The following is a 288,358-nucleotide window of genomic DNA, read 5'->3' as shown; positions in this document are numbered from 1 at the left end:
AACATAAAACACAAACACTTATGCAGACATAAAACTAAATTTGGAAAAAATCTCAGTAGGTGACAACATCCTGATTTGGTTGCTATATTAGCTCTATTTTGTTGGGAGTGAGTTAATGCATCCTATATTTGCTGTAGGAGGATTTATGAGGGAGTTAGATCTTCTTAGCTATAAAACAAGTGTCCAGACGGATTGGGTGTGAGTGTGAGAGTTTGTGAGGAATTGATTTATGTAATCTCCCGATTGATAATAAAATTTCGCCGATGCCTATGTTTGGTGGACGTAGCGCAGAATGGTTGGGTGAACCACGTTAAAAGGCTGTGTCTCCTGTGCATGTTTTTTTATGTTTGTTGTGCATCTGATCTCCAACAAGTGGTATCAGAGCAGTTGGAGGCGTGGCGCAGCTGGAGTGCGTGCTGGAGGTGCAGCGCAAAGGCATGGAGGTATTACATTTGAGTGGTGCAAGTAAAGGCGGGCAGCTGTATTGCTGAGTAAAGCCTGCGTGTGGAAGATTGAAGGGAAGTCGCTGCTGGGTTATGTGGCGCGACTTGTCACCAAAACAAAACTAAAACGACTGCTGCGCGTGAAGGTTGCTGGTGCGTATGACCAGTGTTGGAGATTGCTGCGTGTGTTGAGGTGAATCGCCAGCGTGCGTGGAGGTTGCAGGTGCGTGGTTGCTGTTCAATTGCGTGGAGGTGCGAGTTGTGAACCTGCGTGTCAATGTTGCGTGGAGCCTGCACTTAATAGAGCTGATAAACCTGCGTGAAGGACGTAAGTGACAGCGTTGAAGTCGCTGATGCATACTTCTTTTCAGCGTGGAGGTATTATATATCACGCGCTGACCAGAGAAGCTGCGTGGAGAGGATCACTGCTGGTGGATCGTGTGTTTGAACTGGTAGTACCTGCGTGGAGATGCGTGAAGGTGCGGGTTTATTTATAGCGTGAAGTTTGTGCTGGTGCATGAAGGTGCGTATGACTGCGCCGGTCGAATATTGATGTTTTGTTCTGAGTTAATTTGCATTGGCGCGGAATTAGTTAACACAGTCGCGCCAGAATACTGAAATTGCGCAGATCCGTGTCAATTAAGCGCGCTAGAGCGCCAATTTTCGGATTAGCGCATATTTTAGAGGTATAAACGCGCCATTTTGTCGACACTTACAGCGTTTTTTAAGTGGCGCGGATCTTGTGTTCATCAGCAAGCGCCAATTTTATTTACACTGTTTTTATTGAGATTAAATGTAAACCGAGGCATAGGCATTTATTGAGATTATTTTTTTTTTTAAATTGGAATTGGAGATTCTTTGTTTTAGACGAGATAGCGAAAACTCAGAGTGCCCGATTTGAAATTGAGAAATTTAATGGAAAGAATAATTTCGAGATCTGGAAGGTAAAGATGCACGATCTGCTGGTTCAACAAGGTGTGGCGAAAGCACTGTTGGGGAAAAACAAAAGGCCTCCTTCCATGACGGAGGATGAATGGAATGAGATGGACGATAGAGCTCTGAGCGCAATTCGGTTATGTCTGGCGGACGATGTTCTGTTCAACATTGTGTCAGAGAAAATCGCCGCAAGGCTGTGGTCGAAGCTTGAGAAGCTCTATATGACGAAATCTTTGACAAATCGGATTCTCTTGAAACGACAGCTTTACGGTTTGTGGATGAAAGAAGGTACCTCGATTACTGATCACCTGAATGTTTTTAATACCTTACTGGTGCAATTAGACAGTCTAGATGTGAAATTTGATTCAGAGGATAAGGCAATAACTCTATTGTGTTCATTGCCCGAATCCTGGGATCACTTTGTTACTTCCATAAGCTTTAGTACAGCAGACATCCTTGAGTTTGACGATGTTGTTGGAGCCTTGTTGTTTGAGGAGACGAGGAAGAGGTCGAATGCAGACACTTCTACATCAGAGGTAATGATGGCCAGAGGTCGCTCAAGAGAGAGACACTCCGGGGGAAAGCATAGCGACTCTCGTTCAAAGTCCAAAGGAAAGAAGACAAAGGTGAAGTGCTGGCATTGTGGCAAGGCTGGACATCTAAAAAAGGACTGTTGGAAGCGAAAGTAGGCTGCTAAAGCAGATTCTTCGACAGAAAAGAAGGAAGCCAACACCACAGATACAAGTTCAGTATCTGGTTCAGGTATGAGTGATGAGGTATTGTCTGTTAATGTGTCAAAACATAATCAACATTGGTTGTTAGATTCCGGGGCATCTAACCACGTGTATTCATAAAGATTGGTTTAAGACATATAGATCAGTTGATGATGGAGTCGTATACATGGGTAATGATGTCACTTGCAGTATTGTTGGAATAGGAAGTATACAACTGCAAATGTTTGATGGCACAACCAAATTGTTAACTGATGTGAGACATGTACCAGATCTAAGAAAAAATCTAATTTCATTAGGAGCACTGGATACGAATGGATATAAAACTGTAATTCAAGGTGGAGTTATGAAAATCTATAAAGGTATCTGTTGGGTCCCTATAATACTAGTGATTACCCCATTACTATTGTAGTTATACCCCTTATTTATATTGTTGTGCCCCTATTACCCCCATATTGTTATTTCTGTGCCCCATAGAATTCCTCTATTGTTATTTTTGTGGCTTTATATTATTATTGTTAGGTCGACTGGATTATATTGTGACTCCTTAGACTCCTATATATAGAAAGGAGGTTTTGTCATTTGTATCATCCAAGAATTGTTCATTTATGTAATGTAAAGGAGGTTGTCCCCTCGAAGAGGCTGAATTCTAAGGCGTGGATCTCTCTTTTCTATCTTTTTGTGAGCTGGTTTCATAACATTTGGTATCAGAGCTTTGGATTCTAGGGTTTCGCTGCTCCAAACAGGTCATCATGGCATTTTCGCTATAACTTTTTCTCTGTGACGTTTCAGAAGTCGCAAAAAAAACCCATTTGAGAAGAAATCGCGCTGAACCTTGGGTCCGAATTTTAGAGCTTTTCGCGCGATATTTTCGGATATATGATCTGAGGAAGTTGGTCTTTTTGCCGACTCCTGAATTACACTCAAAACAGGTGACCTAGGGAAAATCGTCATAACTTTCTTTCTGAGCATCGGATTGAAATTTTGTAAGAAGGTACAAAAAGAGGACGGACTGTAGTTTTCTTTTATATATTTTTCAGAGTCAAAGGTTGAAGCAGTGACACGTGGCACTTCAGACAAGTTTGCTCTACTGAAATAGTCTATAATCAGGTCACTGCGGGAGATTGTGCATAACTCTTTCTTGGAGAATCCAATTTGGATCAGACTAGTGGCATTGGAAAGAGGACATAGAAGGCTACTACAGGTCACAATTTCAGAACTGGATGATTCGAAATTACAGAGATACATCGGATTCAATATCAGGCTTCTACAAAGTAAAAAAAGGTGTGTAGTTTTTTATTTTTATTTTTATTTTTGCATAAGCTTGGTTTGAAGGAATTCAAAGGGCATAGTAAAGCATTATTATCGGTAACTGATGCCCCGAGGAAAGAAAATGCAAACACCTAGTAAGGAACCTGAAAGCTCTAGCATGACTCATGAAGAAGAGGAAGAAATGCTACATGATATATCAAAATTACAAGAACAAGTGCAACAAATGTCACGCTCACAAAAGCTAACAGATGCTAAAGATAAATGGCGTGGAATCTTAAGATAAATGGCGTGGAATCTTAGATAAAGGGCATGGAAGCTAAGATGGATGATCTAAAGACAGATTTGAGGACAGATTTGAAGACAGACATGGCAGATTTGAAGACAGATTTGACAAATTTTCTACAAGAAATACTTACTAATGGTGAAAATGTTGTAAAGGAAACTCATGATGTGAATAAAAGAAATGTTAATCATGATTCCATAGACTCTAATGTTGGATCGAAGACCCACCATATTCCAAAAATTGATATGAGGAAGTTTGATGGCAAGGATCCCGCCACATGGATATTACAGATGGAGCAATTCTTCGATCTCAATAATGTGCAAAACACACAAAAGGTACGTATGGCAACTTTATATTTGGAACCAAATCAGTTTGTATGGTATCAATGGCTTTGTTTTCGTAAACAATTTATCACTTGGGCAATTTTTACGGAAGAATTGATAGCACATTATGAGGATACAAAAAGCAACACTTTTTTTAGTCAATTGATAAGTCTCAAACAAAAGGGTTCAATAATGGAGCACATTGAGGAGTTCCAAAAATTGAACATAAGGGTAAAAGATATTCCAGAGGAGCATAGGATTGATGTGTTCATAGGGTCTTTAAAGGATAATAGCCAACATGATGTGCGCCTTTGGGAACCTGATTCATTAGAGAAGGCATTCAGGTTAGCAAGAAAAATGGAAAGCAAAATTATGGCAATTAGGAAGCATACCATTCACAACTATAAAGACGGAAGTGTTGTTGCCCATAGTCTTCCACAACCTACAAGGTTGACACCACAACAATTGGAAGAAAAAAGAGCAAAAGGGCTTTGTTACAATTGTGATAGCCAATACACAAAAGGTCATAAGTGTGCTGAGAAGAAATTATTCTACATAGATTGTGAAGAGAAAGAAGAAAAGGAGCAAGAAAGGTCAAAAGAAGAGGATATATTCCAGGAACAAAGCCTAGAAGAAGAAAAAATAAATCCGACCATATCTTGTAATGCATTGGCGGGAATTACCACTCCTCAAACCATCAAGATAGAAGGACAAATCAAGAAGAAAAAGGTAATAGTGTTGATTGATTCAGGAAGCACCCACAATTTTATTCATTGTAGGGTAGCAAAAGAATTGAATTGCTTCCTATATCCAGCACCAGAGTGTCAAGTGATGATTGCAAATGGAGGAACAATAAATTGTTCTGGAAAGTGCCATAATATCAAGCTATCCATGGGAGAATATGTATTGACTAGCCCAATGCTTTCCATTCCAATGGGAGGTGCTGATGTTGTACTAGGAGTCCAATGGCTACAATCCTTGGGTACAATAACTTTTAATTTTCAAGAACTTTTCATGAAGTTTTCTGTGGAAGGAAAGGAAATTGAATTAAGGGGTATTGCAGGGAAACTAGGAAAGATAATCAGCTCTAATCGCATGACAAAGCTTCTAAAAAAGGAGCAAAGAGGTGTAATTGCACAATTATGTTCGCTAGATGTTTCCACATTGGAATCATCTATTTCTCCAGATCTCCAAAAAGTTCTGGACAATCATTCCAAGGTATTTGAGACTCCCAAAGGTCTCCCACCTATGCGTGATCATGATCATGCTATTCATCTGATTCCAGGAAGTGTTCCTCCAAACATCAGGCCGTACAAATATCCATATGTCCAAAAAAGTGAAATTGAACGTATGGTTGCAGAAATGCTAGAGGCTGGTATAATTCAACCGAGTCAAAGTTCTTTCTCAGCTCCAGTAGTATTGGTGCACAAGAAGGATGGATCATGGCACATGTGTCCAGATTATAGGGAGCTCAACAAGCTCACTATTAAAGATAAGTTCCCCATTCCTGTCATTGATGAATTACTGGATGAATTGCATGGATCAATTTACTTCACCAAGTTGGATCTTCGTTCGGGATATCATCAAATCAGAATGAAGATTGAAGACATTCCGAAAACGGCATTTAGAACTCATGAGGGTCATTATGAATTTTTGGTTATCCCTTTTGGCCTTACCAATGCACCTTCAACATTTCAAGGTTTGATGAATTCAATTTTCAAATCATTCCTTAGAAAATTTGTGTTAGTATTTTTTGATGATATACTAATCTACAGCAAGTCTTGGAAGGATCATGTTGAACATGTTGACAAGGTGCTACAACTATTGGAGGAGAAACAATTATATGCAAAAAGATCCAAATGTTTCTTTGGAGTCCAGGAGGTGGAATATTTGGGTCATATTGTATCTCATGAAGGAGTTAAGGTAGACCCTAGCAAAATTAAAGCCATTAAGGAATGGAAAATCCCCACATCCATAAAGCATCTGCGAGGATTTCTTGGGTTGACAGGGTATTATCACAAGTTCGTTAAGAATTATGGGAGAATAACAACACCTCTAACAACATTATTGAAGAAAGATTCATTTTCATGGACTCCGGAAGCAACAAAGGCCTTTAAACATCTTAAAGAGGCAATGTGCCAAGCACTGGTCTTAGCTACACCGGACTTCACAAAAACCTTTATTGTGGAATGTGATGCTTCAGGAAATGGAATTGGTGCTGTTTTAATGCAAGATGAAAGACCCATTGCTTTTGAAAGTCGTCCAATCAAGGGAAAGTTTTTAAGCAAAGCTATTTATGAGAAGGAAATGTTGGCAATACTCCATGCACTTAAGAAATGGCGACCCTATCTAATGGGAAGACACTTCAAGGTAAAAACGGATCATGATAGCCTTAAATACTTTTTAGAACAAAGATTATCCTCTGAAGAGCAACAAAAGTGGGTCACAAAGATGTTGGGTTATGACTTTGAAATCATCTACAAAAAAGGGAAGCAAAATGTGGTGGCAGATGCACTCTCAAGAAAGGATGAGGATATGGAAGCATTGTTGTGTGCCATTTCTATTATCCAACCAGATTGGATAAACGAAGCAAAGGAGGAATGGAAGAATGACGAAGAAGTGTGGGCACTTATTCGAAAGCTACAACAAGATTCCAGTACTTCTGATACATTTAGCTGGAAAAATGATTCGTTATGGTACAAAGATCGCTTATACCTCTGTAAGAATTCCCAGCTAAAACAAAATATTCTTATGGAATTGCACACTTCTCCCTTAGGAGGGCACTCAGGATTTTTAAAAACTTACCACAGGGTTAAGAAGGAATTTTTTTGGGATGGCCTTAAATCAGATATTCAAAAGTTTGTGGCGGAATGTTTGGTTTGCCAACAAAATAAAGTTGAAACAATTAAGACACCGGGTCTATTACAACCTTTATCCATTCCAAGCCAACGTTGGGAGGAGGTTTCAATGGATTTTATCACAGGTTTATCCAAGTCTGAGGGAAAGAGTGTCATCATGGTGGTAGTTGACAGATTTACCAAGTATGCACACTTTTGTGCATTATCACATCCATTTAAAGCCAGTACAGTTTCTACTGCATTTATGGAAACAGTTCAAAAGCTACATGGAAATCCAAAGATTATTGTAAGTGACAGAGATCCCATTTTCACTGGAAATTTTTGGACAGAATTATTTTCTTGTCTTGGTACTCAGTTAGCTCATAGCTCATCTTATCATCCTCAATCTGATGGGCAAACTGAGATAGTAAACAAATGTTTGGAAGGATATCTTCGTTGCTTTGTATTTGATAAACAGACACAATGGGTCAAATGGTTGCCTCTGGCTGAATGGTGGTATAACACTTCCTTCCATACAGCAACAAAAATGACCCCATTTATGGCACTTTATGGGTACCAACCACCATCAATCACATCATATTTAAGAGAAAATTCTAAGGTTCAGGCAGTGGAACATCACATCGAACATCACAAACAAGTCCTCCAACTCTTAAAGGATAACCTCGTGTTGGCACAAAATAGAATGAAACAACAGGCAGATCAACATCGCAGTGAAAGAAGTTTTGATGTAGGTGATTGGGTATTCCTACGACTACAACCATATAAGCAAATTTCCTTAAAGCAAGCTAAGAGGGATAATAAATTATCACCAAAGTATTATGGTCCGTACAAGGTGTTGGAAAAGATTGGTACTATGGCATACAAATTGGAGCTTTCTGCAGCTTCTCGATTGCACCCAGTTTTCCATGTTTCATGTTTAAAGAAGGTTATAGGCGACAAGCTCCCAGTTCAAACAATATTGCCAGAACTTGACGAGGAAGGAAAAATTATATTGGAACCGGAAGCAGTCACAGAAACAAGAACTCGACAGCTACAAAATCGATCAATTTCAGAGTATCTTATCAAGTGGAAGAACTTATCCGCTGAAGATTCCACATGGGAGGATGAGAATTTTATGCAGAAGTATCCAGAACTGCTCAAGCGTTGAGGACAACACTTTTTTGAAGGAGAGGGGCATGTTGGGTCCCTATAATACTAGTGATTACCCCATTACTATTGTAGTTATACCCCTTATTTATATTGTTGTGCCCCTATTACCCCCATATTGTTATTTCTGTGCCCCATAGAATCCCTCTATTGTTATTTTTGTGGCTTTATATTATTATTGTTAGGTCGGCTGGATTATATTGTGACTCCTTAGACTCCTATATATAGAAATGAGGTTTTGTCATTTGTATCATCCAAGAATTGTTCATTTATGTAATGTAAAGGAGGTTGCCCCCTCGAAGAGGCTGAATTCTAAGGCGTGGATCTCTCTTTTCTATCTTTTTGTGAGCTGGTTTCATAACAATATCTTACTAGTGATGAAGGCTAAGAAGGTAGGAAATCTTTTTCAATTAGAAGGTAGAACTGGGTCATATCATGTGTCTACGGTGTCTGAACAGGACAGTAGTTCCATTCGCCTATGGCATCAAAGGTTGGGCCATATGAGTGAATGAGGGTTGAAAATTTTGGCTGACCGCAAGTTACTTCCTAATCTAAGCTCTGGAAAGTTAGATTTCTGTAAACATTGCTTGTTTGGAAAACAAAGTAAACAAAAATTTAAAACAGGCAAACATACTAGTAAAGGAATACTTGATTATATCCATTCAGATGTTTGGGGTCCAGCCCCTACAGCGTCATATGGTGGCTCGTCATATTTTGTATCGTTTATTGATGACTTTTTTAGGAAAGTGTGGGTCTACATGTTGAAAAGGAAGTCTGATGTTTTTACAGTTCTCAAGCAGTTTAGAGCATTGGTAGAAAACAACACTGGTAGAACTATAAAATGTTTAAGAACTGACAATGGTGGTGAGTTTACTTCCAAGGAGTTTGACAACTATTGCAAGGATGCAGGGATCGAGAGACATAAGACTACTGTTTATATTCCTCAGCAGAATGGAGTTGCTGAACGCATGAACAGGACTCTTCTAGAGAGAGCAAGGAGTATGCTGAGTAACGCCGGGTTGCAAAAGGAGTTGTGGACGGAAGCAGTGGCAACAACTTGTTATGTGATAAACCGATCTCCATCAACGGCGATAGGCTGCAAGATTCCGCAAGAGGTATGGAAAGGACACCCTTGTGACTATTCTAAACTCAGAGTGTTTGGTTGTGATGCATATGCTCTAGTGCCTAAACATCAGCGAACTAAATTAGATCCAAAGTCGAAAAGGTATATCTTTGTTGGGTATGGTGTTGGAACAAAGGGATATAGATTGTGGGATCCTACTACCTGCAAAATCATCATCAACAGAGATGTAAAGTTTAATGAATCCTCTCTTGTACAGTTAGATGTAGATAGTAGATTGAAATAGGATGATGTATCTGACTTTCAACACATTCAGTTTGACAGCACTTCTAATGATAGTCATGATGACCATAGTTCAGATTCTAGTCATGAACAGGTTTCAGAATCAGATTATGAACAGGGTTCAGATGGAGGACATGAACAGGTCTCAGATGGCAATCATGAAGAAGTTCCTACAGATGGTAGACAACCAATTGTGGAAGCACCAGAAACATCCTTAAGGAGGTCTACAAGGATCAAACGCCCTCTGAGAAGGTATGATGATTATGTTACTTCAGTTGCTTTGACCGCTAATGATGATGAACCTTTGTGTTATCAGGAAGCTGTAGAAGGTTCAAAGAGTGACAAATGGAAAGCAGCCATGAAGGAAGAAATGATGGCCTTAGGTAAGAATGGCACATGGGATCTGGTTGAACTTCCCAAAGGCAGGAAAACTGTGGGATGTAAATGGGTTTTCAAGGTAAAACGGGGTGTGAATGATTCAGAGGACAGATACAAAGCAAGGCTGGTTGCAAAAGGGTTTTCTCAGAAAGCAGGCATTGACTTTCATGAGATATTTTCACCAATTGTTAAAATAGTTTCAATTAGAATTGTGTTAGCATTAGTTGCCTTGCTTGATTTAGAATTACAGCAACTAGATGTTAAGACTGCGTTTTTACATGGTGATTTAGATGAGGAAATCTATATGGAACAACCGAAAGGGTTTGTTCAGCATCACAATAAGAAATTTGTCTGCAGGCTCAAGAAGTCATTGTATGGTCTGAAGCAGTCGCCTCGACAATGGTACAAGAAATTTGATTCTTTCATGTTGAGTCAAAAATATATAAGAAGTGAATATGATCATTGTGTTTACTTTAAGCAGTTAAGTAATGGCATGTTCATTATCTTAGTGTTGTATGTTGACGATATGCTTTTAGCAAGCAAAAGCATTGAAGAAATCAACAGGTTGAAGACTCAGATGGCAAGGACGTTTGATATGAAAGATCTAGGAGAAGCAAGACAGATTTTGGGCATGGAGATTTTCAGAGACAGGAGCAATGGTAAGCTGTGGCTATCACAACAAAAGTATATTGAGAAAATACTTCAGAGGTTTGGTATGAACAATGTGAAGCCTGTGTCAGTCCCTTTAGCTTCCCATTTTAAGCTTTCTTCCAGTTTATGTCCTAATACAGATGAAGAAAAGGATTATATGTCTCGAATTCTATATGCCAATGTAGTAGGATGTTTGATGTATGCGATGGTGTGTACGCGACCAGATATTTCACATGCAGTTGGGGTTGTCAGCAGGTATATGGAAAATCCGGGCAAAGAACACTGGTCAGCAGTGAAATGGGTGCTTCGGTATTTGAGAGGCACAAGTAGCTATTGTATTACTTACAATAAGAGTAGTGAATCTGTTTGCGGGGATGTTGATTCTGATTTTGCAGGTGATTTGGATAAGAGAAGGTCAACTTCAGGGTATGTCTTTACTCTTGCAGGTGGAGCTATTAGCTGGATGTCAAAGCTACAAAACATTGTTGCTTTATCCACTACTGAAGCAGAATACATTGCTGCTTCGCATGCTTGCAAAGAGGCGGTTTGGTTGAAAGGTTTGCTTGGTGAGTTTGGCAGGTTACAGGACAACATCAGATTACTTTGTGATAGTCAAAGTGCAATACATTTGGCTAGGGATCCCGCCTATCATAGTAAATCAAAGCATATTCCAATTAAGTACCATTTTGTAAGACAGGTTATCACTGAAAGGGGAGTCTCTCTTGAAAAGGTGCATACAAAGGAAAACTGTGCAGACATGTTCACGAAACCAGTTTTGTTGGAGAAGCTGCGTTGGTGTTTGGCTTCTCTTGGCTTGCAGAAAAAATAAATAAACAATAAAGAAACAGGGCATCAGGCTAATTGTTGTCAAGGTGGAGATTGTTGAGATTTTCGGTTTTAGTCAAATAGGCAAAAATCTCAGTAGGTGACAACAATCTGATTTGGTTGCTATATTAGCTCTATTTTGTTGAGAGTGAGTTAATGCATCCTATATTTGCTGTAGGAGGATTTATGAGGGAGTTAGATCCTCTTAGCTATAAAACAGGTGTCCAGACGGATTGGGTGTGAGTGTGAGAGTTTGAGGAATTGATTTATGTAATCTCCTGATTGATAATAAAATTTTGCCGATGCCCATGTTTGGTGGACGTAGCCCAGAATGGTTGGGTGAACCACGTTAAAACGCTGTGTCTCCTGTGCATGTTTTTTTATGTTTGCTGTGCATCTGATCTCCAACATGTCGACGCGTCCTTAGGAATGTCGATGGGGTGCCCATATGGGTCTCTTAGAGGAGGCCTCCTGTTCTCTCCTATTTTCTTGCCATCTATTTGCAGAGGGCCAACAAAAGGCATCCTTGCTTTTCTACTTCATTTAGGAAGAAATGCAGGTTTCTCTTGTTTGTCTCTCGTCCAACGAGGCCATGAGCTATCAACATATTGGTATGTTGGTAGAATTACAGCGTTTTAAAGTACTTTCGTATCTTGAGTTTTGCTTGTACCCATATCCAGTAGAATGGCCACTTCCTCCTCTAGAAATTTCTCATCCTCCACAACTTCTCTTTACTTCTTACTACTACCTACCAATACCTAATTTCCTTCCTTGAAACAGGGGAGGGAGAGCTAAAGAAAGCTTGCATCGTCTCTCTTGCAACATCCTCTGCATGAGTTTTGCAAATTGGATAGCGTCCTCTACAACTAGGTTGGGGAGCCACTGAAATTGGGAAATTTTCTTTGCAATTCAATTGGAATCTCAAGAGAGGGGATAATGTATTGCCGCTTCGAGATGGGAGCCACAAATCATAGCCTACATGGGCTGAGCCAACGACAATAATCATTCTCCATAGCTAGAACCAATCAACCAACCACATTGTTCTATCATTACTGTGCGTCATTGTTTTGAAAGCCATGTTAACCAACATACAAACTAGGTGTTGTTGCAATGGAGGAGCCATAATACAGAACCCCCATGTTTCCATTAATACCACATACTCCATGTCTTGGGTGAGGCAAGTGATGGTGTGTGGCCTAGCTTTGCAGGCTACCATCATCTCGCCTCGCCCCCTATCCTTCGCCCACTGCATACACCCCATGCAGGTATATTTCAACAATATATTCAGCCTAAATTAGTACAACAATTATACATTCAAAGGATATCACATATATAGAACTCAAATGATATATCCAATTTTTTTCTCAAAAATCCTATTATGGGGAGAATAATGAGTTAAACAATGCAATAAACTAGAAAAAATTGTCATTTCTAATTTGTCATTTAATCCCAATTCTTTAGAATAGCAATATGGTTGCTTTCTTGCTACAATTTTTAAAATGTAGAAAAATTATGTTATAAGCAATGAAATATAAATACTCAACGAGTTTTAATCTTGAGAGTTTTTTTTTACTAGAAAACTTGATTGGTAAAATCACTATACGCAATTTAGACTTTGTTAAATTTTTTTATACACATGTAACATTGATTAAGCAATGTTACATTTAGGGCATTGAAAAATCGATGTGTATCAGAGAGAAAATAAAAAATTAAATAAATTTCACAAAATTTAATTGATTTTTGACATTAAAATTGAATTTTTTTCTTTAAACGTAATCCAAATGTTCAAATTCAACCCAAAATGTTGTAGGGACATTTTGATTTGGGGGTTGATTTGAAGGTGTTTCTTAGCAACATTATGGATTTTTAAGGCCAAGGTTGCAAGTATTGTAATTTTCACTCGTACAAAAAAATGATACTATCAACAACACCACTTTTCAATTCAGGGGTCGATCTCAAGTTTCTTGAGGTACACATATATTTTTTGGCTAGATTTTTTGTTTTGAGATCATAGTTCTTATTGAATTGATAGCCATGTTTTTGAGAATCGATATCGAAGGCAATAATCTTTTATTAAACATGAGAAGATGCCAAGCATTTTAAATATTTATTTCAACAATGTTAGGAAGAAATACCTTATTAACCTTTTCCACTCCGGTTGTGAGTTATGTCATCAACTAGAAATATTATATTTAAGTTGCAATATATTTTAAAAAAAATCTTGTTTTCCTCTTCCATTAGATTATGAATTTTGATTTTCTTCTCCTTTTGGTAGACCTTTCTAGTTCCAACTCACATTTCACTATCCTCTACCTCTTCATCTTCCTTTATTGGAATACCAATTTTGATTTCATTGAGTGACATTTCTGTTATTAGTTAAAACACCTTTTCTTTTTTATACTTCATTTCTTGTGCTTGCAGGGAAACTAAGACATCCTCCTTCAATGTTTCTTCTTTCCAAATGTTTTCTCATGAATTGCTAATAATCTACCTAATTCGTCAAATATTGTGTTTTTCAATTTATTTGTGATTTGTAATGTCTCTAAAAAATTGCTTGTATAAATCTAGCAACCCTAAGAGCAGTGTTATAATGATCAAACTATTTTCAATTTTAACAAATCCTACTTTAGCAATTTCTTGCTTGATAATTTTTAGTTTTGAATATTCTCTATTATGTCTCCTCTATCATTTGGTTTATGTTGCAATAATTTCAATTAAAGATCAACTCTTTTTGCTTATTTACACACCACCATGCAAAGTCAAACCTTTAGCTAACCATTCTAGGATTACATGATATATCCCATAATACTTATGTTAATTACACTTAAAAAGTTTTGATAGTTGTGTTACACATGTAAATCTAGAAATTTAGCTACTCCATAGCTTATAAATTCCCTGTTGATTTTTCGTAGTATCGGATGTGCTCTATCCTTGAAATTTGGAGGAAAGGCTAAGACACTTGAGATCTCCAAGGCCCAGAAATTGTTTTAAGAAATTCCACCCAGATGCGGAGTTATTAAAATAATTAATATTTTTAATGGGGAAAATAAAAATATTAATGGGTATTAATAAAGATAAGGGTGAGAAGCTTCTAAGAGACGAGGATCAAATTTGTTTTAATCTTAGCCGTTGATTAGAAACTTAATTTCGGTCGTTGATACATCAATAAGAAAAGTATAAGAGAAGACTTGAGGATCATTTGGAAAAACACTGGCAGATACTCAATATCTCAAGGAAAATCAATTCTCAAGAGAAGGAGATCGATTTCAAAGGGAAAGTTGCAGGGTGCAGGAAGAGGAAGGCATCAATAGCAGCCAGTGACTGAGGAAGAGGTGACGCAGGGACAGTGGGAGACAACATACAGAGAGACACAGTCTAGAGGAGAGACGTAGCCCTCACACAAGTTGACGCAGAGGGACGCAAAGCCACTCAGAGCCACGTAGAGTGACGCAGAGGTGACGCAGGAGTGGGAGCAGGGTCTCCAAAGTGTCAGAAAGTCTAAAGGGAAAGTCTCAGGTGTTTTCTTTCAGTTTCTATGTAAAATCATTTCTTGTAAAAGCAATTATTGTTGAAGATTAATAAATCCCTCATCTGTTGCACCGATTTTCCTGCATTGGGTTTTTTCGGGGACAATTGTCCAAAAACAACTGTGTTGATGTGATTGTTTCTTATGCATGTATTTTTCTCTGGGTAATTGTGTGATAATTGCAATGGAATTTATTTTAATATTCGCTGAAGGGATTTCGTAAATAAATTATTGTAAATAATAAGTAGGTGAAATAAATCAGTTGCTGAAGTAGATTTCAGCTTAGAAATTTTCACATTCCCAAGGGCACCATGAAACAACAAAGTAATCAGAAAGAAGAATACCCAATTGCTTATATGAGTAAATCCCTCCAAAATAATGAGTTGAATTATTCTTTGCTGGAGAAACAAGCTTTTTCCCTCCTAAAGGTGATTGGTTATTTTAGGAGTTATATATTAACCTCCCACACCATTGCATATGTACCTTACCCACCTATTAAAATAAGTCAACAATTTAGAGAGGGCAGATGGGCAAATTGGCTTGCAAAATTGCAAGAATTTGACGTAGAAATAAAGCCTTTAAAAGTTGTCAAGTGACAAGGATTATGCAACTTAATTGGAGGAGTTGAAGTAGTAAATATTGAGGCTCACAATGAAGTCGGCGATAATCAACTTTTAGTTACATCGAAATCGTATAAAGACATAAGTTTTTACTTCAAATATGGACAATTTCTTGTTGGCATGATAGGAAAAGAGAGGAGCATTAAAAATGAAATGTAATTCATTATACTAATTTCTAGAGTCTTGTTCTGAACAAGTAAAGAAGGGGTCTTATTGACATGCATCCATGAATTTAAAACTACTCATATTGTTGGAATTATGGCTAATGTGTTGTCCTTGATGGCAACCTACTTGACAAAGATGTCCTTGATGTCAACATAGTGATAATATGATGATTGTGGAACTTGTTGTCACTCACTTCCAAAAGAATTTTCAATTATCCAAAGTGAAGAATAAAAGTGAAGTTTGAAGCCATATTTCAAGCCACAAAATCTCTCAAAGCTAAATCAATCCCTCTCCATTGAATAGTGCTCGGAATAAGCTTTTCAACGGTATATGGAAGTCCAAAAATGGAATTCTAGATCAGAAGATATGGCCTAATGTACTTTTGGATCAGAAGATATGGCATGTTGAAGTTCAGGGGTTTGTTGCCTTTGAAAGGAAGGAAAGAAGAGCATATCGAAGGTCCTGGAGAAAATTGATGATCAACACTTCAGACAACGGAGGTTCGATATCGCAAATCGGTGATCGGCGGGTCCAGACAATGACAAGGCAATCAGAGGTTTGGGATAAAACCAATGATCACCGATATCGCAAATCGGTTATTGGCGGGTCCAGGCATATCGGCGATCGGCATGTCCAACAGACCACTCTTAAGAAATTGCGCGGGAATACGCTAATGGTGTTAAAGCGTCAGGGAGGGTTGATTGCGATTAACAAAGGAAATCAGTTGCAAAACCAGAGAAGGACGAGCCTTTTCTCTCTCCTCCAATAGGCCACGTGGCGGAATACAATTTGTCTTGATAAATCCACGTGGTGGTTGATGTCATCATGACGTGGCAGTATGGAGAACACGTGGCATGCTGATCTGGCATGTTCAGGGTCCTATGGGGGCATATCTAGGTGACATGTGGCAAAGGATGATGCCATCTCGTAGATCGACGATCAGAGGATGAAGAAAATCATAATATCAAGTTTAAACCTCTGATTTAAAAACTCCGATTGAAGAGCTTTGATAAGGGGGTTAGCCGCGGTCACATAAGGAGTCGAAGATCCAAGGGCTTAGCGCAGAGGGTGATCGGCAATTGGCGATTGCAAGAATCAAAGGGTGCAACCAAATGCAGCATCATGAAACTGCTAAACGCCGATAAAACTAAAATGGCCGATTGTGATTTAGCTAAGGTTTGCAGCGAAAAACCAACGACAGGGGGACCCTTTCTCTCTCCTTCGGAGGGCCACATGGTGGAATACTATTGGTCTTGATAAACCCATGTGGCGGCTGACATCATCATGACGTGGCAGTATGGAGGACACGTGGCATGCAGATTTGTCATTTTTAGGGGTCATAAGGGGCCAAAACAGGGTGACACATGTCACCACTCACAAGGTGACACGCGGAAAAATATGACGTCATCTCGCAAATCAGCAATCGGAGGTCCCGACTCATCGCATATCGCAATCGCAAGAGTTAGGAGGGTGCAACCAGAGGCATGGATTAGAAAAGTCCCGATCACCGATCTCCGATATAAGGCTAAGCACCAAGTCACTGCCCCCGGTCATATGAGAAGGAATGCAAAAAGGGACTAAATCATAAGGGGCCTAAAGATCCCAGAACTCGCTTATTTTGTAAATATTTTTTAGTGTAAAGGGCTAATAACGAGAACCCCTGATTTAGCGTTAAGGCAGTATCACTGTGCATATCATGGCTTCAATAGCATGATACAGGAAGTTAAAAGGACGGATGAATTGACAACTGTGTTCTGAAGATGTTATGGTTGTTATGAATGATCACTCCAGCTTCCTGTAAAATAAGAAGTGAAACTGTTAAGACCGAAAGCGACAGGGAACTGGCCAAGAGAGCATGAGGCATGATGTAGCAGAAACTCGGTTGGACCAGAGACAAGAAAAGAGAGTGGCATGGAGATATTTTCTACAAGACCATCATTTCAGTTTACTTGTTAATTCTGTTTCATTGTTTTCTATTGATATTGCTATTTTGTTTTATTTTCAATAAAAGTATCTTTCTGTTGTAATAATTGGAGGTGTCAGAGCGAGCACACTGAGACAGCTAGTCATGTAGGCCACTAGAAGCTCTAGCCTAATATATTTTGTAATGTTCATGTTCTCCCTCTCCTTATAAAAGAGAGGAAGAAACACTTAGAAAAGGTTCTGAATTCTAAAGAAAAACTAGATGTTATTTCTTATACTGTATGACTTCCAGATTTGCATCTTTCAAGATATAAATGAAAAGTGGCGATTCCAACCTTTGAGTACTATAGTATGTTACCTCTCCGTTAAATTCCATTATGTTCACATTTCCTCTCTGATTTCATGTAATTGTAGCTGCTAGAAATATTTTATATGTTCTTACAGATTCATTTGTATTGATTTGTTAATGCACATGCCTATATGTAACTTTAAGATTATATCTTTAAAAGTGCACTCCATGAATCACAACATGCAATCCTCTTTCATCCATTATCTCTATCTTTAACTCATACAAGTGTAGAATTATTGAGTTTTCAATCTCTATGTGATGACTTAGTCTATCTCCTTCTCTTCTTTCATTACTCTGGAAAACCAGATTAAACTGTAGGTCCTTGAATTACTCGGCCTCCACTAGTTTATACCTATATTCTTGTGAGTTGTACATGTGAAAGAATACCAAAAATACATGGCTTATGTCCTTGGATGAAGGAACCAACTCATGTTTTTTATTGTATATTTGTATTTACATATGTGTGTATAAAATGTATATGATGTCTCCGGTTTCCTGAAGATCTCATAAGACACATAAAATCTAGATGTTACCAGGCACTGGTCTTGTAAGAAATTCGACGCTGTCTCTGGAAGCGAAAACATCTTTTGGCGCCATTGCTAGGGAACATATTGAAGGATTTTTCCCCTGGGATACGACAAGTTAAACACTCTTTGTGTAGGTGAGCTAAGACGTTCTGATTGCATCCTAATCACCTTGGCGACTCCACAAATCTCATTATCATTTATAATCCCAAATTTTAGAAAGCCTCACGCTTGCTTAGATACCTCTTAGTAGAAAACCCCTTCTGTATCTGACTAGAGAAATTAATTTTCAAGAGAGTGTGGAAGAAGAAAACTCCTACTACCTGTGCTATTGTCTCATCATTCTTTGAAGCTTCCTCCTCCAACTCCCAACACGCTACCATTCACTGCTCATATTTTACTCCTAAGGTCCTTACATACCCTGCAGAAGATGAGCTAGAGCATCGTGCCCCCAAATCAGAGATCGAAGAGAGAAATTTCAGTTACAACTCCTTTCGTTTCATTTCCTCCTCCTCTTGAGATTGAAAAAGGTAAATCTATCCTCAATAATAGCAATATCCATTATACACTCAATCACACTACTCTCAGCCTAGTTACTCCAACCACTGTGGTTTTGGCCCAAGTTCCTCCTGTAAATATTAATCCTCCCCCATTAATCCAGATGGTTGTTCTAGGCTTCTTACTGAATAAATATGCCCCTCTTGATTTACCTCAACCCCTAAGTGTTATGCCTCAGGACTACCTAAAGCTTTTGCCTAGGTTCAATGGGGAAGACGAAAACACTGCACAAAGACACATTGAAACCTTTTGTGCTTTTGCTGAGAATCTAAATGTAGAACAACTGGATGTGGTCCTGAGACTCTTTGTGCAATCCCTTGATGGAGAAGCCAGAAAGTGGTTTAAAGCCCTACCCAATGCATCCATCACCACCTGGGAAGAACTCAAAAACTCTTTCACACAAAAGTGGGGTGAAAAGAGAGATCATGAGTATGTCCTCACAAAGTTCAATGCTATAAGGAAGAAACCAGAAGATGATATTTCAGAATTCATAAAAAGGTTCAATAAACAATATAATAACCTGCCTGTTTAGATAAAGTCTCCTCAAGCTGCTGCTCAAGAGTTCGAATTTGGCTTTACCCTAAGGGAGAGGAAGTCTCGTACTTTGGATCAACTCCAAGTTGATGCTCTTGAGGTGGAAGCAAATTTCACCTCGGCAGGGAAGTCAAGAGGAAAGAATGAACCTACTGAGAAGAAAAAGGGGAAATAAGAAACTTCCTCCTCTGGTCAAGCTAAATAATTACCAGATTCGAAGTGGGAAGAAATGGATAAACTCATTAAGAGTTTATCTCATAAGGTGGTGAAGCTTGAGCTTGAGAACAAGAGTCTCCCAAAACAGAATGCTCAAGGTAACAACCAAGGTTATAACCCACAATACAGAAGGCCACCATTGCAGATACTTCAAAGGGAAAGAAAATATCAACTCGATCAAATCCCTCCTCCTCTATATATAGAAGATTATCTGGATGATCAATCACCGGATACACCTGAGATGCAAGGAAACTTGTATTCCTCCTTCTTTGAAGAGGAACAGGAAAACATGGCTCACCATGAGATGTGCCATGATAGAGAAGAAACAGTAAATGAGGAAGACATAGGGGATTATTGTAAGCAATTTGCGGATTTCATGCAAGCACAACTACATCGAAAGTATGACCTCAGATATTCAAAAACGAGGTTGAGGGAACTTGAACAACAAGAGGAAATTGCTCCCAAGAATGTTCCCCAGTGTTAAATAAAGGAAAAGGGAAGTTGAACCCTGACTTATCCAAAATAAAAGTCTCCTTGACTAAGGAATGCAATAGCTCGGAGGAACATATAGAAGAGAAGGCACCCGTTCTGATAAAAGCTACCGATGATAAAGAAAGAGGGGTAGAGTTGGGAGGCATAAAAAAGGGGCAGTCTACATTCAATCTTCAGAAGGAACTCGAGAAGGTAAAGATCTTTGTTCTCCTAACTGAACTTCTAAAACAACCCACTTATAAAGTTGAAGCCTCCTAGTTCATGCTCCCATCCACCACAATACCGACCCATGATTGTTTAAACCTTCAAGAAGAGAGACCAATGGTTGTATTTTGGCCTCATGTCAAAGACCTTGCTCCTTCCACTGCACCCTTCTATGTGACCCTAGTAATTCATGACCTCTTATTACACAACTATATGTTGGACTTTGGATCCTTGCATAACCTCATGCCCTTAACCGTGATGGAAAAACTTGGCTTGCAGATCACCAAACCCTACAAGGACCTATACTCCTTTGACTCCAAGAGGGTCAAATGCTTGGGAATGATAAAAGATCTGGTGGTAAACCTAGCTTAGATCCCTGTGAAGAGCGTAGTGATGGACATAGTAGTGGCATATATTCCCCCTAGATTCGGCATGCTCCTATCTAGGTCTTGGGGTTCCAAGGTGGGGGGCTCTATCAAATTAGATCTAACTTATGCCACTATTCCCACTTTTGGAGGCGAAGAAAGGAGGTTGTACAGAGAGTCCAGATTTGTAAAAACTGTGACCCCAGCTGAAGGTTCTAGGAATTCTCCTGTGTATGGAAAAGAAAGTGACCTCTCCTGCTTGTTCCTAGAAGAAGATGAGACCATCTTAGAATAAACACAAGTACATCTAATGATGCAGTTAGACGACTAGCACACATATAAAAACAAAGTATGGAAATTATACTTTGATGGAGCGAATTCAAAAGAGGGAAATTGAGTAGGAGTATTGTTGGTAAGTCTTGAGGGCAACTTGATACCCCTCACATTCAAGCTGGAGTTTGAGGAAACCAACAACATGGCAGAGTATGAAGCATTTCTCCTTGGGCTACAAACATCGAGGAATATGAATATTGAATGGAATATGAATATTGAATGCTTAACTATGCATGGAGACTCCGAGATGATTGTAAAGAAGATCTGAAATCAGTGCCAGGCTAAACACCCCAGATTGAGGACTTACCAGAATGAAGTATGGGATTTAATTGATAACTTCTTCCTGGCCTTTAATATCCAATTTCTGCCCAGAGAAGAAAACAGAATGGCTGATTCCCTTGCTGTAGCAGCAAGCAATTTCAAATCTCCTCAAAATCCGCTTCTCAGGTACGAGGTGGAGGTCAGACATAGACCCTCTATACCTGATAATGTCAAGCACTGGCAGGTATTCGAGGACAATGAGTAGATCAAACGATTTATAGAAGTAGTTGGGGAGTTCACTAGCTCAACTATTGATCAAGAAGACAAAAAAGAAGCAAATCAAGAACCAACTTCATGGGAAAACATGGTGGTTGGATAGAAAATTCTACAACTGGAAGGGAATATTATTCCTCGTGGGCTAGTTCCACTGTAAAGATTATTTAACCAAAATGATGTAGCCTCCAAAGCAATGGCTCTGGAGATGGATGAGCAAGTAGAAGATTTCAATATCAGCTCAAAATATGAACCCCAAATGGTCAAGCTATCAAAGGGAATCCCCTCACAATACAAACAAAGGTATTTAAATCTCTTCAAAATCTATAAGGATGTTTTTTCTTGGTCTTATGAGGATTTAAAATCATTTGATACTAACATCATACAACATAAGATACCTTTAAAGAGTGGAATAAAACCATGCAAGCAAAAGCTCAGGCATATTAATCCACTCTTACTCCCCTCTATTGAAAAATAAGTGAGGAAACTTCTACAGGCTAAAATCATAGTGCCTTTAAGGTACTCATAGTGGGTGGCTAACCTAGTCCCAGTTCGAAAAAAGAATGGAGAAATAAGGTTATGTGTAGATTTTCGTAACCTTAACAGGGCATCTTTGAAAGAAAATTACCCACTACCTAAGATCGATTATATATTACAGAAGGTGGTGGAATAAGTTAGAATGTCCATGATGGATGGGTTCCTTGGTTACAACGAAGTGGTAGTTCACCCTGATGATCATAATAAAACTGCTTTCACCACCCCTTGGGGAACTTTCATGTATGCTCGCATGCCTTTCGGTCTTGTGAATGGATATAACTTTTGTAGGGGAGCAAGACAAGTTTGTAGTCGTATATTTGGATGATATCACAATCTTCTCTAAGACTGATGAAGAGCACATCCTCGACTTGAAGTTCACTTTTCAGAAATGCAGAGGTATGGACTATCTTTGAATCCCAAGAAATATCAGTTTTCCTTGAGTGAGGGGAAGCTACTAGGACACATAGTAGAACAAGAGGGAGTGAAAATTTATCTTAAATGAGTCAAAGCTATCAGTCACATTCCTTTACCCAGAAATAAGAAATAGGTCCAAGCATTTTTGGGGAGAATCAATTTCTTGAGAAGGTTCATACCCATCTTTGTTGAAATAGTGAAGGGTATTACATATATGCTTAAAAAGGAAAATGAAGTCAAATGGAGCCCTACCTCTCAAGATTCTTTTACTAGAATTAAAGAAGCTTTTGTTGAAGCACTGGTACTAGTCAACCCTGACTACTCAATGCCTTTCTATATCTTTTCTTTTGCTTCTCCGCATATTATTGTTGCAGTTTTGCTATAGAAGAATAAAGATGGTTATGAGCAGCCCATCACCTTCTTCAACCAAGTCCTGAGGGATGCTGAGCTGAAATATAACATCTTGGAGAAACAAGCATATGCACTAGTCAAATATTTGAAGGCATTTCGAGTGTATGTGCTACAGTCAGAAATCACAACATTTGTCCCAATGACAGTGGTCAAGGACATCCTTGTGCAAGGAGACAGTGAAGGAAAAAGGGGTAGGTGGATAGCAAAGATACAAGAATATGAGTTAGACATAAAGCCCACTAAGCTCATAAAAGGCCAGGGGTTGGCTAAGATTTTATCAGAATCTAACTGCCAAGCTTTGGGAATAAACTTGATAATAGAGGAAGATAGAACAGAAGTTCAGCAGAATGGGATTAAAACAACAGAGCAAAAGATCTATGCTAAATATGAGGGATCACCCTGGTATAAGAATATCATCCATTATCTCTTATTCCTGAGGTGCCCACTAGGGCTGGACAAATCCAAATACAGGACATTGAGACTACAAGCTCAAAAGTATATCATATCCAATGGTCAACTCTACTGGAAAGACCTAGTGGGAGTTTTGTTGTTATGCTTGGTAGAAGGCGAAACTCATAAAGTGATTGAAGAATTTCATGGGGGAGTTTGTGGAGGTCATTACAACTGGAAGACCATAGCTCACAAAATCCTCAAAGCGGGATTCTACTGGCCTACACTATTTGGAAATGTGCATTTACAAGTCAGGTCATGTCAGAAGTGCCAAGTCTTTGCTGAGAGACAAAAAATTTCTCCTCTTCCCCTGATCCCAGTGCATGTGGATGAACCCTTCAGATAGTGGGGACTAGACTTCATAGGAGAGATAAACCCACCTTCCAGTGGCCAACATAAGTGGATATTAACAGCCACAAATTATTTCACCAAGTGGGTAGAGGCCATCCCAGCTAGAAACGCTATAGACTCAGTGGTAATCAAGTTTATGGAGGAGAACATATTAGCTCGTTTTGGTTGTCCTATCAAAATTATCACTGACAATGCTCAAGTCTTCAAATCTGCAAAATTCACCAGCTTCTGTCAGAAATTCAATATCATCATCGGGCACTCCACTACCTACTATCCTCAAGGAAACGGTTTAGCTGAGTCCTCAAACAAAATCGTGGTGAGAGTGTTGAAGAAGACCATCACCGAGAATCAGAGAAATTGGGACACCCAATTGAAGTTTTCCCTCTGGGCCAATCGAGTGACTCCTAAACGTTCCACTGGAAAATTGCCTTTCGAGCTAGTGTATGGTAAGGTTGCAGTCTTCCCAATCCAATTAGCAATGCTAGTGGCAAAGTTACTACAAGAAGCTGAGGAGGAGCCAAGTGCTTTGACACGAAGGATAAACCAACTGGTTGAGCTTCATGAAAACAGGGAACAGGTGGGGGCTAAATTGGAAAATTACCAACAGAAGATGAAATCCCTGTTTGACAAAAAGGCCAAGGATCGACCTCTTCAACTGGGAGATTTAGTTCTCCGATGGGACGTTCGACAGGAAGAAAAAGGTAAACACGGAAAATTTGATTCCCTTTGGTTCAGCCCTTTCAAAATTTCAGAGGAAAAAGGAAATAATACGTACCTACTCGAAAATCTGGAAGGTGAATCATTGGAGCTGCCAGTAAATGGTCAATTCCTCAAACTCTATTTCTAGAATTAAAGGTACCTGTCTTGCACTCATTGTAAATACCAGTGTGTGTATTGTAGTTTTCATATGAAATTTTCAATTTTCTGTTTAAAGTTCCATTCTCACAAAATTTTCACTTGTTTAAAAGGACTCCATGCCCAAAAAGAGAAGTTCACAGACTGTAGGTTCCCGATGCATTGCAATCCAATGCCCCGTCCCCGGGTGGAGCGAATATTGTCACTCACTGCCAAATGAATTTTCAGTTATCCAAAGTGAAGAATAACAGTGAATTTTGAAGCCATATTTCAAGCCACATAAGCTCTCAAAGCTAAATCAATCCCTCTTCATTGAATAGCGCTTGGAATAAGATTTTTAACGGTATATGGAAGTCCAAAAATTGACTTCTGGATCAGAAGATATGGCCTGTTGAAGTTTAGTGGGGTTTGTTGCCTTTGAAAGGAAGGAAAGAAGAGCATATCGGAGGTCCTGGAGCAAATCAGCGATCAGTGTTTCAGACAACGAAGGTTCGATATTGCAAATCTACGATTGGCGGGTCTAGGAAACATCAAGGCAATAAGAGGTTTGGGATAAAACCAACGATCACCGATATCGCAAATCGGCTATCAGCGGGTCCAGGCATATTGGCGATCCGCGGGTCCAATGAACCACTCCTAAGAAATTGCGGGGCAATACACCGATGGTGTTAAAGCGTCGGGGAGGGCCGATTGTGATTAAAAAGGAAAATCAGTTGCAAAACCAGAGAAGGACAGGCCTTTTCTCTCTCCTCCAACATGCCACGTGGCAGAATACTACTGGTCCCAATAAACCCATGTGGCGGCTAACATCATCATGACGTGGCAATACGGAGGACACGTGGCATGCTGATCTGGCGTGTTTAGGGTCCTATGGGGGCATATTTGGATGACATGTGTCACCACTCACAAGGTGACACGTGGCAAAGTATGATGTCATCTCGCAGATATGCAATCAGAGGATGAGGAAAATCATAGTATCAAGTTTAAACCTTCGATTTAAAAATTCTGATTGAAGGGCTCTGATAAGGGGGCTAGCCACGGTCACATAAGGAGCTGAAGATCCAAGGGCTTAGGGCAGAGGGTGATCAGAAATTGGTGATGGAAAGTATTAAAGGGTGCAACCAAACGCATCATCATGAAACCGCTGAATGCCGATAACACTAAAATGGTCGATTGTGATTTAAAAAATGTTTGCAGCGAAAAACCAAGGGTAGGCGGACCCTTTCTCTCTCCTCCAGAGGGCCACGTGGTAGAATACTATTGGTCCCGATAAACCCACGTGGCAGCTAACATCATCATGATGTGGTAGTACGGAGGACATGTGGCATGCGTATTTGGCATTTTTAGGGTTCATAAGGGGCCAAAACAGGGTGACACATGTCACCACTCACAAGGTGACACGCGGCAAAATATGACATCATCTCACAAATTGGCGATCAGAGGTCCGGGCTCATCGCAATCACAAGTGTTAGGAGGGTGCAACCAGAGGCATGGATTAGAAAAGTCTCGATCGCCAATCCCCGATATAAGGCTAAGCACCAAGTCACTGCCCATGGTCATATGAGAAGGAATGCAGAAAGGGGCTAAATCATAAGGGGCCTAAAGATCCCGGAACTCGCCTATTTTGTAAATGTTTTTTAGTGTAAAGGGCTAATAATGAGAACCCCCGATTCAACATTAAGGCAATATTATTGGGCATATCATGGCTCCGATAGCATGATACAGGAAGTTAAAGGGATGGATGAGTCGACAACTGTGTTTTGAAGATGTTATGGCCATTATGAGTGATCGCCCCCACTTCTTGTAAAAGAAGAAATGAGACATGGAACTAGCCGAGAGAGGAAGAGGCATGATGTAGTAGAAACTCGATTGGACCAAAGGCTAGCAAAGAGAGTGGCGGGGAAATATTTTCTACAAGACCATCATTTCAGTTCACTTGTTAATTATGTTTTGTTGTTTTTGATTGATATTGCTATTTTGTTTTATTTTCAAGAAAAGTATCTTTCTGTTGTAATAATTGGAGGTGACAGAGCCAGCACGTCGAGATAGCTAGTCATGTAGGCTACTGGAAGCTCTAGCCTGAGATATTTTGTAATGTTCATGTTCTCCCTCTCCTTATAAAAGGGAGGAAGAAACACTTAGAAAAGGTTTTGAATTCTAAAGAAAAAATACATGTTATTTATGAAACTGTATGACTTCCAGATTTGCATCTTTCAAGATATAAATGAAATAGTGGTGATTCCAACCTTCGAGTACTACAGTATGTTACCTCTCTGTTAAATTCCATTATGTTCACATTTCCTCTCTGATTTCATGTAATTGTAGCTGCCAGAAATATTTCATATGTTCTTATAGATTCATTTGTATTGATTTGTTAATGCACATGCCTATATGTATCTTTGAGATTATATCTTTAAAAGTGCGCTCCATGAATCACAACATCCAATCCTCTTTCATCCATTATATCTATCTTTAACTCAGACAAGTGTAGAATTCTTGAGGTTTCAATCTCTATGTGATGAGTTAGTCTATCTCTTTCTCTTCTTTCATTACTTTGCAAAAGTTGATTAAACTGTAGATCTTCGAATTACTCAGCCTTCACTAGTTTATACCTATATTCCTGTGAGTTGTATATGTGAAATAATACCAAAAATACATGGCTTATGTCCTTGGATGAAGGAACCAACCCATGCTTTTTATTGTATATTTGTATTTACATATGTGTATAAAATGTATATGATGCCTTCGGTTTCCTGAAGATCATAAAAGACACATAAAATATAGATGTTACCAAGCATTGGTCTTGTAAGCAATCCGAGGCTGTCTCTGGAAGGGACAACAAAACTAATGTAGATATCAGAAATATTGGTACAGATGTTACAAAGGATATGGATAGAGAAATGGTAGTTCAGTTATAAATGGATGAAAAATATGAAGTTTGAAAAGCATATGAGTTTCTCATGAAGGACAATCGCGTGTATACGCGGTTTTTGATATAGACAATCACGTATGCTTCTCATAAATGAAAAAGAAGTGGCACAGATTCAGGAGGAGATTCTCATATGTTTCATCAATGTAATATTAACATTCTGGCTCTGATATTTATTTGTTACACTCTATTAGTGGTGCCCATACGCTACTTAGGAATGATGTTAGTTCATGAGGAGTTTATGAGTTATTGCAAAATATTATATTGCTACTGATAAAATTCTTCTTTGGTGCATTTGTTGATTGTTGAGATGGATATGATCAGATTTTATGATGAAAAATTGGCACAGGTTCAAGGGAAGCATCTGTTAAGGCTTCTAATAAGTTCATTATTGGCATTATGGTTTCTTAAGCATTCCTTGTTGCATGATGATGTTTATGATGAGTACATATCATTGTTGGTAATTTGGATATATGGTTGTTACTGTTGTTACTTCTGAAGATACATATGTTGTTGTCATTATGTCATGAGCTATTTGTTATATGGAATTTGTAATTACAGATAAACACATTTTCCTTAAGTGGGTAGTTACACTTATAACAACAGAAAGAAAGTGGTTTAGCCTTTTCCTATAATAGATAGATGAGATGAAGGAAATTACTTGTGATCTTTCGCTTCCTTGATCTTCTTTGAATTGCTCCCGTCACTCCCACCTGAACTGAATCCGCTCAATTGGTACCTGTCAACAGAAACAAAAGACAACAATGATCAAAGTACACAATCTATGTATTATAAATAAATGGAATCGACAACATTGAAAGATATTGGCATCATACATATGAACAATAATATGGGAAAAGGAACAAACAACTTTATTGATGTAGAAGGAAGAGTTACACCCAAAGCGGTTCGATCCCGTGTCACTCATCCAGCTTCAGTCCAAACCCTCGTCACACCAAAAGCACATCAATCCAGCAACATAACATTACTTGAAATGAACTCAAATCTCAAACCAACAGTATTTCTCTACAATCTTCAAATTCCAGCCCCCTGATCACTATGATGAGTGGTCAATTTATAGGGAAATGCAGGTGGTTATGTCATAAATTGGGCATTGAATGGCTTTCCAAAATTGGAGTTAGTTTCCATGGAGAAAGGGATGAGAGGATAGAGGGGTAATTGATCCATAGCCTATCCAAAGTCGACCTCATAGGATGAGATAAGAGCTGGGCATCCTTCTAGAATGCTCTAGAATCAGAGAATATTCCCAGAATCCAATGTCAATTTCGCTCATTCTCGCCTAGCACAGGTCAAAGAGGGCCTAAGTGCACTACAGTGTAGGCCTGAATGGGCCTACCTGCTCTGCAGCGTAGTTACCCCTGACCAAGGTTGCGCTGGTGTCCCAAGGAGGCATTTCAACAGGGTTTCAAGCTAGGAAACTTTCATGGATGGAAGCATTCAATTTGATGACTTGTCTAGGGCATGTAACAACTGAATTAGGGTTTGATGAGCCCTAATTGTACTGATTTGATTATCGGGAGTGATGTGCCCAAATAGACCTGTAACAGCTACCCCCTAAAGCATGAAGTCGAAAATGATAATGCCGAGTGATATAATTTATGATGTGATAAGGAGGATCCGAAGCGAACGGTGACTTGCATCAATTACAATACATAATATCATGATATCTTTGAAATTTTCATGAATTGTTGAGGGAAGGCATACCCATACTCAACATATAAACTTTTCATTACATGTACATAAATCAGATAGTCGTCTACAGATATAGACCCATGATAGGATGACCATCTGTGTAAATCCATCGTACAGATGATTTAGTACTCTCCTGAAATCGCAGCCTGGATGGATGAAACTAGATCCGGGGTCTTCTATCTTGTCCAATCGTTCGCTCAAGTACGAGTCTAACCATGTGAAAATGTGATCTGAAGTCGAACATGGGAAGACACCGTCTGATTACCAGCCAATGATGTAAGCTGTTAACAGACGCGAGAGAGATCACCGATAATGATAATGATTCTCAAGGTACTACAGTACATTCTGCATGGTGTGAATAAATGTTTTGATGTCGAACACCATACAAAGTCTTTCGGTCGAAGGCCTGTGATGTCAACCTGTTGCCGGAAGCGAGAAACTTTCCATTGATGTATGCAAGCCTCAAGGTACTGGAAGGGTGTTTCTAAGTCAACTTCTTGGATAATGTGCTGATGTCGACAAGAAGTGACTCATCGCAGGAGGACCTTGATGTATCCCCCATAAATGACACGAAACAAGTGTAATGATTTTGAAGACAGAATGTGACGACACAATGTTCAGGAATGGCGGTCATGAAAATGAAGGTTTATGAGTATTGCAAAGGATGGAGTTTACATAGTGACTTCTCTTGAACATGTAGGTGACACCGAATGAATTGGAAACATTGACCCAAAACCAAAGTGATGGATGGTGTGATAGAGCATAGGTATGATAACCATCAAGCAGATAACCCAACCCAAATAGTCACAAAGATGAAGTGAAAGTGTCATGTTCAAGAGCGACTTGCTACCATAAAGTGATTTATCCATTTTTCCATTTTCCCCAGTCATTGTTGACCAGTACCTCTTTATTTTTTAACAAGCTTGAGGAGGATAACATATGCTTGTAGTATAATTCTACCCTTCGGGTGAATCCATCGCTATGTGATGTTTTAACGGGTCTAGCGAAGGTGAAACTTGGTCTTGTCATGATGGACAAGTTTGTCGCTATTTGATGTCTTAACAAGTTTAACGGCAATGAGAACTCGGTCCTTTTCATATTTAGAGAGTTTGAAAAGGGACAAAAAGAAAACTCCACAAGTTCTTTTTCGTAAATTTGTCTCTCAGTTCGAAAAAGCGTAAAATAATACAAGAGAGAGCCTATTGACCATGTTCGATCAACGTATTCCTTTTTCGTAAGTAATTTATCTCAGTCCGGAAAAGGGTTAAACTTATACTGAGTAGATGTCATTTCCAATCCGTTTACGAGCTGAAAAGGACAATCGCTCGACAATCTTTTCATGTTTCAAGAGTTTGAAAAGAGCTTAAAGAGGACTCCACTTATAGGAACGAGTGGTGTTTAGGATAGCAACTGGTTCCGGTGATGTTGGAACTTCTCAAAACATGTTGATTTATGTGAAGAGGTTGGATAATAAGACCACTCATTGCAACTGTTCCTAAAAAAGGGTAAAGCAACCAAGTGAAAGCCTATGATCGGACAAGAAGATAGTGACGATGGAAGGAGAAAAACCAAGGCTTATCTGACGGAAGAGGCTGATAGAATGAGAATCACGAGGGTTAAAATGGAGATGGGTTCATTTTTACACAAGCTTGAACCATAGGGAACTATGCTTGGATTCAGTTTCATGTTTACACAAGCTTGAAACAAAAAACTATGCTTGGAATTGGTTTACATGCCAACATGATGATTTGATTCTAGGTGCATGCCCCCCAAGCTAAGGCTGTCTCTAAGCTAAGGCTATCTCTAAGCTAACGCTGCTCTGTAGTGCACTGTGTCAAGACCAACACTACGCTGGTGCCAAAGAGTCCAATCAAAAGACATTCAAGCACACTTTTTGACCAAAAAACACTTCAAAATGACTGAAAAGAGATCAATGAAGTCAAGTAAAGTCTACTAGGATGTAATATGATGAGAATAAACTACGAGGAACGACAGTCGTTCCCCAGTAGGGCAGCCAATTTGTTATATGGAATTTGTACTTACAGATAAACACATTTTCCCTAAGTGGGTAGTTGCACTTAGAACAATAGAAAGAAAGTGGTTTAACCTTTTCCTATAATAGATAGATGAGATGAAGGAACGAACTTGTGATCTTTCGCTTCCTTGATCTCCTTTGAATTGCTCCTGTCGCTCCCACTCGAACTGAATCCACTCAATTGGTACCTGTCAACAGCAACAGAAGATGACAATGATCAAAGTACACAATCTATCTACTATAAATAAATGGAATTGACAACATTGAAACATATTTGCATCATAGATATGAACAAGAATATGGAAAAAGGAACAAACAACTTTATTGATGTAGAAGGAAGAGTTACACCCAAAGCGGTTCAATCCCGTGTCACTCATCCAGCTTCAGTCCAAACCCTCGTCACACCAAAAACACATCAATCCACCAACATAACATTACTTGACGTGAACTCAAATATCAAACCAACAATGTTTCTCTACAATATTCAAATTATAGCCCCCTGATCATTATGATGAGTGGTCAATTTATAGGGAAATGCAGGTGGTTATGTCATAAATTGGGCATTGAATGGCTTTCCAAAATTGGAGTTAGTTTCCATGGAGAAAGGGATGAGATTATAGAGGGGTAATTGATCCATATCCTATCCAAAGTCGACCTCATAGGATGAGATAAGCGTTGGGCATCCTTCTAGAATGATCTAGAACTAGAGAATATTCCCAGAATCCAAAGTCAATTTCGCTCATTCTCGCCTAGCACAGGTCAAAGAGGGCCTAAGTACACTGCAGTGCAGGCTTGAATGGGCCTACCTGCTCTGTAGCGCAGTTACCCCTGACCAAGGCTGCGCTGGTGTCCCAAGGAGGCATTTTAGTAGGGTTTCAAGCTAGGAAACTTTCATGGATGGAAGCATTCAATTTGATGACTTGTCTAGGGCATGTAACAACTGAATTAGGGTTTGATGAGCCCTAATTGTACTGATATGATTGTCAGGAGTGATGTGCCCAAATAGACCCTTAACACTATCAATGATGGATGGATTGAATGTGGTAAAGTCATGGATGATGCCTATATGTTGCTTGAGTTGCATTTGGAGAAGCTGAAAATGGTGTCTTAGTCTTGTTGTTGTCAAATATTGATAAGGAATATATAATATATTCTATGTTCATTAAGATGTTGGTTGATGATGTTGCTTGTGGACTATGCATTTTCCTATATGTGGAGAGAGTATGCTAACCTTTATGACATAAGATCAAGGGGGATGAGTTGATGACAAAACTTTTTTTGTACAATCTTATGTTTTTGCTATAGTTGATTGATGATGCTTGGAGACATTGCATACTTGGTCACATGTTGATGATATTGGAGATATTGATGCCCACACTGTCTTATCTTACATGTTGATGATAAGTATGTTCATGTTACTGTCTATGTTGCTGCTATCAAATGATTATGTTGCATATTCCTGTATGGTGCATGATGGTTTTTGATGACTATCATGGTATTGCTACCTCATTATTGAGGTCCCTGGTTATGGTTATACTTTTTATAATGTCTCTTGATGTAAAGGTCATGAAAAGACCCATGTTCTAAATTATTGTAAAATTCAGTGATGTATTGGATATTGGGATCAAGTCATGTCATGCATGTAATCCCATTATTTTGGGACATTGATGTAAAATTTGGGTCCAATATGCAAACCCAATATGTTAGGTAATTGATGTAATCATGGGAGCATAGAGTTATTGGTGATAGGAAAGGTCACATATTTCAGAAGGTCCAACATATGCTTAGGGGGAGCATGGTCAATATGCAAATCTCATGGTTCATATCAGCATATCAGAGTTACAACAATGAGCACTACAAGGGGAGTACTTCTTTTAACTTGGTTCATCCCTTTGCCCTTGATGTCAAAGGGGGTTAGAAGACTTGGTGTTTGGAGAGAAGATTTGGTGATTGCAGGTGTGCTTGCTGGTGTTTGCAGGTGTGTTTGTAGGTGGTGTACAAACACCAAAGTGGTTTCCATCAAGTCAAAAAGGGGAGATTGTTGGCATTATGGCTAATGTGTTGTCCTTAATGGCACCCTGCTTGAAAAATATGTCCTTAATGTCAACATAGTGATAATATGATGGTTGTGGAACTAATGTAGATATCAAGAATATTGGTACAACTGTTACAAAGGATATGGACAGAGAAATGGCAGTTCAGTTATAGATGGATGAAAAATGTGAAGTTTGAAAAGCATACACGGTTCCTGTGAAGAAGCTTCACGTACATACATGGGTCATGTGAGAAAACGTCACATGCATAATCTGAACCATAGAAATCTGGATACCAGGGGTCATTACCATGGTATTTTCTCATAGTAATTGAGGCGGAAATGCTTATTTGATCCTGTCAACAAATACTTAACATTACCAAAGGATTTACGTGAGGTATTAGCTAAGGAAAAAACTATATATGGAGATGGACATCAAGGTGTTGTGTGTGCAAGTAATGGATTATTTATATGTGATCTGATTTGGAACAAGGATGCACCAAGGAGCGAGGAGAAGACTCATATTTGAAACATCAGCTGAAAGATCTGAAGATATGTTGAAATATATGGTTGATTGATTTACTCGTTGCAAATGTCTAAATAGCTAATAATGATGGATTTGTGATTATAGTAATGTTGTGATGTAAATGATTTTTCAGAAGTTTGTAGTTTTGATAGTGAAGGTTGCAAAATGTGAGTTGTGTTTGAAGCGAAGGTATGCCTCAATAATTTAAGATATGTACATTGGTTTACTTCTGAATAGTCGCATACATACGCAAATTTGTTTATGGTTAATCGCGTATATATTCTGAGATATGTTTTTCAATATGTTGAAACCTGTACGTGGGTGTTGCACATGATAAGCATGTATATAAGTAGGTCTTCTTATATCAATCACGTATATATTTTGAGTTAGATATGGTCAGGGTTTGCAGTGTTTCTTAATGATAACTCTTGATGAGTTCTGTTGTATTTGTGGTTCTCTGTCAATGATGTCTTGATCTGGATGGTTTATATCTTCTATGGTTTAGAAGTGCATTTCTGATCTAGTTGCAGTGGTTGATTCAATATTCAGTAACTTGATGTTTCAATAATTTAGTTGGTTTATAGTGCTTCAGTGATTCATATTTTGAGATTCAGTTTGGGCTTATTGTTGATGTGGGTCCAATGTGAAAATATGATGAAATGTGGCTTACATGTTTTGATGTGTATTTGAGATAGGTGGATCTAGTATGAAATATTATGAAACATGCTCCATGAAGGGTGTTGAGGGTTGGAGCCTTCAGTAAGGGAGTCATAGCTTCATTCCAGTGGTAGCTAGTAAATTTGTCCAGTGGGTAGGTGATCCCCTTCACTAGGAGCCGGTAAATGAGATCAAGGAGTTGTAGCTCTCTTCCAGTGGGTGTTGGAGTGGAGGTTATAGCCCTCTGCAAGTGGGTGCCTACATTCTGGTAAGAGTCTGTACTAGTACAATATGTAATAAAGTTTTTCTTTATAAAAAAGAAGAAGACAAAGACGATGACAATGGTGGTTTTCTCCCACGTTGGGTATCCACCTAAAAAACTAGTGTTCTATGTGTGTTTTTTTTGTGCTGTGATTTATCTGTTCTTTACTGCATACTAGATGGTTAATGAATTAATAATCCAATGGTTAAAGTTAACTCACTGATGGAATTTATGTCAAATTAAATTATTTGGATATATGCATTTTGCATTCACTAGAGTCGCGTACATACACGGGTTTATGAAGAACAATAGTGTATAGAATTCTGATTACGGAATTGAAAGTTAAAATGAATTAAAAATATTGATTAACCGTCGCAACCCCCCCTCCTCTCTTATTATTTTTCCTAACAAATATCATAAAAGAAATGCATGAGGGAGTTTGTGGAGGACATTTTTCAGCAACCACAACTGCCCATAAAATTCTCGGGTTGTATTGGCCAACCCTCTTCAAAGGTTCACACTGCTTCAAGGTTTGCAGGAAGGGAAAGGAGAGAAACCATGTTCCTTAAAAAAATTTGTAGTTGACACCCCATTTCTTCAATGGGACCTAGATATTATTGGGCCAATCAATCCCAAATCGAGTGCAGGTCACGATTATGTTTTAACTACAGTTGACTATTTCACCATATTAGACACCTTAATCCTTCAAGATTATGGTTAATAGTAATTAGTTGTAAATATGTAATGGAAAGGTCGTCGGATAAACTGACAACCCACATAGTTAGGAGAATTATTTCTCCTTATAATAAATTTGTATCTCATTAATGAATAACATATTGGAGCTTTTGAACGATACTCAATCTGACATGGTATCAGAATTCAATTCTCCTCTGCCCAAACTTGCTACCCAACTGTGTATCCATATGTGTTCTCCTGCATAGGAAGCAAATGCAAGAATTCTTCCACTAATAGAGAGCTTCGTTCGTGGAGAAAACGAGGCAACACATCATAGGAAATAAAAACATTTGAGCAAATTTTTCGAGGCTGTGGTCATGCAAGTGATTTCCAAAGGCTTCTTTATCGAGTGTGGACTATTGCACACAAGTCAAACCTCCATCTCTTTGCCCATTTTTTTTATGCCCACGTCTGCATTGTCTTAGAAGTGTGTATTTTCAAAATGAATGTTTTGGGAAGGAAAATCTACCCTTGCTGGTAGATATTTTAGTTTTCTTTTATTGTGAGAAGCCATACATTCAAAAAAGGAACCATAATATTTATGTAAACTCCCAGTAGGATGTGCAAATCTTTGAATACCCAATCAGAACACGACGTCAACTTCTAGAGCACATACGCTTGGTAATTAAATCTAGACATGCAGGTTGAAAAACCTCCTTGATTTTGTTAGTACACTCTGATCAACAAAGAATAAAATTCATCCCGGCCACATCTCTGATTCAGTATCCTTGCTCGGGTGGAATCCCTTATACATATGGCCATTGGAAACAAAAAAAGTGGGCCAATTATTGCTATCATCATCACTGTTATCAATATTTAAATGGATTTTTTTAATGCATGGCGACGGACCATTTTAGTCTTATGATATCAAATAATACGCTTTGTCTGAAGATCTATTGTTTCAGGGATTTTCTCTTTGAGTATTCCTCTGAAAATCTTAGATTTTGGAATCAACAAAAAGAAGATGTGTAGAAGTGTTAGGGGGCTCCTCAGCTCTCTAAAATTACCTGCTCTTTGACCCAAATAGCTTTAGATGAAGAAGAAGGGTTCTCAATTATTTGTCTAAGAATATAAATAGCCTCTATAGGGCCACAACGTCACACATGCATGCGTACTACATGACTTGTTTTATTTTGGTCTCTTTTTATTTCATTGAATTATTGTTTTATTGATAAAATTGAGTTGCACTTTCACATACTTCACCTACGATTTTTAATGTTGTTTTGGATTTATTTTATAAGGGTTTTTTTATTGCATGATGTTTCATCCTTTCAAATATATATATCCTCCTCCTTTTTTTTTTTTTAATTACATAAGGGTTTCTCGAACAAAACGAGAGTTTTATCGAAGTTGTTCACATATTGTTGGATGAAATATGCATTCACTAAATTATATAGTTGACGTAGTTTTAATCGACAAGGAAAACTATGCAGAGTGGTTCAGAAAGATAAATAGTAGTCTCATTTTTACTGATCTATTGGATAGAGTTTGTGAAGGAGAAGCCGCAGAAAAAGATGACAACGAATTTGGATCAAAAGTGAAGTGAAGGAGGAAGGACCAACCAAGCCTACATCTACTAGAGAACTTGTCATCTGGAAAAGCAAGGACAAGAAAGCTTTTTCCATCATCAATGCTACATTAAGCGAGCAGGTAAGCAACAACATTCTTTTAGTCACTAATTCATATGGTGCACTTAAAAAATTAAAAGATATGTATGATTCTCATTTAGAATTAGAACTCGTATAACTACTTGTGAAGCTATTTAACTTTGAATTGAAAGATGATGACCCCATGACACTAGCCTCAAAAATCAAAGCTATCATGCATGACATAGATGCCACTGGAGTAAAGATAGATCTGCCTCTCACAACCTTCATAAAGACCCTCTATCCTACATACTCTCACTACCTTGAATCTTTGCAAGCAAGTGGTTAGATGAAAAACATATCATTTAACTCACTAGTTGAGAAGGTTACAAAAAGAGAAAAATCCTTTGGAAAGAAGATGCAAGCATCAAACTCCAATGAGGAGATTGTATACATTGCCCAAAAAGAAAAATATTGATTCTACCATAGGAGATAGAAGCAAAAGAGGACATGGGAGAAATAACTTCAGATGAAGGGGGAGTAGACATAATTAGATAGAGAGACCTGATCTGCACTGTGTCCATTGGGGAAGAAAATGACATGAAGCCAAAACATGTAGAATTCCATGGGAGAAGATCAAAGAACAAGAAGAAAATGAAAAAGATCTAGAACAACCAAAAGGTAACGCACCAGAATCAACTCCTTACATTTTTCCCATTGTAATATTGGTTTGCTTGAGGATGTGTTTAACATATCATCTGCTTCTTGGAGAGACACATGGATGCTTGACAGAGGTGCCACTTGCCAAATGACATTTTAGAAAGAATCATTTGAACAATTTGTTGAAAACATAGATGTCATGGTATACTTTGTTGATAGGCCATTCTCAAGCCTTCAGGGATTGGTACCATAAGGCTCAAGCTTCTCGGTCTAATATATTTTTTCCTACATGATGTTCTTTATCTTCCTTGGTTGAAGAGGAACCTAATATATCTTGTGCACATTCATCAACAAGGACACTCCATTCATATTTTTTATGGAAAGGTCGAGATAAGGAAGACTTCTGACAATGAGAACGTGATGGTTGGAGAGGAAAAAGACAGGTTGTTGAAGCTAAAGGGGACATATGCATCTTCTGCACAACATTCTACCCATCTCGCTCAACATAATGAAGGTACAATGTCTTAAAGCCCTCTTTGGCATGCTAGATTTGGACATATTAATTATGACAATCTTCGTTTGATGAAAAATAATGGTGTTTTCAGTCTTCCAACTATTCCTAGAAAATTAAAGCAATGTTCTACCTACATTCTTGGAAAACATAGCAAAAAACAATTCCATGACTCCAAATCTAGAGCATGTAGGAAACTTGGTTTGATTCATTCAAATTTGTGTTGTCCTATGCATGTACCTTCTGCAAATGGAAATAAATACATCATGAAATTTATTAATGACTGCACCAAAATGTGTTGGGTATCTTTGTGGAAAGGAAAGTCTAAAGCATTTGGAACATTTAAAATATTTCATGTATGTATTGAAAACAAAGCGCAAACTTAAATTGGTGCGCTTCGTTTTAATAATGGAAAATAATATACTATTAATTATTTTGAATCTTATCTTCGATGACATGGGATCCAACATCAAACAATAATATACAATCCTTAATAAAATGGTGTAGCTGAGGGGATGAACATAACCTTGTTGAATATGGTTTTCTCCGTGATGTTATTTAAGAATGTAAAACTAATGTTATGGGCTAAAGTAGTTTTATGTGTAGTCTATGTAAAGAATAGAAGTCCATCACATGCTCTCTGAAACAATAATCCTTACGAATGTTGTATGGCCACATCTCCTCCATCAAGAATCTCAAGTTTTTTGGTTCCACCTGCTATGCATTGATTCCAAAACAACATAGAAACAAACTTGATGCAAGGAGTCATAAATGCATTTTCTTGGGGTACTCAAATACCACCAAGGCTTATCATATTTACGATGAGGCAAATAATAAATTCATACTTTATAGAGATGTCATATTCCTTGAGTCCACCAAAAGTGATGACTCTATTGAGAGACAACTTGATCATCTAGAAAGGATTTATTCGATGAAGATATATCATGAACTTGACAATAAGATTCCAAATGTTGAAGGAAGGAGCCCACTTCTAGGTCAATCTTTGGAATATCCATATGTAGAACAAAAACAAACTCCTTGTGAAGAAGTCCCAGACACTTCATCAAATTTGGATGATGTTATAAGCAAAATTGAGAAGTTGAACATTGATGATGCCACACCATTAGAGGAAACATCTAGTCATCTAAAACAACCAAAGTGGTTGGTCAAGACACTTGAAAGTGTCCATCCTGATGAGATTGGAAAGACTGGAACCAAGATTTCTACTACAGATGATAATGGGGGTGCAAATTCAAGTGATGTGTATGACAAATATTTCGTTTAATTGCGAATTGAATTTTTCTATTGACATTGAACTCAATTCCTTCAAAGAAATTTCTTCTCATGATGAATGGAAAGAATCCATGTAGAAGGAATATGATGCACTCATAAAAATGGGACTTGGAAGTTGGTGGACCCTCCATACAGAACCAAACCAATTGGCTGCAAGTGGGTCTTCAAAAACAAGTATAAAGCAGATGACTCACTTGAAAAGAACAAGGCAAGGCTCGTAGAAAAATGATTTGCACAAAAATAAGGTGTTGACTATGAGGAAACCTTCACTCCCACAACAAAATGGGCAACCATTCGGACCATATTCTCTTTGGCAACACAAAATGGATGGAAAATCCATCAAATGGACGTGAAGACAACTTTCTTGAATGGGGATTTGAAAGAAAATGTTTTTATGTCTTAGCCTGAAGGTTTTGTTGTGAAGGGACAAGAACAAAAGCTATGCAAACTCATCAAATCCTTGTATGGTCTAAAACATGCCCCAAAAGCATGGTATGAAAAGATAACTGAGCATATTCTAAAGCTAAATTTCAAACACTACAATCTTGATGATGCAACTTTGTTTGTCAAAAATGTTGACAAAACAATTGTGTATATTGTAGTATATGTAGATGATCTGTTAATAACTAGAAACAATTAAACTCATATTGCATTCATGAAGAAATATCTGAAGAAAGGTTTTGAAATGACAAACTTGGGACATCTTCATTATTAAATGGGATTTTAATTCAATCAAAATCCAAAATACATATTCATTTCCTAGAAAAGGTACATTGGAGAACTATTGAACAAATTTGGCATGGAAAAATGTAGCTCCCTCTCCACTCAAATGGAAAAAAACTTGAAGCTTACATTGAAAGAAGGGAATGAATTTGAGGATGCAACAAAGTAGAAAGAACTTTTAGGAAGCCTCATCTACCTCACCACAACCAGAGTAGATATCTCATATTTTGTGAGCATCCTTTCAAGATTCATGCAAAAACCATATGAGGGACATTGGTTTGCTGCAAAAAGATCCTTGAGATACTTAAAGGGAATTCAAGGTTATGGACTAAAGTACACCAAGTGGACAACTTCAATCTTATTGCACATTCTAATTCAGACTTCAATGGGAACAAGGAAAATGAAGTGTCAACCTCAAGATATCTCATGAGTTTAGGATCATCAATTGTCTCATGGATGTCATGAAAACAATAAATCCCAACAAATTCCATAATAGAGGCATAATATGTGGCGATCGTAAAAGCAACAAAGGATATTGTGTGGCTCAGGAAAATACTTGAGGACTTGCAAGAGAAAAAAGAGAACCCAACTCATCTACTTATTGAAAATACTTCTACAAGCAAGTTGGCCAAGAATCCTATATTCAATGAGCAAACCAAGAACATCAACACTAACTATAATTTGATTCGATACCATGTAGAGGTCAAAACTTTTCATTTAAGACATTGTTCCATGAATGAGAAAATTGCAGACATCTACACCGAAGCACTTGGAAGATAGAAATTTGAAAAGTTCAAAACGATGCTTTGGCTCACAAACATCCCTTTAGATTAAAGGGGGGATGTTAGACACCTTAATCCTCTAGGATTATGGTGAATATTAATTAATTGTAAACATGTAGCAGACATGTTGTTGGGAAAACTAACAACCCATGTAGTTGGAGAATCATTTCTCCTTCTAATAAATTTGTATCTCATTAATGAATAACACGTTCGAGCTTTTTGAATGATCCCCAGCCAGAAGCGGTGGCACTAAAAAGAGCAAAGATCGAGAATCGATCATTCTCTTGGAAGAAAATATTCTTGCATGATATGGGATACTAGAAAAATTCATTACTAATAATGACTCCATTTTCATCGGATCCAAATTTACCAAGTTTTATGGAATATACAAAATAATCATGGGCCAATATTCAAACTATTATCCACAAGGAAATGACATGGCGTAAGCAATTAACAAAATTTTTGTCAGTACTCTAAAGAAGGCAATCAATGAGAATCAAAAGAATTGGCACAAGAAATTGGTAAATGCATTATGGGCTAGCTATAGAATTCAAGGAAAAGTATTGTACAACCCTTGTTCTACCTGGTATATGGGAAGGATGCAAGATTACCCATACATATGGAGATAAATGCCTTGTCTACAACAACTTATTTAGAAGAAAATGATTTCTGCGCAGTCCAAACCAGGGTACATGAACTATTACAATTGGAAGAACAAAGACAAGAAGCCTTCAAAAACATTCGGAGAAGACAAAACATGGTTGCCAAAAATTTCAATAAAAGAGCCACTAATAAGAGTTTTTCAAAAAGACAAATTATGCTACTTTAGAATAAGGAAAAATAAAAGCCATCCATGCATAAAAGTTTGATGTGTTATGGCTTGGACCTTGTGTCATTCACAAAATCAATGGACGCAATTCATATATTTTCAAGGAATGCATAATTAACATATGTTATTGGTTTTTTAAGTGATTGCTCTAGCATGAAAATATGGTCAAACAAAGGAAATTTTCTTTGCTGCTGTGAGAAAAATTATAGATATATATGTCATCGAGAAAAATAATTTTTCTCTTCATCTATGCTAAAAGTTAGAGATATGTTTTGAATTGATAATATACATCAAACCTACATTGCACATGTACTTCATATATATTATATTCAGAGCAATTTAATTGTTCAATGTTTTTTATCTATTTTCATTATTTTAAAATATAAATTTTTGTTATATAATTTTTTTTTAAATAGATATTAATTTATTATTTAAACAAAATTACAACACTTTTATATATAGCCAATTTAGATGGTTACCATTATTTAAATTATTTTTTAATACTTAAATTGATTCATTATCTTACATTATATTAATTTAAATTTAAATTTACAATTTCAATAAATTTTGAGCAAAATTAACTCAATAAAAATAAAAACATAATATAGTTAAACAATGTTTGTTTTCGCCCTGGAGTATGCCGTAAAACTGCTTCTGCTTGGCTAAGAGCTCGTCTTCCTCGGACGTAAGGAAACAGGTTAACGGCCCAAGACCCAGAGGCATCTGGCAGGAGTGAAAGCCTGCTCCCTTACGGACCACCAGCGGGTTATTACAGGTGGCGTGGTTTTCCTTGATAACAGTGATGAGTCAAACCGACATTCGCGGATAGCAGCCAGAGATGGCTGTCCTCACTGTTGGTTTGACACCTGAATTTGATAGGTTTTGCCACCTTCGAAAAAAAAAAAAACAATATTTGTTTTCCTTTATTTTAACTATATTGTTAGATAAAAATCCTTATCCTAGGAGCCTTTTCTACGAAAATAAATATTGGTAAATCCGTGGCCTGCTTGCCTGACCAGCTATCTGTTTCTATAGGTGACGCCTTTCCAACGAAGGGGAGCGATAACGATATTGACTCAACAAAAAATCATTTAAAAGGATATTGCGTTGCATTTGCAAAAGTGTTGTATTAAAATATTATTAGTGTTAATTAATCTATATAAACTTAATTTAATATTATTCAAGATTTATTTTTATGGTGGTGAAGGGCTTTTTCATCCCATTTAAATTAAAATCAAATCAATCATACATATATGTATTATAATTATATATTTTATTAATAATTATAATTATCAATAAAATATTTCCACTTAGTGAAATTATATAAAACTAAAAATAAAATATTTTTATTTAGTCAAATTATATAAAACTAAAAATAAAATATTTTTATTTAGTCAAATTATATAAAACTAAAAATAAAATATGATATAAAATTAATAATTAATAATTATAATTATAATTAATAATTAAATCAATTTAGATTTATTTAGATCTACCAAGTGTCAAGAGGTATCAAATCTTTTGAGATGCAAACATTTTTTAAAAATTTGATCCGTCTCGGCCCTAGTATTACTGATAATTAAATTACAATTCTGAACCTTTATTTCAAAATAGACATGTCTATTCGCATAAAGGTGTAGTCTAACTTATAGACCAAATAATGTTTTTCATTGAAATTTGGTGATACAATTTCAAGCAAGAATGTGATTTTTTGTTGTTTAAAATACATTTTTGAATGCATAAATGGATTCAACACCCTGAAAAACCCACGAGGCACTCAAATTCTACAAATTAAACAACTTAAACTCAAGTTTTTAAAAATCTTCGATTTGGTTAAAATTAACCATAAAAAATGTTATGAAAAAAACTATTTCGTCAAAAAATGTCACGAAGAAAGCTATTTCTTTTATAAGTTAGACTACGCATAAATATTTTGTAGATATTCTATAAAAGTTAAATACCTACCATTTGTGGATATTCTATAAAAGTTAAATACTTACCATCAATCTATTACTTAATGATAATTAAATTTAAATTTTGGAACCCTATTCCACAATAGACACGTCAGGTAATAATTGATTTAATTTTGTAATTTATGGAATACATATGTATAATTGATTTGCTTTTAATAATATTTATTAAAGAAGTGAAGATATGACAGTTATGAAGATTTTATTCGTTGAAATATAATGTAAATGAAACAAGAGAGAACAATTAGATTGATATTGAGTATTACTAGCCTAGGTCCATCTTAAATCCAGATCTACCAAGCGTTGAGAGGGGTTAACTCTCTTTTCACTCTAAAAGATGTTTGCACCTCAAGAGATTTGATTCCTCTTGGGGCTTCGTAGATCCAAAGTTAAGACTCGTTTAATTATTAATTATAATTATAATTTTTTTTGATCGAGCCAAAATGTTTTAATTAATAATTATAATAATAATTATTACTTTATTTTTGAGTGATAACATGGAGTTGGGTTACACTTTTTGGTAAGAGAGGGCGAGTTTAGGTGAAAAAAGAGGGCTTGATGGAGCCATTATTTTCTATTAAAACCCGCGCACGCGGTCCGCGTGCATCATTTGTGCACAGACCATAGGAAAACTAAGAGCTCGACCAAGGTATTGGAGCTTGATCGAGCCATTGGAGCATGGAGCAACCCAACCAACCACTCAAACACCTTGCCAACCTCCTAGAGGCTCAAGCCAAGGTAGGTTTCCTATTCTTTTTGTGTTTTTTATTTATTTTTTCTTGCAAAATTAATAAATTAATTTGGAAAAAAAAACTTACCATACAAAAACCATGAAAACCACCAAAAAAACCCTTCAAAACCACTTAGAAAACCACAAAACAACCCTAGAAAACCACGAAAACAACTTAGAAAACCACAAAACCACTAAGAAAATGTTTTGAAAACAACCAAACTATTTAACCAATAAATAAATTAATTAGGAGCTTGAGATTGACATGATAAATATGGTTTCTCATGGTGTTCAACCTATTAAAAATCAAATAAGAAATTTTATTATTTTAAATTTAAATTAATTTATATCCCTCATCAAGGTGCGAGCCGACGGTAATAAGACCTACATACGAATGAGGTTGATAATCCCAAGGTGCCTCCTTGCCACTCTCCACATGCATGAAGCACATGGAACAGTGGCTCTTTGCATGCGAGGAGTTAATGACATCCTCGAAGGTGGCAGGGGCATAAGTGTGGATGGGATAACTAGTGTTTTGCGCGGTAAGTTTCTTGATAGTGAACTTTGTTTCCCTCAGCTCTGGTTTGCACAAAAAGGTGGCTTGGAGAAGGCTCCGCTGGTGTGTTTTCCCTGGGCGCGGGTTCAGTCATGATTGTTGTTGAAATTTATAAGTTTGACATGTTAGAAACCCTTCATGCAGTTTACTGATTTATTCCTACCTACTTGTTCTGTTAATTAACAAGTTATTTACCATGTAAATATTGGAAATAAATACAAATGCATGCTCAACACATTACAAATCAACAACTGAAGGAAATAAAAATAAGCACACAAGTGACACCGTTATTTTTGGACTAATGTCCTCAGAAAAACCCAATGCGGGAAAACCGGTGCAGCTATATGAGGGTTTGATTTATTAAGTAGTTTCAGAATACAATTTGGGTGCCAAATCTGGCCCACCCAACAGAGAAAAATCTCGGTAGTAGTACCTCTCTACTCAGAAGCAGATATTCCGGCTAAAACCCCATATAAACACTCTGGCAGCTCCATAGCTCCAATCTGACCCACGAAACCCCAACGTCAGCCTCTAGGGACTGCATCAGCCTCTCTCTGGCCCAGCGTTAACCCATCATCACTCTGGCTTGGCCTACGTCAGCCTCTGGAGGCACTGGCTCAGCCCTCTGGCCCTCTGCGTCACCCACGTTCGCCCTTTGAGGCACTGCGCAACTCCTGGCTGCCTCTGCGTGAGTCGCGACTAGCTGTGCGTGAACCCTTGGTTGCTTCTGCGTCCCTCTCTCTGGCTACTGCGCTAATCCTCCCGGTGCTATCTCTGCCTCTCTGCTTATGTATTCACTACCCCTCAACTGCAACTCTGATCAGTCTCTCAACTTTCTCAGCAAACCCAGCCCCAGATAGTCGAAATCTTGATCTCTTGGTGTGTTCTCCAAGTGACCCTCAAGCCTCTTATAATTTTCTCGTTGAAAAATCAACGAGCGAGATTAAGTCCCTAATCAATGGCTAAGATTAGATCTGGCTTGATCCATGACTTTTGGACCATTCTAACACAATTTTATATTAATTCACATTAATATTTTAATTTCCCTAAGTTTAGACATAGGGACTCCATTAAAAATATTAATTATTTTAATATCTCCCAAACTATTTAGAATCTGCCCAAACCCTTTCTGGGTATTAGATATCTCATGTGCCTTAGTCTCCCACCAATTTTCGTGGCTAGAGCACATACGATGCTACCCCAAATCAACACTCTCTCTTAGTGAGAACTGTGTTCTAGTAATACTCCTCACTGAGCATCACTCTGATCATCCAACATTAGTCCCTGTGCTGATGCTAGGCCTATTGCCCAACATCCTCTGCACTACTACATCCTATACTGCTACCCATGGCCCTGCCACTACCACTGCTGCATCTGTATTGCAACTCTCTTTGCATCTGTGCTGTTGTCCATGGCCCTGCCACTGCTGCATCTGCATTGCAACCCCTCTCATCATGCTGCATCGTGATGCCCATAGCACTACCACTGCTAACTTCTACACTGCAACTCAGTTACTGAGAAGTAAGTAACTAATCTCCCAACTCTGACATCTCCGTTAGGCTAGAAACACTCCTGATGTTGAAGCTCCCTATGTCACTGACAAGTGCTCCCTCTCTGACCTATGCGATGCTGCAACAACTCCATGCATCTCGCACCATTGCACACCTCTTTGTGCCATCATGCACTAGTGCAACACTCCTGTGCCTCTCGCACTATTGCAGCTTGCTAGCCTTGCGCTATCCTGGGAATCCTCCACTGTAGCTCCCTCTATCGTTCCATCCACATCTGTCTCTACTGACATTGCCAGTACTGCTAGTCCTCTTCGGGGGTCGCGTATCAAGGTCTAATCCAAGAGGCTGGGTACCTCGAGGATCCTACCCCTCATCGCCTGTAGTCCTCCTGACTATAGCTCGATGTCTCCCCACTTCTTCTGAAGTGGCAGATAAGCACTCATGGCACAATCATCATTTGTCTCCACTTCCTTCTCTGCCCTTGCTAACACTACCTTGGTCATGAAGGCCTCTCCCTTACTCTTCTTCCTTGGACAGTGGGTCGCATAATGACCCAGCTCCCCACAGTGGAAGCATTTGACCTTGGAGAGGTCCTTCTTCTTCCCTTTCTCCTACTTTCCATCAGATGTTAGGGCAACATCTTGCTCCTCCTCATTCTTGATTCGGATCCCATTGCCGCTACTTCCTACCTTGTTCAGCCTTCTAATCTGTTCTTGGCGAAGAGCAGCCCACATTTCCTCCCAATCTAGAAGGGTCTCCCTACTCAGTATGCTCTGGACAAACACCTCCTAGTCTTCTGAGACTGCATTTAGGGCTGTTCTCACCATCAATTCTGGATCCGGCTTTGCCCCTATGGAAGTCAGTTGATCCTGAATCTCCTTCAATCGACCGAGGAATGGGTCGATCTGTTCTCCCTTCTTCATCTAGTATGATCGCAGTTGATTTTCTAGTAGCATCTTCCTCTGCATGGACGTATGCTGATACAACTTGGTCAGAGCCTCCCACATCTCCTGTGCCATGTTCTTCTCGGCAATATGTGGTACTATATGATCCTTGACCCCGACAAGGATGATACTCTTAGCCCTCGCCATTACATCCTTGTACTTGTCATTATTAGGCGGGTCAACTGGGATAGATATCGTCCTCAAGGCGAAGTGCTTGACACGATTCTTGTTTAGTACAGATAAGATTCTGGCCTTCCAGACTATGAAGTTTGAGGCTCCGTCTAGTCTATCCTGGTCTCTTACTCCGTGTAGTGCCATTTCTTTGCTCCTCTACTTCCCTCCTGGAAGTTCTCGGTATGACTCCTCTGAGCCTCGATTTCCCTCCTAGAAACCTTTCTGCTAATGTGAAGATGCCCCTCTCCAATCGTCTATGCAACTGCAACACTGATCTAGATTCCTTGGCTAGAAATCCACCTCGGCAACAACTCCCTCTACCTTGGCCTTGCTCTGTTAGGTACTGTTCTGACTACAGTACCCCACTAGCTCCACTCTGCAACTTACCCACAACCTCCTAAACCCTAGTAAACTGAAGGCTAGAGTTCCTAGGCTCTTCGCAATCCCGACACCGGCAAATCAGCCTCCTTAGCTAACTCCGTCAGCTCTCCTGGCCTCTGTGTGGCTCTATGTGAGCCTGACTTTGCCTCCCTCAGCCTCTGCACTGCCTCTTCCTCGCTCAATATTGATGACGCAGGCACTGCATCACCCCTTCCTTGCTGCTACTCTACTAGGAACAACTTCTGTTACTCGGGACAATTGTTTTCTGCTGCTGCTGCTATGTTCGGTTCATATCCTCAGCTCTTCTGTGATTTGTAACCATACTCTAATACCATCTTGTAATTTCTAAGTTTGACAAATTAGAAACCCTTCATGCACTTTACTGATTTATTCCTACCTACTTGTTCTGTTAATTAACAAGTTATTTACCATGTAAATACTGGAAATAAATACAAATGCATGCTGAACACATTACATATCAACAACTGAAGGAAATAGAAACAAGCACATAAGTGACATTTTTTGGACTAATGTCCCTGGAAAAACCCAATGCGGGAAAACCAGTGCAGCTATCAGAGGGTTTGATTTATTAAGCAGTTTCAGAATATAATCTGGGTGCCAAATCCGGCTCACCCAATAGAGAAAAATCTCAGCAGTAGTACCTCTCTACTCGAAAGCAGATATTCTAGTTGAAACCCCAGATAAACACTCCGACAGCTCCAATTTGGCCCATAAAACCCTAGCGTCAGCCTCTCTCTGGCCCAATGTTAGCCCAACGTCACTCTGGCTTGGCTGCGCCAACTTCTGGAGGCATTGCATTAGCCCTCTGGCCCTCTGCATCGCCCACGTTAGCCCTCTGAGGCATTACCTAGCTCTTAGCTACCTCTGCTTGAGCCCCGGATGCCTTTGCGTGAACCCTTGGCTGCTTTTGCATCCCTCTCTCTTGCTACTGCGTTGATCCTCCCGGTGCTATCTCTGCCTCTCTGCTTTTGTATTCACTGCCCCTCAGCTGCAACTGTGCTCACTCTCTCAACTTTCTCAGCAAACCCAACCCCAGAAAGTCAAAATCTTGATCTCTTGGTGTGTTCTCCAAGTGACCCTCAAGCCTCCTCTTATAATTTTCTTGTTGACAAATCAACGACTGAGATTAAGTCCCTAATCAATGGCTAAGATTAGATATGGCTTGATCCATGACTTTTGGACCATTCTAACACAGTTTTATATTAATTCACATTAATATTTTAATTTCCCTAAGTTTAGACTTAGGGACTCCATTAAAAATATTAATTATTTTAATATCTCCCAAACTATTTAGAATCTGCCCAAACCCTTTTTGGGTATTGGATATCTCATGTGCCTTAGCCTCTCCACCAATTATCATGGCTAGAGAACATCTGATGCTACCCCAAATCAACAATTGTTTCAAGATTTGGTTCATAGGTATGTTTATAGTTCCTCTATTCATGCCCCTATGATTCGTTATATCTGTCTGTTGGCCTTTGGGTTGAAAGGTTCTAATGCAACTTGGTCATTGCAGAAGGTGGCATATGTGTATTTCTATGTAGATGATACATAAGTGGAAGTAGTTTCTTTTGTTTCTTATCTTCATGTGTTTTTGGTGTTTGGTATTATACTATATCGTATGGGATTATAATGGTTGTGGTTCTCTCACCGCTTTTGGGTAATTTTTTATTTTTATTTTTTTTCTGATATCCCCACCTCAGGGTCCTGTTTTCTTGTATGTATGTCAATAGTTTTGAGTCAGAACCTCCAGGGCTTTGGTATGAGGATGGTTCAACTTACAATTTCGTCTTCTAGTTCCTCAAAAGGAAGTGGTTGCATGTTGGGTTCAAGGGTTTCTTTCTTGTCAGTTGTCGATTTGTGTCAGGCGATTGAATTGGGGTCTGGTTCAGTTTCTGGCCTCTCATCTGTTTCCTCTGGCAGGTCCCCGGCTCTGTGGCGACCCCTGGAAGCTTTGTGTTTCTGGGTTAAATCTCCCATCCGGGTGGTTTACGGGGTCTCTGTTTGTTAGTCAAAGTAATTGCAGGTACTGAATTCTCATGGGTCATTCCGTCTCTGGAAAGGGCGAGGCTACCTAGAGCTCGCGCAACTAAAGGAAAAGCTCCAAGGAATCCCCTATGGGTAACCAGCTAAGCTCCTCTAGGGGCAGAGCTTGGGGCTGCAAGCTAGTTTCAAGCATCATCAATGAAGTGACAACAACATATCATGAGGGCACCTCAACCCAGGTTCGTTAGTTGATCGAGGAATGGGAAGAAGAGCTTAATCATAAAGAAGGAATTTGGACATCGATTTGGATGACTAGAAAACATTAGTTCTCGATCCTGGTCATACCAGCGACAGGTAAACTTAGTTCAAGCAAACACTACACTTGTATTGGTTGATCAAGAGTGATGGGTCCAACCCCTACGACCTTTGGCTTAATGATAAATATGTTGATTAATGATATGTATGTTGATTGGGTTGTTTCATTATATGGTGGTTGGTTGACTTTAATGCAGTGCTACCATTGGTTTGTGGAGACTAGGACAAGTGTCCAGGTATTGGGCTTTGCTCCTTCCCGCTCCTTCTATGCCTCGAAACCTTGGTTGTTCATTTCATTTGCACTGTTGGTTTTGCTGTGCCGCTATGCTGCTGGTGAGGTCTCTGGTCCTGCTATATGAGGGTTTGCTCTGTCATTTGTTTGTGATTTCATTTTTGTTGTGCCTGGTTTGCAATGTGGTGTGGGTTTTCACCTGTGGACGATGTCTCAGCCTGTTTTGTGTTCGGCTTCGAGACCTGGGTGTGAAACTCTCGGTGTCAGTCTATGCTGTTTACTTTTTCTCGACTCTGTTTGTGTTCTCAGTTACAACTGGTGTCTATTCGTTTCTTCTCCATGCGCTGGCTCACAGGTTAATGATTTGCTCTGGTTTTGTCTCAGGTTGCGGCTATGGAGTCGCTTGGCTTTCGGCTTCCACTCGGCAGTCTCCCGAAGGTAAACCCTCCTTCTATGCCAGTCGTCTTTACTTCATTTTCATCAGGCACTGACAGCCTCTGCTCCTCTGTGGCAGCGAGCAACTTTGTGGCTACAACCTCGGCTCTATGGCTTCTCTGGAAGCTTACACCAGCTCGGCTCTACCCTGGTAAGTTTTCATGACTCTGCCCTCTGTTCTGGTTGCTGTCTATTAACGTAGCTGTGTCTTGTGCTTCGTTGTTGCTGGCCTGGTTGTTGGCCAATGCAGGTGAGTGACGGTCTGCTCGTGGTCCTCACACCAGGTCTCCTACACCTGAACCGTGTTATATACCTAGGGGGATAATATGGGGTACCAAGGGAGGTACCCAAGGTAATGGGCCATAGTAATAAATAAGGTGGTTAACCCATGTCATGTAAGGGACCACAAGTAGTTAATAATAATGTAATGGGCCCATGGTATTAGTTTGATGGTATGAGGGAACCATGGTAATGATCCATGGTATTGTATGTATGAGGCCTATATAGAGGCTAGAGACTCCACATGGAGAGAGAGTGAAGGATTATTGTATGAACAGGCATATGGCTTGTGGAGTGTTCTCCTTCCTTAAGGAGTGAATGTATGGTGTTGCCCTAGGGGGTGGAATGTTATATACCTAAGGGGGATAATATGGGGTACCAAGGGAGGTACCCAAGGTAATAATGTAATAATGGGATGGGCCATAGTAATAAATAAGGTGGTTAACCCATATCATGTAAGGGACCATAAGTAGTTAATAATAATGTAATGGGCCCATGGTATTAGTTGATGGTATGAGGGAACCATGGTAATGACCCATGGTATTGTATGTATGAGGCCTATATAGAGGCTAGAGACTCCACATGGAGAGAGAGTGAAAGATTATTGTATGAACAGGCATATGGCTTGTGGAGTGTTCTCCTTCCTTAAGGAGTGAATGTATGGTGTTGCCCTACCTTAAGGGTTTGATAATAAAGAAGAATTTCTATCTATTTCTATCTTGTTATTCTTGGGTTATTTCTATTCTCATATATCTTTTGGATCAGATCTACAACAAGTGGTATCAGATCTATAACAAATTGGTATCAGAGCAATTTCTTGGGCGCAAAAGTGGAGAATTGTTTTTTAAATTTTTGCAAGATTTCAGGGGCGACGAGTTTGCAGATTAGATCTGTACGTTTTGGTGCAAGATCTGCAAAATATAATTGCAAATCTAGATTCTATGAGAAAAAATACCCGTTTTCAAAAAAAAAATCAGGTGAATCGGAGTCTGGATGAAGGAGATATCGCTAATTTAAAAATCAGTGGGGTTGCAGACAATTTTTCGGGGCAGCGAATTTGCGGTGCAGATCTGGATGTCTTGGCACAATATCTGCAAAATCTAATTGCAGATCTGGATTCTTTGTGAAAAAATACCCAATTTCAAAAAAAAAATCAGCTGAATCGGAGTCCGGATGAGGGAGATATCGCTGATTTAAAATCAGTTTTTTTTCAGAAATTTTGGGTGACGGCGGGAGAGTTGCAGCATAGATTTGAAATTCTAGTGTCTGGATCAAGATTTCTATCACATGGGTAGATGCAGAATGATTGTTCCATTTCTGAAAACAGGTCATAATAGGGATTCTGAGCAATATTGACAGAATTGTGACAAATTCAAATTTTCACCATTTTTTTTCAAAACCCTCTTCATGGCTTCTAGCAAGGTTCTATTATTTACAGGAAAAGATAATGGTCCTACTATTGAAGAATACATAAAAAAACAGAAGTGGTTATGGAACAACAATTGGAAATGGTGGATAGTGCAGAACTTTAGAGATGAGGCAACCACATGGTGGGGATTACTTAACCAAAAGAAGTGTTCCAACCTGCCCGATGAAGAATTTGAAAAATTACTTTTAGACAGATGGTCTCATGCTAGAAAACAAGATAAGGAGAAACATGTGGGGTTATTTCCTACTGGTATATCCTTATTGCAGGTTCATGGATTAATTCAGAAAGAGAAGATCATTGTTTCTATCAATCCTAGTTGTAAACATAATTTTATCAATGTTAATTTGGCAAAAAAATTGCAAGTTCCAGCAAAACAAATTGAAAATACACAGGTTGATGATGAGGATGTTCAAATTTATAAGGATTTGAAGCTTTCTACGGATAAGTATGTGTTTCATGGTGATTTTTATGCTTCAGATATGGATAATATGGATGTTGTTTGGGATATCCTTGGATGGAATCTGCGGGTACAATCAATATTAATGTGCAGAAGAAATTCCTGAAGCTCTAGTATAAAAAGAAGAAAATTACATTACAGGATATTTCCATCAATAAACAAGTAGAGTACATGGAGGCGAAAGCAGAAGATGTTCCAGGGACTGACCTATCAGATGATGAGCTTTTGATGATCAACAATCAAACACAAACAGAGGCTGAAGAAGAAAAGGTTACAGGTGATGATACATCAGAGGAGGGCTCAGTGGTTGAAGTCATATTGGAAAAGAAGACACCACAACAAGCAACACAGCAGGGAGAATTAAAGAAAAAGACACCGTGGGTTAAAACTTCAACATATCATCACCCACATCACCCTGCAAGAAAACAACCAACAAGATGGCAACCAATTAGCCACAAGGACAACAACCCCTGTATGATGAATAGCGAGGAGCGAAGATCCACCTACTACACATCAGCACAGAAGAGCTGCCATGGTCAACTTCCATCTCAAGCGAGCGAGGCACCAGCGAGATCGAGGGTTCACCTTTCTCTTGGATGGCTAGATGCACATGCATGGTACCAGTGGACTACTCTTTTGAGTAGATCTTATTATTTGTGTTCTTCCCATGTTTCGGGGACGAAACATGCAAAGGGGGGTGGAATGTTATATACCCAGGGGGGATAATATGGGGTACCAAGGGAGGTACCCAAGGTAATGGGCCATAGTAATAAATAAGGTGGTTAACCCATGTCATGTAAGGGACCACAAGTAATTAATAATAATGTAATGGGCCCATGGTATTAGTTTGATGGTATGAGGGAACCATGGTAATGATCCATGGCATTGTATGTATGAGGCCTATATAGAGGCTAGAGACTCCACATGGAGAGAGAGTGAAGGATTATTGTATGAACAGGAATATGGCTTGTGGAGTGTTCTCCTTCCTTAAGGAGTGAATGTATGGTGTTGCTCTACCTTAAGGGTTTGATAATAAAGAAGAATTTCTATTTATTTCTATCTTGTTATTCTTGGGTTATTTCTATTCTCATATATCTTTTGGATCAGATCTACAACAAGTGGTATCAGAGCTATAACAAGTGGTATCAGATCTATAACAAACCGAGTAGGGTCGCTCCTTGGTGTCTTTTTGTTGATTGTCCGAGGGTTTACTGTTCATAGGGTTTTATGAGTTGTGGTTGTAGTCTGGCTTGGTTCTGCGGTTCTTGGCACTGTGCCTGTGGCTCCACTGTGTGTTTGCGACTCTACTGTTTATAAATTATGCATGTATTTAAATGGCCCTGTAATGGCCTCGCGAGGGTTTTGTAGTGCGGTCGACTTGGTTCTATTTGTTGGTCATTTAATCAATGTGTTGTAACGTTCAACTTCTTGACAAAATATATATTTATATTTATGCTGTGAATTTGATTGTTCAAGTTTTGCAAATGAAAATGGGAATGCGGTCGTTTTCGGTACCTGAAACTTGTCTTTGTGGACAGTGGCTTGCTCGGTTCCTTCGTATGTTCATTCTGTTTGTACTGTAGTTCTTCTGGTAGCTCTCCTTGCCTTTGTGCTTGCTGTTCACCTGTGTATATTGGCTTTTCTTATGGAAAAAGAAATAATTTAACAGTATACAGTAGGAATAATTTTAGGACTGTAGCATGAATGGATTCAGATTTTTATATTCAGAAAATATTTCTATGTCTCCTCTTCATTTAATTCTATGATAGCAAAAGATTACATTAGTTTCTTTTTCCTTCTGTTTTATAGAGAACATTGGACAATTAGCAAAACTGTCAGTGGTTACATAATGTGGTTATAGTAAATGGTTTCTGAATAACTATCTTTTCTTGCTTTGTAAATTAAAACAAATTTTAAATAAAACTAAAAAGTAAAAAGAAAAAATATGTAAGCAAACATTGTCATTGGCTGAGACAACCATTCCTAGAAAATGAAAAACTAATGAAACTCAAACTGTTTTGAAAAAGACAAACTCCCGCCATGTCCTTCCCTGAGCTAGATGCTCCTGCATCAGGCTCCCGGGGTAGGTGAAAAATCATGGCTCCGGTCCATGAGCTCCTCGATAGAATACCCTGCACGTTGTATCTGTCCTGCATCAAGCCACGAACTGTCCTCAATAGGGCGGTTCTTCCACTTGACGAGGTACTGTAGGTACTCCTTTCTCCGAGTCCGCCTGGCCACTTGTGTGTCAAGGATTCCTTCAATTTCAAGTGGTTGAGCCATAGGCATTTGTCTCATCCACGAACTACTCTCTTCCTGGGTGTCCCGCTTTGGCTGTGCCGAACTGTCCTCTTCCAGATTGGCAGTGTATGGGAATAAATCTGCCACATTAAAAATGGGTGATATTCCTATACCTGGAGGCAATTGCAGTTCATAGGCATTTGCAGAAAACTTGCGCAGAATTTTACAAGGTCCAATTTTTTTGAATTTCAGCTTATTGTATTCGCCCTTAGGAAATATTTCCTTGCGCAGATGCACTAGAACCTGATCCCCTACATTAAATTGTACCTCACGTCATTTCAAATCTGCTTTCTGTTTGTACCTCTGACTGTTGTCCTGTAATTTCATTTTCACCTGCTCATGTAGGTCGTTAATTTCTCTTGCAAAGTCTTCCTCATCAGAATTTCTTTTCTCCAACTGTCCCAAATCCTGCAGTCATGCACTCCTCAGGGATGCATTCCATACAAGATCTGAAAAGGACTACTTCCTGTGCTTCGATTCGGTGAATCGTTGTAAGCGAATTCCGCTTGAGCAAGTACATGATCCCACATTCGTGAATTTTCTCCAACTAGACTCCATAGCAGGTTTCCTAAACTTCTGTTCACCACCTCCATTTGCCCATCAGTCTGTGGGTGATAAGCGGAGCTGAAATTTAACTTTGTGTCCAGCTTCTTCCACAAGGTGCGCCAGAAATTCCCTGTGAATTTCACGTCCCTGTCGGAAATTATGGACTTAGGTAAGCCATGTAGTCTGATGACTTCGGTGAAAAACAAGTGTGCTACATGGGTAGCGTCACTGGTTTTTCTGCAAGGGATAAAGTGTGCCATCTTTGAGAATCGGTCCACCACCACCATGATGGAATCAAAACCTCACTGTGTCTTGGGCAGACCTAGGACAAAGTCCAGACTAACTGAATCCCACGGTCTGTTTGGAATAGGCAAGGGTGTGTACAACCCCGTGTTCTGACTGTGCCCTTTCGCCAACTGACATATCTTACACCTGGTCACATACCGCTGTACGTCTCTTCGCATCTTTGGCCAGTAATAGAAATGACTGAGCTGATCCAAGGTCTTATCAATGCCAAAATGTCCAACTAGACCTCCACTATGTTTTTCCCAGATGATGTTCTCCCTCATCGAACATTCTGGGACACACAGCTGTCCTCCCTTGAATAACAACTCCTCCTGCAAGTTATAGTCCAGCCATGGACTATTGTTCCTCAACAATGGATTCTGGTAGGCCTCATAAGCCTCCTTGAAATTTGCATCTGTTTGATACAAGTCCTTCAAGTGCTCAAATCCCAACACTTGTATCGTGCTCTCCTGCAAGAGTAGAACTCTTCTGCTTAGTGCATCTGCTACCTTGTTCGCTTGACCACTGATATGCTTCAATACGAACGTAAAGCTCTGTAAGTACTCCACCCATTTTGCATGTTTGTGATTAAGCTTATGTTGCTGCATAACATACTGTAATGCAGAATTATCAGAAAACAAAACAAATTCATTACCCAACAGATAATGTCTCCAATGCTTTAAAGCTTGGACGACGGCATAAAACTCCTTGTCGTAGGACGTATACTTCTGCCTGCTTTCATTCAATTTTTCGTTGAAATAGGCTACTGGTTTGTCTTCCTGGCTGAGTACAGCTCCAATGGCTATACCGCTGGCATCACAACGAACTTGAAAAAGTTTGTTGAAGTTAGGTAGCCTCAAAATTGGCCTCTCAGTGATCTTCTTCTTCAATATCTGGAAGTGCATCTTCAGTCCACTGAAAAGGTTGACTTGCCTTCTTGATTGTATCCAACATAGGTGCACAAATTCCACTAAAATCCTTTATAAACTTGCGATAGAAACTTGCCAACCCATGAAAACTTCGAACTTCGAATAGACTCTTAGGGGATGGCCAGCTAAGTATAGCTGCAACTTTTCTGGGTCCATTTTCAGCTCATTTTCTGCAATCACGAAACCCAAATAGACTAACTCCTTCTGAAAGAAAGTACATTTCTTCAGATTTATCAGCAACTTGTTTTGCTGCAACTTCTCTAGAACATATCGAACATGTCGAAAATGTTCCTCCTTGGTCTTGCTGAAAATCAGTATATCGTCAAGATACACAATCACAAATTTCCCAATGAACTCCTTCAACATCTCGTTCATCAGGTGCATAAAAGTACTAGGGGTGTTACTCAACCCAAATGGCATCACCAGCCATTCATACAGCCCTTCATTAGTTTTGAAAGCTGTTTTCCATTCGTCCCCTTCTCAGATTCTAGTTTGGTGATATCCACTCTTCATATCTATCTTCGAAAAATATGATGCCCCACTCAAACAGTCCATCATATCATGCATTCGTGGAAATGGAAACCTATACCTGATCGTAATTTTGTTTATTTCTCGTGAATATGTGCACATCCGCCACTCGCCTCCTTTCTTGGAAGCAAGAACTGTCGGAATTGCACACGAGCTTAAGCTTTCTTGAATCAGTTCCTTATCCAACAACTCCTGTACTTGTTTTCTGATCTCCTCATTGTCCTTGGGGCTCATCTGGTAAGCAGCTTTATTTGGTAAACTAGCTCCAGGGATGAAATCTATGTGATGACTGATACTCCGCTTTGGTGGCAATTTATTTGGTAGATTGTCCACCACAATGTCGCTGAACTCCTGCAACATTTCCTGGATCTCTTCAGGTAAATCAGAAATTTCAGTGTGCAACAACACTGTTTTTGGTCTCCTTACAACAACATACTTCACTCCGTCATCTTCAATCTATTTCAGAAATTCTTTTCCATCCACCAGTAATACTTTTGTTCCACTAGTCTCTACTGTTTCTTCCTCCTTGATGGGCACTAGCGTATGCTTAATCCCATCCTTAACAAACTTGTAACAGTTTGTTTTCCCATCATGAACAACTTTTTGGTCATACTGCCATGGTCTACCTAGCAGAATATGACACACATCCATGGGCATGATGTCACAAATAACTTTGTCCCTATATTTGCCAATATGGAATTCCACCTCACACTACTCATCAACTAGCAGTTGGTGACCCTTCTGTAACCACGACACCTTATAGGGAGTTGGATGCTTCAGTCGTTTTAAACCCAATTTCTCCACCATCTCTGTTGCAACCAGATTATCAGTGCTTCTGCTATCTATAATCAGTTTGCAGCATTTTCCATGTGACTTGCACATAGTCCGGAATAATGCCTTTCTGTGGGTTTGTTCAGTGGTTTCCTTTGCTGGTTTTAACATTACCTTGTTCAAGACTAAGGCCTCTGCTGTCTTTGGTGCATTCTCTACCTCTTGAGGCAGTGCCTCTGCTTCTTCTGTCTGAGCAACATATGCTCCTCTTTGACCAGCCTGTTCTCCTTTAGGACACTCAAAGGATCTGTGCCCCCACTTGTGGCACTTGTAACACTGGTAGGCAACTCCTCTGCCTCTGCCATTTCCCCTTCCTCTCTGGTATGGCCTTCCTCCTCTAGTGCTACCTTCTTTTTCTGTTGTCCCTGAGGTCTTTGAACTACTGCCCTCTTCACTGTTGTTGGCAGTTCTTCCTCTGCCAAAGGATTGTCCTTTCCCTCTACTAGTTCCTCGTCCTCTCTTGGCATTCTGCTTTCTTGTGATCTTTTCTTCTGCCTTTAAGGCACTCTGGTATGCTTCCTCTATGGTTTTCGGAGAAAGAATACTTATCTCGTCCAATATTTCCAGCCTTAGGCCATTCACAAACCTTGCTGTCTTTTCTGGGGTGTCTTCAGTATAACCAGCTCTCAAATTCACCCGATAGAATTCTTCAGTATATTCTTTCACCATCATTCCTCTCTGCTTCAAATTCTGTACCTGTCAATGCAGAGCAATCTGGTAATCTTTGGGAAAAAACCTGCCCTTCATCTTGGCGACCATTCTGGTCCACTTCTTAATTGGTAACTTATTCAATCTTCTCCTCTCTGCTTGGACACTGTCCCACCATAAGGTCGTGTGTCCTTTCAGCTTGGTAGTAGCGAATTTAACTCTCCTATCTTCGCTGACCTCCTCACATTCAAAATATTTGTCCAGCTCACTAATCCAGTCCAACAACACTTCTGTGGACAAACTGCCATCATAATTCGGAATTTCAGGCTTTGGCTTACTGCTAGCCAACAAGACTAACCTTAACAATTTGATTTTAGGTCCTTCTTCATCTGATCCATCTGTTGTAACTACAACTTCTTCCTCACTGTCATCCCCTACTTCCGGATCCCTTCTCCTTCCTGCTTCTACTGCTGCCAAACAGGCATTCAGGATCCTAATCTCTTCCCTCAATCCCTCATCTACTACTCTTTGAATAGCTCTGCCACAACCTCTTCTTCCAGCTTCCATTTTATAAGAAAATCAGTTAACTGTTCCTCCTCTGATACCAAAATTTGATGGGTCCAGCCCCTACGACCTTTGGTTTAATGATAAATATGTTGATTAATGATATGTATGTTGATTGGATTGTTTCATTATATGGTGGTTGGTTGACTTTAATGCAGTGGTACCATTGGTTTGTGGAGATTAGGACAAGTGTCCAGGTCTTGGGCTTTGCTCCTTCCCACTCCTTCTATGCCTTGAAACCTTGGCTGTTCATTTCATTTGCACTATTGGTTTTGATGTGCCGCTACGCTGCTGGTGAGGTCTCTGGTCCTACTATACAAGGGTTTGCTCTGTCATTTGTTTGTGATTTCGTTTTTGCTGTGCTTGGTTTGCAATGTGGTGTGGGTTTTCACCTAGGGACGATGTCTCGGCCTATTCTGTGCTCAGCTTCGAGACCTGGGTGTGAAACCATCGGTGTCGGTCTCTGCTGTCTACTTTTGCTTGGCTTTGTTTATGTTCTCAGTTACAACTGGTGTCTATTCGTTTCTTCTCCATACGATGGCTCACAGGTTAATGATTTGCTCTGGTTTTGTCTCAGGTTGCAGCTATGGAGTCACTTGGCTTTTGGCTTCCACTCGGCAATATGCCAAAGGTAAACCCTCCTTCTATGCTAGTCGTATTTACTTCATTTTCATCAGCTACTAACAGCCTCTGCTCCTCTATGGCAGCGAGCAACTCTGTGGCTGTGACCTCGGCTCTGTGGCTTCTCTAGCAGCTTACATTGGCTTAGCTCTACCCTAGTAAGTTTTCATGAATCTGCCCTCTGTTCTGGTTGCTGTATTTTAACATAGCTGTGTCTTGCACTTCGTTGCTGATATCTTGGTTGTTGGCCAACCCAGGTGAGTGACAATCTACTCGTGGTCCTCATGGCGGGTCTCCTACACCTGAACCGGGTAGGGTCGCTCCTTGGTGTCTTTCTGTTGTTTGTCCGAGGGTTTACTGTTCATAGGGTTTTATGAGTTGTGGTTGTAGTCTGGCTTGGCTCTGCGGTTTCTTGGCACTGTGCCTGTGGCTCCACTGTGTGCTTGTGACTCTGCTGTTTATAAATTATGCATGTATTTAAATGGCCCTGTAATGGCCTCGCGAGGGTTTTGTAGTGTGGTCGACTCGGTTCTATTTGTTGGTCGTTTGATCAATGTGCTGTAACGTTCGACTTCTTGAAAAATATATATATCTATATTTATGCTGTGAATTTGATTGTTCAAATTTTGCAAATGAAAATGGGAATGTGGTCGTTTTCGGTACCTGAAACTTGTCTCTATGGACAGTGGCTTGCTCGGTTCCTTCGTATTTTCATTATGTTTGTATTGTAGTTTATCCGGTAGCTCTCCTCGCCTTTTTGCTTGCTGTTCGCCTGTGTATATTGGCTTTGCTTATGGAAAAAGAAATAATTTAACAGTATACAATAGGAATAATTTTAGGACTGTAACATGAATGGATTCAGATGTTTATATTCAGAAAATATTTCTGTGTTTCCTCTTCATTTAATTCTATGATGGCAAAAGATTACATTAGTTGCTTTTTCCTTCTGTTTTGTAGAGAACACTGGACAGTTAGCAAAACTACCAGTGGTTACATAATGTGGTTACATTAAATAGTTTCTGAATAACTGTCTTTTCTTGCTTTGTAAATTAAAACAAATTTTAAATAAAACTAAAAAGTAAAAAGAAGAAATACGTAAGCAAACATTGTCATTGGTTGAGACAACCATTCCTAGAAAATGAAAAACTAATGAAACTCAAACTGTTTTGAAAAAGACAAACTCCTGCCATGTCCTTCCTTGAGCTAGATGCTCCTACATCCAAGAGCCTCCTGGCCAAAGTATTAGATTAGATTCCGTCTTGTGGGGTTGCGGCCACTCATGGGTTTCCAGATTATAGCAAGGAATTTCAGAAAATTCAGTTTAAGTTACAAAAACAGAATGGGCGCCTTAGCCATATTGAGCAGCACATACCAGACATCCCTCAAACAGAGCTCCCTAGCTCTAGTGCGAAGGACCATGCTCTTGTCAAGTCTATGGAAGATGATTAGCTTGGTGCTTGTCCCTCTGTCTTTCTTTTTATTGTATGCAACAATCCTATAATGTCCAGTATGTTTATAGTTATGTTTACGGTTATTTAGATTCTTGGCAGTGCAAAGACAATCAGAATTACTTGGCATGGATGATTAGACTTACTTGGCATGGATGATTAGACTTATCACATTTTGTTACTAGATGGCTTATCATGCCGTTAGGTGGCCAACATATCTGGTTTCTCTCTGGGCATGTTGAGGCCACCTAACCATATGGATATGGATGTAACTTGCCCTATTTTGATGTTAATGAAAAAGAAAGGTCCTACCAAGCTTACAAAAAATTAAATTAAATTAATTTATACTTCAAATATTTTTTAAATAATAAATATAATGTGATTAGTTTTAAAAAATTAATTATTTAAATAAAATATAAATCTTTAAAGTTAAAATATAAAAAAAGAAATTGATATATATATATATATATATATATATATATATATATATATATATATATATAACACAACATAGTTATATAACTATTTAATATATAATATAAAGTTATTTAACACACATATATCAATATAAATATATTAACTATAACATAACATAACATGTAACATAATTATATAATTATATATATTTAACTATTATCAACTGTAATACATCTCATAACTATATATTATAATTCTAAATATATTATTTATAACATAACATAATTCTATAACTATTTAACATAACACATATATATAATGCAACATAACTATATAATTACTATATAATTGTAAATATAACTATATATATTTAATTATTATAAAATTATAACATCATATAACTATATATTAAATAGTTATATATATATATTATTTATAATATAACATAGTTCTATAACTATTTAACATAACATAAAATTATTTCTCATAGATATATATATATATATATATATATATATATATATATATATATTTTATAACATAACTATATAATTATAATTATAATTATGTAACTATATATATTTAACTATTATAACTATAACATAATATAACTATAACTATAACATTTAACATAGCATAACTATTTAAAACATAACATGTAGATGTAACATAGTGTAAGTATTTAAAACATAGTATCTCTCTCTCTCTCTCTCTCTATATATATATATATAGATATAACATTTTACTATATAATTGTATAACTATATATAGAAGCTTAAGTTTCAACAATGCATCATTGATAGATACATTAAATACACTATGAAAAGTGCATTTGGAGTGAATAAAAGCATTTTGACTCTTTTCTAATTTGTATCATATTGTTTCATTATGTAGTGTGTTGTACAAGAAACATTGTCTTCATGTGCTTGCACCTAGTACATGTCATATGTCAAAGTCAAACATTATAAGAACTTAAAGTCTATTGGAGTATTTGGTTGGCATGAAATTTTATTAGTTTTGCAAATAGGTTTATTTCAATTTTTTACATATATATTTACATATTTATGCCCTATGAATAAAATGCATTATTTAGAAATGGGAAAAAGTGTGAAGGTAGATTTGATCACTTCTTTCAATTGTGTTTACATGGAACTCAATACTTTGGTTGATAAATTATAAAAAAATGGACTCTAAAGTTTAGGACTTCAGGCTAGATTATTCTGCTTGAGTTTAGAAATAATTTTTTTATCAACATTCTTTCTAAGTCAACATTTTTTTCTTGGATTAGTTTATATGTATTATATGTAATAGTTTAGTAAAAAAAAATAAATCTTAAATTAGTTTATATGTATCATATATAATATTCAGAGACATCCCATATACATGCCCCAACCAAAGGTTGTCAGAGTGCGAGGGGATCTTTTATACATGTTGGACTTGTGATAGATCATGTAGCCCACCCAAAGTGTGTGTTCCTCTCATAGATCCTACCTTTGATGCCAGTTGGTGTGTCAAAGGAAATGTTTTTGTATCTGTTGATGATCATGCTACCTCTAGTGGACCTTATTCACCTATTTCAAGTACACCTCTTGCATTTTAAATCCTCTTTAAACTTTATGTGTTTATGTCTTGAAATTGTCTTTAACTGATATGTTTGAATTTAATGTATATGTTATTATGATTCTAGTTTGTTAAATATATATGTTAAATTATGTTTATGATTTGCACACTTTCGATAGGGCGAAGCTGAGGATCACAGTGCAACATCGATCCCTTCATGGGATAATGCTACAATACATATCACATTGGAGGATGTTACAACCCAACATACGTGAATCACATGACAGCTGAGTAACATCCTTGCTAGTTCACCTACTAGCCATAGTTTGTCTTTAATGTTGGATAACATCAATAGGTTGATTGAGACATACCAGAGATCTGGCCCACATAGTCACCTCCTAAAATCCATATAAAGGATTAGGAGGTTTGAGGTTAGAGGCCCACATACTTGGGAGGTGGTGATAGAGGCCACCAAGAACATTGATGCTCGTGGGGAGTTGTTTGACATCCTTCATAATCACCCTGCTAGACATAAAGGTTCGATTCCACTGAAATATTTTAATAATGTTGATGCAACCCCTTTTGTGTATGACTGATTCATTGGAGTTTGGGGCTAGTTCCCCCACCATGACCAGGTTTCTGTTTCTTTTTCCAAGCATATATATGCAGAGTTCATGTTACGTATGAGGCCAAATTACACTGATACCATATATCATTGTTATGGAGCTAGATTGGGATGTACATATGATCACGAGAGGGCTCGTAGGAACCGTGGGCATGTACCACCACCTATGAGATTCTTGTCACTACCGTCTAAGAGTGTGGTATTGTCGACAGAGCTAGAGGAGTCATCGTAACTTAGCGTTGAGACCAGGGATACCATTGCAAATAACATGCAGATGTCATTGGTCAGTGCGCATGTTTCATTGCATGGAGAGATTACGTGACTTCCACCATTGCCTCATGACCCACCGGTTCCTTTATATGATGATTCATTTCTCGCACGTTTACCCCCTGACTAGATTTTTTCATAAGCATAAATGTATTGTGCTGCCTTCTATGACACTTGGAGGGTGCATGACCCGTGTGACACATACTAGGTGTATATATATACAAAACTTTTGACTCTTATTGTCAAATTATGCATAATTATTTATATTAATTTCTAATTTGTATTAGATTTCATTTATATTAATAAGTTCATGATAACACATAGACACATCCCAACTACATGGATGAGCTTACGAGGTCATCTGATGGGGTAGTTGATCAACCAGGCCATCCTCCAAGTAGAGCATGTTTCCATGGATTCTCCTCCACCTCGTAACACTCATGTGGAGGAGAGTTACTACGTACAACCACATGGATCAACAATTGATCTAAACCTTTTTATCCCTAAGATTTCAACATTTTCTTTTTTTAAGGTGCACATATATTCTAATTAATTCGTAGAGTAATTATAATTTGTCCTTGTCCTTGCAGAGTGTTGTTGATGTTGCAGTTATGTGGACACATGAGTGGTATGTTGAGTATAGAAGCATTGATGATGTGGGTCCATTGATGTAGGACCCAATCATTAAGCCATAGGCACAGGAGCACCAAACTCATATTCATCAGACCCCCATCCTATATGAATTGCATTTGGACTCGACTGAGGTTAGTATATTCATATATGTAGTTAAAAATGTGGTTTAAAGTCATTTATTTCCATATTGTTTATTTTGCACAAATTTTGATTTAATTAGTTTGAATTTGAATGTGTTATATTGCAATACCAACTTATGGACATTTACTTTACACGATAGAACTCGTATAGGAGTTTTGGTGGTACTTAAAGTGGACACTTTGTATATTTGCAGGCCCATTTCATAGGGCACATTCACATGTGATACATAGTTTATACATTTTCATACATGGACAGTTTATGGATGTACATGAACATTATTTCAATTTATGGATGTTCATGTGATATTTGTAATTTGTATATATTTTCATATGGATAGTTTATTGATACATTCATTATTTTAGTTTATGGATTTGTATTAATCTTATTTATGGATGCTCATTTATTTTTGAAGTTTATGGATATGTTAAAATTATTTCGCTAGTTTAAAAAAATATCTATATACTATAACTTTTATTACACAATATAAAAAATTTGATTCCTAGTTTCATAGACTAAGAAAATAAGTACAATCTTAAGTTATGATGCAAGTTACTTTGATACTTAAAATGAACTAAAATATATGATGGTTGAATTAAAAAACACAAATAGGATTGAAATAAGTTTTAAATTCAATTTAAAATATGTCTGGTAAACAACAAATAAATTTTATTCAATTTTATCTATTTTGAGGTCATCTACAAGATCTTAGTCATAATATGATATAATTACAATCTTACTATTATACAAGTCATTTTGATACCTAAAATGAACTAAAATATATCATGTATCAATTTAATATTGAACATGGGAAGTATTACAATCATGTTTCATATTGGCTTCTAGAAAGTGTCTTTTAGTGCAATCAACATGTATGTTATTACAATTCAATTTTAAAAATAAATTATTTGAATTTTAAAATCATCCATATTATAACAAAAAATCTATATATGATTTTTTTTGTGATCCACCCATATACCATTGCATGGTCAACTTGTTTAAGTATTTCAATCAATTTCTCATCTCAAGGTTCAATTAAAACACACAAATATGATTAAAATAGATTTTATTCAATTTTAAAAGATGTCATGTAAACAACCAATATGTTTTATTCAATATTATTTCTTTTGAGATTACCTACAAGACCATAGTCATAACATGATATAAGTCAATCGCATTGAAATTTAACATATATATATATATATATGACAACGTTTCTATAATTTTATATAATGTTATTAACTTTCTTGAATTTACTTAGCTATCCAAGTATTTCAATCAATTCCTTATGATTGACATACGTTATATTCAATTTTAAAAAGCTCAAATATGATTGAAATAATATATATTCAATTTTAAGAGATATGGAGATGTAAAAGTTACAAATATAAGTTTTATTTGATTTTATTCCGTTTGAGGTTATCTACAAGAGCTTAGTCATAATGCATGTCGTTAATTTTTTGTTTTGTTTTTACACTGAAATCAATGCACAATGTTAATCTAATTACCTTGAAATTAATGTACACCACACATCTAGTTACATTAAATCAGAAATCAACATCTTCACTGAAATCAATGCATCTAATGCAAGCAATCAAATAGTATGAGAAATCATCTACACTGAAATCAATGCATCTAATGCAAACAACCAAATATGATTAGAAATCAAAATCTACACTAAAATCAATGCATCTAATGCAAGCAATCAAATAGGATTAGAAATCAACATCTACAATGAAATCAATGCATCTAGTGCTAGCAATCAAATAGGATTAGGAATCAACATCTACACTGAAATCAATGCATCTAATGCAAGAAATGAAAAAGAATTAGAAATCAACATCTACACTAAAACCAATGCATCTAATGCAAGAAATGAAATAGAATTAGAAATTAACATTTGTACACTGAAATCAATGCATCTAGTGCAAACAATTTTCTTCCTTTTCTCTCCCCCCTCTATCTTTGTCGATATCTCCCTCCATCTCTCCTTATTTGTCTCTCTATCTCACCCCCCAAACACACACACACTCTCTTTCTTCATATCTATATGTCTCTCCCTCCCTTCCTCTATATCTCTTTCTTACCTCTCTCCCCCTTCCATCTATATCTCTATATCCCCTCGTCTCTCCTTCTTTGTCTCTCTATATCACCCCATAAACATACACATTGTTTCTCCATATCTATCTATATCTCCCTCCCCCTCCCCTTCCCTCTTCCTCTCTCTCTCTCTCTCTCTTCCCATTTTCTCCCTCTCTCTCTCTATCTTCCCCTTCTCTCCCTCAGCCTCTCTCTTCCCTCCTACTCTCCTCTCTCCCTCTCTCTCTCTCCACCTTTCTCTCTCTATGTGTCTTTCTTCTTACCTCCCTCTTTCTCCCCCTACAAATCCATCTCTCACTCTCCCTCCCTCTCAAGTCCTCTCTCTCTTCCTTCATCTCTCTCCCTTTCTCTCCCACCTCCCTATATCTCTCCACCTCATCTTTCTCTCTCTCTCTCTCCCCCCTCCAACTCTGTTGATTATCTCCCTCCAATCCATCTCTCTCTCTCTCTCTCTCTCCTCCAACTCTGTTGATTATGTCCCTCCAATCCATCTCTCTCTCTCTCTCTCTCTCCTCCAACTCTGTTGATTATGTCCCTCCAATCCATCTCTCTCTCTCTCTCTCCCCCCTCCAACTCTGTTGATTATCTCCCTCCAATCCATCTCTCTCTCTCTCTCTCTCCCCTCCAACTCTGTTGATTATCTCCCTCCCTCTTTCATTCTCTCCCCCTTCTTTCCATCTCTCCTTCTTTGTCTTTTTATCTCACCCCCAAAATGCACACTCTCTCTCCATATCTCCCCCTTCTCTCCATCTCTCCTTCTTTGTCTTTCTATCTCACCCCCAAAATACACACTCTCTCTCCATCTCTCCCTTGTCACTCCCTCTCTCTCTCTCCACCTTTCTCTCTCTATATGTCGTGAACTTATTCCCCCCCCATCTTTTCCTCCAACGCCATCTCTTAATCTCCCTCTCTTTCTCCTCCACTCTCTCCTCCTCTACCTCTCTCCACATTTGTATCCCCCTCTCTCTCTCTTACCCTTCTCTCCCTCTCTCTCTCCTCTCCTTCTCTCTTTCTTCACTCCTCTTCTCTCTCTGTCATTTTATCTCCATCTCTCCCTTGTCACTCCCTCTATGTCTCCACCTCTATCACTCTAGGTCTTTGTTCTTCCTTCCCATATATATTTGGAGCTAATATACATCCTAATATATTAATTACGTCGCAGGCTTGGTGTATATTGGATTTCGCTTGAGGAATTTCGATTTTCAAATAAATGAGAGGATGAGATTTGATTTCAAGATAATATTCTTTGTCTAATACATCATCCAACACATCACATGAAAAGTATTCAAATGGGTTTTCAGTTTCAAATGAAAGAATAACATATTTAATTTAAATATCATTTATATCACCGCTTGTCACATTGGAATCAAATGGTTTGGTTTGGTTAATTGTGAGTCACAACAACCGTAGAGGAAATCCATACCACTTCTTTACTACATATTTAAAAAGACACCATGAACAAATCATTGAAAAAATTCGCAAAATTTAGCACCTGGCTTTAACCAACCTCCACCTATTATTTGAATGTGTTGGCACTCTTACCTAGCTCATGATTATATATTTATATTTATGTATTCATAAAGAGTTGATTATTGACATTCAAATTTTAATTAAATTTATGTTAATGTTAAAACTTTAAATTAAATATTAAGAACATGTGTGTTTTTTATTTAAATTCAATAGACGATCTAAGTATATTTGTAAACATTTTAAGGATTAAATTATTTAATAAAAATATATTTCAAAATTTTAAAATACTTTGACAATTAAAATGTTGTGTTTAAACAATTTTTTATTTTTATTTTGATGTTTTACAACAATTTATTTTTTATATAATACATATTTAAAATGCAAGATTTCAAATGTGTGTTGTACATTCACATGAAGGGAAAATGATAAATTTTCATGGACATCTTATCTAAAATTTTCCAAAATATTAATGTTCTAGCTACCTTAATTGGAAACACATAGAGCGCTTCATGTCTTCCAATTGAAACTGTTTAGGTTTTATTTCTTTAGGTAGCTTTAGGTTGTGATTACTTCAAGATTTTAAAATATTATATCTTATTATTTTAGATTTATAACAAAAATTAGGTTAAATAAAATTAACATATTGAGTTTGTGTGTATGACTCTTTTTGTGTTAATGACTCTTTTGCTAACACCTACAACATATATCAACCACATTTATTAATGTGATTGTGCTAGTATATATTATAATATAACAAATTTTATATTATATTAATCCATAATTAATAAATTTAATAATATTAACATTAAAATACATTAATATTAATTTTTTAATATTAATATTAAATTTAATAAGGTCTTTACATGACATGATAACAAAAATTATAATAAAATTTGGAATTTTAATGTGATAAAAACTTTTGTGGAAGGTAAATTTATAATCCATTCAAATTCAAGGTATATGATAAGGTATATTTTGAGCACGGACATACATACTTACACATTTCCCCCATACCGGGTTGTACAATTTGCATCTGGACGCAATAACACAATTTTTTTTTCTAATGTTGTTCATAACCTAGATCCAGTTGAACTTTCATTTTTAGTAAAATAATATCTTATCAAGTTGGCTATATTATTGATGGATTAAATTTTAGATATTTATTTATTCTAAATTCTAAATTATGGGATCTACAATTTTTTTTATAGAGGCTCGGTTGAGTTTAATAGCTTGATCGAGCAAGATAGCTCTATTGAGCCATATAGCTTGACCGAGCCCTTGATTAACCACGTAAATGGATCGATCAAGGGTTTATGAAACCCTCGATCGAGCTATTTGAATTTAAAATTTAAGCACTTTATTGAGCTTCTGAACTCCTAAAATCCGTAATTTCAGCAGCCCTTCTGCAAAATTTGCTGCAAGACCATTTTCTACCCTAGCAGACTTAGGGAAAATTTTGTACTTAGGTGGCAGAGTTGATCATGTTGGATTCATGAAGAAATCCTCTATCCAATGGCACATGAGTTTGACATTAATTCATATGATATTTTTCATATAATTTCATATAAGCATAATGCTTGAAATGTTTTTGGACAATTCTAAAGAGGTTGAATAAAAATTCAATAACATAAAATATACACAATGAAAAAATTTCAAAATATACCACTATCTTCGTTTATGAGTCCTCTTCAAAAAGGTACTTTTGGTTTTTAAATTTATTTAAATAGTTGGAAAAAAAACTTATGCGAACACATGTCTGCAAAATGCAATTGAAATATTACTTCACCAACTTCAAAAAATAATAAAAAATATAATTTTACACTAAAAAACACATTTTTAATATGAAAAACTTAGTTTTTTCTATGTAGATAATGCTTATATATATATATATATATATATATATATATATATATATATATATATATATATATATATATTAGACTAAGTTATGCTACGTGAACACACACATACATCTTAAGATGTATGAAAATTTGTAAGGACAAACATTTCATTTAATGGAAAATTGATACTATACAACACTAAATTTTTTTGCAAAAAATATCATTAGGACAACAACATAATTCTCCACAATTTATTCTTTTAGTCCTAATCAAAATTCACAATGCCTATATGAATTTTGAGGGCTTCAATTCGATAAAAGAGTAAAATTTTGAAATTTCATTGCCACATTTGGCCTAAAAGTGTAACCCATATTCATGCATTCACCCTTTTGTGTAATTTGACATAGTCAAAATTTTTAAATAACATAATAGGATAGGACAACATCTCTTCCATACCGCGCTGGAGAGTGCCTCTCGACGCAATAAGTATGGTAGAAGTGTAAAGTAGAAAAAAAATTGTAAAATACAAAATAAAAAAAATTCAAAGCTTAACATGGTAAACAAATTGCTTTGGGATATATTTGGTAGGTAAAAAATTTTGTAATACATTTGATATGTTATAAATATATTACCTTAGTAGTGGAATACAAATTGTTATTGGTTTTCATAACTATTGTTATTAATGTTTTAAGAAAAAAATTAAGTTTGTGTAGACTTTACAAAACTGGTTATATCTACAATGGATATTCCTTTAAATCCCAATTCCATATTGGATGACATGACCACCTTATGTCATATGACAGACATTGGATTTATTAGTCCCCACCAAGGCATGACTTTAGCAACTGATTTTTCCCATTGACCGCTATTGGTTTAACATTCACCAATGCAATTTATAAAGTTTAACTTGGATTTTTTTTTAATATTATTAAAAAAATATTTTTCAAATATTTGATTGGACCATAACTTAAGGCCTTATTGTAGCCTTTACACAATATAATTCCATGTGGATAATTGCCTCACATATTTTTTCTCAGAATTTATGGATATTGTTGTGATATTCATGTGTGATTTATGAACATTTGTCTAGTGATTTTTTATTCTTAACCTTTGCAAGAAAACCATCCAAAATTAAAATATTTAAAAATAGTTCATACTTAGGTAAATAACATATTTACCATCATTACTTCCCACCATAATTTAAGCAAGTTTTTGCATAAAAAAATAAGATAGGAATAAGATGTAAATAAATATACTTACCAGGCGTTACTTCCTACCATTATTTATGTAAGAGTAAAATTGTAAATGTGTAGACATCTCTATTTATTAGTTCTGACAAAAGCAAGATTATAAGATTCAATTTTTCTATTAATCACTACTAATTTAGCATTGATCAATGCAAGTTATAATGTTTTATGTATTTTTTTCTACGACATAATTTCAAACTTGAGTGGTGGGTATTAAACTGCAACTCTTATTTTGAATGAATTGTTAATTTTGCATTCAATACATTTACATATAGTAAAAAATTTAACCATAATCAAAATTTAACCTCTTCCTCTTTAGTGTTCCTTCCCCCTACTTCAGGGGTATGCTAGTATATTCCCTATAAATACAACCATGTAAATTCTAGACTCCAAAGTTCAATGAACTAGGCAACTAGTCATAATCTGGATTCTCAGTAACCAAAAATAAGGTTACTATCCTCAATTAGAGCCAAATGTTGACCCCCAAAGTTACATTCTCTTGAATATTTTATACTTTAGTAAAATTTAATGCGTGTGGAAGAAAGTTCACATCCTCCGCTCTACACATCTCTTTTCTCCACACATCCCTTCGATCCAAACACATCCTCCTTCTACACTTCCCTTCATTCTACATATCTTATTTCCCACACACCCCACTTTAGTGCACTTCCCACTCTACACAATTAATTACCTGTACACCACCCATCACGATCATAAAAGTATTTGTAACATAACATTCATCTTAGGTCATTAATTTCCTGGTTGCTCATGGTACTAATATCAAGAATATTATAAACAACATTAAAAGCAAACAAATCTTTGAGTTAAAGGGATGTGATGGATTTAGCTTTTTGAGATTTATTTTCATTACCTCCCACAAACGATGACCTTAACGTATTAAAATTATATTTATTGGCATGTTCTTCCCAATAGAGTTCACTCGCAAAAAGGATGACAACTAGTAATTATATCAGAGAACGAGGAACTCAAAGCTAAGAGCTACTAAGAAAATCGATAATTATTTACATATTCTTAAGTATAAAGGCAATATGGCCACAAAAATAACTAATGAAGCTATTTTGAGTGACACTTTTAACTCACTTTCCTTCCAGGACAAAAGATTTCACTAGTCAGATGCATACCAATGGTATGTAAATTTATCGGCTAAACAGAAGTAGAATAACAAAATATGGACTAGTGGGTAAGCAAATGATGCATTTATTTTTGAAGTCTTTGACTTCAAAGAAATAGTCTACATTTCCACATGACATTTTGATCCAAAGATAAGGACAATCATAGTACAAATGAAAATGAATCCAAATTCTCTCACCCCTAAAGTGTTGAGAAAGTTATTTAAATAGCTAGAGCAAAATAAGTTATTAAAGTTTTCTGAAGCTTACAATTTATTGGACTCTCAAGCTAGTAGAATGAACATTATTCAGGAGTTCATCTCACCAGCCTCGTAGGTTCCCTCTGACATTATTTTCTTGGATATTCCATATTTGTAGAACCTTACAAAGATTTTTCTTGGATTTTCGCCTGAGTAATGGGATGAGAAACCACATCCAATGTTCCAAGGTATATAGTCTATATGTTGGCATTATGATACAGGTGTTGTCCTTGATGGCAACTCACTCAAATGAAAGATCATAGTACAGCAGGTTAACAACAAAGAATTATAGATCGGATTACAAAGAATGAAGAAAGAGAGGTATATGCAGGTTCACCTTGACCAAGCTGCGTATACACGTAGGTTCACTGACCACAAGTAGCGTATATGTACACACGCACTTTCATAGAAGGAAAAGCGCATATATCTTGGAAAACTAAGTTTTTGGTCCGAGGTATTTGGTCCATGGTATTTTGATCCATGGTATTGGTCCAAGGTATCTGGTCCGAGGTATTGACCCTAGGTATTTGGTCCAAGGTATTGGTCCTAAGTGGTTTTGGTCCATGGTATTGAGAAAGGCCTAAAACTATAAAAGGAGGAGAAGATCATTAGGCCAGGTGTGCAAGTATCGAATATCTGATGAAGTGTGAGATCTAGTATGCAGGTTATTGGCTTATGGTGCTGTGCTTGATCTGAACCAAGGATGAACCTTAGCGGTTGATGAAGGATAAGATCTAATGATGGATCAGGATCTTAAGGCTTGAAATGAATTATCATTATGTGGTTTGATCATGTATAGTCTAGATCTGAATATTGACGCATGTGTTGTTCTGTAAATATTATGATCTGGGTATAACTGAAGTCCGGAATAGCTGCAGAATTATGAATTAATATTTGCAAATGTGTATGCTGGTTGGCTTTGATAAAAGTGCATATACATGCAGGTTCGACACATGGAAGTAGCGTATACCTCATAAAGTATGTTTCAGTTGTTTCTGTTTGCTGTTGCAGAGTTTTGGGTTCTGGTTACTATATTCTGGTGACAGTATTCTGAATGATCAGATTGATTGTGATTTAACGATGGGTTGTCAAAATGATTGATTGATTCAGTTGTGGTTGAGTTTCAGTGATTGGTTGATGCAGATGTATTTGATGATTGAATTATGATTTTGTTGATGGATCCAGTCTGAAAATTTATGAAACGTGGTCCTTGAAGGAAGAAAGAAGGTCGTAGCCTTCTGTAGGTCACCACCTACGTACTAGTAAACATATCAGCTAGTACAAGAGTTAGGGGGTTGTAGCTCCCTTCCAATAGAAGCTGGAGAATGAGAGAAGGTTGTAACCTTCTGCAGGTAGAAGCCTGCGTACTGGTATAAGTCTGCACTAGTACAAGATTTTAAACAGATTTTCTTATTATTAAAAGAAGACAAAGGTGACAACAACAGGTGGTTTTTACCCACATTGGGTTTCCACCTTATATATTGGTGTTCATGTGTGTTTCTTATGTGTGATGCTTTATTATGCTTTTACTGCACTGTCTAATAAATCTTTGATATACTGGTTAAAGTTCAATGCATGATAAAAGTTCTCTGCATATACGTTGGTTGCTTTAAGTACAGTCACGTGTACACGCTGGTTCACTCAACTGAAGTAGCGTATACAAATCTGTTTGGGAAATAAAATTATTAACCTGATAATACTGATTCACCCCTCCTCTCAGTATTATTTCCAACACTATACTCTCTATTATTCTTATAAAAGAGACTATTTTTTTGACTGGGTAGACCTCATCTTAAAAGAGCTAGCCTTCCAGTTGGTGAATTTGTCAAAGACTCATAGGTTTTTCATGACAATGTATTTAATAACAACTCTTGTATTTTGTCATGTTTTCAACGACTTACCCCATCAAAGAAATATTAATCATGATGAAGAGCCATTTCAATTTTGGAATCCAATATTATGGCTACATAGAACCCACTTTCATTTATGCCAAATTCAATATTTATTTATGAGAGAAGTTAATTACATGATAACTAGACATGAACCTACAAGGATATCATGACAAACACAAGCTATCCTATGGCGAAATGGGATCCACGAAGAAAAATAAGATAATACTATAATTCAAATATATGGATTCCAAGAAAAGCCAATTTTGTTACCCAAATTTTTTTATGGAAAAATATTTTGTTGCTTAACATTTCATGCAATATCACCTTTGCTAATTCTATTTGAGCAAAAAAAGAAAAATCAATTTATTTCCTTGCCTTGTTAGTAGGGGAGTAACTATAATAAATGTAACTCATTTGCAGAATTTGTTCAGTTTTTGAATCCTTTTAATTTAAGTGAAGTGGAGGTTATTTAGAGCTTTGATCCAGAGGGAGTATTTTCTAAGAACTTAACTATGATGAGATATGACAACTTGTTCATAAGAATTTCAAAAGAAAGTGGGGAAACCCATATTGGTTTGACAAGAGAGAAAGTGATCCAAGTGGATATTGGTGGACACCCACCTATTCCACTTGGACCCCCACCATTATTTCTTTCATTCTCCTTAATTGTAGCACAATTTACTATTTTTTGCATTTTTTTTGGGTCCTGAACTTCCAGAGCTGTTTTGAGGCCCTAAACGACGTTTTTTTTTATAAAATGGGAAAACCCATAGATTGTAGAGAGGTTTGTAGTCAAACGTTTTATTCCTCGGAAATATCTTTTCAACAAGGTATCATACACATAAAATCAAGATCGAATTCCAAAGTTATGAATTTGAGAATTTGATGTACCAATTTACCCCAACGCGGCCCACAAACTTTTGGCGCTTCGTCTCCTAGGGTTAGGTTTTTGGATGTTTATTGTTTTCAATTGTTTCTAAATAATAAATAGGCCTCCAAGCCTCATTGTAACACAGTTAAGAAGGAATGCATCTTCCACATCTCTTCTTAGAGATAAGCTACCATCGCCTCAGCTAGTCTATTTCTATTTTGCATGTAAACAATTTTCAGTACTTTTTTATTAATGAATTAAAGTTTTGTTTTTGTTGTAGCTATGTGTTTATGTTTATATCTGTATTTCATTTCATTCCTTCATAAATCTGGATCAGTGGTATCAGAGAAGTCTACTTTTTCTTTGTTTTTTCTGTGTATTTCACCAACGAGGTCAGAGTATAAGGAGTTGGGACTTGAACTAATTGAGCCTTTGCAAGATCTTCCCCGCCGACATTGATGAACTCTCATGGCAGAAGAAAAGATAGAAGAGGGAGCAGGAGATCATATAAAAATGTTGGTCAAAGAAGCCCTAGAGCAGCAAAAGAATGAGATGATCCACAACTTTGCCCAGATCCTTTGGTGGATGCCCACCGACGATGCATCTACATCCAACAATCACTTCAAAGGTGCCGCCCCCTTCAAGGTACAAGTGAACATTGATATCCATATAATCGAAGGTAAAATAGATGTAGATGTTATAGATAAATGGTTGAATATGTTGGAAGGTTATTTTTCAGTCCATATTTTCTCTGATAGGGAAAAGGTTAATTTTTCATTGCTTAAGTGTCGGGTGTGTATTATAATCTTTCCACGATTAGTTGCATGCGGGGGGCGCAATAGGCCCCCTTCCATTGGGTACAACAGGGGGGTGGTAACCCCCTGTATGGGGTTCGGGGCAACGCCTCAAGAATTTATTTTTGGACCCTATATTAGGTGGACGGACCTACCTATGGTTTTGTGCATGGGTTTCACACATGATTTTGGGCATGATGGTTTTCTTCCCATGGTATTTTGTAGATCTAGTCAAGGGAACTACAGTTATGTTCTAATCCATGGTTAATGGATTGGGGTTTATGAATGCTTTGAAATGTATATATATGTATTGTAATATTGAAATAAATATAATGAAAAATCAATCTGGTAGTCTTGGTTTTGGAATCCAAGGGAAATCTCTATGTATTTAATTTTTGTTTCTTGCCATTGTATATTTTTTGTTTTTTAAGAATTCATTTGCAGGTAATTTCTGTATAGGGTTAAAACCGACATTAAGTTCGCCCCCCATGTCAAGGACTGGTGGGAAATTTACTTATGAGAAAAGGGTTGATGAACCCTCTTTGTTTATAGTCACCCCCTCTTGGAACTTTGTCCAAGACGTTGTTAAGGAACAATATTACCCTATGGGAAGCTATGAGGACAAGTACATATAGTGGACCACATTATGACAACAAAGGGACCAATATGTGCATGAGTTCATAAATATTTTTCATAGTCTATGCACAAAATTGGTTATCAAATACTCCGAGTGACATCTGGTGCTCAAGTACCGTGGATGTCTACAAAAATATGTTAAGGAAGAAATGGAGTTCCTAGAAATCTCCTCACTTGGTGCAACATACCAATATGTTTCTAGGATTGAACAAAAATTTAAACAAAAGAAGCACAAATTTGGATCTACGAATCATAAGCAGGGAAAGAGCGCCCCCAAACAATAGAACAAAGGATCGAGCCAAGGTGGAGCGGCCCAGGACAACCCATCAAAGCCGCAAGAAAACAATAGCACCACGAAGATGAAGAAGGACACAAGAAACTGGTGTGGGTTCAATAAGAGCCCCACTCATAAAACAAATGAGTTTCGTTACAAGTAGTCATTGGTGGTCGAGCTAAAAGCTTCAAAGTCCGATGCATGTTATAATTCTGATCCAGAACCCGACAAGGGGAATGACAAGGGGAAGAAAATTATTGATGTGAAACCTAGTGCCACCATTGCCATAACCAAGGTCTAAAAGACTTAGCCCAAAGATCCAGAGGAGGGGAAGTATCTCTTCCACTCACAAATGTGGGTCGAGGGTTCTCTGCTGCAGTTCATTATCAACAGTGGGAGCCAAAAGAACCTCATTTCAACAAAGTTCGTGAAGCGGTTGGGCCTATCGACCACATCACACCTGCAAATATACACCATCGGGTGGTTCCAACAGTGTCACATTCCCTACATCATCAAGCCCTTCACGGATGAGGTACCATGTGATGTTGTTCCTCTTGAAGTTTGTGATGTGTTATTAGGCAAAAAATATTTGTGGAAGCGTCATGTTGTGTATGAGTCTAGGAATTGCACTATTATTATTACTTTGAGAAATAATTTATACAGAATACTAGAGGTAGCCCCACCTACCACCATCTCTTTGATATCTACTAAGAAATGTAGTAAGATCATCTCCCAAACCGAGATTTTTTTTTTCTTTCTTTTTGATTCACTCTCAAAGCAAGGGGAAGATAGTGGCCACAACCATGGCCCCAGGGAAGGGTTCCCCCATGCAGCAGAAGCAGGTGGATAAGGTCGTGGAAGAATACAATGATATCTTCTCCTCACCCATAAGGGTACCTTTGCACTATGAGGTTAAGCATTCAATCGATATAACTCTCGGAGCACCTCTACCCAATGGCCCGATATACCATCGCTCCATTATGGAAAATGAAGAAATCAAGTGGCAGATCCAGGAGTTTATGCAAAAATGGCACATCCAACCAAGTTCCTCACCTTGTGGGAGCCCAATTGTACTTGTATAGAAGAAATATGGAACTTGTAGGCTCTGCATTGATTATCGGGCATTAAAAAATATCACTGTGAGGAATAGGTATCCAATCTCACAGGTTAATGACCTTCTTGACTAGCTCAAGGGGGCCAAGTATTTTATCAAGATAGATTTGAAGTCTGGCTATCATGAGGTGCCAATAGAAACCACAAATATATGGAAGACCACCTTCAAATCCAAGGAGGGCCTTTTTGAGTGGTTGGTCATGCCTTTTGGATTGACAAATGCCCTATAACTTTTATGAGGCTGATGGATGACATCTTGTGGCCCTTTAGCAACTTGTTTGTGGTTGTATATTTGTATGACATCCTCATCTTCAACAAGAGCTGGGAAGAGCACCTACAACACATTTGAAATGTCCTTCAAACCTTGCGACAACACAAACTATGTGCCAAATTGGATAAATGCACCTTTGGCATGAGTGAGGTCCAACAGGCTACATAATTGATGAGCAAGACATGCATGTGGATCTGGATAAGATCCAAGTGATTCGGGATTGGCCAAACCCAACCACTCTAACAAAGCTTCGTAGCTTTTTGGGCCTTTCCAATTTTTATCAAAGGTTCATGTTGGGATTCTCTTATATCACTTGGCCTCTGAGTTAGGTGACCAAGGGTGGAGCGAAAGCAAAGTTTTTCTGGTCCGAGTCCGAACAAAAGGTGTTCGTTGAGTTGAAACACCACCTCTGCTCTACACCTATACTCACATTTCCAAACCTGTAACAACCATTTGAAATTGAGACAGATGCCTTAGACTATGGTATTGGTGCAATTATCACTAGAAAGGGCATCTGGTGGCCTGTCATAGTGACACACTTTCCGATACAATTCAAAAATATAAAGAGATTTATTTTATTGTGAAGGCATGCCGGAAATGGAAACATTACATTATAGGGAAGGACACGGTCATCCACACACATCACTGACCTCTTTAGTTTATACAAACACAAGGAAGTTGCAAAAAAATTCACATCATAAGTGGTCTACATATCTGTAACAATTCCACTTGAACATTAAATATAAGAAGGGAAGCACCATTCATGTTGCATATTACCTCAATTAGCCCCCAATTGTAGCACTGACTACTGTTCTCAACTCTTATGGCCACGAGACCTCTGGATGGATGCAACTATACAAAAATGATCCAAAGTTCGCCACCACATACCAGATGCTAGTGGATGGAAAGAAAGTTCTAGATTCCCACCTCCAGGATGCATTATTATGCTACCTAGGCCACCATTGTGTTCCTTCAAGTGAGCATGCCAAGTTGATTTGGAAGGCACACTATAGGTGGGTCACAAGACACTTTGTTGTGGAGAAAATTGTGGTCATACTACATAAGTATTTTTATTGGCCAAACCTCTAACAGGGTATTAGAAAATATATTGGATCCTGCACTACCTATGCCATTGCCAAGCCAACAATCAAGAATCAAGGCCTATACACTCCTCTGCCTACTCCCAGCTAGCCCTGGGAATCCATCTCCATGTACTATCTTTCAGGCCTCCCTTCTACCAACTATGGAAATGAATATATATTTTGTGGTCGTGGAAATTTTTTCTAATATGGCTATATTGGTGGCTTGCAAAAGAGTTTCACAATAGAGGACACTGCCAAACTCTTCTTTGAACAAGTATGGGTACATTTTGGGATCTCGTAGACCATTATATCAGATCGAGATAGCAGGTTCCCGAGCACATTCTAGTCAAACATGTGGACATTATTCGACACGAAGCTCACCAAGTCAATTGCATTCAATCCCCAGACTGATGACTAGACAAAGGTCGTCAATAGAATGATAGTGCACAAACTACACATGTACAACTCCAAACATCCATGAACCTAGGATGAGAGCCTTCCTTATGTGCAACTTAGTTATAATAGAGATCTCCATAGATCGATTCATCGTAGTCCTTTTCAAGTGGGTTTGTGATTTCAACCATTGTGTCTGATTAATGCACAAGGGCTTCACTAAGGGAGAAATACCATACCACGTGGGTTCATATTGTGTTGGGCGTGGAGCGTGATTATCTTCTTTATTCAGAGGTATCACCGCATTGGACCCCAGTTCATAATGTGGCGGCAATGGCACCTGTAATATTTGCGTTGCAAGGGGAGTCCATGGGGGGGGGGGTGGCTGCGATCTTTGGGAGCCCCTCGATGGTGGGGGATTGGGGGCAGTGCCCCCAAAGCTAAAAATCGATGTAAAATTGCCTTGTAAAATGTTGTAATTTCGTAGTCAATCTGGGCCATTCATTAGGTAGAGATCTGACAGTAGAAGTTATGTTTAATTTAGGGTTTTTTCCCTAGAAGGAAATGTTGTGGGGAAAAATGCCTATGCAGGACGATCCTATCCACCTAAGGTGTGACAGTGCCTTAGCAACAAACAGAGACATCTATTCTGGTTTCTTCCTTTATGAAATGTGAAAGAGGAGAAATCAATGGACTTACCGGTGTCTTCCGTTTGTCCCTCGATCTAGATCCTCTTCTCCTTTGGGTGTTCACAGCTACTTGCCTCCTCGCTCATCCAAGAGAATAGCTACTTGATTCCTGCGAGATCACAAGAGAACAGCTACTTGCAACAAGAGAAGAACACAACACAAAGGCAGACATTCATATTCATAAATGATTCAGGATTAGAAATAAATCAAATACACTAATGCAATCATACATCAAAGATACATCAGTATATAGGAGAAAACCAAGATAGCTTTATTGATAAATAACAAGGTTCAGGAAGAGATACAACGCAGAGGGCTCCAATCCAGCATCTCCTTCCCAGCAGAATGGAATTCCTATCTTCACCTCCCTTCAAAGCATTAAGCACCCAATGATTCCAGTCTCAAACCAACAACAATTCTTTGCAATAACAAAATTCCAGCCCCCTAGATCTCATGGAGGAGAGATCTATATATAGTTATTTTGGAGAGAGGATGAGTCAGCTTGAGATCTGACTAGTGTCCTCTCCCTCTCTTAGTTCTTGAGTCCACTTGGAGGTTCTTGCTTCCACTTGGAGATTTGGAACCTCTTACTCATCACCAGTCGAATTCCCTGATACAAGTGTCATTTTGGAAGCTTCCTGGGCATTGACACATTGAGGAATGAGCCTGCCACTTGTCCAAACTCGCTCAGTGCAGGTAGCCTTTGTTGCAGTTGACATTCAACGCAGGTAGACAGTGGAGCAGTTGACATTCAGCGCAGATGCTCAGTGGAGCAGTTGACATGATCCAGAATTGGCTTGTTTTTGAGCAGTTTCAGGTGGAGAACTTCTGTGAATTGCTGTGGTTAGTTAGCCTTGTTCCTCTAGGGGTAGGAACAACATGTTTAGGGACTTTGGATCCCTCAGATTATTGACATTTCATGCTCAATGCTGTAAGGCACAAAAATGTCTATAACAGTTGCCCCCTAAAGTATGAGGCCGTTTATCGGGTGAAATGCTTTATCCAGGAGGGTCCGAAGTTCATCCATTTGCTGGGAGGAGACCTGTAATAAGATACAATACAATACATTATGATTCATACTGCTTTCATGATCTAGCTGAGGCGGGCATTCCCATGCTTAGCTTTATAAATTCATTTTTGTACATAGCACAGACAATCGTCTGATGGTAGACTGATAATTTTGGTGAAATTATCATCCTTTGAGTAGGATGATCATCTGCTGCAATGATGTACATGTCAAATGTCTTTATCTTTCCTGAATATATATCGCAGCCCGGATGGATGAAACTAGATCCGGGTTCTTCAAACTCGTTCGATCTTCACTCTAAGTACAAGTCGATCCATGTGAGAATTGCGCTGAAGTCGAACATGGAAGGACATCGCTTGATTACCGGTCAATGATGTAAACCGTTAACAAGCGCGAGAGGAATCACCGATAATTATAATGACCCTCAAGGTACTGCAGTACAATTCACGTGGTGTGAATAAAGGACTTGGCATCGAACACCACGCAAAATCTTCTGGTCGAAGGTCATTGATGTATACCTGTCGCCGGAAGTGAGAAACTTGCCATTAAGGCATGCAAGCTTCAAAGTACTGAAGGGGTTGTTCCTAGATCAACTTCTTGGATAATGAGCTGATGTCGACAAGAAGCGATCCGTCAAAGGAGGGCCTTAATGAATCCCACATCAGGGACATGGAATGGAGCTAATGATTTTAATGGAGGTGAAAACGATCTGTGACATATGATTCAGGGTGGCGGTCATGAATGGATGAAGGATAATGTATGGCAGTGGATGGGACCCGGTTGACTCTTTCTGAACGACTTCTCTTTGAACATATGGTGACACTGATGCGATGGATCGGTAGCATTACCCCAAACATGGATGGTATGGCGAGACCATGGTGATGTGACCGGTGAATGAAACAACCCAACCCGATTGTGGTACGGAAGAAAAGTGTCATGTTCAAGAGTGACCTACTACCATCAAATTTTTCTTTAGTTTTCTCCCAATTTTCCCCAGTCATTGATGACCAGTACCTCTTTATTTTTGTCAAGCTTGAGGAGGATAACATATGCTTGTTCTATAACCTGCCCTTCGGGCAAGCCCATCGCTATGTTTTAACGAGCCTAGCGATAGTGAAACTCGTTCTCGTCTAAAGACAAGTTTGTCGCTATTTAATGATTTTAACGAGTCTAACGACAAGGATAACTCGGTCCTTTTCATTTTTAGAGAGTCTGAAAAGGTACATAAAGTTAACTCCAAAATTCCTTTTTCGTCATCTAATCCCTTAAGTCCGAAAAAGTATAAAACAATACAGAAGGGATGAGTTTTCGATCGTTTTAACGATCCGAATAAAACAAGCGCTCGATCTTTTTGTGCAATAATCCCTCAGGTCCAAAAAGATTAAAATCTAGAGGAGGGATAGCTCTTCTGGTCGCTTTAACGAGCTGGAAGGCCAAAACTCGGCAATCTTTTCATATTTTACGAGTCAGTTGAAAAGAGCTTAAAGAAGACTCGTCTTTTGAGGAACGAGTGATAAACAGGGTTAGCAGCTGATTCCAGGTACAAGTTGGAATTTTCCAATCACGGCAGTGTCACAAGGATGGCTAGGTGAAATCACTCTTCGCAACTGTTCCTCAAAATGGGTAAACAATCATATGGAGGTGAACGATCGGCCAAATGAAAAGTGGAGGTGATGGTGCAAACACGACCAAGGCTTTTATGGCAGATAAGGTTACATACACAATGGTTATTTACCGGGATGGGTTCATTTTTTAACGAGCTTGAATGTGCCAAAACACTGCTCGAGCTTATGTTTATTTTTTAACGAGCATGAATTCCGCGTTAAAACTGCTCGGATCTTGCGTTTATTTTTTAACGAGCATGAACTTTGTGCTAAAACTGCTCGATATCGCTTTTCTATTTTTTAACGAGCATAAATTCCGCGTTAAAACTGCTCGATATCGCTTTTCTATTTTTTAACGAGCATAAATTCCGCGTTAAAACTGCTCGTTATACCAGTCATATGATAAGAGTGTCTCATTGGAGATCGCTATTTTTTATGGAGCTTCATCTCACTACGCTTTGCTCCGCATCCTTTCTTTATGCAAGTTCGAAAACGACTAATCCTACGAGTTTAAAGGGTTAGAGGTCCTAAAAATTTAAAAAATAAATAGTCGCCCCTTGCTTGCACTCCAAAAGGTTTGCATGCCCCCAGGTATAAAACAAAATTTCAAGGTTACCTCTACTTCTCTTCCGCCAAAACATTTGTTTTAACGAGAGAGGCTTACCTCTTTCAGGTTACCCAAAGATTGTTTCGTTTTTTCTTCAAACAAAACACTTCCTCAGCAATGTCTACCGAAATAGACAAAGGTGAGCGACGGGTTCCGTCCTCTCACATAACTTTGACAAAAGAATCTTATTCTAGAACAACCCTCTTTCCTAGACAGATGGGGTACGGACTAGTCATATTCTCCCGCGGAAACCTACCCTATACCCAAAGTTCTCTGCCGAAACAGACCAGGACGCATGCCCCCTGGGTTCCAGTCATATCCTCCCGGATTACTCGCGCTCATCAGGAGGACGGACCGTGGGTTGAGACACTTCTTGCGTGAATAGACCATTTAGGGGTGGTATATGACTACTTGCGATGCGTGATCCGGGGAATGAAAGTTGGTCCACGAGCTTGACCATTCTTCCTTCATGCGGAAAACACATTACTCTAAAGAGTGATGAGACGATGGCTCCCATGCAATATATGTAGTCTCGTCCAAGGAGTAGGTTATAATCCAAGGGTCCTTGAACGACCACCACGTTCATTTGAACGGTCTTCCCTTTCAATGTTATGGGCACATTGGGGAGGATCCCTAAAGGGCGACTGGTTCCCTTATCAAAGCCTGATAGATTTCTCATTTCAGGCAAAAGCGCAGGTGAACCAAGCGCTTTCCAAGCAATAGAGGAAAGGATACTCATAGATGCCCCTTCATCAATAACTGTACCAGCCATTACCATTTTGTATATTTGGACGATAATTCTGAATGGTATGCTAGCTGGCAAGCGGGGTCTGCCTAGTTGGTTACAGTCAAAGGACACAACTAGGTTGCTTGGTGGTGGGACCGAGTATATGGCCAGATATCGCTCTGATGAACTTCCTTCCTGCGATAAAGGAATGGTGGCATTGCCCCCTTGATCATCAGAGTCAGTGCTGATGAAGAGAATCTGGACGGTGTCGTCTTTATTCTCCTCTGTGATGATGTCATTCGAAGATAGAGCCTCTGAAGGAAAAACCGGGTCAACTGCCGTTTCAACCTTTAGACTTTCGTCAGGTATGGATTCAGATGGTTCATCTTCAATGACAAGTGCTTCGGTTGACCACCTGGGCGGGCCAGCCGGGTTCTCAACTAGCGAGGGACTTGGCAAGAGTTTTTCATATCCAGGAGGAAGATGCGCTCGTAAAATCGGGCGATCTTCCAGAACTCTTTTTTCCTCGTCTAAGAAGGGACAACGGTGGATGGCGTGATCGCCTTCACACAGTCTGCAGGGAAATTTAGCTTTCCCACTCTGTCCTGGGGCTTCACTCCCACTAGTTGACGGTGAGCAGTCGACATGGTTATCAGAGGTGGATGCTACCGAATTGTGCAAATGGGGGGACCAGTCTCTTAGTATCCGAGGGATACAGGGACAATCTCGGTGGAAGTGGTCTCCCTTGCATATGACGCATGGCGATTTAGGCCTTACGAGTGCTGTGTGTGGATTCTTGTTAGACGACACTTGTTTGCCCCCAGACGCCTTTGGCTCCTTCTTCTTCTTCTCCTTCTTCTCCTTAGGAACTCGGTTTTTTGATTTACCGGTTTCGTCAAGCGAAGAGGAAGGAGGAGAGGAAAATGAAGTTGAAGGCTGGTGGGTAACTCTTGTCCGGTCTAACTATTGACTCGACTGTTCAGGAATAGTGGTATTCTGAATGACATTGGTTGAAAAGAGCCAGACTGGTAGGCCAATTGTCAATCCTGGAAGCGACAATGTGGCCATGTGGGGTGCACCAACATCTCCCCAAGAGGAGAAGGGACTAGGATTTCCACCAAGGGGAATTCCTTGGTTGGTGTGCTCCATCTTTTCAACCTAAAGATCAACGCGGGAATAATGGGTGATTGTTCCGTTTAAAATAAATTGTTAACGACGCTTTAGACACAACTTGCTTTTTCACTTTTAAAGAGTCAAGAAAAAGCTAAAGATGACTCTAGTCTCCTTCGATGTTTTAACGAGCCCGAAGTGACAAATGCTCGGATGGACTTTTTCTGTTATAGAGTCTAAAAAAGGCCAAAAGAAACTGCTTTGGAGATCTAGGCAGAGGGTGTGCCAAACTTTTCGCAAAACCGCAGAATACTTTTTAAGGTACGGGCGGTCGATCTTCGTGAACGCTGTGTTCACTGCATTGCGATTAGTAGGGCGGCCGACACGGCTTCCTAAGGATAAAGGATATATGCCTATAGGGGTCTCCCAATATATACGCGACGGTACGTGGGAGCACAATCCGTACTAGTGCTATCGTCCCTCAGGAGGAATCACCCACCTTCTACGAGATCGACAGTCACTAGGCTTAACGACGCCGGAACACGTCTCTAGCCTAGACCTCTATGTTGTGCGTTATGTTGCAAAGCGTTGTTAGGTTCATTCAGTTTATTTTAAGTTGATCTTTTTAGAAGTTTTCCTTTCAAGGTTCACCACGAGATGTATGATACAAATTCCTAAATGCAGTCTAAAGATGATAAGCAAGCTTTATATCTTTTCAACTTTGAAAATCCTAGCTACTAAGGGAAAAGAAAGACACCATCTTTTCTCAAAGAGCAATCAGCACACTCTAATGCACTCTTCCTAAATCAAGCATGCAAACTTATCAAAATGCAAATGCACAATGCAGGTGTTTGTTTTCTGCTTTCTTAGTATTGATGCCTACAAAGAAAGCTTTTTGTACAACTTTGAATTTGCTTTTAAATGACAGATACAAACAAGTTTACTTTTTCGAAATCAACAAGGGTAGAAGAGATTACAACACTTTGCGACTTTCGAAATGAACACTTGTTTCGACACTTAAAAGAGACAAACTCAAACCAATAAGCAAAAGCAAATGTATAATCAACTGTAAACAGCTAATGAACTCTCTCCTAAGATCACAGTCAATCAGATCTGAATCAAGGGCTACAGGATGATTATTTCACTCATGCAAAGGAAAACTGTAAATGACGTAAAAACACATAAAAACACTCACAGTATTTTGTACAAAAGGAGGCGGAATCTAAGCAAAGAAAAGGAGTTATCAGACTGGTACCTATGCTGGTTAAAGGCTGCAAAAAACAGAGATCAAAACAGGGCAACAGACAGCAGAGAACCCCAGCTGCACAAGGCTAAACTGGTTCAGCGCAAGTCCAACACTGTGGGTTTGACATTCAACGCAGGTAACCTTCACGGGAACTGCGTTGAAATGCAGACTGCCTTCACAGCAGTTGCGCTGAAGGAGAAACTCTCGTTTCCCTTGGGTTCTGGGTCACAAAACGCTCAAAAATCAACTGTTTCAGGCCAAATCAGAAACACAAGCAAGGTATAATCAGAGGGATGCTTTGAGAGGGTACTAAGATCTATCACAAAGGATCATCAAGTCATTTGTGAGTCCATTGTTCAGATCATAGACAAAATCCAGTGAAGGATCAAGGCAGCAACAGTCTACTTTGCAGAAGCAGTTCGATTGTTGCTGTTAAGTCTATGAGGTAAACAATGATGTAAACACAAATAAAATGACTAAAACAAATGTCCCCAGTGGAGTTGCCAATTTGTTGTGGGGAAAAATGCCTATGCAGGATGATCCTATCCACCTAAGGTGTGACAGTGCCTTAGCAACAAACAGAGACAGCTATTCTGGTTTCTTCCTTTATGAAATGTGAAAGAGGAGAGATCAATGGACTTACCGGTGTCTTCCGTTTGTCCCTCGATCTAGATCCTCTTCTCCTTTGGGTGTTCACAGCTACTTGCCTCCTCGCTCATCCAAGAGAACAACTACTTGATTCCTGCGAGATCACAAGAGAACAGCTACTTGCAACAAGAGAAGAACACAACACAGAGGCAGACATTCATATTCATAAATGATTCAGGATTAGAAATAAATCAAATACACTAATGCAATCATACATCAAAGATACATCAGTATATAGGAGAAAACCAAGATAGCTTTATTGATAAATAACAAGGTTCAGGAAGAGATACAACGCAGAGGGCTCCAATCCAGCATCTCCTTCCCAGCAGAATGGAATTCCTATCTTCACCTCCCTTCAAAGCATTAAGCACCCAATGATTCCAGTCTCAAACCAACAGCAATTCTTTGCAATAACAAAATTCCAGCCCCCTAGATCTCATGGAGGAGAGATCTATATATAGTTATTTTGGAGAGAGGACGAGTCAGCTTGAGATCTGACTAGTGTCCTCCCCCTCTCTTAGTTCTTGAGTCCACTTGGAGGTTCTTGCTTCCACTTGGAGATTTGGAACCTCTTACTCATCACCAGTCGAATTCCCTGATACAAGTGTCATTTTGGAAGCTTCCTGGGCATTGACACATTGAGGAATGAGCCTGCCACTTGTCCAAACTCGCTCAGCGCAGGTAGCCTTTGTTGCAGTTGACATTCAACGCAGGTAGACAGTGGAGCAGTTGACATTCAGCGCAGATGCTCAGTGGAGCAGTTGACATGATCTAGAATTGGCTTGTTTTTGAGCAGTTTCAGGTGGAGAACTTCTGTGAATTGCTGTGGTTAGTTAGCCTTGTTCCTCTAGGGGTAGGAACAACATGTTTAGGGACTTTGGATCCCTCAGATTATTGACATTTCATGCTCAATGCTGTAAGGCACAAAAATGTCTATAACAGGAAACCCCTCGCTATATATGAGGGAATTGTATTGTGTCTATGTAGATTTGTATTCAGAGCGAGAAAGAGAGAGGATATTGTGTGAGAGCGAAGAGGGAATTACAATGGATCTGCTATAGGTTGTATCTCTTCAGTTTGCTGGATAATATAAAAGGAAGGACTGGCTGTTTCTCCATGGACGTAGCCAAAATTGGGTGAACCACATATATATGTGTCTCTCTTGTTTTATGCATTTTCTATGTTTATATTTCTGCAATATATTTTATGTGTTCCATTCCTCTGTAATATATAATTTTCTAACATATTGGGGGATACATATTGAGGAAAAAATTACATAATATATTGGGGGATATATAGGGCGTAAAGGGTTTTTATATTGGAAGGTATAAAAATTGAAGCTCAACGTTAATGAAAAAATATAAAGGGGTCTAAAAAATATTAATGAAAAAATGGATACCTACAATATCTAGTGCAAATAGGGGTTTTTTAAATTAGGAAGGTGTATTGGGTTTGTATTGTTAGGGGGTTCAATAATGTGATTTTTAGAGGTATTTTTCAATATGTAGTCAAATTAAGGGTATTTTTTAATATGATATGAACGCACATGATACACCAGAGGTTCATTGAGTGAAACCCCTGTGGATTAATGTTTCCATGGCTCATGTGATTTCACAGAGAAAAACCACACATCTACAGTCTAAGGCTGATAAAGAAACCCAGTTTATCAAACGCATCAAGCACATCTGCCAAAAGGTGCATAGAATTTTGGATAATTCTAATGCCAAGTACAAGCAATAACATGATAAAAATCAGGTGCCACACGAGTTTCAGGTGGGCGATAAAGTTTGGTCGCATTTATAGAAAGAATACCTTTCCAGGGCCCATCGAAAGCTCAAACCACTCTGATATAGGCCTTACACCATCACCAAGGCTGTGAGAGACAATAATTTTGAGCTCAACATTCCCCCATTCCTTGGCCTGCACCTAGTTTTCAATGTGGACCACCTTCAACCATAGTTTCCACGATTGTTGGACACATCAGACATTGCAGAACAACTAACACCAACATAGCTAATCTCAAAATGCATGGAATAGGACACAATTGATCAGATCATGTACATGCAAATCAAGAACAATGGCCAACAATAGATCCAACTATATCAGGTTGTCAAAGTTGGCCATCTCCTGCACCAAGGGAAGTGGCGCACTAGGGACCAAGTTAAGCAGAAGTTTCTCTATCTCATGGAGGCACTCAACGTAATGGGGACCATTGCTTCCTAAGGAGGGAGGACTGATCCAGGTGGATATTGGTGGCCACCCACCTATTCCACTTGGAACCCCACCATTTTTTCTTTCAGTCTCCTTAATGTTAGCACAATTTACTATTTTTGGTGATTTTTTGGGTCCTGAACTTTAGGAACTATTTTGAGGCCCTAAATGACGTTTTTTTGGAAAATGGGCAAAATGGTAGATTGTGGCATGGGTTTTCATTCATAATTTTATTCCTCAGATAGATATTTCTAATGAGGTATCGTACGTGTCAAACAAAGATCGTATGCCAAAGTTACGACGTCGAGAAGTTGATGTACCAATTTACACCAACATGGTCCATAAACTTTTGGCGCTTCATCTCCTAGGGTTAGGTTTTTGGATGTTTAGGGTTTTCCATTGTTTCTAAATAATAAATAGGCCTCTGAGCATCATTGTAACACAATTCAGAAGGCATGTGGCTGCCACATCTCTTCTCAGAGATAAGCTACCATCGCCTGAGCTAGGTAAACAATTTTGCAATACTTTGTTATTAATGAATTATAGTTATACGAATTCAAGCTTTTGTGATCCATATCTTAATATAAAAAATATTTTTTCAAAAGAAATCACATTGAAGATTTTGGTCGACGTGTTTTGAACCAACGAGTGTGGTTTAAGTCATTCCTTCATAAATCTAGATTAGAAATAATTTCCTATCCATGTTGAAGAAGCCACTATCGACACTACCACAAACATGGGAGGAAGAAATAAGGAAAGAGGAAAGAAGCCCATAAACCCTCCTCCAACCTATACGCCCTAGACTCACTTGAATTCGTCTTCCACCCAAAGAAAAAGGAATACTGCTTTGAATGGAATGTAGAGTAATGACAAGCTCTTGGGTGGAAGAGATGAAGAAGAACCCCCTCCAAAATTGGGCCTAGAAAGGTCACATATGATTCAATCATCTAAGGTTAAAGGTTCAAAAGAAGCACAAAACATGCAGGAAATTAGGTATATTGAAGTTGATAGTACCATACTACCTAGTTGGGTTACGAGAGAATAATATAAGTAATCGCCAAAGACACAACCACATTTTAAGATAACCCTGTCACTTTGCAAAAAGAAAATTATGACAAAAGTGACAAAAAATTAAGCATTGAAAGGGTGAGGATTTAGAATAGAAACGTTACTGGCCAAACTAAGTTGGTTGTTTATATTTCAAAAGTCAAAGCCACTAGGATCATAAAATTACATCAGACCACAAGAGAAGCATTAACACATTTGGTCACTGAGAAAGAGGTCTAACATTTGGAATTAAAAAGAAGAGTAAAAAAGCTAGAAGAAGCACTTAATTTGGTCCCTCTATTTATGACCCCTCTTGCCATATAATCACCAGTAGCAGCAACATGCTACTCTAGGACACCTCACAAGATAAAAATAATGGCCTTTCTCCTCAATGGAGTCAAATTACATTATTTATAATATTAGTAAAAGATTAGAGATAATTTAAGGTACATGGAAAATGACTTTCCATTTAAGAAATATGGCACAAAAAAATTCTTCCTTTATTAAATATCTCAAAAGAGGTCTTAAGCATGATCAAAATTTTGTAGATAGTGAATTAACTGATTTTATTCAAAATATTAGTTCACTCAACGAGTTATGTAGATCACAAAAAAATCTCCTAGGAGCCAAAAGACTAAAGCAGGTCATAGATTGATGGTCTGCAAGATGTTGGGATAAGGTCCCTAGGGTTAATTTTTGACAGTTTTGTAATAGTTTTTGTAAAATGATGTAAATTATTTGTGAAATAAAGAAGCGGAGTGCGAAGCTGAGTAAGAGTCAAAGGGGCATTAGTCCCTTGTATGGGTAGGTGATAGGTCAGTTTTGAAGCTCACCCATGGGCTGCGGGCCATGGTTTAGTAATGAAAATACTATATATAGTTGAGTCATAGCGAGTCTAAGTATCGAACTTTTGATAAAGAATCATTGTAAAGGCATGGTGCTAAGGAAAGAAAGGTCTGTTTCCTGTACTTAGGCGAAAGGGGAAGGCTCCTACAGTTGAGTGTGTGGAGACCTTGGTAAGTCCACAACTGAGTGCGTGGGCCCCTACAATTGAGTGCGCAGGACAGAAAGAGTCTTTAACTGAATGCTAAATATAATAAAGACTGTTTTGGGTTGAATCTATTGCATCTATGCCTTGTTTATTATATCTGTTTAACTTTATGCGTCTTCACTCAATGAACTATTTTCTATGAATTAAAGTGTATTTTCTGTGCTAAATTGTGGGATCTATAATATTTAGGCATGATAAGGGTAATTAACTACCTTCACAAAGCATTAGATAAATCTATTGTAATGTGTTGGGTTGTGTTATATTCTTTCCACGTAGTTAATAGGGGGTTTGAAGGGCACCCGTAACCCCACTTTATGGGGTCCAGGGTAGCGACCCGGAAAATTTTGGTTTTGGACCATATGTTAGGTTGGGCGGACCCACCTATGGTTTTGTGCATGATTTTCGCACATGTTTTTTGGACGCGATGGTTTTTGGTCCATGGTATTGGACGCGATGGTTTTCGGTCCATGGTATTGGATGCTTCGGCATGTATAAATATGTATTGTAACATTGAAAGGAACATAATGAAAAATCAGGCTGGCAGTCCCGGTTTTGGGATCCAGGGAAAAATCTCTGTGCATATGTGTTTTATGGGTTATGCTCTCGCATTGTTTATTTTCTTTGTTTAAGAATTCATATGCAGGTAATTTCTGTACAGGGTTAAAACCTACATTTGGTATCAGAGCTGTTTTGGCTTCAAGGGGACGCCTTTGTTGCTGAGGGGTTTCGCTCGGGCCTGTGGTAGACCCTGTTCAGTGGGAGATCTGCGAGATCGATTCTGGTGGTGAAAGAAGATGGCGAGCAGTGGAAAGATAGAGATTGAGAAGTTCAATGGTCAGAATTTTGAGTTGTGGAAACTCAAGATGGAGGATCTGTTGGTGGATAAAGATCAGTGGATTGCGGTAGATCCGGGTACTAAACCATCGGGAGTGACCGATGAAGAATGGAAGAAGATGGATCGGAAGGCAAAGAGCACAATACGATTGTGTGTCTCGGATTCAGTATTGCTGAATGCATCAGGGGAAGCTACGGCAAAGGCTTTGTGGGTCAAGTTAGGGACTTTGTACCAATCTAAGTCTCTGGTGAATAAACTGTTCCTGCGGAAAAAGCTGTATAACCTGAGGATGAAAGATGGAGACTCAGTGACAGAGCATCTGAATGCGTTTAATACTGTGGTAAGTCAGTTATTATCTGTTGATATTAAAATTTCAGATGAAGATAAGTGCATCAGTCTGTTGTGTTCTCTACCAGATTCGTGGGATAGTCTGGTTATTGCAATAGGTAGCAATGCAACTACTTTGCAGTTTGATGAAATAGTCTCAGCCTTGCTGACGGAGGAGATGAGACGGAAAAATATGGACAACCAAAATGGTGATGCCTTGTCTGTACGAGGACGGTCCCAGAACAGAAACAAAAATAAGTCATCGAGTGGGAGATCTAAATCTAGAGGGAGATCTAAATCTCTAGGAAAACCTACAAAGGTGGTGTGCTGGAAATGCGGAAAGGAAGGGCACTTCAGAAGGGATTGTAAAGCTAAAGCTCCTGATAAAGGAAAGGGATCTGATGATGCTCCTTCTGCAGAGGCGAAAACCACCTCAGATGAAGGTGGGGATGTGTACTTGGCTTCTTCAAGTACACATGTAGATCATGAGGCATGGTTGATTGACTTAGGTGCATCCTTTCACTTCACTCCCCATAGAGAGTGGTTTTGCGAGTATGAGAAATACGATGGTGGTGATGTCTTCTTAGGAGATGATAGGAAGGCTAGAATCATTGGTCGGGGAAAAGTAAAGTTGAAGTTGCAAGGTGGAAGGGTTAGAACACTTCCGGGTGTTCTACATATTCTTGCATTGGCCAGAAATATGATTTCTGTAAGCAAGTTGGATGATGCAGGTGTAAAGATGGTGTTCGAGAAAGATACCTGCAAGATGGTTCGAGGAGCACTGATATTAATGCGGGGAGTTCGGATTGGAACTCTGTACAAGCTACAAGGTAGCACTGTTGTTGATGGGTGCAATAGTTCTATGGTTCCTAAAAATGGAGTAGAGAATCTAGTGGTCTCTGGAGAGAAGACCATGTTGTGGCATCAAAGGCTTGGACATATTGGAGAGAAGGGCCTTCGAATACTTCATGGTAAAGGTATGGTAGAAGGTATGAATAATAGGTCTCTGGATTTTGATTTCTGTGAAAATTCTGTATATGGGAAGCAGAATCGGGTGAGTTTCCCCTCTGGTGGTAAGAGGATGAAACAGATATTAGAGCTTGTGCACAGTGATGTGTTTGGACCTGTGAAGGTTCCATCACTGGGTAAGTTTGTGTACTATGTATCATTCACAGATGACTTCTCAAGGAATACATGGATATATTTTCTTAAGAAGAAATCTGAAGTCTTTGACAGGTTTAAAGAATTTAAGGCTCTGGTGGAAAATCAGACAGAGAAGAAGATAAAGGTGCCGAGGACAGATAATGGTGGAGAATTTTGCAGCAAGGAATTTGAAGAATTTTGTAAGAAGTGTGGTATAGCACGGCAGAAGACTACTCCATATACACCTCAGCAAAATGGAGTCGCAGAAAGAATGAACAAGACGTTGATGGAAAGGGCAAGAAGCATGCTCAGTGGTGCCGGGTTAGGACAGGAATTCCAGGCAGAGGCGGTGGATACTGCATGTTACCTGATCAACAGATCACCTTCATCAGCGTTGGAGGATAAGACTCCACAAGAAGTATGGACTGGTAAGAAACCCTCTCTTTCACATCTAAGGGTATTTGGATGTGATGCATATGTACATGTTCCAAAGGAGAAATGAACCGAGTTGGATAGTAAATATGAAAAGTGCATCTTTATTGGGTATAAGGATGGTTTAAAGGGTTATAAGCTTTGGAACCCAGTCACACGGAAGGTTGTGTACAGCTGAGATGTGTTGTTCAGAGAGGTAAAAGATGTTATTCAACATGAAGTCCAACCAAAGGAACCTGAGAAGATAGAGTTTGAGCCAAAGGAGGAAGAATCAGACTCTGTAGCAGAGGAGGAATCAGAAGATGAAGAGCCACAAACTCCGGCTATGAGAAGATCAGTTCGAGAAAGAAGGCAGCCAGAAAGGTATAGTCCATCTGCTTTCAGTTCAAATTTTTCTTTGTCTGTTACTGATAATGATCCCAGAACTGTGAAGGAAGCAGTGGATTCAGAGGATGGAAAACTCTGGAAAGAGGCCATGGTCGATGAAATGGCATCTTTGCACAAAAATGAGGCTTGGGAAACCCATTGGCAGCAAATGGGTGTTCAAGAAGAAGACAAATGCAGAAGGAAAGGTGGAGAAATACAAAGCTCGGTTGGTAGCAAAAGGTTATTCCCAGGTGCCAGGAATTGATTTTGGTGATATTTTTTCTCCCGTTGCCAAGGTAACATCTATTAGATTACTTTTATCTGTTGCTGCTGCTTTTGATTTTGAGGTAGAACAGATGGATGTGAAGACAGCATTTCTTCACGGGGATTTGGAAGAGGAAATCTACATGAAGCAACCTGAAGGCTTTGCGGTGAAGGGTAAGAAAGAACTGGTATGCAAGTTAAAGAAGTCTCTGTATGGGTTAAAACAGTCACCAAGGATGTGGTATCAGAAATTTGATACATTTATACGGGGACTTGGCTTCACCAGAAGCAAAGCAGATCATTGTGTGTATTTTAAATTAATTGGTGACCGTATTATTTATCTGGTCTTGTATGTGGATGATATGTTGCTGGTTGGAAATGACAAAGAAATTATCCAGGATTTGAAGACCCAATTGTCCTCCAAATTTGACATGAAAGATCTTGGTGCTGCAAACTATATTTTGGGCATGGAAATTAAAAGAGATCGGTCAAAGAGGAAGCTCTGGTTAAACCAAAGGAAGTATGTCGAGACAATACTCTAGAGGTTTAATATGTAGGATAGTAAACCGGTGAAGGTTCCTATTCCTGTAGGTGTGAGGTTATCTGCTGAACAGTGTCCCAAGACACAAGAAGAGGAAGAGGACATGTCCCGTGTTCCATATGCAAGTGCAGTGGGTAGCCTGATGTATGCAATGGTCTGTACTAGACCAAACATTGCACATGCAGTGGGAGTATTGAGCAGGTTTATGTCAAAACCTGGGAAGGAGCACTGGACAGCAGTGAAGCGGGTTTTCAGGTATTTGCGTGGCACTAGTGATTATGGTTTGTGCTACCAAGGAAGACCAGGATTGGATAGAAAGTTGGATATTCATGGTTTTGTTGATGCAGACTGGGCTGGAGATCTGGATCAGAGAATATCTACAAGTGGGTATGTGTTTAACCTATTTGGAGGTGCAGTCAGTTGGATGAGTAAGAAACAATCTGTAGTGGCACTATCAACTACAGAGGCAGAATACATGGCAGCCACTCATGCAAGCAAGGAAGTAGTTTGGTTGCAGAGATTGTGTTCAAGTATGGGGTTAGTACAGGGAGCTATAAGAATAGACTGTGACAACCAAAGTGCAATTTTCTTGGCAAAGAACCATGCTTATCATTCAAAGACAAAGCAAATTTATGTTCAATATCACTTTGTGAGGGATATGATAGAAGACAGAAAGGTGTTGCTGGTAAAGGTGGACACTTTGAAGAATACTGCAGATGCATTGACAAAATCTGTGAGCTCTGAGAAGTTCTCTTGGTGTAGAGAAGCAATGGGAATCTCAGGGCTGAAAAATGACTAAGCTCTCCTGTGGCCCCCTGTGGAAACAAAACAACAAGTGGGAGATTGTTGGGTTGTGTTATATTCTTTCCACGTAGTTAATAGGGGGTTTGAAGGGCACCCGTAACCCCACTTTATGGGGTCCGGGGCAGCTCCCCGGAAAATTTTGGTTTTGGACCATATGTTAGGTTGGGCGGACCCACCTATGGTTTTGTGCATGATTTTCGCACATGTTTTTTGGACGCGATGGTTTTCGGTCCATGGTATTGGACGCGATGGTTTTCGGTCCATGGTATTGGATGCTTCGGCATGTATAAATATGTATTGTAACATTGAAAGGAACATAATGAAAAATCAAGCTGGTAGTCCCAGTTTTGGGATCCAGGGAAAAATCTCTGTGCATATGTGTTTTATGGGTTATGCTCTCGCATTGTTTATTTTCTTTGTTTAAGAATTCGTATGCAGGTAATTTCTGTATAGGGTTAAAACCTACATAATGAACTGTTTGGAAAAGGTAGATCTATGTGAAGGTAGATCTAGGGATACTGTTTATTGCACGAAAGTAGTGAAACTGTACCTTTTAAGCAAGATAAATTCAATCGTGTACCTTCGCGAAGACCTGAAGGTAATTTCAATAGGGTTGCAGTAGTTGGAAGTCAGAAGGAATAGATCTATGTGAAGGCAGATCTAAGCTATAGATCCTTGGGAAAACCATCACACAGGCCTCTGGATGTAAAAACCTGGTTCTAGCATCCCCCAATACTACTTCGGGTGAGACTGCAGCCTGGGCTACGCAGGTTGTTGCCGAAAGGGCCAACAATTAGGGTTTTGTTGGTTGGCCCGAATAACGCATCAGTCATGTCAATATTACAGACAATTCAACCATGTGATAGAATATTATTCCGATCGGGTGATTATATGGTGTGATGGTAGATATTGAAGGAGAAAGTGCTCTGGCAGATTTTGAAGTAATAGAGATAGTAGATGACAATAATTTGTATCCAGCACTACTAGGAATTGATTGAGATTTTGACATGGACGTGGTAATCAACTTGAAGAAGTAGAAGGTGAATTTTGAAAGGAAGGTGCTCAGAGTTATAGTGCCGCTAGACCTTGCTGAGGGAGCGTGTTATACTGAACCTGTTCGTGACTTTATGGGGGAGGATGATGATTTGGATCAGATATACAAAATCACAGTGCACGATGAATATTGGATCAATCCTACAGTCTATGGACGAATTGTGAGGGACAGGGATAATTTATGTACCTCAGACTCAGATGAAGAGCTTGAGCACTGGCAGAATCAGTTGCATGAAGTATCTACGCTCCAATGCAATATGATGACCAAATCACTGCGGTGTGTCTCAACTGAGATAAGAAAGCTTCCACATTATGATGGTTTGACTGATGTTGATATGTTTTTGGATGAATTTGAAAAGGAAGTGCCTAAAGAGCATCGCTTCCAAGCACTTGAATTGGCATTTCACGCTACTCTTGCCCGTTGGTGGGGTACGCACAAAGAGAACTTCGATGTTTGGAAGGAATATAGAAGGATGATGAAATTAAGGTTTGGATATGCTAATACCAGGATGACCGAGAAGTATAGTAGGAAGGATGATCCTCACGAGAATTTGGAGCGGTGGACTAGAGCTTGGGGAACGGAGCCACAACCTAAATGGGTGCACATCTTTTGTCATACCTTAGATACAATCCCAATGAACTAGTAATTGTAAACAGAGCTTCCCCATGAGACAACTAAATGGGACATCTTGAGATATTTTTTTTATTGAAGTTCAGCTTTTAGGATGGGTTTGAATGCATTGATGAAGTGCTTCAAGAGATAAATTCCGTTATCTTTAGAACGCCTAAGGAACCGGTAGAATGGACTCAGCCAGATTGGAATACACATCTACGCCATAGCTAGAATGTTATAATGTGACTACTAAGGAGGAAGAATAAGATCCGCTAAATATTAACATTCCAGAATCAGAGGGACAACGCGAAGTTGAGGGACCTTAGACAAAGAACCCTGATGTGTATGAGCCGCCGAAAAACTAGCAAGTAAATATTGGATTTGATGCAGAGCCTAAGTTCACGAAGATAGGTGACTATTGGGACGAAGATACAATTGATAAGGTGGCTGAACTATTGTGCGAATACTAGGATCTATTCCCAACAAAGTTCTCGGATCTGAAGGGTATCGTAGGAGATCTGGGCGTAATGAAAATTACTTTGAAACCTGATGCAAAGCCCATCAAGAAGAGACCTTATCAGCTCAATCCGAAGTATAAAGAAAAGGTGTGCAAAGAGCTTGATAAGATGTTGGAGGCCGGAATTATTGAACCAGTAGAAGAATCTGATTGGGTAAGCCCAATGGTTGTCCAGGAAAAGAAACAACGAGGTGAAATTATAATATGTGTAGATCTGAGAAATTTGAATGATGCATGTGTGCATGATCCGTTCCCAACGCCGTTTATAGATGAAGTATTGGAGAATGTTGGTGGAAAAGAGGCTTATTCATCGCTCATGGGTTCTAAGGATACCATCAGACTAAGATCGCGTCGAAGGATCGTAGCAAGAAAACCCTCACGACTAAGTGGAGTTTCTTTCAGAATATAGTGATGCCATTCGGATTGAGAACGCGCTCGCAATCTTCTCTAGGGTAGTAATTGCAGCATTCAAAGATTTCATTCATAAATTCTTGGAGGTATATTTTGATGACTGGACTGTGTTCAGATTGGTAAAGAGCCATGTTGCAAGTCTTTGTCTCATGCTGGATACATATCACATATACCATATCATGCTAAACTTGAAGAAATTTATATTCTATGTGCCTTTTGAAATTTTTCTAGGCCATGTAGTATGCAAGCAGGGACTGATGGTGGACCCTGCAAAGATAGCCGTGATTGTGAATTTAGGAGCTCCCAAGAATGTTAAGTAGATGAGCGCAACGTTGGGCCACAAAACCTACTATAGGAAGTTTATCAATTCTTATGCCTAGATAACTATGCCGATGGAGAAACTGTTAAATAAGTATGCAACTTTTTGTTGGGAGGAGTAGTGTCAACAGAGTCTTGATGTGTTGAAGGAAAAAATGGTGACTATGCCGATCTTGGTGTTCTCAGATTGGTAGAAAGAATTCCATGTGCATGTAGATGCCTCATGTATTGCGCTGGGTGCGGTATTGACCCAACTAGGTGAGGGTGATATTGATCACGTAATAGCCTTTGCAAGTAGGAAACTGTCAAAAGCTAAAAAGAATTATTCCACCACAGAGCGTGAAGGCCTGGTGATGGTCTACGTGCTGCAGAAGTTTCGCCACTATTTGTTGGGCGCACATTTCAAAATGTACACGGATGACTCCACTCTCAAATACCTAGTCAATAAGCCTGTGTTTTGGGGGGGGGGATTTTTCGGTGGTTTTTGTTATTTCAGGAATATGATTTTGAAGTGATTGTGAAGTCTAGATGATTGAATGTGGGACCAGATCACCTAAGTCGAATCGAGACAGGTGAAGAAAATACTAATGTTGGCTTAAGGGGGCTTGATCCAGGTTCAGAGTTGTTCACGCCAACCAACAAAACCCCAACTATTGGCTCTTTCGGCAACAACCTGCATAACACAGGCTGTAGTCTAACCTGAAGCAGTATTGGGGGCTGATAGAACCAGGTTTCCGCATCCAGGGACATGTGACAAGTGGTTCTTAAGTTCTAACAATTCAGATCTTTCTTCACGCAGATCGGTATCCTTCTAGGGCTTGGTTCTGTAACTTGGGAAAATTGGCTTCTAGTCCTTCACGAAGCTCTACGATAAGTCTTTGCGGACCTTAAATAGGTAGGTTATCCACTTTCATGCATCCATAAATAACCCTAGATTTTCCTTCGCGCAGATCTATCCAATTCATCAGAAATCATAACATAAATAACCCTTAACTTCTCCAACACAGATAATTACTTAAAACATCCATAAATATGATAGATTCAACAGTTTTGCACAACATTATATCATGAAAACATATTATTGAGCGAAAAAATATAACATAAGCAGAATTGACAATAATACTCAATTGCACGATAATTCTTCAAAATCAGTATTTATTCAATTCCAGCATTCAAATTACAGACTTCTCTGCCTGACGCACTCAGCTGCAAGGGTCCGCACACTCAGCTAAAAGAGCCTTCCCCTTCTTGCCTAGGTACAAGAAGTAGAGCCTTCCTGCCTTAGCACTAGCCCAAAACAATCTCTATCTCTTCTTCTCTTAACTTAGTTCTCCCTTAGACTCTCTATGACTCAACTATATATAGCTTTCTTCAATATAATACCATGGTTTGTGAACCATGGGTGGGTCTCAAAACTGACCTATTTACTTACCCAAACCAGGGGCTAAGGCCCCTTTGATAGAGGGAATTACTCCCCTAGGGCTTTTTGGGTTGAAACCCTAGCAGACTGAAAGTTATCTATTCAAAGAAACATGCATTCATACAGCCATTATGCTATTATAAGCAAATTCTATGATAAGGGTACGTACCTTTGGTCCTACGTTTGAGAAGGCCTTTAGGGTCCAAACCCTTCTTGGAGTTCCCTTCTTCTCTTTTGTCCTGCAAAACAACCAATTCAAAGAACACAGTAGTATATGGACAAAAACTTATAAAGAAACCATCTTCATGTTACAAAGAAAGGTAGTTAGTTATGAAATCCAAACAACCTTTTATATATGAATTCTAAACATGAATATCATTAACATAAAGAAGATTCATTTCGGGAACCAAGACATGTGTTTCTTTTATTATAGACAAATAAAGTACATAAAAAGGAATATTTTCACCCGAGTCACCTTCAACAGGCTCCAAGCAAAGCTTCCTTCCGGATCCGTTCCAGCCTCAAGCCTCTAACAAACTCCTTCCATGACTCTCTCCATGATGTCATAAATGGTGGATGAACATCAACACACAAGGAAACAAAGGTTTCCTGTACAAAATGGGGGAAGTGCAGAAGGCACAAGGGACTTCAGACCTGGTCAAGGGAAAAATCTCAGCATAACCTTTCTCTCTCTTCTCTCCTCCCTTAGGCCTTCCCTTTGAGGTCTTTTTATACCATCTCCAAAGTAGTTTTTTAGTTAGGAGTTGGTTGGGAACAGTTGGGCCACGGGCACTAACAGGTGATCAACAGGTAAAACCCGCGATCTCCGCCCGAAAATAAGGAGTTTTATATTTTTTTAAGTGTTTTAATACATACACACGGGTTGGCTATACACATACCCACGTATACACGCGTTTAACTCAGGGCAATGTCGCGTATAAGGGATAAAACACTGTTTTTTAAATTTTAGGACCAGGTCTGGAAGGAGGGGTTGCCCTAGGCCATGAGTACAGCATCACAAACCATAAGAGTGAGATTTGGAGCTATAACACCCTTTGACTCCTATCTACCTGTGTGCTCCGCATCCACATTTCGTGGAGACTTTACATCTTTTACAAAAACTTATAAAAAAATTTGGTTAATTAACCCCAAAACTGACCCTAAGGACCCTATCCCAATAGGCCCCCAACACAAAGACTGTGACTCACCCTCGAGTCACCCAGTTGGTGCCTCGCTCTTGCTATGGAGACCCCGAAGATCGACCTGTAAAACTGCAATTTCAGCAGTGCTCTGCGCCGCAGCCTGCTACACTTCTTCCACCAACGTTTCTATTGTGGGGCCGTCCACTGCTACTCGCATGGTCCTCTGTGTCTGTTGTAGCACCTTTAGCTTTTCTTGGAGTGAAAGAGTAAGTTGAAAGGCTTCCTCTATCCATGGCTATAATCTGGCCTTTAGAAGGGCCTCTCTTCATTGTAATTCTTCTACCTATGCTTGTATTTGCTTCCCCTCTTGAAACTTTGTGAGGTGTTGCGCTGGCGCCAAAGTGCGTGCAAGCGCTCGAAACTCATCATAATTATGTTGTGTTTCTCTAACATTGGTGTTTAGCTTTTTCAAATTCGCGTCCTCATGCATATTTATCCATAATTCTATTGTTGTGTCGAACGTCATGGCACAGTCTGTGATGACGGTATCCAATGTGTTCATATTTTCCTTAATTGCTGCTTCATGTTGCTCCGGAACCTTTGGCAGAGTTGTTGGTTGCAACTTCAACTGCAGCTCCGATATCTTCATTTGGAAATAAAAGGTAACCCTATCAACCTTTTCCTTTGATGCACGTACCGCGGAAGCCAATTTCCTTACTTTTGCCAATGCTTCGGCATCCTCTAGGATATTCAATTCTAGCACGATTTTTCAAGCCTGCTCTATTGCTATCTCTAGTTTCTTACTTCGTTGCTGCATCTCCTCCTTAGCCTTCAACACCTGTGATTTCTCCGCAAACATCTGCTCATTATTTACCTTGAATTCGCTAATGACTGTGATGGCACACTACTCTCTGATCCGAAACTCATTTAAAACCCCCTGATGCAGCACGTGGAGGGTTTGGAGTGGTAGTGCGGCCAAATTCACTCCCACTTCTTTCACGGTACTGAGCACAATGCAATCCTCATCGGACTTTGCGCAAACAAACCCTTCTAGAAATGGTATGACTCTGAGGTCCATAGTCCATTCCAATGCTGCGGCTGTTCAACTTCCCTGTGTCAAGCTCACTTGCACCCTGCTCGCTGGCCTGACACCCGCCTAAATCATGCTAGTATGGATCTGGAACTCACGCAGATCCTTTTGGACACTCCTCAACATCTGCATATACTATTGCTCAAACTGCTGCAACAACTCAGTTGTCATGTCTCTAACCTTGTCACCTATCTCATCGAGATTGCCTTCTGTAAGAACCATCGGGTCAATGTGCATCTTCTTATCAGACTTATGCTTTTTCCATTATCCACCCATATGCTCCTACCCACACCTCTTCAAGGTGAAGGGAGTTCTCTTCTCCTCTCCACCGCCTCCTTCCTGCTCTGAAAGCTCCTGCTCATTAGTGTGCTACGAAGAAAACTTTTAGACTTCTTTTGTATTGAGGTGTTCTTTCTCAGCATGCTCCTTTGCAACGTGCTCTTTTTCCACATGGTCTTCCTTCGCAGTTGCCTTAGCAGTAGTTTCCTTTTTCTTCTATGCAGTTAGAGCTCATGCGACCTTCTGAGCTACATCCTTACGCTTCTATGCAACAGATGACTGCGTGACAGATCTCTCTACACATTTACCTATACCCACCCCAAGCTCCATGGGTTTATGCCACTCTGCTGGCCAAGTCCCCATGATCTCCTGCACATCTGTCTCAAAGACCAAGTATGGCATCTTGTGACATAGGTGCTTTGGGTCCTTCCGCGCTCTGATTGACACACTATGGAAATCAGCCTTGAACTCCATGTAGGCCGTCAATTGCTCGAACAAGGTTGGGGACAACCTTGGCCTCTGACTGATAACCATGCGAAGGTCCATCTCCATCAGAATCTAGAAGATTTTCGACTCCTTGATCCTTTCCGGATCCTTTGTTGCCCACAGCGAAGCGAACCTCGTTGCCTCGGGTAAATCTTCCTTCTGCGAGGGAAACTGGCTGTCCTTCGACAATGTCCAAGCTACTAAAATAATAGATAATAAAGCCATGCATAATGGAATGACTTTCTCTCTTCCTGAGCTTCGCAGTAATTCGCTAGGAACTCTTTGCATAGATATTTCACCCAATTGTATTGAACACCCTTCGCGCACTAGGCTGCTAGTGATACTACCAGTGCTGGAACTTCGTTCTTGTGGCACTTCCTCATGATATTTCCCACAAGAATCTGGGCAGAAAGCTACACCGCTTAGTCTTGAATAGAGTGGATAGAATATCCACATGAAATCTTAAGAAGCCCATACTCAGTCTTCATCTTATCTGCTAATTCGTTTTCCCCACTTTTCCCTCCAAACTCCTTGGTAGGGTCTGCTCCTTTGTAAGGAAGCTTCATTATCCGATGGATTAACATTTATGTAATCGAGATGGGCTCCCCAAGCCATATACACCCACCGTGCAACAGTGAGAGGAGCTGGTGCACACACACTGTGTTGATAGTCGACCTATGAAAATGCGGCACGCAGATCATGTGTAGTAATCCCACCTGCTCAACACCTCTGACCTACTTCATGGGTTCTAGCTACATAACCCCAATCTCTTCATAATATATCTTCATCATATATTTTTTGGTCGCTAAATGTGGGAACCTCTTGTGGTCTGCGAGGTCCCAATCCTCCATTTTCAGCATAGGAATGCACGCTAGTGTTGTGCCTTCAAATTCCACTTGTTGAGGCAACAGGGGAGTCAACACCATAAATTTCCCGGAATCTAGGTCCTTGGTAACCTTTCTTTTTCCCTTCTTCGAAGGGATATATCGTGGGAGCCATGAGATAGGCTTGACCTCTTTGGCATCTAACTCCTCCACACCTTGGTATTCCTCCTCCTCCAAATCAACCACTTTCTCTGGTTGTTTTTCTTTTTTCTCCTTTTGTCGCACCTTCAGATTCTTCTTCGGTGACATTCTCACTGGCATCGATTTCTTCTACTTTTCTTTGGCAGTAGATTGCTTCGGCCTAGGTGACCTCGCGTGGTAGGCATAGGGGTTGATGCTTCCATACTTGAACTCTCAGGGCCCGACACGTCAGAAACAACGGCTTTGGAACTTACGGCTTCTGTGGGGTTTGTAGCAGTCATCCTTCTATGAACAACTCTTGGGCTTCTGCGGTGTAGTGTGTGAACGAAGGGTGCATCACGAACTCCTCCTAGAATTGATGATTCATAAGCTTGAAACAACAAAGTGCCCAAACAACTCTCAGAATGCAAAGTGTTCTTTGTCGGGCCAACACATGTAATTTATAGGAAGTTTTGAATTGAAATCTGACCGTCCCCCCTGGCCCCAATTCTGATCATAAATGCAGCTTTGGTGGCAGATCTCCAAATATTTTCTCCATAAATAGCACCTACCCGCTCCTCTTAACTGATTTTTAGCCATCAAATCATGAATAGTAACCTCAACGGCTACTTTTGGACCCGTCTGTAGGGCACCATCCTCCATTGCACAACTCATCTAGAGCAGCTTCATGTGTCACACCCCTATCATTTGTCGCGTAGCCTCCCTACCATGTTTTTCACTTAGTCGGGCAACGTAGTTTATAGTCCCGTAATCCCTTGCAGCTGCCTGGATTACTGAGACTGTCCTGCTTCCATGTAGTCATTGCGCAGGGGTAGGATCTCCTGTATATAGCTTCAACCTACTTCCATTCATTTTTCGAGGAAATGGTTCACCATTCAGCTTCGCTAGCTGAACTACGCCACCATTCGTGATCTCCTTAATAATGTATCCCCCCAACTAGTGCATTTGAAACTTTCCTAGAAATTTTGTGAACTTGCTGTCATATAACAACACTGAATCATCCACCTTGAATGTGTGTAGCGTAATATACCAATCATGCCATGCCTTTTCATGTTCCTTTTGCACTTGCTGGTGAAATCCTACAAGGAAGCGATCTTCTTCTAACTCCATGATCAACATGAGCCGTACCTCCAAGGTCTCGCGGTCCGCCATCTATGTCAATGTTGCAATACGTAAACTTGGCACAATATGCTCCATAGGCATTATGGTTTCAATTCCATAAACCAACCTAAACGGTGTTTGGCCTGTCAACTTCTTGCAAGTCATCCTATAAGCCCATAAAATAATAGTATGTGCATGTCCCAGTCATTCCTCTACGCGTTTCAGACCTTTTTCAATGCATGCTCCAAGATCTTGTTAAAATATTCCACCATTCCATTCACCTGTGGGTGATAGGGTGTGCTCTTCTAATGATACACCTAGAATTCTTCAAGGATCGCGTTGATTGTTTCATTCAAGAAATGCATACTCCTATCACTCATCAAAATCTTAGGGCATCCAAACTTCATTAAGACATATTCAAATAAAAACTTTGTGGCAATGGTCGTGGTACAATCCTTCACTAGTTGTGCTTCCGCCCATCTAGTTAAATACTCTGTGGCGGTAATAATATACCGCGCGCCTGTATTATTTCTTGGTGGTTGTATTGGACCTATAAAGTCAATGGATCATTTATCAAATACCTGCAATGAGACTTGAGGATTTAAAGGCAATCTATCCCTTCGTGAAGGCTTCCCTGTCCTTTGGCAAGCATCGCACACCTTGCAGTATGCCTCAGAATCCTTGTGTAATGTTGGGCACCATAGCCCAGCGCACAAAATATTCTGCGCGGTCGCTTTCCCTGCATAGTGACCTCCTGCCACTCCTCCATTGGCTTCAGCTAGGAGACGAGCGCATTCAAATTCTGGAACATACCTTTGCAATATCTCATTTGGTCCCATCTTATATAAATGAACAACAATCACTTAAAAGTCTGCAACGCGAACTAGTAACTCCTTCTTTTGTTGAGTAGAATAACCTTTCGGGGCTATTCCAATTGTTATGAACTGAATAATATAAAAAAAAATGATCATCCACGACGCTCACCGCAAAGAGCTGCGTGACTGATAGTCCTTCCTCCAAACTACTTGGTTCTTCACCTGTTTCAACCCTGGATAGATGGTCTGGGCCCGCATTCAACCTTCTAGGTTTCACAATAACTTCAAAGTCATACTCCTGGTACAATAGTAGCCATCAACATATCTTCCCCCCAAACACAGGCTTATTGACCAGGTATGTCAATGCAGAGTGATCTGTATACATTTTAAAGTGTCCACCTAGCAAGTAATGCCTAAAATTCTGCAGCGCGTATACCATCTCCAGCCCTTTGCGCTTTGTGGTGGAGTAATTCTTCTCAGTTTTGGATAACTTTCTACTCGTGAAAGCTATCGGATGATCAATCTCTCCCTCACCTGCATGTGTTAATACTTCTCCTAGCACAATACAAGAGGCATCAACATGCACATGAAACTCCTTTTTCTAGTCTGGAAACACCAAGATAGACATTGTCACCATTTTCTCCTTCAATTCATCCAAGCTGCACTGACAACCTTCATCCCATAAAAACATCACATCTTTCTTTAACAATTTCTCCATCGGTGTGTTTATTTGGGCATATGCCTTGATAAACTTCCTGTAGTACCTAGTGTGTCCCAATGTCGTGCGCAATTATTTCACATTCCTAGGTGCTTCCAAGTTCACAATTACAACGATCTTCGCAGGGTCCACCATCAATCCTTGCTTACATACAACATGGCCAAGAAAAATCCCAAAAGGCACACAAAATATACACTTTTTTAGGTTCAGCGCAATCTGATACCTTTGACATGTATCTAGCATGAGGCGCAGACTCGCAACATGGTACTTCACCAACCCAAACACAGTCCAATCATCAAAATATACCTCTAGGAATTTATGAATAAACTCCTTGAACATCGCGATCACTACCTGGGAAAATATTGCAGGAACATTCTTCAATCCGAATGGCATAACTGTATATTGGAAACAACCCTACTCAGTCGTGAAGGTTGTCTTGCTTCGATATTCCGTCGCGATCTTTATTTGATGATATCCCGAAAATCCATTAGTAAACGAGTACACCTCCTGTCTGCCAACATTCTGTAATACTTCATCAATAAACGGTGTTGGAAACGGATCATGCACATAGGCATCATTCAACTTCCATAGATATACGCATATGTGGATCTTGCCCTTCTGTTTCTTTTCTTGGACCACTATTGGGCTTACCCAATCTGATTCTTCTACCAACGAAATAATACCAACTTCCTGCATTTTATTCAGTTCTTGGTGCACCTTCTCCTTATATTTTGGATTCAATAAATAAGGTTGTTTCTTAACAGTCTTCAGATCCAGTGTCAATGTGATCTTCATAACACCTAAATCTCCGATAATCCCTTTCAAATCTGAAAACTTTGTTGGGAACAAATCCTGGTATTCGCACAACAGCTCAGCTACCTTATCAACTGTATCTTCATCCCAATAATCTCCTATCTTCGCGAACTTAGGTTCTTCTTTAGATCCAATGTTTACTTGTCGAGTTTTCAGAGGCTCTGATATATCCAGGTTTGCCACCTTTAGTCCTTCGACCTCGCATTGTCCTTCAGTTTCTGGAATGGTAATATTTCGCGGATCATCCTCTTCTTCTGCAGCAGTCACATTATAACATTCTAGCGCATGGTGTAGCTGTGTACTCCAATCTGGTTGAGTCCACTCTACCGGTTCCTTTGGTATTCTGAATATAGCTACTTTTATTTATTGTAGTGCCTCATCAATTCTCTCAAACCCATCGTCGAAGTTGAACATTAATAGAAAACTCTCCCTCAAAATGTCCCATTCAGTAATCCCATGGCAAAGCTCCATCTCCAAATACCAGTTCATTGGGATTGTATCTAGCGTATGAAAGAAAATATGCACCCATTCTGGTTGTAGTTTTTTCCCCCAGGCCTTAGTCCATCGTTCTAAATGATTGCGCAGATCATCCTTCCCGCAATACTTTTCTGTCATCCTGGTATTAGCATAGCCAAACCTTAACTTCATCATTCTTCTGTATTTTCTCCATCCCATAAAGCTCTCCTTGTGTGTACCCAACCAACAGACAGGTGTAACGCATAGCACCAATTCCAGTTCCTGTAATCGATGTTCTTCCGATACTTTCCTTTCAAATTCATCCAGAAACAGTTCCACATCAGTCAAACCATCATAATGCAGAAGATTTCTTACCTCAGTCAAGACACACCTCAGTGACTTGATCATCATATTGTAGTAGAGCGTAGATACTTCATGTAGTCGATTCTGCTAGTGTTCAAGCTCTTCATCTGAGTCTAAGGCGCAGGAGCTATCCCTGTCCCACGTAATTCGTCCATCAGTTGTAGGATTGATCCAATCCTCATCTCACGTTGTTATCTTTTATATCTGATCTAGATCATCGTCACTTTCTACATAGTCGTGCACAAGTTCAGTATAACGCACTCCTTCTGCAAGGTCTAATGACACTACAACCCTAAGCGACTTCTTCTCAAATGACATCTTCTGCTTCTTCAAGTTGATTACCCCATTCATATCAATAGCCCAGTTAATTCCTAGCAGTGCAGGGTATGGGTTACTATCATCCACTATTTCAATGACCTCAAAGTCAGCTAGCGCACTCGCACCTTCAATGTCCACCGTTACACCATATAAGCACCCCATTGGAATAATCTTCTGCTGATTTTCCATGCGCAACTGAATAGGAGACCACTACAATGTAGGTATCCCCATCCTTTCCCATGTCTACTTCTGCAAGACATTCGCATCGGACCCCAAATCCAAGATTACCTGGTCAATTTCATAATCACCTATTTACACAGTTAGCCTCATCTTGTGCCACGTTCTCGTTTTATGCTTACCAATCTTTCTTACTGTGCGTTGTTCAATAGGAGTCTTTTCCTTATTAGTGCACTTATCTATTAAGTCCTGCAATCCTTCTATTGATTTTTTATCGCGCAACAAATTCATACAAGTCTTCAGGGAAGTAGCTAGTATTGAAGGATCTACTTCTTGTGTCGCACTAGTCTCGGTAGTGTTCTCCTAACTTCCTGAGGTGGAGGCCTCAACGAAGTTCTTCTTTGCTTCCGTGAAGGTCTCCTTAGCTCAATTGAGATCAAAATATACTTCCTTCTGAGTAGTCTTGCACACCCATTCGTCTTCCTCAAGCTGTTTATCCTTTATCTACACCAGTTGTCATACCACTTCTCAACATGATTTTTATACTCAGATCTTCTTTGCAGGGCTTCGCCCTCATCATCTGAATGTTTTGCATAGGCTGTGCCTTCTTCTCTTGCATATTTTCCATAAGGAATGGACATTCCTCTATGACATTGTCAAACTATCAACAATACTAACATGAGGGATGCGTGGGGTTTGTACAATCTTGCGCTAAGTGCCTTGCTTCGCCACAGGTATAGCAGATTACCTGCCCATGCCCTCAGCGTGGTCCAGTGCCTCTTCCTCATCCTCAGCCTTGGAATCCTCTGCGCACTTCTCCTGTGCCTTGATCCTGAGGCCAGTTCTCTGCCTGCATTCTGTAGGTAGGGGTTCTATCCATCATCATCTCATAACTCCTACAATGGTGTTCATCATGTCCTACAGACTTACAGAAATTTCAAAATAACTGCTGAGGGGTCTGTACAAATTTCTGCAATAGATGGCAGTTATCAGTAGCATGTTGTCTTGTAACCTGACAAATAATGCACCACAGTGCAAATCCCATGTTCGTCCCCACACTATTCTCTGGTTTCAAGGGTATAGGCCCTCCCCCTATAATATAATTCTTAAAGACTAGGAAATGGTCCTTATCATGTCCATGGCTCTTACACTTCAGACACCAGATCTCAGCCCTCACCTTCGACTGAGATTCTTTCCCTTTTTTCAAGCTTTGCAACTCCAAGTGCAAAATTTCCAACTGCGAATCAATCTGTTGCACCCCAAGGTTCGTATTCTGGATAGGTGAGGAATCTAGCCTCATCGCAATCTCCAAGGTTTCCACTTGTGTTGCTATCTTCTGTTGTGACAGAGGGATTCTTAAATGTGGCAAGAGCGATGTTAGAAAATAGTCATGATGCTGTGAATATGAGATTATCATATTCGCCAGCCTGATTAGGCACTTCAACCTCTAATCAAAATACCACAGTGTCTCATTTATCTTCTGTCAGATTTCCTTAAATTCAATAACAGACTGTGCCTCTGACTTAGGTTTAATGAACTCCTTGTTCAAAGCTAGCAGGGTATCCGCCATCGTCACGTTGGGGTTATTAGTGCAATAATTGATATACCATGTTAATGCGCGATCCTGTAGGGCTGTAACCAACTGCACTTTCTTAATATTATCATCTGTGATCTACTATGTTGTCCAAACATCTACTGCGACAAACCAAGATTATTCTGGATATTCGGTCCCTGTTCCTTTAAAGATCGACATCTTCATTGTGTTCGCCATGTTGAATGGTGGAAGTGGAGGGGGTGAAGGTGCAAGTGTATGAGGCAGAGGTGGAGGTGGAGGTGGAGTGGATGGATGAGGTATCCTTGGAATACCTTGTGTAATTAACTGAACTGCACTTCGCGGTGTAGTCAACACTGCCCCTTTGTCGTCGCTTGAAGGGGGTTCAATGAGCAGACTATATTTTGGGTTGGATCCTCCATTTCTTCTAAAGAATCTCCCACTTCGCGTAGCCCCAAACATCAAGGTAATTGCATAACCATCTTTTCACATAACAACATTTTAATCCAGGTCTTCAATGATTTCAAATACTTACCTCGCGGTCCTTTAAAGATCCTTCGCTCCGCTTCACTATAGCTGATATTCCTATCGATCGCGAAATAAGTCACAAAACTTCCCAATGTGTGATCAATCCAATGGTCCATAGCCCACACGATATTTCTTTCTGATGCTTCCAGACGTCACACCAGTTCAGGAGTCCACACTATAGGGCCTTCGAGCCTCCACATCCCTTGAATATCATCCAATTTAGATAACCAGTCGTATAGTTCTTCAGGGAAGAAACAGAAGAACGCGTCGGTCTCGTTTGTATACAAAAATATCTACAACCACTACTCCTTGGATAATTTAGGGCTCTTGTTCTCCTGAGCATCAAACGTGTGTGATTTTCGATCAATCCACTTATAAAGCTCTTTCTTCATAGGAAACCATTTATCGCACATCTCTCAGATAGAACTTGCTCCCAACAATAGAACCATTTGTTGGCTTAAGGGGGCCTAACCCAGGTTCAGAGTTGTTTGTGCCAACCAACAAAATCCTAACTATTGGCCCTTTTGGCAACAACCTGCATAGTGTAGGCTACAATCTCAGCTGAAGTAATATTGGGGGATGCTAGAACCAGGTTTCTGCATCGAGGGACATGTGATAAGTGGTTCTTAAGTTCTGATAGTTCATATATGTCTTCACGCAAACCGATATCCTTCTAGGGCTCGGTACTCTAACTCAGGAAAATTGGCTTCTAGACCTTCGTGAAGGTCTACGATAAGTCTTTGTGGACATTAAACATGCAGGTTATCCAATAACCCTAGATCTGACTTCGCACAGATCTATCCAGTTCATCAGAAATCATAACAGAAATAACACTTAACTTCGCGAACACAAATAATTACTTAAAACATGCATAAATGAGATAGATCCAATAGTTTCGCGCATCATTATATCATGAAAAAATATTATTGAGCGACATAATATAACGTAAGAAAAATTGACAATAATACTCAATTGCATGATAATTCTTCAAAATCAATCTTTATTCAATGCCAACATTCAAATTACAGACTTCTCCGCCCTGCACAATCAGTTGCAGGGGTCCACGCACTTAGCTGCGGACTTACGAAGGCCTCTTGCACACTCAACTACAAGAGCCTTCCCCTTCTCACCTAAGTATAGGAAGCAGAGCCTTCCTACCTTAACACTAACCCAAAACAATCTCTATCTCTTCTTTGCTTAACTTAGATCCCCCTTAGACTCGCTATGACTCAACTATATATAGCTTTCTTTAATATAATACCATGGTCTGCGGACCATGGGTGAGTCTCAAGACCGACCTTTTTACTTACCCAAACAAGGGGCTAAGACCCCTTTGACTCCCATCTACCTACATGCTCCGAATCCATATTTCGTGGAGACTTTACATCTTTTGCAAAAACTTATACAAAAATTGGGTTAATTAACCCCAAAATTAACCCTAGGGACCTGTTGTAGCTGCTACAACACTGGATTCAAAATTTTGGGTACCCCACCACTCACCCCGAGCTTCTAGGGTTTTTTATAGGACCCCAATCGGTTGCTCTTCCAGCGACCTCGCCTATCCAACCCCTTTAGTGCACCCACTCGCGTTTCATGCATTACATTTATGAATCATGTTTTATCTCAGATTGCATTAGGGTTTCAAAGGTTAATGGCTTCATTGATGTGTTAAGAGTCTCTTATGATTTATAAACTCATCTTTGCATGATATGCATTGTCATCAGTGGATGTCCTATATTTGAACAAGCATTGCATTCAAGGTGGCTTCCCGTAAGAGTGATAATATTATGGTCTATGAGAAACCCTAGATTGTTAGAAGAGTGATCCCCTCCCTGTTGTCACCATATTCGAATGCATCTAGCGGTGTGCTCCCATCGGCATCACATGGCATCATTTTGGGAGTCATAGCAGCACATTTTCTCAGGTCCTTGGTCAATCCTTCACCTCAGCATGTGCATTAGGGTCTATGGGAATTATATCTTTCCCTTGCATCCTGATAACTCTGGAATATGTGATTGAAGGTCCAACCCTATTCTGAATCAGTCCTCACCCTCAGATGTGTATTAACAAGATATTCCTAGGTGTTTATCCTATGAGTAGGAGATTACCTTGGGCCTCATACAATACCATGATCACTTGTAATTAGTAAGCCCGTTAAGGTGCTTGAATGTTGAGCTAATTTCCAATTGAAAGCATAATTCACTCAACCTTACAAGGTATGACACCTTAAATTGGGATACTTGGGATGCATGTTCCATTAATGAGTTATTTCCATTGTGTTCATTAAGTTCCATGCTTCCATGTGAAAATATATACATGTGTATGTCATTTGGGCAAAGTGATAGTTTTGTTTCACCTTCTCTGCAGGGATCAAGGGGAGGTGGCTCGAGAACGTATCCAACGAGGCAACCATTTGCCAAAAAAAGAAAAAAAAAGTAATGTTAAATGCAGACTTGAAAGGTTTCTAACATAAGTTGCGGGTTGGAAAGATAGTCCCATACAAGCTCTAGGAATTGGTCAATCACACCAAAGGAACAAAATCAAAAGTGGACATATGATTTTTTTCAGATGTTCCAAGTGACATTCTTATAGATGTCAATGGTGTATGCCTTGCATTGTACAAGTTTCCAATGGTATCACGAACCCGGTGGACCCAAAAGCAAGTAGTAGATGCAAGAGACTGCGATACTTTAAAGCTAAATTTCCCCAACTTATCCAAAAGAGCACACACTTTTGAATTAGCAGCAAAGTTCAGCGATGGCATCAACTTTGAAATCACCTCATCAAATGTGGCCCATCTTCACTGTGTTTCCCAATATCTTGAAATGACTGAGGACTACACAGAAGAAAACCTAATGGCTCGCACGGAAGCCTATCTTAATGAAGTTGTGGCCCAAAGCCTTGAAAAATCTATAGAAGTTATACACAGTTGCGGGAATCTGCTCCCCCTTGCAGAGGAACTGAAAATTGTAAGCAAATGCATTGATGCAATTGCTTCAAAGGCCTGTAGGGAGAATATGGCATTGAGCCTACCTTGTCTAGATTACAACATCTCTAGTAGGTTGCAGAGCAAGAATTGTCAACAGAACTGTTTAGGCAGAGATTGGTGGATCGAATATTTGTCGGTTCTTGGCATCGAAATGTATCAGAAATTAATATTGGCCATGAAATACATAGGTGTAACTCATGAGAGAATCAGGACATCGCTCATGCATTATGCCGAATAGGCCTTGAAAGGGCTTGCCAAGAAATGGGATCCATCTGCTTGGAAAAGCTACCTAGCCACGCTGCTACCTTGGAGCATCGCAAATAGAGAATCGTGGTGGAGACTATTGTGAGACTCTTGCCTATAGAGAAAAATGTCATACCCATTGCCTTTCCCTTCAGCCTGCTTCGTACTGCTGTGATGCTCGATACCACCATTGCTTGCAGGCTAGACCTAGAGAAAAGAATTGGGCGTCAGCTCGAATGTGCCTGCCTCGAGGATATGCTAATACCTTTCTTATTGCACAACGAAGATACTCTGTTTGATGTGGATGGAGTGCATAGAATATTAGGATTTTTTTTTTTTTTACAACAGGATAAGAATCAAGATGCGGTGGATTCAAACTTGGGTGGATACGAGTCTGGTGGCCTAGCCGATTCTCCTTCTCAGGCTGCCATCATCAAAGTTTCCAAGTTGTTGGATAACTACCTGGAAAAAATAGCACCAGATGTAAATCTCAAGCTTTTGAAATTCATAACCATTGTTGAATTGATGCGAGAGTATGCACGCCCAGTGGATGATGGGTTGTATAGAGCCATTGATATTTACTTGAAGTCCCATCCCAGATTGACAAACATGGAACGCAGGAAGCTCTGCAAGATCATCGATTGCCAGAAGCTTTACCAAGAAGCATGCTCACACGCATCACAGAATGACCGCCTCCCCGTCCAACTAGTTGTCCAAGTCCTCTACTTCGAACAATTGTGCCTCTGCAATGCCCTGGTGGGAACTTATACAGATCCCGAAGAAACCACAATGGCCTACGCATCTCAGAGAATAAGCAGCGGGGCGCCCAGCGCGGCCATGTCCCCACGCAATAACTATGCATCGCTGAGGCATGAAAATAAGGAGCTGAAGCTTGAAATCACATGAATGTCAATGAGATTGAACCATCCTAAGAAGGAATAGGTCTCCATGAAGCGAGGCATGGAGAAGTCCCACGCCTCGTCCAAGTTCTTGAGCTCCCTGTCAAAGAAATTTGGGAAGTTAAGTTTTTCCATATATCCCCTAAATCTAATGGCAAGAAATCTCAATCATCTGATGCCAAAAATCCCAGGAGATGCAACCTACGCTGTGTTGCAACCTAGCGACCTACAGGGGGGTCACACTTTCGACTAAGTCGCTGGGTCACGTTACAATCCCTCCAATGAGCTTCCTGGAAGTGCGACTAGCCATCAACTGCAACCATGCGACCTTCGGTAAGTCATGCTCCCATCGAGGTCGCACAATCACATTTTTATGCTTCAGGGAAGCAGCCAGAAGATGTGACTTCGTTGTAACACGACTATGTGACCTTCATAAGTCACAAACTACCTCACAGATCAACTTTTCTCCCAAAGGTCACATTTTATTCAACAGATCATGAGGTTGTCGAACTTCTTCAAGTCACATTTCCAAATGTGATTGATTTAATGATTGTGAGGCTGCGATATCCACGCTTTGGTCATGAAGATGACACGATTTGATTTGAATAGGGTCTTCTCAAAGCATTTTGAGATGTTGCATGGGGTAGTGAAAATGAGCATTATGCATTTTTTCCTTAAAATAATGATAAGAATGTGCAGCAACCATGAGACAAAAGAAATCATGAAGTAAATAAAGGACAAACAATTTACTACTTCTGCCCATTTACAGGGGTGCACTGGTTACAAATCATCTCCTAGATAGCATTACCGATGGAAAAGGGAGATATTATCAATGTCCAAATGACAAGGAAGTTATAGAAGGGTTGTGCAACAGTCTTATTGACGAAGTTGTCTTTTATTTGGAATAGTGGAAGTTACATTACCAGTTTTTCTTATGAAATGCCATTTCCTTCGACTACTGTAATGTTTGGATTATGGATGAACATATATGGAATTGAGAAGAAACCTCCATAGTCATCCAAAATCAAATTCAAGGGAGTTGGCCACATGCATTAGAGTGTTCGATCTTGAAGCCCAGGAAGCTATATGCCTCTTAACATTGCATTTCCTCCATAGAGGATAAAAAATGCTCTGGGTCCTTCACCCTAAAACAACTCTTGAATATTGATTAGAGCAAGGAGAGATATGATAGTTATTTCAGGAAATATTGTAAACATTCTAGAGCCTAGAGACACCCCATAAATATCTTATTAATTGACTACACTGTGTTATAGCTCCAAATCTCACTTTTATGGTTTGTGATGCTGCACTCATGGCCTAGGGCAACCCCTCCTTCCAGACCTCTTCAAAAAATTTAAAAAACAGTGTTTTATCCCTTATACGCGACATTTCCCTGAGTTAAACATGTGTATACGCGGGTAGGCATATACCCAACCCGTGTATATGTATTAAAACACTTTAAAAAAGATAAAACTCCTTAATTTCGGGCAGAGATCGCGGGTTTTACCTGCTGATCACCTGTTAGTGCCCGTGGCCCAACTGTTCCCAACCAACTCCCAACTAAAAAACTACTTTGGGAGAAGTATAAAAAGGCTTCAATGGGAAGGCCTAAGGGAGGAGAGAAGAGAGAGAAAGGTTATTATGCTGAGATTTCCCTGACCAAGTCTAAAGATCCTTGTGCCTCCTGCACTTCCCCCATTTGTACAGGAAACCCTTGTTTCCTTGTGTGTTGATGTCCATCCACTACTTGTGATATCATGGAGTAAGTCATGGAAGGAGTTTGTTAGAAGCTTAAGGCTGGACGAATTCGGAAGAAGGCTTTGCTTGGAGCCTGCGAAAGGATGACACAGGTGAAATTATTCCTTTTCTGTACTTTATTTGTCTATAATAAAAGAAACACATGTCTTGGTTCCTGATATAAATCTTCTTCATGTTTATGATATTCATGTCAGAATTCATATGTGAATGGTTGTTTAAATTTCATAACTAACTACCTTTCTTTATAATATGAAGATGGTTTCTTTATAAGGTTTAGCCCATATACAGTTGTACTCTCCGGAATTGGTTGTTTTGCAGGTCAAAGGAGCAAAAGGAACTCCAAGAAGGGTTTGGACCCTAAAGGACCTTCTCAAACGTAGGACCTTAGGTACGCCCCTTATCATAGAATTTGCTTATATTAGCATAATCGCTGTGTGATTGTGTGTTTCTCTGTATAGACAACTTTCAATCTGCTAGGGTTTCAACCCAAAAGCCTTATGGGAACATTTCCCTTAACAGAATTGGCGACCCCACTGGGGACAACACTGTTTTTGTTCCTAGTTTGGGTGTTTTCAAGCCAATGAGGGCTCAGCTGCCTGATTGCTTGCTATTGCTGTGTGGTCCATTCTTGAATTCTAAGTTTTGTCAGTTTCTTCAGACTGTTTTTTATTTTTCTTAAAATCTTTTATATACACCGTTTTTCTTACTTACAGAGGCGTATATACACATGTTTCCTTAAGTGAACCCGCGTATACGCAGGTTTCCTTAGGCACAGTCGCGTATACACGCAATCTGTACATTAGTACAGTTGCATATATCTTGCAATTTTCAGGATTTTTAAATCTTTTTGTCTCTGAAGGTCTGTCTATTGGTTTGATTCAGTCTTAAACAGTCACTTTCCAGTATCAGTTGTTAGTTTTACAACAAGCATCTTGTTCCAAATTCTCTCTGATTGTAAGAAGTTTTGGTCTTGTTTTTGTTGTTGCAAGTGTCATAATTTTTAAATTGCTTAAGCACGCAAGATTTCTTGCTGGGAATCTTGGCTGCTCTGATTCATCAGGGCAGGAAGATTGATCTCAATCTTTGTGTTAAATCTTGCTTTTGGTGAATTTTTGTTTGCTTGAAAAAAACCGCTTTTTGTGACCATCCACTTTTTTTTTTCATGAAAGTTGTTGATTGATACTTTCTTGAAATTTGCCTTTTTGATCTTTTTGGTCTTTGCTGCCAAAGCTTTCATTGCTCCTTTTGATTGTTAAGAGCATCTTTAAACACATTTCTTTTTGTTGAGTTTTCATCCATTGTGTGGTGTCAACTTGCAAAAGTGTTTGTTGCCCATTCTTCAATCACAAAGTTTCAGTCTTGTTGAGAGCATTTTTGAAAAGACATTTTTGTTTTTGCTTGTAAAGAAAACTTTTTGAAAAACTTGGTTTTACTTTCTTGAACTTTGTTTTGATTTGGTTTCCTTTTAGTCAATGAAAGTGCGTTTTTGCTTGTCTTGAAACTTGTTTTTAGTGTTTAGACGAAATGAATGGTAGCATCTCATATTCCATCGAAACATTTTAAGTGGCAAAATAAAAATTCATAAGCAAGAAACTTTCATTTCTTGATTTTAGAGTAGTTTTGAGTCTTGCATCAGCATATACTTGTTGCATTAGGATAGATTTGCATATCTTTTTAGGCATCCATAGCTTTGTTAACTTTTGTGAGTGTGAAGCGTGAATTAACGAAAAGAAAAGGAGAATTTGTTTTATTTGAAGTTCCTCTAAACCTTGTAGAGATTTCTTTTCATCGAAAAATGAAAACAAGTGCATTTGCATGTTGTTTGGTTTTTATTAATTTCTTTTGCGTCAAAACACCACTAGTTTCACTGTCGTTTATCCCATGACTTAAAGAACAACCTATTTTAAAATCAAGCGCTAATTAAAATTCACTAATTTTTTTTTTATCAAGTTAGATACACCAAAAAGTTTTAGGATTTTAGGGCCTTGGATTAGGCGAGTGGAGAGTTAACTCTCCAAGGCCATTTAAACTATCAAACATAGGATTCTAAATAGTGAGTGAAAATCCAATAGCGTTAGGAAGACCAGGAAAGCTCTGGATCTGGGAGTTAAGCACGAGGGTCTGTGAAGACAGGGAAGAGAGATACCCCCTCTCTTACTTGTATGAACTTACCTCATGACTGTTCCGCCTGGCTTCTGCGACGAGTTGGTATCCATAGTTGCTACTCCTAGGGATCTACACAGGTGGCTGCGGAGGGGAATCCCGTGGCACCTGAGGTCGACGTTGCATCACTCTCAACAGTACTACTGGAGGGCACCGTTGCGAAGCTTGGGGGCTTGCACCGGCGCAAGCTGTTGTTAGGAGGTCAGCGTAACTTCCTCTGTTACCTTCATTGATAGGACTGGGCCCTCATCATCCCAGACTATCTTCGGAAGGCCCCTTAATTCACCTTCTTGTATTTTGGTGTCTAGTCCTAATCACTCAGAGTGGAAATACTTGGAAGTTGTTTGACTGGCTGATATCTTTAGGGACTTTATAGTGTGTGCTCTATGCTCTTAGTTGGCCTAGATTTCATTTTTTTGAGTCTTTAGTTAGATCTTAAAAAAAAATTAAAAGTGGCTGACCGATCACCTAGATGGTCTCGAAGACTTCGTGGTCTTTCACCACCAAGTTTAGAGCCTTCTCCTAGAAGGCGCAGAGGTAATAATGCTGGTGGGTTTCGTCCCACGGCATGATCCGGACTTAAACAGGAACGCAACAAATTACAAAGATAACCATAAACAAAGATATGCAGCGGAAATAATACTTCATTTTATTAATGTAAAATACTGAATTATGCTTACAAAAAGTAATTGAAATAAACTAGCTAGGGCGATGGTAGCTTATCTCTGAGAAGAGATGTGGTGGCTACATGCCTCTGAACTGTGTTACAATGAGGCTCGAAGGCCTATTTATTGTTGAGAAACAATGGAAAACCCTTAACATTCCAAAACCTAACCTTAGAAGATGAAACGCCAAACTGTGGGCCCCGTTTGGGTAAATTGGTACACCAACTTCCTGGGGTCGTAACTTTGGCATACGATATCCGTTTGATGTCTACATTGCCCCAGATTTCGCAAAAAACGTCGTTTAGGGCCTCAAAACGGCTCCGGAAGTTCAGGACCCAAAAAACTGCTAAAAATAGTAAGTTGTGCTACAATTACGGAAACTGAAAATGCTAAGAGAAACAATGGTGGGGGTCTAGGTGAACTTGGTAGGTGGCCACCAATATCCACCTGGATCATTCCTCCCCCCTTAGGAAGTAATGGTCCCCATTGCGTTGAGTTCCTCCATGAGATGAGGAAACTTTTGCTGAACTTGTTCCCTGGTGAGCCACTTGCCCTGGTGAAGGAGTTGGCCTGCTTTGACAACTCGATACAGTTGGATATTCTATTAGTGAGTGTTCTTGATCTGTGTGTCCATGATCTAATCAGTTGCAGCTTGTTCCATGAAATCTGGATTTAATTTTGTGGGTGTGAGCTGTTCTGCAATGTCGGATGTGTCTAGCAATGGTGGAAAGTATGGCCGAAGGCGGTCCACATTGAACACTGGGTGCAAGCCAAGGAATGGGGGAATGCTGAGCTCAAATGCATTGTCTCCCACAGCCTTAGTAATGGTGTAAGGACCATATCAGAGTGGTCTCAGTTTCCGATAGTCTCCAGTAAGGCATTCCTTTTGCAAATGCAACCAGACTTTGTCGCCCACCTAAAACTTGTGTGGCACCCGATGTTGATCATGTCGCTGCTTGTACTTGGCATTTGATTTCTGCAGAATGTCATGGACCTACTGGCGAATATGTTGGATGCGCTCAATGAAGCTGGTGGCCTTATCTGTTTCAGACTGGACATGAGCTGAATTTATGTGAGTAGCTGCAAGTGGCATGGCCACATCAATGGGGCATAGTGGCTGGAATCCCAAACCCACCTGAAAAGGTCTATGGCCAGTGGAGCTATGAAGAGCTTGGTTGTAGCTGTGCTGAACATATGGGAGGCTCTCGTCCCATGTGCGTGGATGCTTTGAGTTATACATGCGCAGAATGTGCATAATCATCCTATTGACAACCTCTGTCTGGCCATCAGTTTGAGGATGGAAGGCTGTGGACTTCGTGAGTTTGGTGTCCAGCATTGACCAGAGACTGGACTAAAATGTGTTGAGGAATCGACTGTCCCGCTCTGAGATGATAGACTGTGGGATCCCAAAGTGCACCCACACTCGTTCAAAGAAGAGTTTAGCAGTGGCTTCTGCTGTGATATTCTTCTTGCAGGCTGCCATAATGGCCATCTTCGAGAACCTATCAACGACCACAAAAACACAGTCATTTCCATGCTTAGTGGAAGGAAGGCCTGACATGTAATCCATGGAGATGGATTCCCAAGGTTGACTAGGGGTAGGCAACGGGGTATAGAGGCCATGCTTCTTGATGGTCGGTTTGGCAATGGCATAGGTAGTACATGATCTGATGTACTTCCCAACATCCTATCGAAGATTCGGCCAATAGAAATAATTTTGTAGTACTGCTACTGTTTTCTCGACCCCGAAATGCCCAACAGCCTGACTATAGTGTGCTTCCCAAATCATCTTGGCATGCTCGCTTGAAGGAACACAAAGGTGACCTAGGTGGCATAATAGGGCATACTGGAGGTGAAAATCTGGAACATGCCAACCCTCCAAGAGTGTCTGGTATGTGTGGACGAATTCTGGGTCACTTTTGTAGAGAAGTGGCCAATTAGAAGTCTCATGCCCACAAGAGTTGAGCACAGTGGTTGACGCCATGATTGGTGGTCGACTGAGGCAATCTGCAACATTATTGGTGCTGCCCTTCTTATACTTGATATTCAAGTGGAACTGTTGCAGGTATGTAGACCACTTCTGATGGCGATTATTTTGCAATTTCCCTTGGGTCTGTATGAACTGCAAGGGTTGGTGGTCTATGTGGATGACCGTTTCCTTCCCCAAAATGTAATGCTTCCATTGTCGGCAGGCCTGCACAATGGAATACATCTCTTTATCATAAGTGGGGTACTTCTGGACTGTGTTTGAAAGTGTTTCACTGTGATATGCCACTGGATGTCCATGTTGAGTAAGGACTGCCCCAATAGCATAGTCAAAGGCATCTGTCTCGACCTCAAATGGTTGTTGTAAATCTGGTAACGCGAGCACTGGTGCCGTGCAGAGGAAATCCTTCAACTCTATGAATGCCTTCTGTTGAGATTCAGACCAAAAGAATTTTGCTTTCGCTCCTCCCTTGGTGACTTGACTCAAGGGCCAAGTAATATGAGAAAACCCCAACACGAACCTGTGGTAGAAGTTGGCAAGACCTAGAAAGCTACGGAGCTCTGTTAGAGTGGTTGGAGATGGCCAATCTCGAATGACTTGGATCTTGGCTGGATCCACATGCACCCCCTTTTCATCAATGATGTATCCCAGATACTGAACCTGGATCATGCCAAAAGTGAATTTCTCCAAATTGGCACATATCTTGTGTTGCCACAGTGTTTGGAGAACCTGTCGGATGTGGTGGAGGTGCTCTTCCCAACTCTGGCTGAAGATCAGAATGTCATCCAATTATACTACTACAAATGAGTTGGTGAATGGCCGCAAGATGTCATCCATTAGCCTCATGAAGGTTGCAGGAGCATTCGTCAATCTGAAAGGCATAACCAACCATTCGAAAAGGCCCTCCTTGTATTTGAAGGCAGTCTTCCACACATCAGAGGGTTCGATTGGTAGCTGGTGATATCCTGACTTCAGATCGATCTTGCTAAAATATTTCGCCCCCTTTAGTTGGTCCAGGAGGTCATCAAACTGCGGGATTGGGTACCTATTACGGACAGTGATCTTGTTCAGCGCCCGATAGTCAATACAGAGTCTCCACGTCCCATCCTTCTTTTGTACCAACACGATCGGGCTCCCACAAGGCGATGAACTCGGATGGATGTGACCTTTCTGCAGGAGCTCCTGAATCTGCCTCTTGATTTCATCGTTCTCTAGAACGGAGCGCCGATAGATTGGTCCATTAGGTAGTGGCACACCTGGGGTCAGATCGATGGAGTGCTTGACCTAACAGTGCAGAGGAACCCCTGCAGGGGAGGTGAAGATGTCCTTGTACTCCTCCATGACCTTGTCCATCTGTAGTTGTCGTGCGGAGGGGCCCTGTTTGGAGGCTGTGGCCACCGTCTTCTTCTTTCCTTGAGGGCATATCATCAAGAAAACAAATTTCCCAGTTTTGGAAATGAGCTCACTGCATTGTTTCGCAGTAATCAAAGAGATGGCGGTAGGTGGTGCTACCTCTGGTATCCTGTACAACTTATTTCCCAATGTATCAATAACAGCACGGGGCCTTGATTCATACATAGCATGTCGCTTCCACAAGTATGGCTGTCCTAATAATACATCACAAACTTTAAGAGGTGTAACATCACACAATACCTCGTCTGTGAAGGGCTTGATGCTGTACGGAAGGTGGCACTGCTGGCAAACTTTGAGATCTTGTCCTTCATGAAGCCACCCGATACTGTATCGCTGCGAGTGTGGTGTAGTCAGTAGGCCCAACCGCTTCATGACCTCTGCTAAAATGAGGTTCTTTTGGCTGCCACTGTCGACAATGAATTGTAGCGGCGAGCCCTTCACCCACATCTGTGAGTGGAAAAGACGCTCCCCCTCCTCTAGATCTTCGAGCTCATTTTTCTGGATCTTGGCGGTGGCAACAGTGGCACTTGGATCCACATCAATGATCTGATTCCCTTTGCCATTCCCCTTGTTAGGTTCTAACTTAGAGTTTGAACATGCATCTGATTCTGAAACCTTTAGCTCAGCCACCAATGACTGCTTCGCCCGACACTCACTTTTGTTGTGAGTGGAGCTCTTATGGAACTCACACCATTTTCCCGCATCCTTTTTCGGCTTCGCGGCACTGTTCTTTGCTTGCAGCTTCAACAGGTTGTCTTGGGTTGCCCCGCCTTGGCTTCGTCCTTTGTTTTGTGGTTTAGGGGCACCTTTTCCCTGCTTTGGATTTGCAGATCCAAAGTCTCGCTTCTTTTGTTTAAACTTTTGCTCGACCTTGATGGCATATCGGTATGCTGTGCCGAGCGAGGAGATGTTCAGGAATTGTATTTCTTCTTGGATGTACTTGTGCAAATAGCCGCGATATTTGAGTATCAAATGCTGCTCAGAATCCTTGATACCCAACTCTGTGCGAAGGGTATATAAAAGATTGGTGAACTCCGACACGTCTTGTTCCCTTCCCTACCGCAGCGTGGTCCACTTTATGTAGTCATCCTCATAGCTTCCGACAGGGTAGTACTGCTCCTTGATGGCATCCCGGAATGAATTCCAGGTGGGTGCGGCTGAAAATAGTGAGCCAGTACTTTCATCCTTCAGCTCGCAGTAGGTTTCCCACCAGTCCTTGACGTGGGGGGCTGCTTTGAGAAGAGCGAAAACAATCTTTTCCTGACTCGAAAATTCATGAACAGAAAAATAACCCTCTAGCAGATTTAACCATTTATCTATGGCATCTACGTCTATCTGACCCTCGAACATGGGGATTTCAAAATTAACTTGTACCTTAAAGGGCGTGGCGTTTCCAGAGTAGCTGCTAGAAGCCGATGCGTCGCTTCTGGGTAGCCGCTGAAGGATCTGGGCAAAGCTGTCCATCATCGCATTCCGTTGTCGCTCGAGGGCTTCTTCGAGCAAGATTTTGATAGGATCTCCTGCCCCCTCGTCTTTCTTCTCATCCGCCATGGGAGGCCATCGGGATTTGCGAGGCTAGTCTTGCAAAGGTTCGAATAGTTCAAGCCCTAACTCCTTATATCCCGACCTTGTTGGGGACATGCAAAGAAAAATAGAGAAAAAGCAGACCGCTCTAATACCACTGATCCGAACTTAAACAGGAACGCAACAAATTACAGAGATAACCATAAACACAGATATGCAGTGGAAATACTACTTCATTTCATTAATGTAAAATACTGAAATATGCTTACAAACAGTAGTGGAAATAAACTAGCTAGGGTGATGGTAGCTTATCTCTGAGAAGAGATGTGGTGGCTACATGCCTTTGAACTGTGTTACAATGAGGCTCGAAGGCCTATTTATTGTTGAGAAACAATGGAAAACCCTTAACATTCCAAAACCTAACCCTAGAAGATGAAACGCCAAACTATGGGCCCCGTTTGGGTAAATTGGTACACCAACTTCCTGGGGTCGTAACTTTGGCATACGATCTCCGTTTGACGCGTACAATAGCTCGTTAGAAAGATCTATCCAAGCACTACCACTTTTGACCCGTATTGCCCCAGATTTCCCAAAAAATGTCGTTTAGGGCCTCAAAACGGCTCTGGAAGTTCAGGACCCAAAAAACTGCTAAAAATAGTAAGTTGTGCTACAATTACGGAAACTGAAAATGCTGAGAGAAACAATGGTGGGGGTTCAGGTGGACTTGGCAGGTGGCCACCAATATCCACCTAGATCATGGCAGTTGACGCATCAAGGATTGATCCTCCTCTCGGGGGCATTAGTGTTCAAGCAAGGCCTGGCACTTCCGCAGAACAAGAGAGGAACACTCCAGTTCTTTCTCGAGTTCTCTTTCAAACAGAGAATAACATAGAGGTAGAAGAACTCTCAGAGTCATTAGCGGATCCGAATTCTCCCCTACCATCTAGCCATCTAGAAGTATTACAATACATTGGGACTCTGATGCATAGACCGTTAAGTCCAGGTCACATTACGCACTTGCCGTCGATGACCACTACTGGAAGCATGGCTTCTACTACAAGTGCTACAACTATGCAGACTCCAACATTGGTACAGGGGGGAAGAACAATTTCCATCTCCTCTGCTTCTTTGTTTGGATATTTTTCTAGCACATCTTTAGTTGGGTCTACCTCCATTCCGTCCACGAGTGGAAATTCCCAAACCAATGCTTTTAATTCTGGATTCTTCCCATTTGGCACCCATTCATAGGGTATTCCATCAGTTCCGTTTAGTGCCGCCACGTCCATGATGGGTGGATCGGCTTCATTCCAGGGTTTTCCTTTCGGAAGTGGTCATATACCACATTCCAACCCGACAATAGGATCCATGCCTTTTTCTTCTATAGGACAAAGCAACAATCCTTTCCAAGGTTGGACTAACCTTGGGGTTAGTGGCACGGGAACTGGGAATCCATTTTTCGACCAACAAGGGAATAGGCCGTACTCCACAGTTAGTTCGTTTCAAAGTATTCCTCCCTTAGCTTCGGCTTGGAATCCGTATCAGGGGTTATCAACTCCTTATAATCCTTTAGGAGGAAACTTTGCTGGTTATGGAGGCTTTGCGGCCGGAGTTGGTCAAACTCTGAATTTTGCTGGATCACAAGGCTTGCCTTTTGGTTCAGCCGGTTCTACTGGTTACTTCGGGCAACCTAGTGCCTTCCAAAATCCAGGCCAATCTTTTCAGAACTTTGGGAGCTCCGCCCAGTCTGGGTGGAATCCCCAAGGTCCTCCTAGGCTTCCGTTTTTGGCAACTTTGAACTTGCCAGATCTCACTAAGTTAACAAATGATCCAATCAAGTACAATCCGGCCTGGCCTCCAGTCCCAACCAAACTCCCTTCGGACATTCCAAAATTCGAAGGGAAGAGCGGTGAAGACCCAGGTGACCATGTAACCACATTCCATTTGTGGTGCTCATCGAACTCCCTTATTGATGACTCGATTAGGTTGAGACTTTTTCAACGCACCTTGACTGGTAATGTGGCCAAATGGTATATAGAGTTGCCAAGGGGCAACTTTACATCTTTCGCTGACTTAGCTAATATTTTCTTAAATCATTTATAGTTTCCTGTCCGTTATGATGCCGGAACTGAACTTCTGGGCACTTTTCATCAAGATAAGGCAACCCACATTTCTGACCATATTCAGGAATGGAGACGGAGAAAGAGGCTCATTAAAGCCGAAATCCCTCAGGAGTACCGTCTCAAATGGTTTTTGAAATCTTTACAACCCGAAATCTCTAAGGATGTCTCCATGTCTGGAGTCTATTCTGAGGAGCAAGCCATTTTTAGGGCCCAACAATTAGAATTGATCTACTCTCAGTCTGGGATCCTACAAAAATACTTTCCAGATGCTCCTGGGTCTAAGGTTGACATAGCCAAGTCGAAGCCAGGTCCCCATGCGGATGGTATCGTTGGGTCGGTAGACACAAATGCGGTGAACTTGTTGAACCAATTGCAGCAGTTCTCTTTACAAACTACTTCTAACAACCAAGTCACATCGTCTAACCCTCCACCTTCCCAAACCTCTTTGATTAATTCCGTCCAATCTAATAACCCCAAAGGAAATCAAAATTCCAATGGGAAAAAGAAAGGACGAGGTAAGAAAAAGAACCAGGATAGGAAGGCTGATGCAAATAAATCCGGCAATAATGCTAGTGGTGGTAGAAATGAGTCTAGAAAGAAAGTCAAGTTTCCATGCAAGTTGTGCAGTGGAGACCATTTAACTCACCTCTGCCCCAATATTGAATACGCTCAGCGCTTGTTAGGGTAGCAAGGGACTTCTAGTTCTTAGGCTGTGTTAACTAACCCTTTTCCCCAAGGGCAACAACTTCTTGCTGGCGCGAGTTCAAACCCTGGAACCTCCGCAGGGGGCAACCAGAAAGGGGAAAAATCATCAAATGTTTTCATGATGGGTTCTAACGTCCATGTGGCTACTTAGTCAAGTGATTACGATGAAACCGAAACTTTCAAGGACAAGACTGCTCCCAAAAATACCGACCTTCATATTGAGCGATCCCCTGTCGAGACTATACCACGGATACCAAAAGGTTCCGCTAAACGCGCGACTATTAATCCTAATGCTAGGGCCGCCCAGAATTACTCCATTTTTGAGGATCTGGCTCAGAGTCCGTGCACCATGTCTGCTTTAGAGGTTATCCAGTCGTGTCCGACTCAACGAAGTGCTTTACTTTCCGCGATTGGGGCAGTCGATCCAACTAACTCTTTAGTGCTCACTTTTGACATGTTAAATGTCAAAAAGCGACTCCCTCATCATATGGGTTTCAAAATAAAGTCTACATACCGGAAAATTAACATTGTTCATACCGTTATCGATGAAGGAGCTTCCACGTGCATCATATCGATGTCATGCTGGAAGGCTATTGGATCACCTTCGGCTGTTCCTTCACCTACCGTCTTGATTGCATTTGATGGTCATTCTCATAAGCCGCATGGGATTATCCCGACCTTTCCTATATGTGTTGGGGGGAAGGTCGTCAATATTGAAGTAGAAGTCATAGATGCTAACCTAGACTACAATCTCCTCTTAGGAAGGAACTGGGTATACAAAATGGACGTCATTGTTTCAACTCTGTTTCGTGTCATTTGCTTTCCTCATGAGGGGAAAATCGTTAAGGTTGATCAATTGGATTATTGTCCAGTCGATCCTCAAGCAATCTCTGACTCTACTATTCCTTTAGTGGATAACCCTCGTCCGCCTACTGAGAATTTAGGAGTGGGGATGTATTCCTCATTGATGGGTACTTTTGATCTTCCCTCTCCTATCGCTAGAATCAATGTCATTTCATCATCTAAGGAGTCTCCTCGAGAAGAGTTCTTCCGAACTCATTATTTTTCAGACCCTTGGACCTTGCCTTCACCTACGACCACATTAGTTGAAGGACAAGTAAATGGAATGGCATTCCCTATATCTGCAACTGAGCTTAGATATCAGTCTATCGTCAACTCTGCAGACGACCACTCTACTCCTTTTTCCGAAGAGGAGTTAGATGGTGATGTGGCCCCGGCCTGGAGCCTTGATTCTACCTCTGCCTTGGACTGCTTAGATTCGGTTTTACCTTCTGAAGAAGCAATCCTCGAAGCAATGATGGGTATAGATCGACCTTGGGAAGACTTACACCATCGTTCATACTTTCTTCCTCCATTGGAGGAAGTAGAATCTAGATTCTTCAAGCTATTTACTAGTGATGTTTGTACGGTGTCAAATCCTTTGGCTCCAGCACACGTTCGTGCTGAAGGTAATATGTCGGTGATTTCAAAAACGATACCTATAAACATCTCTAGGGACCCTAACGTGATCGAGAACCTCTTCATCGGAATCGAATGTTCCCCTGAAGAGATTCAAATTTACACCGACCTTTTTAAGGAATTTCGAGATGTATTTTCTTGGTCTTATGAATAAATGCCTGGCATTGAACCATCTATAGTTCAACATGAGATCAAGACGTATGAAAACACCAAACCGGTTCGTCAAAGGCTTCGGCGGTTAATCCTAGGAAAGCAGCAGCTATCAAAGCTGAAGTTGAGAAGCTGCTAAAGGCAGGTTTCATATACCCTGTTCCTCTTACTGATTGGGTTTCTAATCCAGTCCCTGTGGATAAAAAGCAAGGAACAATCTGAGTATGCATCGATTTTAGGGACCTAAACAAGGCTTGTCCGAAAGATAATTACCCCACGCCATTCATTGATCAGGTTATCGACGAGTGTGCAGGTAATGAGATTTCTTCCTTCATGGATGTTTTTTCTGGTTATAATCAAATTTCTATCCATCCTGAAGATCAACATAAAACAACCTTTATATGTCCCTGGGGTACCTTTGCATATAGAAAGATGCCTTTTGGTCTTAAAAATGTTGGAGCCACTTTTCAGCGGGCCATGTCATATTCTTTCCATGACATCAAACATATCATCGAAGCATACTTGGACGATCTCGCTGCTCGTTCTCGAAAGAGAATTGATCACCCTAGTCATCTTTGAATGGTTTTCGAGTGATGTTGTTTTTATAAAATCCGGTTGAATCCCAACAAGTGCGTTTTCGCGGTTATGTCCAGTCGGTTGTTAGGGTTCATTGTGTCAAATGAAGGGATTCGGGTTGATCCCTTCAAGGTTGAGGCAATAGTTCAGTTGCCTCCCCTGTCCTCAATTCGACAACTTCAAAGTCTTCAAGGGAAGGCTAATTTCTTAAGACGGTTTATAGCAAACTATGCCGAGATCACTAAAGGGTTCATGCGTTTGCTACGGAAAGGAGTTCCATTTGTGTGGGACGACTTTGTGTAGCGGTCGTTCGATGCTTTGAAAAAGGCATTAGTCTCTGCCCTGCTTTTGAGTCCACCGGATTATGGTAGAGACTTCCTTTTATATCTTGCTGCAGCAGAATCAACCATTGGTATGGTTCTCGTTCAGGAGGAAGATGTTGTCACCGAGCATGTGATTTATTATTTGAGCCGAGGCTTAATAGGTCCTGAACTTCGCTATTCTCTGGTTGAGAAGTTGGCCTTGGCAGCTGTCCATGCTGTCCAACGGCTCCGTCATTATATCCTGCTACGCAAAACTTTTGTCTTAGCGGCGGTCAATCCATTTCAATTTGTCCTCAGTAGGTGAGTGATTGGGGGCAAATATAATCGATGGATAGTCATTTTGCAAGAATTTGATATCGAGTTCTTGTCTGCCACGTCTAAGAAATCCATGGTTTTCACTGAGCTAATTTCTGAACTGCCTTGTGGAGAGGATACTGTTTATGAGGAAATTTTTCCCGATGAACATTATTTCATCATCTCTTCACTCGACCCTTGGTATGGAGATATCATTGTCTATCTCTAGACTTTGAAGTTTCCCTCTACTTTCTCCAAGGATGAACGTCAAAAATTACGTCACCTGGCTAAAAATTATGTTATCATTAGTGATACATTATACCATCGAGGGGTTGATTCAATCCTTCGGCGTTGTTTAACCTTAGAGGAAGCAGAGTCAGTGCTGAATGACTGCCACAGTGGAGCTTGTGGTGGTCATCTATCAGGGCTTGCTACAGCCCAACGCATCTTACGTACATGCTATTTTTGGCCTTCACTCTTTAAAGACTGTGTGGAAGTGGTCAAACGCTATCACCCCTGTCAAATTTATACTCGGAAGATGCATGCACATCCAGCTCCTCTTTTTCTCGTTGTCACCGTCGGTCCCTTTACTAAGTGGGGTATTGATTTTACAACTTGTAATCCGCCTTCAGCGGCGAATCACAGGTACATTATCGTGGCTGTAGACTACTTTATGAAGTGGGCTGAGGCCATGCCCACTTATAAAAATGATAGTGACACGGTAGCATTGTTCCTTTTTAATTAGATTATCTCAAGATTCGGTATCCCGAGAGAGATTGTCACTAATCATGGCAGTCATTTCCATAATCAACTGATGTTTGAATTGGCTCTCAAATTGGGTTTCCGGCAGGAGCATTCGTCTCCTTATTATCCTCAGGCCAATGGACAGGTTGAGGCAGTCAATAAAACTCTTAAGACGATCCTCCAATGGAAAATCGACAAAAATCGGTCCAATTGGCACGTTATGTTGTATCCGGCTCTTTGGGCATACTGAACCTTCGTAAAGACTGCTACTGGTTTTACACCTTTTCAGTTGGTTTATGGGATGGAATCTATCTTTCCGGTTGAATGTGAAATTCCATCTCTTAAGTTAGCTGTTGAGCTCCTTCCAGAGACTTCGAGTCTCGAAGAGCGCCTCCTTCACTTGGAACATCTCGATGAGAAGCGTTGAGATGCCGCCACGATGAATGAGGCTCATAAGAAAAGGGTTAAAACGTAGTTTGATAAAGCTGTTCGTCCTCGAGTCTTTTCTGAAGGTGACCTTGTCTTGGTCTATGACCAAGATAAGGACACCTTGGGGGCAGGCAAGTTTAAGCCTATGTGTTACGGTCATTTCATTATTAAACGAGTTTTAGAAAAAGGGTCATATGAGTTAATCGATTTTGAGGGAAACAAGTTGGCGGAGCCCTGAAATGGGCTCTACCTAAAGAAGTACTTTGCTTAAGTAGGAGTTAGGCAATGGCTTCTTTGTACATTATGTATATTTGTACATATATCATCGAGAGTTTTTTGATATCAACACTTTTTGGTCTGCTGTGACAGGTGTTGATGGATGACTTGGTCCATTTTGGGTTCGCCGATGGTGCTAGTCGACACACTCGGAATCTTTCTTCCGTAGCTTGGGTACTCTATTATCCAACTGGTCAGTTGATGGTATCAAGGGGAGTATGCATTGGTCCTGCTTCAAACAATATGGCTGAGTATACTGCCATTATTAATTTACTATCCAAGGCAATTTCTCACAAAATCGATCGTTAGTAGTTTATCTTGATTCTCAATTGATAGTGTCACAATTAAACAACATTTATCGAGTAAGGGATCCATGTTTATATCGCCTGTATTTAAGGGTGAGGTTGTTGCAAATATCATTTACTTATATTAACTATTTTCACATTCCAAGATCTCATAATTGGTTAGCTAATTCTATCGCTAATCAAGCATTAGACTGGCACATCAATCATTCATCACAATAAAATCAAGCATCAAAAAGTCGAACTGTATATATATATATATCATAAAGCGTCTCGAGTGTACATATGTTTGTCCAAAAATATACAAAATTGGGACTCAAATTCCCATAATCATGTCCGGCATATCTAATGTCCCGACTCAGGATGAGCGGCTAAGTAGGTAACTATCGCATTGGCCACACGCCGAAAAGTGCGAACCCAGTCACGTGGCATGCCAACCACATGATGCTACATATCCTCAGGAAGGTCCTCTACGGCAGCCATTGGTACTCGGTGACTCAGTCTCGCCAAGTGTCGCTAGACGTTATGTAGAAGTCGTTCTGTATCAGCAGTCGCCTCTTTGGCTCCTCGGCCATGCTGTCCATGCCGCGGGAACCCATCTGGTCGTACCGACCCAATATCTGGAACATGATCATCATATTAGTCATTTGAATCCCATCAAAAATATTTTTCAAAATTCATCATTATATTTGAAAAAATACTTACCAATGTCGCCCCATGCTGCGGTCGGTGGTAATGCTAGATCAGGATCTCCTCGGAAATCCAACCCAGCATAGGGGTAGTCATCTATGGCAACGATCTGCTGATCCCACCAGGTAAAGAAGTCATCATCAAATGCAGTCCGTGGGACCTCCCCACCCCCTAGATGTTTCATCAGGTCAGCCCACCGGCCCATGCGTGGATCTCGTGGGGTGTTGATGGAAACTGCTACCCTAGGGCGGAGTGCTGGGACCCTCTCAAAAACGAAAGAACACAGAATAGTCCCATATCCAAAGTTTTTGGTTTGTCCCCTCTTGATAGAAGTGAGTTGGCTCTTCATGTTGGCTAGAAGAGGAGTACACCAGTCAAATACAGTGGTGAGACAGTCAATTGCCACGCTTATGGTTAGCTGTGATGCCTGATGCAGAGAGGCTGATCCGTTCACTCAAGCTGTGGTGAACAGGATTATCCTCAGTGATAAACTCACCACATGTGTGATGTAAATCTGACTCCCAACCTTCTTGGGATGTCTCGGGCAATATATCTGTACGTAGTCCTCGATCGAGAGACTACTCTGTGTCCTGCCCCGGGAATGTACTACCTCTCCCCTTTGGGAAAGGCCCGTGATGAAATAGATATCTTCCACTTCTATCTTGAGTGGCATCTGGTCAATCATAAAGGCATCCTCCTCGATATCCCAATAATCAATGAGCATCTCAAGCAGACGTGTGTTTGCTTTCATATTCGGCAGTTTGAAGAATTTAAGCAAACCACATCCCCGTAGGGCATCCAAAGCATCAGGATCGTTCATGACTTCATTATCCACTGCGGCATGCTCTCTTTCTCTCCAAGTGACCAGCATCCTAAGGAAAAAATGATTTTCAACCGTTAGTTTTTTGTTTAAAAATGTTCGCGGCATATATGCGGGTCCCTGTGAACACAGTCGCGTATAGGGCCCCTGTGTACGTGGGTTTCATATTACCAACCCGCGTATACGCCGCGGTGAAATTTTTGGAAAAAAATTCAACGGTAAAACATTAATTAAAAATCCTAAAACTAGTCACAATCAATTGCAAGGTAAGTATAAGAGTTACCTGGAGGTTTTTGAAGAATCTGAACGGTTGAATTTGGCGTATGGGAAGTTTGCTCCTTTTGCTCCAATTCTTTGCTCTCAAACTCAAATGGTGAAAATGGTGAGTCCAAAATCTCTTTTATAGGTTTTGAAAATGCAATTTTTTTTCAAAATTTTATTTTTTTTGGCCTCATGTGACATTTAACTTGGGAGCTTGGAATGTCAAGAATGGTTTGATTTTTAGGACCTTTTGGACGTTTTTTCGACAGTTTTGAGACAGTTCCATGACTGCTGACCCATCATGGCAGGTATCGTTTTCTCACTAGCATATACGTTAGGGACACCATTTTTCCGTTGCATTATGCATACTAGCCTCCATTTATCGATACATCTGCCATAGGGTCGACCCCATCGTGTTATGGTTCGTAAGCCATCTTCACTCGCCGATTCTTTAAATCATGACATGATGGTAGAGCCATCCTTTACATGGGCATCATAGTTAGCACCTCACTGACATTTTTTGCCCATGCTGCTCCAATTTGAGTAGGCTCGGGAGTCCTCTGTAGTCCCGCCATGACTTATGCGTTGAAGACTCATTCTGTTGGAAATAATACTGAGAGGGGGGGTGAATCAGTATTATCAGATTAATCAACCTTTTTAAATGCTCAGAAACATATACGCTACTTCAGTTAAGTGAACCAGCGTGTACACGCTACTGTGACGAAGTAAAACAGCGTATAAGAAGAAAACTCACAATTTAGTTAGCTTATTCTTCAATTAAGTGCATCAGGACATTATTCACCACATTAACAGTAAACATGTGCAGTATAACAGAACAGATAAAAAGCCACACACATGAACACCAAGATATAAGGTGGAAACCCAATGTGGGTGAAAACCACCTGCTGCAAGTTGTCTCTATCTTTCTTTAATATGAAACTTCAGTTTACAATCTTTTGTACTGGTGCAGCCTTATACCAGTACGCAGGCTACAACCTGCAGAAGGCTACAACCTTCTCTCGTTCTCCAAACTTCCTTGGAAGGGAGCTCCAACCCCCTTTGCTCTTGTACTAGCCAAGATACTAGTACGTAGGTGCTGACCTACAATCTTCCTTCTTTCAGATATCACTTTTCATACATTTTCAGACTTGGATATTCCTGAAGCACAACATTACAATCTGAAGACCACAAATCATTCAATTTCCACAACAGATCATTGAAGCATAAAACAACCAAACTTTGAATCACTGAACCACTGAACCCTGTTAATCACCAGTTACCAGAACACAGAGCAGACTACAGAACTCTGCAATAACAGTCAGACCCCACTGTAAACCCAAAATCAAGCTTCAAAAGATATACGCTACTTCAATGAGCAAAACCCGCGTATACACGCGCTTTTACCGAAACCAACCTGCGTACAGATCTAAAAATAAACTTTCTCAATTTGCAGCTGTACCAGACATTAGTTAGATCCAAAACGTAACATTGCGACGATATGCAGATCTAGAAATACGCATAATCAACCATATCATGATAGTGCATTTCAAACCATTAGATCCCGATCTATCCTTAGATCTAGTCTTCCATCAACCGATGTGATCTCTCCTTGGCTTAGATCAAGCAACTCAGAACCTGCATATCAGATCTCTTTCTCTCTTAGATATTCAAGCCTTGTCGAAAGATGATCTTGCCTAATGATCTTCTTCTCCTTATATAGTCTTAGGCCTAGTTCAATACCAAGAGCCAAAACCATAGTAACACAATACCATCAACTTCAAAACTAGGGATCGACACGCCCGTCGAGACACAATGGTCCGAAATCATAAGCACAACTTCCAAGGACTAACCACCATGGACCAAAGATACTTTTCCACATACACGCGCTTTTTCTGAAACCAACTTGCGTGTACACGCGACTTGGGCTTAACGAACATGCGTATATGAACTTCCTTGGCATGCTGTACTAAGATCTGTCTTCTGATTAAGTTGCCATCACCTGTACCAACCTCTGAGCACCTATACCATCCTCTGAGTGAGTTGCCATCAAGGACAACACTTGAATCATAATGCCAACAATCTCCCCCTTTGGACTTGATGGCAACCATCACACCAAGTCACTCTCCCCCTTTGACATCAAGGGCAAAGGGCTGTGCTCCCCCTGAGGACATGCTGATATCTCTGTTTGGCTGTGCTGACTTGTGCTCCCCCTGACCGAAGGCCAGATCTGCAAAAGATGTTCTTCAACAAGAACCAAGACTTATACACCATAAGGGACCTTCCTATCACCAAAAGACTCAATACATACATCCATACTCCCTACCAAGAGGGGACATAACAGAAACAACCAATTATATTACAGCATTCATCCCAGGCATAGTGGGGAAACCAACAAAGGTCGTTACATGACCTTGATACCATAAAAGAGATATGACAAGAGAGATACATGACATAGAGACAACAGATCTAGACCAAGACTTAGGAAAGGCACCAGCAGCATCTGATAAACATCTTGTTAGATCAGCAACCAGAATTTCTTTCTGAGCTCCTTCTCCTGAAACCAACAACCAAAACATCTGAATGCCAACAATGCTTTATGAGACTTTTAAGCTGCTCCCCCTGAACCTGTGCCTGTTGCACTCCCTGAAACTGTGCCTGAAGAATTCTGACATTCCCATTGCTGTTCAGAACTTCATATACGCGGTTTATCCTGTATAAAACAGCGTATGTATGCGGATATTCTTTCTGCAACAAGCGTCCAGCATACACGCGACTTTCCCAGCATGAATCCGCGTATATACGCGTATATCCCTTCCGTAACCTGCGTATACCAACTTTTTGTAGAACAAACAAACTTCAACAACAGGATGAAGCATCAACTACTCCCAGCTTTTGTCTGAGATATTCAAAAGTTTCCCTGGGCAGTGGCTTTGTGAGAATATCGGCAACTTGCTCCTTAGAAGGAACATACTCCATCTTGACCTTCTGCTCAAGCACTTGTTCCCGAAGAAAATGGTACTTGATTGGTATGTGCTTGGTCTTTGAGTGCATGACTGGATTCTTTGAAATGCTGATTGCACTTGTATTATCACATAAGATAGAGACAGGTGGAGTGCAAGTGATTTGAAAGTCTTGCAAGGTCTGCATCATCCAAAGAAGTTGTGTGCAACAAGATGCTGCAGCCACATATTCTGCTTCAGCTGTAGATAAGGCAATCGAACTTTGTTTCTTGCTGAACCAAGATACTAATCTGGAACCCATGAAGAAAGCACCTCCACTTGTGCTTTTCCTATCATCCACACTTCCAGCCCAATCTGCATCTGTGTAAGCATGAAGAGTGAGATCTGTATTTCTAGGATACCATAAGCCATAGTTTTGGGTCCCTTGAAGATATTTGAAGATTCTTTTGACTGCCTGAAGATGAGTTTCCTTTGGGTTGGCTTGAAATCTTCCAACCATTCCTACTGCATGTGTAATATCTGGTCGAGTACCTGTCAAATAAAGTAAACTCCCAATCATGGATCTATAAGTGGGTTGGTGGACTGCTGCTGATTCATCATTTGCACTGAGGCTGCATCCTGTAACCATGGGTGTACATACTGGCTTTGACTCTTCCATGCCATACTTCTTCAAGATCTGCTTGAGGTATTTGGTTTGAGACAAGAAGATACCTCCTTCATTTTGTTGGATTTGCAATCCAAGAAAATATGTCAATTCTCCAAGAAGTGACATTTCGAATTCTTTCTGCATAACCAAGGCAAAATTTTGACTCATAGTCTCTTCATTGCTGCCAAAAATAATATCATCTACATAAACAACAAGAATTAGCAATTTGTTATTTTCAACTTTTATATAGAGATTGCTATCTGCTGATCCTTTTGAAAAGCCTTGTTGGTGAAGATATTTGTCCAACCGATAGTACCAAGCCCTTGGAGCTTGTTTGAGCCCATAGAGTGCCTTTTTCAATCTGCATACAAGGTTTGGATCATTTCCAAGAATGAACCCATCTGGCTGCTCAATATATACTTCTTCTTCTAAGTCTCCATTCAGGAAGGCTGATTTCACGTCCATTTGAAATACCTTGAAGTTTTGAAAGCTTGAGAGAGCAAGGAACATTCGGATGGCCTCTAGTCTTGCCACAGGAGCAAAAGTCTCTTCAAAATCTATTCCTTCTTGCTGTGCATACCCTTTACAAACAAGTCTGGCCTTGTTTCTAATTACTTCTCCATTTTCATTTAACTTATTCTTGAAGACCCATTTTGTTCCTATTACATTCTTATCTTTTGGTCTAGGAACTAATTCCCAAGTGTTGTTCCTTTCGATTTGCTCAAGTTCTTCATCCATTGCTTTGACCCAACATTCATCTTTGCATGCTTCTTTCACATTTTGTGGTTCAATGGAGGAGAGTAGAGCCAAGTAGCTTGAAGCTTCTGCAAGTGTCCTTCTTGTTTGTACTCCTGCTTCTTTCTGCCCCACAATCTGAGTTTCTGGATGATTCTTTTGGACATATCTGGATGGAGTCTTCTCTTCTATTCTTGTCTGCTCCTCTGGTTCTTCTTGAGATTCTTCTTCTTCTTGAGGTTCTTCTTCTTCATCATTTCGCCTTTGAGAGTAACCTTCATCTTCTTCAATGTCTTCATGATGAACTTGCCTAGGAATATATCCTTTCTCATCAACCACTATATCAATACTGTCAACAATTCTGCCAAGTCTTTTATTGTAGCACTTGTATGCTTTGCTATGTGGAGAATAACCAAGAAGAATGCCCTCATCTGCTCTAGGTTCAAGTTTGCCAAGTTGCTCATCAGTATTCTTAATATAACATTTGCTCCCAAAGATTTTGAAATGCTTCACGGAAGGAGTTTTACCACTCCAAAGCTCATGAGGTGTTTGAGTGCTGTTTACTCGGACATTTGTTTTGTTAAGAATGATAACAGCAGCATGTGCAGCTTCACCCCAGAAGGTTGCAGGAGTACCTGATTCATCGAGCATAGCACGAGCCATTTGTTGGATAGTTCTGTTCATTCTTTCCACAACCCCATTTTGCTGAGGAGTTCTAGCTGTAGAGAATTCTCTTCTTATCCCATGTTCATCGCAGAAATCGAAAAATTCATTTGATGTGAACTCCCCACCTCCGTCAGATCTGAGGCACTTAATTTTGTGTCCTGATTCATTTTCAGCCAATGCTTTGAAGGATTTGAATTTTTCGAATGCTTCATCTTTGTGCTTCATAAGCCCTAACCAAACAAACCTTGAGAAATCATCAATGAATAATATCAGATATTCTTCTCCTCGAGGTGTCCTTTTCCTAAATGGACCACATACATCTGTATGGACTAGCTCAAGAGGCAAGCTAGCTGATCCTTCCTTTTCTGGAAAGTTAGTTCTGGTTTGCTTTCCAAACTGACAAGATTTGCATATAGTGTTGTCTGGAATTTTGATATCTGGAAGATCGCGAACTGCCTGATATTTGCATGCTTTTCTTATTTGTGAGAAGCTTAGATGTCCCAACCTTCGATGCCATAACCAGTGCTCTTCATCCTTGCTAAGATAGCATTGTTGTTGTCCTTCTTCAAATATGTACAGATTATTTGGAGTTCTTTTGCCTTTGAGAACTGTTTTACCTGTATCAAGATCACGAACAAGACATCCATTCGATCTGAAAATAACCTCGGTTTTTTGATCACACATCTGACTGACACTAAGAAGATTATGCTTCAATCCATCAACATACAAAACATTTCCAGCTTTGACCTTTTCTTTCAAAGGAGCAATACCTTTTCCTTTTATAGTTGCAGGAGTATCATTTCCAAAAGAAACTTTCTTTCCCTTTTCTAAAGTAGAATAAGATTCAAGTTTTTCTTTATCACCTGTCATATGTTTCGAACATCCACTGTCAATGTACCATAGATTTTCCTGTCCTTCTGCATAAAACGCTATCCCACATCTTTCTGTCTGAGGTTCTTTTATTCTCCATTTTTTGGTGCTCGTGGCTTGTTCCTTTTTCTCCTGAAACCTGCTCCTGCATTCAGATTCTTTATGACCAAAATTATTGCAAATAGAACATTCAACTTCATTTTCAAGAACCGAAAAGTTGTTATAGGTCCTCTTTGTAATCCCTGTCATACTTCTTTGTTTTTGAGCTTCCCTAGTCATGATTGTTTTATATGCAACACATTGAGCTGCTTTGTGACCAAAGTTATGGCAAGAAAAGCATTGTCCATTGAAGAAGCTTCTGCGGTTATTGAATCTACCAGCCAACTGATTGTAATTTCTATTTTCATCTATTCTTGTGCCAAACTGAGAAGATTTTACCTGTGGTTGGTTGTAGCTTTTGTTCACCCTTAAGAAGGATTGTCCCTGATAGTTTCTGTTTGTAATTCGTCCCTGCTTTACCTGATTATCTTCATTGTTCTTCTGCTCATTTCTTCTTGCTGCATCAAGATAACTCTTTGAGGTGGATGCTTGAGAGGTTTCTCCATTATAGCCCAAACCTGTCTTGTTTAGAGGAGACCGCTGCACATTGATAATCTCATCCAAAGTTTCAGATCCTTTGACAAACTTAAGATTAATAGCTTTTGTTTTCTCAATTTCTTTTCTGAGACCAACAATTTCACCTTCTAGTTTTTCAAGATGTTTTTCCTTTTCATCAATTTGAAATTGCAAAGTATCAATGATCACACTCTTTTCTTCTATGCATCTCTTGAGTCTAGTAATTTCATTATAGAGATTATCCACATCTACAGCATCCTCATAATCATCATCTTCAAATGCCATTAATAGCTTATATTTATTACCTTGTTCATCTTCATCACTGTTTGATAAGCCATCACTATCTTCATGGGTGTAGTAGCTTTTCTTATTTGCACTTTGTTTCTTATTCCATCTAGCAGGTTCTTTTCCTTTATCCTTATTAGGACATTTTGCAGCATAATGACCTACTCTTCCACAAGCAAAGCATTTGAAAGGTAGCTTACCTCTGAACCTTCCAGCACCCCTTTGAAGATTTCTGACAAAATTTGATTCTTCTTCCTCTTCTTCTGGAACATGGCTTGCTTCATAGTAATCTTCTTTTCTTGATGCCTTAAAAGCAGCTTCCCTTCTGTCTGATGGACCTCCCTTTCTCATTTCATAAGCAGTTAGAATTCCATGTAGCTGAGACATAGTGAGAACTTTGAGATTTTCCTTTTCTTCTATTGCAGATACTTTGGATTCAAACTTGGGGGATAATGATCTTAGAATCTTTTGAACTACTATAGTCTCTTTTATTTCTTCACCCAAATTTTTCATACAATTAACAATCTCATCTACCCGAAGAAAATAATTAGCCACACTTTCATCATTATACATCTTGAGGGTCTCATATTGAATCCTGAGAGTTTGAAGTTTAGCTTGCTTTACCTGTTCATCTCCTTCATAGCTAGTGATCATTTTGTCCCATATCTCTTTTGCTGATTTGAAGTGCATGACCTTCATGAATTCTGTTTGAGATATACTTCCTAATAGAGTACTGACTGCTTTTGCATTTGTTTCATATGCCTTTTTCTCAGCTGGATCTGTAGGAGTAGCTGAAGGAAAAGCATAGCCTGTTTCTACAATGTCCCAAACTTCTGTACCAAGAGATTGAAGATATGCAGTAACTCTTACCTTCCAATAATTGAAATTTGTTCCATCAAAAACCGGTGGCCTGATTGATGCTTCTTTCTCGTAATTGCTCATGATGAATGATCTTCCTTCAAGCGATCAAGCTTCTCTGAAGGACCTGCTCCGATACCAATTGTTGGAAATAATACTGAGAGGGGGGGTGAATCAGTATTATCAGATTAATCAACCTTTTTAAATGCTCAGAAACATATACTCTACTTCAGTTAAGTGAACCAGCGTGTACACGCTACTGTGACGAAGTAAAACAGCGTATAAGAAGAAAACTCACAATTTAGTTAGCTTATTCTTCAATTAAGTGCATCAGGACATTATTCACCACATTAACAGTAAACATGTGCAGTATAACAGAACAGATAAAAAGCCACACACATGAACACCAAGATATAAGGTGGAAACCCAATGTGGGTGAAAACCACCTGCTGCAAGTTGTCTCTATCTTTCTTTAATATGAAACTTCAGTTTACAATCTTTTGTACTGGTGCAGCCTTATACCAGTACGCAGGCTACAACCTGCAGAAGGCTACAACCTTCTCTCGTTCTCCAAACTTCCTTGGAAGGGAGCTCCAACCCCCTTTGCTCTTGTACTAGCCAAGATACTAGTACGTAGGTGCTGACCTACAATCTTCCTTCTTTCAGATATCACTTTTCATACATTTTCAGACTTGGATATTCCTGAAGCACAACATTACAATCTGAAGACCACAAATCATTCAATTTCCACAACAGATCATTGAAGCATAAAACAACCAAACTTTGAATCACTGAACCACTGAACCCTGTTAATCACCAGTTACCAGAACACAGAGCAGACTACAGAACTCTGCAATAACAGTCAGACCCCACTGTAAACCCAAAATCAAGCTTCAAAAGATATACGCTAATTCAATGAGCAAAACCCGCGTATACACGCGCTTTTACCGAAACCAACCTGCGTACAGATCTAAAAATAAACTTTCTCAATTTGCAGCTGTACCAGACATTAGTTAGATCCAAAACGTAACATTGCGACGATATGCAGATCTAGAAATACGCATAATCAACCATATCATGATAGTGCATTTCAAACCATTAGATCCCGATCTATCCTTAGATCTAGTCTTCCATCAACCGATGTGATCTCTCCTTGGCTTAGATCAAGCAACTCAGAACCTGCATATCAGATCTCTTTCTCTCTTAGATATTCAAGCCTTGTCGAAAGATGATCTTGCCTAATGATCTTCTTCTCCTTATATAGTCTTAGGCCTAGTTCAATACCAAGAGCCAAAACCATAGTAACACAATACCATCAACTTCAAAACTAGGGATCGACACGCCCGTCGAGACACAATGGTCCGAAATCATAAGCACAACTTCCAAGGACTAACCACCATGGACCAAAGATACTTTTCCACATACACGCGCTTTTTCTGAAACCAACTTGCGTGTACACGCGACTTGGGCTTAACGAACATGTGTATATGAACTTCCTTGGCATGCTGTACTAAGATCTGTCTTCTGATTAAGTTGCCATCACCTGTACCAACCTCTGAGCACCTATACCATCCTCTGAGTGAGTTGCCATCAAGGACAACACTTGAATCATAATGCCAACACATTCCTCTTTGCTTCTTCGCTTTGTTCTGTCCTTATACCCTAGAGGCTCCTTTGTGTTGAGTTGTACTACTACATTGCATGTTGACCACTTGCACCTTTTGGCCTAGAGTCGGCTTCACTTGGACTCGTGTTTAAGCCAACTTTTGACCATGACGACTGCAAAATCAACCTTGCATACCTTTGACTTCTGCAACTTGACACACCTTGACTCGTGGAAGGAACGCACCTTTGAGTGTCACTGACCAGTTTTCACCTCCCTGCATTGAGCATAGGAACGTTCCATTCCTAGGAACTAGATCATCTGTTTCACCGACACTCGTTCTTTCCACTATACCATAGCATTCTTTTATTCTTTTTCAAGCTTAACAGAAAAAGACAAAAAAATTAAATATTCCAAAAAAGAGAGGGAACAGGACAGTATTTCCATTTATTGTTGGCAGCTAGAGTCAATCGTGTCGCCCTTGAACAAAGCACTCAAAGCGAAGTCTCCCGTTTGGGCAGGATTTAGCTTGACTTAGGTATGCCTTAACCTTGTTATTGAGTCAGTACTCCTCCGATTGGTTATCTCTTCCAATCATATGGAGGGTTCGTTCATGCCTCATGCATGACGAACTTATACAGAGTTATCATATGCTGCCACATAGTCACATTGAGTCGTGCTTTTGTTCAAGGGAAGTTAGCCTAAGTCAGCCTCTCTGCGGTGTCTCTTGACTCATTTTTCAGTCGGCCATCCCTGGTTGTCAGTATCATGTCTATCATCACATCAGCTATATTGGTCCTTTACTGGTGCTGGTTTGAGAAGGTCTCCATTGATTTCTTGCTGGCGGGTCTTATCCTTATCGACGACGACATCTTGCTCTGAGGACAGGCCTAGAGCTGCACCCTGGCCCTATTTTCATTATTGATAGGTCACCTTGTGCTCAACATCCATCAGTATCATGGGTCTTTGACTGAGTGGTTTCCCTTGTGTTCGACATCAGCTTACATTATCACACATTGGGATTCGTGCAGTACCTTGGTTTCCATTTAACCCTATGGGTGGATACCTCGCCTCTATGTCAGCTTCCATTATTGGTTGGTTCAGAGGGTTTCTGTCGTGCGCTAGCCACATCTTGTGTACGTCGGAAACGTACTTCGGTTGGGTTACTACATCTCTTTCGTCTTATTCCTTCCACATTATTGGCCTACAGGTTACACTCGCGCTAGATTGATGAAGGATTCCTTAATGCGTTCCCTCTAGCGGATCTTTCCCTATCGACTCCAACTCATTGCTCTGGGGCAAAGATCTAGAGTCCATTTGGTAGTACCTTGGGGTTTGCAGTCATTAGTGGCAGATCCTTCACTATCGACAGTGGGAAACCATCATTGTCTCCTGATCGATAGATTCTTACAGGTGTTCAACTCCAGCTCATCTATTCACACTTGTTAGATTGTACTGGGTACCTTGACGCTCATTATCGTTATCTGTGAGTAGTCTCGCGTTTGTTAACGGTATACATCAATGACCAGTAATCAAACAATTTATCACATGGTCGACTTCAGATCATTTATTCCCATGGTGTAGAAATGTACCACGGCGGTCGGTGAAGACCTCAGGTTGTATCAACATTCATTGGTTCACTTGACAGTTGCTCCTGTTGCTGCTAGTTGATACCACTCCACCTTATATGTTGCAGTCAGTCATGGCATCATTCTATATGCTGGCTCCTGAGTTTGCAGTGTAGTACCATCCTATTCCATCATGTTCAGTTGGTACCTTTTGGGATCAGTCTTTGATATTAGTGATCCGTCGCATCTTTCAACATCATTAACAGTCTTATATGTGATATTCAGACATGTACTTGTTCGATCATGATCAAATGATCCATTATGTATTTTCCAGTCATTTATACTTGTATACTTAGTGGATCCGCTTGTACTTGATATGCGGACATGCTTTACTTTTTCTGAGCATGGGTATGCCCGCCTCAGATAGTGTTTCTTTCTGATCTCCTTTTGTGGCTTGGCAGGCTGAACTCTGGTGAAGTCCTTCTCGGTTTTTGACAGATTTCCTTTCCATGTACTTGCTTAATACATTTCGGCCATCATGTACCCCTTCTGACCTCATATATTAGGGGGCATCTGTTATAGCTCCAAATCTCACTCTTATGGTTTGTGATGTTGCACTCATGGCCTAGGGCAACCCCTCCTTCCAGACCTGGTCCAAAATTTTAAAAACAGTGTTTTATCCCTTATACGCGACATTGCCCTGAGTTAAACGTGTTTATATGCGGGTAGGCATATACCCAACCTGCGTATATGTATTAAAACACTTAAAAAAATATAAAACTCCTTAATTTCGGGCGGAGATCGCGGGTTTTACCTGCTAATCACCTGTTAGTGCCCGTGGCCCAATTGTTCCCAACCAACTCCCAACTAAAAAACTGCTTTGGGAGAAGTATAAAAAGGCTTCAATGGGAAGGCCTAAGGGAGGAGAGAAGAGAGAGAAAGGTTATTATGCTGAGATTTCCCTGACCAGGTCTGAAGATCCTTGTGCCTCTTGCACTTCCCCCATTTGTACAGGAAACCCTTGTTTCCTTGTGTGTTGATTTCCATCCACTACTTGTGATATCATGGAGTAAGTCATGGAAGAAGTTTGTTAAAGGCTTGAGGCTGGATGAATCCAGAAGAAGGCTTTGCTTGGAGCCTGCGAAAGGATGACTCAGGTGAAATTATTCCTTTCTCTACTTTATTTGTCTATAAGAAAAGAAACAGATGTCTTGGTTCCTGATATAAATCTTCTTCATGTTTATGATATTCATGTCAGAATTCATATGTGAATGGTTGTTTAAATTTCATAACTAACAACCTTTCTTTATAATATGAAGATGGTTTCTTTATAAGGTTTAGTCCATATACTGCTGTACTCTCTGGAATTGTTTGTTTTGCAGGTCAAAGGAGCAAAAGGAACTCCAAGAAGGGTTTGGACCCTAAAGGACCTTCTCAAACGTAGGACCTCAGGTATGCCCCTTATCATAGAATTTTCTTATATTAGCATAATGGCTGTGTGAATGTGTGTTTCTCTGTATAGACAACTTTCAGTCTACTAGGGTTTCAACCCAAAAGCCCTAGGGGAACATTTCCCTTAACACACTGTAGCACAGGATAGGACCATCCAGTGGTCCAAAGTTGATTTCGGTTATTCGTGATTATTGTTATTTATTTATCTATTGTTACATTTATGGTGTGGTTCTTCAATTATCAGTGTGTATAACTATGGTTACTGTCTTACAGGGTGCATGAGAGCGAGGACTTCAACCTATGAGGAGAGATCTAGGGTTACTTGTGGGAAGACCTGCATAGCTGATTAAGACACGATGGCAACCACAATGGAATTCCATGTAGCCAAGGAACCACAAAATTTGGTCGTGTACTCTCACAACTGCCTTGGTGACAAGCATTCTAGGGTCTACAAGAACCCTCTACATCTTCTTCTTCTTTTATCATAATGTAAATGTTCTCCTATGATGTCAACTGTTGAGCTGAGAGAAATTAAGCCTGTACTAGGCAGTAGGCATGAGAGAGTAGTGAGGAAGCTCAAGAGGCACAAAGGTAGTTGAAAGGACACAAGGGAAGGCCAAGGGTCGTGGTAGGTGAACAGTCGCCTCATCTCTATAAATGTTTCCCTAAGCCTCATTTATGGAGGACTTTTAGCACTTGAGTTGAGGCAGAGATAGATAGCTGATGTATGCTTGAGAGCTAGGGTCACTCAACTCTTGGTAGCTAGTAGAGTGGATCTGCAGTGGGTTTAGGGTTGTGGCATCGGATGACAGTATGAATAGCCCATGTTCCACTATTGGGTATTGACCAATTGCATCATATGTATTTGAAGTTGCAGCAATATTAATAAGATTGTTTTCTTTTACCTTTTGCACTGATTCCCATGCTTACTCATGGTGGTTGTATTAGCTGTCTGGTACCTTCACCATATTTGTATGTGTGCTTGCATATATGCGAGATGTTATGTACTGATACATAGTGGTTGCATTTATGTTTTGCTTTCGAATCTGTGTTTACTTGTCCCTTGCCATGTCGGTAACCTATGGTGAACTACTTTGCGATTGACCTTTGACATGTTCCTGTTTATTATGTCCAATGGGGTTTTAGCTCACTAATCCCTCTCATCATTTATCTCTTCTTATCATTGTTGTGACTTGTTGGCACCTCTTTCTGCAATTTGTCAATCTTGGGCTGATTTTGTTTCGCTACCCGAGCACTTCATTCTTGCCCCACTCTGGCATCTTCTCATTTGATAACCAAGAGAAGAAAAAATTCATGGTGGCAGCCGGGCCCACATACCAGATGGGGATCTTATCCCAAACGGTGTGAGGTCTAATTGGGACTTCACACCGGGGAGACCCCTTAGTCGTTGGCAGTACATTTTGGCCCGTCAACAAATTGGCACTAGAAGGAGGGCTAGATGACAAGCTGAGCCCTTGGAGCCTACAGTTTAGTCTCATATCTGTTAATGGCTCCGACCAGAATCTTGCTCTTGAGGTGTTTATCTGGTTTGTCTATTTTTCGATTTTCCATCCCCCAGGAGTAGCTCCATCACTTGTCTCAGTTAAAGTTTGATGGTGAGGATGGAACACCCATAATTGAGCACATTTCTAATTTCCTTGAGTTTTGTGAATCTTTTGAGATCGACGATGAAGAGTTTGCTTGTGTGGTATTCTCCCTCACCCTTGAAGGTCGCACCAAGAAATTGTGCCACACATTTTCGGCGGTGTCCATTCATTCACTCAAGCAACTCGTCGGCAAGCTCCAACAAGCATTTGACATGTACGATTTTAAAGATGTGTTAAAGAGAATAAATGAGCTTAGGATGAAGCCTGAAGAATCTTTAGAGGAATTTTCTTTCAAATATGTGCATCCTTGTTTTGAATTTCCTGAAAGTGATGTTGACTGGGTGGATTTGAATATAAATTTTCAACAATTGGTTCTCATTTCTTTACAAAATTTTCAATTATAAACAAGCCCTGTTTCACGTGAATATCATCGTAATTTGCAGATTAGAAAGTGTCATATTCTACCCGTAAGTTTGTTTTTCCTATATCTCTGAATCTGGAACAACCTCAAGCACTTGAGGAAGAGATTACGTTTTTGCGGGATTTCTCATCCTCCTTTTGACTTGTTACATAATAAGATGGTAGCCGTAAATGGGTCAACGATTAACAATTCTTTCTGGGAAATTGATCTGATGGGCTCGCCTCTAAATCCCTCGTACGTCTTTTGGATCTTGAATCTGAAAATTACATAACATATCTTCCTCCTGATGGAACCTCGATCGAGTCCATTCAACATACGTCTCACTATATTCTAGTATCTCATTCACCTGGGCATGATGGGTTTGGTATTGTCCCAAGTAAAGTTTACTGTCCTATCAAATCCACAGACCACATCAGGTCTGCAAATCCATCTTTCCCTTTGGCAAACACAAATGAGAAGGATGTGAGTCCGGGTCCGATTAGTGCCCCTTTATCTGACTCTATGCATCCACTCTACCCTGATTTAGTCCATGGGTCTACTACACAGGCAGTTCCTTCAGATCATTCACATCTTTATCTTGCTCACGTTGATTGCATTTATGTACATGGGGGTGATGTTTCACAGTCAAGGGATGCATATTTTAAACCCCTTTATGCCTGATCTTTGCCACTCATAGTCTTTAACAGGTGAAGAAGAGGTCCATGCACCTTTCCTAGCTCAAGCTGGTTCTCTCATTGATCCCTTTTTAGCAATTCTCATTTTACCGGGAATATATTCACTCACACCTCTGGTGATTTTCCTACTTATCCGTCTGTTGATCCTATGAAGCCCCCATAATTTTATGACCCATCTTTCGAACATTTAGGGACTCATCAGGAAGTTGAGCCACTTTATCTTTCGCTGATGATTATGTCAGGTTCTCACATTCTTGATGAGACCCCTGAACCAAGTCGAATTAAGGTTTCTAAAATTAGGGCTTCTGCACATCACGCTCCTCACAACATTTTCTCGCCGGATGCGATCTCATATTGTAAATCCTCTGTTTCGAGTAATTCCTCTCTAAGAAAATCTTTCAATCACCTTTTAACCGATGCGCATCAACCTCTATACCCTTATTTGTTTGTTGAAGGGAGTGCTCTGGCCATTGTCTCAAATATTTTTTATTGTCTCCCAACCAATACAGTTTGTCAACATATAAAATCAAATAATGTATTTCAATATCCTATAGGGGAAGGGGAAAATCTCCTGACCTCCCCTCTACCTGAGACTCTTTCGATTGATTCAGTTCATTTTTGGGAATCTAAAGAATCTGATCTGTCGAGCTGTCGATCTATCAATGTTCGAATATCAGATCCAATCAACAAAATCCTCACTAATAATTGTCCAGTCACAACCAATGATAACCATATGCACTCACCTACAAACCTTACAAAGATACTGACATTTGATGGTGTGTCGTTTGAAGGTTCAGAGATTGGCCACGACGATGAGGCACTTCAGCTTCGACTGATGGTTATGTCAGGTCCTCACGTCCTTGATGAAGTATATGAATGATTTCAAAGTAGGGTTTCTGAAATTAGGGCTTCTGTGTTTGGATCCTCAGGGATCTCAATGAAACCCGACAGAGGCCCCTCTTTTCAGGGTTATCAAGTTGATTATCCTCTACATCATGATAGGGTTGCTGATCAAATTAGTCTGGAAGATTCCTTTACTAGCCAGCAACATCTTGCCTTACTTGCATTGGATTTAGGGTTAAGCATAAACGAATGTATGTTATGGCTGGATGACTATAAATTTCATGCTTGTGTTTCGGTTTACCAGGATTGGGTTGCAGTTTGCCTTGAAAGGTCTTCTTTGACATGTTTCCCTATAAGTGGACGAGATGTTCTTTCTGTTGTGCATGCTTTACAGGTAAGCATGCTATTTTTTGCACAACTCTTTCCACAAATTCTAATTGTTGTCATCTTTGTTTTTGCAGGTTGGGAACTCCTGCAGTGGCTGCATTGGAAGTTTGATTTCACATAACCCGACCTATGCTTTGGTTAATTTAGGATTTAGGGTTTAGACTAGTTAGGTTTTAGCTTTGCTTATCAGTTGGCTGATTAGAATTTTCTTTATGATTTAAATTTTTCATGTTTCATTTTCTTTACTGTAGGTAGTTAGTTCCCTGCTTGTTTCTTTTGCACTCATGTCCTTGCATTTGTTTGTTGTTGAATGGCATTCATGAAATATCTGCATATGCATTACATTGGTCCTTTAATTACAATTAGTTGATCTCTTCTAAACATAGCATTACATTGTGTCATTAACCGTGTCTGCTGCATTGTGTCATACACTTTCCTTCTCGCTTGGCACACACTCACCTTTGAACTAGCCTGGAAGTTTCACCTATGTTACATGCTATTGCATGATCCTTCATGAACCTAAAGATTTCAAACCTTTAGTGCCGTGAATATCTTTCTCACACCTTTCGCTCTTACTCCGAGTGCATTGCTTCAACATCTTCACACCAGTTTGTAAACCGTAGGAGAGTTTCCTAGTCACCTAGACCTATAACTAAACCCTTAGCCCTATGATTGTGTGAAGTTGTGATGGTTACGCCAATGGGTAGCCTCTCTTAGATCCAATCATCAAATTTGCATCCTGAATATCTCTCCTACGAGTCTAATTTATTAACAGGGAAAATAAGAACAAATTGCTCATGGGGCACCCTAATCTGTTTGAATGACCTATAGCCATAACCTGAATCGGATGCTTAGCGTGGTCTTGATTGTTTCAATGACTTGTGTTCTTTTTCACTTGTTGACTGGAAATGAGATGTGGAAGCTTGGCATGAGGGCAAACCTAAATAAGGATATCTCTTAGTTTCTGTCAAACAAGAAACAACCTCTCTTGCTTGTAAAATAAGTTGGGATCCCTCATCTACCCTGGCACAATGAACGCCCAGAAATAAGTGAAAATGCACACGTAAAAGAAAATGAAACCAAATAAATGGTAAAGGATCGAGAAAGGCTTCCTGCGCAAAGAGGTAATGCAACGACTCCGCCGAGGTACTGACCAGGCTCGCTGGTAGCGGAGCAACATTTGTGATTTCTTGAAGTGACTCCATTGGGGTACTGTCCAGGCCCACTGGCAGTGGAGCAACACCAAAAACTTACTTTTTAAATTTTGAATACAATAAGCCCTCTGCCCTATTCTTTGCATCATCATCAACTACTGGCATGTGTGAACTGTTAATGGGGTGTTTACTGACTGGAAAGACCTAGCTGAGGCACGAGGGAAGGAATATTTGCAAAGGTCGTGGAAATGCAAGAGGTGCCCATAGCGTCTGTTCAATATTCCCTTGCATCATTCTTTGCACTTGGACTACTATAGGGGTGTTGACAGAGATACTGGCTTCTACCAGTGGTTCACTAATTGTTGTAGCCGCTACAACACCACCCAATTTTTGGGGTGGATTCAAAATTTTGTGTACCCCACCACTCACCCCGAGCTTCTAGGGTTTTTTATAGGGCCCCAACCAGTTTCTCTCCCTGCGACCGCGCCTATCCAACCCCTTTGGTGTGCCCACTCATGTTTCATGCATTAGATTCATGAATCATGTTTTATCTCAGATCACATTATGGTTTTGAAGGTTAATGGCTTCATTGATGTGTTAAGAGTCTCTTATGATTTTAAAACTCATCTTTGCATGATACGCATTGCGATCAGCGAATGTCCTATATTTGAACAAGCATTGCGTTTAAGGTGGCTTCTTGTAAGAGTGATAATGTTAGGGTCTATGAGAAACCCTATATTGTCAAAAGAGTCATCGCCTCCCTTTTGTCACCATATCTACATGCCTCTACGAGTGTGCTCCCATCGGCATCACATGGCATAATTTTGGGAGTCATAGCAGCACATTTTCCTCAAGTCCTTGGCCAATCCTTCACCTGAACATGTGCAATAGGGTATGTGGGAATTATATCTTTCCCTTGTGTTAGGTTCCTATACGAATAGGAGTCATAATTTTGAATGACTAAGGTTAAGCCTTGTAATATGTACATACCTTTGCTTTCTACAAATGTTTTCCATATTGAAAAAATAAAAAATGAAAAGATGGTATGTCCTAAAAGAAAAGTTAAAGGACAAAAAGAATAAAGAAAAAAGGTCCAAAGAAAAAGTGAAAAATATGAACCCCAAAAAACAAAAAGAGACCATGAAAGTGTGCAAGTCTAAATGCCACTACTATTTACTTTATGAAAAATAATGATTGTGTGCAGCTTGTGATTCATGCAACAATCCAAGGTAATCAAACTATTTAATCTTGATTATGCCATGCTTTAAATTTCATGTTGATAGTTAGAGAATAAAATCTGACCAAACTGTTTAATCTTGGCAGATCATTAGATTAGGTAGAGTAAAATAAAAGGAGCTCATCAGTTTAATCTGAGCCCTTGGATGATATAGTGATAGAATTAGATAGTTTGCTTTGTGTAAAGAAAGAAAATGATTTAATAAGGGTTTTCTAGTCTAAATGCACCCTAATAAAGTGAAGAAAAAATGGTAGGACAAGTAGATGGGTAAGAAGAAGAAAGGTTGCAGAAATATGATGATAGGGCCAAAAACATATTTATCATCTCTCATCATAGGTTTCAAATGTAAATGGTCAATCAAGCATGAAGATGGATTTCAAGGTAAATTGATTAACTTCCCTCATTCATTTTATCTATTTTACTTAACTAATTTCCCATAATAAAGTTCTAAGTATTAAAAAAATCTAATTCAAAGGGGCTCAGAGCATTTCTCCGACTTCTGGAGGGACCGGACCCTCGGCTCAATGACTTATAGATATCAAGTACCAAATTCCCCTCATTTTCCCTAATAAAACCCCTTTTCCTAAGGTTAAAACATTATTTGCCTAGGGAAAGTAATCATCCCCATGTAAATTCCCCTTTCATATAAAAACCCACAAAAACACTTTAGCCTAAGTTATAATGCATTTATGCGAAAAACAAACAAATCACAGAAAATACATTATGCTTGGGGCTATTTATTTCCAATGTTTTTCATATTAACTTCTAACTAATATATATTAATTCCCATTAATAACCCTTTTCCCGTATATATTAATTTCCGATATAAACCTATCCTTATACCCTAGTTTAAATATAAACTATAAGATACATCAAACCCGACAAAAACCCACTAACTAATCGATCTGCGATTAAGTTAGGCAAAACCATGATTAAGCCCTCCGCTAATAACCCCGATGGCCTTAATCCGCCATTAATCCCAAAACCGCTATATTTAAAGTGCCTGTCAGACCCCCATTAACCTCTGCGCGCAATCGCACCCTAACCACTGTCTGATCTGAAGGCCCAGATCCAACTCCCTGAAACCATTTTGGGCGGGATCATCCACTAGACGATACACACCCGAAAAAGTTGTTTTCCACGAGACCGCCCCGGCGACATGTCAGTCGCTGAGTGGAATCGGGCAGCCCCTCCTAAAAACCACCCGACGCCCATAAGCGGTGCAAAATTAACCGCTTATCACCTCCCTGCTACACAACAAATCAATCGCTATTGACCCATACCTACCAAAACACATTTTTCCAATGAAAGAATACCATCAATAATATTTTCTAATGAAAGAATCAAAGCATATTGCAACACATCACCTGTTACATTTACTTCATGATTAGTTTCTTGCTGCACATCTCCTTCTTTTCCCTTTCGAGACCTGCATTCTTTCTTCAGGTGTCCTTTCTTCCCGCATTTCCAGCACACTATCCCCGATCTGGACTTGGATCTGCCTTTTCTTGATTTACTGCGATATCTTGAGCTCTTTCCTCTTTCCATTTTTCTTCCCCTAGACTCTGCACTCAAAGCATTACTCGATGTCTCACCGGAGCTTTTCCATAGCATTTCCTTGCTAAGGATAGCACCGACAACATCATCAAACTTTAAAGTACTAGATCCAAAAACAGAGTTACTAATGGTACTTGAACTGTATGTGTTTAGTCCTAGAATGAAATGCTGAGTTCTTTGCAAGATGAATGGCACTTTTGCTATCACTGTATAACGTGCCCATATCATGCTCCTTACCCAATTCACCCATAAACCTTTATAACCAAATCATTTCTTTACTAGCCTCTGTAGTAGCAACATACTCTGCTTTTGTTGTTGAAAGTGCAACAACACTTTGGATTTTTGAAACCCAACTGAAAATTGTTCCACCTACAGTAAATACATATCCTGTAGTGCTCCTCCTGTTATCTCTGTCACCTACCATATCTGCATCAACATATCCCTGTTGAGAAATGTTTGAACCACCAAAGCATAATGCTTGATTTGTGGTACCTTTCAAACATCTGAGAATCCATTTCACTACCATCCAATGTTCTTTTCCTGGATTGTTCATGTACCTGCTTACAACTACCACTGCATGTGCAATGTCAGGCCTTGTGCAGACGATTGCATACATTAAGCTTCCAACTGCTGATGCATATGTAACTTTAGACATATAATCCATGTCTTCTTGGGTCTTTGGGCACATTTCGTTACTAATTTTAAAATGGCTAACAAAAGGTGTACTAACTGGCTTTGCATTGTGCATATTAAATCTTTTAAACACCTTTTGTATGTACTCATTCTAAGACTGTTAGTTTGCGATTTTTTTTGTCTCTAGTTATTCTCATACCAAGGATTTGTTTTGCAGCTCCCAAATCCTTCATTGTAGAATTTGCCAATTTTATTTTGAGCACATTTATTTCCTGCATGTTCGACCCTGCAACAAGCATGTCATCTACATACAATAACAATATAATATAGCTGCCATCATTTTTCTTTTTCAGATAAACACAATGATCAGAGTGACATCTAGTATAACCTTGTTCAGGCATAAACTTGTCAAATTTTAGATACCACTGCCTTGGACCCTGTTTTAAACCATACAAGCTCTTCTTCAACCTTTACACTAGTTTCTCCTTCCCTTTTACCTCATATCCTTGTGGCTGCTGCATATATATCTCTTCCTCCAAATCCCCATGGAGAAAGGTTGTCTTTACATCTAACTGCTCAAGATGCAAATCTTCAGCTACTACTAGACTTAAAATAGTTATGATTGAAGTCATTTTAATAACAGGAGAAAATATTTCATCAAAATCAATACCTTTCTTTTGTGCAAACCCCTTCACCACAAGTCTAGCTTTGTACCTCTGTTTTCCTCCATCTTCTTCCTTCAGCCTATAAACCCATTTATTCTGCAATGTTGTTTTACCTGTAGGCAACCTGACTAAGTCCCAAGTTTGGTTATGTGCTAAGGAGTCCATCTCCTCTTTCATGGCTTGCTCCCACTTCTTCCTGGTTTCTACCTGCACTGCTTCTTCATAACATTCTGGTTCACCAAAATAAGTCAACAATACATAATATAATGAAGGAGAGTATCATTCAGGGGGTCTACTTATCCTGGTAGATCTTCTAACACTACTTTTAGGTGTTTTAAGTGCTTGTTACTGTTGTGGTTGTTGTTCTGGTTTTTGATCATTATGATTTTCAGGCACCATCACTTTTCCTGTGATATCGTCAAGCACTATGTATTCTCTGTTTTCTTTTTCTTGTTTCTTTTCCTGCAACTGATTCTTATACAAGACCTTTTCATTGAATATTACATCTCTACTCCTAATGATTTTGTGATTTTCATAATCATATAAGTGATAACCAAAATCATTAACACCATATCCAATAAAGGTACATTTCTTTGATTTTTCCTCAAGCTTTGTTCTATTTTCTTTGTTAATGTGGAAAAAAGCTTCACAACCAAAAGTCTTTAAAAATGAGTAGTTTACCTTTTTACCTGTCCATGCCTCCTCTAGAATACCACCATCCAAGGAACTTGAAGGCCCTCTGTTTATTAGATAAACAACAGTATCTACAACATCTACCCAAAATTGTAAAGGCAATCCTGCATGCAATCTCATGCACCTTGCACGCTCCATGATTGTTCTGTTCATCCTTTCTAGCACACCATTTTCTTGTGGTGTTCTTGGAACTGTCTTCTCTCTGCGAATTCCATGCTCTGAACAGTACCTATCAAAATCGTTGCTGCAATATTTACCTCCATTGTCTGATCTGAGACACTTCAATTTCTTTCCTGTCTCAATATCAACCAAAGCTTTCCATTTCTTGAAAGTATCAAATACATCAGATTTATTCTTAATACAATAAATCCAAGTTTTTCTAGTTACATCATCAATAAAAGTAACATAATAACGAGAGCCACCGAGAGATGATACCTGAGCATGTCCCCATACATATGTATGCACAAGCTCTAATTTTTCGTTCTTCTTTTCTTTCCCAACTCTAAGGAATCTGACTCTCTTCTGTTTTCCATAAACACAATTCTCACAGAATTTTAAATCAACATGATTCAAATCTAGTAACAAATTTCTTGAGTGAAGAATCTGCATCCCCTTATCACTCATGTGCCCGAGCCTATGATGTCACAATGTCGTATCTTCTCCTGTATATGTTAAAGCATTAACAGAATTAGAAATACCATTGCATAAATACAATGTACCAACCTTTTCTCCTTTCGCTATTACCAGGGATCCTTTAGTGACCTTTCAGGTTTTATCTATGAAAGTAGTTACGCAACCTTCACCTCCCAACTGCCCTGTTGAAATCAGATTTTTCTTTAGGTTTGGAACATGCCTTACCTTCTTCAATAGCCACTGATTTCCATTTTGCTGTTTTATGAAAACTGTACCCATTCCAAAGATTTTACAAGGTTTATCATCACCCAATTGAACTTGTCCAAAATCTCCTTGAACATAATCATGAAAATGTTTCTTACCAGGTGTGGCATGGAATGAGGCCCCTGAATCTATCACCCAGGCATCAATAATATTTTCTAATGAAAGAATCAAAGCATCTTGCAACACATACCTTGTTACATTCACTTCATGATTAGTTTCTTGTTGCGCATCTCCTTCTTTTCCCTTCCGAGACCTGCATTCTTTCTTCAGGTGTCCTTTCTTCCCACATTTCCAGCACACTATCCCTGATCTAGACTTGGATCTGCCTTTTCTTGATTTACTGTGATATCTTGAGCTCTTTCTTGATTTACTCGATGTCTCACCGGAGCTTTTCCGTCGCATTTCCTTGCTAAGGATAGCACCGACAACATCATCAAACTTTAAAGTACTAGATCCAAAAACAGACTTACTAATGGCCATTACTAAACCATTCTAGCACAAGAATAACAGAGCTCTAACTTCATCATCAAAGTTTACCCCTACAGAACTTAACTGACTTGTAACAATATTAAAATCATTTAAATGGTCTGCAACAGATCCACCTTTCGACATCTTCATATTAAATAAACGCTTCATAAGAAATACCTTATTTGAGGTCGAGGGTTTTTCATACAGTTTGGCCAATGCCGACATTAAACCCTGTGTTGTCATTTCCTTTGAAATATTAAACGCTACTGACGCCACTAGGCACAGCCGTATTGTTCCAAGTGCCTTTCTGTCCATAATATCCCATTCTGTGTCTGTCATACTCGTCGACTTCTTTGTCTTTCTGCTTAATGGTAGGTACAGATCTCTCTGATATAGATAATCTTCCATCTGCATCTTCCACAACTGGTAGTTTTGGCCGTTGAATTTTGCGACCCTAAACCTACCATCTTCCGCCATTTCTCCCACTCAAACCAGGAACCCTTCTCTCCTGCGAATTTATCAGTCAAATAGACCTTCGGCTCTAATACCAGTTGTTAGAAAATTATATATTACGGAGTAATGGAACAAATAAAATATTGCAGAAATATAAACACAGAAAACACATAAAACAAGAGAGACACATATATATGTGGTTCACCCAGTTTGGGCTACGTCCACGGAGAAAGAACCAGTCCTTTCTTTTATATTATCCAGCAAACTGAAGAGATAAAACCTACAGCAGATCCACTGTAACACCCTCTTCGCTCTCAATCTCCTCTCTCTTTCTCACTCAGAATACTGATCTACATAGACGCAATACAATTCCCTCATATATAGTGAGGGGTTGCCTTCTAGGGGAAAAAACCCTAAATTAAACATAACTTCTACCGTCAGATCTCCGCCTAATGAACGGCCCAGATTGACTAGAAATTACTATACTTTTACAAGGCAATTTTACATCTATTCTGAGCTTCGGGGGCGTTGCCCTCGAAATCCCCCGCCAGGGGGGGGCTCCCTAAAGGTTGTAGCTGCCCCTCCCTGGACCCCCCCTGCAGCGAATATTTTACGGGCGGCATTGCCGCCCCATTTCAAACTGGGGTCCAATGTGGCAATACCTTTGAATACAAAAGATAATCATGCTCCACACCCAACACCCCAATACTGCTTCAGGTGAGACTGCAGCCTGCGCTACACAGGTTGTTGCCGAAAGGGCCAATAGTTAGGGTTTTGTTGGTTGGCGCGAATAACTCTCAACCTGGGTCAGGCCCCCTTAAGCCAACACAAGAATTAATGTATTAGAGGAGATCATTTCTTATTCTACTAAAATTAATGATAGAAGAAGTGTTGTCTTTCTCAAGGAAATAAAAGTTGTTAATGATCTACACGGTCCTCATATGATAAGAGATTATGCATTAATTCCAAAGGATATATTAAAGGATGAATTGAATAATGTTGACTCAATGAGGTCATAATTGGATAATATAATTTATTTTTCTAAAGAATAAATTAAAAAATGGTTAGTTACTTTTGTGAATATTAATGAATTTCAATCTTCCCTAGTTGCAAAGTTGCAAGATGATACCCAGGAAATCAATGAGGAAATATTTAATCAATGTGTTAAGATGGATGTAAGAATTCCTTTGATGAAAGACTACATTGGAGAATGATTAAGGTAGCCACTTCAAGAATTCATTAATCCCAAATAAATATCAAAATAGTTATTGTAACGAGTACATCACCAACGACAAAAGGTAATAGACACTTGACTATCAGGAAATTCCATTCTTCCACATTTTGTGAGTAGTTTAAAATCTTGAAGCATTTCCCCCTTTTCCTTCTAGTCCTTGATTATTCAACTTTATTGACTGTATTTTTCATATTTTGAGCTTATCTATGATTGCAACTCTTCTTTTCTTCTATATATCTTATTTATGTTTTGATTAATGGGAGACAAATCCTAGTCCCCCTTGGAACAAATGCATTTAAATTATGTTTAAGTATCCAATTTTTCTTGATTTCCTTATGCACCACACATTTTTGACAAACTTAAATATGTAATATTTTTAGACTCTCACAAAGAGCTCCTTTTCTGGAGAGTAGTTCATTTGTGGTTCTGAAACTTGAGTTAAGGATGTGTGAATCTTGTGAATTTTTTTCGCTACTATATCTCTCTAATATCTGAATTTTATTATCTTGTGTCTACCATTCTAATATGCTTCAATGATATTTTATTACTGTGATGGAATGAATGGCTATCGTGATTAAATTTCAAATTTTATATCTCTCTCTATTCCTTTCCTTGTATTCCTTAAAAAAAACCTGGTCTACTCATAGATGCATATATTAATGTTTTAATCTTATTTCAATTTATTTGATTTTATTCATAAAGAAGAGTGTACCACCTCTCTAAAAATGTAGAGGGGCCTACATTTAGGTCCTAGGAGGTTGAATTTTTCCCTAGCGGGAAAAAATATCAATAAGAGGTAAATACCCTTATCAACATGAATAACAAGGAAAGTTACATCAATATTAATTTGGAAAATCAATTATCAATTCCATAACCAAATATAGATGAAAGAAAATATATTTTTGGAAAGAAACATTATGAAAGTAACGAATTACAAATAACAATTTATGATTACCGATGTATATCCTAATTCATTATCGTAACCATGTTTGAAGACAATCTTGATGTGATTTCAGTTTTCCTTGGTTTCAAAAACTTGGTACCTTAATATTAAACACATGGAAAAGGTTTTTGACTTTTCTCAAAAAGAAGAAGGAGGTGACACTTTAGGAGATTGCAGTGAAGTCAGACTAAATAGTACCTTCATCTGAAGACTTGAATGATATGTCAAACGTAATCGCTTAGGAAAGTCAAAATTCAATATCAAAGATGCAGAAATCATTTTACAAAGTTACCTATGATAAAAATAAAGAAATTTCTCACTTAAAATATCATGTAAAAAATTTCTTACACAAATCAAGAAGTCTAAAGCTATGAAGCATAAATTAGAATACGAAAAGGAATCCCTTGAGAAGAAACCCAATGGAAACTTATTTGAAGAAGATGAAGACAAATCTCCTTAATTTAAAGTTGTTGGAAGAAATTAGAACATTAAAAAACAGTCTATGAATCAGAAGTTGAATAACTTTCACGTCTCCATCATCATAACCAAAATCTACTCACTCAAACGAAGAAGCTTAAAGTTGATAAACAATCATTGGAAAATATAGAAGAACAACTTATCCAAACATGATTGTTAGGTAAAAAATGTCAAAAGGGAATAAATATTGATCTAGATAATATCACGATTCATAATGATTTCCATCCAATCAAAATGAAGACATACTCAAATCCTACAATACAAATGATAGGGATGCTAAGTGAAGATTCCATGATATACCAAGCAAGATCTCTGTGTGTAGGTAATAATATATTTGAAGAAAATCAAGAAATCACTACAAACATGATAAGAGAAATTCAACTCACACAAACTCCTTATCGACACCCAAATCATAAGAGAAGACATCTCAACTAGTCAGCCTATCCAGATCACTCAAGATGGAAACAAATGACCTATGTTCCAAAGGATATTGATGTTAGCACAATTAAATTTTATGAAAACAACACATTTACAATATCTAGTAAGTGCAAGGTTCCTCAAAAGATCAAATTGGGATGGTTAGATTGTTTTTTAATCAAATATTTTTTCTCAACACTCAGAAGTTCACATCATCTTGTATCTTCAAAGATGACAACTCCAAGAATTTGAAAAGATGTGAATACATTAGAAGACAAAGGAAAAGCTATCAAGCCTTTTCATTGATACGCTTTGAGGACAAAACATTTCTAAAGGGAAGGAAATGTTATGAACATAAATATGTATAAATAATATAAATAATAACGATAAATAATGATTAATAAGTATAGGTAATTATGAAAGGGCATGTCTCAAAAGGACATGACTCTTATGAAAGGGAAGTCCTAGCCAATATATATACAGGGCCCTCATTGTACTGTCAAAACCATATCAATTAATTTATACATTGTTCAATATGTTATTTTATCCTCAATGCATTACTTTATATTCCAAGTCTTCTGGATTATTTAACTATGATATAGGTTTGGCTACCACAAAAAGTATGCATGGATAATAACAAGAATTGCTATTCAAGACCATATTGAGCATACACTTAGATATGTTATTTACATTCTCCATCATTCAATAAAATAAGGCATCATATTTGACTGAGATAGTATCATTTCCAACGGAATTTCCTATCAGTTAGGTAATTTCAGGAGTTCAAAAAGTTTATTCATGTCTTCTTATCTAATTTATGTCCCAGTCTAAGTAAATGTGTTTAAATACCTACCTGATGCTCAAAATGTAAATATAGATGAGCACCCTGTTCAATTATAGTATCTTGTGTTATTGAAGCACAAGGATCCCTTTCTTTTTCTATTAAGTTCAAAATTGTTTCGTTACAAAGTCCAAGAAAATGAGTTTTGGTCCTAATACAAGAAAACTCTTTGACGAAGCTCAATGCTTTCTCTTAAGAACGGGACTTTTATAAATGCTAATAAAAGTTTTCTTAAATTATATTTTATGGCTATGAAGGAAGACCTATGCTCCTTCCATGTTATGTTTCTAATAAATTATTTTCTATTTAAGTATGTTGGTAATACAAATATTGGGCACATTTTATTATGCAAAGGAGTACAAAGTAGTTCATCCCTATTCCGTACAAATTTGGATATTTCAAAGTGAAATTTATTTTCCATTTGGATGAAATTACTTCACATTTTAATACTTTTAAAATGATCCAACTCAATTCTTGCAAAGGAATTGACCGACATGGATTTTTTCTTCACATATGAATTCTATTGGTTATTCTTTAAGTTTTAGTAAGCAGTTCGAAGAAATATGAGATAATAAGAATTCAAAAGAATAATAACACAAGGAAAACCCTATCCATGATGACACTTTAATTAGTACGAAATAAATACAAACGAAACAAGGATAACCTACAACTAGTATTGACCATAGTTCCCCCGTTAATTCTCACAAATGCTCTTCAATCTCTAGAAGTCAAGAGAAAGGAAATGTATTTCAGCAGAAAAGACACAATACAAAAAGTGTTGGTGGTTAAGGATGTGAATACCCTTTGAGAAATTTGATTAAAATGTCTCATTCTATTTCCACTGGTTCAAAAAGAACAAGGAAAGGAAATGGAAACGATGTTAAAGAATTTCAAGAGAAACAAATTGATTCTTAGAATATGGAAATTGATGCTATTATTGAAGTCCCTACTTGGGCTAAGAAACATATACTGGAAAACATAATTCTTGTTGAAGAACTCGCTACTGACGACCCCATTACTTTTTAGGAAGAACCAGTGACATTACATGATGCAAAAGCTACAAATAGGAAATGCCAGTGTAAAAAAGAAGAATGTGGTGGGACAATGGAACTTTGACATCAATATTGTAGAAATTAGAGATTCCTAAGTTTTATATCTATACCAAACTACAAGGGATGCTTTATAATATTGAATAATTGAACGAGAAAAGGAAATAATTACCTTGGAAAATAAAATAAAGGCGCTAGAAGTTGCTTTATGTCCTAAGACTCTATTTGATGAACCATTAAATACATTGAGACCAACTAAAAATTTTTATAAATTAAGGACAAAGATGAGAGAAGCATCAAATCTACTGTCAGAGATAATTAAATTTGTGGCTAAAAACATTACAAAATACTTGTTGTAATCCTACAATCATGGAATTAGCATATAGTTCACTTACTATTGCCTCTAAAATTACTTCTTATAAAGAAATTCTACAAACATATCTAGATTTTGAAAAGTATCGCATTAAGAATATTCTAGGTTATTCTATTTCTAGGGTCATCAACATGAATGAGATGTAGAGAAAAGAAAATGTCCCTCCCAAAGACATGGCTCAAATACCTGAACGCTTGCTCGAATGAGAGAATAAGTTCTCTAAGATGATTTATTATTGATTGTGATGATGCTTCTACAAGAAGGATTGATGCATTATTTAGACTTGTTCACATGGAAAATGAATTGAATGGCTCACATATGGTGATTGATGTCATATCAAAGAAAAAAAAAGAATGAAAGAGAAGTTAGATAAAATGTGTATTCTATGGGCTAAGAATTTTGAAATGTGTTGAAAAATGCAGCAAGAAATTCTCAATTTGATTTTGCCTTGATTAAATTAAGAAAATTAAAAATTCCACATCAGTAGATAACTTGGAGGAGTTAACTGAGGTGACATGGCTCTTTTCGCTCTGTTAGCTTAATTAATTCGAATTAGGGGCATGAAGTTCATTTGTATGTAGTGATTCCTAAATTGTAGGAGCCTAGGTTGAGTTAATCTGAGTTATAATAAGTTAAACTAGTTCTAACTGTTAATAGGTCTAGTTGGTAGTTAGTTAAGTAGTGGGACATTAGTCTAACTCATAGATCATGTAGTTAACTGATCAATGAACTAATAATTAGCTCATTCATGAAAAGAATATGAGTTTCCCGCTTGTGGTGGAGTTTCCAAGGCAGTTAACTAGTAGTTGTAAACTAGATTGAGTGTACAATTTAGAGTATTGGTCAAGTGATCAACCCTGAGGAATTGCACAAGAATTTTGGAGGAAATTCCTAAATAATAGGATCCTATTCCCTTAGGAATTGTGCAAGAAAATAGGGGTTGAAGCAGAGGCTGAAATTGACGAAGTCTTGGTTAGAGCTTCTCAGTGAGCAGAGAGATAGGTTATGCACTTGCAGGTTGTGCTCAGTTGAGAAAATAAATTGTAATACATCTCTATTCATCATATTAATGCAAGCATACGTTGGGGTTTCTAGCAGATTTCTTTTCCCAAGAAAAATATTGTGTGCATGTGTGTTATTTATTATTGCATGTCTGAATTTTTTGTTCTAAATTATGAATTAACTTCCTTAGAGAAATAGAGTGGGTCTGTGTCTTGTGATTTAGATTAAAGATTCATGAGCAGTTGCAAATCTACATCATAATTTCTACATGGTATCAAAGCCCTAAAATCACATTAGAACCAGTATTTTGAATTTGTCCCTCGAGAATTTTGAATTTGCAGCTTCATTGTAGCATCTTTTCTTAAGATTCAGGAGAATGTATTTTAATGGAATGAGATTGGAGTATGCATTAGATGGAAGTTTGAATTTCTGAGCTTGGAACAAATTTAGGATCATCACAAGTGCCCAAGGAGAAACATTATGGAGAAACCATAATCTTGACAAGTGGGAAATTATTGAAGTCCTCATGTACAGTGATCATTGAAGAACTAATGAGTTGTTAGGAGGTAGAGTTTATGGAACCCTGGTTTAGGTAAGATACAGAAGACCTTATGTGCAGACCTCTTAATGGAACTAGAAGGATACTAGAGGGTAGATCAGTGAGCCAAAGTTCAGTGACACAAAAAGGAGTTGTGATCACTGATATTGTTAGATTGAGGAGTAGTAAGATTTCCCACAAGGAGATCGATACTCTGATGGAGTCTATTTTTAGAGGGAGAAACCTTATGGAAGCTATTACTTTAGGATATTGGGAGATCATACTCATTATTGCAGTACAACAATGTAGAAGCAACAATAGAGCAGTAGCAACAGTATGAGTAGATCATATTTTTCCAGCATGAAACTATACCTCCAAGAGTGAGGTGGGGCAATGTAGAGACCTAGTCCCAGAGTTGCAAATGTTTGGGCAGGGTCCATAGGAGAGCAGTAGCAGTTGCAGTATACTCTTCTCATGGATCATTACCCTTGCTATAGGGGCCCACAGTATTTAGTAGCAGAAGGATCAATGCCAGTTGATGCAGTCAGATCATGAGTGACAGTTTCAATCAGATGATGAGGAGCACATAGCAATATTGAGAGTAGTGCAGGAGGCACAGTGAAAAATAAACAACAATGCAGTTTTCCCAGTAGACAATGCGTAGGCTAGTAGTAGTTAGATGCTCAAGGGACAGTTGTAGCTCAGAGACACAATTGATTCATTATTTTGGATGCTTCTCAGTTGTAGATGTTGCAGTAGTAGTAGCAACAGTGAGAGGTGTTGCATGAAGTACATTCCACAGGTGTAGGATAGGGGTGGTTGATAATCCCTTTCTTGTTGAGAGGGTGATGAGCCTAGGTATTGCAACAATAATGCTACAACTCCCAGAGCTACCATCTTTACTTATCAACCCGGGTTTCATACAAACTTGGAGGTGACAGTGCTATATGCACAAGTAAAAGTGAAGATATTTCCTGTTGTCACTGCTCATCTGGCAAGAGACCCCAGGGGTTCCAAGCCAGACTTCTATAGGGTCAGAAGAAGCTTAACTCTTTGATGGAAGAAGAGAAAATCTATCCTAAGGGAGAGCTACTTCTACTGCAGTATTGAAGAAAACAACATGTAATGATAAACCACACCATAACCTAACTAACCAATTAAACAACCATGCTAAGCAGAATTGCTAAAATAATCACTAATCCTAAGGCTGCTATCTAAGTTGCAGATGTAAAGAACATTAAACTATCCTAAGGTGCAAGCAAAGAAACTAAGCTAAATCGGTTTTCAAGCGGAAAAATCAGTTGGATATCGAACTTAGTGAAAGGAGGACGTAAGGGAGCAACAATGCATAAGAACCATTGGATCAGTCGGGTGAAAGTCAAATGAACGGCGGAGATTGGATCACAGGAGGTTATGTAGATAGATGGGTGAACTGGTTAACTAACAAGATGAACATACAAGGCTAACAGGAGCAATGAACGACTGAGATCTTATCGTGCAGGTGAAGTCAAGAGATGGACAGCGGAGATTGTATCGCGGGGAAAAGAAACATGTGAAAATGATGGAGCGGGTTTCTAAGGTAGTAAGTAGTTTCTCGCACGCCCTCAAGGCCGTAAGATGTATTTTAAAATTTCACGCGATTAGCCTTACTGCGCGACATGTAGCACGAGAAAAACACTTTTCTCACGTGCTCTCAGGCGGATAACGTTCGTGCACTAATCCGCACGAGATTGCGCGATAGTCGTTGGATCAGGTGGGGCTGATCAACGGTGGAGATCAGCCAAGCTAATTAGTGATCGGGTGAAGCGATAACCATCAGATCAGGCGAGGCAGATCGATGGTGGGGTTTTAAAGTGCCTAAAGTGATCAGGTGATGTGATAGCCATCGGATCAGGCGAGGCAGATCGACGATGGGGGTTTAAAGCACCTAAAGTGATCGGGTGACGATAGCCATCAGATCAAGCGAGGCAGATCGACGGTGGGGATTTAAAGTGCCTAAAGTGATCAGGTGACCTGATAATCATTGGATCAGGTGAGGCAGATCGATGGTGGGGAGTCAAAGTTCATAAATTAAGTGGTGGACTCCATGCGAGGCAACAGTTGGAGAAACCTAATGAATCAGACGGTGATTGTGATGGTTTGTTAGTGATTGGATGGGGAGGAAGTGATGAGCCTCATAAATGGGTAATTATATATGTTCATTTTACCTCCTAACCTAGTCAAATCAACCATTCTCTTAGCTTATTGTATGATTTTCTAATTATATTTATGCTTATAGGGTGAGTTGAGTTAGTTATTATGCCATGTGGTCTAACATGTATTTAATGCAGATTATTGATGGATTTTGAGGTCAAAGTCAAGGATCTAGTGGCCAAAATGCAGCAGTAACTTGAATTAGATAGAGGCGAGGACTTATAGGATGGAATCCCCCTCATTTATTGTTCCTCACTTTGAATTCCCCTTCATTTAGCTTGGAGTACAAGCAGTCGAATCATGCACTAGAAGGCAGCCGAGCAAGTGGAAGATGATTGAAAGGTATCTCGAGTTTTGGGAGCCAAGCCTCCCTGATTTTAAGGAAGCTATTGGTAGCTTTAGATGTATAAGTAGAGAGGCCTAGGGCCTCACTAGGGTCTACTTTTTACTTATGTAAACTCTGCTCAAATTTCTAGCTCACTATTTTATGACAATTTTATGTAATCTTGCTATTTTTTGATAATGAAGATGGAATCCTTTCTGAGCTAGCAATGAGTTACCTCAGAGGGCTAAAGCTCTTGGGTTAGGGCCCAATCCAAGCAACCAAGCTCCTCTTTGCTTGTATTTGTATGCTTTACTTCAGTTTGTAAAATAGTTTGCTGTTAGATGTATTTCTTTTATGGTTAAGAATAGGTTGCTTTTGATGATTTAGTAGTTTGCTCCCATTTGTGCTTTCTGTAGCAGGTTAAGCAGTGATCAGAAAAGATTCAAAAGTCTAGAAATAGTGCCTTGGCCTCTCTTCCTCCCTCTGGGACCATGATTTGAAGCAAAGACTCTCTTGCTGCCCCAAAAACACAGATTTTCCTCATTCCTAGGACTTCTAGTGTTTGCAGCTCTCTAGTAGGTTCATAGTCCAATTTTTCTTTTCCGTAGATCTTCTTTATCATGTTCACTTCTTGACTTACAATATTAATTTTTCATGCTTTCCTTTCTTACAACATTTCTCAGCATTTCCTTCTATGCATCATAGTTTAGGCCATTTTAATGCAAAACTTTGTTTTTCCTAGAATGCACTCACTTCATTAGTTGCTTGATTTTCTTGGTTGATTGTCAGTTTCTATGTATCATATCTCTTCCAGTAGTAGGCTATCTTACGAGCAATCACACCCTCCATCTGATCCATGCCCTATAGGTCTCCCAAACCTCACCTCAGTTCTGCCCTAGTTTCCTGCATTTTTCATAGAACTTCTTCCTCTCTCCTTGAGCAAACCCAATCATCCTTCTCTCTCCTAGTGATTAATGGTAGACCTTAAGCACCCTAACACCTCATTCCAACATTCATCCACCTTTTCCACCCACTCTCACACCCTCAAAATAGCGAAAATTGCTCTCGGCCTCCTCCTGTAGGCCTCCTGTAGTTTCCATGTTTTCCTCTTGTAGTTTTCCTGTGTCCTCTGGTGGTTTTTCCTGTAGGCTTACTTTTGAAGGACGAGTGTGGAAAAGCCTCTAGAAGGCCACCTAATACCTCCTAGGACCCATCCACACCATCCTACATCCTCCCAATCTCCAAATCCTCTCTCTAATGCCACCTATTCAATGCCACACCCACACACAATAAATTAAATGCATGTTAAATTCACGTAAAAACACATAAAAATCCAAAAATATGTTTTTGCTTATTTACTTCCAGAAATGGCATGGTTAGATGTTGTTTATTTCCTTGACTAGGTAATGGCATTTCTTTCATGGTTTTCATAGTGTTTTTGGCAAAAGTAGAATTAGCTTGTTAATTAGGGTTTACTAGGTTTTAATTTACATTCCAATCTTTCTCCTTTCTACAGTTAGAATAGCATCTATAGAGTAATATTTCTTTTCTTTCATCATACATAGAGCTTCTTCTGAAATCTATAGAAGTTGGCTTGAGCTCCTAGTGATCTTGCGCCGGCTGACCAAGTGACAACCTGTAGTGAGAACTAGTACTTGTGCATACAACACCAACGCTTCCAAGTTTGTTACAAACTACCGGGTTGATAAAAGTAAAGTTGGCAGCCCAAGAGTTGTAGCATTCTTGCTGCAATACTGGCGCTCACCACTTTTTGGCGCCGTTGCCGGGGAAGCGTCAGAGTATTTTGTGATTACTGCTTTCTTCTATTTCCTATTGCAACATTCTGCTAATAGTTTATTTCAACAAAAGTAGACTAGTCATTTCTTTTCTTTCAGTTTTGCATTTCCTTGCTTTCCTTTTCAATTATGCAAATTTCCATTCAGCAAGTTCATTTCAGCTAGTTGCAATTTGTTTTGTTCAATCACAATTTCAGTTTCTGCAAGTACTTTCAGTGTGGGGAAAAAGAAATAAAAACCAACCAAAAAGATTTCCTTTCATGCCTCGTAGGAATAGAGATAACTCAGGAAAATTTTTGCCCAACACCCCCACTACTTCACACAGCCAACCTTCTCTCTTCTTCAGTGGTTGCAATCAAGAAGAACCCTTAGGTGAACAACCAGACATATTTGAGGAACCTATAGGGGAAGAAGAAGAAGGAAACATTTCTCCTGAGACAATGGCTGAAAACAGAAATGCTAGGGGGAATGGAGAGGGAATAGAGGGTACCTTCGCCATTCGGGAGACCAATGGGGACACCAAAATGAAGAATATAAGTCCTTTAGCCCTACCTCACTTCCATGGTCTGACTACAGAAGATCCTGACACCATCTTGTTCGAGTTTGCTGTCATTTGTCGAACTTATGACTATGCAGTAGACGAGCAAAAGTTGAAACTGTTCCCTTCTACTCTCAATGGCGCAACATTGCACTGGTTCATGGGATTACCTAGCAATAGCATCACAACTTGGGCTCAGATGCAGCAGGCCTTTAATGACAAGTATTGAGACTATTGCAGGTCAAAAGATACTAAAGAATAAATCTTCCGAATGACCATGGGAAGTGATGAGTCCCTGGAAGACTATGAAGAGAGGTTCCAGCTTAGTTACAAAAGGGCCAGGTGTAAACTTGACCCTGAGTCTCTGAAGTTGGTCCTGCTCAGGGGAAATGAGGAAGACCTTCTAAACACCCTCCATCTACTGGCTGGGGGAGACATCTACCAACTATCCTATGAGGACATAAAGACTGTTTTTAGAAACCATTCTAGAGCAGCCAAAAAGAAAAGTAGGGGGAGTCAACCCATAGCCAGTACCTCTTCTTCCAATTCATCCATTAAAGTTGAAATTGGAAACATGCTGAAAGACTTCAAGAGTGAGATGATGCAGACTCTTGCCATGAAAATGGATACCTTACATATCAAAAGAAAACAAGAGGAAGTAGAGAGGGCTTTGGCCATTTTTTTCCCTAGATGCACCAGGAGGCATCCTAGGAATGAATTCCCATTGAACTCTATAGAGGTTTGTTCAGTCTGTGAAAAAGATCATTCTACAGATAAGTTCCCTTCCTTGCCCAGACTTAAAACTGTATACCAAGGGGCCAAAGGAGTCACTAAATAGATCTATTACATAAACCAAAGGAGACCGCATGGACCTAGACCATACCAACAGGGGATGCAAGGGACATCTCAGGCATACTACAACCCCAACCAAGTCACCTCCATACCTTCTTGGGGCCCTCCTGCTCATCCTTCCTGGTCCACGCCTCCTCCTTAGTCCTTCACATCTCAATATCATGCCCAACCAGCCACCCATTCATTTTAATCCTATGCTCAGCCGCAACCTCAGTGGAATGCATCTCATCAGGGATGGAGGCCCCAATACAACTCTCTTCCCGCTCTTCTGCCTCCACCACCTGCCCAACCACAACTGTTACCTTCTACTCCACTAAGGCAACCACAAATGCCTACTTGGTCAAATTCGAACCCGAACAACAAACAGACTCAACAAGTGTATAGTGGGGAACCATCATGCCCAACTTATGCTTTGGAGATTCAAGAAATTAACTTGCGATCTGGGAAAGTTCTCCCAGATAGCTAGCCTCCACCCAGGGAGGTTGAGGAAGATAAAAAGGAAACCAAACCTAAAGAAAATCCACCCTTTCTAGAGAGACTATCCATGACAATCCAGCCGACCCCAGAAGAGACTGAACTCCTGGGAGAATTGAAATATTTATGTGTGAAGATACCACTTCTCCAAGCCATAAAAGATGTGTGTATCTACAATAGGTTGATCAAAGAGAAGTGCTTTAGGTATCCAGGAAGGCGCAAGAGAGATGCCCCAACCATCAATGTCATAAGACAATTGTCTGACCTGATGTTGGGGCAGACAATCTATCCAAAATATCTGGACCCTGGAAGCCTAGTAGTTGATGTCCACATCAATGGCACAATGATCCCACATACCTAGATTGATCTAGGAGCTACCATTAATGTGATGAAAAAGGACACAATGCTCAAACTTAACCTCCAGGGCTCCTTGAGGAAGACCACGATAGTGCTAAAGCTAGCAGACCACTCCAGAGTGACCCTTGAGGGAATGGTGGAAGATGTGATGGTCTCCATTGATTCGTGGGAGTACCTTGCTGATTTCTTAGTTACCCAGCCGAAGGCAAAGCTCACTGGGTATCCTCTCATTCTGGGAAGACCCTAGTTGGCTACAGCCAATGCCTACATCAACTGCCGAGCTGGGAACATGACCATAAAGAATGAGCACATGTCCAAGCAATTAATCCTATATCCTCCTGCCCAACCCTTGCTAGAACATGATCTACCTCTCTAGTTGGAGGAGGAAGATGAGGATGAAGTTTATTCTGCACCACTTTGTGCATTAGAAATCGCCATGGGGGGAAAACCGCAAGATGAGGATGATATGATTGAAAATTTGATTCAGAATCCACCTCCCAGTGTATCACCATTAGAAGACATAGTAAGAGAAACCCAAAACAACCCCTCAACTGATCTCTGTGTGGCCAACTCTACTTCTCTCTGTGTTAAAAATATAGAGTTCACCCCAGAGAAAACATTTAAAATCAATCCATCCCTATCTACTTCCCAGGAGAAGGAGCTATGCAGCATACTGAGAAAACATCTAGATGCCTTCGCTTGGAGTAATAAGGAGATAAAGGGAGTGCACCCTTCAGTATTTACTAATCATATATAGATCAAGGAAGATTGCAAGCCAGTCAGGTAGCCTCAAAGGAGGATGAACCCAGCACTTAAAGATATTGTTAAGGAAGAACTGTAGAAATTGCTTGATGCAGGATTCATCTATCCCATCTCTGACATTGGATGGGTCTCTCCTTTGGTGCTAGTGCCAAATAAAAATGGTAAGTGGAGAATCTTTGTCGACTATCGGGAATTGAACAAAGCCACTAAAAAGGACCATTTTCCTTTACCTTTCATAGATCAAGTGTTAGACGGTCTGGTAGGGAAAAAAAATTTCTCTTTCCTAGATGGGTTTAGCGGGTACAATCAGATTCAAATCAACCCAGAAGACCAAGATAAGACCACTTTCACTTGTCCTTTAGGTACCTTTGCATATCGGGTCCTTCCTTTTGGTTTGTGCAATGCTTCAGCCACTTTCCAAAGAGCGGTATTGAGTATATTTTCTAAACTGGTTCATGATGCAGTAGAAATATACATGGATGATTTTACTCCTTATGGCTCTAACTTTCAGGAAGCTTTATCTAACCTAGGAAAAGTTCTAGATAAGTGTATTGAGATGAACCTGTCCCTCAGTCCAGAAAAATGTGAATTTTTTATGACTGAAGGGACCGTGCTAGGTCATGCAATATCTCAACAAGGACTACAGGTGGACCCCAACAAAATTGCCATCATCCAAAGGGTCCCACCTCCTCAAAATGTGAGAGATGTGAGAAGCTTTCTAGGCTTAGCTGGATATTACAGGAGATTCATTAAAGACTCCAGCAAGATAGCCTCTCCTTTATTTGGCCTCCTAGGTAAAGATGTTGAGTTCATATGGTCGGAAAACTGTCAAGAAGCCCTAGATACCTTGAAGAGCAAGCTAGTGACTGCCCCAATTCTTAGAGGCCCAAACTGGGCCCTACCCTTTCACATTCACACAGATGCCTCAAACAAAGCAATAGGAGCAGCCTTAGGACAAATTGATGAAAAGTTACCTTATGCCATATACTTTATAAGCAAAAACTTGTCAAAGGCAGAGTTAAACTATATAGTGACTGAGAAGGAACTCCTAGCTGTCATGCATTCCTTAAACAAATTCAGAAATTATATCACAGGCTATCAAACCTTTTCGCACACTGATCATGCTACAATTAGATATTTAATGAACAAACTAGATGTAAATGCTTGCATTATTAGATGGTTGCTTTTACTGCAGCAGTTTGATCTCACCATTATTGATAGGCCTGGTAAAGAGAATGTTGTTGCTAACTTTTTGTCTAGAGTAAATTTGCCTATAGGTGAAGAAGAAATGGTGGATGACCAAATGCCAGATGAACACCTATTTTCTATATCAATACTCTCTCCATGGTTTGCTGATATAGCAAAATACTTGGTTTCAACACAGTTTCCACCACACCTATCCTCAAAAGAGAAGAGCAAGATAGTAAGGAAAAGCACCCCTTTCACCTGGATTGGAGGCAATCTCTTCAAACTTGGCCTATATCAGATCTTGAGAAGGTGTGTTGGGGAGGAGGAAGTCTTTGACATCCTCCTGAATTGTCATGACTGGCCTTGTGGAGGTCATTTTGCAGTAAAAAGAACCGCCTTCAGGATATTGCAAGCAGGCTACTATTGGCCCACTCTTCATCAGGATGTGAGGAGATATACAAGCCAGTGTGATCAGTGTCAAAGGATGGGGAAACCCACTCCAAAGGATGAAATTCCCATGCAACCTCAAGTGACCTTTGAGCCATTTGAGCAGTGGGGCATGGACTTTGTGGGGCCTATCAATCCCCCTTCAAAGAAGAAGTAGTACATCATTGTGTGCATCGACTACCTAACAAAGTGGATGGAGACAAAAGCAATCAAAGTAGCGATAGAGGAAAAAGTAGCTAAGTTTTTGAGGGAAAACATATTCTACAAGTTCGGTATCCGAGAGAGTTGGTCACAGACCAAGGCAGTCAGTTCACTTCCAACCTGATTGAAGACCTGCTCACACATCATAAGATCAAGCACAGGACTTCCACTCCTTACCATCCAGAAGTCAATGGGAAAGTGGAGGTCACTAACAGAGCATTGGAAGGGATCCTAACCAAGGTAGTGAGCAACAGTAGAAAAGACTGGGTGGACAGATTAGTTGAGGCCACTTGGGCCTACAACACCACATGGAAGACCACCACTGGGTTCACAACCTATGAACTGGTCTATGGGAAGAAGGCTTTGCTGTCAATAGAGTTTGAATTCAATACCCTAAGTATGGCAACGTAGCTGGACCTAGACCTTAGCTATGTAGAGAAAGAGACATTACTTCAGCTCAATGGATTGGATGAATACAGATTGCAAGCCTTCTCCATACAGAGGTAGTTCAGCTTCAGAGAAAGATATGGCATGACAGAAATATCAGGGAGAAGAAATTCCAAGAGGGAGATTGGGCACTACTCTATGATTCAAGATACAAGGATTTCAAAGGCAAGTTGAGGACAAGATGGTTGGGACCCTACACGATGGAGAAATGCAATGACAATGGGTCAGTTTTGATCAGAACCATTGATGATGAAGCGATCCCCATGCTTTTCAATGGACATCGGTTGAAATTCTACAAGAAACCCCTCTCCAAGTGAGAGTTTATTGAAGATTTGAATAAATAGTGATGGTAGTGGAGCATGTCTTAGCTTCCACTTCACCCACTCACTGGAATGGTGGCTAGTTAACTTTGCCACCTTCATTTAGTTGACTCCACTTAACCGAGATGTCACCCACACGTGCGCACAGTCAACTCAAGAAAAAGATGCCAAGGACAGGTAGTGGGAGGAAGAGTTAACTCCGATGCAATAATGAGGGATGATTACGAGGAGGGGGCATGATGACCAAGCAGGTGGGGACCAACGGTCCTAATTTGGGCAACGTACACCTTGCCAGCTCAGCACTCATAACCGAAAATATCCATAAAGGGTAATGAGCACTCCTCCCCGAGCATTCTCACCACCTTTTCTTCAGCTTCTCCTCGTAACTCAGCCACACAATAGTCTTCTTGTGCCCCCACAGCCTCGTAACCACCATCCTCCATCGATTTCCTCCATATTTTCGCTCTCAACATTTTCTACAGGAGCACCTACAGGAAATCTACAGGAGGGACAACAAGCTTCTACAGGAGGGCCAGTGAGTCATTTTGAAGGGAGGAAACGTGATTTGTGGCATGAATTTCAGTCTCAAGATGTAGGGTTCATGAATGACCTCTATTGAATATCGAAATGTGAAAGGGTTGGTCTTAAATTGAAAGTAAAAGGAGTCTTTAGAAGGGTAGAAATACATAGAAAAATTTATGTTTTAAAAAAAAAAACACAGTCCCCTATGTTTTTCTAGTTCACTCAAAATTATTTGTCTCCACCTCCATATCTGTTTTTTTTTAAAGAAGTACATGCAATATGACAGGATGGTTTATGAGAAAAGAGCCCACTAACTCCACTAGGCTCCATGCACATCCTCAAGTGGTGGACATATTTACAAGGGAAAACTGAATGAATTTCTTTGAGAAGTTTAGAGCGTTTGATGATGAAATTTCCCATGAATTTTCTCTTGCTCTGGTCCCTCACACAAGAACTCATGCTACTGTAACTGTTAGAGGCCTCTCCATTGAAATAACCCCTAAATTAATTAGTAGGGTCACTACCCTTCCTCTTGGGCTGCCTTGGAGTAAATATGAGAAACCAATTGGCCAGGCTGCCAAAAAGACATTTTTCCAAGATAATGAAACCCCTGTTGAAGACAAAAATGGAATTAGGAGGGCTAGTATACAATATCCTTGGGATGATGTTAGCTACCAAGTGATAAAATACATTTCTTGTGAGGGGAGGTACAACATTGTTTATGGATATCATTTCAGAATCCTCCAAGATTTGAGATATGGCATGGATACCCCAACACATCAGAAGCTCAATATCCCTTACTCTCTCCTTCAGTCCCTCATTGACTCCAGCACCAAGGTGCAAGAAGGAAATTCACAGCAGATAGCTCACCATGGCCTAATCAAGATCCTAGTAGAAGAAGCCCTCTATACCATTGTTGGCATTTTGGCACAGGTGTGGCCCTATGGTACATGTGTTGTCCTTGATGGCAACTCACTTTGGTGTCAGACCTTAGTTCAGGCACTCAGAATGAAGGAAATCTTGTATACGCAGGTTCACCTTGCCGAAGACGCGTATACACGCGGGTTATACGTTCAGAAGTCGCGTATGTGTATACACACACTTTTATGCACAAAAAAGCGCGTACATGGTGGGAAACTTATTTTTGGTCCATGGTTGTTAGTCCTTGGAATTTGAACCTATGGTTTTGGACCAAGGTATCTCGTCAGAAGTGTTGACCCCAGGTTTTGGGCCCTTGGTATTGGTTTATTATGGTTTTGGACCGTGGTATTGTGGAAGGCCTAAAACTATAAAAGAGGAAGGAGATCATGTAACAAGGCATCATCTGAATTATTATTGAATATCTGATAATGTACAAGATCTAAAATATTGGTGATTAGCATTGTGGAGCAGATCTGGATCTGAATGAAGGAGGAACCTTAGCGAAAAGAAGGATAAGTTCTATTGATGGGTCATAATCTCTTGGCTTGAATGATAATATCTTTGCATGATTTTGAACTGTTATATCTGGCACATGCGTGATCTATAAATCTGATAATCTGGGTTAATCAGTGCCTGAATACTTGAAAGAGTGAATTATGTTTGTAGATTTGTACGCAGGTTCAGTTCAGCTAAGGCGCGTATATACGCAGGTTCAGTTAAGTAAAACAGCGTATACGCAGGTTGTTCCATACGCAGAAGCGTATGCACGCAGGTTTCAGGCCATTAAAGTAGCGTATACATTTTGAGTTGTGTTTTTGTTGCTTCTGTTTATTGCTGCAGTGTTCTGGGTTCAGTTTTGGTGTGTGGTATTGTTACTGTGATCTGGGTACAGTCGTCATAAAGGTGTTTATGTTTTTGGTGAAAAGGTGATTGGTTGATGCAGAAATTCTTGATGGTTGATTGATGTTATTTGTGGATCCAGTCTGAAAAATTATGAAACGTGGTCCTTGAAAGAAAGAGAAGGTTGTAGCCTTCTGTAGGCCAGCACCTACGTACTAGTATCTTGGCTAGTGCAAGAGCTAAGGGGGTTGTAGCTCCCTTCTAGGAGAAGCTGGAAAACGAGAGAGAGTTGTAGCTCTTTGCAGGTTGCAGCCTGCGTACTGGTAAAAGGACTGCACCAGTACATTTGTAAAAAGAAGTTTCTAATTAAAGAAAAGATAGAGATGAATTGCAGCAGGTGGTTTTCACCGACATTGGGTTTCCACCTTATATCTTGTGTTCTTGTGTGTGATTGTCTTTCTACTCTGCTTTAATGTTCCTGGCTACTGGTTATTTGCTTCTGAATCACAAATTAATAACTGACATCTGAAAGATAAATCAAATTATAAGTCTGCTTTGTATACGCGGGTTTCTTTATCTATAGTTGCGTATATACGTGGTTTTTATTAAGAGAAGTAGCGTATATCATTTGGAATTGGAAAAGGAAATATTTGACTTGATAATACTGATTCACCCCCCCCCCCCCTCTCAGTATTATTTCCAACAATTGGTATCAGAGCAGGTCCTTCTGAAGAAGCTTGATCGCTTGAAGGAAGATCCTTCATCATGAGCAACTACGAGAGGGAAGCATCAATCAGGCCACCGATTTTTGATGGGACAAACTTCGTATATTGGAAGGTAAGAGTTACTGCCTATCTTCAATCGTTGGGTACAGAAGTCCGGGATATCATAGATACAGGATATACTTTTCCAGCAGCAACTCCTACAGATCCGGCTGAGAAGAAGAAATATGAAACAAATGCAAAGGCGGTCAATACTCTATTGGGATGTCTATCTCAATCAGAATTCATGAAAGTTATGCAGTTAAAATCAGCAAAAGAAATATGGGACAAGATTGTCCTAAGCTATGAAGGAGATGATCAGGTAAAACGAGCAAAACTTCAAACCCTCAGGATTCAGTATGAAAATCTCAAGATGTATAATGATGAAAGTGTGGCTAACTATTTTCTTCGTGTAGATGAGATTGTTAATTGTATGAAAAATTTGGGTGAAGAAATAAAAGAGGCTGTTGTGGTTGAAAAAGTTCTAAGATCTTTGTCCCCTAGGTTTGAATCTAAAGTTTCTGCAATAGAAGAAAAGGAGAATCTACAAAGCCTTAAAATGTCACAGCTGCACGGTATTCTAACTGCTTATGAAATGAGGAAAGGAGGACCATCAGACAGGAGAGAAGCTGCCTTCAAGGCTTCAGGCAAAGGTGAGTACTATGAGTCAGGACACGTGTCAGAAGAAGAAGAAGAATCAAATTTTTTCAGAAATCTTCAACGGGGTACTGGACGGTTCCGAGGTAAGTTACCTTTCAAATGCTTTTCTTGTGGAAGAGTCGGTCACTATGCTGCCAAATGTCCTCACAAGGCTAAGATTGACAAAGGGAAGGAACCTGTTAGATGGAACAAGAAACAGAATGCAAATAAGAAAAGCTATTACACTCATGAAGATAGTGATGGACTTTCAAATAGTGACGAAGATGAACGAGGTAATAAATATAAACTTTTAATGGCTTTTGAAGATGATGACTACATGGATGCTATAGATGTAGAAGGTTTTTCTAAAGAGATGACTAATCTCAAAATCTGCTTAGAAGAGAAAAGTGCAATTATTGAGTCTCTACAATATCAACTGGCTGAAAGGGAAAAACATCTTGAAAAATTGGAATGTGAAATTGTTTGTCTTAGAAAGGAGATTGAGAAAACAAAAGCTATTAATCTTAAATTTGTTAAAGGATCTGAAACTCTGGATGAGATTATCAATGTGTAGCGTTCTCCACTAATCAAGATAGGTCTGGCATATAATGGAGAAACATCTCAAGCTTCTACCTCCAAAAGTTATCTTGATGCAGCAAAGAAGAGTGAACAAAGGCCTAATAGAAATCATCAGGTAAATCAGGGACAGTTTACCTCAAGAACGAATAAAGACTATCAAGAAAATCGGGGACAAGCTACCTTAAGGACAAACAGAAGCTACAATCAGCCATAGGTAAAATCTTCCCAATTTGCCTCAAGAATGGATGTCAGTAGAAACTACAATCGATTGGATGATAGATTTGATAATCGCAGGAGTTTCTTCAATGGCCAATGTTTCTCTTGCCATAATTTTGGTCACAAAGTAGCTCAATGTGTTGCCTATAAGACAATCATGACTAGAGAAGCTCAAAAACAAAGGAATATGAATGGAATCACGAAAAGGACTTATAACAACTTTTCGGCCCTTGAAAATGAAGTTGAATGTTCTATTTGTAATAACTTTGGTCATGAAGATTCTGAATGCAGGAGCAGGTTTTGGAAGACAACTCAGAAGGAACATACCTCAAGTGCCAAAACATGGAGAATGAAGGAACCACAACTAGAAAGATGTGGATAGCCTTCTATGCAGAAGGACAGGAAAATATATGGTATATCGACAGCGGATGTTCAAATCATATGACAGGGGATAAAGAAAAACTTGAATCATATACTGCAGCCATAAAAGGAAAAGGCACTGCTCAGTTGAAAGAACAGGTCAAAGCTGGAAATGTTTTGTATGTTGATGGCTTGAAGCATAATCTACTAAGTGTTAGTTAGATGTGAGATCAAGGAACCGAGGTAATATTTCGATCAAATGGATGTAGTGTTCGTGATCTTGATACAGGAGAAACAGTGATCAAAGGCAGAAGAACTCCAAATAATCTATACATATTTGAAGAAGGACAACAACAATGCTATTTAAGCAAGGATGATGAACACTGGTTATGGCACCAGAGGTTGGGGCATCTAAGCTTTTCACAAATAAGGAAAGCATGCAAATACCAGGCAGTTCGTGGTCTTCCAGATATCAAAATTCCAGACAACACCATATGAAAATCATGTCAGTTTGGTAAGCAAACTAGAACTAACTTTCCTAAGAAGGAAGGATCAGCTAGCAGGCCTCTTGAGCTAGTCCATACAGATGTATGTGGTCCATTTAGGACAAGGTCACCTCGAGGAGAAGAATACCTTATACTATTCATTGATGACTTCTCCAGGTTTGTTTGGTTAGGACTTATGAAGCACAAAGATGAAGCATTCGAAAAATTCAAATCCTTCAAAGCCTTGGCTGAAAATGAATCAGATTACAAAATTAAGTGCCTCAGGTCCGACAAAGGTGGGGAATTTACCTCAAATGATTTTTTTTTATTTCTGTGAAGAACATGGAATAAGAAGGGAATTCTCTACAGCTAGGACTCCTCAGCAAAATGGAGTGGCGGAAAGGATGAACAGAACAGTCCAACAAATGGCTCATTCTATGCTTGATGAGTCTGGAACTCCCGCAACCTTCTGGGGTGAAGCTGCATACGCAGCGGTTGTTATTCTCAACAAAACAAATGTCCGAGTGAACAGCACTCAAACTCCTCATGAGCTCTGGTATGGTGAAACTCCTTCGGTAAAGCATTTCAAAATTTTTGGGAGCAAATGCTATATTAGGAATACTGATGAGCAGCTTGGAAAACTTGAAACTAGAGTAGATGAAGGCATTCTCCTTGGTTATTCTCCCTACAGCAAAGCATATAAGTGTTACAATAAAAGGCTTGGAAGAATTGTTGACAGCATTGATGTAGTGGTTGATGAAAAAGGATACATCCCTAGGGAAGTGAATCATGAAAATATCAATGAGGATGAAGACTACTCTCTAAATCAGACAGATGATGAAGAAGAACCCCAAGAGGCACCAGAGGAACAAATAAGGATAGAAGAAAAGACTCCATCTAGGTACGTTCAGAAGAATCATCCAGAATCTCAAATTTTGGGGCAGAAAGAAGCAGGTATACAAACAAGAAGAACAATAGCAGAAGCTTCAAGCTATTTGGCATTGCTCTCTTCCACTAAACCGCAAAATGTAAAAGAAGCATGCAAAGATGAGTGTTGGGTTAAGGCAATGGATGAAGAGCTTGAGCAGATCGAAAAGAATAACACTTGGGAGTTGGTTCCTAGACCAAAAGACAAAAATGTCATAGGAACAAAATGGATCTTCAAAAATAAGTTGAATGAAAATGGGGAAGTGATTAGAAACAAGGCCAGACTTGTTTGCAAAGGGTATGCTCAACAGGAAGGAATAGACTTTGAAGAAAATTTTGCTCCCGTTGCTAGACTTGAGGCCATCAGAATGTTCCTTGCTCTCTCTAGCTTCCAGAAGTTCAAAGTATTTCAAATGGATGTAAAATCAGCCTTTCTGAATGGAGACTTAGAAGAAGAAGTGTACATAGAGCAACCAGATGGCTTTATCCTTGGGAATGATCCAAATCTTGTATGCAGACTTAAAAAGGCTCTCTATGGGCTTAAACAAGCTCCAAGGGCTTGGTACTATCGTTTGGATAAATATCTTCATCAACAAGGTTTTTCAAAAGGATCAGCAGATAGCAATCTCTATATAAAAATTGAAAATAACAAATTGCTAATACTTGTTGTGTATGTAGATGATATTATCTTTGGAAGCAATGAAGAAGCTATGAGTCAAAGCTTTGCCTTGGTGATGCAGAAAGAATTCGAAATGTCCTTGCTTGGAGAACTGGCATACTTTCTTGGATTGCAAATCCAACAAAATGAAGGCGGTATCTTCTTGTCTCAAACTGAGTACCTCAAGCAGATTCTGAAGAAGTATGGCATGGAAGATTCAAAACCAGTATGTACCCCCATGGTTACAGGATGCAGCCTCAGTGCAAATGATGAATCGGCAGCAGTGCATCAACCAACCTATAGATCTATGATTGGAAGTCTTCTTTATCTGACAGGTACCCGACCAGACATCATGCATGCAGTGGGAATAGTTGGAAGATTTCAGGAAAATCCAAAGGAAACTCACCTTCAGGCAGTTAAGAGAATCTTCAAGTACCTTCAAGGAACTCAAAACTATGGCTTATGGTACCCTAGAGATACAGATCTCACACTTCATGCTTACACAGATGTAGATTGGGCCGGAAGCGTGGATGATAGGAAGAGCACAAGTGGTGGTGCATTCTTTATGGGTTCCAGATTAGTATCTTGGTTCAGCAAGAAACAGAGTTTGATTGCTTTATCTACAGCTGAAGCGGAATATGTGGCTGCTGCATCTTGTTGCACTCAACTTCTTTGGATGATGCAAACCTTGCAGGATTTTCAAATCACATGTACTCCACCTGTCTCTATCTTATGTGATAATACAAGTGCAATAAGCATTTCAAAGAATCCTGTCATGCATTCAAAGACCAAGCACATACCTATCAAATATCACTTTCTTCGAGAACAAGTGCTTGAGAAAAAAGTCAAGTTGGAGTATGTTCCTTCTAAGGAACAAATTGCCGATATCCTCACCAAACCACTGCCCAGGGAAACTTTTGAATATCTCAGATAGGAGCTGGGAGTAGTTGATGCTTCATCCTGTTGTTGAAGCTTGTTTGTATCAAATAAAAGTTGGTGTACGCGAGTTGGATGAGGGGAATCCGCGTACATAAGCCGATTTATGCAGGTGCAGTTGAGTATCTGGAGAAAATCAGCAAGGACAGACTCTGGTTTAAGAGAGTCTGATATGGGTCTGTCAGAGACCATCAGGCACGGGTTTAGGGGGAGCAGATAATCTTCTAATAATGCATTTTTGGCATTACCTTAGAAGCTCTTGGTTCTAGTACTCAAGCTATTTTTGGTTCAAGTGGATCAGCTATAGAAAGGAGATCAGAAGGAGAACATGGTTGCTGATATATACAGTGATTGTCAGAAGCTGCTGATAGTAGTTATTGGTCATTTGCATAAGTCTTGATATTTCGTCTCTATGTCATGTATATTATTTTATCAAGGTCATGTAACGGCCTATTTTGGTTTCCCCACTATGCCTGGGATGATTGATGTGATTGGTTGTCATATGTAAAATTCTGATGTATCCCCACTTGGATGATCCCCACTTGGTTGGGTGATGGTTGTATGTATTGAGTCTTTTGGTGATAGGAAGGTCTTTTATGATGTATATGGTTCTTCTTGAAGAACATCTTTTTGCAGATCTTGCCTTCAGTCAGGGGGAGCATGTTCAGCACAGCAGAGCAGAGATATCAGCATGTACTCAGGGGGAGCACAGCCCTTTTCCCTTGATGACAAAGGGGGAGAATGACATTGAGGATCGTGGGGTTGCCATCAAGTCCAAAGGGGGAGATTGTTGGCATTTTGGCACAGGTGTGACCCTATGGTACAGGTGTTGTCCTTGATGGCAACTCACTTTGGTGTCAAACCTCAGTTCAAGTGCTCAGAATCAAGGAAATCTTGTATACGCAGGTTCACCTTGCCGAAGACGCATATACACGTAGGTTATACGTTCAGAAGTCGCGTATGTGTATACACACACTTTTATGCACAGAAAAGCGCGTACATGGTGGGAAACTTATTTTTGGTCCATGGTTGTTAGTCCTTGGAATTTGAACCTATGGTTTTGGACCAAGGTATCTTGTCAGAAGTGTTGACCCTAGGTTTTGGGCCCTTGGTATTGGTTTATTATGGTTTTCGACCGTGGTATTGTGGAAGGCCTAAAACTATAAAAGAGGAAGGAGATCATGTGACAAGGCATCATCTGAATTATTGTTGAATATCTGATAATGTACGAGATCTGAAATATTGGTGATTAGCATTGTGGAGCAGATCTGGATCTGAATGAAGGAGGAACCTTAGAAAAAATAAGGATAAGTTCTATTGATGGGTCATAATCTCTTGGCTTGAATGATAATATCTTTGCATGATTTTGATCTGTTATATCTGGCACATGCGTGATCTATAAATCTGATAATCTGGGTTAATCAGTGCCTGAATACTTGAAAGAGTGAATTATGTTTGTAGATCTGTACGCAGGTTCAGTTCAGCTAAGGCGCGTATATACACAGGTTCAGTGAAGTAAAACATCGTATACGCAGGTTGTTCCATACGCAGAAGCGTATGCACGTAGGTTTTAGGCCATTAAAGTAGCGTATACATTTTGAGTTGTGTTTTTGCTGCTTCTGTTTATTGCTGCAGTGTTCTGGGTTCAGTTTTGGTGTGTGGTACTGTTACTGTGATCTGGGTACAGTCGTCAGAAAGGTGTTTATGTTTTTGGTGAAAAGGTGATTGGTTGATGCAGAAATTCTTGATGGTTGATTGATGTTATTTGTGGATCCAGTCTGAAAATTTATGAAACGTGGTCCTTGAAAGAAAGAGAAGGTTGTAGCCTTCTGTAGGCCAGCACCTACGTACTAGTATCTTGGCTAGTGCAAGAGCTAAGGGGGTTGTAGCTCCCTTCCAAGAGAAGCTGGAAAACGAGAGTGAGTTGTAGCTCTCTGCAGGTTGCAGCCTGCGTACTGGTAAAAGGACTGCACCAATACATTTGTAAAAAGAAGTTTCTAATTAAAGAAAAGATAGAGACGAATTGTAGCAGGTGGTTTTCACCCACATTGGGTTTCCACCTTATATCTTGTGTTCTTGTGTGCGATTGTCTTTCTGCTCTGCTTTAATGTTCCTGGTTACTGGTTATTTGCTTCTGAATCACAGATTAATAACTGACATCTGAAAGATAAATCAAATTATAAGTCTGCTTTGTATACGCGGGTTTCTTTATCTATAGTTGTGTATATACACGGTTTTTATTAAGAGAAGTAGCGTATATCATTTGGAATTGGAAAAGGAAATATTTGACTTGATAATACTAATTCACCCCCCCCCCCCCTCTCAGTATTATTTCCAACACTATACCCTTACACTCCCTATAGCATGGGAAATTTTCATAAATATGACAGTTGAGGATCACATCAAGGCATTAACCTATGATGTTAGTCCTGCTGTCAGTGAGGAGGGAGAACAGCAAGGAGGAGAAGATGAAGCCAGTGGTGACATAGCAGAACAAGAGAGGAAGGAGGTAGAAAAAGAAACAGAGCAGGAGGAGGAAAAAGAGATAGAAGAGGGAGAAAAGGAGGCAGAGAGGGCAGAGAAAAGAGAAGAATCCCCTAAAACTTTGGAAAGGGAAGCAGTAGCTGCCCTCACTGCCCTCAGTACACCAAGCAAGCAGAAGCAGAAGAGGAAAAGAAAAACCTCCATGTATTTCAGGGCAAGGAAGAGTACCAGAATTAAAACAGGCAAACCTCAGCCCTCATCAACAACTCCCATTCACATTGAAGATTCACCATCTGCCAAGGTGAAAGAATCTCCTTCCAAGACACCCATAACCTATGAAAGAGGGACTACAAGATCTTCTACATGGAAGGGGAAGGCAATTCTACAGGACCAAAAACCAGACCTATAGGAGGCTGAAACAGTCCTACAAGAGACTCTGTCCAAACTACAAGAGACTCAAAAACTTGAGGAAAGGATAGGAGGATAGCCAGAGATGAAAGAGGAAGCACAAGAGCTACAAGAACCTGACCCCCAGCCTAATCTTGACTCCTATTACAGAATACTTGAGGGAGGCAAGATAATCCCATAGAAATTTGCAATTCCACTGTTTTTCGAATTGGAAAAAGAGAGAGTGAGAACACATAGGTGGATTCAGATAGCCAAATCCAAAGGAGTTGAGGATATTGGCCACATGGAAAACAAACTCAAGGAAATGGGCAAGGAATTGAGTGCTCTTCGAGATAGAGAAGCCATTACAAGAAGCTACCTTGAGAATAAGAATGAAATACTAAGGAGGCAACTGCAAGAGAAAGAGACTCATTTGGCATACATGGCCAGCTTATCCATGGAAGCATTACAATGCAGAACACCAGCCAAATCTTATGGCCTCTATCTGAAGGATCAATGGATTCAATTCCAAATAAAAACTTTGGCACAAAGAGGCGCAATGCCTTTCCAAGATTACAGGAAGTTCATGGATTGTGTGACCAAAGCACCTCTGAGGGCAAAGCAAAGATGGCAGAGTTCTATCTACATAACGGAAATGAAATGATTGATGATAAAAGAGCAGAATGAACCATTAATGATAAGAGCTGAGCCATCATATCCTATGGCACTCATCAACACACACAACCTGCTTGCCAATGACCCTTAGATTGCTCCTAAATATCTAGCCAATCAGGTACAAGCCATTGCACACTTTGAAGATATGCAAAGGCTACTTGGGGATGACTGTGTGCATGCATGCATGAGAAGATGGAACACCCTACCCATCAGCTTGGAGATCAGAGAATACCATTCTCCCATGAGGATGAGGGAGACATTGAAAAGAGTGCCAATGTACAAACACTCCATGCAAAGGCTGAAGGTCAACTGGATTGGCCTTAAACTGAGTCCTCCACTCCTCTTAGGCATGCTGGAAGGTAGAAGGGAAGAAGAAGAGGAGCAGTGGAAGGACATAGACAGAAAGGCAGGATTTTATGGAGAACATGAGCAGACCACATCAGAAGCCTGGAATGCTAGGGAGGCCACCAGGGCCATAAAAGATGAAGAGATTGACTAGGTTGCTCAGAGGATGAGCAACACCTTCAGTAGGGGGTGATGATGAACCTCATAAATGGGTAATTATATAGGCTCATTTTACCTCCTAACCTAGTCAAATCAACCATTCTCTTAGCTTATTTTATGATTTTATGATTATATTTATGCTTATAGGGTGAGTTGAGTTAGTTATTATGCCATGTGGTCTAACATGTATTTAATGCAAATTATTGATGGATTTCGAGGTCAAAGTCAAGGATCTAGTGGCCAAACTGCGGCAATAATTCAAAGTAGACAGAGGAGAGGACTTATAGGAGGGAATCCCCCTCATTTATTTCTCCTCACTTCGAATTCCCCTTCATTCAGCTTGGAGTACAAGAAATTGAATCATGCACTAGAAGGCAGCCGAGCAAGTGGAAGATGATTGAGAGTTATCTTGAGTTTTGGGAGCCAAGCCTCCCTGATTTTAAGGAAGCTATTGCTAGCTTCAGATGTATAAGTAGAGAGGCCTAGGGCCTCACTAGGGTCAACATTTTTCTTATGTAAACTCTGCTCAAATTTCGAGTTCACTATTTTATGACAGTGTTATGTAATCTTGCTATTTTTTGATAATGAAGATGGAATCCTTTCTGAGCTAGCAATGAGTTACCTCAGAGGGCTGAAGCTCTTGGATTAGAGCCCAATCCAAGCAACCATGCTCCTCTTTACTTGTATTTTTATTCTTTACTTCAGTTTGTAGAATAGTTTACCGTTAGATGTATTTCTTTTATGGTTAAGAATAGGATGCTTTTGATGATTTAGTAGTTTGCTTCCATTTGTGTTTTCTATAGCAGGTTAAGCAGTGATCAGAAAATATTCAAAAGGCTATAAATAGTGCCTTGGCCTCTCTTCCTCCCTCTGGGACCATGATTTGAGGCAAAGACTCTCTTGCTGCCCCAAAACACAGATTTTCCTCATTCCTAGGACTTCTAGTGTTTGCATCTCTCTAGTAGGTTGATAGTCCAGTTTTGCTTTACTGTAGATCTTCTTTATCATGTTCACTTCCTGATTTACAATATTCCTCTTGCATGCTTTCCTTTCTTATAGAATTTCTCAGCATTTCCTTCTATGCATCATAGTTAGGCCATTTTAATGCAAAACCCTGTTTTTCCTAGAATTCACTCACTTCATTAGTTGCTTGATTTTCTTGGTTGACTGTCAGTTTCTATGTAGCAGATCTCTTCCAGCAGTAGGCCACCTTACCAACATTCACACCCTCCATCTGATCCATGCCCTATAGGTCTCCCAAACCTCACCTCAATTATGCCCTAGTTTCTTGCATTTTTCATAGAACTTCTTCCTCTCTCCTTGAGCAAACCCAATCATCCTTCTCCCTCCTGGTGATTCATGGTAGACCTTAAGCACCCTAACACCTCATTCCAACCTTCATCCACCTTTTCCACCCACTCTCACACCCTCAAAACAGCAAAAATTTCTCTCGGCCTCCTCCTGTAGGCCTCCTGTAGTTTCCCTATTTTCCTCCTGTAGTTTTCCTGTGTCCTCCAGTAGTTTCCCTGTTTTCCTCCTATAGTTTTCCTGTGTCCTCCTATAGTTTTTCCTATAGGCTTTATTTTGAAGGCCAATTGTGAAAAAGCCTCCAAAAGGCCACCTAAGACCTCCTAGGACCCATCCACACCATCCTACATCCTCCCAAGCTCCAAAGCCACCCTCTAACGCCACCTATTCACTGCCACACTCACACACAATAAATTAAATGCATGCTAAATTCACATAAAAACACATAAAAATCCAAAAATATGTTTTTGCTTATTTACTTCCAGAAATAGCATGGTTAGATGTTGTTTACTTCCTTGAGTAGGAAATGGCATTTCTTTCATGGTTTTCATAGTGTTTTTGGCAAAAGTAGAATAAGCTTGTTAATTAGGGTTTACTAGGTTTTACTTTACATTCCAGTCTTTCTCCTTTCTGCAGTTAGAATAGCATCTATAGAGTAATATTTATTTTCTTTCATCATACATAGAGCTTCTTCTAAAATCTATAGAAGTTAGCTTGAGCTCCTAGTAATCTTGCGCCGACTGACCAAGTGACAACCTGCAGTGAGAACTAGTACTTGTGCATACAACACCGACACTTCCAAGTTTGTTATGAACTACTGGGTTGATAAAAGTAAAGTTGGTAGCCCAGGAGTTGCAGCATTCTTGCTGCAATATTGGCACTCACCAGGAAGCGACGCATGAGGAACATGCTTAAGGTGGTTTCAAATGAAAATGACAAAGAAAACCAGTGATGGTGAACAAATAATTGCATCAAACAACAAACTCCCTAGCTCATGCGAGAACCAGAATCCTGTGTTTTTGGGGCTGCTAAAGGGTCCCTTCCTCAAGTCATGGTCCCAGAGGAAGGAGATGAGGCCAAGACACCTGTGCACAACCTGATAGTGATCTTTTTCTCCTAACTAACTTGTGAACTAACAGAAGGCATAAATGGAAGTAAATTGAAGCAAATGTAGCTACTAAAGCAACTGAACAGAAAAACCATGAACAATCTACACTATACTGTTGTAACGAAAGTGCAACTACTTAAGAAAATAAATAGAAAACCATGAAACTACTTAAGAAAGTGAACAGAAACAAAAATCTATGCTAATTAAGCAAATGAATAATGAAAACCAGGAATCTATGCTAGCATAATAGTACAATAAAGAGGAGCTTTGGCTGCTTGGGTCGGGCCCTAACCCAAGAGCTTCAACCCTCGGAGTTAACTCAGAGTTGGCTTAAACAAAACTCATTCTTACTATAAAAACCATGGGTTACAGAGCAAATTGCCACAAGTCTTTGCAGCTCATAAATAAAACAGAGTTTTACAATAGAATTCTGAATCCTAATGAGGTCCTAAGCCTCTCTATTTATACATCTCAAGTCTCTAACGACTTCCTTTCCATTAGGGAGGCTTGGCCTCTAACTCAAGAAAAATTGGTTTGTGTCACTTTCACTTCCTCAGATGTCTTCTAGTCTTCAAAGTGATGGCTGTTTGCACTCCGAGTTGGTGGAGGAATATTCGAATGGTGGGGTAGTAAATGAGGAGGATTTACCTCCTATAATTACTCTCCCTTGTCCCATTCTAGTTTTACCAAGGTCTTTTCCATAGTTCCTTGCTTTTATCCTTTATACCTGCATTTTTCCTTGCTTTTATCCTTTATTCTTGCATTACATGCACATTAGACCACAAAGCCAAATATCCAACTCTAACTCATTTCATAAACAAAATATAATCAAAAGTATGCAATAAGTTGTGAGAATAGTTGGTTTGACTAAGCTAGGAGGTGAATTAAGGCCAATTAAGGCCCATATAATTACTCAATGATGAGGCTCATCATCACCCCATACTAAAATTGTTGCTCATCCTCTGAGCAACTTAGTCAATGTCCATGTCCTTCATGGCTCTGGTAGCCTCTCTGACATCCCATGCTTCTGTTGTGGTCTCTTCTTCTTGTTCATAGAAGCTTGCTTTCCTTTCTACTTCCTCCCACTGCCTCTTTTCCTCTTCTTCTTTTCTCCCTTCTAGCATCCCTAGGAGTAGTGGTGGACTAAGTTTTAGGCCTATCCAATTGACCTTCAACCTTTGCATTGATTGCTCATACATAGGTGTCCTGTTGAGTGCTTTTCTCAACCTTTGAGGGGAGTGATATTCTCTAATCTTCAAGCTGTGTGGCAATGTGTTCCATCTCCTTTAGCAGGCATGTATATTATCATCTTAGCAGCCTAAACATATCCTCAAAATGTGAAATTGCTTGCTCTTGGGTAGCAAGATATCTAAGTGCCAATTGAGGATCATTTGCAATTAGATTATGGGTGCTGATTAGGGCCATGGGATTTGATTGTTCAGCTTTGATAAAAAGAGGTTTGTTTTGCTCTCTAGCCAATATTCTTTTCATCTCTGCAGCCCTTGACTTCTCATGGTTCATCGATGATGCCAAAGCCATTAATTGTAGATCTCCTAGCTCTGCATTAGGGTCCCAAATATTCATATCTGTGAGGGCCATGTTATGCAAGTAAAACTCAGCCATTTTGGCCCCATCCTTTAGTGCACTTTGATCACAAATATCAATAAATTGTCTGCAATCCTGAAATGGCATGGTGCTCCTTTGTGCTAGTGTTTTAATCTGAAATTGTAGCCATTTTTCTCTGAGGTAAAGAGCATAGGATTTAGCTAGAATCCTACACTGGATGGTCTCCAAGGAGAGGCTATCCATATATGCTAGTTTGGTATTTCTTTTCATGCAGCTATCCTCTATTTTTATTATCTTCTTCCTTTTGTTGTTCTTTCGCATCTCCATCAATTTCTTCCTTTGTTTCCTCCTCACTGAAAAAAGGATTAACATCATAGGTGAGGGTTTTGATTTCATCCTCTGCTTGTAAGTTTCTGAAGACTGACCATGTTATGGGGATCCTGAGGCTTTGGAGGGCATCCTTAATGAGGATCCTGATCAACCCATGGTGAACTAACTGCTGGGAATTTCCTTCCTTTACTTTTCTGTTAGAGTCTATGAGTGATTGCATCAAGAAATAGGGTATGCTGAGTCTTTGGTGAACTGGTGTTTCTACCCCAAATCTTAATTCTTCAAGCATTCTCAAATGGTTGCCATAAAAACACTATATCTATGGACTCTTGCATTCTCTTTTACCTTATTAAAGAATTTCCTTTTTGCCACCTTTTCACTTATAAACCAACTACCTCTTAACATGTACAACTTTTGATCAAATGATGCATATAAGTGAGTGAGTGGGATACTTACTTGTGGTCTTGATGCCATGCTGTAGTTGTCAAAGACCAAAGGTGTTGCTGATGGTCATTCTTATTCCTCCTCTGCTATCTGCTGATGGTTTATTAGATTTTGCAGGTGTCTGTGACTGAAGATCTGATGTTGTTGCTGCTGTTGTGGAGCTCTTGGATCTAATGTTGTTGTTGTTGTGGAGCTCCTCGATTTGATGTTGTTGCTGTTGTGGAGCTCCTAGATTACCACTTGGCAATGTTTGGTGTCTCCCTTAGAATCTCTTGATCATGTTGTTGGATGGTGTTGTGAGGATGTTGTAATGAAAGGACAGAGGGAGTAGGAGTGTAGGTGGATGCAGGGATGATGGTAATGGTTGAGGTGATTCTGTTAGAAAACACAATCTTCACCTGAGTTGAAGCAATGAAGTGAAAAACAATGGGTTTGATGGAGGGATGCATGGTAAAGAGTGGAGGAGATGAATATATGTGAGGCAGGGTTCCCTTTGGATATTTTCTTTACTCCTTGCTTGTCTTTCTCACCCACCTGCAAATAACAATTATATTTTTTCTTTCTTTTATTATTATATATATTTTTTGAAAAACACCTAGGCTACCTCAGAGACGTTTCACCCTAGATTTTCACCCTAGGAGGGCCTGCATTCTGAATTCATCCAAGCCATTCAAATGTAACAACCTTTCTTTATGTGCATGACTGAGATCCAAATCTAGTTGGGCTGCCATCCTCAATGTGTTATATTCAAACTCAATGGACAACAAAACCTTTTTCCCATTGACTAGCTCATAGGGTGTAAATCCAGTGGTGGTCTTCCATGTTGTATTATAGGCCCAGGTGGCCTCAACTAGTCTCTCTGCCCAATCCTTCCTGCTGCTGCTCACTACCTTGGTTAAGATGTTCCCCAATGCCCTGTTGGTCACCTCCACTTGCCCATTAGCTTGTGGATGATAAAGAGTGGAGGTCCTATGCTTCATTTTGTGATGGCTAAGCAGTTATTCAATCATGTTGGAGGTAAACTGGTTGCCTTGTTCTGTGACTAGCTCTCTAGGGTACCCAAATTTGTAGAATATATTCTCCTGTTAGAACTCAGCCACCTTTTCTTCTGTTGCTGCCTTAATTACCTTGGTTTCAGCCCACTTAGTCAAATAATCAGTGCACACAATGATTTGTTTTTTTTGCTTTGGAGGAGGGTTGATAGGCCTAATGAAGTCCATGCCCTACTTGTCAAATGGCTCGAAAGTCACCTGAGGTTGTAGGGGCATTTCATCTCTTGGAGTAGGATTTCCCATCCTCTGGCACCGATCACACTGACTAATATACTTTTTCACATCTTGATGAAGAGTAGGCCAATAATAGCCTGCTTGCAACACTTTGAATGTTGTCCTCTTTGCTGCAAAGTGACCTCCAAAAGGCCCATCATGACAAGTCAGAAGGATTTCAAAGATTTCCTCTTCCCTTACACACCTTATTAAGATTTGATTTGGGCCAAGTTTGAACAGATTTCCCCCAATCTAGGTGAAGGGGGCACTCTTTCTGACTATCTTGCTCTTTTCTTTGGAGGGCAAGTTTGGTGGAAACTGTGCTGATACCAAATAGTTTGCTATATCAGCAAACCATGGGGAGAGAACTGAAATAGCAAAAAAATGCTCATCTGGTAAATGGTCATCCCCCATGCCTTCTTCACCTGCAGGTAGATTCATCCTAGATAGAAAGTCAGCAACAACATTTTCCTTACCAGGTTTTTCAACAATAGTTAGATCAAACTGCTCTAATAAAAGCAACCATCTTATAATTCTAGCATTCACATATGGTTTGTTCATTAAATATTTGATTGCAACATGATCAATATGCACAAATGCTTGGTAGCTTGTAATGTAATGCCTAAATTTTTTTAATGCATGCACAACAGCCAGGAGTTCCTTTTCAGTCACAGTATAATTCAGCTCAGCCTTTGACAGGTTCTTACTAATAAAATATATGGCATAGGGTAATTTCTCCTTTTCCTGACCTAAGGCTGCTCCTATGGCTTTGTGTGAGGCATCAGCGTGAATATGAAAAGGGAGGGCCCAGTTTGGGCCTCTTAAGGATTGGTGCAGTGATTAACTTACCCTTTAAAATGTCTAAGGCCTCTTGACAACTCTTTGACCATATAAACTCAGAATCTTTGGCCAACAATGCAAACAAAGGAGAGGCCAACTTGCTGAAGTCCTTTATGAACCTTCGGTAGTATCCAGCTAACCCTAAGAAACTCCTGACATCTCTCTAATTTTGTGGAGGTGGGACCCTTTGGATGATTGCTATTTTGTTTGGGTCCACCTGCAGTCCTTGCTGAGATATTGAATGACCTAGCACAATCCCTTCAGTCATTAAGAATTCACATTTTTCTAGACTGAGAGACAGATTCATTTCAATGAATTTGTGTAATACTTTGCCTAGGTTAGTCAGGGCTTCTTGGAAATCACAGCCATAAGGTGTAAAATCATCCATATAGATTTCCACAACATCATGTACTAATTCAACAAAAATACTCAAGACTGCTCTCTGGAAAGTGGCAGGAGCATTGCATAGGCCAAAAGGAAGGACCCTATAGGAAAAAGTACCCCAAGGACAGGTGAATGTGGTATTATCCTGGTCTTCTGGGCGTATTTGGATTTGGTTGTATCCACTGAATCCATCTAGGAAAGAAAATAACTTCTTCCCTGCCAGGCCATCTAACACTTGGTCAATGAAGGGTAGGGGAAAATGGTCATTCTTTGTGGCTTTGTTCCACTCCCTATAATCAACACAAATCCTCCACTTACCATTTTTCTTGGGAACTAACACTAAAGGAGAGACCCACTCACTATCTGAGATAGGGTAAATGAATCCTGCATCTGGCAGTTTTTGCAGTTCTTCTTTGACTATGTCTCTAAGAGCTGGATTCATCCTCCTTCGCGGTTTCCTGACTGGCTTGCAACCTTCTTTGATGTATATGTGGTGAGCACACACTGAGGGTTGTAATCCCTTCATTTCCTTATAACTCCAAGTGAAAGCTTCTAGGTGTTCTCTCAACATGTTGCATAGCTTTTCCTCTTCTAAAGCAGAAAGAGATGGGTTAATTTTCAAAATTCTCTCTAGGCCACTTCTATGGTTTTGACGCGGAGTGGTTTGGAATTGGCCAAGCATAAGTCAATTGGATGATTGCTCTGGGTTTCAATTACTTCCTCTTCTAATGGTAATGAACTAGGAGTTGGACTTTGGAGTAGGTGTTCAATTAAGTCATCCTCATCTTGCTATCCTCTTCCTATGGTTTCTTCCAAAGCATAAAGTTGGGCAGAATAAACCTCATCTTATTCCTCCTCCTCTAACCATAAAGGTAAATCATGCTCTAGGGTAGGTTGAGCAGGAGGGTATAAGACTAACTGTTTGGACATATGCCCATTCTTGATGGTCATATTCCCAGCTCTGCAACTAATGTAAGCATCAGCTGTGGCCAACCATGGCCTCCCAAGGATGAGAGGGTAACCAGTGTTTCAAGGAAAACTAGTGTCGATTCGAACTTCTAGTCCCACTAAGATAGGTAGCTATATTAGAAACAAACAATGAAAGCTTTTCAAGAGTTCCTTTAAGTGTGATAGATGGAAGAGAAGAATAGAGGACCAACCTGGATCTTTCGCTTTGATCCTAGCTTGATTTCTCTTTTCCTTAATAGAATTTGCCACTCCTCTCCTACTTATCCCACTTCAAAGAGTGCCTGTAGAGTCAAAGTAATAGCAAAATATCAAAGCATCTCTATCTAAACATCATAAACAATGCGGAATCAGAAACACATTGACCATACAATTACATTCATAAACAATAAGATTCACAAATACAAGATCATATAGAGGAAAACTCAAAGAACTTTATTAATAGTAATGTAAGAGAGGATTACAACCCAGCTATCTAATCCAGCATCATCCTCCCAGTTGTAGAAGCCCTCTTCACCTCATGAACAAGCAAATCACCCAACAATGCAATGTCTCTTCTCAGCAAACCAACAACACTTCCTTACAAAATACAAAATTCCAGCCTCTAGATCTCTCAGATGAGTGATCCATATATAGATGTCTTGCAAGGGTGTGAGTCAGCTCTAGGTTTTTGATTAGTGTCATTCCATTGATAGTTCTTGGTTCCACTTGGAGATTTCATGATCTCTTACTCATCCCTGGGCGAATTCAGAGAGGCAAGTGTCATAGGAGAAGTTTCTGGAAGATTCCATGATCATCCACCTTGCAAACTGTCTCTTCCATTTGTCTATTCTCGCTCATCGCACCCCACAGAAGGCCATTTTAGTATGCATTGCACCTGGCCAGTTAGGCAGTCAGTATGCATCGCACCTTGTCCATGGAGCAGCTTGTATGGTCCAGTTTTGGCCAGTTCTGAGTAGTTTTTCAGGTGGAACTTTTGGGAAATGATGTAATCAGCTAACCATGATCCTTTAGGGTATGAAGCAACACTTTTAGGGACTTGAGGAGTCCTTAGTTTATGGACATATGAGTTTGGGGTTGCAGTGCCCAAATATGTCTATAATAGATTCCCCCTAAAGCATGAGGTCGTAAATCTTCTGATGTCGGGTGAAATGATTTATTCATGAGGATCCGAGGTATTCGAACTGGAAGGTGACCTGTATAAGATACAATACAATACATCATCATCATATTATTTTCATGATCTAGCTGAGGCGGGCATTCCCATGCTCAGCTTTATAAATTCATTTTCATGTACATAGGACAGACAATCGTCTACTATTGCAGACTTGTGATTCTTCGCATGAAGAGTCATCTTCCCTGGCTAGATGACTATCTGTGCAGCTTCTGTGTACAATTGATGTCTTTATTTTCCTGAATATATCGCAACCCGGATGGATGAAACTAGATTCGAGGTCTTCAAAACTCATACAATCTCTGCCCAATGTACAAGTCAATCCATGTGAAAATATGTTCTGAAGTCGAACATGGAAAGACATCGCTTGATTACCAGCCAATGATGTAAGTTGTTAACATATGCGAGAGGAATCACTGATAATGATGATGACCCTCAAGGTACTACAGTACAATTCACATGGTGTGATTATATGAGTTGATGTCGAACACCACGCAAAGTCTTTCGGTCGAAGGTCATTGATGTAAACCTGTCGCCAGAAGTGAGAAACTTGCCATTGAGGCATGCAAGCTTCAAAGTACTGAAAGGGTTGTTTCTAAGTCAACTTCTTGGATAATGAGCTGATGTCGACAAGAAGTGACCTATCGTAGGAGGGCCTTGATGTATCCCACATCTACGACGTGAAACGGAGCAAATGAATTTTTGTGGAGGTGAAAACGATTTGATGATATGAAGTTCAGGAATGGAGGTCATGAAAAATGAAGCGTGGATGTAATGCAGTGGATGAGGCATTTGCTGGATGGTAAATTCTCTGAATGACTTCTCTTGAACATATTGGCAACACTGATATGGACTTGGTAGCGTTAACCCCATGGATGGCATGGCAGACCAATGGTGATGGTGAATGGAAAAACCAACCCAACTCAATCACGGTGATGGAGTGAAAGTGTCATGTTCAAGAGCGACCTGCTACCAATAAAGTTCTTCAAGTTTTCTTCCCATTTTTCCCCAGTCATTGCTGACCAGTACCTCTTTATTTTTGACAAGCTTGAGGAGGATAACATATGCTTGGTCTATAATTTTCCCTTCGGGCAAACCTGTCGCTTTGTGTTTAGCGAGCCTAGCGTCAGTGAGACTTGTTCTTGTCTAGATGGACAAGTTTGTCGCTATTGTTTTAATGAGTTTAACGACAAGGATAACTCGGTCCTTTTCATGTTTAGAGAGTTTGAAAAGGGACGAAAAGGAAACTCCAACAGTTATTTTTCGTATCATAATCCCTTGAGTCCAAAAAAGATTAAAATAATACAAAAGGGATGAATTTTTCGATCACTTTAGCGAGCCGAAAAAGACAAGCACTCAATCTTTTTGCGAGATAATCCCTCAGGTCCAAAAATATTAAAATACAAGAGGGATGGAACTTCCAATCACTTTAGCGAGCTGGAGAGGCCAATTTCTCGACAATCTTTTCATATTTAGCGAGTCCGAAAAGAGTTTAAAGTAGACTTGTTTTTTGAGGAACGAGTGGTGTTTAGGGTAGCAAACGAGTTCCGGGTAATCTTGGAACTAGTTCCGGGTAATCTTGGAACTTCTCAAAACATGGTAGTGTGAATAAGTTGGCTAACAGGACCACTCATCATAGCTGTTCCTCAAAATGGTAAACAATCAAGTGGAAGCGTATGATTGGCCAAACGAATGGAGGTGATGGAAAGAACACAACCAAGGTTCGAAAGGTAGATAGAATGGCAATCACAAATGTTATTTACCGAGGGTGGATTCAGTTTTTAATGAGCTTGAATCAGGAGAAACTATGCTCAGTGGCGGGTTTATTTTTTAACGAGCTTGAACCTTGCGGAAACATTGCTCATTTCAAGTTGATTTTTTAATGAGCTTGAACCTTGCGGGAACATTGCTCTTTGGTGGGTTTATTTTTTAACGAGCTTGAACCTTGCGGAAACATTGCTCATCTTCGGTTTCATGTTTACACAAGCTTAAAACGAAAAAATATGCTTGTTATAAGTTCGCATGCCCCCAGCATAATGACACAAATCGAGGTGCATGTCCCCCAAGCTTCATTGCATTCAACGTGGTGGTTGGAATGAAGGTTTACCTTCGAGATATTTGAAAGACTCGACTTGGATTTTACGAGATCGTAATCAAAGACTCGATTTGGAAAGGGAGTTGTTTCATTTTTTAATGAGGTTGACACAGTAAAAGAACTATCCTCATAACCCTTGTTTCATTTTGTAATGAGGTTGACACAAGATAAGAACTGTCCTCGGTGACCCATAGTATCAAAATGGTTAGAGTTCTTCTTAATATTTGATGATGTAGAAGATATCATATGACAGGTTTCCACTGTGGCCACTTCCGCCAGATTACTTGGAGGCAGGAGGGAAAAAGTACCCATTAAGGAAGGGTCTTTTAGGAGACCTACTCCGACATTTTGAAGCGATTGAGAACTTCCATGGATCAATGGAATGCTTCCAGTAGCTTGTGAACTATTGGGGAAAAAGGTTAGTTGGTCAACGATTGTAATTCCACCTTGGAAGGGAAATGCAATCTTTCTAAAATATGTTGACACAATAGCGGCCATAGCATAAATCCAGGGCCTTCCTAGCAAGATATTGTAGTCAAGGTTTCCATCAATGACCTCAACTTCAATTTCTACTGTCTTGCCCCCCAATTCAACTTGCAAGTTACTTAATATCCCATATGGCGTGTATGTTCTTCCATCGAATGCTTTTAATGTCATTGATGATCATGACAAGGGTGGTGAGCCTAAAGTTTTCCAGCAACTCATTGACATAATACAGGTAGATGCCCCCTCATCAATGATTGTTCGATGAACAGTTTTATTGAGGGCTTTTACCTATATGAGGAAATCAAGTTGGGTCGGTAACTGAAGTTCATATCCTTTATGGTTGAAGGCCACAACATTGGAATCCATTGGGTCAATCCCACCTATTGCTGATAACAAAGCTTGCTTTTTGGAGGGGCAATTTTGTAGTACTTAAAGTGTCGACATAGCAGATGGTGATTGAGCCAAATCCTCCACTATATTATAATTTTGTGTTGCTCGAGCACGAGGATTAAATGTCGATTTATGTACTACTCCCTTTGGCGGCTTTATAGTCAGTTCAGGAATGATGGGCAGAACAACTTCAGGCGAAGTTGTTGTCGAACTACTGGGTTGATTTGTAGCCTTGTTGTTCGATGACTATGGATTCCCATAATCTTTATTCCTTGTCGATATCAAAGCATCATTTTGTTGTTTCAAGATGGATAGCATAAGCACTTGGGATGGGGAAGCATGATCAATAGCAATCAGGTTTGTTTTTGGGCTCGGAAACGGATTAGTCAACACCGTTGGGGTATTTGAAGTTTTTAAAAATTTCATAACCTCAGCTTTATGTGGACAATCTTTCATGAAATGCTCGTTGTCGCATATGTAACATGGATAATGAGGTTTCTTTTGCCCAATAGGGTTTCCTGAAGATTTTTTAGGAGTTGAATCTTCCTTTTTCTTCTTTTTGTTTGTCCCTTTCTTCTTGCCTCCTGGTTGCTTTGGATTTTTTCCCTTGTCAGATGACACAACATTAATCTCTGAGGCAATAGTTTCTTCATTTGCTTTTTGACTAGAAACTGCAAGGGCTTTTTTAGATGGAGCCTTCGCGGTTTGTGTACCTGAGGTACCAATCACACCATCGTTGGCATGAGAGTCTCTATTTGATTTAGGAGGGGGAGGAATGGAAAATTATGGTCTAGGAGCGTCAGGAATTTTGTTGTAGAGTGTGCCAGACTGAGTATAGATCAAGTCTAAATATTGAGCACGAGCAATGACTTGCTCTTCAGTGACAACCCCTCCCTTCGCCACATCTTCAGTAATTGAAGGTAATAATGAATTAATAAACCACTCAGCTAGAAGCTGATCAGGAACATACGTCTTTACCATCCGACGACGACGTCGCCACTCATGAATATGATCATATATGTGAGTGGCTATTGTCTGTTTAAAGTTGGTAAGGAGTTCTATTCCTGTTTTGTACCTTATGGGTAACTGAAAATGGGTTAAAAAGGTAGTGGCAAGGGTACTGAAGTTATCAAACGAAGCTCTAGGAAATTTAATATACCATTTCGCTGCCAGACCAGTTAACATTCGCTGAAAAAGGCGAAGCCTAATCGAATCATCATTTAGGGTGTTGGATGAGCACCGCTAATGAAAAGTCATTACATGATTCGATGGATATTCACCTGGATTTCCATTGAATTTAGGAATATTAGAGGGAAGTTTATGAGGAATCGCAGGCCACCAAGGGGCGTAAGCAATTGGATCATTCGTCAAATGGTTTAGATCTGGTAATTCTAGAGTTGCTACAAAGGGCAACTGTTGATTCAGGTTAGGCAAAGCATACCCAGGATAAGATGGAATCACCTGAGCAGTAGGTATTTGCATACCAGCATAATGTATTTGATGTTGGTAACTTTGATAAGGTTGATGGGCATAACCATTATAGTATGGTTGTTGATAACTGCTTTGGAAATGTGGTTGCCCATTACTTACAAAGACTTGTTGCTCAGGTCCTTGGTATGATTGCTGGAATTGCGATTGTTGATATTGAACTAGCCATGGTTGTTGGACCATTTGTTGTTGTCCAATACTGGATGATTGACCAAGATGTGGAGTCATAGTACCTGTTTGAGCCTGAGTCGCTCCAGATAAGGAGGCATTAACCTGAGGTTGTGATTGAATTGTTGATATGAAAGTCTGTTGTATTACAACCTGAGAGACTTGAGGTTGACATACAACAGGTAGCACTTGTACTTGCAATACAGTCACAATAGCAGGTGTAGTGGGAATATTCAACATAGGATGGACTGGTTGCATAGAATATACAACCCTTGGTTGTTGAGGCAGTATTGGCACCCAACTGTTGGATGTAATTCCAGTTTGACCTGAACTTTGTTGTAAACTCTCATATGGTTGTTCTCCAGGAGGGAACAATGAAAAGGCATACTGCCCCCCATATGGTGGTAATCCAGTACTTAGAGGGTAGATTGGCCTTTGAAGACACATTGGATCAACTTGTTGAGTTTCAACATAAGAAATACCAGATGAGAATCCGGATGAAGAAAAAGGAACTGACCATGTCGATGACACAGTCCCTGATTGGAATTCAGCTTGGTGTCGATAACTAGCCGGGACAGATGGTATACCAGCTGTTATCACTTAGAACTAAAAAACTGATACATGTAATTTTCTATCCTAGCCCGATGACAAAGGTCTGTGCTAGTTTAATTTCGTTTTAATTTTCTTCCCGTAGGATTTGGAGTTTTTAAAAGATTTTTTAACTCAAGTTGTTCTCAACTCCCATTGGTTCCCCTCTACCCATCATTGTTCTATAGCCACCTCTTGTCTTATGTGAGTCACCGTGCCTTTTCGTGATTTCGCAGCGCTATTCCAATTCGCCAATTTCGCAGCGCAATCATAACTAGGCAGTTTCGCAGCGGTTCATGATTAGGCAGTTTCGCAGTGCATCATTAAAATTCAAAACTAACAGCGCTGCGAAATCATGGATTCGTACATTCCGCAGCGAATCTTTCCCGAAATGTCAAGTCCGTTAGGTGAATCATCAGCCATGTCTTCTCATGTCAGCTCGTATACCTTTCTTATCACATTTTAACGCTCATTGCCACTATCACCATCACTAGATCTGTTGATATGCACCAATTATTATTCCCAAGAAATTTTACCATGCATAAACCATAATGATGGCCGTAAGTCCTGCATGAATGACAAATCTGCAAGATTATATCTTGAAAGGTTTTAAACGGAAGAGTTTAAAATTCAAGCGAGGCTGATAATCAAGCGAGGCCGAATTAAAAAAGAAGCTGAATCACAATTCCAACCGGAGCTGGTAGTCTTTGTGTGCGAAGATTTGGAAGGATCCATGGAGAAAAAAGAGCACAGATCCGGCAAATGTCTAAGGACTGAACCCGAAGGCCTGGATATAACGCTGAGAAATGAAGAGGTGAAGAAAGCGTTTAAAAAGGCCGGGTGCTGGAACTTTTGCAAAAAGTTACAAGGAGGACATGCACAGGTAACTAAGGAATTTGCACTTAACTTCACTGGTTTGAATTCAAAGGTAGCCATGTTAGAAGTGCAGGTTTCTCCAGAAGTGATATCTGCTGTGACAGAGATCCCAAGAGGACAAGAGGAATGGTTCAAAAATTTCAAATTTGACATGAATCCTTGCAAGGAGTTTTTGAAGGATGATTATGTAAATGAAGATTTAAGTAAGGCAGTGCCCAGGAATTATGTCAAAGAACATTATGCTCTCTTACTCACCTGCATACAGAAATATTTGACTTGTGAAGGAAGGTATAACAAGGTTTATTCTTACCATTTCAAACTACTTTTGCATTTCACCGGGAAAGTCTCCATAGACTTACCTTTTTATCTGTTCCGTAGTTTGAGTAAGATGTGTGATAAGGTACAGTTGAGGAAAGAGGACTGTGAAACCTCTTTGTTTCATCATGGTTTGATTAAACTACTAGTTTTAGATGGGCTCCAAAAGATAGACAGGGATTGGAATTCATTCATTTTTATGGCTGGCTTCAAAAGCCAGACTGGCCTCACTCCTAAACCTATTAGAGAGGCTACAATAGCTGAGCTCCAAACAGAAGTAAGAGCTAAAAGAGTTCCAAAGTCACAAGTAAGAAAACAAGTGAAGCCACTCATCATCCAAGATCAACCTCAGCAATCAACTAAGGAAAAAGTTCATGGTAAAAAGACTGTACCTGAAACAAGCACATCTGGAGTAGTCTCGAGGGTAAGAATAAGAAGCCAGATAAATAAGGAGAAAGGTAAAGCTAAAGCAGTCGAAGACAGTCCAGTGTCCAAGGCAAGTTTAAATGATTTATTACAGGCTATTGAATTCGAGCAGTCTCTACCAGTTCAAATCGAATTGATGCAGTCAGAACAAGAAAGCACCAAGAAATCCAAGGCCTCAAAAAGGCTTAAATTTGATATGCCAGCTGAAGAATTCATTTTTAAACCTAGAAGACCTATGACAAGGAGATTCCAGCAAGTACAGGAAGCACTGCCAAGAACAGAGGAAACAGGGGAAGAGACACAGAAAAACGCAAGCAAAACAGCCATCACATCTCAAGGAGATAATATAGCAGCCATAAAGAGCCAATTAGAATCAGCTAAATATGAGATTGCTAAATTGAAGAAAGCCGCTAGAAAACATGCAGTTATACACGCAAAGTATTATAAAGCTCTATGGAAAGGGAATGAAACCCTAGAAGCCCAGTTGAATTCAGTGGTTGATGGCCATTCACAGTTTCACACATGGACAATACCAGCAATCAAAGAAGCCAAGTACATCAGAAGGATTAATATGCAACTGAGAGCTGGGAATAAGGCTATGAAGAAACAAATTGAAGATCTGAAGGCACAACTAAGCCAGCTACCTGCTAAATGAGTTCTCATTTCAAGTAAGGTTTTGTTTCCAAAATTTTGACAAATTTGCTTAATCTTATCTTTCTGAGGAAATATAAATCCCTTTTCGACATGTGGAAAGTTTAAGGGAGTTTTTTGCAATCAAATACTCGGCTAATAAAGGTATCGGGTCAAAAGCAAGCTGTTTTAAAAAAAAAACTCAGCAGTTTCGTAGCGCGCTACGAAACTGCTGAAGGTGATGATTTTTACGCAATTCAAGCAGTTTAAATTATAAGCGGGAATTTTGGAAGGAAAACGTCTAAAGGGCATGCAAGACATCATCTGAAGCTGTCAACAGTCAATTAGGTCAAGACAGGTGGACGCTTAAAAAGGTTTAATATTCAAATCCAATTTTTGTCGTAAAGTGAACACCTTTACCACAGTTCAGGATATATCAAACGGTTTGCCTGCATGAAACTTTTGCCTGCACACATGTTCATGAGAAAAGATTACAATGCATCAAGGATGTGGCAGTCTTCTACATTTTGGGGTAATTAAAGGCTAAAGGTCATGCTTCTGTGCATTCGAATATTTTGGGGAAAACTGAAGCCGAGAAGCAAGGGTAATCTCCTAATATTTCTGAGCAGTTAAAAAGATTCAGCATCCAAGGTCAACATGGAGCATTAAACACCCATCTCAGCTAAACTGAAAGAGGGCCAGATGTCAAAGAACGAGAAGAAGCCATCATACATACAATATGGAGTTAGAGTCATAGTTGATTTAAATCTCTAAAAAAGCTCCAGTCAGCACTTTGTTGTATTTATTAGTTAGTTAAATGGTTGATAGGTGTCATTAGAAATAGTTTTCGAATTCCCCTCATGCTGGAGGAGGAATCTCGATCAGTTAGAATAAGAGTTCTATATATAGCTGAAACAACAATGTAATGGAGGTTGGAAAACTTTATAACAGAGCATAGTATTTGGCTTGTGTAAAGACTCACTTTCAGTAATATAATTTTGATTTTACTTCTCAGGATTCATGAAGGATTTCTTATATTCAGAATGTGTGATGTTTTCCTTTTCTTAGTTTTGTTTACAGTGGTATGGATGTATAATCACTCAGAATTCACTGAATGTGCTCTGATTTCCTGTATGCATCTGTAAACTGTGTGGTTCCATATGAGTGTATGTTCTGAATATTCAAATGCTGAATGCCCTGACTTCCATGTAAGGTCAAGATCTTTGTTATATTGAGGTGTTGTTGACTCCATAGGCCCAATGGATACTTGTTTAATGTATTTCCAACATTCATATTTGTCACAGTTGTTCTACAAGAGTTAGCCATCTTATTTTAATCAAAATCATTATTATACCCAGAGAGAGCCCTCTCAGGTTGAGGAGGCTAAGCCTCAGCCTAAAGTAGGTTTGAAATAGTTACTTAGAGTCAACCTGACCAGCAGCCTATCAGGGTCTGATTTTGAGATAACACCAGCAACCATTGTAGGAATGGCAGCAGGAAGCTCCGTCGTAGCTGTGTCAATTGACACAGTCCTAGATGTTGATGGCTATTCAGACATATTTAGTCTATCCAAAAGATTTCCTAGCTATTCGACAGGAACTTGCGATGAAAAGGAACTAACTTCTGTAGTAGAAGGATATAAGTGGATCCCAGTTCCAAAATGCACTGGAGTACTGCGTGGAAGATCCTCTACTATCTATTCTATAGAAATCAATCCAGGTGGAAAAGGTTGACCGTCATTTTTGTAAAATATTTCTGGAGCCGAAGAAAGTGTAGCTTCTGCAGTAACAGATACTGGAGGGGTGACACCTTCTGAATTATGGAATTCAACTTCCAGATGTTTAGGTAAGTGAACTTCAGTTTCTGGATCAGTCTTAGGTGGAGCTGCTTCAGGAATAGAGGTGTCTACCATTACACTAGGATCAGTTCTAATGTCCTCTCATAACTGGAGAACTTCTTCTGTAAAGGCAAATGTACCAGAGATAATTGGAATAACTGTAGTCTCTAACGATGTTGAAATGCAAGTTTCAAATAAATCGGGTGAATTGGACTCAGTTAAACAAGAACACTTTGTCCAGGATGGTTTAGTTTCCGAGGTCAAAGATAGTTGAGTCGCTAGTCTCCGCGAACGACGGGGTTTTGATTGACTTTCTTCCACGATTGCGGATTACTTGATCAACTCAAAATTAAAGGGGAAAAATGTTATTCCGATTTAAATGAATTTTAAGACACTTTGATGCAACTTGCTTTTTCAATTTTTAAGAGTCGAGAAAAAGCTAAAGGTGACTCTAGTCGCCTTCGATTTTTAATGAGCCTGAAGTGACAAGTGCTCAGATGGACCTTTTCTTTTAAGGAGTTGAAAAGGAACGAAAGTGACTGCTCTGGAAGTCTAGACAGAGGGTTTACCAAATCGATCGTAAAACTGCAAAATACACCTTGGTGATAAATGATAGAGAAATTACCAAGGACTTATGTACGGCAGTCAATCTTCCCGAATGTTGTGTTCAGTGCATTACGATCGATAGGGTGGCAGACACGGCTTCCTAAGGATAAAGGATATCAGCCTATTTGTTGGAAATAATACTGAGAGGGGGGGGGTGAATCAGTATTATCAGAATTATAAAAAAATTTCAATGCTCAGAAACATATACGCTACTTTCGTTAAGTGAACCAGCGTGTACACGCAACTGTGAATAAAGAAAACAACGTATAACTAGAAATCTTATAATTCAGTCAGTTTATCTTCAGTTAAGTGCATGAGGACATTATTCACCATATTAAGAGTAAACAGATGCAGTAGAACAGATCACACAGAAACCACACACATGAACACCAAGATATAAGGTGGAAACCCAATGTGGGTGAAAACCACCTGCTGCAAGTCGTCTCTATCTTTCTTTAATATGAAACTTCAGTTTACAATCTTTTTGTACTGGTGCAGCCTTATACTAGTACGCAGGCTACAACCTGCAGAAAGCTACAACCTTCTCTCGTTCTCCAAACTTCCTTGGAAGGGAGCTCCAACCCCCTTTGCTCTTGTACTAGCTAAGATACTAGTACGTAGGTGCTGACCTACAATCTTCTTTCTTTCAGGTACCACCTTTCATACATTTTCAGACTGGATATTCCTGAAGCACAACATTACAATCTGTAGACCACAATTCATTCAACTTTCACAACAGATCATTGAAGCATAAAACAACCAATACTAGCATCATCAAACTTTGAATCACTGAACCACTGAACCCTGTCAATCACCAGTTACCAGAACACAGAGCAGACTACAGAACTCTGCAATAACAGTCAGACCCAACTGTAACTCAAAAATCAAGCTCCAAAATATATACGCTACTTCAATGAGAGAAACCCGCGTATACACGCGCTTTTACTGAAGCCAACCTGCGTACAGATCTAAAAATAAATTCTATCAACTTGCAGCTGTACCAGACATCAGTTAGACCCAGAACATAACATTGCGTCAGTATGCAGATCTAGAAATACGCATAATCAACCATATCATAATAGAGCATTTCAAATCATTAGATCCCGATCTATCCTTTAGATCTAGTCTTTCATCAACCGAAGTGATCTCTCCTTAGCTTAGATCAAGCAACCCAGAACCTGCACCAGATCTCTTTCTTCTTCAGATATTCAAGCCTTTACTGGATGATTTGCCTAATGATCTTCTCCTCCTTATATAGCCTTAGGCCTTGCTCAATACCAAGGGCCAAACCATAGAAATCCAATACCATCAACTTAGAAACTAGGGATCAACACGTCTGTCGAGATACTTTGGTCCAAATACATAGGCTCAAGTACCGAGGACTAACTACCATGGACCAAAGGGAAGCTTCCCGACATATACGCACTTTTCTGTTCATATATCTGCGTGCATACGCGCCTCCGTATATATATAACCTGCGTATACGCGACTTAGTATGCATATATACTGCGTGTATACGCAACTTGGACTTGATTAACCGGCGTATATTAGATTTCTCTTTATTCTGTAGTCTGAACGGAGATCTGTCATCAAAGAGAGTTGCCATCAAGGACAATACCTGTATCAAAACGCCACTCCTGTGCCAAAATGCCAACAATCTCCCCCTTTGGACTTGATGGCAACCTCAAGATCCTTAGAATCATTCTCCCCCTTTGTCATCAAGGGCAAAGGGCTATGCTCCCCCCGAGTACATGCTGATACCTCTGCTTGACTGTGCTGAATCATGCTCCCCCTGACTGTAGGCCAGATCTGCAAAAGATGTTCTTCAACAAGAACCAAGACTTCTACACCATAAGGAACCTTCCTATCACCAAAAGACTCAATACATACATCCATACTCCCTACCAAGAGGGAACACATCAGAAACAACCAATTATATTACATCAATCATCCCAGGCATAGTGGGGAAACCAACATAGGCCGTTACATGGCCTTGACATCATAAAAGATATATCACAGAAGAGATACATGACATAGAGACGACAGATCTAGACCAAGACTTATGAAAGTCACCAGCAGCATCTGATAAACATCTTTTAGATCAGCAACCAGGATTTCTTTCTGAGCTCCTTCTCCTGAAACCAATAACCAAAACATCTAAATGCCAACAATGCTTTATGAGACTTTTAAGCTGCTCCCCCTGAACCTGTGCCTGCTGCACCTCCTGAAACTGTGTCTGAAGGATTCTGACATACCCATCTCAGACCTTTTCAAACCAGAGTTTGCCCTTGCTGCTCAGAACTCCATATACGCGATTTATCCTGCACAAAACAGCGTATGGACGCGGATATACTCTCTGCAACAAGCGTACACCATACACGCGACTTTCCCAGCATAAATCCGCGTGTATACGCGTATATACCTTTCGTAACTTGCGTATACCAACTTTTCTGTAGAACAGACAAGCTTCAACAGCAGGATGAAGCATCAACTACTCCCAGCTTTTGTCTGAGATATTCAAAAGTTTCCCTGGGCAGTGGTTTTGTGAGAATATCAGCAACTTGTTCCTTAGAAGGAACATACTCCAACTTGACCTTCTGCTCAAGCACTTGTTCCCGGAGAAAATGGTACTTGATTGGTATGTGCTTGGTCTTTGAGTGCATGACTGGATTCTTTGAAATGCTGATTGCACTAGTATTATCACATAAGATAGAAACTGGTGGAGTGCAAGTGATTTGAAAGTCCTGCAAGGTCTGCATCATCCAAAGAAGTTGTGTGCAACAAGATGCCGCAGCCACATATTCTGCTTCAGCTGTAGATAAGGCAATCGAACTCTGTTTCTTGCTGAACCAAGATACTAATCTGGAACCCATGAAGAAAGCACCACCACTTGTGCTTTTCCTATCATCCACACTTCCAGCCCAATCTGCATCTGTGTAAGCATGAAGAGTGAGATCTGTATTTCTAGGATACCATAAGCCATAGTTTTGGGTCCCTTGAAGATACTTGAAGATTCTTTTGACTGCCTGAAGATGAGTTTCCTTTGGGTTGGCTTGAAATCTTCCAACAATTCCTACTGCATGTGTAATATCTGGTCGGGTACCTGTCAAATAGAGCAAACTCCCAATCATGGATCTATAAGTGGGTTGGTGAACTGCTGCTGATTCATCATTTGCACTGAGGCTGCATCCTGTAACCATGGGTGTACATACTGGCTTTGACTCTTCCATGCCATACTTCTTCAAGATCTGCTTGAGGTATTTGGTTTGAGACAAGAAGATACCTCCTTTATTTTGTTGAATTTGCAATCCAAGAAAATATGTCAATTCTCCAAGTAGTGACATTTCGAATTCTTTCTGCATAACCGAGGCAAAGTTTTGACTCATAGTCTCTTCATTGCTGCCAAAGATAATATCATCTACATAAACAACAAGAATTAGCAATTTGTTATTTTCAACTTTTATATAGAGATTGCTATCTGCTGATCCTTTTGAAAAGCCTTGTTGGTGAAGATATTTGTCCAACCGATAGTACCAAGCCCTTGGAGCTTGTTTGAGTCCATAGAGAGCCTTTTTCAATCTGCATACAAGGTTTGGATCATTCCCAAGAATGAAACCATCTGGCTGCTCAATATATACTTCTTCTTCTAAGTCTCCATTCAGAAAGGCTGATTTCACATCCATTTGAAATACCTTGAAGTTTTGAAAGCTTGAGAGAGCAAGGAACATTCGGATAGCCTCAAGTCTTGCCATAGGAGCAAAGGTCTCTTCAAAATCTATTCCTTCTTGCTGTGCATACCCTTTACAAACAAGTCTGGCCTTGTTCCTAATTACTTCTCCATTTTCATTCAATTTATTCTTGAAGACCCATTTTGTTCCTATTACATTTTTATCTTTTGGTCTAGGAACTAATTCCCAAGTGTTGTTCTTTTCGATCTGCTCAAGTTCTTCATCCATTGCTTTGACCCAACATTCATCCTTGCATGCCTCTTTCACATTTTGTGGTTCAGTGGAGGAGAGCAATGCCAAATAGCTTGAAGCTTCTGCAAGTGTCCTTCTTGTTTGTACTACTGCTTCTTTCTGCCCCACAATCTGAGATTCCGGATGATTCTTTTGAACATATCTGGATGGAGTCTTCTCTTCTATTCTTGTCTGCTCCTCTGGTTCTTCCTGAGGTTCTTCTTCTTCTTGAGGTTCTTCTTCTTCATCATTCCGTCTTTGAGGGTAGCCTTCATCTTCTTCAATGTCTTCATGGTGAACTTGCCTAGGAATATATCCCTTCTCATCAACCACTACATCAATGTTGTCAACAATTTTGCCAAGCATTTTATTGTAGCACTTGTATGCTTTGCTATGTGGAGAATAACCAAGAAGAATGCCCTCATCTGCTCTTGGTTCAAGTTTGCCAAGTTGCTCATCAGTATTTTTAATAATAATAATCGCAGCATGTGCAGCTTCACCCCAGAAGGTTGCGGGAGTACCTGATTCATCAAGCATAGCACGAGCCATTTGTTGGATTGTTCTGTTCATTCTTTCCACAACCCCATTTTGCTGAGGAGTTCTAGTTGTAGAGAATTCTCTTCTTATCCCATGTTCTTCACAGAAATCGAAAAATTCATTTGAGGTAAACTCCCCACCTCTGTCAGATCTGAGGCACTTAATTTTGTGTCCTGATTCATTTTCAACCAAGGCTTTGAAGGATATGAATTTTTCGAATGCTTCATCTTTGTGCTTCATGAGCCCTAACCAAACAAATCTGGAGAAATCATCAATGAATAATATCAGATATTCTTCTCCTCGAGGTGTCCTCTTCCTAAATGGACCACATACATCTGTATGGACTAGCTCGAGAGGCATGCTAGCTGATCCTTCCTTCTCTGGAAAGTTAGTTCTGGTTTGCTTTCCAAATTGACAAGATTTGCATATGGTATTGTCTGGAATTTTGATATCTGGAAGACCACGAACTGCCTGATATTTGCATGCTTTCCTTATTTGTGAAGAGCTTAGATGTCCCAACCTTCGATGCCATAACCAGTGCTCTTCATCCTTGCTTAGATAGCATTGTTGTTTTCCTTCTTCAAATATGTACAGATTATTTGGAGTTCTTTTGCCTTTGAGTACTGTTTTACCTGTATCAAGATCACGAACAATACATCCATTTGATCTGAAACTAACCTCGGTTCTTTGATCACACATCTGGCTGACACTTAGAAGATTATGCTTCAATCCATCAACATACAAAACATTTCCAGCTTTGACCTTTCCTTTTAACTGAGCAATGCCTTTTCCTTTTATAGTTGCAGGAGTATCGTTTCCAAAAGAGACTTTCTTTCCTTTTTCTAGAACAGAATAAGATTCAAGTTTTTCTTTATCACCTGTCATATGCTTCGAACATCCACTGTCAATGTACCATAGATTTTCCTGTCCCTCTGCATAAAATGCTATTCCACATCTTTCTGTTTGAGGTTCCTTTATTCTCCATGTTTTGGTGCTTGAGGCTTGCTCCTTTTTCTGCTGAAACCTGCTCCTGCATTCAGATTCTTTATGACCAAAGTTATTGCAAATAGAACATTCGACTTCATTTTCAAGAACCGAAAAGTTGTTATAGGTCCTTTTTGTCATCCCTGTCATACTTCTTTGTTTTTGAGCTTCCCTAGTCATGATTGTCTTATATGCAACACATTGAGCTGCTTTGTGACCAAAATTATGGCAAGAAAAGCATTGTCCATTGAAGAAGTTTCTGCGGTTATTGAATCTACCTGCCAACTGATTGTAATTTCTATTTTCATCTATTCTTGAACCAAACTGACAAGATTTTACCTGTGGCTGGTTGTAGCTTTTGTTCACCCTTAAGATGGATTGCCCCTGATAGTTTCTGTTTGCATTTTGTCCCTGCTTTACCTGATTATCTTCATTGTTCTTCTGCTCATTTCTTCTTGCCGCATCAAGATAACTTTTTGAGGTGGATGCTTGAGAGGTTTCTCCATTGTAACCCAAACCTGTCTTGTTTAGAGGAGACCGCTGCACATTGATAATCTCATCCAAAGCTTCAGATCCTTTGACAAACTTAAGATTAATAGCTTTTGTTTTCTCAATTTCTTTTCTGAGACCAACAATTTCACCTTCTAGTTTTTCAAGATGTTTTTCTTTTTCATCAATTTGAAATTGTAGAGTATCAATGATCACATTCTTTTCTTCTATACATCTCTTGAGTCTAGTAATTTCATCATAGAGGTTATTCACATCTACAACATCCTCATAATCATCATCTTCAAATGCCATTAACAACTTATATTTATTACCTTGTTCATCTTCATCACTGTTTGATAAACCATCACTATCTTCATGGGTGTAGTAGCTTTTCTTATTTGCACTTTGTTTCTTGTTCCATCTAGCAGGTTCCTTTCCTTTATCCTTATAAGGACATTTTGCAGCATAATGACCTACTCTTCCACAAGCAAAGCATTTGAAAGGTAGCTTACCTCTGAACCTTCCAGAACCCCTTTGAAGATTTCTGACAAAATTTGATTCTTCTTCCTCTTCTTCTGGAACATGGCTTGCTTCATAGTAATCTTCTTTGCCTGATGCCTTAAAAGCAGCTTCCCTTCTGTCTGATGGACCTCCCTTTCTCATTTCATAAGCAGTTAGAATTCCATGTAGCTGAGACATAGTGAGAACACGGAGATTTTCCTTTTCTTCTATTGCAGATACTTTAGATTCAAACTTGGGGGATAATGATCTTAGAATCTTTTGAACTACTATAGCCTCTTTTATTTCTTCACCCAAATTTTTCATACAATTAACAATCTCATCTACCCGAAGAAAATAATTAGCAACACTTTCATCATTATACATCTTGAGAGTCTCATATTGAATCCTGAGAGTTTGAAGTTTAGCTTGTTTTACCTGTTCATCTCCTTCATAGCTTGTGACCATTTTGTCCCATATCTCTTTTGCTGATTTGAAGTGCATTACCTTCATGAATTCTGTTTGGGATATACTTCCTAACAGAGTACTAACTGCTTTTGCATTTGTTTCATACTTCTTTTTCTCAGCTGGATCTGTAGGAGTAGCTGAAGGAAAAGCATAGCCTGTTTCTACAATGTCCCAAACTTCTGTACCAAGAGATTGAAGATATGCAGTAACTCTTACCTTCCAATAATTGAAGTTTGTCCCATCAAAAATTGGTGGCCTGATTGATGCTTCTCTCTCGTAGTTGCTCATGATGAACGATCTACCTTCAAGCGATCAAGCTTCTCTGAAGGACCTGCTCTGATACCAATTGTTGGAAATAATACTGAGAGGGGGGGGGGGTGAATCAGTATTATTAGAATTATAAAACTTTTTCAATGCTCAGAAACATATACGCTACTTTCGTTAAGTGAACCAGCGTGTACACGCAACTGTGAATAAAGAAAACAGCGTATAACTAGAAATATTATAATTCAGTCAGTTTATCTTCAGTTAAGTGCATGAGGACATTATTCACCATATTAAGAGTAAACAGATGCAGTAGAACAGATCACACAGAAACCACACACATGAACACCAAGATATAAGGTGGAAACCCAATGTGGGTGAAAACCACCTGCTGCAAGTCGTCTCTATCTTTCTTTAATATGAAACTTCAGTTTACAATCTTTTTGTACTGGTGCAGCCTTATACCAGTACGCAGGCTACAACCTGCAGAAAGCTACAACCTTCTCTCGTTCTCCAAACTTCCTTGGAAGGGAGCTCCAACCCCCTTTGCTCTTGTACTAGCTAAGATACTAGTACGTAGGTGCTGACCTACAATCTTCTTTCTTTCAGGTACCACCTTTCATACATTTTCAGACTGGATATTCCTGAAGCACAACATTACAATCTGTAGACCACAATTCATTCAACTTTCACAACAGATCATTGAAGCATAAAACAACCAATACTAGCATCATCAAACTTTGAATCACTGAACCACTGAACCCTGTCAATCACCAGTTACCAGAACATAGAGCAGACTACAGAACTCTGCAATAACAGTCAGACCCAACTGTAACTCAAAAATCAAGCTCCAAAATATATACGCTACTTCAATGAGAGAAACCCGCGTATACACGCGCTTTTACTGAAGCCAACCTGCGTACAGATCTAAAAAATAAATTCTATCAACTTGCAGCTGTACCAGACATCAGTTAGACCCAGAACATAACATTGCGTCAGTATGCAGATCTAGAAATACGCATAATCAACCATATCATAATAGAGCATTTCAAATCATTAGATACCGATCTATCCTTTAGATCTAGTCTTTCATCAACCGAAGTGATCTCTCCTTAGCTTAGATCAAGCAACCCAGAACCTGCACCAGATCTCTTTCTTCTTCAGATATTCAAGCCTTTACTGGATGATTTGCCTAATGATCTTCTCCTCCTTATATAGCCTTAGGCCTTGCTCAATACCAAGGGCCAAACCATAGAAATCCAATACCATCAACTTAGAAACTAGGGATCAACACGTCTGTCGAGATACTTTGGTCCAAATACATAGGCTCAAGTACCGAGGACTAACTACCATGGACCAAAGGGAAGCTTCCCGACATATACGCACCTTTTTGTTCATATATCTGCGTGCATACGCGCCTCCGTATATATATAACCTGCGTATACGCGACTTAGTATGCATATATACTGCGTGTATACGCAACTTGGACTTGATTAACCGGCATATATTAGATTTCTCTTTATTCTGTAGTCTGAACGGAGATATGTCATCAAAGAGAGTTGCCATCAAGGACAATACCTGTATCAAAACGCCACTCCTGTGCCAAAATGCCAACACTATTGTGGTCTCCCAATATATACTCGACGGTACGGGGAACACAACTCCATATTGGCACTTGTCGTATCAAAGAGGAGGAATCACCCAACCTTCGATGAAAACGATAGTTACCAGGTTTTACAATGTCGAAACACGTCTCTAGCCTAGACTTCTAAATATGTTGTGTTAGGTTCCAAAGCGTTTTTATGTTCATTGAGGTTTATTTTAGAGTTGATCTTGCTTAGAAGTTTGTCTTTCAAGGTTCACCACGTGATGTAGATGTGAAATTCCTAAATATGCAATCTAAAATGATAAACAATCATTTATGTTCTTTTAGCAATGAAAATCCTAGATACAAAGGAAAGAAGATGATGATTTTTTTCAGCAGAGAGCATAGAGCACACACTAAATGCACTTTTCCTAAATCAAATTTTGCAAGCAGCCAAAATGCAGATGCACATGCATGTATTTGTTTTCTGCTTTCTTAATGTGAGTATGACAAAAAGAAAGTTAAGTACAGATCTAAACTTTTTTCTTTCAAAGCGACAGTACTAACAATTTGTCTTTTCAAAACGAAAGGAAGACTAAGACGACACTTTTCGATTTCGAATTTAAAACTGTTTTTGACACTTGAAATACTAATAATTTCAAAATCAAGTACAATGACAAAAGTACAATCAACTATCTAGAAGAGGAAGACTTTACGACACTCTTCGTTTGATTTAAAATGACAATTACGACACTTGCATCAAAAACGACAATTCGATTAGTCTACTTTCGACAAAGGAAGACTGTAAATGATTGACAAATACACAAAAACATTTACAATTCCTAACTGATGGAGGCTGAAATAATGTGAAGGAAGATGGTTTCAGCAAGAAGGTACTGATCATGAACAGCAAAACTCTCGAATAAAGTTGAAAATAAGGAGAAAAACCAAATTTCAGAGAAGAAAAACAGTTCACTCAATCATCGCACCTACAACACAGGGAAACAGGGATGCATCTCACCTGCAACACATGGGAGGTGCGATGCATCCAAGTTGCACAGTTACAGACAGTGTGATGGGCCAGGGAGCGAAACTGAGCTTGCTTTTTTCTCAAAACTTGCAGCTAAGTTTAGTGATTTAGGCTAAGTAATGAAGGACAGTAAACACAAAGCATAAGGATAAGATCTGATGAGGTTCTGAGCTACCACAAGGGCACTTAGGATGCTTTGTAAGTCAGATGTTCAGTTCATAAACCAACCCATAGATTGACTGAAGCAGCGTTTATCTACTTCACAATTGCATAGCAAAGGTGTTTTGAAGGCTAGCTGGCTAACTTCAGGCTCCGTTTGTAGTTTATAAAGCAAACAATAAAAAAACAAAACAAACTATTCGTTCCCCAGCGGAGTCGCCATTTTGTTTCAGGGAAAACTAGTGTCGATTCGAACTGCCAATCCCACTACGATGGGTAGCTATCTTAGAAACAAACAATGAAAGCTTTTCAAGAGTTCCTTTAAGTGTGATAGATGGAAGAGAAGAATAGAGGAACAACCTAGATCTTTTGCTTTGATCCTAGCTTGATTTCTCTTTTCCTTGATAGAATTTTCCACTCCTCTCCTACTTTTCCCGCTTCAAAGAGTACTTGTAGATTCAAAGTAACAACAAAATATCAAATCATCTCTATCTAAACATCATAAACAATGCGAAATCAGAAACACATTGACCATACGATTGCATTCATAAACAATAAGATTCACAAATACAAGATCATATAGAGGAAAACTCAAAGAACTTTATTAATAGTAATGTAAGAGAGGATTACAACCTAGCTGTCTGATCTAGCATCATCCTCCCAGTTGCAGAAGCCCTCTTCACCTCATGAACATGCAAATCACCCAACAATGCAATGTCTCTTCTCAGAAAACCAACAACGCTTCCTTACAAAATACAAAATTCCACCCTCTAGATCTCTCAGACGAGTGATCCATATATAGATGTCTTGCAAGGGTGTGAATCAGCTCTGGGTTTTTGATTAGTGTCATTCCACTGATAGTTCTTGGTTCCACTTGGAGATTTCATGATCTCTTACTCATCCCTGGGCGAATTCAGAGAGGCAAGTGTCACAGGAGAAGTTTCTGGAAGATTCCATGATCATCCACCTTGCAAACTGTCTCTGCCATTTGTCTATTTTCTCTCATCGCACCCCACAGAAGTCCATTTTAGCATGCATCGCACCTGGCCAGTTAGGCAATCAGTATGCATCACACCTTGTCCATGAAGCAGCCTGTATGGTCCAGTTTTGGCCAGTTTTGAGTAGTTTTTTAGGTGGAACTTCTGGGAAATGATGTAATCAGCTGACCATGATCCTTTAGGGTATGAAGCAACACTTTTAGGGACTTGAGGAGTCCTTAGTTTATCGACATATGAGTTTGGGGTTGCAGTGCCCAAATATGTCTATAATAACCAGTAAGCTTAGCCTTAGGCTAGAGAACTAGGAAATCTACAGGGTACTCCCAGGAATCAATGGAGACCATCACATCCTCCACAATTCCCTCAGGAGTGACCATGGAACGGTGTGTAAGTTGCAGAACTTTTGTGGTCTTCCTCAATGACCCTTGGAGGTTGAGCTTGAGCATGGTGTCCTTGGTCATCACATTAATGGCAGCCCCAAGATCAATCAGAGTGTGTGGGACAATGGTTCCATTGATGTGCGCATCTACTACAGGGCTTGTAGGGTCCAAATATTTTGGACATATTACCTGCTCCAACATTAAGTCAGACAACTGCCCAATGACATTAATGGTAGGGAAATCCCTTTTTCTTCTTCCTGGATGCTTGAAGCACTTCTCCTTAATCAAATTATTGTAAATAGGGACATATTTGATTTCGCGGAGAAGGGGGATCTTTACACATAGATTTTTCAATTCTCCCAGAAGTTCAGTTTCTTCTGGGGTAGGCTGGAGTGGTTGGGCTAATCTCTCAGGAAAGGGTGGATTTACTTTAAGGTTGCTTTCATCTCTTTCTTCCTCAACCTCCCTATGTGGAGGGAAGTTGGTTGTCTGGGAGAATCCTCCCAGATCTTAGGTTGATCTCCTATATTTCTATAGCATAAGCTGGGTATGATGTCTGTCCACTGTATGCTTGTTGAGCCTGCCTATTGTTTGGGTTCGGATTTGGCTGGGCAGGAATCTGGGGTTTCTTGGGTGGAGCAGAGGGCGGGAGTTGTGGTTGGGTAGGTGGTGGAGGCAATAGGGCTAGAACATTTTTGAATTGGGGCCTCCACCCTTAGTGTGGGGTGTTCCACTGATGTTGTGGTTGAACATAAGGTTGAAATGACTGGCTTGTTGGCTGGGATTGATACTGAGATGCATAGGACCAAGGAGGGGGTGTAGAATAGGAAGGATGAGTTGGGGGTCCCCTAGAAGGTATAGTTGTGGTTTGGTTAGGGTTGTAATATGCATGGGATGACCCTTGCATACCCTACTGGTATGGTCTAGGCCCAGGAGGTCTCCTTTGGTTGATGTAGCAAAGCTACTCAGTGACACCTTTAGCTCCTTGATATACAACTTTGAGTCCAGGTAAAGAAGGGCACTTGTCTGTGGAGTGGTTTTCTTCACAGACTGAGCAAATATTAATACAGTTCAATGGACATTCATTCCTAGGATGCCTCCTGGTGCATCTAGGACAAAAGATGGCCAAGGATCTCTCTGCTTCCTCTTGCTTCCTTTTGATGTTCATGGTGTCCAATTGCAAGGCAAGGGTTTGCAGCATATCACTTTTGAAATCTTCCAACATATTTCCAGTTTCAGCTTTGATGGATAAGTTGGAGGATGATGTATTGGCCATAGGTTTGACTACCCCTACCCTTTTTCCTGGCTTACCTAGAGTGGTTTCTAAAGACAGTCTTGATATCCTCGTAGGGTAATTGGTAGACATCTCCTCCTGCTATCATGTGTAAGGTATCCAAAAGATCTTCCCTTACTCCTCTAAGCAAGATTAGCTTTAGTGACTCAGGGTCAAGTGTGCACCTGGCCCTTTTGTAACTGAGTTGGAATCTTTCTTCATAGTATTCTAAGGATTCATCCTGGCCTATGGTCATCCTAAAAATCTCTTCTTTAGTATCCTTTGACCTATAGTATTCCCTATATTTGTTGTTGAATGTCTGTTGCATCTGAGCCCAAGTTGTGATGCTATCTCCAGGTAAACCCATGAACTAGCGTAATGTTGCATCCTTAAGGGTAGATGGAAATAGTTTTAACTTCTTCTCATCATCTGTATAGTCATAGGTTTGGCATATAACAAAAAATACAAATAGGAAAGTGTCAGGTTCCTCTGTGGTCATGCCATGGAAATGAGGTAGAGAAGAGGGGTTTCTATTCTTCATCTTAGTGTCCCCATTGGTCTCCCTGATGGGGAAGGAACTCTCAATTCTCTCTCTATCTCCCATGTCATTTTGGTTTCCAGCCATTGGTTCAATAGGAATGGTTGTTCCTCTTCTTCTTCCCTTGTAGGTTCTTCAAATATTTAAGGTTGCTCACCTAAAGGTTCTTCCACTTCACAATCACCGAAGAAGAGAGAAGGTTGATTGTTGGATGCAGTGGGGGTATTTGTCAAGAATTTACCTGAATTGTCCCTATTCCTATGAGGCATGAAAGGAAATGTTTTTGGGTTGGTTTTTGTAAGATTTTGTTAAAGCTAGAAAATGCTTGCAGAATGGAAAGGAAAGCAGATAATGACAACTAAAAGAAAGAAAGAAACTAGATTACTTTTGCAGAAATAAACTAATTGAAGAAAAATGAGGATAAGAAGTAGAAGAAAAGAAAGTTGAAGACTAGAAGTAGAAGAAAAGCAGTAATTACTTCTACTTAGACACCTCCCCGGAAACGGTGCCAAAAAGTGATGAGCCTAGGTATTGCAACAATAATGCTGCAACTCCCATGGCTACCAGCTTTACTTATCAACCCTTTGGAGGTGACAGTGCTATATGCACAAGCAAAAGTGGAGATACTTGTTGTTGGCACTGCTCATCTGGCAAGAGACCCCAAGGGTTCCGAGCCAAACTTCTATAGGGTCAGAATAAGCTTAACTCTTTGATGGAAGAAGAGAAAATCTATCCTAAGGGAGAGCTACTTCTACTGCAGTATTGAAGAAAACATCAGGTAATGATAAACCACACCATAACCTAACTAACCAATTAAACAGTCATGCTAAGTAGAATTGCTAAAACAATCACTAATCCTAAGGCTGCAATCTAAGTTGCAGAAGTAAAGAGAATTAAACTATCCTAAGGTGCAAGCAAAGAAACTAAGCTAAATTGGTTTTCAAGTGGAAAAAGCAGTCGAAGATTGAACTTGGTGAAAGGAGGACGTAAGGGAGCAACAATGCATAATAACCGTTGGATCATTCGGGTGAAAGGCAAATGAATGACAAAGATCGGATCGCAAGAGGTTACGTAGATAGATGGGCGAACATGGTTAACTAACAGGATGAATGGTGGAGATCTTATCGCAAAGGCTTAAGCGAATAAATGGATGAATGGGGTTAATGAACAGGATGAATGGCGGAGATCATATCGCGAGGGATTAAGTGAGTGGATGGATGAACGAGGTTAACAGGAGATGAATGGCCGAGATCTAATTGTGCGGGTGAACTCAAGAGTTGGATGGATGAGGCTAACAAGAGTGATGAACGACTAAGATCTTATAGTGCGGGTGAAGTCAAGAGATGGACGGCGAAGATCGTATTGTGGGGAAAAGAAACATGTGGAAATGATGGAGCAGGTTTCTAAGGCGGTAAGTAGTTTCTCGCGTGCCCTCAAGGTTGTAAGTTGTATTTTAAAATTTCACACGATTAGCCTTACTGCGCGACACGTAGCACAAGAAAACCACTTTTCTCACGTGCTCTCAAGCGGATGACGTTTATGCACTAATCCACGCGAGATTGCGCGATAGCCATTGGATCAGGCAGGGCTGATCAATGGTGGAGATCAGCCAAGCTAATTGGCGATCAAGTGAAGTGATAGCCATCAGATCAAGCGAGGCAGATCGATGGTGGGGGTTTCAAGCGCCTAAAGTGATCGGGTGATGTGATAGTCGTCGGATCAAGCGAGGCAGGTCAATTGTGGGGGTTTAAAGCACCTAAAGTGATCGGGTGACACGATAGCCATCAAATCATGTGAGGCAGATCGACGGCGGGGGTTTAAAGCACCTAAAGTGATCGAGTGACGTGATAGCCACCGGATCATGCAAGGCAGATCGACGGTGGGGACTTAAAGTTCATAAAGTGGTGGACTCCATGCGAGGCAACAGTTGGATAAAACTAATTAATCATACGGTGATTGTGAAGGTTTGTTGGTGATCAGACAACGAGGAAGCGATGCATGAGGAACGTGCTTAAGGCGGTTTCAAATGAAAATGATAGAGAAAACCAGTGATGGTGAACAAGAACCAGAAACCTATGTTTTTGGGGCTGATGAAGGGTTCCTTCCTCAAGTCATGGTCCCAGAGGGAGGATATGAGGCCGAGACACTTGCACACAACCTGATAGTGATCTTTTTCTCCTAACTAACCTGTGAACTGATAGAAGGCATAAATGGAAGTAAACTGAAGCAACTGAGCAGAAAAACCATGAAAAATCTACGCTATACTATTGTAACGAAAGTGCAACTACTTAAGCAAATAAACAGAAAACCAGGGAACTACTTAAGAAAATGAACAGAAACAGAAATCTATGCTACTTAAGCAAATGAACAATGAAAACCAGGAATCTTTGCTAGCATAATAGTACAATAAAGAGGAGCTTTGGCTGCTTGGGTCAGGCCCTAACCCAAGAGCTTCAGCACTCAGAGTTAACTCAAAACTAGCTTAAACATAACTCATTCTTATTATAAAAACCATGGGTTACAGAGCAAACTGTCACAAGTCTTTGCAACTCAAAAATAAAATAGAGTTTTACAATAGAAGTTTGAATCCTATCAAGGTCCTAAGCCTCTCTATTTATACACTTGAAGTCTCTAACGACTTCCTTCCCATTAGGGAGGCTTGGCCTCTAACTCAAGAATAACTGGTTTGTGCCACTTTCACTTGCTCGGCTATCTTCTAGTCTTCAAAGTGATGGTTGTTTGCACTTCGAGTTGGTGGAGGAATATTTGAATGGAGGGGTAGTAAATGAGGAGGATTTACCTCCTATAATTACTCTCCCTTATGTTGGAAATAATACTGAGAGGGGGGGTGAATCAGTATTATTAAATCAATTATTTTTCATTTCACAATCAGATTTGTATATGCTACTTCAGCTATGGGAAACTGCATATATACGCTATTGTGTTTAAAGAAACCAGCATATACCAGAAAACTTAAGATTCATTAATTGTTGATCTTTAATCAGTGTATCAGGACTTCATTAATCATAAGAACAGTGAACAGGAGTAGTAAAGCAGAATAGATCATCAGACACATGGACACACAGATATAAGGTGGAAACCCAAAGTGGGTGAAAACCACCTACTGCAATTTGTCTCTATATTCTTTTAATTAGAAACTTCTTTTTACAATGATTTTTTATTGGTGCAGTCTTATACCAGTACGCAGGATGCTACCTGCAGAAGGCTACAACCTTCTCTCGTTCTCCAGCTTCTCTTGGAAGGGAGCTACAACCCCCTTAGCTCTTGTACTAACTGAGATACTAGTATGTAGGTGCTGACCTACAGAAGGCTACAACCTTCTCTTTTCTTCTAGGGACCATGTTTCATAAATTTTCAGAATGGATCCATGAATAACATCAATCAAACATCAAGTATATCTGTATCAACCAATCTCCTTTGCACCAAACAAACTAAATCAAATAGTCACTTCTCTGAATGCTGTACCCAGAAAATAGTAACAGTAACCAGACACCAATTCTGAACCCAGAACACTGCAGCAATAAACAAAAGTAGCTAAAACATATTTCAAGAGACGTACGCTACTTCAATATGCAGAAACCTACGTGCATACGCTTCTGTATTAAGGCCAACCAGCGTATACGTTGTTTTGATTTACTAAACCAACGTGTATACGCGCCTCTGATGTGTTGAACCTGCGTACAGATCTATAAAAGATAATTCACCCTTTCAAATATTCAGACATCAGTTATACCCAGATTATCAGATTTATAGATCAATTCATGCGCCAAATATAACAGATCAAAATCACACAAAGATACTACTATTCAAGACTTGAGTTTTGACCCATCAATAGAACTTATCCATCTTCTTGCACTCAGGTTCCTCCTTGATTCAGATTCAGTTGTGCACCATAAACGAATCACCAAAATTCCAAATCTTTCTCTTCATAAGATATTCAATACTTCAGTCAATGCCTTTGCTAAATGATCTCCTTCATTTTATAGTCTAAGGCCTTACTCAAACCATGGTCCAAAACCATAGAGAACCAATACTAGGAACCCAATACCTAGGTTCAATACTTCAGATGCAATACCAAGGTCCAAAACCATAGATCCAAATACCATGGACCCAAAACTAAGCTTTCCCACATGTACGCGCTTTTTTGTGCATGCAAGTGCGTGCATACACATATGCGACTTTTGATCATCAATCCCGCATGTATACGCGATCTGGTCAAGAGGAACCTGCGTATATGTATTTTTCTTCCATTCTGAGAGCTTGAACCGTGATCTTCCATTTGAGTGTGTTGCCATCAAGGATAACACCTGTGCCATAGTGCCAAACCTGTGTCATAATGCCAACAATCTCCCCCTTTGAACTTGATGGCAACCCCAAATCACTCAAAGTCATTCTCCCCCTTTGACATCAAGGGCAAAGGGTTATGCTCCCCCTGAGTACATGCTGAAATCTCTGCTGTGTTGTCCATGCTCCCCCTGACTGTAGGCAAGGTTTGCAAAAAAATGATCTGTAAGAAAGACCATAACTCTATACATCATAAGCGACCTTTCTATCACCAAAGACTCATACATACATACATACATCTCCCAACCAAGTGGGGATATACCAATATTGACTCATCCACCCAACCAAGTGGGGATACACCAAAAGTTTACACAAGATAAAACAAGAACATTACATCATCCATCCCAGGCATAGTGGGGAAACCAAAGTAGGCCGTTACATGACCTTGATAAGAAAAGAAATACATGACATAGAGACGAAATATCTACAACCAGACTATGATAGTTATCAACAACTATCATCAACAACATCTGTCAATCATCATTCAAACCAGCAACCATGTTCTCCTTCTGCACCTGTTCTCCCTGAAATCAAAACACTGTGATCTTGAACCAAGATCTTCTAGTATAATGGAAACAATGCATTATTAGAAGAATATATATATGCTCCCCCTAAACCTGTGCCATATGGTCTCTGTCAGACCCATACAGACTCTTTTCATCTTGAGCCTAGCCCACTGTTTGTCTTCAAACCAATATACGCGACTGTAACCACATAAGTCGATGTATGTATGCGGATTATCCTCATTAAACTCACGTACAACCACTTTTCTCTGAAACAGACAAGTTTCAACAGCAAGATGATGCATCAACTACTCCCAGCTTTTGTCTGAGGTATTCAAATGTCTCCCTGGGCAGTGGTTTGGTGAGTATATCAATGACCTGTTCCTTGGAGGGAACATACTCCAATTTGACCTTTTGTTCAAGCACTTGTTCTCGGAGAAAATGATATTTGATAGGTATGTGCTTGGTCTTTGAATGCATGACTGGATTTTTTGAAATGTTGATTGCACTTGTATTATCACATAAAATAGAGATAGGTGGAGTACAAGTGATTTGAAAATCTTGTAAAATTTGCATCATCCAAAGGAGTTGTGTGCAGCAAGATGCAACAGCCACATATTCCGCTTCAGCTATAGATAAAGCAATTGAACTTTGCTTCTTGCTGAACCAAGAGACTAATCTAGAACCCATAAAGAATGCACCACCACTAGTGCTTTTTCTGTCATCCACACTTCCTGCCCAATCTGCATCTGTATATGCATGAAGCGTGAGATTTGTATCTCTAGGATACCATAAGCCATAGTTTTGTGTCCCTTGAAGATATTTGAAAATTCTTTTAACTGCCTGAAGGTGTGTTTCTTTCGGATTTTCCTGGAATCTTCCAACTATTCCCACTGCATGCATGATGTCCGGTCGGGTACCTGTCAGATAGAGCAGACTACCAATCATGGATCTATAGGTTGGTTGATGTACTGCTGCTGAAACATCATTTGCGTTGAGGCTGCATCCTGTTACCATAGGGGTACATACTGGTTTCGAATCTTCCATGCCATATTTCTTCAAGATCTCCTTGAGGTACTTGGTTTGTGATAAAAAGATACCGTCTTTATTTTGTTGGACTTGTAAACCAAGAAAATATGTCAGCTCACCAAGCAAGGACATTTCAAATTCTTTCTGCATCACCAAAGCAAAGTTTTGACTCATGGCTTCTTCATTGCTACCAAAGATGATATCATCAACATATACGACAAGTATTAGCAATTTATCATTATCAATTTTTACATATAGATTGCTATCTGCTGATCCTTTTGAAAAACCTTGTTGATGGAGGTATTTGTCCAAGCGATAATACCAAGCCCTTGGAGCCTGTTTAAGACCATAGAGTGCCTTCTTAAGTCTGCATACAAGTTTTGGATCATTTCCAAGGATGAATCCATCTGGTTGCTCAATATACACTTCTTCTTCCAAGTCTCCATTTAAAAAGGCAGATTTCACATCCATTTGAAAAACTTTGAATTTTTGAAAGCTAGAAAGAGCAAGGAACATTCTTATGGCTTCAAGTCTAGCAACCGGTGCAAAAGTTTCTTCAAAGTCTATACCTTCTTGTTGAGCATACCCTTTACAAACAAGTCTGGCCTTGTTTCTAATAACATCTCCATTTTCATTCAACTTGTTTTTTAATATCCACTTTGTCCCTATGACATTCTTATCGTTTGGTCTAGGAACCAACTCCCAAGTGTTATTCTTTTCAATCTGCTCAAGTTCTTCATTCATGGCCTTGACCCAACATTCATCTTTGCATGCTTCACTTACATTTTGTGGTTCAGTGGAGGAGAGCAATGCTAGATAGCTTGAAGCTTCTGAAATAGTTCTTCTTGTTTGTACACCTGCCTCTTTCTGCCCCAAAATTTGAGTTTCTGGATGATTCTTTTGAACGTATCTGGATGGAGTCTTTTCTTCTATCCTTATCTGCTCTTCTGGTGCCTCATGGGTTTCTTCTTCATCATAATTCTGATTTGATGTTGAAGGATAGTCCTCATCATCTTCGAAATCTTCAGATTTTACTTGCCTAGGAATGTTTCCTTCTTCATCAACCACTACATCAATACTTTCAACAATTTTTCCAAGTCTTTTATTGTAACACTTATATGCTTTACTGTGGGGAGAGTAACCAAGAAGAATGCCTTCATCTGCTCTAGGTTCAAACTTACCAAGGTTTTCATCAGTCTTTTTGATGTAACATTTGCTTCCAAAAATTTTGAAGTACTTTACTGTGGGAGTCTTACCATACCAAAGTTCATGAGGAGTTTGAGTGTTGTTTACCTGGACGTTTGTCTTGTTGAGAATAGTAACTGTAGCAAATGCGGCTTCACCCCAGAAGGTTGCAGGAGTTCTAGACTCATCAAGCATAACACGAGCCATTTGTTGAACTGTTCTGTTCATCCTTTCCACTACTCCATTTTGCTGAGGAGTCCTTGCCGTACAGAATTCCCTTCTAATTCCATGTTCTTCACAAAATTCGAAAAATTCATCCGAGGTAAATTCCTCACCTCTATCAAACCTGAGACATTTGATTCTGCGATCTGATTCGTTTTCAACCAAGGCTTTGAATGTTTTGAACTTTTCGAAAGCTTCGTCTTTATGCTTCATAAGTCCTATCCAACACATCCTGGAAAAGTCATCAATGAACAATATAAAGTATTCTTCTCCTCGAGGTGACCTTTTCCTAGATGGACCACATACATCAATATGGAAAAGTTCACGTGGCCTACTAGCTGATCCTTCCTTCTCAGGGAAATTAGTTCTGGTTTGCTTCCCAAACTGACACGATTTGCATATTGTATTGTCTGGAATTCTGATGTCAGGGAGATCACAAACTACCTGATATTTGCATGCTTTCCTTATTTGAGAGAAGCTTAGATGCCCCAATCTTCTATGCCATAGCCAGTGTTCATCATTCTTGCTTAGATAGAATTGTTGTTGTCCTCCCTTGAGTATGTATAAATTATTTGGTGTTCTTATGCCTTTGATCATTGTTTCTCCTGTATCAAGCTCACGAACAATACATCCATTTGATTGAAATATTACCTCATTTCCTTGATCACACATTTGACTGACACTTAAAAGATTATGCTTTAATTCATCAACATACATAACATTCCCGCTTTGACCTTTTCTTTCAAAAGAACAGAACCTTTACCTTTTATGAATGCAGGAGTGTCATTTCCAAATGAGACCTTCTTTTCCTTTTCTAAAGCACTATATGATTGAAGTTTTTCTTTATCACTTGTCATATGTTTCGAGCATCCACTGTTGATGTACCACTGGTTTTCCTGCCCTTCCACATATAAGGCTATACCACATCTTTCTGGTTGCAGTTCTTTCTTCCTCCATGTTTTGGGGCTCAACGAACCTTGCTCCTTCTGAGTTGTTTGCCGAAACCTACTCCTGCATTCAGAATATTTATGACCAAAGTTCTTACAAACAGAACATTATATTTCATTTTCAAGAGTAGAAAAGTTATTGTAGGTTCTTTTCACGATTCCAGTCACACTCCTTTGATTCGTTCTTCTCTGGTCATGATGGTCTTGTAGGCAACACATTGAGCTACTCTATATCCAAAGTTATGACAAGAGAAACATTGGCCATTGAAGAAGTTCCTGCGATCATCAAATCTTCCGTCTAGGTGATTGTAATAGCCATTCGGTCTTGAGGCAAATTGAGAATGATTTACCTGCGGTTGGTTGTAGCTTCTATTCATCCTTGAAGTAGATTTCCCTCGATTTACTTGGTTCATTCTTGAAGTAAATTGTCCATGATTTACCTGATGATCTTCATTGTGCCTTTGTTGTTGATTTTCAACCTATTCACTTCTCCTTGCTGCTTCAAGATAACTTTTGGAGGTAGATGGCTTCTGTGCTTGAGATGTTTCTTCAGTATACCCAAGACCAGTCTTGATTAGAGGAGAACGCTGCACTTTGATAATCTCATCTAAAGTTTCAGATCCTTTAGCAAATCTAAGATTAAGAGCTTTTGTTTTCTCAATGTCCTTTCTAAGTCCCACAATTTCACATTCTAACTTTTCATTGTGTTTTTCCCTTTCAGCAAGTTGGAATGTCAGAGTATCTATAATCATATTCTTTTCTTCTAAACAAATTTTGAGTTTAGAAATTTCTTCATAAAGACCTTCTTCATCTATAGCATCCAAGAAATCATCATCTTCAAAAGCCATCAAAAGTCTATAATCATTACCTTGTTCATCTTCATCACTATTTGAAAATCCATCACTGTCTTCATGTGTGTAGTAGCTCTTCTTACTTACATTCTGTTTTCTATTCCATCTAACAAGTTCCTTACCTTTGTCAAGCTTATCTTTATGAGGACACTCAACAGCATAGTGACCGACTCTTCCACAAGCAAAACATTTGAAAGGTAGCTTACCTCTGAATCTTCCAGAACCCCGTTGAAGGTTCTTGACAAAATTTGATTCTTCCTCTTCTTCTGACATATGTCTTGAGTCATTGTAATCTCCTTTTCCTGAGGCTTTGAATGCGGCTTCTCTCTTGTCTAATGGTCCCCCTTTTCTCATTTCGTAAGCGGTTAGGATTTCGTGTAGCTGTGACATGGTAATGCTCTGTAGATTCTGTTTTTCTTCTATGGCAGAAACTTTTGATTCAAACTTAGAAGACAAAGATCTTAGAACCTTTTCAACCAAAACAACTTCTTTTATTTCTTCACCCAAATTTTTCATACAATTAACAATCTCATCTATACGTAGGAAATAGTTAGCCACACTTTCATCATTGTGCATTCTGAGATTTTCATATTGAATTCTGAGAGTTTGTAGTTTTGCTCGTTTTACCTGATCATCTCCTTCATAGCTCAGAACGATCTTGTCCCATATTTCTTTTGCGGTTTTGAGCTGCATGACCTTGACGAATTCTGATTGAGATAGACTCCCTAATAGAGTATTGACAACCTTTGCATTTGTTTCATACTGCTTCTTACCAGCCATATTTGTAGGAGTTGCTGATGGAAATGTGTATCCTATTTCCACGATATCCTAGACTTCTGTACCAAGAGATTGAAGATATGTTGTGATTCTTACCTTCCAATAGACGAAGTTGCTCCCATCAAAAATTGGTGGCCTGATCGATGCTTCTTTCTCATAGTTTCTCATGATGATAGATCTTCCTTCAAGCGATCAAGCTTCTTCTGAAGGACCCGCTCTGATACCAATTGTTGGAAATAATACTGAGAGGGGGGTTGAATCAGTATTATTAAATCAATTATTTTTCATTTCACAATCAGATTTGTATACGCTACTTCAGCTATGGGAAACTGCGTATATACGTGACTGTTTCTAAAGAAACTAGCGTATACCAAAAAACTTAAGATTCATTAATTGTTGATCTTTAATCAATGTATCAAGACTTCATTAATCATAAGAACAGTAAACAAGAGCAATAAAGTAGAACAGATCATCACACACATGGACACACAGATATAAGGTGGAAACCCAATGTGGGTGAAAACCACCTGCTGCAATTCGTCTCTATCTTCTTTTAATTAGAAACTTCTTTTTACAATGATTTTGTACTGGTGTCTTATACCAGTACGCAGGCTGCTACCTGCAGAAGGCTACAACCTTCTCTCATTCTCCAACTTCTCCTAGAAGGGAGCTGCAACCCCCTTAGCTCTTGTACTCGCTGAGATACTAGTACGTAGGTGCTGACCTACAGAAGGCTACAACCTTCTCTTTTCTTCCAGGGACCACGTTTCATAAATTTTCAGACTGGATCCATGAATAACATTAATCAAACATCAAGTATATCTGTATCAACCAATCTCCTTTGCACCAAAAAAACTGAATCAAATAGTCACTTCTCTGAATGTTGTACCCAGAAAATAGTAACAGTAACCAGACACCAATTCTGAACCCAGAACACTGCAACAATAAACAAAAGTAGCTAAAACATATTTCAAGAGATGTACGCTACTTCAATATGCAGAAACCTGCGTGCATACGCTTCTGTATTAAGGCCAACCAGCGTATACGCTGTTTTGATTTACTAAACCAGCATGTATACGCGCCTCTAATGTGTCGAACCTGCGTACAGATCTATAAAAGATAATTCACCCTTTCAAATATTCAGACATCAGTTATACCTAGATTATCAGATTTATAGATCAAGTCATGCACCAAATATAACAGATCAAAATCACACAAAGATACTACTATTCAAGACTTGAATTTTGACCCATCAATAGAACTTATCCATCTTCTTGTGCTCAGGTTCCTCCTTGATTCAGATTCAGCTATGCACCATAAACGAATCACTAGAATTCTAGATCTTGCTCTTCATAAGATATTCAATACTTCAGTCAATGCCTTTGCCAAATGATCTCCTTCATTTTATAGTCTAAGGCCTTACTCAAACCATGGTCCAAAACCATAGAGAACCAATACTAGGAACCCAATACCTGGGTTCAATACTTCGGATGCAATACCAAGGTCCAAAACCATAGATCCAAATACCATGGACCCAAAAATAAGCTTTCCCACATGTACACGCTTTTCCGTGCATGAAAGTGCATGCATACGCATACGCAACTTTTGATCATCAATCCCGCGTGTATACGCGATCTGGTCAAGAGGAACCTGCGTATATGTATTTTTCTTCCATTTTGAGAGCTTGAACTGTGATCTGCCATCTGAGTGAGTTGCCATCAAGGACAACACCTGTGCCATAGTGCCAAACCTGTGTCATAATGCCAACACCTTGTCCCATTCTAATTTTACCAAGGTCTTTGCCATAGTTCCTTACTTTTATCCTTTATACCTGTATTTTTCCTTTCTTTTATCCTTTATTCCTGCATTACATGCACATTAGACCACAAAGCCAAATATCCAACTCTAACTCATTTCATAAACAAAATATAATCAAAAGTATGCAATAAGTTGTGAAAATAGTTGGTTTGACTAAGCTAGGAGGTGAATTAAGGCCAATTAAGGCCCATATAATTACTCAATGATGAGGCTCATCAGAGGGAGTGTTGAAAAATGCAACAATAAATTCTCAATTTGATTTTACCTTGTTTAAATTGAGAAAATTTGAAATTCCACATCAATAGAAAACTCGGAGGAGTTAACGAAGGTGACATGGCTCTTGTCACTCAGTTAGCTCAGTTAATTCGAGTTAGGGGCATGAAGTTCAATTGTATGTAGTGATTCCTAAATTATAGGAGCCTAGGTTGAGTTAATTTCAGTTGTAATCAGTTAAACTAGTTCTAACTGTTAATAGAACTAGTTGGTGGTCACTTAATTAGTGGGGCATTAGTCTACCTCAAAGATCATCTAGTTAATTGATCAATCAACTAATAATTAGCTCATGCATGCAATTAATATGAGTTTCCAAATTGTGGTGGAGTTTCCAAGGAATTTAACCAGCAGTTGTAAACTAGATTAGGTGTACAATTTAGAGTATTGGTCAGGTGATAGACCCTGAGGAATTGCAGAAGAATTTTGGAGGAAATTCCTAAATAATAGGAGCCTAGTTCCTCAGGAATTTAGCAAGGAAATAGGGGCTCAAGCAGAGGCTGAAATTGACCAAGTCTGGGTAAGAGATTCTCAGTGAGTAGAGAGATAGGGCGTGCACTTGAATTTTGTGCTCAGTTGAGCAAAGAAATTTTAATACTTCTCTATTTATCATATTAATGCAAGCATGCATTGGGGTTTTTAGTAGATTACTTTCCCCAGGAATAATAATGTGTGCATGTGTGTTATTCTTATTGCATGTCTGAAATTTATGTTCTAAATTGTGAATTAACTTCCGCAGAGTAGTAGAGTAGGTGTGTGTCTTGTGATTTAGATTAAAAATTCATGAGAATTTGCAAATATACACCATAATTTCTACAAAATGATCACAAAATTTTCAAAGGAAGATATGCAAAAGTGGTTAGTCAACTATGCCATCAAGAATGATGATCAAGAAAATCGACACATAAGCTAAGCCAAATTAGATGAAATTGAAGAAAACTTCTCCAATATCCAAGTAAGGCATGCAATCATAATGGCACCTTTATGAGATTTCATCACATGGTGGTTAGAAAGGGAAATGCAAAAAAACATTGAATATTAATTGATTTCAATAGTTCAAATATAATTGGAGTGGTTTGGTTTTATTCAAGAGAATTCAACAATAAATAGAGACTTCATTGAGTGAACAAGGGAGAGGTGTGTTGTTCCAACATTGTAAGTAAATTATCCAACTTGGTATTTCCTTCTCTTCATTATTTCTTCTCATTTAGTAATTATTCAACATTTTCACTTTAGAGTCGTTTGAGTGTTAAGTTCAATTCCTAATTGTAGTTTCTTTTCTCTTTCAGGGATCTTTTCCTATTTATATAGTTGGCAGGAGCCCCATCCAAGTCCTTAAATGGACGAATGCTTTTAATTTCTCAAATATTATAAACTCTTATTCAAACATTTGTATATGTTTTAAAGGTTGCACAGAGAACTAGTGAGAATTCATAGCTAGTGTGATATTTTGAGTTTGAGATTTATGCTTAAGATTGAAAGTGTGTAACTCCTTTTATCCCTATGAGTTTAACTGCAATGATGTTCAGTCATCTCAAATGGAATGATGATAATGTTCCTCAACAAATCCCCTCAATGAAATATCGACGACATCAAACCTAAGAGAAAGGCTTGATAGGAATCAAAGACTTGAATAACATAGACCAAGGACACCTCAATTTCCAAATCCAAAAATTCTATATTGTGATGATTTTAGTTGTTGAACAATACATTCAGCTAGCGTTAGAGTGTGGGATTTTTCTCCCAAAAGGGTTTTCGATAGGATATTATGCTATAATGGTTTGTTGCTTATTTCATATGTTTTCAATTGTTCTATTTATATTTTACGTGCATTTTTCTCTCATGGATTAGTGCAAGAAGTGTATTTTGCACCTCTACTTCCTCTCAAGTATGGATGAATAGTTATGGTAAACTAAAACCAGGGCGATGAGATTCATGGGGTTTCAAATTTTTTGTTTGAAGTGTCCTCACAATCCAAAAAGAAGACCACTTGGATGATAAACCTATGATTAGCCACTAAGATGCTTATTTGTGAGTTATAGGAAATGGGTTATAGTCACCCCAATTAGGAAACACATAGATTTTAATGATTTTGAAGACTCATACAAATATAACATTCCAACCTAAATATTCACCCAAAAAATCAGGCATACCCTTTGAACTGGTAAATAACACACTTTAGGAAGGACTTTCAAGCTCCCTTTAACAAATTTTATGTTTCAAATTGTTTCAACCTTGGAGTCTTCTTTGAATGTCTCAATCCAAGTTCTTAATATAATCTAATAAATTTTGTAACTTTTGGGTGCAAAGAGTAAAGTAACAAAATAAAATAATTATATCATATCATATGTAGAAAAAAATAATTATATGCGATAACAATATCAAATAATCAAATCATATCATATGTGGGAAAACAAATTATATGTGGTTTTTAGCAAACTTTTTGTTAGAAAATTATATATTACAGAGCAATGGAACACATAAAATATTGTAGAAATATAAACACAGAAAACGCATAAAACAAGAGAGACACAGATATACATGGTTCACCTAGTTTGGGCTACATCCACGGAGAAACAACCAGTCCTTTTATTATATTATTCAACAAACTGAAGAGATACAACCTACAACAGATGCACTATAACACCCTCTTCGCTCTCAATCTCCTCTCTCTTCCTCACTCAGAATACTGATATGCATAGATGCAATACAATTCCCTCATATATAGTAAGGGGTTGCCTTCTAGGGCAAAAGACCCTAAATTAAACATAACTTCTACTGTTAGATCATTCGCTTAATGAATGGCCCAGATTGACTAGAAATTACTAGACTTTTACAAGGCAATTTTACATCTATTTTTAGCTTCGGGGGCGCTGCCTCCGAACCCCCGCTCTTCCTAGGATATACATCTAGCTAAAACCTTTGAATATAGAAGATAATCAGGCTCCACACCCAATCATTTTTGCACTCCAAAACCATCAAATATATTTCAATTTGGTTGATAAAGTTTCTTATAACTGCATCACACACTTCCGTGTCTTTAAATTGTCCCTATATTTTCAACTTTTTCAACCAAATTTGTCTAATTTTCTTTTAAGATATCCAACTCATCCTTACACTCATTAACAAAGTTGAAAGTCTCCAATAAAATTGAAAGCCTCCCATTATAGATCAAAGTAAAAAGTTTCCACGTAATTAATTTTTATTAAGTGTCGCATACTTATATTATATAGGTACTTATGAGTAATACAATGTGTGAAACCATAATTTAAAGTACACACTTTCATCTTTTTCATGCCTTCTTAAACTAATTGATCTGAACACCTCTTGTTTTTTCTTGTTTTTTCTTTCACCATGATCATTTTGAGAATCTACCTCTATGGGTATTTATATATGCAAATTTCGAAAATCTACCTCTATGGGTATTTATATATGTAAATATGTTTAGCTCTTCTATTGGGTTTTCTTTGGGTACCATCTTTGAACTTAGGTTTATTACCACTTATATTCTTCTTAGAGACTCATAATAACATTAAAATATTTGGCATCTCCTAAGAATTTTGATGATGAAATTAACAGGATCAAAGTGGCATGTTGATCTTTCATTTAGGCAAATGTTATATAGAAAAGGAAGACAAGAGAGCATTCTACTAGTTAACTTTCATTTAGACAAATGTTATATAGAAAAGGAAGACCAGAGAGCATTCTCCTTGTTCATGAATGAATGGTTAGAAACACCACAAGAACATTATTAAAGACGAAAAAACATTGAAATGAGTGTAGATAGAGTAGTTGATCATTACTTTAGGACTCAAGTTTTTTTTATTAATAAAAAAAAAAAAAAATTATATATTATATTAAAAAAATATTAATCTTGATAAAAAAAATTATGGCAAATCTCATTTGTAAATATAGAACATGTTCATGGCAATATAAACAAGCCATGCAAAACTAATTTAATAACAATCAAATCACGTATGTCACGTCATTCATGCCCAAAAAAATGATAATAACAAATAACAATCAAATCACGTAAGTCAAGTCATTTATTGCCCAAAACAAAATGATAGTTACAACAATATCATGTAAAATAATAGTGACACGTAAAATATTCATATTTTCTTATTAAAATATATTTGCATACAAGATAATAGTGACAAGCAAAATGTTCATATTTTTTTAATTAAAATTTATTTTCATACCATGTAAATTTGCAATAAGTAAGTGAATGGAAGAGACGTATTCAGCGAGTCATCACAATTTAATATTTTTTTATTTAAATATTTGCATACAAGATAATAGTGACAAGCAAAATGTTCATATTTTTTTAATTAAAAATTATTTTCATACTATGTAAATTTGCAATAAGTAAGTGAATGAAAGAGACGTATTTACTGAGACATCACAATTTTGCTAAAAAAAAATATTAGTCGTATTAAGCAAGATAGCATAACATTGTTATATGAATTGTTTTAGGGTATTATACTGAAAGATATATTTTAGAACCTAATATAAAGATAAGGTGTAATTTCATCTATGTTTAATGTAGAGTTGATATATGTTTTTCTAAATATAAAAATAAATTATTTTTTAAATAGAAAAACAATATTGGTTATAATAAAAAACAAAAATGAATATACATGTTTAGTTGGTACTAATTAAAAGCATTATAAAACATACTCAAACTTTAAAGTTAATATCAAACTATATTATTTGATATGATGTTTTATAATGTTTTTAATAAAAACTAATTGAACATGCACATTCATTTTTGTTTTGTATTATAGCCGACATTGCTTTTCTATTTAGAGAATATTTCATTTTTATTTTAAGAGGGAAACCTGTCAATTTTATTTTAAGAGGGAAAAATGTCAACTTCACCTTGAGCACGGACTAAAACATCACCATCATATTGTAGAATGCACCTTTTGGCTTAATAAAATATCCAATGTCCAAAGGAAAAAACTAGTTAAAGTTAAAAAATAAAATAAAAAAATATCAAAATACTTCATAATAACAATAATAAGAGGGAGATATGTTTTTTCATTCAATTTTTAATCTAAAATTAATATTTGATATTTAAAATTATTCATAATAATAAAAAAAATCGATATGAGATTAAGTACTATTGTGAGATACTTAAAAATATATTAATAACAAAAAATAATTTTAATGTAGAGAGTGTAGTTCATAGATAAAATGTAACAATACACATGTTATATAAAATATTTTAATGTAAACTATGTAAAGTAGTAATTTTACATTTTAGTCCCTTTTTAGGTATATTTTTTTTGTTTTGTCAAATTTCCCTTATAAATTTAATTTAAGTATTCTATATAGCATTCATATATAGAGAGAAAAAGAGAGAGTTTTTTCAAAATTTGCATTCTAAAAGAGGTTTCTATCTGAATAGATTTGATTTCTCTCAACTCATAGTAAATTCATGCTTAAGATGGATCTATAATAGATATTGATACTTTGCAACTTAAAAAGACAAAGATATTAAGAATATAGAAATCATATTGATTATCCCAATTAATTACTAATAATGATAAAAACAATTAACTCTAAAAATTCAACATTGATTAACTAATTATTTCAAATGCATTATTATTAAATATTTATTAATACAATAATAATATTTTAACTAATTATGTTAAATACACCATAATTAAACTTCTATTAATAAAATAATAATATTTCAAATAAACCACCTTTTACGATATCTCCACACTTAATAACTTTAAATTAATAACCCCGCCAAAAAACAAACAACAAAACCCTAATTTTCTAGTGAAAAGGAAACAATACAAGCCTTAACATTATAAACTGATAATGTTGTAAAGGACACTGAAATTTATGCAACTTAACCTGATGACATGAATTGTATACACACTCCATTACTTCATTGTAAAACTGAACTCTAGACAACCAAAACCCATACCTATAGAGAAAACAATTTTTTGAAAAATCATAGAGTTCGGAGTGGAAAACAATTTTGTAAAAGTCAAAGAGTTGGGATTGGCTCAATAGGAAGAAATTGTATTGGTTGGTTATTGTATGAATCTCTCTGCCCTGAAGTCTTATGCCTCGCTCACTTAACCCTTGAGATGAACATGACATTAAAATTGAATTCTTACGCCAACGTTTTATATTATATTATTCTTCACAGTGAATAACACCATCCGCAGAGAAATAATGCCATGCTTGAGATCAAGTACTTGCAAATACTGGCCTCCTGTCTTTGGTGGTGCATAGTACTATCTAAGTCAAAATGATTCTAGAATATTTTGATAACATATTCCTACAAGAGGTTATTATCACGTTAGTTGATGGCTTGCTTGTTACTATATTGTGGTGTTATCTATTGAGGCGATTAATTTTTTCTAGATGGCTATTTTTCTTTAGAATTTTTTATTTTTTTTCAAAAATTGATTGTGAGAGTGTTTGAATTAGTTTTTTATGGTGGAAATGGATTTAACACAATCAAAAACCCTTACTACGCCCAAAATCCTGAAGCTTGACAACTACAACCCAAATTTCCAAAAAATATCACCAGATTTTGTCAAAATCATGTTGGAATTTCCATTGTTTTCCTCCTTAAACTACATGTTATATTATCGACACTAGTTCGTAGAATATAGCGTGCACAAAGACTTTTGGAGGTCAATTCTAGTCCCTTAAGTTAGAATAGTCATGACTAGCAAAAAATACAGACCTTAATTATGCCTTGTCAATTTTTCTATAAGTCAACCACTCTCTTAGCCACACCAACATTATAATTATTTAATGTTTATGTAAATCTATATAGTTTTAAAAATTAAATTGAATTTGGGATTAATTTCAATGTTAATGGAAAAACCATTAGTCACCCAAAATATTGTTATTAAAATTATATAAAAGTCATCTAACCTACATACCTAAACACATATGATGTCATTTTTATCCATGCCAATACCTATTTGTAAAGCTAACAAGAAACCACCATTATTATTATCTACAAGGCTATACAACATTTTTTTATTTCCAAAAAGAAAATATCATCCTTTTCTATTTAGAAAAAAAAGAGTACGTTGCCAATTTACAAAGAGTTTTTACACTACATTATATGAGTGTTGGATAACTAGGAATGTAAAATAAAAACATAAAATAATATGTTTTATAATAGAGAGAGTATAATGAAAACATTATCATTCATTATAATCACATAAAGCGATAGAAGGAACAAAAAATAAGTGGCAATAGTTTTCAGAAGTTGGTTCTTCATGTAAAATACACTAAGAAAGAGTTCTATAAAGATGACAAAAAAACCAGTAATCCCATTATTCCTGAAGATTGGTGTAAGATTGATGCAGAAGGCCCACTGGAATGTGTAAGATATAGGTTGTTCTAATAAAATGGTAATTGTTGACCTGTGGATATGAGGATTCTCTATCTTCTTTAAAAAAATGGAACCTTCTTCCACATTGAGAGCCTTCTTTGAAATTATATCCACTTGGTTGTTCCATTCTCTATGAATGCATTGAAAGGAGGGGAAAATAATTTTTTCCTTCAATGTAATTATTTTGTCCCTCATGTGTAGCAAGTTTAATACTTGAATATTGTTTTTTCATGTTATTGAGTTAGTGATACATTTGGAGTGACCATAAACCTGCAAAGAGTCAATTTTGATGAGAGAGACAAAGTACAAAAGCGTCTAACAAGCAGTAATTTCATCCTTGGTATTGGAACCAGTTCCCATATTCAACCAAATGCAATAGGAAAGGGATGCCTAAAGAAGTAAGTGTGCTCCCCCATCACATAGGCCATCGTGTGAGGCACCATACAAAAAAACCACATGACAAGAAAGGGGGCTCGACGAATAATAGAAAGGACGAACAAGCTTAAGGAAATCAAATGATCTAAGGAAGGATGAAAAGGAGGTTTGATAGATTGTTCCTCGAAAATGCATTTGTTCCACACCTTCCAAATGCCCTAGGCTAAAAACACACGTAAAGATTTGAAGTTACTCATCTTGTGGTCCCAACAATGAAGACAAGATTCAAAAGATGTGATAGGACCATTATCCAGAATATTAAGAGAGGTTAAAGCTTCATTTCATAAATCTATGGAATAGAGACACTAGAAGAAGAGGTGATCAACAAATTATGGCTGGTTCAAGCATAGGCAACAAATATTCAGACTAGGGGTTTAAAGCTCCATTTCATAAATCTATGGAATAGACACACTAGAAGAAGAGGTGATCAACAAATTATGGCTTATTCAAGCATAGGCAACAAATATTCGAACTAGTGAAATCCCTACTTAACAGATTATCCCAAGTAAGGATGTGGTTTTCCAAGGTGCCAAAAAAAAAAAGTTTTGGTGGAAGAGACCATTTACAAATCTTCTTGTGCCACCATATGTCCTTGGGATCAAGAGAGGAAGTAGTGATAGAGTCATAGGCCTGCCTGACCAAAGGATGTATTCCAACTCCAAACAATGGAATCCTCCTTAGTTTAAAAAAAATCTAGTTTGATAAGAGACTTTTAACAAAATAATCCCATTCAATACCCTTGTAAACCCAAATCAATAGAGCCTTTCCAACAATAGTAGGGGACATCCAGAGTTAGACATTGAAGCATGGCATAACCTAAATATTCCCTGCGCATTTAGAGAAGAGATAAGCTTGGAAAATAGTTGATAGAAAGATTTACCCCCGATAAAATGATCCTCTCCAAAAATAACCTTATATCCATTATCAAACTTCCAAACTAGTCATTTAACAATCCAAGGTAAAACCTCCACCAATACCCTTCAAATAATCGACTCAGAAAAACATTACAAAATTATACAACATTGGATACTATAACCATTAATATATAAATTATCAAATGGTAATAACTTTAAAATCTGACTAACTGTATACTAAACATCTCTGAACCCAACAACATTAAATGCTACTTAACAACATGAATATTTACATTTTTGGTAAGTATACCAGAAAGTTGTAGTCATTACTTTCCGGGCATTTGTAAATTGTTTGAGGTTTAAAGCTTCGACGTTTGACAATAAAAGAAGGAAGTCTATCCTGAGCTAACTTGAAAAAGAAAAAAGTTAAATGAAGCTAGGCAGTAAAACACAGGTTGGCTTAATGAAGCTAGGCAGTAAAAGACAAGCAACATTTTCTTAAACACTGCACATTTAGGGCCAACGAATGCTTTCCAGGTATTCATACATTGTTTTTGGATCTTTTACAAAAGTCAATGTCGGTGTCTAATAATAAAAATATAAAAGCAAAAAGTGTATATTGTGCTACATCACATGCCCGGAAAAAACAAAACAATTTGAATTTTGACCATGAGCTAAATTTGGGGTTTTTTTATTTTGGTTGGGCGGATATTTTTATTTTTTTTGGTTGGGCTAATATTTTGTAATGAAAAGTTTGATTATCAATCACTTAATATTTATTTAAATAAATTTAATTTTAAAATTAATAGCTCAAGGAAATTTGATAAGTGAGAGTGGGAAAAAATTGAAAGTAGACATGTCATTCATTCTATTTTTTATAATGGTAATTATCATGACATATTTTACCCTAATTTTATGAGAATACATATTATTTAGAGTTATTTCATATTATGAGATTCAATTTTTTTTTCATGTATAATTATTTACGGTAAAATTTAGTCAAGACTTCACTCTAATTTTATGAGAATATATATTATTTAGAATTATTTCACATTATAGAATTCATTTTCACTCTATTATTTTTTCATGCCCGAGATTTGTTTAAATGTAGTTATTTATGATAAAATTTAGCCAACACATCACCCTAATTTTATGAGAATATAGATTATTTAGAGTTATTTCCCATTATAGAATTCATTTTCACTTTATTCTATTTTTATATTCATAGTAAAATTCAGCCAAAACTTCACCCTAATTTTATGAGAATAAAAATTATTTAGAGTGACATTATAGAATTCATTTTCACTCTATTCTATTTTTTCATGCCCCATATTTGTTTAAATGTAATTTTTTATGGTAAAATTTAGCCCACTTCATGGAATCTAGGTTTTATAGGAGAGAAGTTTCATTCTTATTTGAGAATATAAATTTTTTAGAGTGACATTATAGAATTCACTAGCACTCTATTCTATTTTTTCATGCACCATATTTGTTTAAATGTAATTTTTTACGGTAAAATTTAGCCCACTTCATGGAATCTAGGTTTTATAGTAGAGAAGTTTCATTCTTATTTAAATGATTATATCAAAGAAGGTTGAGCCAAAAAATAGATCAATTTTTCAAATCTTTGTGAGTTATTCAACATCTAGCGAGAACACATGACTATTCAACCTTATGAATTTTAATTTGGTAAGCACCCACATCCATGTTCTTTTTCAAATGAAGAATGAATGTGATTATTAAAATTTTGTTGTGAAAAAATATTTTGAGCTAAATTGTTATGATTTTTTCTTATTCTAAAACTTTATATAAATAGTAGAGACCACGCCATATTTATTTATGTCGAGAAGAAGATCCAGTTGAGTTTTGCCCAATCTTTTGAGCTCTATATTTGTGAATAATTCATCTATTTTGATTAGTAACAATATATCAATACATTTGTTGACACAGATATAGTTATATATTTTATATCTCCCTCTCTCTAGATACCAACCTAAGATGATCATATGCTCTATTTTCTTTGTCCTATGAGCTTGAGTTTAAACGGACATTTTTGGTAGTTGTCACATTAACACATGCAATCTTTTAAAATGGGTATACGTTCATAATTTTTTTTTGAACATTCAATTTTTGTTTATAATATTTATTAATAGATATTTTTCATATCGATTTAGTTTTTTAATATATATAAAATAAATCATATTTAATTTTAAAACACTAAATATCAAGTTGTAGAGAAACAATTATTTATTCTTAAGAGTGTATGTTTCTTCTTCGAACTAAACCACAAACAATGTCCTTGAATTTATGAGAAATTTCAAGAAGTAAACCACATCATATCTATTATCTTAACTATTGTGAGGGTAAAATAAGAAAATAATATAACAATAAATAGTTTTTAACAAAATTGAGGAAATGATAAAAAAAATTAAAGCTAAACAATGGCGAACAATATTTAAAACTAAAAATAACTAATAATATCAGCTCTTGGAAATGAAAAACCCTCTTGGAAATGAAAAACCCTCATAGATTATGTTCCAAACAACTCTTTCAATGCAAGGAGTTGTCAAAGCTCCCTTGTACAATTAATCTTTCATACTATCAAATTTTATCTCATTTAGATTCACCATGGCCTCCTGCAATAGGATATCTATAATGACATCCATTAACTATTAGTTATATAGCTAAATACAAATTTCTTTATAATATAAATATTTATAATTTATATATACATAATTATATTTTTATTTAACTCTATCAAAAAAGTATTAGGTATGCTTAATTGGCCAATAATTTAACATTTTCTCTGTCATTAGATTTGTGCACTAGATAACAAATTCTTGTTTCAATACAAAAACCTTGAGCAACACTAAAATAACAAAAGATAATTTCTTATAAAATATTGAAAATATTGTTTTAAATTGTACTATTTTTTTTTATGTATAATGTGTTTAGTTGGTATGTTACATTAACATTATATATGTGGATACTTTCCCTTCTATCTTGACACTATAAACGATCCACACTTCATAGATAATGGAAGTATATTCAATTTATGATCATTTTTCTCACCGTGTGGAATAACCAATACTTAGGACCAAAAAATTTCTTCCCAACACGTGGAGTAACCATCATGTGCCATGAATTTTACTCTGCGGCACCATTTGTTCTTTTTTACCATCCAGGACAACAACTCTCTCAAGGACGATGAAATTAATTAACCATCATGTGCCATGAAATTAATTTTTATTGTTCCTTTCTATGATATGGTTTATTTGCTTTCATTGTTTCAATAAACTGAATAAATTATAATCTAATATGATTTAAGTTACAATTTTTGAAACATTTAAGAATTATTATTTTGTAACATGATATATAAATTGCTTTTAATGATAACATTTTAAAATAAAACAAAATTTATAACACACATATATTAAAGTTTGTTGGGACTACATCTTCATCATGTCTTATATATCACAGTGATCGGAGTGGGGCACTGAACCCTTGAATTCACATCAAAGAGTGCTTGAAGAGAGTGCCAGATAATGGTTTATCCAAAAATATAAATATAAAATATAAATTTATTAATATAAATATTATATTTACATAAAGTCAAAATCAAACAAAGAAAATTAAATTAAATAAAAAATAATACATATAATCAATCAATTTTTATTTTTATTTTTATTTTTTTAATAAAATATTTTTTATATGTTAAAATGATATTTACATTAAAAATAAATAATAAAATTACTAGAAATGTTACCTTGTTTAATGTTATGCAAGACCATAGTTGAGTCCCTGTAATATATGGAATTTCTTTCTAATTTACTAATACAATTTACATTGACATTAACCGATTTATGATTATAACGATTATGTGATTTTAATATATTGCAACAATAAATAATATAGTTGATATAGAATTTCATGTAATAAATAATACTTAATGTATTTTATTATGTAATAGATTAACACTAATAATGTATGTAAGAGTAATATTGTTAACAATATAGAATTTATAGTACTTATTTGTTAGTGATGTAGTTGTATTTATAAATTTTCTTGTTGTGTTAAGTATATTATTTAGTATATAAAATATTATATAATGACCCTATATAGAATATGTTCATATAACTGATGCAACCATATAAATTAAATAGCTAATAAAGAGTAAAATGAATTAATCTATGATAAGTTTCAAAACATTTATTTTATAATACATCTCTTGTTGTTAAAATTTAAAAAAATGATAAAAATTAACTTAAATTAACTATATTATTATTATTATTTATAAAACAAATTAATATATAAAGTATACATACATACATTTAAAAATGGTGTAGTCTAACTTATAGACAAAATGACATTTTTTTAGAACATTTTTTCTGGTTAATTTTAACTAAAATCCAAAAGAGATTTTTAGAAACTCAAGTTTAAGTTGTTTAATTTGTAGAATTTGAGTGCCATAGTAGTTTTTCAGAGTGTTGAATCCATTTATGCATTCAAAAGTGTATTTTAACTGACCAAAAATCACAATCTTACTTGGAATTGTATTGCTAGATTTCGATGAAAAAGACACTTTCATCCATAAGTTAGACTACATCTTAAAAAGAACATGTAACAATATTCTTAATCGTGGACATTCATCTCCATTTTACCATGGATATTCTTAATGTGTGAAGATAATTTGTTACAATACCATGGGTCAATACCATGGATTATTAATACCACATGCCCAAAATGCCATAACTCATTTCATGTGACACTTGTTCATACAACATTTTTAAATACATCAATTTAATTAAAACTAAAAAAATGTGATAACCACTTTTACATAGATATTAACCTTTGATTTGTGAATACTATTTGAAATATTTTAGAATATTGCATGTAAGTTAAATCGCTACCATCCACTTGATAAGTATTCACAATCGAATTAAAATTATAGAAGCCCTCAAGGAACATTATTAAGGTGATTTTATTTCTATGAGAACTTCATAATAGATGGATATATGATAGTATATATAAGTGAAGAAATGTTATAATATATGAATTACTTATGTAAAAATGTCAAGTTGTTAGGTATTAAATTATTGTTGGATGATTGTTTAGATAATCACTCAATTAATTCATCTCTAGAAATAATAAGTTTGACCCTTGAAGTGTAAATGATTTGGTGATAGAATACATTATTAAGAAAATCTTTGTAACATCATTGATTCAAACCTTAAATAGCCATGAGCACCATATGAAGGAGGTTACATGGTCACTACAAGCAAGTTGGTTTAGTCAATTTTTGTAAATTATGTGAAGAAATTGACAACTAGAATGAAGCAACATTCACAAGAAAAAGACACCTTGAGTTCAGAAGGAAATGACCATTCTAGAAGGGTAAGTACTAGTATGTATGTATTTATGTATGTATCGTCATTTGACTTATTCCAAATCCATGGTTGGATATATAAAGACCAATTTTTTAATGAAAGTATGTGGATCATAACATTTCCATTAAGAGCAATGCATGAGGGGAATTTGTATTAGATAAACATTCTCTATTTTAGACAAGTCAAGAGCAAGTTAAAGACAATTTTGGAGGTGTGTCCAAATCAAATAGAAAAAGAAGGCACATTAAATTTCAAGTGAAATCAAGATTATTGTAATTAAGTTGTAATTGACAAAGGCGTCATAAAAGGTTCAAGTCATAAAGATTTGAAATGGTAAAAATAATGAGCAATTTTTTGTATGCCCAACATAAGTGGAGATGGAGAGTAATTCCCAATGTAAAGTCGTCATTGTGCTTTATTGTCCAACAATGTGACCTTTGACACATTAACGTAATTATTTTTTCTTCTATTGTCTCACTCATAAATGAGGAGGAAAGTAGGGACACTTTCAAACTAAACGGGGACAAGATTATATGATGTATGAAGATATACAAAGTAAAGCCTTTCCTATGATGCACCATAATACTATATCCTCCCAGCCTTGTAGTTCTTGAAGTGCATGCATGTACTTATTTTTTATTCTTTATATTAGTATCATACACAATAATTAGTTATATTTTTTAATTTCTTTTAGCCTCACCCTACATGCCTACATATATTAAAGGAAGTTGTGGACACATTGTGAACTTATAAAATCCCATTAAATAAGATAAATAAAGACAATTCATTTTTCTTTATGGTATTCTTCATATTTTCTATTTATTTCCCATGTTTCTATGTTAATATCACATTTAAATAGTTTTACAATGTGTTTAACTTCTTGACTTTAGTATTTTTACTAAAAAATGTTTGAATTTTCATCACATGGATCTAGATCTAGAGAATAAAATAGGTTCTATCACTATGGATAAAATTTTCATCAGTCCTAATGCAAAGATCTAAGATGGAGAAAACCCTTGTCTTTAAATGGGTATAAATTCACGCCATAACTTATTAAGCTACACCTCCCTAAGAAATTGAATTTACTTTATTAGTTTAATTAGGAAATTCCTGGTAGCATGACACTATCTCTTTAATGTTAGTTTGTTATATTGTCTTTGTCCTAGCATCAAAATGTACAAAAAAACATATATAAACATTAATTTCCCACATTCATATCAAAATCAAGTATTACATCATTAGGTTATTTGGTTATATTAATAATATTAATATTAAGGCTTGTTAATAAGGTTTAATACATTATTATTAATAACTTTAATAATAAGGTTTAAGGTTTAATAATAATATTAATATTCAGGTTAATAACATTAACGTGGCTATTAATAATGTTATTAATATTACCCGGATGCGGGTGTTTGTACAAGCGTTATGGCAAGGCCACATGGCCAGCAAGTGCTGCCATGAGCCAGCCCGTGGAGGAATGTAAGGCATGACGCAGAAGAAATAAATGAAGGGGCTCTTGCTCCATACCTTAATGACATTAATGGAGGTAGGCTGTGAGGGCAGAGCGCATTCATGGTGCTCAAGTTTCAAGGGCACGCTGTGGGAATTAAGATGGGGGAAAGAATGGAGCTACGCCATTCTCAGCAAGACAAGCTCGCTGTGCAGACGTGCTGGAACATTCTCTGCCTTCTGGCAGACGCTGGGGACTCTGAACCACCTGCATTGCAAGGGAGAGATAGCAAGGCACCACCTGCAGGTGCTGGGAATTGGAACCGTGCATTGGAAGCTCTGTTTCGAGCAGCCAGTTCCTTCGTCAATATGGCTAGAACAAGAGAACGGCAACCGTGTAGAAGAGGATCTGGTCGTGGGAGATCCTCTCGCCCTCCAGCAGCGGATGCCCACCACCATTGTTGCTGCTGCTACTGTTATCGCCGAGCTGGAACTCCCCACCTGCAAGCATCTCAGTTCTTGGACTCGAGCAATCCGAGTGAGGGACCGCCAGGACCGCCAGCGCTTCCAGCATTTGGCACCGCAGTATTCAATTTGGGAAATCTTAATGCCCACATTTCAGTCCTCTTCGTCAGGGACGCAAAGGAGGACCATGCCGGGTCAAGTAGCAGAGAATTGCCCTCTGAGAACCAGGCGGACAAGGCTGAGGGACAAGCGACAGCTGCAAAAGGAAAAGCACCCGTCCAAACTCAGACGCAGGAGGCGTCAACGTCCAGAGCGGGAGAAGTTCAGGCAGACCCCCAGGATGGCTATGGATGGGTCCCGATCGTTGAGATGGCACCAGAGGAGATGGAACCAAAGGAGTAGCTCAACCATCCATCTTCTGTCCAGGTCCTATTTTGCGGTCTTCTGTCTCGGTCGCTTACTATGCTTGGGATAAAATGTATGCTTTTGAATGGGTCTGGTAATTTGTCTGCAGGTCTTTCTCTGTTTTTGATTCAGTTATTAAGTGTTTTCTGGGAGTTTGCAAATGTCCATGGTCGCCCCTGCGAGGGTAGTTTTTTGAGTCACAGCCCCTGCGAGGGCATTGTCAAAGTTAAATGGTGAATTTTGATGAGTTTTTGAGGCAGCTTGAACACATATGTAAGCTAAAGCCAGCTGCAAACCCACAGTGCCATAGCTGGCCATGGGAAACTAGTTTCACTGCTTGTAATGTTACTTTGTCCATAATATAATTACTTAGCGTAGTCTTACTGAGAAAAAAAAAAAATGTTATTAATATTTATATTATGTAAATAGTAATTATTTGTTAATAAGGTTTAATAACTTTATTAATAGTATTATTTAAACCTTAGTAGCTTTAAAATACTAGATTAATAATTGTATATCACTACATTTTTTTAAGGTGGTTCATGGTTCATGGACATTGAGTGGCCGCTACATCCATGAGAAAATCCAGGTAGATCAACCCGAAGCTGAAGGAAAATCTAGGTAAATCAACCCGAAGGAATCTACCCATCAGCCAAACTAGTAAGGCTACCTGTTGACTAAACTAACAAGGCCTAACCCCAAGGGCAGTGAGGAGATTTGACCCCGTGACCTCCCAATAGGTGAGGTACTTGGCAACAGGAACTCAACCAAGTGAGCTATCCCTTATGACACAGGAGGTTGGTCAAAATAAGGTGGTAGTCTTAAAAATAGACAATTGGTTACTTTATAACCAATCAGATGCATTCCAGCAGATTTTGTACGTGGCTTACTTTATCTTGAGAGTCCCACTTTTCCCTTTTTAAATATGTGCTTCACTCTACGTCATTGATCTCCTCTCTCCAGATCTAACGGTCATGACTCACCCTGATCAACAAAACAATCCGGTGATCCTCCACTGTTCTTCAAAGCGCACTTGATCCAACGGTTAATGGCGATATCGGGTGAGCCACTTACATGACGATTACTCGCCTGATAAAGCAGTTTTCTCTCTCCACCCGAGTGCTACGTGTCGGTTGGTTAATGGAATCGGGTGACCACCTCGAATTACCACTTACCACTTTTCCTTCACCCGATAACCACCTTCGTTGATAAAACCCGCTTTTCCAATACAACCCACGTGCATTGTTGGCTTAGTGGGGCCTGACCCAGGTTTGGAAGTGATTTAGCCGAGAAAATCCTAGTACTACTGGCCCTTTTGGCAACAGTCCATGGAGCACGGACTGAGGCCTCACTCGAAGTAGCATGGGAGGGTGCTAGAACTAGGTTTTTGCACCCTGGGGATGTTTGATATGAGGTGATTGATACGTGGTCCAGCCTTCATACTTGCTGCGCTATGCACACCTGCGGGTACCCCACGCCCTGTGATACTGTCTTTGCGCAGTTATAGCCGTAGCGCGACTCGTATTATTTACCCAAGTCTTCCTTAATTAGTCTCTGTTAGCTGATTACTTAGATTAAATTCACATATAAGCATTCATATGAGTATTCATCAAGTGTGCACAGTAAATAAACAGAGTAAAAGTAATGAATAACATCAACATAAAGATTCCAAAACAGATGCACAAAATAAACTTCTCTTTATTATCTTTCAATCCCAAGTACAGACCCAACTCCACCTTGCACACTCAACTACAGGGGTCCATGCACTCAGCTGCAAACTCTACTAGGCCTCTTCGCACTCAGCTGTAGAGCCTCTTCCTACTACTACAGCCTAGTACACTTCAAATTTCACTCTAAGCTCTAACCATGCCTTCGCTATTCTATCTATTCTCTACTTCGCTTCAAAAACTATCTTTACACTTAGAGCCTCACTTTATTTATACAATTCCATGGTCCCTAGACCATGGGTAGGACAACACAACTTTACATTAAATTACAATTCTTAGGGCGGATAACCCTATGACTCATCCTAGACTTCGTGCTCTGCGCTCGTACTCCATGGAGTCTTAAAATACAATTGACCAAAAGTCGAGCTTTAAACCCCAAAACCTGCTGCGAGGGATCCCATGCCCAACATGCATTAAATAAAACTTTAATAAAGCACTTAATAGATGTTTTAGTGCTTAATTCCGAGATTACCCATTAACACTAAATGACCGCGATTAATGATAAACGCATAAACACTGAGATTTACAATTAAAGTGTGAAAACAAAGAAAATACCTGGTTAAGTTTCAGAATGAAATACACAGAGGTAAATGAGAGTTTGCACCAGGAATTAACACACATATGCATACTGAACCAATTTCTTCAATATAATAGATGTTACAGAGTCTTGGCCCTCTCGGCTCAATTACAGCAATTTATCTTACCTCTGTCTCAATCTCAAAACCCTATCTATCACTCAAACTCTCGCCTCTCACTCAATTTTCAATCATCTCAGCTAATCCCTTTCCATTACATTTTCTTCTCTTTTATGAGTCAAATCCTATTCTAACTGCACTAACAACTCGATCTCTATTTTAATCAATCTAACAATCAAATATTTATTTTTAAGCTCTATTACACACCTATACTAACAACTTATCCCTTAGTCTAAAATAAGACAATTTTCTAAACAATAATGAAGTAAAGATAATTTTTGAGAGATCCAACCCTCTCTACCAAAATTGACTTTTGACCACTCAGGTCAATGAAATTCAAGTCATTTAGCCACAACATGTGAACAAACCATCACATTTTTGGCTAAGTCCAGATGCTCCTGCATCAGACTCCCGAGGGAGAAAAGAATCATCCCTCAGACTTTCAGGGTTTACTCCATACTTCTGTAACTCTGATGTTGTCAACCAACTAGCATCCTCCACTGGTTATCCTTTCCGTTTGACTAGATATTGAAAATAAACCCGTCCTCTGGTTCTTTTGGATACTATTTTCTCCAAAACAACTTCCACCTCTTTCTTAACTGTCTTTGGCATTTGTTCTTCCCAGTTCAAAGTTTGAATTTATCTTCTGTAGTTTCCTTCTGTAGCTTTGTCTCTGTCTCTTTGTATGGATACAAATCCACAACATTGAAGATAGGTGATATTCCAATCCCTTCTGGAAATTCAATTTCATAAGCATTAGTTGAAAACTTTCTTACAATTCGACATGGTCCTATCTTTTTCATTTTTAGTTTATTGTAAGTCTTAGCAAGAAATATTTCTTTCCTTAAATACACCATCACTAAATCTCCCACTTGGAATTTTTTCTCTCTTTTTTTCATATCATCTCTTTGTTTGTATTTGCCATTGCTTTCCTGCAATCTACCTTTGACATCTTCTTGTAGTCTTTGCATATGCTTTGCAAACTCTTCAACTTTTGGACTTCTTGTCTCCTGTTTAGCCAAATTTCCGAGCTCATACACACCTCTTGGATTCATCCCAAAAATAATATGAAATGGACTCATTCTAGTACTTCAATTTGGAGTGTCATTACAAGCAAACTCATCTTAAGGTAGTGCTAAATCCCACTACTTGGGATTTTGATACACTAAACTTCTCAATATGTTTCCCAAGCTTCTATTTACCACTTCGGTATGTCCATCTGTTTGAGGATGGTATGCTAAACTGAAACTGAGGTTAGCACCTAGTTTCTTCCAAAGAGTTCTCAAGAAATGCCCTACAAATTTTGTATCTCTATCAGACACAATACTTATAGGCAATCCATGTAATCTCACAATTTCTGAAAAAAATAGATTCGCAATATGTGTTGCATCACTAGTCTTCTTACATGCAATGAATTGTGCCATCTTGGAAAATCTATCTACCACAACATAAATGGAATCATTCCCCCTTTGAGTTTTAGGTAACCCCAAAACAAAATCCATGCTAACTGCATCCCATGGTCAGTCTGGTATTGGCAATGGCTGGTACAATCATGTATTCTAGATTCTCACTTTAGCATGCTGACATATCCTGCACTTCTCAACAAATCTCTTAACATTAGTCTACATCTTTGGCCAATAGTAAAAAGCATTTACCTGAGCAAAGGTTTTGTCTTGACCAAAGTGACCAGATAATCCTCCACTGTGTTTCTCCTTTATTATGTTTTCCCTCATAGAACATTTGGGAATGCACAACTTGTTGCCTTTAAACAATAAACCTCCTTGGATAAGATAATATGACCACTGAATTATGTTATGAACTATTGGATTTTATACTATTGTATAAATATTTTTGAAATCTGTATCATCTTTATACATTTCAACCATTTCTTCAAATCCTACAACACCAACTTTTAATTCTTGCACAATGAAATTTACCCTGCTTAAAGCATCAACAACTTTGTTTAACTTACAACTTGTGTGTTTTATCACAAAAATAAAGTTTTGCAAAATTTATGCCCACTTGGCATGTTTCTAGTTCAATTTTGGCTGCTTGTTTATGAACTCTAATGCATGATTATTAGAATACGATATAAACTCCTTTGGTAGAAAATAATGTCTCCATTTTTTAAGGCTTGTACAATAGCATAAAATTCTTTATCATAAGAAGAATACTTCTTCTTAGCTTCATTTAATTTCTCACTGATGTATGCTATTGGTCTTTGTTCCTGACTCAAAACTACTCCAACTGCAACTCCACTAGCATCTGTTTCAACTTGAAATACTTTTTCAAAATCAGGTAAGCTAAAACTGGTTTCTCTATGATTTTCCTCTTCAGCAACTTAAAATTCTTGTATGCTGCTTTTGTCCACTTGAATGGCTGATTAGTCTCCTTGATTGTTTCAAGAATTGGCGCACAAATCTGACATATATCAACTGAGAATATAGATTACTTAAGAGTTATTTCCCATTATAGAATTCATTTTCACTCTATTCTATTTTTATATTCATGGTAAAATTCAGCGAAAACTTCACCCTAATTTTATGAGAATAAAAATTATTTAGAGTGACATTATAGAATTCACTTTCACCCTATTCTATTTTTTCATGCCCCATATTTGTTAAAATGTAATTTTTTATGGTAAAAGTTAGCCCACTTCATGGAATCTAGGTTTTATAGGAGAGAAGTTTCATTCTTATTGGAGAATATAAATTATTTAGAGTGACATTATAGAATTCACTGGCACTCTATTCTATTGTTTCATGCACCATATTTGTTTAAATGTAATTTTTTATGGTAAAATTTAGCCCACTTCATGGAATCTAGGTTTTATAGGAGAGAAGTTTCATCCCTATTTAAAGGACCATGGCAAAGAAGGTTGAGCCAAAAAATAGATCAATTTTTCAATTCTTTGTGGGTTATTCAACATCTAGCGAGAACACATGACTATTCAACCTTCTGAATTTTAATTTGGTAAGCACCCACATCCATGTTCTTTTTCAAATGAAGAATGAATGTGATTATTAAAATTTTACGTTGTGAAAAAATATTTTGAGCTAAATTGTTATGATTTTTTCTTATTCTAAAACTTTATATAAATAGTAGGGACCACGCCATATTTTTTTATGTCGAGAAGAAGATCTAGTTGAGTTTTGCCCAATCTTTTGAGCTCTATATTGGTGAATGATTCATCTATTTTGACTAGTAACAATATATCAATACATGTGTTGACACAGATATAGTCATATATTTTATATCTCCCCCTCTCTAGATACCAACCTAAGATGATCATATGTTATATTTTCTTTGTTCTATGAGACTGAGTTTAGACGTGCATTTTTGGTAGTTGTCACATTAACACATGCAATCTTTTAAAATGGGTATAGACTCATAATTTTTATTTTTTTTGAACATTCAAATTTTGTTTATAATATTTATTAATAGATATTTTTCATATCAATTTAGTTTTTAAATATATTTAAAATAAATCATATTTATTTTTAAAATGTCAAATATTAAGTTGTAGAAAAACACTTTTTTATTCTTAAGAGTGTATGTTTCTTCTTCCAACTAAGCCACAAACAATGTCCTTGAAATTATGATAGATTTCAAGAAGTAAACCACATCATATTTATGATCTTAACTATTGTGAGGGCAAAATAGGAAAATAATATAACAATAAATAGTTTCTAACAAAATTAAGGAAATAATAAAAAAATTAAAGCTGAACAATGGCGAACAATATTTAAAACTAAAAATAACTAATAACATCAGCTCTTGGAAATGAAAAACCCTCATAGATTATGTTTTAAACAACTCTCTCAATGCAAGGAATTGTCAAAGCTCCTTCATATAATTAATCTTTCATACTATCAAAATTTATCTCATTTGGATTCACTATGACCTCCTGCAATATCTATAATGACATCCATTCACTATTAGTTATTAGTTGTATAGCTAAATACAAATTTCTTTATAATATTAATATTTATAATTTATATATACATAATTATATTTTTATTTAACTCTACCAAAAAAGTATTAGGTATGCTTAATTGATCAATAATTCAACATTTTCTTTGTCATTAGATTTGTGCACTAGATAACAAATCCTTGTTTCAATACAAAAACCTTGAGCAACACTAAAATAACAAAAGATACTTTTTTATAAAATAAATTGAAAATATTGTGTTAAATTGTACTATTTTCTATGTATAATGTGTTTAGTTGGTATGTTCCATTAACATTATATATAGGGATATTTTCCCTTCTATCTTGACACTATAAACGATCCACACTTCATAGATAATGGAAGTGATATTCAATTTATGATCATTTTTCTCACCGTGTAAAATAACCAATGCTTACCACCAAAAAATTTCTTCCCAACACGTGGAGTAACCATGATGTGCCATGAATTTTACTCTGCGACACCATATGTTCTTTTTTACCATCCAGTACAACAACTCTGTCAGGGATGATGAAATTAATTAACCATCATGTGCCATGAAACACCATATGTTCTTTTTTACCATCCAGTACAACAACTCTCTCAGGGACGATGAAATTAATTAACCATCATGTGCCATGAAATTAATTTTATTGTTTCTTTCTATGATATGGTTTATTTGCTTTCATTGTTTCAATAAACTGAATAAATTATAACCTAATATGATTTAAGTTACAAATTTTGAAACATTTAAGAATCATTATTTTGTAACATAATATATAAATTGCTTTTAATGATAAAATTTTAAAATAAAACAAAATTTATATATATATATATATATATATATAGTAAAACTTGTTGGGACTATATTTTCATCATGTCTTATATATCACTGCGGTCGGAGTGGGGAATTGAACCCTTGACTTCACATCAAGGAGTACGAGGAGATGACGTTGACTTCACATCAAGGAGTGCCTGAAGAGAGCACCAAAAACCGATGGACAATATAAATATAAAATATAAATTTATTAATATAAATATTATATTTACATCAAGTCAAAATCAAACAAAGAAAATTAAATTAAATAAAAAATAATGCATATAATCAATCAATTTTTATTTTTATTTTTATTTTTTTAATAAAATATTTTTTATATATTAAAATGATATTTACATTAAAAATAAATAATAATTACTAGAAATGTTACCTTGTTTAATGTTATGCAAGACCATAGTTGAGTCCCTGTAATATATGGAATTTCTTTCTAATTTACTAATACAATTGACATTGACATTAACCGATTTATAATTATAAATATTATGTGATTTTAATACATTGCAACAATAAATAATATAGTTGATAAAGAATTTGATGTAATAAGAAATACATAATGCATTTTATTATGTAATAGATTTACACTAATAATGTATGTAAGAGTAATATTGTTAACAATATAAAATTTATAATACTTATTTGTTAGTGATGTAGTTGTATTTATAAATTTTCTTGTTGTGTTAAGTATATTATTTAGTATATAAAATATTATATAATGACCCTATATATAATATGTTCATATAACTAATGCAACCATAAAAATTAAATAGCTAATAAAGAGTAAAATGAATTAATCTATGATAAGTTTCAAAACATTTATTTTATAATACATCTCTTGTTGTTAAAATTTTAAAAAATCATAAAAATTAACTTAAATATAACTATATTATTATAATTATTTATAAAACAAATTAATATATAAATTATACATACATAAATTTAAAAATGGTGTAGTCTAACTTATAGACAAAATGATATTTTTTTAGAACATTTTTTCTGGTTAATTTTAACTAAAATCCGAAAGAGATTTTTAGAAACTCAAGTTTAAGTTGTTTAATTTGTATAATTTGAGTGCCATAGTAGTTTTTCAGAGTGTTGAATCCATTTATGCATTCAAAAGTGTATTTTAAATGACCAAAAATCACAATCTTGCTTGGAATTGTGTTTCTGGATTTCAATGAAAAAGACACTTTCATCTATAAGTTAGACTACATCCTAAAAAAGAACATGTAACAATATTCTTAATCGTGGATATTCATCTCCATTTTACCATGGATATTCTTAATGTGTGAAGATAATTGGTTACAATACCATGGGTCAATACCATGGATTATTAATACCACATGCCCAAAATGCCATAACTCGTTTCATATGACACTTGTTCATACGACATTTTTTAATACACCAATTTAATTAAAACTAAAAAAATGTGATAACCACTTTTACATAGATATTAACCTTTGATTTGTGAATACTATTTGAAATATTTTAGAATATTGCATGGAAGTTAAATCCCTACCATCCACTTGATAAGTATTCACAATTGAATTAAAATTCTAGAAGCCCTCAAGGAACATTATTAAGGGGACTTTATTTCTCTTAGAACTTCATAGTAGATGGATATATGATAGTATATATAAGTGAAGAAATGTTATAATATAAGAATTACTTATGTAAAAATGTCAAGTTGTTAGGTATTAAGTTATTGTTGGATGATTGTTTAGATAATCACTCAGTTAATTCATCTCTAAAAATAATAAGTTTGACCCTTGAGGTGTAGATGAGTTGGTGATAGAGTACATTATTAAGGAAATATTTGTGACATCATTGGTTCAAACCTTAAATAGCCATGAGCACCATATGAAGGAGGTTCCATGGTCACTACAAGCAAGGTGGTTTAGTCAATTTTTGTGAATTATGTGAAGAAATTGACAACTAGAATGGAGCAACATTCACAAGAAAATGACACCTTGAGTTGAGAAGGAAATGCCCATTCTAGAAGGGTAAGTACGAGTATGTATGTATTTATGTATGTATAGGCATTTGACTTATTCCAAATCCATGGTTGGATATATAAAGATCAATTTTATAATGAAAGTATGTGGATCATAAAATTTCCATTAAGAGCAATGCATGAGGGGAATTTGTATTAGATAAACATTCTCTCATTTTAGACAAGTCAAGAGGAAGTTAAAGATAATTTTGGAGGTGTGTCCAAATCAAATAGAAAAAGAAGGCACATTAAAGTTCAAGTGAAATCAAGATTATTGTAATTAAGTTGTAATTGACAAAGGCATCATAAAAGGTTCACGTCATAAAGATTTGAAATGGTCAAAATAATGAGTATTTTTTTGTATGCCCAACATAAGTGGAGATGGAGAGTAATTTCCAATGTAAAGTCGTCATTGTGCTTTATTGTCCAACAATGTGACCTTTGACACATTAACGTAATTATTTTTTCTTCAATAGTCTCACTCATAAATGAGGAGGAAAGTAGGGACACTTTCAAACTAAACGGGGACAATATTATATGATGTATGAAGATATACAAAGTAAAGCCTTTCCTATGATGCACCATAATACGATATCCTACCAGCCTTGTAGTTCTTGAAGTGCATGCATGTACTTATTTTTTATTCTTTATATTAGTATCATACACAATAATTATGGAGGCTCTCAATGATGGCGGAGATGGGTTCGACCAGGGTTTGGAGTTTAGGTTTTCAGGTGGATCTCTGTTCTGGTCACGGATAAGTCTATGCGGGTGAATCCTTGCCACTGTTCTGGTGCAGGCGCGAGAATCTTTTTCTTTTCTGACTGGCTTCTGGAGGTGGCAGACGGTGCAAGCTTTTTACTGCGTAGGCGTTTTTGCAAGAAGGGTATATCTACGGGCTTTCTTACCTTTTATCGTTTCCTGGGTTCTCGGGCGCAGATAATACCCTGTCTTTGTCTGTAGCTGTCGGTTTTTCAACGAACGCTCCGTCAAACTATGGTTAACCCAAGCGAGTTGGTGGACTTAGACCCTGAGTTGGAGGATATACTCTGTATGTGGGGTATGGAACCCACTGTGCAAAACGTTGAGCATTTCTTTGGGGGTTATAAGCTCTCGAAGCAGTCGGGGTCTTCTCGGGAGTCAAAACCCTCGTTCTTAGTTCAAGGCAGCGGCTCAGTCAGGGGAAGTATCAAACATCGCCAACAGGACCTTTGTAATATACAGGAAATAAGGGTAGACGAGGAGGTTGGGCCATCATCTGGAGGGTTTCTTTCTGCGCATAAGGAAAACCAAGGTCCGGGCCGGCTCTTTTCTCTAAAGGGTTTTGAGGACACACGGTTTTTGGGGCCATCCGTGGGCCCTGGATCTGGAAGGGGTCCCGGAGGGGTTTCTCCTCTTTCAAGGTTTTCATTGCCAAGGGTCGATTCGATCCCGATCTTTAATGATGGTTATGGGGGAAATCTGGGCGGAAACGCCGGTGGATTGAGGGGGTATAATGAACTGGTCCAGAACCATTCTCCCCCTAAGGATTCATCTTATAATATCTCAGCCCCTGAACAGCCGCAGCAGGAGGTAGATTCCCAAGCGAACCTAGTTCAAGAAGACCAAGCTTGGAAAGGAGTAGCCGGAGAAACAAGAGCACCTGTTGAAGATACAAGGAGAAAGGGCGGTAAGCGAAAAACTCAAGGACAGATCGGTTCTCAGGAGTTGGTAGGGAATCTCGTGCTAGGTATGGATATCTCCATTGACGAATCATTGGAAGTAGCAGAGAAAACCCTTGTTGGAAGGGTAAGGAGAAAGAAATTCTCGTCTGAATTTATTCAAGCATGGGGCGATCAAGTCTTCGTTGCGGAAAGCCCTATCAAGTTCGAGGCCCAAGTCCTGGCCAAAGGCTGGTTTATACTTCGTTTTGGAGAAAAAAGAGATGCAGAATGGGTGCTGGAGCGCAATTGGAGCATTGAACACATCCCGGTACTGCTGAAACATTGGAGTCCCCTCTTCGACGCTATGAAAGAAAGAACAGACGAGTTTCCTGTGTGGGTAAGGGCTCCGGGCCTCCCGTTTTTCTTATGGACTGAATCGGTGTTTAAGGCAATTGGTGACAGATTGGGTACTTACTTGGAGGCCGATATGTCTTTCTTGAAAACGAAGAATCGGGCTATGGCTCGTATCCTGGTGAGTCTCAATCCTAGTGTAGGGCTTCCTCAAAAGATAAATCTAGAGTATAAAGAGTACCTCTTTGAGCAGCTCCTTGACTATGAACACCTGCCCTTTCGGTGTCATATCTGCCACGAGTATGGGCACCTTGCCAAGGGATGCCCTCTGTCCAGAAGGAGGAGAAGATTCCGCAGAAACCCGGTGTTTAGAGATTTTTTCTTCAATGGGGCTCCACAACCCCAGGACAGAGCTGGTCATGAGGTTCGGGTAGCGGAAGACATGGAGACTGAGGGAACAGTAAAAGAGCCAGTAGTGGAAGAGGAACCTCTCTACGAGCAGAATCAGATAATTGACTCTCCGATCTTTGCACCAATGGAGGAGGTTTCAAAGGAAGCAGTGGAAGATCTTCAACCCTTCAGCGATCAGGAAAATGGCATGCGCTCAGGATCGCCTCCTATTTCTCTTCAAGATCCTGAGCACGTTTCAAACAATATGCATATATCTCCTTCTGTTATTTCCCATCATATTTCGGGTCAAAATAACATCGATGTAACTCTTAATAATAAGTATGACATTGATTCTATCTCGGATGCATTACCATCCCTCGATTTGAACAGTGAAGAGGTTTGGCCCCCTCTGGTTTCCCCTCCTTCTCATAATCCATGCCCTTACTACCTTAGGTCGATGGGGGGAAAATCTGTATCGTCTGCTGTTGTTGGGGGTTTGGGTAAAACTCTTAGCTGTAGCACTGCAAAAAATAAGAGAGGTAGGAAATCAGATCTTTCAAAGGCGAAGTTGAAAGCAAAGCTGGATGTGGCCGATGGAAAACAACACTCAATTCCCGGGGTTCTTAGAGCGGTGCAAACCCCTGAACAGGTTATTAAATGATCTTGTCATCCTGGAATTGTAGAGGTTTAGCCAATAAACCTAAAAAATTGGCTTTGCGTGATTGGATTCTAAACTCAAAAGCAGACATTGTGTTGCTCCAAGAAACTCTAGGGAAGGGCGCTGAGGTGGAAGATATGCTTAGGACTCTGTTACCGGGATGGGTTTTTTCTGCCATTGACTCATCCGGTCACTCAGGGGGACTAGCAATTGGATGCAAAGAAGGAAGAATAAAAATAATAAATCAGTGGGGTACAAAGCAGGTTATGGGTATGGAGGTCTTTACTCCTGTTTTTCCTCGTCCCTTCACCATTATAAACGTCTATGGTCCTTGCCAAGGAAGAGAATCCTTTTGGGTGGATATGATGACAAAGTCTTTTATGCAGGCCTCTATGCTGATTGTGGGTGGTGATCTGAATTTTTCTATGGGTAGAGCTGAGGCTTGGGGTCCCTCAGCTAGAGAGGATCCTCTGTCGGACTTCTTTCGCAATCTTCTTGAAGATTATCACCTCACAGATCCTCTTCCATTAAAGCTAAAACCGACCTGGAGGAACAGAAGAGTAGGGGAGGACAGGATAGCAAAGAGACTAGACCGTTTTCTCTTATCTGAGGCCCTCATTTCTAATGCTCCTATGTTCAGACAGTGGGTGGAGGAAATTGGTAACTCTGATCACTTTCCGATCTTTCTGGATATTGCCTTCCCTCCACAAAAACCCCCGGCTCCTTTTAAATTCAACCCCTCATGGCTTCAGGACCCTTCCTTTAGTGCTCTTTTCAAAGATACTTGGATTCATCCGGGGTTAAATGCTAGAGAGGATAAAGGCTTTTTGTTCATGGAGAACCTCAAGAGATTAAAAAGAGCAACCATTATTTGGGCAAAAGATAGGAGGATGAGACAAAATGAAGAACTACACAAAATCAGGGAGGAACTGAAGATACTGGAAAACCCTGAGGAGGATGGCTATCATTCACAAGCTTCAAAAGACAGAATCCTTCATTTGGAAAAGAGTCAAAATAAAATTCTTTTAGATAAGGAAGAAGAATGGAGGATAAAGAGCCGGGCCATATGGTTGAAATCTGGTGATGAGAATACTAGGTTTTTTCACAACTATGCAAGAGGAAGAAAATCAGTAAATACCATTTGGAGCCTCAAGGATGAAGAAGGAAGGGAGGTCAGCTCCTTTTCGGATCTTTCCAGTTTAGGGAAGAGGCACTTTGAAAGAATCTTTTCTGATCCAGGGGAGGCCACTATAGCAGAAGTCCTTAGAACGACACAATGTTTTCCGAGGTTTGTGGAGGAGGAAGAAGCTGAGGACCTCTCTAGTCCTGTCACCAAGGAGGAGGTTGAAGCAGCAATGAAAATAATGGCAAAAGACAAGAGTCCTGGCCCGGATGGCTGGACAATTGAACTTTTTCTCTACTTTTTTGACTTGTTGGGCTCTGAAATCACAGATGTTATAGAAGAATCAAGATTGAAGGGAGAGGTTTACAGGCCCTTTAACTCCACTTTTATCGCCCTCATTCCAAAAAAATATGATCCGGGGACCTTTGAAGATTTCAGACCGATCTCTTTGCGCAACTGTATTTATAAAATCATAGCAAAAGTGATTGCTATTCGAATCTTTCCTATCTTGTCTCGGAACATATCTATGGAACAGTTCGGGTTTCTAGATGGCAGGCAAATCCATGAAGCAATTGGGGTAGCGCAGGAGGTTATCCACAGTGTCAGACAAAAGAAAAAGAAGGGAGCGGTCTTAAAAATAGATTTATCAAAAGCCTATGACCGGGTCAATTGGCTTTACCTGAGAATGCTGCTGACTCATTTGGGGTTCAATTACACTTTCACCAGCTGGATCATGGGCTATATATCAAGTGTCAGTTTTGCAGTGCTGATCAATGGTTCTGCTTCCTCCTTTTTCAACAGCCAAAGAGGTCTCAGGCAAGGATGCCCTTTATCGCCGCTTTTATTCCTGTTAGTGGCAGAAGGATTGAGCAGATTGATTCATAAGGCAAGAAGAGAAGGAAAGGTAAAAGGTATTGAGGTAGCAATCAACCTCTTTATCTCTCATTTGCTTTTTGTCGATGATATTCTGATCTTTACAAATGGTACATCTATCGAAATTAAGGAATATAAAACCATTTTTGATCTCTTTATGCAAGCCACCGGAATGCAGATAAACACTAGAAAGTCTCAAATATGTGCAGCTGAACTTGACAGAAGGGAAGAAGTAAGAATTTCCAATCTTTTTGATTTTCCTCTTCAGCCCTTGGACACTCCCTTTAAATATTTGGGGTTTTGGTTAAAGCCAGTTGCCTACAAGAAAGAGGATTGGAATTGGCTTATAGCAAAGATTGAAGCTAGAATAAACCACTGGAGCTTCAGGTGGCTTTCCAGAGCAGGCAGATTGACTCTACTCAAATCTGTCTTGTTAGCCATCCCAGTTTATTGGGCTGCCCTTACCTGGGTCCCAAAAGGAGTGCTGGAAAAGATAAGGAAGATTTGTAGTAGATTCTTATGGGCAGGTGCGCCAAAGGACTCCTCGGTTCTTCCATGGGTGGCTTGGGATAAGATTGCAAGACCTAAAGATTGGGGAGGGTGGGGAATCAAGAGGCTCCCCGATTTCAGTTTGTCTTTGGCAGCAAAGTCTGGGTGGAGGTTAATTTCGATGGAGAACCTCTGGACAAAGGTGGTCAAAAGGAAGTACATAGACCCAATTCCTTTGGAAGATTGGATCAGAAGCCAGCAAAAGAATCAGAAAAACAGTTCTGTCATTTGGAAGGCTACCCTGGAGGCTTTCACTTTGATAGAACAAGGACTTGCATGGAAAGTTGGAGATGGCAGACACATAAGAGTTGGAAGGGACCCGTGGGTGGGCTGTAGCGAAGCATATGCTCTATCTCTGGGTCTCCTTAGACACCTTGACAGCAAAGGAATAGTCACGCTTAACCAGGTGGAGAAAGTGGGCCTTTCTACTTTATGGGGACAGGCTTGGAAGAGTGATGAAGATCTTGGTCTAAATATCCGTTGGAGGAATGAATGGGCCTCTTACATTCAAGAACTCCACCGCTCACATGTAAGACTTAAAGATGACCCTGACAAGCTGATCTGGGCATTGGGTAAAACAGGAGAATACTGCCCCAAAGAAGGTTACTCTTTCCTAATGAACCAGAAAGGATGGGATCACCCTGAATGGTGGTCTAAAAGTTTATGGAAATTGACTAGTCCGGCAAAAGCCCGTATTTTCCTTTGGTGTATGCTAAAAGGTAAAATTCCAACATGGGACAGACTGCAAGCTAGATACCTTATCGGTCCAGGTAGATGCCCTTTATGTAAATCAGAAGAAGAATCTATCAGACACCTTTTTATTTCGTGCCCTGTTTCTTTAAAGATTTGGGAGGAACTTACTGGGTTGCTCAATATCAAGGCACAATGGGGACCTGAACCTCTGGAAGTGGCTTGGAAAAACTGGTGGCAAAAGCATCCGGATGGAGCACTGAGAAACTTGCCTCCCATTTTCTTCTGGGGAGTATGGCTAGCAAGAAACAATAGCATCTTTCATGATAAATCCTCCCCAACATCAGTTGTCGCTTCGAACTGTGCAGCAATATATACCGCTATTCCTGTGCCCGAGGTAAAAACCATTCCTAGACGAGACAAGGCTTTCACCATAAGGGAAGACATTCCTTGGGCTTTTTATGATGGAGCCTCACAGAACAATAGGGTCGGTGCTGGCATGAGCATTCATCTATCTGCCGAACATCTTCTAAAGGCTTCTGTTGGATTAGGCTCCGGGACTAATAACTATGCCGAGCTATCTGCTTTACACCTCCTGCTGTGTTGGCTTCTCCAGAGGAACATTTACACCATCCAAATTTTCGGTGATTCACAAAATGTCTCCAAATGGGTTAATGGCAATGCAACATGTCACAATCAAATTTTAAAGCCTCTTTTAGATGAAATTTTGTTACTAAAGTCGTCCTTTAACAGTTTTCAGCTATGTCATATCTACAGGGAAAATAATGAAGAGGCCGACCAGCTTTCTAAAGCTGGCCTTCAACAGGATTTGGGCGGATGGGCGATAGAGGAATCTCTACAGGGGCATAAAACCTTTTCACAGCAGCCACCATTCGCTCCACCTATATGAATGGGGAGACGGTTCCTCCTTTTTACTTCTTTCAGTTTTTGTTATACCTACAGGTTCCAAACACTCTGTTTTTATTTTTCTCTTTTTGTAAATATATATCTCAGGCCGTATTAGGAAGTTTTTTACAAAACTCAGACATATTATATCTGCGTTTTGTTCATTTGCACAGTATATGTATGTGCGGGGTTGTTTTTTCCTTCATAGAAGGAGGCCCCATTTTTGTGGTCCTTAAGACAAAAAACAGTTATGTTAATACGTTTCAGCAGAAAAAAGGGATTGCTGGACAGTTTTTGCTGGATAGAGCAGCTACTTGTTTTGTTTTTACACAAGCACAAATCGTTTTCAGACAGTATTATGTGCCCAGCTCTAGGGGGGCAAACTTCTTCGGAAGTGATATAAACAGATTGTAAAACTTTTTATTTTGCTAATAAAAAGTTTTTGTTTTTTCCTCGGAAAAAAAAAATCATACACAATAATTAGTTATATTTTTTAATTTCTTTTAGCCTCACCCTACATGCATGCATATATTAAAGGAATTTGTGGACACATTGTGAACTTATAAAATCCCATTAAATAAGATAAATAAAGACAATTCATTTTTCTTTATGGTATTCTTCATATTTTCTATTTATTTCCCATGTTTCTATGTTAATATCACATTTAAATAGTTTTACAATGTGTTTAACTTCTTGACTTTAGTATTTTTACTAAAAAATGTTTGAATTTTCATCACATGGATCTAGATCTAGAGAATAAAATAGGTCCTATCACTATGGATAGAATTTTCATCAGTCTTAATGCAAAGATCTAAGATGGAGAAAACCCTTGTCTTTAAATGGGTATAAATTCACGCCATAACTTATTAAGCTACACCTCCCTAAGAAATTTAATTTACTTTATTATTTTAATTAGGAAATTCCTAGTAGCATGAAACTATCTCTTTAATGTTAGTTTGTTATACTGTCTTTGTCCTAGCATCAAAATGTACAAAAAAAACATATATAAACATTAATTTCTCACATTCATATCAAAATCAAGTATTACATCATTAGGTTATTTGGTTATATTAATAATATTAATATTAAGGCTTGTTAATAAGGTTTAATACATTATTATTAATAAATTTAATAATAAGGTTTAAGGTTTGAGGTTTAAGAATAATATTAATATTCAGGTTAATAACATTAACGTGGCTATTAATAATGTTATTAATATTTATATAATGTAATAGTAATTATTTGTTAATAAGGTTTTATAACTTTATTAATAATATTATTTAAACCTTAGTAGCTTTAAAATACTAGATTAATAATTGTATATCACTACAATTTTTTAAGGTGGTTCATGGTTCATGGACATTGAGTGGCCACTGCATCCACGAGAAAATCTAGGTAGATCAACCCGAAGCCAAAGGAAAATCTAGGTAAATCAACCCGAAGGAATCTACCCATCAACCAAATTAGTAAGGCTACCTGTTGACCAAACTAGCAAGGCCTAACCCCAAGGGAAGTGAGAAGATTTGACCTCGTGACCTCCCAATAGGTGAGGTACTTAGCAACAGGAACTCAACCAAGTGAGCTATCCCTTATGACAGAGGAGTTTGATCAAAATAAGGTGGTAGTCTTAAAAATAGACTATTGGTTACTTTATAACCAATCAGATGCATTCCAACAAATTTTGTACGTGGCTTACTTTATTTTGAGAGTCCCACTTTTCCCTTTTTAAATAGGCACTTCACTCTATGTCGTTGATCTCCTCTCTCCAGATCTAACGGTCATCACTCACCCCGATCAACAAAAAAATCTGGTGATCCTCCACTATTGTTCAAAGCGCACTTGATCCAACGGTTAATGGCGATATCGGGTGAGCCACTTACATGATGATTACCCGCCCGATAAAGCGGTTTTCTCTCTCCACCCGAGTGCTACGTGTCGGTTGGTTAATGGAATCGAGTGACCACCTCGAATTACCACTTACCACTTTTCCTTCGCCTGATAACCACCTTCGTTGATAAAACCCACTTTTCCAATACAACCCAAGTGCATTGTTGGCTTAGTGGGGCCTGACCCAGGTTTGGAAGTGATTTAGCCAAGAAAATCCTTGTACTACTAGCCCTTTCGGAAACAGTCTGCGGAGCATGGACTGAGGTCTCACTCGAAGTAGCATGGGAGGGTGCTAGAACCAGGTTTTTTCACCCTGGGGATGTTTGATATGAGGTGATTGATACATGGTCCAGGCTTCGTACTTACTGCACTACGCGCACCTGCGGGTACTCCGCGCCCGGTGATACTGTCTTTGCGCAGTTCTAGCCGTAGCGCGACTCGTATTATTTACCCAAATATTCCTTAATTAGTCTTCGTTAGTTGATTACTTAGATTAAATTCACATATAAGCATTCATATGAGTATTCATCAAGTGCGCATAGTAAATAAACAGAGTAAAAGTAATGAATAACATCAACATAAAGATTCCAAAACAGATGCACAGAATAAACTTCTCTTTATTATCTTTCAATCCTAAGTACAGACCCGACTCCGCCCTACACACTTAACTGCAGGGGTCTGTGCACTCAGCTGCAGACTCTACTAGGCCTCTGCGCACTCAGCTGTAGAGCCTATTCCTACTACTACAGCCCAGTACACTTCAAATTTCACTCTAAGATCTAACCATGCCTTCGCTATTCTATCTATTCTCTACTTCACTTCAAAAACTATCTTTACACTTAGAGACTCGCTCTATTTATACAATTTCATGGTTCGAAGACCATGGGTAGGCCAACACAACTTTACATTAAATTACAATTCTTAGGGTAGATAACCCTATGACTCATCCTAGACTTCGCGCTCTGCACCCATACTCCATGGAGTCTTAAAATACAATTGACCAAAAGTCAAGCTTTAAGCCCCAAAACCTGCTGCGGGGGATCCCATGCCCAACATGCATTAAGTCAAACTTAAATAAAGCGCTTAATAGATGTTTTAGCGCTTAATTCTGAGATTACCCATTAACACTAAATGACCGCGATTAATGATAAACGCATAAACACTGAGATTTACAATTAAAGTGTGAAAACAGAGAAAATACCTAGTTAAGTTTCAGAATGAAATACACAGAGGTAAATGAGAGTTTGCACTAGGAATTAACACACAGATGCACACTGAACCAATTTATTCAATATAATAGAAGTTACAGAGTCTTGGCCCTCTCGACTCAATTATAGCAATTTATCTGACCTCTCTACCAAAATTGACTTTTGACCACTCAGGTCAATGAAATTCAACTCATTTAGCCACAACATGTGAACAAACCATCACATTTCTGGCTAAGTCCAGATGCTCCTGCATCAGACTCCCGGGGAAGAAAAGAATCATCCCTCAGAATTTCAGGGTTTACTCCATACTTTTGTAACTCTGATGTTGTCAACCAACTAGCATCCTCCACTGGTTATCCTCTCCATTTGACTAGATATTGAAAATAAACATGTCCTCTAGTTCTTTTGGATATTCTTTTCTCCAAAACAACTTCCACCTCTTTCTTAATTGTCTTTGGCATTTGTTCTTCCCAGTTCAAAGTTTGAATTTACCTTCTGTAGTTTCCTTCTGTAGCTCTGTCTCTGTCTGTTTGTATGGATACAAATCTGCATCATTGAAGATAGGTGATATTCCAATCCCTTCTGGAAATTCAATTTCATAAGAATTAGTTGAAAACTTTCTTACAATTCTACATGGTCCTATCTTTTTCATTTTTAGTTTATTGTAAGTCTTAGCAGGAAATATTTCTTTCCTCAAATACACCATCACTAAATCTCCCACTTGGAGTTCTTTCTCTCTTTTTTCATATCATCTCTTTGTTTGTATTTGCCACTGCTTTCCTGCAATCTACCTTTGACATCTTCTTGTAGTCTTTGCATCTGCTTTGCAAACTCTTCAGCTTTTGCACTTCTTGTCTCCTGTTTACCCAAATTTCTGAGCTCATACACATCTCCTTGATTCATCCCAAAAATAATCTGAAATGGACTCATTCTAGTACTTCAGTTTGCAGTGTCATTATAAGAAAACTCAGCTTAAGGTAGTGCTAAATCCCACTGCTTGGGATTTTGATACACTAAACTTCTCAATATGTTTCCCAAGCTTCTATTTACCACTTCGGTCTATCCATCTATTTGAGGATGGTATGATAAACTGAAACTGAGGTTAGCACCTAGTTTCTTCCAAAGAGTTCTCAAGAAAGCCCTACGAACTTTGTATCTCTATCAGACACAATACTTATAGGCAATCCATGTAATCTCACAATTTCTGAAAAAAATAGATTAGCAATATGTGTTGCATCACTAGTCTTCTTACATGCAATGAATTGTGCCATCTTGGAAAATCTATCTACCACAACATAAATGAAATCATTCCCCCTTTGAGTTTTACGTAACCCCAAAACAAAATCCATGCTAACTGCATCCCATGGTCAGTCTGGTATTAGCAATGGCTGGTACAATCATGTATTCTAGATTCTCCCTTTAGCATGCTGACATATGTTGCACTTCTCAACAAATCTCTTAACATTAGTCTGCATCTTTGGCCAATAGTAAAAATCATTTACCTGAGCAAAGGTTTTGTCTTGACCAAAGTGACCAGATAATCCTCCACTGTGTTTCTCCTATATTATGTTTTCCCTCATAGAACATTTGGGAATGCACAACTTGTTGCCTTTAAACAATAAACCTCCTTGGATAAGATAATCTAACCACTAAATTCTGTTATGAACTATTGGATTTTGTGCTATTGTATAAATATTTTTGAAATCTGTATCATCTTTATACATTTCAACCATTTCTTCAAATCCTACAACACCAACTTTTAATTCTTGCACAATGAAATTTACCCTGCTTAAAGCATCAACAACTTTGTTCAACTTACAACTTGTGTGTTTTATCACAAAAATAAAGTTTTGCAAAAATTCTGCCCACTTGGCATGTTTCTAGTTCAATTTTGGCTGCTTGTTTATGAACTCTAATGCATGATTATTAGAATACGATATAAACTCCTTTGGTAGCAAATAATGTCTCCATTTTTTTAAGGCTTGTACAATAGCATAAAATTCTTTATCATAAGAAGAATACTTCTTCTTAGCTTCATTTAATTTCTCACTGAAGTATGATATTGGTCTTTGTTCCTAACTCAAAACTACTCCAACTGCAACTCCACTGTTTCAACTTGAAATACTTTTTCAAAATCAGGTAAGCTAAAACTGGTTTCTCTATGATTTTCCTCTTTAGCAACTTAAAATTCTTGTATGCTGCTTCTGTCCACTTGAATGGCTGATTAGTCTCCTTGATTGTTTCAAGAATTGGCGCACAAATCTGACTAAAACCTCTGATAAATTTCCTATAAAAACTTGCAAGACCATGAAAACTTCTCACCTCAAATATATTCCTTGGAATAGGCCAGTTCCAAATTGCTTGAACTTTCTCTAGATCCATTTTCAACCCTTCTTTAGAAACTACAAATCCCAAGTAAATTAATTCTTCTTTCATGAAACTACATTTCTTCAGATTTATCAGTAGTTTCTCTTTCTTCAGAATTCTTAAAACCAATCTAAGATGCTCTAGATGTTCTTCTTTACTTCTACTAAAAACTAGAATATCATCAAGATAAACAATAACAAACTTGCTCGCATATTCCTTCAAGACTTCATTCATCAATCTCATGAATGTGCTAGGTGCATTTGTGAGTCCAAAAGGCATCACTAACCACTAATACAACCCATTGTTTGTTTTAAATGCAGTCTTCCATTCATCTCCTTCTCTAATTATTATTTGATGATATCCACTCTTTAGATCTATTTTAGTAAAGTAATTTGACCCACTCAAACAATCCATCAAACCATCCATGCGTGGTAAAGGAAACCTATACCTGATAGTGATCTTGTTTATGGATCTGGAATCTATACACATACGTTATTCACCTCCTTTCTTTAGACTAAGTACTATTGGTACAACACATGGACTAAGACTCTCTCTGATTAGTCCCTTATCCATCAATTCTTGCACTTGCTTTCCAACTTCTACATGATCTTGAGGAGTTAATCTGTATGCTGCTTTGTTTGCCAAACTTGCTCTTGGTATGAGATCAATATGATGACTAATACTCCTCATTGGTGGAAATGCATTTGGTATCTCATCCACAATAATATCAGCAAAATCATTCAACAGAGTTTTGATTTCTTTAGGTAAATCATCTAAGTTTGTGGAAGTCAAAACTACCTTAGGTCTCCCTATGATAGCAAAATCCATTTCTTCACATTTTCCAACCTCTTGCAACAACTCCTTTCCATTCATAAGCATGACACTGTTTCCAAGTGCTCCTTTGTCAACTTCATCCTTCAATGGCAGTAGTGTATGTTTATTTCGATCCTTCTCCAGATTATAAGTATTTTTCCTCCCATAATGAATAACTTTCCAATCAAACTGTGAAGGTCTTCCCATCAATACATGGCATACATCCATTGGCATTACATTACACAATATCACATCTTTATAAGTACCAATCTGTATCTCTACCTTGCATTGTTCTGTCACAATAATTTGATGTCGTTTCTGCAACCATGACACTTTGTAAGGAGTATGGTGTATTGTCTTCACTAATCCTAGCTTGTCCACCATCTCTGTAGAAACAAGGTTATCAGTGCTTCCACTGTCAATTATCACTTTACAACATTTACCTTTGGATTTTCATGTAGTTCTGAATAAACTCTTCCTCTGAGCTAGTTCTCCAGTCTCTTTCTCTGCCTTAAGCAATACCCTTTTCAACAACAGGGATTCTCCTACTTCAGGGGATTCTTCCTTTTCTGTAATTTGAGGTGTTTCTTCCTTTGCCTCAACCACATTCACATTCCTCTAACTTGTTGTTCTATTATGAGGACAGTCCCATGATCCATGTCCCCATTCTCCACATGTGTAACACCGAATATCTCTTCCTCGACCTCTTCCTCTGGGTGCAAACCTTCCTTTATTAAAATCTCCCCTCTGTGGTGGTCTACTACTTGAACTTCCTGCTCCACTCTGATGTTGTTGAAACCTTGGTCTGGTAGTTCCTCTACCCCTTACTGAACTTTTCCCTCTATTCCTCTGATTTTGTTTTCTCAACATCTTCTCTTCTGCCTTCAAACCTACTTGATAGGCATCTTCAATGGTCTTCAGACTCAACAAGCTAATCTCATCCTGTATGTCATATCTTAAGCCATTGATATATCTGGCTACCTTCTCCATGTCATCCTCTGCATGTCCTGCTCTAATACTCAATCTATAAAACTCTTTTGTATATTCTTTAACAGACATTCCTTTTTGCCTTAAATTCTGTAACTGTTTGAAAATATTTAACTGATAATCTTTTGGCATAAATTTAGCTTTCATTTTACTCACCATTTTGTCCCATTGCTTGATCTTAGACTTTCCTTTTCTTGATATGGATGTTGTAGTTCATCCCACCAAATAGCTGCATGACCCTTCAATCTGGTAACTGCAAATTTCACCTTCTTTTTGTCATCAACATCCTCATAGTCAAAATATTTGTCCAATGAACTGATCCAATCCATTAACTCTTCTATATCGAGACTCCCTTCATACACAGGAATTTCCACCTTTAGTTTTCCACCTACTTTAGCCAACATCTTGATAACTTTGGTAGTTTCATTTTCCTCCTCTTCTTCTTCGTTAGAATATTCTCTTGCAGCACTGTCAACTCCTTCATCAGGTGTTCTCCTCTAAATAATCTCCAGTGTGTCCATCCTTGTACGCAAACTCTGGATCTTGTCCAACAGAACTGCATTTTCTTCAGGTCTTCCTTGACCTATGCCAACTCCTCTCCTCGCCGGCGTGTTTACTGCAGTCAAACTCAATCTCTGGGCTCTGATACCAAAATGACGTAGGAGGTTGATCAAAATAAGGTGGTAGTCTTAAAAATATACTATTGGTTACTTTATAACCAATCAAATGCGTTCCAGCGGATTTTGTACATGGCTTACTTTATCCTGAGAGTCCCACTTTTCCCTTTTTAAACATGCGCTTCACTCTACGCCGTTGATCTCCTCTCTCCAGATCTAATGGTCATCACTCACCCCGATCAACAAAACAATCCAGTGATCCTCCACTATTGATCAAAGCGCACTTGATCCAACGGTTAATGGCGATATCAGGTGAGCCACTTACACGAGGATTACCCACCCGATAAAGCGGTTTTCTCTCTCCACTCGAGTGCTACGTGTCGATTGGTTAATGGAATCGGGTGACCACCCCGAATTACCACTTTCCACTTTTCCTTTGCTCGATTACCACCTTTGCTAATAAAACCCGCTTTTCCAATACGACCCATGTGCATTAAATCAAACTTAAATAAAGTGCTTAATTCCAAGATTACCCATTAACACTAAATGACCGTGATTAATGATAAACGTATAAACACTGATATTTACAATTAAAGAGTGAAAATAGAGAAAATACCCAATTAAGTTTCAGAACGCATATACATAGAGGTAAATGAGAGTCTGCACTAGGAATTAACACACAGATGCACATTGAACCAATTTCTTCAATATAATAGAAGTTACAGAGTCTTGGCCCTCTCGGCTCAATTACAACAATTTATTTGACCTTTGTCTCAATCTCAAAACCCTATCTATCACTCAAACTCTCGCCTCTCACTCAATTCTCAATCATCTCAGATAATCCCTTTCCATTACATTTTCTTCTCTTTTATGAGTCAAATCCTATTCTAACTGCACTAACAACTCGATCTCTATTTTAATCAATCTAACAATCAAATCTCTGTTTTTAAGCTCTATTACACACCTATGCTAACAACTTATCCCTTAGTCTAAAATAAGACAATTTTCTAATTATTACAATAATGAAGTAAAGATCATTTTCGAGAGATCCAACCCTCTCTACCAAAACTGACTTTTGACCACTCAGGTCAATGAAATTCAACTCATTTAGCCACAACATGTGAACAAACAATCACATTGCTGGCTAAGTCCAGATGCTCCTACATCACCTTAGAGCTTGTATATCACTACATTTATCTACACATAATAGCATGCTAATAATATATTAATATATACATTAACACATGTCAATCATGGTTGACATGGTCAACCATAATCAACATAGACATCATATTCAACCATGATTATCCATAGACACCATAAGCATTAGTTTTATTAATAAGATATAATAATAATAAGGTTCTATTAGTAAAATTAAGGTTCATTAATAACATTAATATTAAGATTAATAACGTTAATGTGGTTATTAATAATGTTAATAATATTTATATTAAAATTAGTAATTATTTATTAATAAGGTTTAAGCTTTATTAATAATAACATTTATTTGTATATTAATGAGGTTTTTAAATAATTTTATACTATTATTTAAACCATAATAGCTTTATAATAACACATTAATAAGTATGCATCAATACATTAATTTATACATTAACACATTAATAATATATTTATCTACACATAATAAAAGATTAATAATATTTTGTCTACACATTAAGATATTATGCCATATATTAATATATACATTAACTCATGTGAAACACTTGGTGAACCATAGTCAACATCTACATGGATATTAATATTATTATTACTTTTTAATAACTTTATCTTTAATAACTTTAGATAATAAATTTAATATAGGTTTAGTATTATTTAATATTTTTTTCAATATTTAATTTTTAATATAGCTCTAATAACTTTTCCTAACCATGCAACTATATTCAACAAGTGTGAACCATGATCACTATGGTTAACATAATAAACCATTGTGAACATGGTAAACTATATTCATTTATAGTTAAACATTGACAACCATGCTCAACAATGTTCACCAAGAGTTTCAGCAACATGTGGCTTAATGAAAGTTTCTATTATTTGTAATTGATTTTTCCTTAATTTATCTCTTGAATGCTTCTAGTTCTCTTTTGATGTTTAATTGAACTTTTTGTTGTTGCATGATTGGTTTCATCTATTTTTTATTGATTTAAGGGTTTGGGTTAAAGTTGAAGACCTTTTTTGAGTAAAGAAGTCCTTTGTTTATTTTTTGTCATGTTTATTTGAGAAATATATGGCATTAGGCTTAATATATGGCTTCAATTATTTTGTGGGAATTCAATGTGTTTATCTGAAGCCAAGGAATTGGAGAAGTATCTAGCTATTAGAGAAGTAACGTATAAGAAACCAAAATAATTTGATGTAAAGATTCGTGATTTTAAGATAGCTATTCATAGACATTATTTTCATGTGAAACCTCTAAAATGTGAATTACATAGAATATGACTAAGTTGTTTGAATGTGTCAAGACCCAGTTTGAGCAAAAGAACCTATGCAGTTCAACATTGTACACTTTTGGGAGTACCTCTCCAACTAGTTACCCATTGGGAGATAATAAGACCTTTTTGATAAAAAATGATAAAAATCATACAAAGCAATTTGTAAGGGTCTATAATAATGAACTTCAAACAAATCACCCATGATGTGTTTTTTTTCAAACATGGAAAATGAGTATATTATAGTTTAAATTATTATTATTATATATGATTGCATACATTATGAAGTATTGTCAAATTTTTTAAAATGTTTTCTAATTTTGTGAAAGATTTATCAAGACTTTACAGTATTTTATAATTTAATGAAAAATTCGCCAAGATGTAAAATTATTTTATAATTCACTGATATATTTTCCAAAAAACTTTACATGCATATTATATTATTGATAAAATAACATATACATTTTCCTATGTACCATGGAGATTCACCCATTTCTTATACATATAAATTTTGGCGGGTTTCTTAAAATTTCCCTTAAAAAACAAATAATTATTACTGGTGATTTAAAATGATCTAATTCAACTCTTGCAAAGGCTTGACCGACATGAAATATATTCTACACATATGATTTCTATTGTTTGTGCTTTAAGTTTTAGCATGTAGTTGGAAGGAGGGATAGAAAATAAGATTTCAAAAAAAGAAGAACACATGGGAAATCCTATCAATGATGATACTGTTGGATACCTAATGCTAAGGGTTGGTGTGGAAGCTGCACAATCAAAGGGAGTCCAAGGGACCACTTGGAATATGAAACCAAGGGTCACTCCTATGTATTATAAATATGTATCATTGTGAATAATATATGCAATTCAGTGTTTATAATTCATATTCCGCCTTCGCCATGTATGTGTTTAACATGGTATCAGAGTGGGTGATATCCTATCTTGCTCATATTTGAGCCACTTGTTTTGTGGCCTCTCTGTGCATGTCAGTTCTGCCATTAGTTCTACATTTAATGAATGTCCCATTAGCTAAATTCTAGTTGCATTCTCTGTTATTTATATCACAATAAATACTATTTTCTTTGTCTATGCTTAAGGATTTCAGTCCTCAACCTGGACTCTTCCAACACTTGTCACCTGCCCTTTCTCTACTTGGCTTGATTCCACCGAAACTCTCTTCTGCGCACCTATTATGCCTTCAACAAAATCTTTCTTTTAATGTTATTAACCTATACTAGAAACTCTTATATACAACAGGTGGCATACATTTATTTTCCCACGACTATTTTCCTTTTCTAATGCTCAGATGGCGAACAACCACTGAGAGAAATTAGGTATCTAAATCAGTTTTTATGTCATAAATCCTCTCCGCGCCTTTCAAAAATGCCAACACTGACATTTCTATTACCCTTGCTAGACCTACACTCTGTGCATTCTCCCATGCATATAACACTGATATTATGCATTTGCTAAATGCTGTCCTCTCAGTTTTTTAGTGAACAAAAACAAAATTGAGTCAAAGCTAGGAACAATTGTAGTGATATAAAATTTCTGGAGATAGTTTCATTTGAAGAGATTGTTAGCATTATGACACAAGTTTGCCGCTATGGCACAGGTTTTTTCCTTGATGGCAACTCACTCTAGTGGCAGATCATAGTTCAGGCAATCAGAATGGAAGAAAATAAGGTATACGCAGGTTCCTCTCAGCAAAGTCGCATATACACGCGGTATCACCAATCCAAAGGCGCGTATGCGTATGCACACACTTTCATGCAAATAAAAGCGCATACATGTGGAAAAAGGTATATTTGGTCCATGGTATTTAGCCCGACATATTTGAACCTATGGTTTTGGTCCGTGCTATTGCATCCAAGGTGTTGAACCCAAGTATTAGGTCCCTGGTATTAGTTCTTAGTGGTTTTGGACCATGGTTTGAGTAAGGTATAGTCTATAAAATGGCAAGGATATCATTTGGCAATGGTATCGATTTAAGAATTGAATATCTTAAGAAGAGCAAGATCTGGAACACTGGTGATTGGTTATGGTGCATTGCTAGATTTGAATCAAGGAGGAACCTGAACACTGCAAGATGGATAAGTTATGTTGATGGGTCAAATCTCAAAGCTTGAATAGTAGTATCTTTGTGTGATTGTGATCTATTGTATTTGATGCATGAATTGATCTATGAATTTGAAATTCTGGGTATAATTAATGCTTGAATACTTGAAAAGGGAAATCTATCTTTCATAGATCTGTACGCAGGTTCGACGCAGTGAAGGCGCGTATACACGCAGGTTCAGTAAGTCACAGAAGCATATACGCTGGTTGGCAGTGATACAGATGCGTATGTACGCAGGTTTCAGCATAGCGAAGTAGCGTATGTTTCATGAAATATGCTTTAGTTGCTTCTATTTATTGCTGCAGTGTTCTGGGTTCAGAATTGGTGTCTGGTTACTGTTACCCTTTTTCTGGTTACAGCATTCTGAGAAGTGTTTGATTGATTATATTGAGTTTTACAAAGGATATTGATTGTTGCAGATATAATTGATGTTTGATTGATGTTATTCATGGATCTAGTCTGAAAATTGATGAAACGTGGTCCCTGGAAGAAAGAGAAGGTTGAAGCCTTCTGCAGGTAGCAGCCTGCATACTAGTACCACTACTAGTACAAGAGCTAAAGGGGGTTGTAGCTCCCTTCCAGGAGAAACTGGAGAATGAGAGAGGGTTGTAGCCCTCTGCAGGTTGTAGCCTGTGTACTGGTAAAGGACTGCACCAGTATAGAATCATTGTAAAAATAAGTTTCTAATTGAAAGAAGATAGAGACATATTGCAGCAGGTGGTTTTTACCCACATTGGGTTTCCACCTTATATCTTGTGTTCTTGTGTGTGACTGTCTGCACTATTTTTCTGTTCCTGGTTAATGTCTATATGGTTCTGACACACTGATTTAAGATTAACTCTTGAAGAATAATTAAATTTCAAGTCTGTGAGTTATACGCTATTTTCCTTAACTGAAGTTGCGTATATACGCTGGTTTCTCTAACTAAAGTAGCGTATACAAATCTGTGATTGAATTGAAAAATAATTGACTTGATAATACTGATTCACCCCCCCCCCCCCTCTTAGTATTATTTCCAACAATTGGTATCAGAGCAGGTCCTTCTGAAGAAGCTTGATCGCTTGAAGGAAGATCTATCATCATGAGCAACTACAAGAGAGAAGCATCGATCAAGCCACCAATTTTTTATGGGACCAACTTCATCTATTGGAAGGTAAGAATTACAGCCTATCTTCAATCTCTTGGTACAGAAGTCTGGGATATCATAGATACAGGGTACACATTTCCATCAGCAACTCCTACAGATCCGACTGGTAAGAAGCAGTATGAAACAAATGCAAAGGCTATCAATACTCTATTAGGGAGTCTATCTCAAATAGAATTTGTCAAGGTTATGCAGCTCAAAACGTCAAAAGAAATACGGGACAAGATCGTTCTGAGCTATGAAGGAGATGAACAGGTAAAACAAGAAAAACTTCAAACTCTCAGAATTCAGTATGAAAATTTCACAATGCACAATGATGAAAGTGTGGCTAACTATTTCCTACGTATAGATGAGATTGTTAATTGTATGAAAAACTTGGGTGAAGAAATAAAAGAGGTTGTTTTGGTTGAAAAGGTTCTAATATATTTGTCTTCTAAGTTTGAATCAAAAGTTTCTGTAATAGAAGAAAAACAGAATCTACAGAGCCTTACCATGTCACAGCTACACGGAATTCTAACTGCTTACGAAATGAGCAAAGGAGGACCATCAGACAGGAGAGAAGCTGCATTCAAGGCTTCAGGCAAAGGAGATTACTATGAGTCAGGACATATGTCAGAAGAAGAAGAAGGATCAGATTTTGTCAAGAACCTTCAACGGGGAATTGGAAGATTCAGAGGTAAGCTACCTTTCAAATGCTTTTCTTGTGGAAGAGTCGGTCATTATGCTGCAAAATGTCCTCATAAAGATAAAATAGACAAAGGTAAGGAACCTGTTAGATGGAACAGAAAATAGAATGTAAATAAGAAGAGCTATTACACACATGAAGACAGTGATGGATTATCAAATAGTGATGAAGATGAGCAAGGTAATGATAATAGACTTTTAATGGATTTTGAAGATGATGATTTTTTGGATGCTATAGATGAAGGTCTTTATGAAGAGATTTCTAAAATCAAAATTTGTTTCGAAGAGAAAAATATGATTATTGATACTCTGCAATTCCAATTGGCTGAAAGGGAAAAACATCATGAAAAGTTAGAATGTGAAATTGTGGGACTTAGAAAAGAGATTGAGAAAACAAAAGCTCTTAATCTTAGATTTTTTAAAGGATCTGAAACTTTAGATGAGATTATCAAAGTGCAGCGTTCTCCACAAATCAAGACAGGTCTGGGATATAATGAAGAAGCATCTCAAGTGCAGAAACCATCCACCTCCAAAAGTTATCTTGATGCAGCAAGGAGAAATGAGCAAAGGCCCAATGAAGATCACCAGGTAAATCGGGGGAAATCTACTTTAAGGATGAACAGAAGCTACAACCAGCCATAGGTAAAACCTTCTCAATTTGCCTCAAGAATGGATGTCAATAGAAACTACAATCATTTGGATGGTAGATTTGATAATCGCAGGAGTTTCTTCAATGGCCAATGTTTCTCTTGTCATAACTTTGGTCACAAAGCAGCTCAATGTGTTGCCTATAAGACAATCATGACTAGAGAAGCTCAAAAACAAAGAAGTATGACTGGGATCATGAAAAGGACCTACAATAACTTTTCTGCTCTTGAAAATGAAATAGAATGTTCTATTTGTAACAACTTCGGTCATGAAGATTTTGAATGCAGGAGCAGGTTTCGACAGACAACTCAAAAGGAACAAGCCTCAAATGCCAAAACATGGAGAATGAAAGAACCACAACCAGAAATATGTGGGATAGCCTTATATGCAGAAGGACAGGAAAATCAATGGTACATCGACAGTGGATGTTTGAAACATATGACAGGTGATAGAGAAAAACTTCAATCATATAGTGCCTTAGAAAAGGAAAAGAAGGTCTCATTTGGAAATGACACCCCTGCATTCATAAAAGGTAAAGGTTCTGTTTAGTTGAAAGAGAAGGTAAAAGCTAGAAATGTTATGTATGTTGATGGCTTAAAACATAATCTATCGAGTGTCAGTCAAATGTGTGATCAAGGAACTGAGGTAATATTTTGATCAAATGGATGTAGTGTTCGTGATCTTGATACAGAAAAAATAGTGATCAAAGGCATAAGAACTCCAAATAATTTATACATATTCAAAGAAGGACAACATCAATGCTATCTAAGCAAGAATGATGAACACTGGCTATGGCACAGAAGATTGGGGCATATTAGCTTCTCACAGATAAGGAAAGCATGCAAATATCAGGCAATTCGTGATCTTCCTGACATTAGAATTCCAGACAATACAATATGCAAATCATGTCAGTTTGGTAAGCAAACCAGAACTAATTTCCCTGAAAAGGAAGGATCAGCTAGCAGGCCACTTGAACTTGTCCATACTAATATATGTGGTCCGACTAGGAAGAGGTCACCTTGAGGTGAAGAGTACTTCATATTGTTCATTGACGACTTTTCAAGGATGTGTTGGATAGGAATTATGAAGTATAAAGATGAAGCTTTCGAGAAGTTCAAATCATTCAAAGCCTTGGTTGAAAACGAATCAGATCGCAAAATCAAATGCAACAGATCTGATCGAGGAGGAGAATTTACCTCAGATGAATTTTTTGATTTTTTTGAAGAACATGGCATAAGAAGGGAATTTTCTGCTGCAAGGACACCTCAACAAAATGGAGTAGTGGAAAGGATGAACAGAACGGTTCAAAAAATGGCTCGTGCTATGCTCGATGAATCTGGAACTCCCACAACCTTCCGGGGTGAATCCGCATTTGCTGCAGTAACTATTCTTAACAAGACAAATGTTCGGGTAAACAACACTCAGACTCCTCATGAACTTTGGTATGGTAAGACACCCACGGTAAAATACTTCAAAATTTTTGGAAGAAAATGATACATTAAAAGGACTGATGAAAATCTTGGCAAGTTTGAACCTAGAGCAGATGAAGGCATTCTCCTTGGTTACTCTCCCCACAGCAAAGCATATAAATGTTACAATAAAAGACTTGGAAAAATTATTGAAAGTATTGATGTAGTGATTGATGAAGATGAAAATACCCCTATACAGGAAAGATCTGAAGTCTTTGAAGATGATGAGGACTATCCCCCAACGTCAAATCAGATTCGTGATGAAGAAGAAACCCATGAGGCACCAGAAGAACAAATAAGAATAGAAGAAAAGACTCCATCCAGATACATTCAAAAGAATCATCTAGAATCTCAAATTTTGGGGCAGAAAGAGGCAGGTGTACAAACAAGGAGAACCATTTCAACAGCTTCAAGCTATCTAGCATTGCTCTCCTCCATTGAACCACAAAATGTAAAAGAGGCATGCAAAGATGAATGCTGGGTCAAGGCCATGAAGGAAGAACTTGAACAGATTGAAAGGAATAACACTTGGGAATTGGTTCCTAGACCAAAAGATAAGAATGTCATAGGGACAAAGTGGATTTTCAAAAATAAGCTGAATGAAAATGGAGATGTGGTTAGAAACAAGGCAAGACTTGTTTGTAAAGGATATGCGCAACAAGAAGGCATAGACTTTGAAGAAACCTTTGCACCAGTTACTAGACTTGAGGCTATAAGAATGTTCCTTTCTCTCTCTAGCTTTCAGAAGTTCAAAGTACTTTAGATGGACGTAAAATCTGCCTTTCTGAATGGATACTTGAATGAAGAAGTGTACATTGAGCAAACAGATGGGTTCATCCTTGGAAATGATCCAAACTTTGTATGCAGACTCAAAAAGGCTCTCTATGGTCTTAAACAAGCTCCAAGGGCTTGGTATTTTCTGTTGGATGAGTACCTTCATCAACAAGGTTTTGCAAAAGGATCAACAAACAACAATCTATATATAAAAATTGACAATGATAAGTTGCTAATACTTGTTGTATATGTTTATGATATCATCTTTGGCAGCAATGAAGAAGCCATGAGTCAAAACTTTGCTTTGGTGATGCAGAAAGAATTTGAGTTGTCCCTGCTTGGTGAGCTCACATATTTTCTTGGTTTACAAGTTCAACAAAACAAAGACGGTATCTTTCTATCACAAACCAAGTATCTTAAGCAGATCTTGAAGAAATATGGGATGGAGGACTCGAAACCATTATGTACTCCTATGGTAGCAGGTTGCAGCCTCAGCACAAATGATGAATCAGCAGATGTACATCAACCTACCTATAGATCCATGGTTGGTAGTCTACTCTATCTAACAGGTACCCGAATAGACATTATGCATGCAGTAGGGATAGTTAGAAGGTTTCAGGCAAATCCAAAGGAAACTCATCTTCAGGCAGTCAAGAGAATTTTCAAATACCTTCAAGGGACTCAAAACTATGGTTTATGGTATCCTAGAGATACAGATATAATACTTCATGCATATGCAGATGTAGATTGTGTAGGTAGCGTGGATGACAGGAAAAGCACTAGTGGTGGTGCATTCTTCATGGGTCCTAGATTGGTATCTTGGTTCAGCAAGAAACAAAGTTCCATTGCATTATCTACAGTTGAAGCAGAATATGTAGCTGTTGCATCTTGCTGCACACAACTCCTTTGGATGATGCAAACATTGCAAGATCTTCAAATCACTTGTACACCACCTATTTCCATTTTTTGTGATAATACAAGTGCAATCAGCATTTCAAAGAATCCAGTCATGCATTCAAAGACTAAGCACATACCTATCAAGTATCATTTTCTCCGGGAACAAGTGCTTGAACAAAAGGTCAAGTTGGAATATGTTCCATCTAAGGAACAAGTTGCTGATATACTCACCAAACCACTGCCCAGGGAGACATTTGAATACCTCAGACAAAAGCTGGGGGTAGTTGATGCATCATCTTGCTATTGAATCTTGTCTTTTTTTCAGAGATTAATGGATGTACGCGAGTTGCATGAGGAGGATCCGCGTACATACATCGATTTATGCAGATACAGTCGTGTATATGGTGGTTTGAAGGAAATCAGTGGGGACAGACTCTGGTTGAAGAGAGTCTGATATGGTATGACAGAGACCATCTGGCACAGGTTCAGGGGGAGCAGATAAACTTCTAATAATGCATTGTTGGCATTACATTAGAAGCTCTTGGTTCAAGTCCATAAGCTGTTTGGTTTCAGGTGGATCAGCTGCAGAAGGAGAACAGAAGGAGGACATGGTTGCTGAACTGGATAGTGTTGCTGATATTAGTTATTGGTGACTTTCATAGTCTTGCTCTAGATATTTCATCTTTATGTCATGTATATCTTTTATTATTATCAAGGTCATGTAATGGCCTAGTTTGGTTTCCCCACTACGCCTGGGATGAATGATGTAATGTACTTGGTTATCATATGTAAATTTATGATGTATCCCCACTTGGTTGGGTGGATGATCCCCACTTGGTTGGGTGATAGATGCATGTATAGAGTCTTTAATGATAGGAAGGCCAGTTATGATGTATGAGTCATGGTTCTTCTTGAAGAACATCTTTTGTAGATCTTGCCTTCAGTCAGGGGGAGCAGAGCCAGCTTAGCCGAGCAGAGATTTCAGCATGTACTCAGGGGGAGCATAACCCTTTTCCCTTGATGACAAAGGGGGAGAATGAATTTGAGGATCTTGGGGTTGCCATCAAGTCCAAAGGGGGAGATTGTTGGCATTATGACACAGGTTTGGCACTATGGCACAGGTGTTGTCCTTGATGGCAACTCACTCTGGTGGCAGATCACAGTTCAGGCAATCAGAATGGAAGAAAATAAGGTATACACAGGTTCCTCTCAGCAAAGTCGCGTATACACGCGGTATCACCAATCCAAAGGCGCGTATGCATATGCACGCACTTTCATGCAAAGAAAAGCGCGTACATGTGGAAAAAGGTATATTTGGTCCATGGTATTAGCCCGACATATTTGAACCTATGGTTTTGGTCTATGGTATTACATCCAAGGTGTTGAACCTAGGTATTAGGTCCATGGTATTGGTTCTTAGTGGTTTTGGACCATGGTTTGAGTAAGGTCTAGTCTATAAAATGGCAAGGATATCATTTGGCAATGGTATCGATTTAAGAATTGAATATCTTAAGAAGAGCAAGATCTGGAACACTGGTGATTGGTTATGGTGCATTGCTGGATATGAATCAAGGAGGAACCTAAACACTGCAAGATGGATAAGTTCTGTTGATGGGTCAAATCTCAAAGCTTGAATAGTAGTATCTTTGTGTGATTGTGATCTATTGTATTTGACGCATGAATTGATCTAAGAATTTGAAATTCTGGGTACAATTAATTCTTGAATACTTGAAAAGGGAAATCTATATTTCATAGATATGTACACAGGTTCGGCGCAGCGAAGGCGCGTATACACGCAGGTTCAGTAAGTCACAGAAGCATATACACTGGTTGGCAGTGATACAGATGCGTATGTACGTAGGTTTCAGCATAGCGAAGTAGCGTATGTTTCATGAAATATGCTTTAACTGCTTCTGTTTATTGCTGCAGTGTTCTGGGTTCAGAATTGGTGTCTAGTTACTGTTACCCTTTTTCTGGTTACAGCATTCTGAGAAGTGTTTGACTGATTATATTGGGTTGTACAAAGGAGATTGATTGTTGCAGATATAATTAATGTTTAATTGATGTTATTCATGGATCCAATCTAAAAATTGATGAAACGTGGTCCCTGGAAGAAAGAGAAGGTTGAAGCCTTCTGCAGGTAGCAGCCTACATACTAGTACCACTACTAGTACAAGAACTAAAGGGGGTTGTATCTCCCTTCCAAGAGAAACTGGAGAACGAGAGAGGGTTGTAGCCTGCGTACTGGTAAAGGACTGCACCAGTACAGAATCATTGTAAAAAGAAGTTTATAATTGAAAGAAGATAGCGACATATTGCAGCATGTGGTTTTCACCCACATTGGGTTTCCACCTTATATCTTGTGTTCTTGTGTGTGACTGTCTGCACTATTTTTCTGTTCCTGGTTAATGTCTATATGGTTCTGACACACTGATTTAAGATTAACTCTTGAAGAATAATTAAATTTCAAGTCTGTGAGTTATACGCTTTTTTCCTTAACTGAAGTTGCGTATATATGTTGGTTTCTCTAACTAAAGTAGCGTATACAAATCTGTGATTGAATTGAAAAATAATTGACTTGATAATATTGATTCACCCCCCCTCTCAGTATTATTTCCAACAGAGATAATGCGTGTTTTTGGTATGTTGTTTCCTTCAAGCGGTTCATTTTAGTTATAGTGCATTAGAATGCTAAACACTATTATATATTTGTTCGTTGAAATCTTCATAGCCTTCATGTGAAAATCAATTAATTTTACAATGAACTCCTAAGGATGTGGAAATTGAAGTGTAGTCTCTTCTCATGCCTATGTGAGGAGGTGAAAAGTATGGCTCACAAATTTTTAAAACTGTGTGAATGAAGTCTCCACGAAGGAGTCTGTGAAATCATAGTTGTTGAAATAAAGCATCGTTAACATCGTCTTGGTGGTATCGTGTTGCTGGACTAACATATATGTTGGTGAGTTTCGAATCAAGATTGAGAACAAATTGACAGAAGATCGAAGCATTATATTTCCTCAGGGATGAGAGTTCATTTCCTTTGGTAATCAAGCATGTCTGATTAGGGATCGAGTTCGTCTATTCATTAAGGATGAAATTATTTTATTGAAGGTTGAATTCTTTGAGGTAGGCTGAATTCATAATTTCCTTGGCAATTAAACCAACCTACTATGGAGGCCAAGTTTATGCATATTTCGGGAGATCGCATTGATCCTTGAAGCAGGTTCAATTTTCCCACATTGAAGGTCGAATCTCTTTGGAGCTCGCTTGAATTCTTCAACCGAACTCCTTTGTCTTCCTTGTGACTCCATTCTGCAACCATACGCACAAACCAAAGGGAAAGGTATGTACGAAATTTTGTGAACTAGGGTTGCGGGTTGGAATTTGGTGAATTGTCCAAGCAAACCGAATTTTTGTGACACTCCATGGTATTGTAATTTGGTGATATTTACATGCTTTGAGAAGGGAGCCAAGCTGGAGAGTTGGGGCTACCCATTTGTTATAAACTTGAATTTTATAAAAGAATTGAAGGATGGAACTTTTCAATTCTGGGTGTAACCAACCAATTATCGAGAGCCTTATTATTTTAAGGACTGAGATCTGTCATCACTAGAAGGAGTTTTAGAGTTTCTTATTATCATTATCTTAGAGCCATCCTTTTGGAGGCAGAACAAAATATTGTCTTGGGAAGACAAGATCAATATCATTGAAGGACAAAACTCTCCTTATCTTAGGTCGCAGAGCATCAACAATTGAAGCAGGAGGAAAAACTATTCTAACAGAGGTTCTGGAATTTGAAGAACATGATGTCATCTCTCTTATGAATTGGAAATGTTTGTAAAAAATAAGAAAGTGGTGGGAAAATGGAACTTTGACATCAATATTGTAGATATTAGAGCTTCCTAAGTTTTAAAGATGTACCAAGCTATAGGGGAGGCTTTAAAATACAATAATTAAACAAAAAAAGAATTAATTACATTGGAAAAGAAAATAAAGGAGCTAGTAGTTGCATTATGTCCTAGGCCTCTATTTGATGAACCATTAAATACATTGAGACCAACTAAACAATTTTTCTAAACTAAGTACAAAGGTGAAAGGAACATCAAATCTACTCAGAGAGATAAGGAATTTTGTGGTTGAAAACATTAACAAGAGACTTGTTGTAATCCTATGTTCACATAATTAGCATAGTGTTCACTTATTATTGGCTCTACAATTGCTGCTTTTCAAAAAATTCTTCAAAATATCTAGAATCTGATGAGTATTTCATTAAGAATGATCTAAGTGTTTTTATTGCTAGAGTTATCGACATGAACGAGATGCAGAGAAAAGAATATAATTGTCCCTCAAAGGCATGGCTCAAACACATGAATGCTTACTCGAATGAGAGAATAAGTTCTTTAGGACAATTTATTATTGATTGTCATAATGTTGCTACAAGAAGTACCAATGCATTCTTTACACTTGTTAACATGAAAAATGAGTTAAATGATTCACATATGGAGACTAATGCCATATTAAAGAAAGAATGAATGAAAGAGAAATTAGTTGAAATGTGTATTTTATGGGTTTAGATTTTTGAAATGATCACAAAATGTTTAAAGGAACATATTCAAAAGTGGTTAGCCGACCAAAAAGAATGATGATTAAGAACATGAACACATAAATTGAGTGCCAAACTAGATGAAATTGAAGAAGGCTTCTCCAATATCCAAGTCATGAAATCACAGTGGCGCCTTTATGAGACTTCATCACAAATTGGTTAGAAAGTGCAATACATAAATCATTGAATATTAATTGATTTCAATTATTCAAATATAGTTGGAGTGGTTAG

General features: G+C 38.6%; 1 pseudogene; it reads left to right on the top strand.

Annotated features, from left to right (window-relative positions):
- Positions 1-115,416: 115,416 nt before the first annotated feature.
- On the top strand, positions 115,417-248,239 carry LOC149146925 (BTB/POZ domain-containing protein At5g48800-like; annotated as a pseudogene).
- The last annotated feature ends 40,119 nt before the right edge of the window (positions 248,240-288,358 follow it).

This window comes from Pinus tabuliformis, chromosome 9 (genome assembly GCF_031772625.1).
Source record: "Pinus tabuliformis cultivar Carrire ecotype Pingquan chromosome 9, CPIR1, whole genome shotgun sequence".
Classification (NCBI taxonomy): domain Eukaryota; kingdom Viridiplantae; phylum Streptophyta; class Pinopsida; order Pinales; family Pinaceae; genus Pinus; species Pinus tabuliformis.
The sequence above is the reverse complement of the archived record's forward strand: the minus strand, read 5'-3'. Positions and strand labels throughout refer to the sequence as shown.